Source organism: Lissotriton helveticus, chromosome 1_2 (genome assembly GCF_964261635.1).
Source record: "Lissotriton helveticus chromosome 1_2, aLisHel1.1, whole genome shotgun sequence".
Classification (NCBI taxonomy): Eukaryota; Metazoa; Chordata; class Amphibia; order Caudata; family Salamandridae; genus Lissotriton; species Lissotriton helveticus.
In genome coordinates, this window is record NC_136058.1 from 254956124 (window position 1) to 255244481 (window position 288358).

The 288358-nt window shown below is 47.1% G+C and overlaps 1 long non-coding RNA gene across 1 annotated transcript; it reads right to left on the reverse strand.

Moving 5' to 3' along the window:
• Positions 1-84098: 84098 nt before the first annotated feature.
• Positions 84099-214402, reverse strand: LOC144807841 (uncharacterized). Its single transcript, XR_013606467.1, has 3 exons — positions 214209-214402; positions 85800-85927; positions 84099-85236 (listed from the first exon to the last, which is right to left on the reverse strand). It is a non-coding gene; the product is annotated as an uncharacterized LOC144807841 (long non-coding RNA).
• Between the last annotated feature and the right edge of the window lie 73956 nt (positions 214403-288358).

Below are 288358 nucleotides of genomic sequence, written 5' to 3' on the forward strand. Positions count from 1 at the left end.
TGGCTGAGAAAGATGTTTTTATGAATTTATTAACCCATTTGTAAGTATATTGCTTTTAATGATATGTATAAAAAAGATGAACGTTTTGTATCAATGAAATTATGTTGACATGATCCCGTTAATCTATGCATTTGCACTTTGTCAATATTTGAGCAATATCATGAAAAATGTTAAATATGTTTTTAATAAATTACGATATATTTGATCATATGTTTATATTGAATTTTTGAGTGTATTGATTATCATTGCTTCCCAATTCAGCAATCTGGAATTTTTCCACTTTTTCCCTATTCTTTTCCTTTTATGTTGAGTCTATCAAAAGATCTCTTTGGGAAAAGCATTTTATGCTATATCACATAAGCCTTGCATCCGGGTTGCCTGTGTTACACATTTTTAGACTAGGCTTGTCTTCTGATCAATGAAAAGGGAATTCTCACTTTGTGTTATACATTCCAGCCCCTTTTCTAAGTACAAGGGTACCTCCCTCATATTTGGCGGCAGAGAAAGCCAGCAACAGTTGTCTGCTCCAAGTAAGGCGGGTCAGCTGTCACTGTGATGTGGTGGCACAGTGGCACCGCAATGGTTTCCATCCATGGATCCAGATGAGTCTCCACCACCAATAGCCCAGTGATTACCAACCACAAAGCAGAGTGGTAGAGCCTCGAGATTGGCAGACAGGGCTTCTGCTGTTTTTTGCTGCATGCCTCCCATCCACTAACCTTTGCATGAGCCTTTGTATCTTTTAAGGCTCAGTTGATATGCCACAGAATCCCTTGAGAAAGTCACCAGAGCCACCTTTGGCACAAACACTCATCTGTAAGGCAACCTAGCTAGTCATAGATGCAGCACACTCACGAGGTTAGCTACATCACTTTATATGCAGCCCACAGTTAATCAGATAAGCCAAGAGAGGCTTTTACAACATCATTGAGTTCTCAATCCCCACAGACGCCATTAGCTGAACACCCCCTTACCATTAAGGAACTTGGAACAAACACCTTTGTTTTTCACAACCTTAATATGCAGTTTTTTTAATTGATGCCCCTCTAAGTTAGATATATCGACATTAATTACACAGTGGTGATCACCTCTGTGTAGCTATTGGTATATCAGAGTTTCCATTGGAAGAGCTTTTTTGTTTTGCTAATAACTTTGGCGTTATTTGATGAATCTTCAAGAAACTGTCCAAAACGAACGTTTGTCAACCTCTGCTCCTTCCTGAAAATTTTTGGAGTGATATGTCAAGCGGGGGTTGAATAAAAGAGGGGTCTCAAAACGTGTTTTCCCCATGCAATTTCTAATGGGAATTTTAAGTAGCGTTTTAAAAAAAATGCATGACATAATTATACCAAATATGGCAGAAAGCTAGACCTTTTCTCAAAAAATTTGGTTTTAGTGATTTGATGTAAATCTGTTCAACCATTTTTGAGAAACTAAGGAGCAGCTTCCTTCAGCTCAGCCAGGAGTCAACTAACTCACATGAGTCACCCCTCATTCTCTGACAGCATTCAATATTCTAATTGTCCCCAGACTGAACAAAGAGGAAAGACAGGGTGGAAAGGAGGAAGACAAGAAAATACCATACAACATATCCTCTTTCTTTACAAGGAAAAAGAAAAGAAGAAGTAAGATCAAAGTACAAGATAAACGTAATAATAAATAGAACATAGAATGCAGAAATGCAATAATGAAATAACATTACACAATAAACATGCAAAAACAATAGTAAAACAGAATAAGAAGAAACGCACAAAAATAGCAAGAATGAACTACTACAATGAAGGAGGCACAAACACCACCCCCCTATTTCACAAGGGAACAGCCAAACCAAGAAAATATGTGCCAAAAACCTGAAGTGACAAAACCTGAAGTGACAAAACACATACAGAACTAGTACGCCTAACGTCAAGGCAAACACCACGTAAAGTGAAATGGCGAAAACAGCGAACCAGCGCTGCAACCAAAAAGGACCATAACACAGAATGAGAAAGAATGTAAGTATGTGTAATGTAGAACTTAGGCAAATGGAACAGCAAAAAAACAGAAATGTACGCCTACACATCGCAAAAGAATATCAAGTGAATGTACACCTGACGTCTCAGGTAAAACAACAAAATACAATAAAAATATCAGAATATAAGATATTAGGCCTAGAACAGAAGAGTGTAAATATAACACGAAGAAAGAACATACATAAGAATTCAAGTAAGTAAACGCCAAGGAAACATAAATCGAAGAATAATAGCGGGGTACAAATATAAGAAAAGGAGGTAAAAGAAAAGAGTAAAGCACAGGTAAAAGTAAATAACCTCCCACTAAGAATATAAAGGAGAAAAAACTCCCATACCTGAGAAATAGGGCATGCCATACATTGCAAAGAGAAAAAAAAAACAAGAACTGCAATGTAATAAATACAATCATATACAATTATATGAATATAACTTCAAGTAAAACTTTGCATGAAAGTAAAAACATATTTGGTATAAACCAACAACAATAACAAACATGTTTGAAGGAAAATTGCAAAGTAATGAATAATATCACCTGCAGAATAAAATTCTACATATAAAGAATCTAAGAATATTGACCTAAGGGAATGAAGAAACAAAAAAACAGTACCTTGGTTGTAGAAATAATATGTCGGAAGTTGCCGAATTGCTGCAATCAGTCAAAGTCATTTAAAATGAAGACCAAGGAGTATACGCTGAATGCAATTCCAAGTACAACAGGCAGAAGAAATTAATAATGAATGTATAATCTCAAATTGCTGCTTGACGAAAATAAAAATAAATACTAGGGCGGTTGGGCGTCGAAAGTAAAGAAACGTCCATAGGTACCCAAACGCCGTAAAAATATGGTGAATAGCATTAGTAAAAGTCCGAAATGCCCATCATTTCTTAGCATCATGCCAAAATGGGAAACCAAGTTGAAGCCTGCAGCAGTAGAAATGAATGAGGTAACAGTGAAAACATAGCGCATCCAAAGGAAAAAACGCGGTTGGCAAATTACTGCGCGTAAGTGGTGCCAATCACAAGATGGCGGCACACTCGGTGACGCCATGACGGGTGGCTGTCGGCAAGAGAGTGCATCTAGGAGTCGAAGATCTCAAGCAACAGGATTGTGAAGGCAATGACATCGATGAAAAAGGGCGTCATAAATATTCTATGGAAACTGGCACAGCTGAAAGGAATCCATGCGGGTGAGGAACAAGGTAAGCAGAGCTCGCGACATATTCAAACTATGCGAGTTGCCTGTAACTGCCACTGCAACGGCATCCACAGTCATGAAGGGCACCAAAATATTTAAAATAGTCAATGGCTCCCATGTAAGGCACACAAATCCACAATAGGGTGGCAAGAACAGCCAGAAGCAAATGAAGCAGACTCCCCAAATGAAAATGCTAGACAGAAGGACTCTTGGTAAATCAGTAAAGGCAATATGTAAAAGTAGATAGACGGATGTTGAAAGCCAGGATTGAACGGTGCCAGTCCAATTAACTAAACCACACACACAGCCATGAAAGATGACAGGTTTCAGATAGATACTGGTTGAAATAAATCACCTTCACAGTCCCAAACAACACAGGGAAACACAGCAGGGTGATCAGGCCAGCTGCGTCTCAGTGACAGAAGTATCTGAAGAGGCGGAGTATGATATGGCAGAATGTAACAGCAAATCAATCTAGGAAAACGATGTATATTTCGAGTGTGAGTTTATTGATAAACAACTCCACCCAAGCGCGAAGCGCCCCTCCGATGGAAAGCCAAACGGTGACTGGAAAGCATCGTTGGAACTTCCATCGAACGGACCCACCACGCGTGAGTGTACATTTAAAGAATAACAAAGAGCAAGAGAAAATACACGCACAACATGCACGTGAACCATTCAAGGAAAGACATCGCGCGACCTTCGCGCGATGTACTCTAACCACTACACAGGCCCACAGGCTGAGTAGATAATCCAATAACACACATCAGGCATTCAGTGAACAGCGAAGAGGAGCCATGGCAGAGAAGTAAAAAAAGAAGAGTTCTCACCAAGCTTGAGTGGAGAACTGGCATGCCCGAGTTGAGGCTGACCGGTGTCTTCAGGTCAGTGGTGGGGCTGAGGCTGCCAAGGGGTAAGACGTAAATGTCACAAGCTTGGGTTGTTAGATGAAGTTGCAGTATTTGAATCCTTAGTTGCTGTAGAAAAGATGTTTGAAGTGAAGGTCCATTGAATTAGAATCCACGCAGGGTTAGAAGACCAGATCGTCGCCAAAATGTTGAAAGTAAGAACTGCACAGTATTCCAGGTAGTAGTTCCAAGTTGTAATTTATTGGATGGTTAGTTACAAAGATGATGAGTAGGTAGTAGGTTGGCCAGGAAGTAGGTTGATGTGAAGGCCCCACCAGGAGCAGATTCCTTCAGCTCAGCCAGGAGTCAACTGACTCACATGAGTCACCCCACATTCTGTGACATAATTCAACATTCTAAATGTCCCCAGACTGAACAAAGAGGAAAGACAGGGTGGAAAGGAGGAAGACAAGAAAAGACCATACAACAATCTGATTGCTCAAAAGGGCATTTTGTCCAGTCAGTCATTTTGGTGCCATAGAACCGACCAGTCCCATGGTACCGCAGAATCTGATTGGCTACGGTGAGCTAGAAAAAAAATGAAATACTTACCTCTGATGTAAAGTACTCCAGATAAAAATGGCAGTGATATTATGGTATTCCCGATGTAATGACCATAGTGAAATAACTCCCAACTGACATTCATACCAATCACATTCATAATTGGGAAAAGACACACACATGGAACTTGAAATAGGCAAGTACTTTCTCGACAACAAAACCGTATTTCTCACTTGTTAGGGAGGAACCACATACCATTTTATATCAGCAAACCTCTTCTTATGTGACTGAGCTGATGCTTGGTTTTCTGCTGATGTCTGATGCATCCCTGATAATCTTCCTAGCAGATGCTGTACTGAAACGAAACCACTATTGATGGTACCAAAGTATAAGGCCAAATTATTGGGTAAATACCACAGACGTAGTAGAAGGTGGACAAACCTAACCTTGCATTGATTTCTTGTATTCAAATTCTGCCAAGGGGTACTGCCCTGTGATATGGGCATGTCTCCAATAAAGTCCGTGGAAATGTTGGGCAAGTGTGGTCATAGTGAACACAAAAACTGTACTAGTCCTGTTCATTTCTTAATGGTAATCTTAGCCTGAGCATTTTACATGTTTGTATGTATCTTTGGTCACCAGAAATGTCTTTAAAAAAATCCTTGGTCTTTCAGACACCCATATGTCCTGTTCTAAGAGAATCATGATATCAAGTGAGGATGTCTTCTATTAATGTTTTCGTATAATGTTGTCTTTGAGCATGATACAATATTTGACTTCTGGTAGTAAATGCTTCTTTATCTCAACCAGTTCCATTAATGTAATGTCTTTTTTTAAAGAGGGAAGCATCCTCTTTCAAGGATATTTGGGTAGCCAGGATTGTGGAAGCATTGGTGAGTCTTTCCCTCTTTATCTTATCTAGTTAGGACATCGGCTTTTATTTATTTATTTATTTATTTATTTTTAAAATTTCTAGAGCGCGCAAATACCTTGCGGTGTCTCGGCGCTAGTGTGTACAGATTACATGGTTGTGAGAAGATGTTACTGGTTAAAAAGCCATGTCTTGAGATGTTTTCGAAAGGAAAACAGCGAGGTATGTTCCTTGATCTGAGAAGGAATCTGATTCCACAGTTTGGATGCAGCCACTACAAATCGTCTGTCTCCCCAAGTAACCTTTTTTGTTGGGGGAATTTGGAGCTGTTGGGCTGTGGATGAGCGCAGAGTTCGACTGGGTTTGTAAATTTTGAAGGCGTTTTTGAAGAAGTCGGGGCCATTATTGTTCAAGGCCTTGTAGGTTATACACATGGCCTTGAACTTTATCCTGCTTCTTATGGGTAGCCAGTGAAGCTCTCTGATTATAGGAGAGATAGAGGCGTATTTTGGTATCCCCAGGAGGACCCTTGCAGCAGCATTTTGAACAAGCTGTAGCTTATTCACCACTTGTTCCTGTGCATTGAGTAGTAAGCCATTGCAGTAATCCACCTTGGATAAAACCAGGGAGGACATCAGAGATTTGCCAGCAGTGGGAGGAAGAAACGGGAGCAGTTTCTTCACCATTCTCAAGGTGAAAAAAGAGGCCGAGACCACGGCGTTAGCATGGCCAAGGAACGTCAGCTTACTATCGAATAGCACGCCCAGGTTTTTCACCTTGGTAACTGGCAGTGGAGGCGTACCCAATTCAGAAGGCCACCAGACCGGAGACCAAGACGGAGTTAGTTCGCCAAAAACCAATACCTCCGTCTTGTCGGAATTTAGCTTTAAGCAGTTCCGATTCATCCATGTACTGATTGCCTTCATGCCTGCCTGAAAATTGGCTGCCACAGCTTCTCCGTTTTTATGTATCTCCAGGATCAGCTGTGTGTCATCGGCGTACGATGTAAGCCCTATGCCGAATGACTTTATTACCCTCGCCAAGTCCGACACATAAATGTTGAAAAGTGTCGGACTTAGCGAGGAGCCCTGGGGGACACCGCACGGAAGAGAGAAGTCGGGGGAGCTAAAGTTTCCCATCTTCACGGATTGTATCCTGTTGGCCAAGAAGGAGGCAAGCGTTGCTCTGGCCCTGCCCTGGATGCCAAGGGCGGCGACACGGTCGATCAAAATAGTGTGATCGACCGTGTCGAAGGCGGCGGATAAATCCAGTAGTATTAGAATGGCGGTGCCACCCCTGTCCATGATAGTCCTGACCTCCTCAGCTGCTTTAATCAGGGCCGTCTCCGTCCCATGACCCTTCCGGAACCCGAACTGCGTGTTGTCCAGCAGGTCATTCTGGTCAATAAAGGTCGACAGCTGTTGATTCATCGCCTTTTCAATAATTTTGGAAGGGTAAGGGAGGGAGGCAATTGGACGATAGTTTTTGGGCTCTAAGGGGTTTAGTGAGGGTTTTTTCAAGAGGGGTGTTACAGTAGACTTTTTCCAAATTTCGGGAAATATGCCTGTCTGAAATACGGCTCTGCAGATGTTAGTAAGTACTGGGGCTATTACGTCCTTTCCATTGACCTGTAGCTTATTTCTCGTAGAATTGGTTGGTTGGTTGGTCACCATATGATGAACTCCTTCCAGATAATGCGCCCCCGTGACTAAACACGCCTGTAACTGCAAATGATTACCAATCAATCATATATGGTGTAGTTGTGTTCCACGTTTGTAAATGTCCTGGGAAAGTATGCCATGCTATGAAGTAGGTGTGAAAGCATGCTTAAGGTACTGAAAAGCAAACTCCCGTTCTTGCTCCCATGTAAAGGGTACCCTTTTCTTGATCAACTTAGTCATAGCAAAACTCAAATGTTATCTCAATACACAATAGAGCAATGCTTCGAATATAATCGAGTGAGCTTGTGAAGGGTATCAAGTGTGTATATACAATCTCCTTAGCGGATGCCTAACGACCAGGTACTTAGTATAGTTAACTGTGGCCGCCATGTTGGGACAGGCGAGTAGCATGCTGATTCGCTCTGTAGAGTACCAAATACCTGTGTGTTTTTTATATTCAACTCTAGCTGCTATTTTGGAACAGGCGGTCCTCGGAAGCTTGTTTCCGGTCCAGGGAAGACATGGCTTGGCAGTTCGGGCTGGACTGTTCCCATGAGGCACAGGGTCAGACTGATTTGCATATAGCCATGTCTGAACTGGGGTGGCAGAGTGGGCTAAAGAACTGTGATGGATTAAACCCAGATCTTTTGACTGGGTGTGAGTGTTTGATTGATTCAGATGCTCCGTCCATCACCACCCCCTTTTGTACCGCTTTTGGCCACTATAAGTGTGGCAGGGTATGCTCAGACGTGAGTCCCTTGCTCACTTTGCCACTGGATTCAAGCAAGCCGGGCTGAAGACGGCTGGAATGCCAGAAACCGGTCCTCGGAAGCTTGTTTCCGGTCCAGGGAAGACATGGCTTGGCAGTTCGGGCTGGACTGTTCCCATGAGGCACAGGGTCAGACTGATTTGCATATAGCCATGTCTGAACTGGGGTGGCAGAGTGGGCTAAAGAACTGTGATGGATTAAACCCAGATCTTTTGACTGGGTGTGAGTGTTTGATTGATTCAGATGCTCCGTCCATCACCACCCCCTTTTGTACCGCAAACCCTAATGGAGCATTAGTCATGTGGACACACCTTGAACAGGCGGTGACAAGCTCAGCTGAAGGCATTACTCTGTGGTTGTTCATCAAGTGGGGTTGGGAGGGAATGTAATTCATTGGATCACACTCTTGCATTCAGCTCTGATTTCTATGGTACGGCTGGGAAAACTAATATCCTCCTCACACATAATTCCACGAGGTACGAGACAGGGACACTCTCTGTCTCCAATATGGTTCACCGTGGTGATGAGGCTTTTTGCCAACATACTCAGGATTGAAGGCGAGGGGTGAGGAATACCATTAGCAGGCATCAGACACATTGTATCACTGCATCACTGTATAGAGATGACTTGCTGTTATTTTTTAGACCTGGGAGGATAACAATGAGGCACTCCATTACTACAAAAGTTAGGGCACATCTCAGAATTTAGACTGAGTTAGAGGATGATTTGGATTTTCCCTATAGTCTACTATATGGACAATAAACCCCCAGAACTAGGAGCACCAAAGTGCTGTGGGACAACTATTGATAGCTAATGAAACTACCCTCGATGACGTCTGAACTCGAAATACGGGCTTGGACGTGTAGTCACTGAGGAACTGTGTCGATTTCTGGAGAGCGCTGCCCAGATTGGCAATGGCAAAACACACAAGATGATGAACGGAATGTTGCACAATGGCAAAACATTCACCCCCAGTCACGGATCTGGGTTTAATCCATCGTTATTTTGCTCACAAAGCCACCCCAGTTCAGACATGGCCATATGCAAATCAGTCTTGACCCTGTGCCTCATGGGAACAGTCCAGCCCGAACTGCCAAGCCATGTCTTTCCTGGACCGGAATCAGGCATTCTAGGACCGGTTTCTGGCTATCAGCCGTCTTCAGCCAGGATAGCTTGACTCCAGTGGCTTAGTGAGCAAGGGACCCACGTCTGGGCATACCCTTCCCACATAGGGTGAACAGCAAAACACAAAGATGATGGACGGAATGTTGCACAATGGCAAAACATTCAACCCTAGTCACGGATCTGGGTTTAATCCATCGTTATTTTGCTCACCAAGCCACCCCAGTTCAGACATGGCCATATGCAAATCAGTCTTGACCCTGTGCCTCATGGGAACAGTCCAGCCCGAACTGCCAAGCCATGTCTTTCCTGGACCGGAATCAAGCATCCTAGGACCGGTTTCTGGCTATCAGCCATCTTCAGCCAGGATATCTTGCCTCCAGTGGCTTAGTGAGCAAGGGACCCATGTCTGGGCATACCCTTCCCACATAGGGTGAACAGCAAAACACACAAGATGATGGACAGAATGTTGCACAATGGCAAAACATTCACCCCCAGTCACGGATCTGGGTTTAATGCATCGTTATTTTGCTCACCAAGCCACCCCAGTTCAGACATGGCCATATGCAAATCAGTCTTGACCCTGTGCCTCATGGGAACAGTCCAGCCCGAACTGCCAAGCCATGTCTTTCCTGGACCGGAATCAAGCATCCTAGGAACGGTTTCTGGCTATCAGCCGTCTTCAGCCAGGATAGCTTGACTCCAGTGGCTTAGTGAGCAAGGGACCCAAGATTGGCAATGAGCCACATTTCTTTGGCAAAGATGGTGATGCTCCAGTATCTCTCATACTCCTTTCTCCAATCTTCCAATCATCCACTGTATCTCTCCCGGACCTTTTCAAGAGACCTAGCCACTTTATCAATCAACTGATCTGGTGCATAGGAAGACGCAGAGTGGCACTCACCAAGTTGAAGCCCTTGGTGTGGTGGAGCAGTCTGGAAGCATCAGATTTGATGTAAGTTACTTCGTGGCACAAATGGTTGTAAGCATCCAGGGGGTTTTGCCGGCGTTGACCTACAGAAGAAAGTGGTCTCCAGCACTAGATGGGAGGATGGAGCACCGCCCAACCTGCTTATGTGTAGCAGATCCGTGATTAGGTGGCTCCTCTGACTACTCTGATTGACCTTGAAGTGTTTGAGCAGGGGTGCAGCTAGCCAGCTTGGCCCTGTGTTTCTGCGCTGGCTAGGGCAGGCTTGCCAGTCTCAAAGGGATACCTGAGATTAGATAGCTGGAGAAATGGATGGGGGTGGGATTAACAGGCATGGGGATTGCTGCTCTTCCAGCAAATTGAAACCTTAGTGATGCTGACTAATGAAGAAGAGACGCCGGCAGATCAATTTCTCTTATATGGAAGGATTTTATGCTCGGAACGGATGGGAAATCATTGATCCTGAACCTGAGACCCACGAAGTGCTGAAATTGCTCATCACAGGCGGGGATAGCAGAGTGTTGGTGGCCTGTTTTTACAGGGCTCTATTTAACATGACAGAGACAAACCTCATTTAGTAGGAGGCAGACATTAGTTTTGTCTGTACCAACACCAAATCTCTAGAAATGCCTAATTTTGATACATATAATTCATCTATATCTACACCAACCCTACCTGACCCCCCAAAATAATTAATAGGATTTACAGTTTCACTACAGCACAGTGCCCTAGATGCAAATGCAAGGATACTGAGTTTTTCCATATGGTATGGAAGTGCCCCTTCATAGGTTAGTTCTGGATATGTGTAATACTAGGAAGAAACGTTGGCTTGGGAAGGTTTATACTCCCTGAGTTGTTGCCTACTGGTGCTATACCCATGACCAAGAGAGAAAAGAGTAGGTACTTGGGGGCATATTATCAAGAACGGCGTTAAAATTATCGCCGGTTTAGCGGCAGAAAACTGCTGCTAAAGCGGCAATAATGGGCTTGATAATATGCCCTGGAGAATTCCAATAGAAGCCCAGGTTCACACCAGAACATGGACTTCTATTGGAATTCTCAAGGGCATATTATCAAGCCCAATATCGCAGCTTTAGCGGCAGTTTTCTGCCGCTAAACCGGCGATAATTTTGAAAACGGTTCTAGATAATATGTCCCTAGATTCTTATATTTGGCACTGCTACTCACCAGACAAGCGACAGCAATGGCTTGGAAGATGGCAGCTGCTTATAGAGTGAGTGAGTGAAACAAAACATAAAGGTGGGCAATAATGTAGTACTCCAAGAAGAAAAAAGGCCAGTACATAAGGACCACCAGACAGAGTGACCTGGAAGTGTGGTAACCATGACTCGACTGACACTCACCCACATATGCAACTCATGCAAAGGCCATATAACTGAATGGAAATTTAGGTGATCCGCAGAGTTTTCCTAAAATAATAACCCTTCCACCTGCTCCAACGCAAACGAGGCCTTCACACCAAGCAAACTGTATACCAGGGGCCACTTTAACTCTGAATGGCCGCCCAGCTGGTACGGTGTATTTTGTATGTTTCTGGTTGAACTTTGTTTGAAAACAGAGCAATTACCATCAATGCCTGTAAGCACAGAATAAGCTAATGTCGCTGATTCAGACAATGAAACAGATTTGATAAATAAGCATGCACTCTCAATATGGTGGTGCATGTGAATATAACTGCATAAATGAATAAAAGTGTTTTAAAAAGTTAGTAAATGCCCAAACCGTTTTTTGTTTTTTTATATCCTCTGCCCGAAGGCCAACCTCGCACTGCTTGAGCATTGTTCATTATACATCTTCGTTTACCTGACATTAAAAATCCCAAAAAAGAAATGTAAGATGTTTGAAATAAACATTTTTCCACCTTTGAATAGAGGGAATATTTTCTGAGTTGTGCTAGTGCTTCAGTCATATGTATTCGGTCTACTAATATAGCAACTGGATATTCTCACGGGTGACGAGGCGCTCTACAAATCTAATGATTGATTGATAGAGAAAATACGAAGCGAAGGGGCATATTAACAAGGCGGCACTATAAAATTATCGCCGTTTTCGGCAGAAAAGCGGCGATAATTTTATCACCTCATCAGCAAAGACACGCTATCGCGTGTTTTGCTGACTTAGCTCCCGTTTCCAGCACGCCTAACTTTGCATCGCTAATGAGATGCAAAGTAGGCGTGGCTGTGAAACCAACCAGGGAAAATTTCACGATATCAACAAGGAAGGGTAGCGATTATTTAAATTGCGTTAAGTGTGCCTTAACGCAGGAACTTAACGTCTGTTAAATTCCTGACTAAGGCATACTTAACATAGGGGGTGGAGTTCTGTGGCTAAGACCACAGGCCCTATCATTAAGGATATCACAGTTTTCCTCCCTGGAAAACGGCGATATCCACACAATTGCTGGAATATTTATTGCCTCGCCGATGCGCGTTGTTGATAACGCGCTAACTGGACAATAAATTCCAGAGATAGCCGGCGATAAATATGCAAGCGCTAAGCACGCTTGTTAATATGCCCCGAAGATTTCATTCAACTATGAGAGAGCACTAGTCTGAGAAAAAATGTATAAGTGCACCATATTTACAAGCACGTAGTTAGTTTAAATATACTTTGCACAAGAGTGTCTTATATTTAGTAGTGAAACGTATAGAGTGTTCAAGTAGGGTAACAATAATCATAACAGTGTGAGACTAATGTAGAAATGTTGGAATGAATATGAAAACCTCACGTTCTCATGTTAAAGGAATCATGTAAGAGTTAAGTGGAACCTTGCAAACCAGTTATATTGTGTAGGCCTCATGGCAATTCACAGAAAAGCTAAACGTGCTGCTAAAATAATGTGAGGTGGGGTTAACATGGTTCTTTCAAAATGTATTATCGAATTTAGTTTGAAATATATGCTTTATAGATGTGTACTTTAAGAAACGTATGTTAGTTAAGAATGCTGTTTAAATCAAGTCAAATGTTTTCAGAGTGCAGGGACCCGCTTCATGTAAATCAAGTAGGCTCGAACTGATAATGATGTTCCTTTGATCTGAAATGTGCTCGTTAGAGAAGAAGTCGAGAGGCGCCAAGTACTGTGCTTTCCATATGCTTTACGACCTATAGATATGGGGAAGCCTGGAATTTGAGGCCCACTGAAGGATGGCCTGTATGCAGGTGCGAGGGGTCCTAATCAGTCGAAATGAATGGAGCTTTGTTCAGTGGCGCTTGGCGCAGGCCTGTAGGAGTCTTCAGGAATTTCAGGGGGTATCGGCGCACTGGAGAAGAAGCCTGGGAACCAAGGTCAACTTTAACGAGGGTCTTGAAGAGTACCATCATGGAGTTTACCGCGCAAAGATGTACCACGTGAGGGGCGTCCCAAGGGGCGTTCCTATCGGAAATGTGATTTTGTATTAGGGAAAGCGACCCGGGAGGAGGGCAGAGCAGATGATTTTGGGAGCCTAAGGAAGCGGATGGGTAGGCAGATAGGCTGATCAGGAGAGACCCATTATCAGAGAAGAGACAAAGAGAAGTGCATGATCTTCTTAGGAAGTCACCACGGCTGACACCTTTTTGGGGTAAAGATCTTGTTAAGTAGGGATGTCACTTAGTCTAGTGTAGGGACAGACTAACTTGAATTTTCTTTTCTGTAATGACTCTTAGGTTGCAACTCATATCGATCCTTGCAAACCTAATGATCTTTGAACTTGTACTTATTATTCTGTTTTGTAGACTCAGATTATTCAAAGAATTTATGTTCATAGTGATAACAGTTTACCTTTTGAATCTCATCTTAAGAAGTTTGTATCTTCAGTTATCTTTGGTTTTATATTAAATTTTCAAAACTAAATCCTGGTCAGTGGTCATTTAGAGTGGTGTAAGTTCTTAATTGATTGACTTATTGTTAGATTGCCTTTTACTCAATGACAGGTACCAACGATCCAGTCGACTTGGTTTGGGATCTGGTAAGGTAACTAGTAACCAGTAATCCCGCGTTAAGAGTTGGTAGCAGTTAGGATGGTTATCTTCTTCAGGAAGGTAATCTAGAGAGGTTAGTTTACCCCAAGGCCCCTAGACATCGAGAGACGATCAGCGGAAGAATCGTGCGCCGAAGGTGCAGACGGTGCGAGAAAAGCAGCAGTATCGGAGGAGAGTGAGTATAACAAGGGTCATGCGTGAACAGATTGCGGTGTTTTGTGTTGTATTTGTATTGTAATGTCTTGCGGAGTTGAATGCCTGTAGTGTGAATGAGAGAAGGTTGTGAGCGCGCGCAACCTGGTGAACCGGTTACCTGGTAAACGGGTGAACTGGCAAATCTTAAGTTCAGGCCAGAGCTTAAGTGGTTTTGGGTGTATCGAACATCCAGAGTAGTTGTCGACCATAGTACGGAGGTCACGAGGTACCATTGACCGCCGTGGGACCGAGATAGGGGGAGTGTAAGAGTGAGCGTATGAGTAACGGACGCTGGTCGAAAGTTACTGTGTGTGAGTAACCTATCAGAGAAGGCGATTGTCTGGAAACGGAAAGACATTTCGTCAAGTTAAGGTGACAACTACAGAAAAGACTGTGGGCGTACAGTCAAGAAAGGTGATCGCTTGGACGGAAGTAATCATTTTTCAGAGTATGAATGAGATGCATGCGTGACCGAGGAGACGAGCTGAAAAAGGAGGGGAACTGCTGCGAAGGGGGACGGGTGACGTCGGATAGAGCCGCGCTGTGATTGAGCGGTTGGTGTGACGTTAGCTAGAGCCGCGCTCTGGTTGGGCGGCTAGAGTGACGTAGGAGGAAAGTCGCGCTCGGATAGGCCAGTTAGCGAGAACAGCACGGCGATTGGTAGATTGTCATTAGGAAGTAAACAAACGCGGAGAAAAGAGAAATCATGAAGTGTTTTAAGTGTTTGAAAGGGATTTTTAAAAGAAAAAGAAGTGAACATTATTACGGGGAAGAGGCACCGCCGGAGGGTACACCAGCTCATTATATGGCAACGAATGTGGGGCTGCATACGATATTATGGATTGGGGCTTGGAATAAGCTTACGGAAGGAAATGAGGAAATGCAGTTCCCAAAGTACGGAACGTTTAAGCTAGAGGTGTTACATCGGCTAAAAGCAACCATGTCCTCATTGAAACCCTCACCTAGACCGACACAGTTTGAGGCCCTTAATGCATGGATTACGGCGGCACACGATAGAAATTTGGACAGGCGTCAACAAAGATTGACGCGATCGGTAAGAGCAGTGCGAGATTCCAAATGGGACGAGGAGGCAAAGAGATGGAGGGTACAGGCTATTGAGGTAGAGAAGTTGTATCCAATGAGGGAGGTGGTAGGTGGGAGGAACCTCATGGAAGAGGATGAGGAGAGCGAGTCGGAGGACAATGTGATAAATAGATTATTGATAGACAGACCACCTCCGAGAGTTGAGGAAATTGAAGATAGAGGGCTCGCAAGGGAAGATGGGAATGCCATAGAGGGGTATACACCACTCCCTATATCGGAATGGACACCTATCAAAGGTGGGGAGACACCTCAACCTAGTACAGTACAGAGTGTAGTGGGAAGGTTTGTGGTGCAGAAAACGCCAACCACCGAAAGGGTTGAGTCTTTTGGATTGCCAGACGCTCTTCAAGTGCCTGTTACCATAGGACCTATAGTATCGATCTATAACCCTGAGAGAGATAGAGAGGAAGAACAGAGGCAATTGGATAGAGAAAGGATCGAGATGGAAAGGAGGAATAACGTGACAAATGCATGGAAGCAATTGCCAGGTTCGGTAACGTGGAACACCCCATTAGATACAACTGTAGGTCCCAACACAGGACAGGGAGGTCAGAGAGGACCGATGGACCTAAGGGGACCGCGGCCAAAGTCCTATACAGAATTAAGAGCTGATTTGAGGGAATGGGATGGGTCCGCAGTAACCCCGAGTAACAGGTCAAGAACAGAACCAGAATGGGAAAGCAGAGGTAACGGGACTGTATCTCATTGTGGGGCCAGCGAAAGCAGTCAGGGGCGGGAAGGCCAAAGTCAGGAGAATAGAGGAGTTACACGTCCTACGGATGAGAGGGAACAGCAGGAGCAAAATAGTAGGAGTGTAGAGTGTGAGGAGATGTCCCGTCTCTGGGAGAAAGGTGGAGACCAAATGGTACATGCTTTTCAGAATAGGTTTAGGTGCCTTCATCATGTACTCGGAGAAGACGTCCAACATTGGAGAAAGGAGAACAGTGATAGGTCCCGCCATGCCTCGAGTAATCAGGAATCACAGGGAAATAGTGAGGAAAGGGGGAGTAATGGAATGCCTTACTATACATCCAGAGAGAACAGGCAGAACGGGGAAGGTGGGAATGTGAGAAGCAATGGAGTATTTCACCATCCACCCCGAGAGGATGGAAAAGCCTGGGATCTAGAGAGGTGGGAGCATGGGAAGACTCCGCATAACTCACCGGAGCCTAAACGTAGATCTCGGAGCTGGGATGGGAGAGATGCGGATGGAGTAACCAAATTTAGTGTGTTGAAAGCTGAAATTAAGGGGGAAAGGAAAAAATTAAAAATAAAAGATTGGAAAGATATCCAATATAAGTTATAGAGAAACCCTTCACAACAGCCTCATGGTATCAAAAAATATACATTTATTTTACTCCAACAATTCAGAAAGTTTCCTGTGGCTTGATTTATTATAAGGATGTGGTATATAAATAAATAATACCGGATCTATTTTTGACTGGATATAGTAATAACAGATAGCTCAATAAATAAGAGTCAAGATTCGAGGTAGTAGGAGTTTGCAGGTTTAATACAGCATAAAGGACAGGAACAGGACAACCTGCACAGGACTGGGATGGCAGCGCTGCCGGGGACAGGATCGGAATCGGCGGATCGGCGTAACATTTAATAACAGTGCACAAGCATATATACTAAAACAGTTGCATTACAATACATACAATAGGCGGAGCAGTGGGTGTGGTCAATAGCAGTCGCGAAAGATAAGGGTGAAAGTAGGTGTAACAAGAGGCGTGAACATAGACATGTGATGTAAACGTAACAGAATATGTCATAAATGGGGCGGAAACATGGAGGGGGCAACCTAAGGAGCCGGGACCTCTAACCTAGTGGTGCGCGCAAACTGACAATGACGTGTTACTAGGAGAAGCTGGGGGCTATGACTTCTGCGCTAGGAGCAGAGACTGAAGTCTGGAGAGTCAGGGCGACATGTACCTAAACACTATCTAGTATCTGATGTTTAGAGAACATGTTGATAGAATCCAAAAGTTATCGGGGTAAAGGCTAACAGATTCTAAGACTGGTGCATGCATTATTCTACATGTAGTGCGTGTTGAAGAATATTAAATGACCATTAATACAGTATTTCTCTTACATGGAGACGTAAAGGCTAGACCATGACGGAAACTATTGATGCGATTCAGTAGCTTTAGGAATGCAGAGAAAGAGGGCTCGACTGATAACTAGAATCATAACATACTCTTGGCAGACTGGCAGGCAGAGCCAGGCCGAGCCGGGCACTGTGAGGCAGGAAGTAAGTGAAGGGTCAGGAATACAGGTGGGGGCTGTATCGCTCCTCAGCGAGGGCTCAGGAGACAGGAGCTGAATCTGGTGTCCGGGCCCTTTTGAGGCCTAGAAACGGGGACTTTACAATGAAATAACGTGCACACTGAGAAACGTGGCAACGTAACTTTTACATAGGCCTAATACTCGTAGCTTTCACGAGAACTGGAAACTGGTATACTAGAGATGGACCCAACTGTAATTGCGTCTTTAATCGATCATGGGGAATACATATGCATATTAATCATGCACATACAACATAAGATGGGGAACACGTAGGGACACAGAACATGGCAAAATTTACTTTTCCACATTCCCTCCTTGTCACTACGTTTCCATCAGGAAACATCAATATTCATGATACCATCTATCATTTCATAAAGTATCATTTGCTCGTCTCGAATTGTCTTGGAACGGGATTTAGGACGGGACTTGGGACTAGGAATACAAGAGGTAGCACAAATGCCGCAAATCGCAGGGCCACATTGTATACAGAGGCAGCAACTGAATATGATCGCTACTGCAATACCTAGAAAGGACAACACTTTCCATCCCCAGGCGGAAATTATATTCCAGAACCAACCGGACCATATCCAGGTGCCTGGATTTTGGTGTAACAGATGGGCAATTTTATGGAGTCTGGTTATAGCTGAATAAACAGACGGCGCGTTATTAGGAATGAAAATGCAGCAACTAGATCCGATGACTCTACATGCCCCGCCCCTATCGGCCAGTATGACGTCAAGGACGAGACGATTCTGGAGCACGACAATTCTCATAAAAGATTGCTCTTCGGTTAAGTTACCTAGGGCAGAGGTAGTCTCAATCACTACTGCTTCAAGGGTTCTGGTTAATCTACGTATCAGTTTACTATTCACGACAGTACCTAAGTAGGGGAAGACACCTTTATTGATATCTATGTATTGTTCTAGAGCAGTTTCAGTGTAATCGACAATCGGGAGGTCTCTCTTGTGTCTAGTATGTACTAGGTGGGAATTCCTATGATAGTCAGGTGGGGCTAGAAAAACTGGTGGCAGAAGGAATGCAATGTAACAGGTTCCCTCCCAATCGAGGGGCAGACGAACATATGCGGTCTGACCACAAACAAAATAAGAATGACGTGAAGCTTTGAAAATAGATTTCCTGCTGTCACTATACTTGACAATAGTAGTACAATCACTATGTCCTACATGTACGGAACCATTATTTCTGACACATAATTCGCCTTTGACTGGTAATACTGACATAGCAGGTAAGTCTGGAGTAGAATCAGACTGAACATTCAAGACCATAAAATTCGAAGAATAATTACCCAAATTATAAACTTCATTTTCTAGATCTAACCCTGTTCTGTGGGGAAGACCTTGCTTGTCTGGAAAACATGTATTGTTAAGGAAGGACATATCATTTGAGGATAATGTTAACGTGGACCATGCTCCACACGAACCAGTATGTGAAAATGGATAAGGAAAGAGTGGCAGAACTCCCTTCGGTGTCTGGAAAGGGGGGAGTCGACCACACACCCAACAATTAGTGGCATTGCTGGTCTGGTGTGAATAATGTAACATGCGGATAAAGGAATTATTTCGCATAGCAAGACGATAAGAGAGTTCATGAGGAGGCAGATCACTAAACGTATGCTCTACTGTAGTATTAGAAGACTTATTTACATGAGAAAGTGGAAAACATAAATAAAATGCATAACTCGTGCAGGTAATCATAAGGCTGAGATATAGCAGGAAACATAAAATAATAATGCAACTTTTAGAGTTCTCACTAACTCTCTCTCTATGGGGGTCTATTTTATACATGTCAGAAACCGGTCTAACCGTTTCACCTAGGGGAGGACTTAGACAATCAAACTGGCTGACTTATTTTACTAGACCTTAATTTCTTCTTATACTCCTGTTGCGGAGTTTTCTCTAACAGGAAGGGTTTTGTATCATTGTCTTTTGCGGGACAGTCCTTGAGAATAGTACTTTGGCAGTCTTTAAAATCCTCGGAAATGTTCTTGGAAACAGTCTTTAGTCCAAAATCCTTCGCCAGGATCGCACTGGAAAGGTTGGAGGTGGCATCGCTATCATTTATAAAGATACTCTGAACATCAAAATTTTAGAACAGATACTTCTACCTACTATGGAAGTAATTATCTTCCACCTTAAAATTAGCTCCACAGTATACTGGAAAGGTGCACTAGTATACCGTCCACCTGGACCCAATGCTGGGTTTTCCATAGCCCTAACTGAGCTCTTAGCCCCTTACATTAAAGCTAATGAAAATTTCATCTTACTCTGTGATTTTAATTTCCACATTGATATCACAGATTGTTCCGACACAACTGCACTTTTAACCGATCTCGCTTTACTAGGCCTTCACCTCCGTAATAATGGATCCACCCACAGTGGGGGACACACTTTGGATTTAATTTTCACTTCCCTCCCAAAAATTTACTGTCATCCTCCTAAGTATATCCATTGGTCTGATCACAAATTACTAGATTTTTCTTTCCTGCACCCACTTGAACGCATTGCTTACCCTACCACCCAGTCCATTCAACGTAGACCATGGCACAAAATCACCCCTGCCAGATTCATGCAAAACTGGGAAGAACCTGCGCTTTTGAGCTCGGATGACATAGAAACATCTCTTTCTAAATTTAACTCCTCTTTGATATCAGCTATCAATACTCTAGCTCCTCTGAAAACCATCAAACAACCAATCATGGCCAAAAGGGAAATATGGTATACCGAGGCCCTTAAAACAGAAAAACAGAAATGTAGGAAACTAGAGAAGTGTTGGAGACGAACACGTAAGGAGGAAGATAAGGAACAATACCTGGCAGCAATGAATTTATATTATAAAAATATCAAAAAGGCGAGGAAAATCAGCCTTACCTCCCAAATCACCGAGGCAGGCAATTCCACTCGAGAGCTATTCAGAGTCATAAAAACCTTCACCAATCCAGCAATGTGTGAGACCCCAGACATTTTCTCCCAGGATCTATGTAATAGTATCTCCCAGTTTTTTGAAAACAAAATTGAGGGGATATATGAGAAAATCATGCAAGTTGCAGGCCCCCCAAAGAATGTAGTCACGGAAACACCTCCGGTTACTACCTCTGGGAACACTCTACTTGTGATCCCTGAAATAACTCTACAGCAACTGAATATGCTCATCACCAACATGAAGACCGGTTCCCCTAACGACTTGCTCCCTGCTAAGTTGATCTCTTCTTTGACAGAATCCTTAGGACCATCTATCCACAAACTAATAAACCTCTCCTTTGCCGAAGGAAAACTCCCACAAACTTGGAAGGAGGCGGTTGTGAACCCTATCCGTAAAAACACCACTCTACCCTGGTCTGAGCTCTCCAACCTGCGCCCTATCTCCCTCCTCCCTTTTGTTAGCAAGCTGGCTGAGAAACACACTAATACCATCATTTCCAGCTTTATCGAGGCGACAGGGGGCCTGGACCAATCACAATCTGGGTTCAGGCCCAACCACAGCACTGAATCTGCCCTCCTCTCAGTGACTGACAAGATCAAAATGTCACAGGACAGAGGGGGCTCCATGATTTTAGTGCTGCTGGACCTGTCTGCGGCCTTTGATACCGTGTCCCATAACATCCTTCTCAGCCGCTTGCAGGGTGTGGGGATAGGAGGCTTAGCACTATCCTGGTTGGAGAGTTTCCTCTCCGGAAGATCGCAATCAATCAGCATTGGCCCCTACAGGTCCAGCTCGAGGGTGCTTACCAAAGGGGTGCCTCAGGGCTCTTGTCTCAGCCCTACATTATTCAATGTTTATGTGGCCCCCCTTGCTGAGATTGTACGAAAATACGGGTTCACACCAGTCTCCTACGCTGATGACACTCAGCTCCTCTACCCTTTCAGCTCCCTTGGCCCTAAGGTGAAGGAAAACTTTGCGGAAGGTATGAGGGCAGTGTCACATTGGATGGCAGCAAACTGCCTCCAATGCAATGTGACAAAAACGGAGATTATGCTCTTCGGCAAAGCTAATCTCTTGTGGTCTCCCGATTGGTGGCCGCCGGACCTGGGTCCAGCCCCAACATCAAAGCCACATGTCAAAAACTTAGGGGTGAAAATTGACCAAAAACTAACCCTCAAGGACCACGCAAACCATATTGCAGGATTGTGCTTTCACACCATCGGCCTCCTAAGACGAGTCTTCCCATACCTCCCTGATTCCCACAGGAAGACTCTCGTACAAGCTCTGGTCACTAGCCGCCTGGACTACTGCAACGCCCTGCTGACACTTGCTAACGCGGATGCAGTGGGACGTTTGCAGGTAGTCCAGAATACAGCGGCTAGACTGGTCATGAATGCACCACCTAGGACGCCATCCAAGCCCCTACTGGAGGAACTGCATTGGCTTCCTATACGGCAGCGAATTAGTTTTAAAATTTGTTGCACGGTACACAAAAGCCTGTATGGAGATAGCCCTAAATATCTCGCACAATCACTTGAGCTGTATCAACCTTGCCGGTCACTTCGCTCCTGCAATCAAGCCCTTTTGAAACCACCAGTCACAAAAAAAGCCAGACAGGGAGACCGTGCATTCTCCTCTATTGGCCCCGCACTATGGAACAAACTCCCCATTGAGCTGAGACTGACTACCAATCACATGTCTTTCAGAAAGTCTCTAAAAACATTACTCTTTCGTGAGGCATTTCAACCGTAATAACCCCGACCATACCTGCTAACTGTGACACTCTGGCCCTGACGAGCAAAGCGCGGAGATACCCTTACGGGATTGATTCCTGCGCGATATAAGAATTTAAATAAAAAAATAAATAAATAAAATTTCTTTACGTGAGACAGATGGACCCACCCCTTCCTGCCTTCCAGCTTGATGGCAGTACGGGTGGCCAGGAGGACCTGCTTGGGCTCCTTCCAGCGAGGCTCCAGCGGACTTGAACGATCAAAGTTCCTTACAAGAACCAGACTTCCGGGAACGATTTCATGCGGTGCCACCTCGGTATTGTCTGGAAATGCGGCGGCAACCTGTGAACGACAAGAGTGTAGGGCAGACATCAAGGAAGCTAGGTAATCTGTCAGCATATTACTTGAAACATCTGTAATACTTCGGGGTCTAGGTGTACCCCACATATTAGGGGGGCGGCCAAATACGACCTCATAGGGGGACAGACCTGATCTGGAATGTGCGACCATGCGCATATAAAACAGAGCGACTGGCAGAGCTACCAGCCAGTCCACACCTTTCTCTTTACAGACTTTGGCAATGCGGATTTTTAGGGTCTGGTTATGTCTCTCTACTAGACCGGCTGCTTCAGGATGGCGTACACAATGGAACTTCCACTGGTACCCTAACAAAAGGGAAACGTGTTTCATCAGTTCAGATGAAAATGGCTGGCCGTTATCAGAATATACGACCCTAGGGAGTCCATAACGGGGGAAGAATTCACGAACCAACTGCTTGGCAGTGGTCGTGGCTGTGTAATCTGGGACTGGATATGCTTCTGTCCACCTGGACAAAGCGCATACAACTACAAGGACATACTTGAAACCTCGACATCGCTCCATCTGAATATAATCCATCTGGAGGACTTCAAAAGGGTGGTCAGGGGGCTGGAATCCACCTTGTTCCACCGGGACACTTTTACCTGGATTGAACTGGCAACATATCATACAGGTACGGACTTTCTGCTTGGCTGCAGCTCGTAAATGCTTGTTGAACCAAATGTTCTGGATACTGTCTAACATAGCTTTTTCTCCTAAATGTGCTGGACTATGTGCGGTATTGATAATGACTTGAACCATAGAGTCGGGGAGAAACCATGTGGCTTTACCCTTCGTTACCCATCCCTGATCTGTCTGGACCCCTCCTTGTTCGGACCATTTCTTGATTTCATCGGGAGTAGCATGTAACTGGATATCTATGACATCTTGAGTGGGGTCCTTAACTGTCATACAAGTAGTCTGTTCTAGAATAGGTATCGGTATCGGATTAACTGACATGTCTGGAGTCTGTGCTGTAAGCTTGGCTGTGCGATCTGCTAGATCATTACCCTGGGAAATAGTGTCAGTAACCTTCGTGTGTGCTTTGCACTTCATGATAGCGATAGATGTCGGTAAGTGTATAGCATCTAACAGAGCTTGAATAAGGAGACCATGCTGAATCTTGGTTCCATGAGAAGTCATGAAACCTCTCTCCTGCCAGAGCACTCCAAAGTCATGTACGACTCCAAATGCGTAGCGTGAATCCGTATATATGTTAACTTTCAGGTTCTTGGCGTGTATGCAGGCTTGGGTCAGAGCAACTAGCTCTGCTGCTTGAGCAGACAGGGTGTCAATACGGTGTGTTTCTATAACTTCAGTGTCAGTAGTCACTGCATACGCGGCTACTAGTTCTCCTGTACTTGTTCTCATACATGAACCATCCACATAAAGTGTCAGGTCAGGATCTGGTAATGGAATGTCTGTCAGATCTTGTCTTGGCTTAGTCATAGTATTAACTACTTCCACACAGTCGTGTGTGGCAGGATTTGAATTAACTGACGGTAACAGTGTAGCAGGATTTAGAACGTTGCAGCGTCTGATTTCTATGTGTGGCTGGAACAGTGTCAGTTCATAACCTGTCAAACGTGCAATTGTCAAGTGCTGAGTCTGTGTTCGGTTTAAAAGAACTTCCACGGAGTGTGGAACTTGTACTGTCAGAGAGTGTCCTAATACTATGGAATCACTTTGTCTGATAGCTAGTGCTGTGGCTGCAACTGACTTGAGGCACGCAGGCAAAGCCTGGGCTACAGGATCTAATGTGCTCGAAAAATAAGCACAGGGCTTGTATTGTCCTGCTTGATCTTGTGTGAGAACAGATAATGCTGTACCATCACGTTCTGTAACAAAAAGTGTAAAAGGCTTACTGTAGTTCGGTGTAGCTAGAACAGGAGCTTGGCATAGAGCTTTCTTTAACTCATTGAAGCTAAGTGTATGTTCAGATGTCCAAGGGAGGACAGTCGATACGGCTGCCTCCTGTGTCGTTAACTGTATCAGTGGCTTAGCTAGAAATGCATACTGAGGAATCCATTGTCTGCAATAAGAAGTAAGGCCGATAAAAGCACGTACCTCCTTCTGTGTCTTGGGCTGAGGAAGACTCGCTATTAACTGGATACGATCGGGTGTCAACTGCCTACCCCACTTGGACAGTAAGTGGCCTAAGTAGATCACTTGCTGGACACAGAATTGAAGCTTCGAAGGGGACACCTTGTGCCCCATCTCGGCTAGGAAATACAAGACTGTAAGTGATGCTCGCTCGCAAGCACGTTCAGAACGGGCTGTAATCAGTAGATCATCGACATACTGGAGCAGGGCAGTGTCAGCTGGCATATGAATGTTGTCTAGTTGTCTCTTAAGTGCTTGACTATAAATACTAGGACTTTCTGTGAAACCTTGAGGAGCTCGTGTGAATTTATAGCTCCTTCCATTTAAGCAAAAACCGAAAAGGTACTGGCTGTCTGGATGAATGGGGACACTGAAAAACGCGTTCTTGAGGTCTATGACTGTGAAAAATGTGGCTTCGGAATCAATGGCTGTCAATAGGGAAGAGATATCTGGGACAACTGGGTACTGGGGAATAATACATTTATTGAGTTCTCGAAGGTCAATCACTAATCGATATACTGGGGGTGCATTTGGATCAGTACGTTTCATGACTGGAATGATCGGAGAATTACATACATTGGAGTCAGTCTCTACAACTACTCCTTGAGCCATGAGCTTGTCAATAATTTTAGATAAGGCTGCTACAGCCTCAGGTGGCAATCTGTACTGTCTGATTCGTGGTAACACTACACCTGGTTTGAGAGTCACACGATGGGGTGTGATTTGCATGAAACCAACATCAGTTGGACCTTGCGCCCATAGATGCTGCGGGACATTTAACAATCTTGGATCAAAATCTCGTAATACATAATGACCCTTGAAGTTACGTAAAAACAAACGTATTCCCTCTGGGGAGCAGCAAATAACTGCACCTAATTCTTTCAGTGTCTTAATGCCTAACAGATTTTCTGGACATGACTTCGTAAGTAATAGATCAGTAGTACGGGACAATGGACCTACGTCTAGAGTAACTGGCTTAGATATCTCGTTTACAATAGGCTTTCCTGAAAATCCAAGGGAAACATTTCTAGAGCCTGAGAGCGGAGCCCCTGGAACCTCGGCGTGACTTATGGTAGTCCTACTTGCCCCTGTATCAATCAGAAACTTTCTGTCTTTCCCTAATACTTGACTATGAATATAGGGACCTTCTTGATCTACAGGAATCTCGATGAGAGGCAAGCCTACCTCCCTCTCTAGGCTGTTTCATGAATACTGTTGGTACTCTGGATACTCTGCCTGAGCATACTGGTACATCTGCTGTGTAACATGCTGTTTTGCAGCAATAGGCTGCGGTGCTGGAACTGTCTGTTGTGCATTCTGTGGCTGAGAAGTCTGTGAAACTTGTTCTTGTCTAGGCGGACGTGGTCTTTCTTTAGTTTTACCGGTAGCTATATTATGTTTCAGAACTGCACACTCGTTTATAAAATGACCTGGCTGTTTACAATAATTACATGTCCCTTTAACGGGAGCTGCAGGATGACTGGCTTGATTCGGACCCCTCTTCTGACTGTCTTGTGGAACAGACTGTGCAACTAGTACTTTCATTTTCGTGTCTTTCATACGTTTTCTCTCGTGATCTTGCTCTTCTCTGATTCTATTCTGGTGGTACTGGAGCATCTGTAACATCTGGGACGGGGTACTAGCTTGCCATGTACTTTCGACCTTTAAAACTCGATTCTTAACTTGTGGACTTGAATTCTCGACTAATTTAGTAACAAAAAGATGAGGGTATGACTCGCTACTCGTCTTCAAGCCACTGTTTATAATGAAACATTTCTCAAACCTAGAATAAAAATCACTAGTGTCTTCGTCTTGTTTCTGTTTACAGGCTGAGATTGCATCCCAGTCTTCCTTTTTAGTGGCTAACAATCTGGGCAAAACTTGTATTAATAATTCTGGTAATTCTTTACATTTCTCTCCAAGACCGGTACCTGGTACTCGTATCTTATCTTCAGCTTCTAGAACTGCCCAATCGATCTTTTTCTCTCCCACCTCCCATTCTTTTTCCTTGAGTTTTTCGTATACCCCTGCGGGCAACAGGACCTTTAGCATTTTAATAATATCTGGATACGTATATTCTCCCATACGGAGCATGTCTTTTAATTCTCGGTGGAACCCTGCTGGATCTTTGTCGTGACAGGGAATTAATTTCTTCATCTCTAAGAGTTCCATCTTTGTAATCGGGGTGTAAACAAATACTCGTTGCATTTCACCATCTGCTGTCCTGACTGGGTGTACTTCTCGTAACGGATTCTGTCTATCTATGTAAAACGGTTTACTTTCTGGAGGTGAGACGTGAACAAAATGCGGGTTCAAAAACATACTATATTTATGACGCTGTTCTAGAATGACACTAATTAAATCGGTACCTAAACCTTTCCATCTATACTGGAGTAACTCGTTCAGGACATCATGTAACGGACCTCGATCAGAATGTTGACCCTCATACAATGTGATGAGGTGCTGAATCATATACATACCCACCAGTCGCTACTCGGCTGGGGGCAGTTTCAGAAACATTTGTGCCACTATTTCGTCTGGAAAAGTGGTAGAATCAGTAGTCCATCGGACTGCTGATCGGGCTAGTTCTCGTTCATGCATGGTACTAAGTTCACTATAACCGATTCGTGATTTCAGAATGTGATCGGTAGCTTGAAATACTTGTTCTAGAGAACCTTGTTCTGGTGCTGGATGATGAAAGATTTTCTTGTGTTCCAAACATGAATGGCAGTCTGGAAATCTAGATCTACCTACATACGCTATTCTGGCGGTATTCTCGTCGTCTACCTCTTCAGTAGAAGAGTCATTTTCTTTCTCGCTTACTTGTGCTTCTTTGCGTTGTTCGTGTAACCTTATTATTTCTTTACGTATTTTCTTGTACATACTCTCTATACTATTGAGTGTCTTGTGCTTACCCTCGGCTATATTATCACTCCACCTGGTCAGGGTTCTCATTTCGGCCGGATCTTTGGTCGGGTAATCTTGTTCCCTTATTAAACAATTAATCAGAAACTTTAATATCATGAGCTGGATCTCAGCTTTCCTTTGGGACATGGTTTCGCCAATACTTTCTGGATCATCACCTGTACGGATGAAACGATACATTCTGTCTAAATCTTCTTTCATGTTCGGTAGGGTGACCAAATACTCGGACACCTGTCTTATACGTATGGAATATAGAACCATACTATCCTCGCCTGGAACTGGATCATAACCGCATTCAGTAAGAGCTCGTCGGATTTCTGCAACGGACTTATATTTGGGCGTACGCTGTAACGCACGTTCATGTAACTCGATTGTTCCTAGACGTCTACTTGGCGGCGGGGTACCAGGAGGACCTCCTCCTGCGGCCCCTATACTGGAATCATCGACTGATACTCTTCGTGCTGGCAGAGTGACTGATGTGGCGGGGATTTGTACTACTGGCTGGACCGGGGGTACCGTAGCAGGTACTGCAAGAGGTGCCCCGGTGACTGAAGGAGCAGGATTTACATTATTTACAGGAGCTGGTGGAACAGGATTTGCATATTCTGGGACTGTGTCGTCCAAATAGGACGAGAGAAAAATATCAGCTGCGGTCGGTTTGTGACGTAGCTTGGTCGGAACTAATGGTGGCGGAAAATTGCTGGATGCCTCCGGGGTCGCTTTTGGCAAGCCCTCGGCAAGAAGAGGATACATACCCTTAATGAGGGCATTCCTCTGTCTGTCTGACTGTTCGGTTTTAACTCGCTCACCTATCTCGATTAATTCCCTTTCTTGGGCTCTTTCTATGGAATCTCTACTTAATTCTGACTTTCTGATTTCTTTTTCGGTTCTCTTATGAGATTCTTTGCGCCATAACTCGATGGCATCTTTCTGTGACTGTCTGGCTTTCTTTTTCCATAATGCTTCTTCTACTCGCATGATGCACTCGGCATCCCATGTACCCGATACGGGCCATTTATACTTTTCTTCTAACTCTTTGGTGTACTCCACCCATAAATCTAGATATAATATGGCACTTATGCCATGCTTCTGATACATAAAATGACCTGGACTGTCCCTAGGCGGGACAGGAACTGCTTCTTCTAACAGACCTTTTCTAGTTCTTAACTGACGTAGTTTGGAAAACAAAGGCATGACTGGACTGTAATCTAGACACAATACAATACACAATGAACACGATAATCACACCGCTTTCACTCCACGACATTAAAATACATGAATGACATTTTAAAATAACAGTCTTGACAAAATACTACCTGGAATACTGAAAACAGGATTCATGAATTTTCTCGAGAACAGAACTGACTAGAACAGAAACTAGATGCACTGCTAAAACAGTACGAACTTACCGGTCTCATAAAGAGACACGTCAGGACCCGCATCCACCTAAGTGGACACTTCGTGTTGGATCTGTGTACCACCAAACCCACGGACCAGAGTTAATTAGATTGACCCTGTCTAGATACTACCCCAGCAACGGTACTCACCGGGCAGCAAGAACGGAAGGCCTCGGACTGGACTGGACTGCTTCGACGCCGGACGGACGAACTTCGGACTTCTGTTACGGGTGGGCCTCCGGATACCTCGGACCTTGGACTCTCGGCTTGGGCTCTGGTCGGGACTCGCCGCGTTCCTCCACCGCCTCGTCTGGATGCTGGACCGCAACCTCCGTCTCCTCCGTGGGCCTGAGGGATACTTGAAGCAGAAATATCTGCCGGTGCGCAGAAGAGTTCCGTCACGGCTGCAGAGGGTCAGGGGGCATACGTGGCTTCACCGGCGCGTGGGGAAAGGGCAAGTCCCTATTCGGGCGCCATTATGTGGTATATAAATAAATAATACCGGATCTATTTTTGACTGGATATAGTAATAACAGATAGCTCAATAAATAAGAGTCAAGATTCGAGGTAGTAGGAGTTTGCAGGTTTAATACAGCATAAAGGACAGGAACAGGACAACCTGCACAGGACTGGGATGGCAGCGCTGCCGGGGACAGGATCGGAATCGGCGGATCGGCGTAACATTTAATAACAGTGCACAAGCATATATACTAAAACAGTTGCATTACAATACATACAATAGGCGGAGCAGTGGGTGTGGTCAATAGCAGTCGCGAAAGATAAGGGTGAAAGTAGGTGTAACAAGAGGCGTGAACATAGACATGTGATGTAAACGTAACAGAATATGTCATAAATGGGGCGGAAACATGGAGGGGGCAACCTAAGGAGCCGGGACCTCTAACCTAGTGGTGCGCGCAAACTGACAATGACGTGTTACTAGGAGAAGCTGGGGGCTATGACTTCTGCGCTAGGAGCAGAGACTGAAGTCTGGAGAGTCAGGGCGACATGTACCTAAACACTATCTAGTATCTGATGTTTAGAGAACATGTTGATAGAATCCAAAAGTTATCGGGGTAAAGGCTAACAGATTCTAAGACTGGTGCATGCATTATTCTACATGTAGTGCGTGTTGAAGAATATTAAATGACCATTAATACAGTATTTCTCTTACATGGAGACGTAAAGGCTAGACCATGACGGAAACTATTGATGCGATTCAGTAGCTTTAGGAATGCAGAGAAAGAGGGCTGGACTGATAACTAGAATCATAACATACTCTTGGCAGACTGGCAGGCAGAGCCAGGCCGAGCCGGGCACTGTGAGGCAGGAAGTAAGTGAAGGGTCAGGAATACAGGTGGGGGCTGTATCGCTCCTCAGCGAGGGCTCAGGAGACAGGAGCTGAATCTGGTGTCCGGGCCCTTTTGAGGCCTAGAAACGGGGACTTTACAATGAAATAACGTGCACACTGAGAAACGTGGCAACGTAACTTTTACATAGGCCTAATACTCGTAGCTTTCACGAGAACTGGAAACTGGTATACTAGAGATGGACACAACTGTAATTGCGTCTTTAATCGATCATGGGGAATACATATGCATATTAATCATGCACATACAACATAAGATGGGGAACACGTAGGGACACAGAACATGGCAAAATTTACTTTTCCACAAGGACACAGTATTTATGTTTTGGGTGTTCCTTTTTGCTTTTGTGATGTGTATTGTTGTTGCCACCTGTCTGGTTTATATGTATTGTTTTTTGTACACCAGCTTTTTTTCTTGCTTGAGATTATTTATATGTTGAAATGAAACTTTCTGAATTGTTGGAGTAAAATAAATGTATATTTTTTGATACCATGAGGCTGTTGTGAAGGGTTTCTCTATAACTTATATTGGATATCTTTCCAATCTTTTATTTTTAATTTTTTCCTTTCCCCCTGAGCCTTTTGTTTGATATAATAAGTAGTTGTCCCGGGTTCGGGGTTTGTGGACAGCCCCTGTGGTTGTTAATCATGAAAGCTGAAATTAAGGCAAAGAGACTTGATGTCACCAGTTTAAAATCAGATGTCGATGAGATAATTGATGGTACATTGCCTTTAGAAAGGATAGAATTGTATGAACAGGATGAGCTGTTGTTCATGGCAAAGGATATTACTAGGAAAGCTAGAGCGTTTCATGAGAAACTGACCAATTTGGCAGACAGATATGCCGTAGATTTATCTAGGACAAGGGCATTGCAGAGTAACCACAGATTGCAGTACTCAGACCAAGACCTAGATGAGAAGAGAACTACTGGATTAAAAACACACATAAGAGAGTTGGTATCAGGAATAAGAGTGTGGAGAGAACTGGGCAAATGGGAAAAGAGGTGGTCGAAAAAGGGCACTGTTAGACGGAGTACAAGTGTGATGACCCCAGAGGGAAGGGTAATGCAGATGGAGGCATTCCCTTTGCGAGAAATATCGAACGGAAATTATGTACATGTGCCCTGGAGTAGAGGAGACTTAGCTGCGTTTACCAACTCATTTCCGAAGTTAAGGGACAATCCAGTAGAGTGGTATAAGCAGGTAGAAAGGTTCGTAAAGATCTCGAAGGTATTGTGGATTGATTTGAACACGTTGTTTGACATCGTGGTTCCATCTGACTTATGGACACCATGCAAGACTAGTGTTGAATGGCCGAATACTGAACCAGTGAGGGATGCTCGGACTAATGGACCGTCCGAGATTGTCATGCAAAAGTATGAAAGGGTAATGGCTTGGCTGAAAGATAAGATACCACCACAGGACATAGATTGGGTAAAAATAGACCGAACGAGACAAGAACCAAAGGAGACCGTTCATGAGTTTTATGAGAGGTTGTTGAAAACATTCAAGCAATACAGTGGACTCGATGTAATGGATCCCAAAGATATAGGGCAGTTTGTGTCAAAGTTTGTCTTGGGGTTGAGACCTGATATTTGTTTGATGATTCAGCAACATTTAATATGTTGGCAAAACAAACCACTAGATGAGATCCTGCGATATGCGAGATACTGTAGTGACGAAATAGATTCTAAAGCCAAGAATCTAAAGGAGAAATTGATGGTGGTGCAAATGCAGTCAGCCGGGAAGGGCGGACAGCAGAAACAGGGAACGGGGACAATGGGACAGAAGTCAAGTGGTCAGAACAAGGATAATGAAAAAGGTCAGAGACCTAGGGTAGACTTTGCCACTCTTAAAAAGACGACAAAGTGCCACCAGTGTCACCAGGTGGGACATTGGCGACGCGAGTGTCCCTTTAACCCTGAAAATGGAGAGCTAGAAGTAGAAGAGCAGGTTCAAGAAGTTCCAGCTCCAAAGGTGACAGTTCCAGGAAGCAAGGTGGCCAAAGGGGGGACTTCGGCTCCACGGGCCCAGTTCCCACAGCCACCGAAAATAGCGACAGGGGGAAAGGTCTTTAAACAAATGCCTCTCTTTATCGAGGAAGAAAAGTGTTATTATATTGATCCATTGACAGGACAACGTGTGAGTAGTGAAGAGGACTGTACCCTCGGGGCAGTCCTAGAGGTGGATCAGAGAGGGCCGTTTGTTGAGGCAGAAGTGGCAGGGTGTCCTACAACGTTCTTAGTGGATACTGGAGCTACTCGATCAACTCTGAGATCAGCGGTGGTTCCAGACTTGCCGATGTCAGGGGAAACAATTCAGGTGGTAGGAGTCGCAAACAAAAGGCTGACTAGTCCATTGACAGAACCAGTGTCTGTGAAGATAGGAAACCATATGAATGAACATCAGTTTGTGGTTTGTGATTCGAGTCCTGTATGTCTGTTAGGAAGGGATTTACTGTGCAAATTGAACTGCACCATATACTGCACCCCGCAAGGAGTGGAGGTACAGACTACAGACGATGAAGCTACTTTCAAGGTAGCCAATTCAAAATCCTGTGTAGAACTATATCCTACTCTGACAGTAGAAGATCTTCCCCAAGACTTACGAGATACAGTAGCGTCAGAGGTATGGGATTTCACAGGAGAAGAAATAGGATTGATTAAAGGGGTAGAACCAGTAAAAATAATGGTAAAGCCAAATGCCGAGTTTCCAAGAACGCCTCAATACAAATTGTCCCAGGAAACGATTGCAGGAATAAAACCTGTGATCGAGTCAATGATTCAACAGGGAATACTGAAAGAAATCGTGGGTAGTCCCTGTAACTCCCCGATTATGGGTTTGCAGAAACCTAGCGGGAAGTTCAGGATAGTTCAGGATTTACGAAAAATTAACAATATAGTCGTTTCATGTTGTCCCGTGGTACCGAATCCATCAGTGATACTGTTTCAAATACCATGTCAAGCAGAATGGTTCACAGTGATAGATCTTTGCCAGGCTTTCTTTTCAATCCCATTGGATGAAGAGAGCAGGTATCTTTTCGCTTTTAAAATGGAAGATCGCGTTTTAACATGGTGTCGAATCCCACAAGGATTCACAGACAGCTTATCTATCTTCAACCAGTTGTTGAAGAAGAATCTCGAAAATCTAGTACTGCCGCAGAATTCGGTTCTGGTCCAGTACATAGATGACCTACTTGTTGCGTCAGAGACTGAGGAAGCTTGTAAAGTAGATTCCATTGCCTTATTGAACCATTTAGCTGAAAATGGACATAAGGTATCTCCGAGCAAGTTGCAGTACTGTCTGACAGAAGTACAGTATTTGGGGCACCGGTTAGAAAAGGGAAAACGCAAGGTGTCCCCAGAGAGGATTGAGGCAATAATGAAGATGAATGCGCCTACGACACAGAGAGAAGTTCGGATGTTTCTAGGAATGGTTGGTTATTGTCGACAGTGGATAGTTAACTTTTCACTGAAAGCAAAACCCTTACAGAAACTGACGCACAAGGAGGTGAGTGATCCGGTACCATGGGATGACGAATGCCTAGTGGCGTTCTTGCAGCTGAGAGACGACCTGTGTCGTGCTCCGGCTCTGGGGATGCCAGATTACGAGAAATCATTTTCACTTTATTGCTGTGAGAGGGAGGGTTGTGCTTTGTCAGTCTTGGCACAGACCCACGGAAATGCCCGTAGACCAGTTGCATATTTTTCGGCTACATTAGATCCAGTAGCCGCAGCGTTGCCCGGATGTCTCAAATCCGTTGCTGCAACGGGTGTCAGCATTGAAAGGAGCGAGAGTATTGTGATGGGACATCCGTTAGTGGTGTATGTACCGCATTCTGTAGAATTGTTAATGACCAGGACGAAGACGCAGCATCTGACTAATAGCAGGCTCACGCGCTACGAGCAAGTTATTCTTGCCGCGGAGAACGTGACCCTCAGGAGATGCTCTGTCTTGAATCTTGCTACTTTGATGCCATTACCTACTGTAATAGAAGGCGAAGGATGTGAAGACCACGATTGCCTTGATGTGACTGAACTATGCACGAAACCCAGACCAGATATTGTGGATGAGCCGTTGTCTGACCCTGATGAGATTTACTTTGTCGATGGCTCATGTTTAAGAGACGATACTGGTCGGTTGGGAGCAGCTTATGCTGTTTGTACCATTACTGGAGTTGTGGAAGCCGCTTGCCTGGAAGGAGTACATTCCGCACAGGTAGCAGAAATTATTGCCCTAACCCGTGCCTGCATAGCAGGAAACGGAAAGAGAGTCACCATATACACTGACAGCCAATATGGTTTCGGTGTGGTTCACGATTTCGGGCAGTTGTGGTCTCAGAGAGGTTACATGACCTCCTCTGGTTCGCCCATTCGAAATGGAGAATTTGTGCGATTGTTGTTAGAAGCACTACAAGGTCCAGTTGCCATAGCAATAGTAAAATGTGTAGCTCATACTAAGAATACAGATTTTGTATCACAAGGCAACAGGTACGCTGATGAGGTCGCACGCTATTGTGCGGAACAAGATTATTCTTTTTCAAAAGTAGAAATTGATGGTGCTGAAGAAAAGACAGAATTAAGCATGATGTTAGAGACTGTAGACACTTGGGAGGATTTAAGAGTGATGCAGGAGAACGCACCTGAAGCAGAGAAAAAGGCATGGGAAATAGCAGGTTGTGTGCGAAGTGAAATGGATTTTTGGATTTCAGCAGATGGGAGGGCTGTGTTACCTGAGGAACTAGCGAATCCCATGGCAAGGCAAATACATGGTCCTGTACACCTAGGAAGAGACGCTATGATGAGAGTGTTTAGGCAGACTTGGTATTGCCCAAAATTTAGAATAGCAGCAGAATCAGTATGCAAGCGATGTGTTACCTGCCAACAACTGAACATAGGCAAAAGGACACCAGTCACACTGAGTCACATTGGGAGGTCAGGGGGGCCTTTCAATAGAATGCAATTAGACTTTATTGAAATGCCAAGAGTTAACCGCCTTAGGTATGTGCTGGTGGTTGTATGTATATTTTCCAGATGGGTTGAAGCGTACCCTACACGTAGGTGCGATACACTCACAGTAGCTAAATTGTTGCTCAGGGAGCTGATACCGCGCTTCGGGGTGCCTGCCTCTCTGGAATCGGACAGAGGAAAACATTTTAACAGCGAAATAGTGAAGATGTTGTGCTCCACATTAAAGATCGATCAAAAACTGCATTGTAGTTATCGACCAGAAGCCTCAGGAATTGTGGAACAAGTGAACGGCACTCTGAAGAATAGATTGGCTAAAGTAGTGGCATCCACATCTTTGAGTTGGCCAGATGCTCTTCCTTTAGTGCTCATGAGCATGCGCAGCACACCTGACAGGAGGACAGGTCTCTCTCCACACGAGATTCTGATGGGGAGGGCCATGAGACTTCCCACAGTTCCAACTGCTGCCCTATTGAATATTACAGATGATCTGATCTTGGATTATTGTAAGGGACTGTCTGACGCCATCCATTCTGTGTCCCTTCAGGTGCAGGCGGCTGAAGTTCCAGCATCAAGGAATCTGTGTCATGATCTGAACCCATGAGATTGGGTGTTGGTCAAGAAGCACGTCCGGAAGAACTGCCTAGATGTACGCTGGCGTGGGCCCTTTCAGGTAATCCTGATCACGAACACCGCGGTGAAGTGCGGAGGGCTGCCAAATTGGATCCATGCATCCCATACTCGAAGAGTTCCAGCACCTCTAGAAGAAACAGCTCCTATCCCAGACGAAAGTTCAGTCGCGGAAGAAGAGTCACAAGAGGGGATTGGATCAGCTGAGGGGGTGTCGGAAGAAGGTGGGAACGCATCGGATCCAGAAGAGGAGAGAAGACAGGACGGCAGTGAGACTGAAGACGCAACTGAAGGGGAGAGCTGTAGTGAATACGACTCAGACACAGATCAGTACCAGAGCGACCAAGAACCGAGTGTGAGGACGAGAAATAGGAGAACAAGGCTTGGAGCTGCCACTTGGCCGGAAAGAAGAAGGAGGCTAAATTTAAGGTCGGCTCAGGAAGAAACGCTTGCTCCTATATCCGAAGACTCGGATCCAGAAGAAGATACCCAGGATCAAGCCGAGGAAGGTCTTAGAAGATCAAGGAGGGTGCGAGTGCCTAGCAGAAGGTACTCTACTCCCGACTGGACCTACCTCGTTGCAGATGTCCGTGGGACACCGAACCGGGAGGGTCAGGGAAGTGAGCCTGATCAGAACTGATCCGATCATCACAGTGCAAATAAGATTCCTGCTGCCAGGAGCGGAGACCGAAAGGCTGCTGACACTCAACATCGTCTATCCTCCTCTCCTGAGCGGAATAAGAAAATTGATTTTAGAGACAGTTGATTTTCCGGTTTGCTGTTCACGATATCCAGTGTTGGAGGGAACTCTTCTTCGATTGGAAATGCTTGAGCGAGTAGTGGAAGTTCTTGGAACACTCATTGTCTTGGATTAATACCTTGTTGTAAATGTCTTCAAAGGGGCGTAGAACTGGGAAAGTGAAGAAGGTGATCTTGGTCAGAACGGACCCCTTTGTAACTGTGGATGTAGAACTGATAGTACTAGGAGTGGAGATTGAAAAGACATTAACTCTTCATTTTGTTCGTCCCCTGGTCCAGAGTGAAATAAGGAGAATAATCCTAGAGACAGTTGAATTCCCATGTTGCTGCAAGGAATGCCCAATACTTGAGGGAATGTTTCTTCGAATGGACATTTATGAAGACGTAGTGTCACTCCTTGCAACATTCATAGATTCTGATTGATAAAAGACTTTTGAAAAGGACTTTGTAAAATATTGCTGCAAGATAACCTAGCGCCGAGTGGAAGAAGAAAATGATAGGGTCTCCCTTTTAGAGGATGGAGAAGGGCTAGGGTTGTCTATTTCCTACAGGACTTTAAATTGTTTTGCGGAGCAAATTGTCAGCTTCTAAGTGTTCAAAGGAGAGACATTGTTTGAAAGAAAGTCTTTGTTCGGAGAGAAGGAGAAGTTGATGCTGGAAGAACATCCAAAACTACACTGTTTGAGATCATGGAGGCTGGCAACCCGAACCGCAGGGCAAAATGTATAGTTGGCACACTTTTAGGGGTGGTGATTTCACTTATAGTTTTAGTGGTTACTGTTTCATATATAGTGGGACACGAGAGAGATGCAACTGCAGTTAAGGAAATCAAGGGAGTGTCAACACAGAGGACAATCACTGTTAATAGTAAGGGAAACATCAATGATAAAGACAAAGCGTTGTTAGATGCGGAAATAAAAAGATTACACACAGAGGAATCACAGGGAAACTTCAGGTCAAATGCTTATGCCAAATTGCTTTACGAATACATTGATGTCATGGAGGCGAAGAATTGCTATGTTTGTATGCAATTACCAGCTTCGGTGGAGGAGGGTATCAGATACCATCATCTTCCATTGACATATGGAATTACATGTAGTTTATTGTTAAGCATATTGTATGGACGAGAGGGGTTCGAGTATTATTTCTCGAACTTTGACTCGACATTGCCAGAGGTCCCAAATTACAAGCATCTGAACAAGTGGGACTATTACAAGAGCGAAGACAGATTACACAAATGGTTCATTCCATGGAAAACGTTAGATACTTCACATGCCCGAAGAAATAATCTGACTTGTCAAGTGTCAGAAATTGAGAAAAGGTTTATAGGGCAGGTGGATACTAGATACAGGAGGCAAAAGATTCTAAAGGCTTCAGGGCAATGGGAAACAGATTGGACCAAGGAAGAAAGGATACACCAAAGAAAGGGTAGCTTTGGTCCAATTGCTTTAGACAAGGAGAAATGGGGGAAACTGTGCATTCACAGGAGTTACTCCTATTATGAGAATCTGTATGTAGGTCAAGTCAGTTGTGAACATGCTTTTCAATTGGAGTACTACTCCAAAGACTTTCTGAAAGAGATGCAAGCAATTCCAAATGTATATTTTGTATGTGGAAGAAATGCCTATGTGAAGCTACCAGATAATTGGTACGGATCATGCTATCTGGCAATTGTCTTCCCCAAAATATATCATGTTGAGAATTTAGAAACGACAAAGAAAGGAATACCAACTAGAGGGAAGAGAGGGCAAGGTGCAGCAGAAGTAATTGGGGATGTATTCGGTGCTGCTTTCCCTATCCTAGGAGTGATACTGAATGACATCAAAATTAGGAGATTGGCTACAGTCGTAGATAGGTTATCTGCCAGTACTGCTAGATCATTAATGCTGGTGGAGGGTGAGATGCAATCGATAAGGGCAATGGTTCTTCAGAACCGACTTGCTTTAGATGTTCTGTTAGCCAAAGAGGGCGGAGTCTGTAAGGCTTTGAAGGTCCAGGAATGCTGCACTTACATTCCGGACAATTCAAAACCTTTAGAAAAGTACATACGAAACATCACTGCCATACACCACGAAATTGAGGATCTGACAAAGATAAACGTGTGGGAAAAAGTAGGTCATGGAATGGGTAAAGTTGGAGGTTGGTTTGCCAACCTAGGAAAGGGTATCGTTTGGTACATACTGAAACCCATCATCATAATTGTGATTTGTGTAATCACTTTGTGGGGATTGGTGCGTTTGTATCAGTGGTATAGAGCAAACAGATTGCAGAGATCTATGAGAGAACAGGAGAAAAGGTTGACAGCGATGCAAGATACACAATATAAGAGTCTGAAGGCATTGGAGACAATGAAAAGAAGTGGTACTGCCACGACTTCACTTTGAAGAGTCCTACATTTTTGTGATGGTGTTTGATGGTGATGACCCCTGAAGGTCATCAAAGGGGGGACTGAGAGAGCACTAGTCTGAGAAAAAATGTATAAGTGCACCATATTTACAAGCACGTAGTTATTTTAAATATACTTTGCACAAGAGTGTCTTATATTTAGTAGTGAAACGTATAGAGTGTTCAAGTAGGGTAACAATAATCATAACAGTGTGAGACTAATGTAGAAATGTTGGAATGAATATGAAAACCTCACGTTCTCATGTTAAAGGAATCATGTAAGAGTTAAGTGGAACCTTGCAAACCAGTTATATTGTGTAGGCCTCATGGCAATTCACAGAAAATCTAAACGTGCTGCTAAAATAATGTGAGGTGGGGTTAACATGGTTCTTTCAAAATGTATTATCGAATTTAGTTTGAAATATATGCTTTATAGATGTGTACTTTAAGAAACGTATGTTAGTTAAGAATGCTGTTTAAATCAAGTCAAATGTTTTCAGAGTGCAGGGACCCGCTTCATGTAAATCAAGTAGGCTCGAACTGATAATGATGTTCCTTTGATCTGAAATGTGCTCGTTAGAGAAGAAGTCGAGAGGCGCCAAGTACTGTGCTTTCCATATGCTTTACGACCTATAGATATGGGGGAGCCTGGAATTTGAGGCCCACTGTAGGATGGCCTGTATGCAGGTGCGAGGGGTCCTAATCAGTCGAAATGAATGGAGCTTTGTTCAGTGGCGCTTGGCGCAGGCCTGTAGGAGTCTTCAGGAATTTCAGGGGGTATCGGCGCACTGGAGAAGAAGCCTGGGAACCAAGGTCAACTTTAACGAGGGTCTTGAAGAGTACCATCATGGAGTTTACCGCGCAAAGATGTACCACGTGAGGGGCGTCCCAAGGGGCGTTCCTATCGGAAATGTGATTTTGTATTAGGGAAAGCGACCCGGGAGGAGGGCAGAGCAGATGATTTTGGGAGCCTAAGGAAGCGGATGGGTAGGCAGATAGGCTGATCAGGAGAGACCCATTATCAGAGAAGAGACAAAGAGAAGTGCGTGATCTTCTTAGGAAGTCACCACGGCTGACACCTTTTTGGGGTAAAGATCTTGTTAAGTAGGGATGTCACTTAGTCTAGTGTAGCGACAGACTAACTTGAATTTTCTTTTCTGTAATGACTCTTAGGTTGCAACTCATATCGATCCTTGCAAACCTAATGATCTTTGAACTTGTACTTATTATTCTGTTTTGTAGACTCAGATTATTCAAAGAATTTATGTTCATAGTGATACCAGTTTACCTTTTGAATCTCATCTTAAGAAGTTTGTATCTTCAGTTATCTTTGGTTTTATATTAAATTTTCAAAACTAAATCCTGGTCAGTGGTCATTTAGAGTGGTGTAAGTTCTTAATTGATTGACTTATTGTTAGATTGCCTTTTACTCAATGACAGGTACCAACGATCCAGTCGACTTGGTTTGGGATCTGGTAAGGTAACTAGTAACCAGTAATCCCGCGTTAACAACTATACAGTGATATAGATATGCTAAGGTGGCATACACTTCAAACCTAAATGTGAGTGCTCCCATTTAGAGAATGTCTACATGAAACATTGTGTCACCGTGGAAGTAATTACTCACTGCTGCAACAGTTTCTGAAACATGCCACATCAAGTGAAGAGAGGAAGTGCTAATTTAAGACGTTCTCGGACAGGTTTGGGCTGCCTGGTGCCTTAACTGGTTTAAGAGCTGGAGCAGTGGGATTTTACCACCTTAAATAGTGATCAATGGTTCTTTGTCATTGGAACGACTTGGTGGTAAATGAAGCAGCACTCTTGGCATCTCTAAAGTAATTACAGAGCACAACAGGAAAAAAATACAATAACATCTCAAAGCAAAATAACAAGACAACAAAACATAACAGGGCACAACACAACATTTAGTGAAAAAAACTGAGCACAGCACAACCTAACAATGCAATAATGCAACACAAAGTACAAAAAACAGCACAAAAAACAATACAACATATCTTACACCAAAATGCAACACAAAAAACACGCACAGGCATTTTTGTCACTCTTCAACACCTTCAAAAATCTGTTTTCATGTTACTCTGGTAGAAGGTGTTTATAACAAGCACTGCCCATCTTAACACCAAGTAGTGGGAGTCAAAATGTTTTTGGATTCGGCATAAAAGTGTTTTTAAAACATTTATTTAAATAATAGCTTTCACATCCAATGAAAAGTAGGTTCTAGAGAAAAATAACTGTTGTGTATTATTGATCTGGAAATTTATCGCTTTTACATTTTTTAAATTTGTGAGGTAAGAGGTTAGCCCTTTTATGAATTCAGGCACAAAACATTTGGCTGAAGTTGCATCAAAGTTTTCTTTGTCCAAAGCTCTGGTTGACCCTGAACCTACATTAACAACTAGAAGGGCAACATATACCGGGGTTTTGGGGACAAATTGGCCAAAACTCACATTTAAGTCTCTTTCAAGGATGCCATTGGGAGCTCGTGACAGGGTCATCATTTCCCATCCGCTCAGACAAAGCTTCTGCCTCCCTGAGATTCTTAGCTGTCAGTGAACATTGAGTTTCTAGTCCCAGACTGAGAAGAGAAAGGGGTACTTCTATGTACTGCACACATTCTTCTGACCCATCAAAGAACTGATGCATGTAGTTTCCTGAGGCATAAGCATTTTGCTGGTGAGCATCCAGTCTGTTTACCAGACACAACATTTTATGATGTAAATGTATTTGTGGTGTAAAATATGGGTGTCCAACATAGGGTATAATCAAAGCCAGAATATAGGATTTATAGATTTCTACTTAGAATACATTTACATACAGTGAATCTAAATGGAAAACATTTACATAGTGGTAATCTGCAAAGGGTAACAAGGATCCTTCAGTCCTAGAGATATCCTTATAGACACAAGAACTTGGGTTGGTGTCGAATAAGGGGGTTTAAGACAGTAAAGAATAAAGGCAAACATTACATTTTACATTTTGCAGACACATTCCTAAGTGGGGAGGTCTTCTGTGTCCTTTCCTGTCAACTCGCCCCTTGTTCATGAAACTGATTCTCCTCTAACATCTCTAAGCATGCTGGGACTGAAGACATAATTACACCTTGAGCTGTGAGGTCACGTGAAGTTGGGAATCGTCACAAAGTTGCCAAACTTGGCCCCAGTGTGCCGCAGACGAGGTTTAGCTTCTCCTCAGCTCTACTCCCCACAGCCCCGTTGCCCCACCTCGAGATGGGCAAGATGTGAGGCACCAGTGAACTGGCTTCTGAGATGGAGTTTTACTCACTCCACTCAGAGTTGCTATGAGTGGAAGCATGAAGACACCATCAACAAGTAGTTAAGTAGCTAAGATTCCACACCGCTGGGAGCCATAGTGTGGGCCCTTTCTCAGCGCCAAATGGGGCTTAGTAACTCAGGAGCAGAGAGTCGGTGGCAGCAGCAGTGAATTCACAACCTTGAGGGGCAGCAGGAAAGGTTCCTGTGCTCGCACAGCATCCCTTTTCCCTAACTCATGTTTATTTTTTTTTACTTCTGGTGATTCAAACTCCAAGAAATGAGTAAAGTTTATAAAAATGGAAAGTTGTGAAGAATGGACCTTACTACTTCACACACACACCCCACTGGAATCTGTAGTTAAAATGTTTACCTTTACAAGGATGAGCCTACAAGCCCCAAAATGATCAGGAATACTCAGTTAAAAACCAGGACTGACTGAAAGTTACCCTCATGCCATGGAGCCAGTTAGCAGCTATGAGAGTTAGTTCTTGTTCAACTTCAATGTTCCCTGAAAATGACAACAACAGACAGTCTATAACGGCATGAATCAATCATTGCAAGGCAGACTGGAAGTTATCAAATGTCATTCCAGTCTGCCAGCCTGGCTCAGGACACCTTTGTGTTTTTAAATACCAACAAAATCTCTGAAGAAACCAATCCATGTGAAGTGTCCAGTCATGCCACCGCTCGCGGACAGGTAATTGTCTTTATAATTGCATTGCTTTACTGAGGATAATGGGAGCAGATCAGAAGGAGCATATCACTGACTGGAATCAGCAGAGTCAATCCTCCTGCCTGGGCTTCTGTGCAGAAGAAAGTCAATTTCAAACCCTCCCAGACTGCCCTGAGCTGAGGGGGTCAGCGAAAGCAATTTGCATTTGGAGAGTGGTCTTCGACTGCGCGGGTCTCCTGTGCAATATGTCTGCCCCGCTGGCGGAAGGGACGATGAACTCCTCAAAGGTGGCGACATTCATTTTGCAGACTGTCATAAGTGGCAAATTGGACAAATGCTATCATAACTTCATTCACCTGGAGCGCGCTAAGCGGGCTCCTTCTGGCATCAGGGGCAGATGAAGTGGAAGGATGGGTCAACCGTGTATCCAGAGTGTGCGCGCTCAAGAGCTCCTTAAGAAGACAGCCATTTTCTTGAGGGCAGAGGGCCTATTCAGCATTATCATTTCTAAGATGCATTCTTTTTTAAACTCTATGTTAGTTCTTCACGTAATATTGCAAATTATAATTGAAAAAAACTTTGTGACAATTTGCAATCATTCTTTCTAGTTTTTAGGACTGAATAGTTTTAGGTTTCTAAAAGAACTAATGCATTCACAGCAAACTTAAAAAAGAATCTGCCACTCGCCGAAGGGTAATGGAGCATTTTTTTAGGTCTCGGCTTCAACCATGTTTAGCTGTCTGTTGGCTAGACCTATTGGGCCCGATTCACAGAACTAACTTAAGACAAAATCCTAAACTTACTACCATTTTGCTATTCACAGAAGGCACTTACTCATTTTGGTATTCACAGAAGGCACTTACTCATTTTGGTATTCACAGAAGTTAGGAGTCCTAACTTTAGGACTCTTAAATGCCTTCTGTGAATACCGAAAGTCTTAAAATTAGGATTTTTCTCAATTTAGTAGTAGTAAAGTTAGGACTCCTAACTTTAGGACTCCTGAATGCCTTCTGTGAATATTAAAAGTCTTAAAATTTGGATTTTTCTCAATTTAGTAGTAGTAAAGTTAGGAGTCCCAACTTTAGGACTCCTAAATGCCTTCTGTGAATACCGAAAGTCTTAAAATTAAGATTTTTCTCAGATTAGTAAAGTTGAGAAAAATCCAAATTTTAAGACTTTCGGTATTCACAGAAGGTATTTAGGTGTCCGAAAGTTAGGAGTCCTAACTTTACTACTACTAAATTGAGAAACATCCTAACTTTAAGACTTTCGGTATTCACAGAACACATTTAGGAGTCCTAAAGTTAGGACTACTAACTTCTGTGAATACCGAAATGAGTAAGTGCCTTCTGTGAATAGCAAAATGGTAGTAAGTTTAGGATTTTGTCTTAAATTAGTTCTGTGAATCGGGCCCTTTGTTTCCAATACAGATAGAGTGGCCTTTGGGTGAGCCCCTTACTTATGATTGGATGGCTTTGTTGACGATCTCACTTCAATGGCTTTCTACCCTGTTCTTTTGTATGCCCCACCCAGGAGAATTTCAGTCTTACATTCTTCTTTTTGGATGAGTTGTATCCTTCCACTGCTTAGATGAGGGGGCTCTTATTTTACTCTTGGCACTCCATGGATGGGTATATGTTTTTCTTGCCCTCTTTTCTGTGTGTTGTTTCCTCCGTACATTTATCCCTGCTCACATGTTGCTTTCCCAGCCCCTCTCTGTCCTGCTCGGCTTTTTATTTATTCATTTCTTAATACCCTCAAATCCAGCCCCTCTATTATCCCCCCTCCCTTGCTCTTGGTACTCATTGGTGTTTACTTTTCATTTGCTTACCACCCGTTCTACCACTTGGTCCCCCCTCCATCCCCATCATGATCTATTTGCAGTAATAATAATAATAATGATACTTATTTTTATTCTTGTTGTTGTTGTTGCTGTTGTTATCATTTACATGGGGACACATTGCTTCATGAAAATGAGCTTTAACACCATGTGTGATCCAACGAATTGTGGCCATTCTGATAATAATATTAATACAAAGTATTATTAATTTTAATATTATTATTGATTAACTTTTTGGGGGGATGGCACAATGCCTGACTGCCATTCTAGAATGGGTTTCGTTTGCAAGGAAACTCATTTAATGTGCATGTGTCTTGACGCATGTGCAAACAAGCATTGGCACAGCCAATAGTATGACCTTTTAAAGCAGCGCTCTATTAGCTCTCCCAATATTTGCTTATAATGATGAAAGCAGCACTTTACCAGATAGAGGAATATTCTTCTTTTAAACCTGCTGTAAAATACAGGGAGAAATATTTTTTTATGTAGGAGAATGGCAGCTACCTATTATGTCCATTGAACTGTAGCTATATTAAGACCAACTTCTGATATAAGAACTAAAAATATAGGGGCAGATTTACAAGCCCCTTGCGTCACGTTTATGCCGCTGTTGCGTCATGCAAGGCGGCGTAAACGTGGCGCATCCCTACGAGGCATTTACAACGTAACGCATCTATGGAGATGCGTCACGGTGTAAGGCCCTGCGCCACATGAAACCTGTGTCAGGTTTCATGTAGGCGTTCCAGTGCAGGGGGGGGGGGGCGTTTCGTCGCAGGAACGCCCCTGAGAAGTGACTCAGTGAAATCTACAAGATTTCACTGAGTCACTTTCCCAACGCTGATGCGTCAAAACCCTGCGCCTGCTTGAAGCAGGCGTAAGGCTTGACGCACCACGTTAAAGATAGGGCAAGTTGGAAAAGTGCTGGAGTTGCGTGACGCACGCAACACAACTTCAGCACTGCGCCAACTTTACGCCCAAGATGCGACACGCATCTGTTCATTCCTGTGCCATGGTGCGCCGCATTGTAGATGCGGCGCATCATGGGTGGCGCAAGGATGAACTTGCGTGCCGTATCTTTCCTGGCGCATCTCTGCCGATTTGCAGAGATGCGTCAGGCAACGTAAATCTGCCTCATAGTACATACATACAGAAACCTGTACCCTCTGCAGGGCTTTATAATAAAAAATAAATAAATAAATTGCGCATTGACCTGTACTTGGAGTGCGTGCTAAATTAGGCATGGATGTGTGTTTGAGCGAAATACTCTTGAACGTTGCTTTTCTCACAAAAAACAATAAACCCATTTGATTGACAATTCAAGCAAAGATGCACTCACTCGAATAATTAACATTTATAAAATCCATTCAAATCTTAACACCAAAGCACACTACAAGCTAAACACACTAGTATCACTAATACACTACACTTAAAAAGGAGCCTTTGCAATGCTTTTTAGACCTGGCTAAAGAAAGCTTTGGGTGCTAAGACAACATCATGCCAGCACAATACACCCATTACAACATCCATCCACATAGCATACAGAAGAGGCCCCGGGTCATGTTTAACCCACTTTCTTATTAAGTTGATCCTCGTTTAGGCAGAGACTTTCTGTGTCTCCCGTCAAATTCTGGTATCCCCAAATCATTTCATGAATGTTTGCATTTTTTGCAGTTCTTTACAGCTTAAATTGGTGAAGAGGTAAAAACTATTCTTTGTTTTTGTTAGTATTCTTTTTTAATGTAAGACAGTTGAGTTGTTTTGTAACACTGTGTGCGTGTTGCTTTCAGGTCTGGCATCATGATATGATGTTGGAGGGCAAATAGTCCCTTTTAGGGTCTTATGCCTCACCTTTTAGGTTCTTATACAGCGAGGCACAGGAAACAGATACTATGCCACAACGTTGCACATGCTTGTATCATTCTCACTGAATTTAAAGGGGAATTCCACTCTTGTAGTATGGCCGCCCCGTGATCCTGATAACAGGGAGAACGTTGTTGAGCATTCAGTGATGAGCATTATTTTTATTTCCTTTTTTAAAACCCTTTGATAATGAATGTTATGCATTCATATTTTGTGCATCTTTAACAATGTGCAGAATGTATTTTCACTCTTGATTACACACGTACACATTGATAAAGTACTGTTGACCCTTGTTAATTAGGCCTCAGTTTGGCACTGAATACCATTTTGACCAAAATGGAAGTCATCCTTGTTACTCATGTCTTTCCCCCTGCACATCTCACTGGCTGTCATTTCTGCAGCACATAGGCAAGCAGAAATATTTTTGTTTATTTCCATTGTCATTGTTCATGTGTAACATAAGCCCCTGCAGATCCCGCTGTGTGTGGAGGCCCCCAAGCACTAGGGGCCCACCTCAGTAAAAGTGCTAGGTGGTGGGCTAGGTAGGGGGTCCCCCTCTGTGTTCTTTGCAGGGGGGCTCCCTCAAGTTTTGTTATGCCACTGGTTCATTCTGCCTTTAATGAACTTTCCCTACTCAATCACAAACCTGCAACTATTTCTTTAAGGTCCTTTCGCTAGATCACTGTGCCCTATTCATTGTTATAACAAACTGTTGTTTATGTATCAAGTTAGTTCAAGCATCATCGGATTACATTAGCATAGCAGGGCACAATAATTATTCATGTAGTGTGAGACAGCTTAGGTATTAAAGCAATATGATGTTTAATTTTCCTGTGCTCTGATCTGCTGATGAAATGGTACATTTTCTCACACCACTGTGATTCTGCAGTTCGGTTACTTTCATACACAAAAATAATGCATTAAAACACTCAATTTGCGGGTGAGCCAGAGACTTTACTGCTCTACTAGGGCTGCTGCCAGTTACTCTCCAAATTGTGTGGGCTACTTGAGACTTAGGGCCATATGTATCATTGAAATTCGCATTTGCAAAGGCCGAAATTCGCAGAATTTCGGCCTTTGCGAATGCGAATTCGCAAAATGCTATGTATGTAGGCAAATTCATAGCAAAGCAAGGATTCGCAAAAAATGCGATTCCTTATTTTGCGAGAAAGAAACATGTGCGATTTTCCTGCGATTACCTACTTTTGCGAGTTCACAGTTTGCGAATTTTGCAAACGGAAACTCGCAAAAGTAGGTAATCACAGGAAAATCGCAGATTGTCCATTCTCGCAAATTAAGGAATCACAATGGTATGTATGAAAAAATCGCAATTAGCGAATTTGGGAACTTCGCAATTTACTGAATCACAAGTACCACCAAGTAGGAGCAAAGGTAACCAGGCGCAACCTATTTAAGCAGCAACAGAATTCAACAGACTTTTTTCAACAATGGCGAGGCTTTACCTAATAGCCAGGAGGATGCAACTGAGAGCTGCTGCACAGAGGAGAAGACACCAGGAGAGGATATTCCGTTTGCGCATCACCATCTCCCATCGCCTTGAGGAGGACCTCTACACCCACTTCAGGCTGGATGAAGACAGCATTAATGATTTAATTGAAGAACTCAGACCCTACCTTGAACACCCCACACGCAGGACAAATGCCATCTCCACTGAAATCCAGGTCATGTGTTCACTACACCTGCTGGCCTCAGGAAGTTTTCAGGGGGTGATTGCCTCAGCAGGAGGGGTGTCACAAAGTGCCCTTTCGCGATTCTTCAATGCTTTTCTAGTTGCCATGGTTCAGAGGATGCAACATCACATTTACTTCCCCAGCACCCCACAGGCACTAGCCCAGACAAAGCAGGACTTTTACCAAATCTCTCAATTCCCACACGTGATAGGATGCATAGATGACACACATGTTGCTATATCCCCCCCTCAAGCAATGAGTACATCTTCAGGAGCCGGAAATGCTACCACTCACTAAACATTCAGGTGGTGTGTGATGCCAAACACATCATAACTGACATAGTAGCAAAGTATCCTGGCAGCACACATGACACATTCATCTTCCGTCACAGTGGGCTATACCGTAGACTCTCAAGAGGGGAGTTTGGCGTAAATACATTTAAACATAGGGTACATTTGTACTAACTACCATGTGCAGTTCAGTGACTAACCATTTACATTTCAACCCACAGGTGACAGTGCATATGCAGTCAGGGATTTCATCTTGACTCCCTACCTTAATCCAGCCAATGCAAGTGAACGCAGATACAACAGGGCACACATCGCAACCAGAGGCACCATCGAACTGACCTTTGGGATCCTGAAAAGCAGATTCCGGTGCCTCCATAAAAGTGGAGGTGCACTACAATACAGCCCCAATACTTGTTGCAAAATAGTGGTAGCATGTGCCATGCTGCATAACATTGCCACAAGAAAAGGCACACCAGTGGAGCTGAGTGACTCAGGTTCCTCTGACGTGAAGGGGCCTGGACCAGGACGTATGCTAGCTTGTGTGGCTGGTGCAGCAGCTGGGCACCAGAGGAGTGATGAGATTGCGCGCAACTATTTTTAGGTAAGAAAAAATGACACAATGCCATATCTTGTGTGTGTGAATTTGTTTTTATTCCTTACTTGCAGGAAAAATAATGACACACAACCTTCATGCCAACTAGTCACACTCCATTTGTCAAGCACATGTTTTAGTCACAGTGCTATTGAGAAAACAGGAGTGAGAGTAAAGTTGGATGTTGCACAGCGTGATGCTAATTGGATGGTGTAGGCCTATTGTTCCTGCCACTACGGCGCCTCTCCAAGATGGGTGGTGGGGTGGTGCTGCTGCGACCTGAGTGCGTCTCCTTTTCACTGGGAGTTAGTACTCCAGGCCCTGTAGTGTGTACTGCCCGCAGCTCGTCAACAGCAGTTGTAACTTGCAAAAGTGCATTTGCAATATCCTGGGCAGCATGTGTAAACTGACGCTGCATGTCTATGCTGCGCCTGGCCTGGATGCTTGTGGCAGAGGCCAAGCGGTTAATGGCCCGTATATAACGATCTTGGTGCTGCAGCTCTCGGCACCTAACAGCACGCTCTGCGAGCAATTCCTCACAAAGCGCCTGCATGGCACCCCTCAGTTCACTCCTCATTCCCCTGAAGCCTGCCCTCACTTCTCTTTGTAACAGTTTCATGTTTTTGGCTTGCAGGCACTGCACCTGCAACATATTCAGTTCCAGGCCGGCAAACACAGATTCTTCGCCTCGACCTTCATCATTGGAAGTCGTGCGACGTCTGCGCCTGGCTGTACTTTGTGGCACTTGATGGTCTGGTGCACGGACCTCTTGCTGTGGCTGTGTGGTATCAATTAGCAAATTTTCACCACTATCCTCTGCCTCATCCTCCATTGGTGGTAGTGGTCTCACTATGTGTCTCCTCTGTTTCTTGTGAGTGGTCACAGGGCTGTCCTCCCCATCAGTGTGCTCATCATGCCCGGCATCTCCTGAGTCTGCGCCTTCATTGACTGGTCCACTGCCTGTAGGCTGTGTTGAAGATGGTGATGTGGACAGAACAGCACACATTAATTTACTGTACTCACTTGCACTGTGTAAATAAATTTCTTTTCACCGTTTGGGATTACATTGGTTAATTATTTCCCTTTCCTGACCTGCAGATTCTATATTTGACTTGTTTGGCTGAAAATGCACAACTTTGAATTTCATGTGACTACATCTCCCATAATGCATTGCTGTGTCTGCCTGTGTACCTGCTCTGGACTACAAATCTTTTTTGCTGCCCCTAGGTCACTGCTGGGGGGTGTTGGGGAGTGTAAGGGGTGTGAGGGCATGCTTCTTACCTTTTCCAGATGCTGGTTGATCAGAGCTGTCCAGATCAGCCACTCCTCCAACAATCTCTGGTTGCAGGGTCCCCTCCACCAGTTCCTCAAGAGGTGTAGAGTCCGACACAGAAGAGGTCCCACCACCGGTGCGCTTAGACTGCTCCAGCCTGGCATCTTTTTATTGAAAGAAAAACAGTTCCATCATAATACACACTTAGGAGCAGTGAAGGAGCAGAATTAGCTTACAGTATAGAAATCACATCAGTCAAATCATTAACAGTTATTGGGATGGCCCATCTCCAGTTCAGTGTGCACTCTAGCCTAACCCGGTCTATAGCCCGCCCCCTGTTCAGCTGACCACCTACCCTCCTGACTCCCCCTCCTTCCCCACCCCTCCTCTAAAAATGCAGCCCGAAGCCGAGCCTAAAACCATTGCCTCCCTGTAAGGAGGGAACACAGACATATCATGGGCAATGCCCGACGTGGCAGGGCCTCTCTACTCACCCTCCGAGGCATCCATCCACTCTCCCCTATACCTTCTCCAGGCCTGCCAGATCCTTTCCCATTTTTTGGGGCAGCCCCTACTGTTATATATGACTTTCTCCGCCCTCTGGCACCAGTCCAAGTCCCGCTCCCATTCCTCTATTGTTGGTAGTAGGTCACTCCCCCAGAGACGTGCGATATTTCCATTGGCCACCATGCTCGCAAAGGCCAACCACACCTTTTCTCCCTTGGGCCATGTTACCTCTCCCGTGACTCCCAATATATGCCATCTGGCCTCCAGCGGCACCTCCGCCCCCACCACCTCCTCCATTATGTCTTTCAACCTGATCCAGTAGGAGCGGATTTTGAGGCAATCCCAGAGGATGTGGAAGAATGTACCCTCGTACCCGCACCCTCTCAGGCAGAAGTGTGATGTCGCGTATCCCATTTTGAATTGCACCGTGCGTGGTGTGTAAGACCTATGAAGTATACAAAGCTGTACCAGACGGAATCTTGCCCGGATCGCTACCTCCCTGAGGCACTGTAAGGTCTCGCTCCAATCATCATCTTCTAGCAAACCCAAATCAGATTCCCACTTTTCCCGCAGTGGCCCGAGTGTATCTGGGAGCTTGTTGATTAGCTTCTTGTAGGTGAGTGAGATGGCCTTATCAATCATTGGGTCTAGAAGCAGTCTGTCTTCGAGTGGGGCGTACTCAGGTAGCTGGTACCCCTGCGATAAGTGTGAATTTATGGCATGCGCGAGTTGTTGGTAGTGGAGAAATTCGCCATTCCCCATCTGGAATTCGGACTGCAAAGCCGCGAATTCCACCACTTGCCCCCTCTTCCAGACATCGCCCAATAGATCTATGCCAATGAGGCTCCAGTTATGCAAATCACGGAGTTTAACTACATCCCTCAGGAAATCCCCTTCCATAGGGGCGTCTGAGCCGTAAGCTTCTTCTCCCAGCCGAGCAGCTTTGTCGCCTGTTTCCTGATTTGGACCACCACCGCAGTCTGGGGGGTTAAGGGTAAAACACGCCACGTGCCAGAGTACAGGGCCGCCAGATAGGTACCCATAACCATGGCTGCCCGATCCACCCGATACGCCGGTTCCTCCTGCGGGGCAAATACCCAGCCGTTAACGTTGGACAGCTGAGCTGCCCAGTAGTAGAGGCGGATGTCAGGGACTGCCAGTCCCCCCTCATAGGGACCGCGTTACAGCTTACCAAGGGCAATCCGCGGGCAGCCACCGCTCCACAGAAGGGAGCGTTGCTCCGCCTCCACCGTTTTAAAAACCTGGTCCGGGATCGAAAAGGGGGAGCTCTGCAGCACGTATAGCAGCCGTGGCAGGGTCATCATTTTGAAGAGTACCGCTCTCCCCATAAGGGAGACCGGCAGGGTGCGCCAGTGTTGCACATCGCCGTGCAAGCGGTCAATTTGTGGCTGTACGTTAAGCCGGAGGAATTCCGAGGCCGTCGGCACAATCCAGATCCCGAGGTAGCGAAACGCATCCTGCCACACCAGGCCCTCACATCCCACCACCGCGGGCGGCTGGGGCCCTGCCAGAACATAGCCGAGGGATTTACTCCAGTTGATCTGGTATCCGGAATATTCCCCGAAAGTACGTAATATAGTCATGAGACGCTGGATCGATTCCGCCGGCCTCCGGGTGTATAGCAGGATGTCATCGGCGTAGAGCGAGATACGCTCTTCCCAACCGCCATCCATTGCTATCCCCCACACCCCCGGGTCCGTCCTTGCCCAGTGCGCTAGCAGCTCCAGTGCCAGGGCAAAGAGGGTCGGAGACAGGGGGCAGCCCTGTCTCGTGCCACGTCCCAATCGAAACTCACAAGACGTGGCCCCATTCACTCGGACTCGCGCCAGTGGTTCCGCATACAGCAGTTTCACCCATGAACAGAAGTTCGGTCCGAAACCCAGTCTTTCCAGTATGGCGTAAATATAACACCATTCGACACTGTCGAAGGCCATATGGGCGTCAAGGGAGAGCAAGGACGCCGGGGCTCCCCCCGGTGCAGTGACTGTCTGTAGGACCCCAAACAGCCGGCGCAGGTTGAGTCTCGTGTTCCGGTGGGGCATGAAGCCCGACTGGTCCGGGTGGACCAGCGACTGGATCACCGCCCCCAGGTGTGTAGCTAGGATCTTTCCAAGGACCTTCGTCTCGTAGTTGAGGAGGGAGATAGGTCTGTAGGAGCTACAGACTCCACATGGTTTCCCCGCCTTGTGGATCACCACGATCGTGGCCAGGCGCAGATCCCGTGAAAGGTGACCCGCGTCACGCGCCTCAAGGAGCATATTGCATAGATGCGGTGCAATGTGGCTGGCCACACATCCGAATGCCTCTGCCGTAAACCTGTTGGGTCCCGGTGCCTTCCCCGTCTGTAAATCCCCCATGGCCTCTTCCACTTCTTTGACTGTGATATCAGCCTCCAGCATATCCCTGTGCACCGCTTCCAGGACCGGAAGTTGTAAGGGAGCAAGGAAGTCGCGACAGTCTTGGCCATCACGAGACGTGTGGGAGCGGTAGACCTCTTCATAGTAGCGTGCAAAGTCCTCCGCTATGACCCTACTGGTGGTGCTTACTGATCCATCTGGGTGCTCTATATTCGGTACCCAACTACGGTCCCGGTCTCTCCGTTCCAACCAGGCGATCATTCTGTTCGCCTTATCACCCATGTCATACACTCTGCACTGGGTGGCCAGCGCGTGTTCCGGTGCTTGGTCCGTCTGGAGATCCCTCACTTCTTTGCTAAGCAGGCGTGCCCTATGCAGTCTAACTCGGTCTTGGTCCGGGGTGAGCCCTGTCTCATTGTTTAATGCCATAATCTCCGCCTCTAAATGCTCCACCTGAGCATATTTATCTTTGCGCCTCCGCCCTACTTCGGCTGGTACAAAATCTCTTGCTGCGGTTTTGTAGGCCTCCCACACTGTCCCAGGGGATTCCACGGAGCCTACGTTCTTAGTAAAGTATTGATCCACCCTCTCCCCAAAGCGTTCCTGAAAGTCCTTATCTTTAAAGAGAAAAGAGTCAAGCCGAGGGGGGACGCTCCAGTCTCGAGTGGGACCCAGCAACTGGACCCCCCCCGGTGCATGGTCTGAAATTCCCCTGGCCAGAAGGTGTCCATCTCGGAACAGGTTCATGCTGTCTGCGCGCGTGAAAAGATAGTCAATCCTAGAGGAGGACCCATGGTCCGCCGATAGGTGTGTGTACTGCCTGAGGTGCGGGTTATGTGTTCGCCATAGATCAAGAAGACCCATTGCTTGCGCAAAGTCCCTGATGTGGCGAGTCCCCCCCACCCAGCAAGGGCGACGACCTATCCAAGTCTCTGGCCATCACGTCATTCATATCTCCGCCCAGTATTAACGTCCCCGGAGGGAAATCCAGCAGCAACCGCCCCATGTCCGGTAGAGTGGACGTGTGTAACCTTGGGGGTATGTAGAGTGAGTTGAAGATCAGAGGGCGGCCCTCCCAATGTGTAGATAGGGCCACATAGCGACCCAGGGGATCAAACCAACTTTGTCCCAAAACCAATGGCAGTGAGTTTTTTATAAGTATACCAACACCCCTTGAGCCTGTCGTAAAACCAGAGTGTGCATGGAGGGTATATCCGAATCTGTCTAAGGCTCTGCAGTGATTCCCCAACAGATGCGTCTCCTGTAGGAGGACAACATTAGGAGCATGTCTGCGGCGGTACTGCAGGACAAACGTCTGCTTGATTTTATTCTGCAGGCCATTCACATTCCAGGATAAAATGTTGATAAATTGCATCTTACGTGAGTGCGTGTCTGCCATATCTCCTGTCAGCCCTTAATGTGGAAGAACCATCCCGTCCTTCCCTCCGCTCCCGCCGCTCCACAAGCGTGTTGATGGAATTAGAACCATGATAGAATACAAAAACCACAGATGAAGAACTGAACAAAGCCCCCGGTGCCCCCCCACAACAGTCCCCCACCCAGCTACCCTGCCATTCCAGCCAACAGCGCCGGACATCACCAATCAGCAGAGCGCCTGTAGCCCTGAAAAACGATAACCTTAGGGGGAGTGGTGCAGCCAATCCCACCCTCCGAGGCTCTCCCCCTCAAACCCCCCGTGTAACTCCATAAGTAGTCAGCAAACATCCCAGGCAGAACCAAAGGCCCATGATGAGTAAAGAACCCTCCCCTAATGAAAATTTCTTGCCCACCCGCTAGGGCAGGGGCAAACAGCCAGCACCAGTTCCGTAGTCCCCGCAAGTTCGATACTTACAGGACCCCTGTGCAAAGCAAGCCCATCAACTCCCCTGCATGAGAGAGCAAAACGAGGAGCGATCATGGTTACGGCAAGCATTAACAGTGTCATCATACATTACATGTCCATAGGAGCTCGCCAGTCCAAGTTGAGATAGTCCGACTCCTCACTCCAGAACCGGAGACGCCGAGAGGCTGCGGGTCCGCCTCCGCGCCCCCGGGGACAGATCGTCGCGGCGCTGGCCCATGTCCCCCGGCGCCCCCACAGAGGAGGCTGGAGACCGGGGGGCAGAAGTCCTCCAACTGCCCTCGCCATCTGGGCCTCTCCGACGCTGCCCGCGCCCCTCCAGCGCCCCTCCAGCCAGGTGTGGGCCCCCTCTGGGGTGGTGAAGAAGAAGGATTTGCCCTCCGTCAGCACTTTGAGCCTTTGAGAACATCATGTAGCAAAGGTCGCACTCCCGCAGCTTTTTCATGACTGCGTCAAACGATCTGCGCTCCTGCTGGACCTTGAGCGTAAAATCCGGAAAGAAACGGATCGTGGCGTCCTCCACCCGCAAATCTCTGTGCCGCCGCACCGCCTGCAGGATCGCGTTCCGGTCGCGGTAGTTGAGTAATGGTCCGCGGTGGGAGCCCCGGGCGCGGAGGCGGGACCGGTGCCCTATGCGCCCGCTCTATGACGAAGAATTTAGATAGCCTTTTGGGTTTGAGAGTGTTCAAGATAAGGTCCTCTAGAAACAGCTCTACGCTGGCCCCCTCCATTTTTTCCAGCAGGCCCACCACTCTAAGGTTGTTCATTCGGGCTCTACCCTCCTGGTCCTCCAGCCGAGCCGCCATCTGTTGATGCTGGTGCGTGAGCCGTTGGACCTGTTGCTGTAGCGACTTGGTAGTCCCCTGTAAGTCCGTGATAGTAGTCGCATTCCACGTAGCCTTCTCTTACGTCTTGTTCAGATCAGCCCTCTGAAGCGTCAACTCGATGGACATCTTGTCGATTTTGGACTCCAGCGTGGTGCCCAGGGATTGAATGGCCTGCATAATGGAGGAGAGGGATGGCTCACGGGGCTCCTCCGAAGGCGCAGGGTAGGGGCAAGTCGTCACCAGCCGGACCCGCCGTGTAATTGTCCATCGTATTAGCTTGGGGCGTCACGTTCTTCTTGCCCCGCATGATCACCGAGGATGGCAGACGGTCACTCACACGTCACTCCACCAGGTCGCCACCCAGGTAGGGCCGAACCGGTTCTCCTGGCCCAGTCGTGCGCGGCCAGCCACCGCAGCCGAGACGGATCTTTCCGCCTGTAACGCAGGCCTTCTCCCTCCGGCAAGTTGAGTCGCCGAAGAGGGTCCTGTCAGTGCCTCCGCTCTCAGTAAAGGGGGCCCCGCCGTCCAGCGGGCCCCACTATCCGCCAGGTAGGATCAGGAGATTATCGTCCAATCCGCCTCCAAGTGGCCAGCCGCCCAGACAGAGGCCTAGTCACAGGGGTCTACTGCCGCGACTAGCCCACCACGCCACGAGACGGTCCACTCACTGAGCCACGTCGGGCTAATCCGGACCTTTGTCCACTCTTCACTGGGGCCCCCCAATCATAGGCCACAGGCACGGAAGGGCCAGCCGCATCCGCTCCTCAGGCGCACCGAGTCCCCCTCCGGGACCGGGAGGGCCGGGCCCCCCGCCGAGGCCCCCGCGCAAGGCCGCCGAGGCCCAGGGCCCCACTTCACACTTCTTGTAGGCTTCTGCCGTGTGCAGGCCCTCTCGCAGCCCCAGTGGAGCCCGCAGCGCTTCAGCCTCCTCAGCGCGGGCGTGCAGGAGCCCCGCAGGAGTCCCGGTAAGAGGCGAAGGTCGCAGGGCGCCAACGGCATCACAGGCCGCCAAGTCCACTCACCAGGGGCTCAGACAGGTCGCCTCCCGGTTCCACAGCCACCGCTGCCCGGGCCCAGTCCACAGCAAAATCCGGGCAGTAAATGGTGCAGCAATCCGCTGTCCGGGGGTCCCCGGTGTCAGGCGCCGCCCCCAACCGCTGTTCAGCGCTCTCGCGTCGCACCTCTCTGCACGCGAGGCCGGTGCTGCGCCGCTGGTGCTGTGAAGCAAGGGCCGCTGTCAGGCCTCAAAATGCCGAGTCCCAGAACTCCGGCACCCGGGCTCGGTTTCTCGCCGGGGAGGGAACAGTGAGCATCGGAGGAGAAGGGCTCCTCGATTACGGCCTCAGATGCCGCACAGACAGCGGATCAATTAGGGGTATTGGGGGTTAATAGGATCGCCCCCGGAGCTGTTCAAGATTAGGCGGCCATTTTGGTCGCTGCCAGACCACGCCCTCGCTAGCTTCTCTTTTGAGCGCTGGCGCAGGTCATACCAGCGCTTTCTGAGGTACTCCACACTCCGGGGTGTCACCCCCACAGCATTCACCTTATGCTGGATGTCCTCCCGCCTTTTATGGCTCTTTGGCACCTTTAGAGATTTTTTCCCAAACAAAATTTCATGGTTTGGCACCATTTGTTCTATCAAAGCCTCCAGTTCAGCTTCTGAAAATTTTTGCTTCCTTTTCCTGGAGCATTCTCTCTCCTGCTGCTGGGATTCCTGCCTGGGCGTGTCTCCACTTTCTGCCATGTTGATTCAGGATCACAGTTCTCTCTCTCAAACACACCTTCACTTTGCCTCTGACTCAGCAACTCAGGTGCAGCATGGGTAGTCAGTCACTTCCTTGTTGTGATGTCATCATGCTGCACCTGAGGTCCTGATTGGCAGTTTTGCGAAATTCACAAAATTGCGATTTTTTCCGTTAAGAAATCGTAAAAATTGCGATTTCTTGAGGTTAAGGAATCGCATTTGGGAAATTCGCAAATATATAGCGATTTTTAAGAAATCGCTATTTATTTTCGATTTGTTTCATACATCGGTAAAATCGCAAATAAAGATTCGCAAATCGGTTCCTTGATACGTATGGCCCTTAGACTACTTTCTGATTTTTCTTTTTTCTGTATTGCTCCATTTGTTTAGAGCCTTTATGGCATTAGCTCTGTATCGCCTTACTTTTCAATTTTGAAATATAACGCTTCAACTTTTCCATTGATCCTTAACTCAGTTATTGAGTGGGCCCATTTACTTAATTGACTGTATTTCTGATATTCTGATGCATTGGGTGGTGCCTTTATGCGGTGACACTTTGCCTCATGAAATTAAGGTGTAACCCCGTCTCTGATCCAGGGAATTGTAAATATTCTGATTTTAGGGGTGTCTGGAAGGTCAGGGTTCCCCGCGCCCACAAATTGTGATAACAGAGGATGGTTGCATGTCAAAAAGCACTTCCTTTCTGCTTTAAAGATTCCCTTTTACCCAGTCCTTGGTGTTATTGGGTTTTCCGGTGTTGAATCTCCTGGTAGATTTTGTCAAGAACCTTACTTGCAGTGCTGTTCCTGAATGATTTGGACTGTAAGTATGTCTAAGGCTTATTGATTCTGATGACTGAGGGTGCATTTGGAGTGTTATTGAGGTGTTGACTCTTCTTTGCATGATTGATTGTTATTCTTTATTTGGAGCTTATGGTCTGCAATCTTGATTCTGGGTTCAATTAGTGGTTTGATCACTGTTATTTTGAGGTGCTATTCTTATTCGTGAATTGTGTCAAAAGAGTTCAGGTTTTTATTATTGGTTGGTTTGGTTCTTGGATTTGTTGAAAGCCAAGATCCTTATATATTGTTGTTTCATTTGTGTCACAAAGACAGTGTGTTTTGCATGGTGCCGCATATACACAGAAAGTGTTTCATGATTGTACTTTTCTAGGAGTTTGCATGTCTAATCTAGATTGGGGTCTGTTGCTCCTAGGTGCGCAGGAGTAAATACATTAACCAAAATTGGGTTGCCGCTGATCGGAAGTCTGCTTGGAGTAAATTGAATTTGACAAGTGCTTCAAAGGTGCTGTCCTTGTTTCTATTATTTTTTAATAGGACGTGTCTTATTCTAACCTGCTGATTTTCTCCTATTTAGGTTGAACAGATAAGATTATTTTAGTTTATTTAGTGTTTTAATGGAGAAAGGTGGTGAGAAAAAGTCACACAAGGGTTGGCTAGTCAGCTGAGGATTCACGCTGGGACTGGTGAGGCGTCACCACAGAGTTGTGCTGTCATTGGTTGGTTGCTGACAAAACCGCACTGTCATTGGTTGACCTTTGGCATAGCCACCCTGGGATTGGTTGTTGTTTGCTAGCTTGTTTTGTATGGTTTTCAGATTATTTTGAGTAGAAGTAATGCATGCTTGTTGGACCTGCAACTTTTTGCCTTCAAGCCTCCTATTTCTGTTGGCTTTTTTTGCTGGACTTAGGACCTGAACACTTTACTACTGCTAACCAGGGCTAAAGCTTGTTCTCTCTCCCATAAACATGGTAGCATTGGCTAAAACCCAATTGGCACATTTAATTTACTTGTAAATCCCTAGTGCAGTGGTACTACATGTACCCAGGACCTGTTTTTTAAATGCTACTTGTGGCTTCCAACACTTGTTGTGCCACCCACTTAAGTAGCCTTTTAAAACCTGTCTTGGGCCTCTAATTTCAGCTTGTGTATGTGTAGTTTTAAAGTGCTATTTTGAGCTGGAAAAATTGACCTTTTGCCAGGTGTTAGACCTGTCATCCTTGGTGTGATTCCCCCTGTCTTTTTGCCTCTGCCTCCTGTAATCCTGTAATTTTGCTGTGTGATGGCTTTTATTTTTGCTGGTCTAGATGCTTTGAGCACCTTGCCACTGCTGATCAGTACCAAAGTGCAAGTGCTCCTAATGTAAATTGATGTTATAGGTTGGTGTTTCCATGATTGGCTTATTTGATTTACTAGTAAGTCCCTAGTACAGTGCACTGTGTGTACTCAGGGCCTGTAAATCTAATGCTGCTAGTGGGCCTGCAGCACATGTTGTGCCTACCACACAAACACACCGTGCACCTGGATCCTCTGTTTAATCTGCCACCGAAGGAAATAGCAACACCGATGCAAGGGAGCGACGCAGCACCCTGCAACGAGGCCGTGGGCACCGCTCATGAAGTGCACAATGCATTGCCTGGCTTGCACCGCAGCCCCGAAGCCTGGCGACGTCACACCGTACCAACTCTGACACTGTCACCAAGGCCGCTGCCTGCACCGGAGCCAAGAGCACGGCTCATGATGCTCACGACACACCTTTCCGACTCGCATTGCAGCCCTGACCTCACCAACCCCGGTGCTTCATCATCGTGGAACTGATACAGGACGTGAGTGACCTCTCGAATCCATCGGCCCCACATCATCATAAGGTAAAACCCAAAGCGGAAGGTGCACTCAAATCAAAGTCAGTAAGGCAGATGAAGTTTTTAGATGGTTATTTCTTCTTTATTCAATTCAAACAGGTATTTTCATAGAGCACAGGCACAACCAACGCGTTTCGTTCCCTACGTGCCGTGGGAACTTCATCAGGGCATCAATCGAAATTACGACAACCAGGATGGCTGGAATCGCAAATGGCGATGTGGCGGGATTTTTTTTAGAAAAATGCTAGAAAGGACATCCCACATGCCATGGAGTGTAAATCCGTCACGACGTATCAAGTGGACCCAAATTCGAGCAGAAATATTCAAAAAGCTGAATTTATGGGGAGAAAATTAAATTCAAGAAATTCTTGCCCCAAAAACGCTCTATGGCAAGCTCGTATCAAGGTAAGTGATTTGTGAGAAGTAACATCAAAATATATTAGGAATTAAGCAAGAAGTGTCAAGGGTCCAACTGCAATCCCATTCATGTGTAGATCAAAGGTACGGCACCTATATTAGGGCACCCAATACGGAAAATAACAGCAAATCGGAGCAGCTGCTCCGATTTGCTGTTATTTTCCATATATTTTGATGTTACTTCTCACATATCACTTACCTTGATACAAGCTTGCAATAGAGCGGTTTTGGGGCAAGCATTTCTTGAATTTAATTTTCTCCTCATAAATTCAGCTTTTTGAATATTTCTGCTCGAATTTGGGTCCACTTGATACGTCGTGACGGATTTACACTCCATGGCATGTGGGATGTCCTTTCTAGCATTTTTCTAAAAAAATCCCGCAACATCGCCATTTGCGATTCCAGCCATCCTGGTTGTCGTAATTTCGATTGATGCCCTGATGAAGTTCCCACGGCACGTAGGGAACGAAACGCGTTGGCTGTGCCTGTGCTCTATGAAAATACCTGTTTGAATTGAATAAAGAAGAAATAACCATCTAAAAACTTCATCTGCCTTACTGACTTTGATTTGAGTGCACCTTCCGCTTTGGGTTTTACTTATTGTTTGAATTAGCACCCTTAAAACAGCGGGTGTTTGGAAGTCGTTGCACCACCAAATATTGTGAACTTTTAGAACCATTGTGCTTGACCTTGGTCTGCTGTTTTGTGTGCTTTTGGATCTATCGTCATAAGGTAACCAACCCCTCAATGCCACTGGGACATCAACTCCCCGTCAACAGTAAGAAACCGATGCCCCACCTCCCCTGTGGTCGTAAGGAACCGACGCATCCCAGCGCCAACAAAGCATCACCTCCCCGAAGTCGTGCACGGTCTTTATTTTCATTGTTTGCCAAGGTACTGTTTTTTCGGACTGCATGACTCTGGGACGACACAGCGCAACTCGCGGTCGGCACTGTACTTTGGGATTTTCATCTATCACAATGTCGTAATAGGCCCAGGTGGATCTATTTATTGCTACAAGCTTCATTCTTGTGAATAACTTATTTTTGGTGCTATCTTGATATATGTATGGTTGATTTTTGTCATTTTGGTCTTGTTGAGTTTAGATAAAGATTTCCTATTTTTCTAAACTGGTGTGGTGTCTATTTGTAGTGCTTTCACTGTGTTACTGTATGTGTGCACAAATTCTTTACACTCTGCCTCTGAGATAAGCCTGTCTGTTCGTGCCAAGCTACCAACGGAGTGAGCAGGGATTGTCTAAGGGCGTAACTCCCTTACTCTGACTAGAAGCAAGGGTCCCTTCTTGGACAAAGGTGCATACCATTGCCAACTACAAACCCCCATTTCTCACACCACCCTTAAACAATCCTTACATATAATTCACACCTAGAGTATGCCCTAAACAGCTCATTGGGTGGGGTACAGTGTATTTAAAAAGTACGACATGTACTTTTGAGATGTACATGTCATGGTAGTAAAAAACACCTAGATTCGTTTTTCACTAATGGATAACAATGTGTTACCTTATTACATTTATGAAGTGATAACTTTCAAATGGGAGTAGGTGGCAAGTCGAGTTTGATTTCATAAGAACTGTAATTTAAAACCAATTGAATTGTAAAGTTGGATTTGAACAACATTATTTCTGTGGGACTCTTTCTTGTAAATAATTTGTCTGAACAGATGCCCCTAAGGGTGACATTGTTTCACTTTACAAATGATGTTTGATTGATTGATGGATTGACTCGCTCTCTTGATATACGAAATGCTTTGCTCCATTTATTCTAAGAACTTATTAAGATAAATCGAAACAAAATCCGTTAAAGTGTAGACGGTGCAATGCTCAAACGTGAACTGGAGTGCAATATTTACAATGATACATATATACAGTGCCATTGTGTAGTTCCTACTAATCCATAGGATCTGCAGATTGTTTGGACAACATAAAATAGGGGCTTGGTGCCAAGACTGATTCCAGACATCTCCGCAGGATATGTTGGCTTATAGACCAGCTAGCTCACAGTGCCAACATAAGATCCCCCAACCTTACCAGGGAGTGATTGGTTTCTGGCAACCACTTGAACATTACAACTCTGAGTCCTCAGGAATCGTGGAAACAGCACAGAACCTTTTGCTCAGTCACTCATGCTTACTTATTCTCAGAGAAATATATGAGGAATATTCAGTGGGCCGTTTTTATATTTATTGACCCAACATTATTCTCCTATAAAGCGCATGTTCTGCAACGATTAACAGACAGAAACAGATAATGGTGATTACAAGCACCAAAAGCGTAAACAGTAGATATAGTTCTACCATGGTACTAAAACAGTGCATGTATTCAGGCATATAAAATAAGGCAATAATCAAGCATACTCCGACTATTTGAATCCTACTCCAAGAGAGTGTATAGCTGTAGAGCCAAGAATCCACCCGAGGGACGATCCAACCCCATTACCTGACAGAAGATAATGTAGGAGCCCTTCTTGGTCACGAACTGGACACCCCTCACGAGATGTCAGACCGCTGCTTGGTGAAGTATCAGCATGTAGGGACCCTCAGTGTCAGCTGAAGTGCTTCCTCTACCAATCTATCAGGATGCCCATCTTTTATAATCGAAAGCAGCCTTGCATGTGCGTATAGATTAGAGATGTTATGGATATGTAGATAGCCCTGTCGCCCCGTGGATGAAGATAGGGATGACATTTGTACATAGTGCGCGAAGAGACCTTGTACATGATGTTCAGGGCATTGTGATTATGTTGTGCGAAGCTAGATGTCAAAACAAGTGTAGTTTCAGGGAAAGAGATCCAACATTGTCATGCATGCAAATATGTACAAAAGGTCAATGCTGAAAAATAGGACGATGTAAGAAACTAACTGCTTCGCTACATAGGCCTAACCTGGGAATATAACAGTGCGATGTCTTCAAAATGTTGTAACCAAGGAACAGTCTGACATATATCCTCAGATTACTGTCTACAATTTAATTGAACAACAGACAATTACCTTTGACATTGGTTTCTTCCTGAACTGAGTCAGAGGCAGTGATTTTCCCGCTGTACACACTCGATCTGTATGGATGTGTAGAACACAGTGGATTCTGCACAGTGTGATCCAGACACCTAGTATTAAACCACTACTGCAGCATAAGGAATAAGTACACTGCTTGGAGGGGAAGTGCCAGATTGTACACTTTGTCCAGAGGAAACCCTTATAAATTGATTGAAGGGTCAAAATGGTGACAATGTCAAAGGGGAGTGTTTGTTGTTCCAAGAGAGAGAGTTAGACTGATTACATATAAAAAAAAGAGTTCCACGTAATTACTGTTGTTTATTTACATCTTGTACCCCGGATCAGTTTTTTAATATAACGGGTGGGTCCTGTGTTTAATTACACTTTAAGAAAGTGGGCGTTTTCATTCCCTAACAATTTGGTGCCTGCAGCCTGTATCCATGGTCACATGACTAGGGTGCCTAATATTTAAAAGTGTGACATGTAGAAATGTAATACTGGCATGTTCCTACAGCGAGAAACCTCCCCAAAAGCTATTTTGACTGTGAAAGGCTCCGGCCGTCTGATGAGGAAAACTAGAATGCAGATCAATATATTAATTCTGCTATGTTGGGGTTAGGACAAGCTAGAGGAATTATTCAACTACTATTTTTAATATTTATTAAAAATACACCTCAATGTTGAAAATAAATTCTTACCAAAAATTTAGGAAAAGTAACTTTTAGAATGTTACCTTTTCCTTGCCGAAGCTCCTGAAGGCTAATTTGCATTAACATGCAAAAAGTTGCTTCTGCCAGTGCTTGAGCTTAAAGAGGCGTGAAAACAGCTTCCAGCGCAGAGACAATAACTTAAGTCTGGACGAGAATGGGCTGGATGTGAGGTATGTGACACCTGCCAACACAAAAAGAGGAGCTGGTAGAATTCATGATTTTAATTTACTTCAATCAGGAAAGGGTGAGGCCTGTCCATTCACAGTGTAGTGTGAGTAGAGAACTGGGAGGGAGAAACTATTTGATCCCAAGACACATGGTAGTCAGCCAGGCTCAGTCCCAGTGGGAGGGTGAGCTGGTTCCAGAATCAGTTTGGTATATCTTATGAGGATGGCTCTACTCATTTACATAAACACACCCGTGAATTATGCCCTTCCAAGGGCAGAAGGCATCTGCCATCTTCGATTTCTCTTAGAATAGAGCACAATGGGATAATCTGCATAATGGCAAACGGGGTTCGCTGTAAACGTGGTAGAGATGTCACCCTGAACTGTTGCCTCATTGGTTAGGGAGTATCCAGGACTTACCCCGAGCCACGGGCTACTTAACTGTACAAAAATGGACTTCACCACCAGCTTCTCAAAGCTCTTTCTGGGCCTGTGGAAGAACAGAAAAGAACTGAACCTTTTGTCTGAAACCTGTGAGGAGATCCGAAGAGCTGGTTCTTCATGAACCTGTACTCATGAAAAGCAAGTGGACTCTAATGGTCTGTTGGCTGCCCTTCAGTGTGACTACAGGGAGACTACAAGCTGCAATCGGCCTTTTTCCTGAAGTGCCCAGATGGTTGACCAGTAGCCACTGGAACTGGACACTGCTGGTATCCTCTGCTGGAGGGAGTACTTGTCTGTAAGGTCTGTCCCTAAGGTCCTGGGAGCATTCGAGATTTCCAAGAGGAGCTGCTACAGAAACCCTGAAAAGTTAGGACTTAGAAAATCTTTGAACTTCCAAGACTTCCAGATTGTCAGTGCGACCTCAAACCATATAAGTTCATATTCTCATCCATCCATTAATTCATCCATCTGCACACCCATGTATTCATTTGTCCATCAGGTCTCACATCCACCCATTCACCCATGATTCCATGCTCCCCTCCATCCATCGATCAATGTATTTAGCCATCCATTCACTCACTCTGTCATTTGCCATGCAACCCTGCTTTGCTTTAAATTCAGCCATTTATCGGTCCATCCCACTATTCTTGCCTATTCCTCCATCCAAGCAAAATCAAGGAGAATGGGGGTGAGCGTCTGAAAAGTGTCAGCGCTCCATCCATCATCTCCTTGTGCTTGCTTTATTCCTCCATGCAGCCAGCATCCTACTGTCATTCATTCATGTATCACGTTATCTTCACACTTGTTCACTGCTCATGGCATTTACCCATCGGCAAGCTCCCATCCAGTGTCACACTTTCATCCAATCACACGGACACGGGCCCACCCATCTATAACAAGCGCATTCTCTGACAAACTTGCAGCCCTACTGGCATTGTCAGTGCTTGCTCATCCATGTTACCGAGGCGTTTTCCATTCCTTGAAAGCCGAGCCGCCAGCATCAGGACCAAACTGCAGATCTCCCGCCTTCAAGGTCAGATGATACGACCTCCATTACTCTCACTAAGGCTTGCTGCGTGGGTCCATAATTGAAAGTGTTATTCTTCATTAGTACATCCTCAAGTCTTTATGAGCTTCACCCTTACAACTGGTCCTCTCCTCAATCATAATCGTTGCTCCACTACAAGGTGAAATGGAGTGAGAAATTCCAAACAATCTTGCATCACAGAAGCGCAAGCACAGATATTGGAAACAGCTAATACACACCGAGCCAGCCGGCCTTTCTGGAAAGTGTCTACCTGTGGCAAGAGGCCAGACCGAATGTCAAATCAAATCAAATCAAATAAGCTTTATTCGATTTATCAATAAATCATAAAAGCATACAAATACAATTTATGCAGACAGTTTAAGAACAGTTTTGATATGAACAAAGTTACAAAAATAGATAAAACGTTTCTCCAAAAATTAAAATCTAGAGCAATCATTCGGATGAAGGGCCTCGTTTTGCACTAATCAGTCAATATAAACATGTATTAGTTACCTCATTGAGTTTCTAAATTTCATCACTGACATTAAGAAACAGGAAACAGCAAAGATAACATCCACATCTTCTAAAAGCAATAATTTTAAATATGCAGATTTACATGTTCTTATCCCCCAGCGTTTAAGTAAAGGTAGAAGAAATGATTTCCTCGGGCTGGTATATAGATTACAAAAGAACACGATGTGAATGTTACTTTGTGTTGAATGGTCGTCGCATGGACATATTAATTTCAATGAGGCCCAGTCATTCTGTTTCGGCAAAGTGACCAGGCGGAAGAAAATCCCTAGATGCAGCCTGGTTAAAATCATGCGAGCATAGGGTGCTTTTTCAATCCCAAGATAAGATTGCAGGCCTTCAGTAGGGGTAATTTGCTGATAGCTCAGGGTTGTGCCTTTAAGTTTCTCAGAGTCCCATCTAACGCTCTCTAAGTGTATGGATAATAGTTTTTTAAGGGCCGGTCTGGTCAAGGTTTGTAGGGTCTCTGGTTCATCGTAAAATTCAGAGTGCCCAATGTTAGTAAACATAGTTTGTACGTATCGCAGCCACTTGACTTTTGCTGCACCGTCCAAAGCCATACAGTCTTTTATGAGATTTCTATTCAATTTGCACTCCTCTGTGGTCCAAATCTTATGCCAGAGCAAACAGGGTGATATTTTTATAATGTCGCTAAGGTATTTAATGCCGGTCTCAATGTGAGTCATAAAAGTCGACGTGGTTTTAGACACACCTAATAAGTAGCAGATGAAAATGTTCTCGCAAGTTTGTAATGAGGACACATTCTCAAACCCCCAGAGACCTGCGCCATATATGGCCGTAGCTATGCACTTTGCCCGGTAGATCTGTAACATTTCCTGGATAGGTTTATCCCCAATTTTGGCTGCAAAGGTTCTTAAAGCACCTGTGGCACGGGTAAAGGCGAGTTTCCTAGCTGACACTGCGTGTTTCCACCTTCCCCGCCTATCAAACACAATGCCCAAATAGCAAAAAGTGTCTGTAATGGCAATCTGATCTAAATATATTGAGCATGATGGTCTGTTGTTCTTTTGGGAGCAGGGCATGGAGAAAGTTTTGGAAATGTTCACCTTTAAATTTCTTTTACCCATGTAGGATGAAAATTCATTTACTGCTCTCTGTAAGCCTACTTTTGTCCTAGACATGATTGCCGCGTCATCGGCATATAAAAGAATGGGTACGGGCCTACCATTAACAGCCGGGTAATCGCTTGACAGAGTAATTAAGCTCTCAGCGATAGAGTTTATGTAAAATGTGAAAAGCAAGGGCGCAAGTATGCAGCCTTGCCTCACCCCTCTGTTTATGGCGAATTTTTGTGAACATTGCCCCTGGGTCCCAAATCTTACTCTGGCCCCCGCTTCTCTATATAGTTCTTTAATAAATGTGAGGATAGTTGAATCCACCCCGATGTCTTCCAGTGTCGACCAGAGCATCGCATGATCCACGCAGTCGAATGCGGAGCTGAGGTCGACAAAGGTGACAAATAGGTCCCCTTTTTTTGCCTGCGTGTATTTAGAGACTAATAGGGACAAGTTTAGGCATTGCTCCAATGTCCCTAGTCCCTTTCGGAACCCATATTGGAACTCCGAGATAACCTTCTTCTCTTCTTCCCAGTGTTGTATCCTCTTAAGGACAATCCTGCCAGCAACTTTCATGAGTCCGTCCAATAAGGATATTGGACGGTAACAAGCCGGGTCGTCCCTATTCCCTTTTTTAAATATGGGGACTACGATTGCGTCCGACCAGGTGGTAATAAAACCGCATTTATTTCCCATATTTAATACGTTGGTTAATAAGGGAACCCAGAAATCCGGTTCTGATTTATAGAGATCCACTGGGGTGTGATCAGGTCCGGGGGCTTTACCTGAAGGACTTTCTCTAAGGGCATCTTCCACTTCTAATGTGGTAAATACCAGTTCAATGGGGTAAGGGGGTGCTGGGGACACAGCTAGATGGTTATCCTGAATTATACTATCTGAGGGTAAGGTCACCCTGCGTGGGTTTGGGGCATTACCCTGTGTAGTGTTGGAATAAAGATTGCCATAATGTTCTTCCCAGAGTTCAGCCGTTATAGCCACTTCTACAGAGTTATCTCTATCTTTTAAGTTGTAAACAGATCTTATGACTTTCCAGAAGGCATTGCTGTCCTTATTCCTGGCGGCTTCCCCCAGAGCTTCCCAGGCCTCCTGCTTCAATTTCGCCCTTCGCTGTTTAATTGCCAGCTTATAATCGTGCCTCGCTTGACGAATTTGGACCCTATCTTTAGGGTCGGCAGACAAAGCTTTCTTTAAGGTTTTCACTGTAGATGTACATCTAGAGTCAAACCACCCACTAGTATGCCTCCCGTTGTCTTTGCAGTTCCTAGTCAGTGCATTTTTTATATGGCGCTGAATGTTAGAGAAAGCAACCATGATGCTCCTTGGGTCGGTGTCTTCCTCTAAACAAGCAAGTATGTCCGTGGAGCAAGAGGATAGGAAGTTTTGGAAGAAGGATGTAGGGTTCATTTTCTCCCATTTAATTACATACCCATTGATCTTAGTTAGGGTAACCTCAAATGGATATAGAACCTTACTAGGTTTCTTTACTTTGCCCTCCATGAGATTTACCCCGAAGGTGATGGGATAATGATCACTCATGGGGTCATCCCCCGTTTCCCAAAAGGTTATAAAGTCAGGATGGGTGGGTGATATCAAGGCAAAATCGATTGTGGATTTGCAACCTCTTCCATTGTACGTTGGGGCAAAGGGGACCGGAGGGGAGCATGCCTGGTTGATAAAAGTGAGGTCAAAGGTAAATATAACATTGTTAAGAAGAGACCCCATGTTGGTGTGGGAGAAGTGCAGAGGACCGTCCTCCCCGAGATCTGACAGGCCGCACAAACCTAGCTCAGAAGACGGACAGACGGGACAATTAAAGTCACCCACCCACAACATTATGTGATCCCCTGAGCCTTGATCTCTCAGTTTGTGAATATGATGGATCATAATGTTCAAATTTGATTCCACCTCGCTAATTGGCAAATTATTATAAAAATTCACAAGAATCACCTTTTGCGAAGTGCCCCATTTAAGTAGTATGATTTGGAAGTACTGATTGGATTGGAAGTCGCAAACTTTTACGTCCCCTACGTTCGAGATATATGTACACAGGCCCCCCTTGTTGCGGCCCTGGGCTGATGGCACAGCCGGGGAGTGGAAAGTTCGGTAGCCCAACATGTGCACTTCCTCTATGAGCCAGGTTTCTTGTAGACATAGGATGCCATACTTCTGCACAATCTCCAGCCAAGGTTTGTGGGTGATCTTACTACCGAGGCCTGCTACATTCCAAGAAAGGAGAGAGTGCATTGGGTTTCCAATTTCCTGTGGATAATGCCTTGCGGTCCCCGTTGTGCCCATCCGAACTTGCGGGTGAGTAAGGTCTCCCTGTAGTTTAACCTGTGCAGTAAGAGCGTGGTGTTCAGGGGGGTTTAGGTCTATCCCAGCGTGGCTTGGAACTTGGGGTATGGGCATTAATTTTTCACTCGGGACAGTCTCCATTAGGGGATTTTGGGCGTTGGTAAGGATTGGTGCGACACTAATTCCCAGTCAATCCACCTGATCCAAGCACTCAAACCTGTTCATAGTGGGCGCTCCTTCCCACCAGTTATTAATGGGTTGCCAACCATTCCCATGACCTTTCCATCTACGGTTGTGGGCTATTGACCAAGCCCCAGGTGGCTCAACAGTCTGTTTTGGGGGATAGAAAAAAGTGAGGGGTCTGGTGGTAATAGATTGGTCAGTGTCCTGTGAATCCCGTGTAGTAATATGCTGGGCCGTGTGGCGGTCTGCAAATGAAACCACTATGCAGTCTCCTGGGATGGATTTATAGGTACGACCCACCCATGGCACTCTCCTAACCATTAGAATCCTAGTCCTAACGGTAATGGGGAGCTGTCTATTGATGTTGAGCCAGTGAATCACCTTATTCATTAGGGACCACTGGGTCTCCATAGTATGACGACATAGGGCTCAGCGTCAGGAGGAAGATCAATATAGCCCCCACGAAAGTTCTGGCGCCCATGGTACTGGTTGGTTATACGCGCAGTAGGGGTGATATTAGTCTTATTGGGCTTGTGGGCAGCCTTAGGGATAGGGTTGGGTAAGGTCTGGTTCTCGGGGCCTTTTGCCACTGGTATTGGGATTTTTGGTATTAGGGGAAAGGGGACGTTTGACTTAGAGCGGGGTTTGGGTATTGGGGTCGGTTTTGGTGGGGGTAGGGGCAAGACCGGGGGCGGCATTTCAGGTGCAAGAGAGCTAACGTTAGTTTCTGGAGCCGGGTGAATACCATCGTCATCCTCCTGAGGAGTACTCTCAGCAATATGAGGATAAGTTGCTTCCAGTTGTTTTAGGCTAAGGGTGGCGAGGGAGACTAAGGTCTTATCCATCTCAAGGAGATTGTTCTCAATGCGTGAGAGTCTGAGTTCTAAAGGTAACAGTAATTGTTTTAATGTACCCCAGACTATCGTGAGAAAATCTTCGTCATCACCCCCCTTGTCTTTATTACTCCCTGGCTCACTTTGCCCTCCCTCTTTTGGTTTCTCACCATGTGTGGGGAGAGGCCCTTGAGTAGAGTCAAGGACCACGTTAAAATTACTGTGTTCCCTGTCCCCCCTATTAGGTGCTTATCCAAGTTTGGCGCTTGTATGGTCTCCCCCGTGGTGGGTAGGGTTCTCCTGTTATTAAAGAACTGCAGCCTTGCAAGTTTTGCTTTTTTACGGGCATAAGCAGATCTTGCATTGTTTTTCTTTGTTAGGGTTGGGCCATCTTTATTTTTATTCTTTGCTAGAGGGGAAGAAAGGTCAGGGGGGTCAGGGGTGTCCGGCGAGCTAATGGCAATTCCGAATCCAGTGGGCGCGATTCCCTCGAAAATTTTAGGGGGCACAGAGGTTGAGGTGGGTATGGGCTCTACTGGAAGGGGCAGAGGTGGGGAAGCATGGTGAACATCGGCATGGATTATCAGTAGAGGAGGGCAAGAAGCATGTTGTGGAGATACAGCAGACGCGATTTTCCCTAGGGAAGATTTTTTTGAATTGGCAAAGGTCTGAGAAAGCCTACGTGCCGCATCAAGCTCAAGTGACACCCTCTTCTGCATTTTGGTAATTTCCGCATCAATTGCTAGATTAGTCTACACTAGGAAATCATCCAATGTCCCGCTGGGCTTACTCAGCCCCAGTGCAGTTTTACTGCGAGTGCCCCGTGTACTCATGGTATATTTGAGTTGCAGTGCCCACAAAGTACTTACTGGTGCAAAAGGGACGAGTCAAATAATGAGAACCAAGGGGGGGTGGGCCAGGCCAGTCCTCTATGTCCTCGAACGGCCTCAAACGGCCCGCTCTTTGCCCGGTCTTCGCCTCGGTCACTCCCGTGCGCTCCCGCGCCGCGGCTACCCCGCCCAGTTATGTGGGGTGCTGACAGGGCAGGGGGCGTGTCCGGCAGGGAGAGCGGCCACAGGTGTTCCACGCAGGGACTCCTGGTCAACGGAGTCCCTGCTAGCCTTCTCGCAGCCCTGCCGGTGCGGGAGGGGTCTGTTGGTGCTTCTTCTCCTCTCCCCGGGTGCTCCTGGCGCAGCGGGACCCGCGGAGCGGGTCCTGCAAGTCGCAGCGTTTCTTTCCCCAGAACTAGGGAGCAGACGAAGGGTTGGTTCCTCTCACGAGCAGCTGCAAACAAACAAACAGCAAGGTTTCCCAAGGGCTGGGTGCACTGGACGGCCTTTGTGCTGTCAGGGGGCGTGTCCGGCAGGGAGAGCGGCCACAGGTGTTCCACGCAGGGACTCCTGGTCAACGGAGTCCCTCCTAGCCTTCTCGCAGCCCTGCCGGTGCGGGAGGGGTCTGTTGGTGCTTCTCCTCCTCTCCCCGGGTGCTCCTGGCGCAGCGTTTCTTTCCCCAGAACTAGGGAGCAGACGAAGGGTTGGTTCCTCTCACGAGCAGCAGCAAACAAACAAACAGCAAGGTTTCCCAAGGGCTGGGTGCACTGGACGGCCTTTGTGCTGTCAGGGGGTGTGTCCGGCAGGGAGAGCGGCCACAGGTGTTCCACGCAGGGACTCCTGGTCAACGGAGTCCCTGCTAGCCTTCTCGCAGCCCTGCCGGTGCGGGAGGGGTCTGTTGGTGCTTCTCCTCCTCTCCCCGGGTGCTCCTGGCGCAGCGGGACCCGCGGAGCGGGTCCTGCAAGTCGCAGTGTTTCTTTCCCCAGAACTAGGGAGCAGACGAAGGGTTGGTTCCTCTCACGAGCAGCTTACAAATCCTGTGTCGCAAATGACAGAGGGGTTGCCCTGCCTGGCCTTTGATGGGCGCGGATGGGCCCGCCCTTGGCCCGGGCTTTACCCGGGCAATCGCGCGCGCGTCCCGCGCCACGGGATACTCGGTGTGCTCTTAAGCGCCTCCTGGCGTTCAAAGATGATGGCGTGCACCTGCGGCCCCCTGCAGTGGGGATTGTGTTTTAGACCGACCACGTCACCACCAGGGGTACGGTCTCCCCCCAGATTGCTGCTAGACTGGTTGGTGCTCTCATACCACAGTGCCCCGGTAAGCCTCCGAATGTAGTTATTAGCCATTCTCAAGCCTGTCCCTTAATCCTGATCCCGAGTTTCTGCCACTCGCCATCATAATATATTGTACCCGCTTCACATTTCAGCAGAGCCTGCTCCACGCAGCCACCGGTTTCATAAACAAAAACATATCTCAGTTACTCCCGAGCCCTTCAGTACCACTTATGGAGTTTTTAAGAAGATTGGTGTTCCTCCCAGTCAGAATATTATTTTAATTGTTTCTGTTGTTCCTAAAAAGTTCACTGAATTTTCACAGACATTTTAGAATTATTGAATTGCCCATTTTTCAGCGTCGGGGGATTTGACCTTTGTGTGTATTGCTGGGATAATTCGACTGCTCCCAAGGACACAGTCATACTGGTAAGAGGAGGAAGAGGGTAGAAGACACTTCAACTGAAGGGGTTTCAGAGAGCTTTTAAAGTAGAGCAGGTAAAAGACCAGGAAAAAGACAGCTTCTAAGTTTTACACTTATGGCACTGCTGGACATTTCCAGGCCAAGGTGATCCTATTTTATTTTACGTTATGTATTATATTGTACATATGTATATAGTATTCCTTTGGAATGAACCTAGTCAATAGACAGTGGACCCATGTACAGGATCAAAGGCAAAGACTAGGTTATGTTATGATATGATATGTTATGTTATTTTATGTTATGTTGTCAGACCCCGCTCGATGGGCCCATAGGCTAAAAGGAGCATCTGCGCCTTAACTGTGGGGGTTGAGGTTGTTTGCCATCTACCATTCTTTGCAAACTGGGCCAAGTACAACCTCTTCAGCACCTGTCCCAGTGGTAACGGTGGCAAGCAGTCCCAGGCTTCTCAGGAAGGCAGTGTGGGGTGCTCAAACCAAGACAAGGCAATCACTCAGCCGTGAAATAACCGATTGTCCGGTATTAAATCACCCTCGGAGTGTTGAACATTGCAAGCATTCACCCACAGTCAACTGATCTGGGTTTAATCCATCATCACTCTTTAGTTCCCTCCAGTCACCCCAGTTCATAATTGGCCATATGCAAATCAGTTTGACCCTGTGCCTCATGGGAACAGTCCAGCCCAGACTGCCAAGCCATGTCTGCCATGGACCGGAAACAAGCATCCAGGGACCGGTTTCTGGCTAATCGGCTGTGATCAGCCAGGCTAGCTTGACCCAAGTGGCAAAGTGAGCAAGGGACCCATGTCTGGGCATACCCTGCCAACTTAGGGCGAACAAAGCAAAACCAAAGGGGATGATGGACGGAGTGTTGAACATTGCAAGCACTCACCCCCAGTCAACTGATCTGGGTTTAATCCATCATCATTCTTTAGCTCACTCCGCCACCCCAGTTCAGACATAGCGATATGCAAATCAGTCTGGCCCTGTGCCTCATGGGAACAGTCCACCCGAACTGCCAAGTCATGTCTTCCCTGGACCGGAAACAAGCATCCTGGGACTGGTTTCTGGCTAATCAGCTGTCATCAGCCACCCACCACAACACTCCTCCCAACCTGGCTCAAAAAATGGTTCTATCCGGAAGGAATAGAGCTTTTCGTAGTACATGCTCCCTACTGCTGGAACCCTAAAAATTTCACAAAAAGAAAACCTATAAGCGATCTTTCTTTGGAATTGCCCCAAGAATTTGGAATTCTCTTTCCCCAGAGATCAAGACCATCCCATTCATTCGTTCTTTTAAAAAACGAAGTAAAAATAAGACTATTGAATAATCTCCTTCCTATCTGAGGCAACTATCTATGCCAATTTGATTTCTCTGCTGGTGTTTTCACTATGTGTCTTTGTATAAACTTTTCATGCTGAATATTCTATATTTTGCTCCTTGTGTATTTGATGCCATTTATTAGGTTGTGAAGCGGTCTGACACCAGAATTCTGGTCATGTTCGCTCTTTATAAAACTTTATAAATAATAAATAAATAAATAAATAAAGATGCAATCTAGTGTCCTTTGTAATGGGCATGCTGCACCTCCATCCTACCACTTTCTACCCTCCCAGGTCCCTACCTGCTAGTCCAGGCGGGTCGCCCTCAGGATTAAATGTGATAGCTTGATTCAAACTGAGGTGTAGATTAACCCCTTTTAAGATAATGAGGCGTTCATCTCTCGAAGTTTAAAAAGTCTGATCTCACCAAGTAAGGCTGGTCTGAGGTGTTTCTGAAAGTGTGGCAGAGACCCACTCCTGTCAATGTGCAGCCCTGCTCACACTTCTTGGAGGGCACGTGAACCTTTCGGGTGTGTGCGCTTCAGTCTCAGGTTGCAGCTGGCAGGTGGCAGGCATGGTAGACATCAGAGCAGTCCAGGAGCAGGTAGGCAGGTGTTCTGCGGTCAGAGCAGCCTCAGACAGGCCGATCTTACAGCCATGCACAAACTAACTTCAGGGGCAACCAGACTTCTCGAAGGTCCCACTACTGTCAGCAATGCGGCTCGAACTAGGAAACATTCTTCCCGGGCACAGAGGTGCAAGGTGCAACTGGAAACTGCTTTTAGGTCACATGTCATGCCTTGAGCATCTTCTTGGTCACAATGGTGCAGTCAAGCTGCAGTTTCCACCTGATACTACGAATCAGAGTCTGCGATCAAATGACAGCTGAGGTATCCCTATAGGAATAGTTATTAATCCTGGTTTACCCACATTCTCAAATCGTGTACTCCTTAGCAAATCATTTCGGGCCCGATTCACAGAATGAATTTAAGACTCAATCCTAAACTTACTTCTATTTTGGTATTCACAGAATGAATTTACTACTTTTGGCATTCACAGAATGCACTTACTACTTTTGGTATTCACAGAATGAACTTACTACTTTTGGTATTCACAGAAGTCAGGATTTTGTCTTAAATTTGTCTTAAGACAAACTTAAGACAGAATTAAGACAAAATCCTAACTTAAGTCTGTCTTAAGTCTGTCTTAAGTTTGTCTTAAGACAAAAGACAAACTTAAGACAAAATCCTAACTTCTGTGAATACCAAAAGTAGTAAGTGCATTCTGTGAATGCCAAAATAGTAGTAAGTTTAGGATTGAGTCTTAAGTTCATTTTGTGAATCGGGCCCTATATGTTGGTACTGGTGAGCGTTGCGCCAGCGTCCTGCATTTAATATCAGTGAAATGTCCAGCCACAGCGGCGTCCAGCAGTCACACCCAGCTGTCCGGGTTCTGATGATTGTCAGAAACAGGCAGGACGGATTCTGCTGCTGCAGAGCCAGATTCAGGCATCCCTCCGTCTCAGGGAGACATATGGCGGGAACCAGCTGAGGGGTCAAAGCAATCAAGGCTGGGAATTTAGTGCTGCCTCGGTCCCCTGGCGGCGGAGGCGCGTGGCTCCTGTCGGTGGTCCTTCTGGCATTAATGTATTCTGCGCTTGCCCTAGTTCAGCTTTGCCTCAAGCTGTGAGGTCAGCAATCAGGATGTTTCGGAAAACCGAAGTGACAGGCAGCCATTCATCACGCACGGGCTGGGGGCGCGAGGCAGGGGGCGGGCTCTCCCGTGCCAGGGGGGCACCTCCGCTGCCAACAGAGCCTGCAACACCTGTGCGCCGCTCTGAGTCGAGGCGCTGGGATTCACATTCACACCGCCCTTCATTCTTCAGAGACCGGAGACGTGTACATGAATCTTAAGTTCGTACCGTGAAGAGTTTTGCACTTAAAATACAAAAATTGAATGGCAAACCACGAAGCGCTACGAAGTTCTGCGACACTGGCTATGCGCCCACAAGGCCGAATCTAGTGACAGAGTTAACATTCATGAGCTAAATACCCATACAATTGATTTCAGCGGAGGTCATTTGTATATTCATTGCGTCTACTAAATAGATTGGACCTCGAGGGCACCCATCTCATCCAGGTAAACTGTAAAATATTATGCCACGTGTATAGATTTTTCAAATGCAGTATTCATTTCCCGGGGCAATAGCTCTACAAACTGAATGCACATTATTGTAGGTTTTAAAAAATATATTATTTATGTAATGTGTTTATTATCATTAGAAAATTAGGTTTGGTGTTGTGTACCCCAAGATTTTAGGGGTCATATCTGATAATGTCCTTTACCCTAAAAGGAGATAATGTCTCTTTTGGAGGAAAGAAAAAACAGAAGGTGTCTCTTACCCTCCAAATTTGTGTAGATCATGTGAAGGAAGAGCGTTAGGAGGCAGAACTGCTTGCCAGGGAGTCTCTTACATCTGAAGATGACAGAGCAGAACCCACCCCAATAATGCTGGTCTTGTGTGTCGTGCAGGGACACGTCATAGGGTCGTTGGCATCGATTTATAGGGGTCATGCTGTACTTGATTGTATTATTTAGCAGATTGTCAGACTCAGTCATGTTTATTTTTGTATTTTAATAATTTCTTTAAGCAGGGGTGGCTCCTCCGCGTGGGTGGATGAGCATCGCCCCACTGCTTTCTCACAGTGCGAGAAGCAGAAACATAAAATGTTATAAATACCATTTTATGTTTCTGCTTCTCGCACTGCGAGAAAGCAGAAGAAGGGTTTGGTTGGGGGAGGGCGGGTGGGCGGGTCGGGCTGAGTAGTGGCAAGCCCAATGTTGTGGGCACTGACTGTTTGGTCGGCCCCAGGGCCGACCAAACCAGTCATGCACACTCTCCCGATTCCCCATGTAGGCTGCATGTCTGCATGGAGAAAATGGCTTTCTCATAGACGCCTTTGGGGTCGGTGTCCCAGCCACTAACAACGCTGCCATTGCAGCATTGTGATTGGCTTTGGGGAGGAGAGGGAGGCTGCATGCTTCTGCTTCCTTTGAGCAGAGAGAGGAGAGCCGACACAGGACCGGAGGCAAAGGTAAGTTTGACTTTTTTTTTTAAAATTAAATTAACTCCCCTCGCCCACGACCCCCCTCCTCCCCCACCTGCGAGTCCTGCCGGCCGCAAATGGATCCAAGTCTTTCCTGGAATCAGAAGCCATACTAACTCTAGGGCAGATGTTGTCTCCGACGTGATGATGACCAAGCAGCTTCCATTCGCTCTGGTCTTTTTACAGTTCTGCGACAGAGGATGGAACAAGTCTTCCGAAGACACTGCCAATGTTCTGAGGTTGCAATGCTTAATTTGTAACCAAATAAGTGCCAGCTCCCTTGTCGTGAGGCCATCTCAGCTTGCACCACCCATTGCCACTGCCGGCGCTGCAATGACAGCACCAACACAACTACTAACCATCACACTGCTACTAGTGTAACTATTCAGTCTGTTTGAGGCCCCCAAAGCTATAAGAATGGCTTGTGCTGCAGGTATTAGTTGGTTTTAATGTATATTGGATTAATAAACAACTGTTGTGCAGCACATCTCTAAGTTACCAAACAGTGCCGCCATGTGGCAGCAGTCATAAGTGCCGCTGCTGCCAATTAAGCGCTTATGCCGAGCACCGGAAACCACTAGCTCAAATTAAGCACAGCTGTACAATTGAAGTGTTCCTTCCACCACACAGAACACGATGGCTGCATTGTGCTGGCCAACGGGCGTCCTTACTCTCACCCCTTCTGTTCAACATTTACACATCTCCACTGGTACACGTTAGAGTGTCACCAAGTGCATTCCCAAATGTACTTTGGACAGTCCTAGATCACACGGATTGGTTGGAAGAAGATTGCCTAAGTTTCCTCTTTTTTGAATAGTTCAAAATCCTTCGTTGACAACCGTCCACATCTCAGAAAGTAAGAAACATAGATACATTTTTGGCAAAGTCCTGCAATTTGCTCCACCTGTACTTAGTGGTGGTAACTTACAGATGTCATTGTCCAGGAAGACCCTGGTTCTAATGTAAACCAGTCATTCGGAGGAATCGTCCAGAGCCTTAGTAACCGGACAGGTGGATTACTGTTATGTCATCTACAGAGTCCTCCCAATAAGGTCCTTCAATATATTGTAAATACTGCGGAATCCTTTGTGCAAAGTCTACCTCAACCTCCGGAAACACACCTTGCGCTTTCAGAGCCCTTTATTTGCTCCATTGAAATCCAGAGTTAAATTAAAACCATCTGCACCAACCCCACTCCCTACTGGCACAAAGGACTCAGGGGCATATTACCAAGCAATAGCGATAATTATCGCTATTGCTTGGTTAGAGACAAAAATTTACCGCTGAGCTGCGGCGATTTTTATCGCAGATAAACCTTGGTAATACCAAGGTTTATCGCAAATGCGATAAAAAACTGCCGCAATGCATGAATATCGCTGAAAAGTCAGCGATATTCATGCATTACCGAGCTGATGCTCTTAGCCATGTTATCCACCTCCCATTGGATAACATGGCTAAGAACTGCTCAGGGCAGGTGTTAGCTTTTGGAGATATTCGCGCTTAGCGCAAATATCTCCAAAAGTTGGTAATAGGAGATAGCGATGTTAGCGAATGTTTCCAGTCTCTAACATCTTGGCACGCCCACTTTGCATGTCATTAGTGATAAACATCACTGACATGCAAAGTGGGGCCCAAGATGGTCGCTATCTCCTACTAGCTGTCGCTAACTGGTGTTAGCGACAGCTAGGTAATAGGGAGATAATTTTATCTCCGCTTTCTTGGCTTTTAAAGCCAAAAAAGCGGAGATAAACCCCCTTGATAATATGCCTCTCAGTTATCCTCAAAGTAACCCCATTAAAGCCAAGCCAGAAACCTGCAATTAACAAATCAACACCAAATTCAGCAACTGACCTCCAATTGTCAAAAACATTGATGCGAATCCCTCAGGGTCCAGGGCCACTACTAGCTTGAAAGAGGAACCTGACCACCATCCATTCAGAAAACTCCTGCAGACTGAATGAACTCTCTCAAGACACTCCATTTGATCTATTTCACCGAACGATGCAATGATAGAGCTATACCAACTATGGGCTTCTCCTCACATTCAGTTGCTCTGTACATCCTCTTTTATCTTAATGGACGTCTTCTCCTCTAAGTGCTATGTACTGGCTGCAAGGCGACCTGTTCTCCACCTTACAAAACCTTTAATGAATAAATAAATAAAGCATTTTTTGCCTCCAAATTAGGATGGGGCAGTTCCAGAAACGTCACTTCCTATGATCTGCCATTTTTTAATCTTCTAAACGTGGAGATATTTTGCTCTCAAGAGCAAAGCTCTTAGGAAAGAGGATGAAAAATACTTCCCTAAAAAAAAGTACCCTCAAAGGGTTTCTCTATGTAACACTCCAAATTGTTGGAGAGAGTTAGTGCATGCTACTTCAACATTTATCCCAGCACTGCAACTTGCAACCTCCATGCATCACAGGGGTACTATTAACATAAAGTCCAACAGCTTATTAACTCCCTCCTGCATAATGTGTGCTACGTTTTAGTGACTACCCCGAAGCCCATATCATTTAAAAAATAGGACCCGATGTTGAGTTTGATAGATGGGCTTCTCTGTCACTGTAAGAAGTTGGGTTGTTGGTTGACTGGGGTAAGAGCCCTAGTCAAGAAGCAACCCTAAATTAAATTAACCTGTGCTCAACCCTCTGGTACCTTGGCACATAGCAGTCACGCTTAACTCAGAGGCAATGTGTAAAATCTTCAAACAGTAATAAAGTGAAAACATCACAAATAAATGATTCCCCAGCAAGTTAGACAAATATAACTTTCTTTAATAAAGAAAACAAGACCAACATAACAAAAACCCAATCATTAGAATCAGAGATATGCAATTTTAAAGATTTTAGTGAAAATAGTGCCACAAAGCGACAACTGTGGATATCTGGTCGCTCCAGGCCAGGACAAAGTCACAAGCTTAGGCGAACCACAATAGAGTGCGGGCCGGCTACAGGACCCCAGTTAGGACGGCTGAAGAAAGTATCTTAGATCCTGGTTTACATAGTGTTGCAAGGATCCGCGTCGAGGATGCAGTACACAGCTGAAGCGATGTGTTGATTCCAAGATGTGGCAAGGCTGCGATGCGACTGCCTGTGTCATCATTGAGGATCCCATTGACTGGGCTTGCGGTTAGAAGTTCGGTGTCAAGGATGCAGTGTGCAATTGGGGAGATGCGTAGACTCTGAAGAGCCGCAAGGCTGCGATGCGGAGTCCATCGTCATCGAAACTGCTGTCGACGAGGGAGGTGAGGGCTTGCACCGAGGCTGTGTCACACAGTGGAGGTTCTGATGGGCTGTGGCAGCCATACGGTCTTTGAGGCGGGTCCAATCCACGCAGCATCGGAGATGCACTGGTTCTGCTTGGGGTTGAAGCAGCCGAGATGCATCAGTTATGCTGGATCCATAGAGCACCTTAAACCCACTTCCAATGGTCCAGAACTGGGGTGGCACTACTTGGTAGGGTAGATTCACAGATGGCAGAGTCTAGGTGCAGGTGCAAGGTTGTTGGAAGCTTATTATGTCCCTTAGGCTTCAGATTAGGAAGCCAGCAAACAAGCCTTTGGTATCCCTCGTGATTCTGGCTTCAAGAGATGCAAGTCCTCCTCCTCACCCGGACAAGAAGGCAGCATAGCAGGGCAGCAGTTCTCTTAGAGCAGGAGTCCAGCAGAGTGGCAGTGGTTGTAGCATTACTGCAGTCCTTCTTTCTGGCAGAGTATCCACAGGTCCAGAAATTTACTGATGTGGTGGTGTCTGAGGTCCAGCATATATACAGAGTTGTGCTTTTGAACTGAGGAGAAGTTTCTAAATGCAGGTCTTTGACGTGCACAGATGCCCTGCCTTCCCTGCCCTTGCTCCAGACTAACAGGGGTTATGCAGCCCTTTGTGTGGAGACAGGACACATCCTAATGAAGTGCAAGTGGGGCTTTTCACCCTGCCACCCATCCAGTCACACCTAAACCCCCATTGTGTGTGGCTATGTAGGAGGAATACACAAAGCCTAACTGTCACCCACATCCAGACTTGTGACCCAGAGACAGGCTGTAGGCACCAAATCGCTAAGGCATGAAAATGGCATGTTTCTAAAACTGGCATTTTTCAGATTTGCAGTTAAAATCCGACTTCACCATGAATTAAGATTCTAAATTCTGATTCCAGAGACACTAAACATGAAGGAGGTACCTATTCCCATTTGGAAATTACATCTATAAAATTTAATAAGGTATTTCCAATTTTATCCTATGGGGAAGGTAGGCCTTGCAGTAGTGAAAACAGATTGTAAGACCTTTTCACTACCAGGGCATGTAAAACTTAAGAGTACATATCCTACTTTTTTAATACACTGCACCCTACCACTGGGCTGTCCAGGGCCTACCCTAGGAATGACATATATGTATTATAATGAAAGGTGTGTCTTACTTTATCAGCTTGAAATGGCAGTTAAAAACAGCACACACAAGCTGCAATGGCAGCCCTGAACCGTGTTTAGAGTGCTATTAAAGTGGGTGGCACAATCAGTGCTGCAGGCCCACTAGTAGCATATAATTTACAGGTAATGCCAGTTTTCTAGGGATTTACAAGTTATAAAAAGATGCCAATTGGGTATATGCCAATGTTACCATGTTTTAGGAAATTAGTACAAAAAATGTAGCACTGGTCAGCAGTGATAATGTACGCAGAGTCCTAAGGGCAGCAAAAACAAAGTCAGAAAAAAAGGAGGTCTGAAGGCAAAAAGTTAGGGGGAAACAATGCCAAGGAAGAAGGTCTAACAGTCATTAATGCGACAGATATCCTTTCTGCCTTACAAAATACCATAGGCTATGATGGGGCGTTTCACAGTACAAATTGTGGTGCAAATTCAAGTTTAGACTGTGCTCATCCAATGAATCTTTAGTTCCAGTTGAGGCTGACAACTCAAACAATACATTTCAATAGTGTGAAGCACATTAGGCTTCACAAAGAAACAGAGATTATTAGATTTGCTAACCATTCACTAAGGTTTATTAAGGATTAACAAAGTCACAAAATCAAATTGGCAGTTTAGTTGTAATTCAATAGCAAATACACGAATACCTTAGTGAACGTATATGTTTCAAAGCATTTTAGATCATAAAAGCACAGACAAACTGTTATAAAGTTGTCTCAAATAACACAAAGGAAACTCAGGGCCATATTATCAAGGAAGCTGCGGTAGTTTATCGCCGCTTTACCGGCAGGAAACTGCCGATAGAGCGGCGATAATGGCCTTGATAATATGCGATTCGAATTTCAATCGATGCCCAGGTTAGATGTGTGAACATTTAACCTGGGCTTCGATTGAAATTCGAATCCCATATTATCAAGGCCATTGTCGCCGCTCTATCGGCAGTTTCCTGCCGGTAAAGCGGCGATAAACTACCGTAGCTTCTTTGATAATATGGCCCAAAATTTCTCAAGAAGGAGGCACCTTACACTGCTGAACTAGGGGAACATCTAGAAAACTGAAGAGAAGTTAGTATGAAGGTGTCAGCATTAAAGCCTCTAAAAGGCAGTAGTAAACATCTGCTAGCAATCAAATTGCAAAAAATGAATTTCTCTAACAGTTAGATGAAGCTTCTTCTAACAAAAAGGAAAAGGCATCTGGGTCTACATTGTATTCGTTTAAATCGTTCTTTCTGCCTCTCTCTACACCTATACATGATTTCCAGGAGGGGGACCATCCGGATTTGAGAAACAGAGAAACAAAACATGTTCATTAGTTTCACAAGCCTAAACACAACGGCAGCTTTTTGAATGTCCTTCAGACTCCGGTTAGCTGCAAAATAGTGAGATACATTCTCGACAGGTGCTCATCAACACAAACAATAAGAAGTGCATAAAATAAACATTCACATGGGAAAGAAAAATAATTGATACCTCGTTTGAAGGTGCTGCCTCAGCTCTTCTCTTGAAATGAAAAAAAGAAGATACACAACAAGAAAAAATATGGCAGTCTAACGTTGGCAGTTTTAAATGCAGCCTACCAGTGGCGTAGTTACACATTGTGCCACCCGTGGCGGTCCCTGCGTTTGCCACTCGGTGGCCACATGCAAGGGGGGTGGGGGGGGCTGCTGGTGAATTCCGCTATGGCAGCAGGCGCAGTTAAGAGTGGGGGTGGCGGCACAGCCCCCAAAACTTGTGAAGCCCGGGGAGGTCCATACTTCCTACTTGCTATACCACCGCAGCCTAAGTTAACTACAGTCAGTTCAAACATGAAAAATGCTCAGTAAATACAATTGTATGTTGCATGGTAATATGTACAAAATAGTGAAAAATCTCTTTCAGATACAATGCACTTGCAATAAGGCAGATGGGATTCCTGTGACCTTTGTGACAGAGCAGCCTGTCTGCCAAACTCTAAATCAGTTCCATGGACTTGCTTTACATTTTTGAACCATGCATATAAATAAATGTAGAGCATTGGCTGGTGCTTCCACCTTCAATGCTAAAATCTGTAACAATAGACAATGGAGCCCACAGGAATCCAACTCTCCTCCACCGGCTACCTCATAATCCTGCAGGACTGAGTATCGGGCAGGCCATTTAGCACGGTAACTAATGTGGGAAGCTAGGTAGTCACAGAAGAGCTACACTGCAACAAGGGAACAGCGAACCTATACAAAAACAAGTTTTTGTGATGCACCTCCCTCTTTATACAATATCCCTCCTCATTTGAAACAACAGAGCCTTATGCTTGCACTGTGTGCAACTCCACTGCCCCTGCCGTTCCTCTGGGGCGGTTAGAACAACCAAAATACACTTCATCAACTGTAGGTTGCACCACCTTATTAAGAAGTCCACAAAAATAACTGTACAAGTGTCCATCCACTGTTGAGAAAAGTCAAAATCCTTTATTCTTCTTTTCAATATCCATAAATTGTACACCCAACAGCCAAACAGCCAGCGCGTTTCGTTCTATACGAAGAACTTCATCAAGCCTGTAAAACACATTTAAAAATACATATATAATACATTATAAAGAAATACATATAAATAGATACACATTTAATTGGTTATACACCAGCAATTAATAACATTACTAAAAACAAGGGAGCCTGACTTATTACCGGCGAGTGAGATTAAATCCACTTTTCATATTTGACCCTCACAGATATTCACATATATTTACAAAGTTAGCACCAATCACTTTTTGTTTGTTTCACACTACTTGTGACTAGCCTACTTCTTACTTGTTGGTAGTGTCACAAAGTTACCCATTTATATACTAGGACCATGCCCTCTTTATAAATCCATCCTTACAAACAAAATGATTCTTAATGACATTATAGCATAATAATTGGACATGTTCCATCTCAAGCTAGAAAAAGTAAACATCATATATAGATATTGGAAGAGGAGATAGACATTTGTACTAGAAAAAAAAACATTTCCTAGTCACCCAAAACAAACTAAAACTATTAACCAAACCTTTGTAGATAGAAAGTAGACCTATTATTTCAATTCAACCCTCCATTGTATAGAGCAACATCATTGCACCTACCAAGTCAAGTCTTCAATTTCAAATTTCAACCCAAGCAAGCACAGGTAATCTTCCACTGTGGTTATTCACCGCAACGTGCCACCTTGGTTATGGTGACAGCAGGCAGAGACAGAATATGTCTCATGGGCCTGTAAAACAAACAAGCAATAAACAAAACGTCGAAGCAATGAATATACTTTGATATAGTGTTTGCAATAATTACAACAGGAAATATGGTCATACGCTTCATAGGGCTTATCAGGGTTCAAGGTTCCTGCATTTAATTTTATTAATACAATCACAACAAGCCCCATCCACACCGGCTTGTCCCCAAGCCCCAATATAATGAACATCCTTTTACCTATAAGAAATGCTTGATCAAACTACAGTCCACGCTCCAAAAGCATACAGTTTAAAAGGCTGATGTGTCTGAAGTAAAATTGTAAAGAACAAACAGTTACTACCGACATACTATATACGGTCTCTTCCTAACCTCAATTTGTCGTAATAGATTACAAATAGCCATAAGACATTAGAGCACCAATTATACTCGACTAATTACCGCATATGTATCCCCATTTGAAAAGAAACTGTATTTGAGTGGCTTTTACAGATAGCAAAATTGCCATCCCGCCCCCTAGGGTGCTTTTATTGCTACGCCAAGCAATCTAAACATGGCGCATATCCCAGATTCATTGATCATCTCATACGGCCACAAGCATACCCAGAGCCAATGATCCAATTATTATGGCCCCAATATGGTTTACGAACGTAGACGTATAAACAATTTGTGAATGTCACATAAAATGTTCAAGTCAATTTATAATGTCAGCCTCCCAAGATTTATTCAAAACCCGAGCACCAGGCCATTTGTAATGCTGGAACATGATATGATATGTTAACAATTAGTTAGCGACTGTTTTGCATCTAACCCGCAAGTCCAATCCTACTGGCACAGTCTCCATAAGTATCCACTCGGTTATGGACTCCCGCACTACATTAGTACACACCTTGTCAAAAAGTAGTTACGACGAATGAATTCCTATTAAAAAGTGTATACAAGTTGTCCCTACGTTCAGCGCTATTACCAGCCCTCCCCATGGCAAACACTCATTTAAGGCGCCGTGCAATCTGTTCCCGACACATGCTTTAAGTCTGATAATCCTAACAATTGCATCCCCAGTATGATAAGAAAGTTTGTAAATCTGTTTGAACCACACCCTCACCATAATATTTCTATCAAAACTACGTAGCTTGGAACTAATCCGGTATACACGAAAACCGCCCGGCCTTGTACCTCTTATTTAAGAGAACAGCTACGTCAGGAAGCGTCGACGTCAACTGACCTAACCACTTGTGAGACCACCCAAACAAAGGGAGAATAGATCTAAAGGCACAGGAAGAAACATATAATGCATATATTCCTAGGCATACAGCTTGAGAGAAACCTTGAGGGGTAAATAGCAGAAGCTCACCCTGCCATCCCTTCAGAACACGAACTTGGGAGTCTGTTCATCTTCACTGTGTACTACCTTTACCTGATTCATCTCCCCTTCTTTGCACACTCTTGCAAAATGGCCCTTTTTATTGCACTTAATGCAAGTAGAATTACGTGCGGTGCAATGAACACTGTTGGCAAGGTGATTGCTGCTCCCACATCTGAAACATTTCAACCCTTCCGTAATACTGATCGGTTTCTCACTTTTAATATCCTTAGACCTGATCTTGAGAACTTCCACATCTCTATAATCCTCAAGAACATTACCTTTAATTTTGTTCACACCACTGACAGGTTCTTTCGATTGATAAATTTCCAGAATACACTTCGCAGTGTGTTCGATGGATTGAGCCATGGTAATGGCTTCACTCAAAGAGGGATTTTTAGCAAGTAGTTTCTCTTTTATTCGAGGGTTGTGTGTACACCTCACCACTTGATCCCTGATAAGGGAGTCATTCAATTCTCCAAATTCTCAAAACTGAGTAAGACCCCAGAGTGCGGCTATATAATTGGTGACTGACTCATGCTTACCCTGAACACGTGAAAAAAACGTATGCCGCTCTAGGACCACATTAACTTTGTCCCCTAAGTGGGTTTCTAATTTCAACATGGTAATCCTAAAAACATCTAAGTCTATCTCATCATCCTCTAATTTTGGATCAGGAAGGATGTCATAAATTTTCCTTCCCTGAACTCGAACTCCTAGGTCATGGAGTAACACATGTTGTTTACGGACAGCCAGAAATTTTTCCCCCCCAATGGCAATGAGGTAGGAATCAAATAAATTGATCCAGTCTTTCCAGTGGAGATCTGGATCCCCGATTTCGTTGAAAAAGGAGGGGGGTTGGCTCATGGATGATGCCGCCATGAGAAAGGAAATACAGTGCTTTACTACAAATTACAATTGAGGCAGGAGGCCGAGAAATGTAGAATTTAACGTTAGCTCTGGAAACTCACAAAAGGTAACTTACTTAAATAAGCCTTACAAAAGTACATGCAATGCTGTAAAATGTGTCCACAATGCACGATAAGACTAAAAACTGGTACCCTTAAAGTTCAAAATCGCTCTGAAAATGTACAAGGGAACAACTGGACTGTAAAAAAATTACAGGGTACTTACAATCATCGAATGATAGAACTAACGCACCGTACTGTCACTGCAGAATGTACCTAGTGTACGAAATTGTCACCACTACCACCTGTAATTATAATTAGTCACAAATGCACAATATCACGTAATACTGAGTTTGTAAATACCACAGGAAAAAACATCCCCCACCCCGAAAAGTTAAAATACAGGCAGGAAAATAACCTGGGGGAAACTGATTACAGAATACTATAATGTACCTAATAAATATAGTAAAATACAGAGGCACACGTGTAAACACAGGAAGTATACCTGATTTCTGATTTTAAAAGGAGGGAAAGCAAGGGGTCAGCCTACATAAGAGCTAAAGATGGCACAAATGACTGTTAAATGCTATAAATTAGAAAATATTGACGCAGTGCAGAGTGAACCATGCAAACATTAAAACTACACCTTGAGGTTCCGTGGTTTTCGGGACCGGACTCCAATTTGTTTAAGTTGTTCGTGACGCCATTTTGTGTTGCCCTCACGTAGGCCTATGGAGGTAAACGAACGAACAAAGTTGCATGGGCTTCGTTGTTCATGTATGCATTAACAGGCCCTTTTCGACTTGCGAGTGAACTGCAAGATGCTGACCCCGTTACCTGAAACTGACCTTTCATGAAGCCAATTTTCCTAGTTAATCGTTGTCTAAGATTAGCAATCAATGTTCAGGATATCGTTAACTTTTATTTACTTGCACATATCTTATCCTACTCAACATCTGAATTGTTCCTTTCCTTACGACTTTTCATTACATGGGTAGTGCTTTCAATTATGGGTTTGTCTGGCTTGTGGAAATTGAATTTGGGACAGTCCTAATAATTAACTTGTGGGTTGGTACAATGTAAAGTGAGCTTTTTGGAATGTAATAATGTATGTGAAAATGTATTTCATTGGTCAGAATTTGCCGCAGTGGGTGTGCATTCGTAATTAATCGAAAACAGCATAAAAAGTGATGTCTTGCTCTATGAATTTGAGCAGTCTCCTGAGTAGTACACCGTGTTGTATTGCTTGGTTTACTGTTACTAGCTGCGGCTAATAAATTTGATCTCTGACGCCACCTAGAAGTATTCCGTGTCTCTGTATTCCAAGACAGGAGAACTCTAAGATTTAGGGTGTGTCCCTGGCACCGCTGGGTTCTAAGAAAACCCGGTTCTTCAGTTGGCGCCCAACGGTGGGGCGACTTCAGCAGTACCGGTCCAAGCCTGAGGATCGTGAGGAGCCATTTGAGGAAATTCTGGAGGAAGGCCGCCACTTCATCGACCCCTGCATGTCGACGTGGACCGAAAGTCTTTTCTGCGAGGCCTCCCGCTTTCCGACGGCTACGAAGGACTGCTGCCCTGACTGTCGCCCTGTCTTGGACCCTTGATTGATCCTTTTGTAAAGCGAGACGATAGACGGTCTTCTGGTGGCGTGACAGATACTTTGGTTAAGTATAAGTGGGTCGCTCCCACGACTTTGTTTTGGTTCTTGGTTTTGAATTGATTTTTGCAAAAATCGAAGCCTAGGGGCTCGTATATTTACGAGTGTATTGATAGTTGATAACCCCTTGAAGTTGGAAGCTAGACTAGTGAGCTATAAGATGCCTGGTCTTAGCAAATTTGGGAAATTGTTTAGTTGTGGTTGCAACAGGGATTCCCGATTGGAGGATTCGTGTCCGATACCTCCGGTTGGAACTCCGACTTATGAGCTCTATTCAAAACACAGATTGGGTCCTATCACTTATAATGAAGTGTGGGTCCGCTATACAAGGAAAGATGGTGTTTTACGATGGCCCCAACATGGTAGTTTCGAATTAAATATTTTAGATAATCTGGAAGTTGCGCTATTTAAGAACAAAGCCTGGCCGGCAATGTTTGACTCTTTCCGCCTCTGGCGAAAGGAAGCCAACCAGCGAGAAATTAAGCAAGCAAAGAGAGATAGGAAAGATAAGAATATGTCAGTACTACAAGCTGCTAGGCAGTTTAGGGAAGATGGAGAAGAGCGTGCGAGTGAAGTTTTAGATAGACAGCATTGCATGGCCATAGATAAATGTTATCCGCCCTTGCCCTCTTCTCCTCCGAAAGTAATTGAAGATCTTGAAAAAGATCCTTTGATTTCTCATTTACTGAGATCACCCCCCTCTATGTGCAGGGTGCTACTGTACCTCCATTACCCTCGGTTGTTGCACCCTTTGTTGTTCAACCTCCTGCTGTTGTTCAGCCACCCGGTGCTCCACAGATGGTTTTGCCTCCTACTGCGCAACCCACTCTAGGGTCGCCAGCTTTGCTACCAGTTTTGCCTCAAACTCCTTTGCCTTCTAATTCTGCATCTTCGACTCTTACTGTTCTTGTTCCTACACCTCTTTTGCCTCCAAATACTTATTCTCCTGTTCTTATGTCTGCTTCTTCTCCTTCTGCTCGAAAACGAATGACAGATTGTTGCTAATCTGTTGTCTCCATTGTTTGGGTCACTGAGTATGACCCCTGTTTCGGAACGTAAGCAGAGTCGTAGTCAGCTTCCTGGTCCCGAGGAACGGGCAGTGTTGGATCTTTTGGCTCGTAGATGGATTTTAAATGTTTCCAGGTATAATTTAAAAGCAGTTATGGATGTTTTCTTTCAGTGGGATCCGCCGAAGCAAAGGTATGTTTTTGATGTAATGTGTACTTTTCTCCGTCAGGAATGGGAAGATAATGAGTTGGGTCCAATTCCACAGGAAGTGCTTGATGTTCAGTCCGAATTTGCTAAAGGGACGATAGTGGAGTCTGATGTTGAGGAAGCCGTAGAGACGATACTTGTTTTTAGGTCTAGGCTTCCGCCTCAGACATTGTACGAACCTGATTCCTCTGTTAGGAGGAAAGTGAAGCAGTATCCTATGAGAGAGGTTCCTCCAGTATGGAGAGAGGAAGTTGTTGCTAATGTAATCAGGGTATTCAGGGTGTACCGGCACATTTTCAGCGAGTGTGGGTACATGTTCCTTGGAAGAAAGCAGAGGTCTTGGCTCTTAAGCAGACCTTGCCTGATCCCCGTAAGAATCCTGCCGGTTATTACAAGGAGTTGTCTCAGACAGTTGAAGCGTGTATTATGAATTTAGCTGACATAGATATGTTAATGGGTAATGTAGTTCCTCAACCTTTGTGTGCGAAGATTCGTCATGAGAATAATGCGCAAGAATTAGGAGATACGTGGGCTAATATTGTTGCTGCAGATGGTCGGCAGGTAGGAGGTGCCAAACCTGAGCCCTTAGTTGCAGAATTACCTGGTATGATTATTAATTTAATGAAAACTATGATGCCTCCTTTACGAGTGAATTGGGACAAGTTAGCAGCATGCAAGCAAAAGAAAGATGAGAGTGTGTCTGATTTCTTCACGAGGTTTGAGGAAACGTTTATCGATCATAGTGGTCAGGACATGAGTACGGAAGGTGGTCAAAGGTTGTTTGTGGACACATTTGTCTTTAATTTGCTTCCTGAACTTTCTAATAAGTTAAAGGACTCTGAGTTCATGGGCTGTTTCTTCGTCAGCCCAGATATTGGCTACTGCACAATATTATGAGAATAGGGATAAAGATGAGAAGGATAAAATAGAGAAGAAGACTAAAGAATTAAAGACGAAAGTTCTTTTACAGCAAGCTTATCCGCCTCGTCAGAATCAGCCTCCGTTTCAGCAACCTCCACAGTTTCAGAGATTGTTACAGAAGCCTGAGCCTTATGCTCCGCTATTCTTTCCTGGACCTAATCAGTGTGCTTACTGTAGAGAGGAAAGGCCATTTTAAGAATAGTTGCCCGGCTTTGTCACAGTGTGCGAATGGTGTATCTGGTCAAAGAGGTCGTGGTGGTTTCCAGCAAGCTCCTAGGGGTAGGGGACATAGTGTGTTAGCCCAGAGTGAGTGTTCCTCTTCCCTACAGAATTCTGTGAATTATTTTGACAGACAGAATGTTCCGACCGTTCAGTCTGCCCAGTACTACGTTGAGGATTATTATGTCGAGAGTGAGAGTACTGGTTATAATGATAGTTAGGACAGCCATGGGCAAAGAGAGGGAGTAGTGTCAGTTCCAGTAGACCAGAGTGGACCTTATGTTGAAGTGATTACATCAGGTGTGGTAGAACCTTTTCTTTTGGATACTGGTGCGACAAAGAGTTCTATTATGCACTCTAAACTTCCCAGCGCACCTTTGTCTGGCTTGACCAATGTTTCAGTAGGATTTTCAGGCGCCCCAGTTTGTAACCCGGTTTCTAGTCCTTTGTCCCTTTCTATTGGTCCTTGTGAATTGGAAGCTCCCCTTATTCTAACGACTGGTTGTGGTGAGAATCTATTGGGTTTGGACTTGTTGAAAAGATTGCATGCGACATTACATTGCTCTCCTGCGGGAGTACATCTTACCTTGGGTAAGAAAGAGATTTCTCCGATGTATTTGTCTAAAGATTGCCTTCCACTGGAATTGCCTTCTCTTCCTGATACACTTTGGGCTACAGGTCCCAATGATGTTGGTCTCTTGCAGATTCCACCCTATGTTGTTACCCTCAAGTCGAATGCTAGGCTACCTCGTATTCCCCAATATAAAATATCGAGCGATGGTGAGAGAGCTCTTCTAGCGATTGTCTATGATTTGGTTGAGAAGGGTGTAGTTGAAGAAACGAGAGGTAATGTGTGTAACAGTCCTGTTTGACCTGTCCTTAAGCGTACTGATGCTTCTCAGCCACCTGTGTATCGGTTTGTGATTGATCCTCGAAAAGTGAACAAAATTGTTGTGCCACAGTTTCCTGTTGTCCTTGATATCACTGCTTTGTTGACTCTGATTCCTGCTTCAGCAGCCTGGTTTTCAGTTTTCGACTTGAAGAATGCTTTCTTCAGTATTCCGATTGCCGAGGAGAGTAGAGATATTTTCGGCTTCTCTTTAGGAGGCCGAAGCTTCCGGTTTAAGAGAGCTCCTCAAGGTTATTGTGAAAGTCCCTCCATCTATAGTCAGGCGTTGAAATCTCAGCTTGATGATTTTGTGTTGCCTACTGGTGCTACTCTTATCCAGTACGTTGATGATTTGCTGGTTACTGCTGATGATGAAGAGATTTGTAAAAAGGCTACTCTTTCTTTGTTACGACATTTGTCTGACCTTCATCATAAAGTGTCACCTTCCAAGTTACAGTATTGTCGACAAGAGGTAACCTACTTAGGTCATCTCTTGTCGAAGGAGGGAAGAAGATTGACCCCAGAATGAATTCAAGCGATTGCGCAAAGGAGTGTGCCATCCACACAGAGAGAAGTACATGCTTTTTTAGGTATCACTTCGTATTGTAGGCAGTGGATTCCGAATTTCTCATTGCTAGCGAAACCTCTGTTAGCACTGACTCTTAAAGATACTCCGTATCCTCTCCCTTGGTCTGATGAATGTCAGAAAAGTTTTTCTGAATTACGTGATGCATTGTGTTCGGCTCCGTTATTGGGTACTCCGGACTACAGTAAACCTTTCACATTGTATTTTCACAAGAAAGAAGGTTGGGCATTGTCAGTGTTGACGCAACAATTTGGAGACAAGCAACGCCCATGTGCGTATTTTTCAGCGACGTTAGATCCGGTAGCTAAAGCGTTGCCGAGTTGTTTGAGAGCTACAGCGGCAGCAGCTGTTTCTATCCGACAGTCTGCTGGTTTGGTATTGGATAATACGCTGATTGTGATGGTCCCACATGCAGTGGATACTTTATTGAATAGGACTAAGACTCAGCACCTTACTAGTGCACGTCTGTCAGGATATGAGTTGACTCTTTTGGCTAGCCATGTGCACATTAAAAGATGTAGTGTGTTGAATCCAGCTACGTTGTTGCCGATTTCTGTAGAGACAGATGTTCAGGAACAGCATGATTGTGTTCTCCGGACAGAGGAGGAAACGAAGGCTAGAGTTGATTTAAAAGATACTCCTCTCACGAATGTTGATGGTACCTTATGGGTAGATGGCTTGTGTTTCAAGCTTCCGAATGGTGAGACGACTGCGGCATATGCTTTCACAACTTTACATACAGTTGTTGAAACAGCACGCATAGCACAGAATTCTGCGCAAGCAGCAGAGTTGATTGCATTGACTAGAGCGTGTGTATTGTCAGAGGGAAAGCGAGTGAATGTTTATACTGATAGCCAGTATGGTGTTGTCCACAGTTTTGGGCGTTTGTGGAGAGAGAGAGAATTTCTTACTTCCCATGGTACGAAAATACAGCATGGGCAGTTAGTGAATGAACTTCTGGAATCACTTACTCTCCCAAAGCAGATTGCAATTGTGAAGTGTAGTGCCCATAAGAAAGTTGTGGATGATGTAGGTCGAGGAAATGTGTTTGCGGATGAAGTTGCGAAGGAAACGTCGAAAGACATGATGAGCCGTATGTATGTCGCAGGCCCTGCTAATTGGGTTATGGCTGGTGGAATGGGTGAAGACACAATAGAGAGTGTGAAGTTGATTCAGGCTGAAGCTACAGAAAAAGAAGTGAGTACGTGGAGAGAAAGTACGGGTATGTTGGATCCGACGGGTTGTTGGGTTGAGTTGACGGAACACCAGCGATGGTTGTTGCCTGATGCTTATGTGTTCCCAGTGGTTACTATGGCTCATGGAATGGCTCACATTAGCTCGAAAGGGATATGCAAGTTGTTGGCTCCAGTATGGCAGAATGCTGGAATTCTTAAATGTGCTGAGAATGTGTGGAAACATTGTATGATTTGTTTGAAGTACAATCCTGGAAAGGGAACTCCAACTCCAGCTGGTCATTTTGCTCCTCCGACGTATCCGTTTGAGGTGATACAGCTAGATTATATTCACATGGAGAGATGTAATAATTTTATCCAAGATAGCAGAGAATTGTTGTGCAAACTGGAGGATTTCCAATGGGAACCAGATACTCTCACATTCATAACTATGGATGTCGAGAGTTTATACACCTGTATAGAAATTGAGCAGGGGACTCGGGCACTAACCTACTATCTGTATAAAAGAAACGCAAGCCATCTACAGCACTCTGAGATGCTTATACAAATGGCCAAATTGGTACTGACACAGAATGCGTTCCTACATAAAAACAAATGGTTCCTACAGCTGCAAGGTACATCTATGGGTTCACGGATGGCACCATCGTATGCGAACCTCTTTATGGGGTTATATGAACTGGAACATGCTTGGGGACCAGACGCAGGACCATGGCTTGATAATATCCTCTTTTACGTCAGATATATTGACGACATTCTGTTGATATGGAAGGGTAGTGAAACAACATTCACAGAATATTTCAACTATTTAAATGACAATACCTTTAATGTGAAACTAACCACTAGTAGTTCTAGGTCTGAAATTGTGTATTTAGATCTGAAATTATATGTGGTTGGAAATAAAATCCATAGTGACATGCATAAAAAGCAAACAGCGTGCAACAGTGTACTGCACGCTGACAGTTGCCATTCAAACGCTACCATCTCGGCCATTCCATATGGTGAAATGGTTCGTGCGCGACGAAATTGCAGTCAGGAGGATAATTTCAGTAAAACTCTAAAAACCATACAAAGCAATTTTAAAACAAGAGGGTATTCAGAAACATGCCTAAATGCTGCAGAAAGGAGAGCCAAAAAACTGAAGCGATCTGAGACGTTGGTACCCAAGCAAAATAGGAAGCCAGATGAATTAACGCAGGTTGCATTCATAACAGAATATGGTATGTTTAGCGGCCACATTTATAACATCTTGAGACGACACTGGGGCATACTACAAGATAGTTCTGTCCCAGGGAGTGCCATTTCTGCACGACCAAAAGTTGTCTACCGCACAGGCAAAACTATCAGAAACATACTATGTCCCAGTTATATAGAAGAAAGGAAATCCAATCCAAATGCATGGCTGCCGATTGGAGGGATGGGCTTCCATACATGTGGAAATTGTAATGTCTGCCAATTTGGCATGAACAGATGTACAGAGTTTCAATATAATCGGTCAAAAAACTACCATATACTTTCCTTCATGAATTGTAATACCACCTTCTGCATATATGTGCTGAAATGCTTCTGTGGGAAGATATATGTGGGAAGTAGTAGTAGACTACTCAAAATAAGAATCCAAGAACATGTTAGGGACATCAAAAAAAGAGATGAACGCTCCCCAGTAGCACAACACATAGCGGAGACACATCCATCACAGACTAATATCCAATTTCATGCAATAGATCATATTCGTGTTGGAAATAGAGGAGGAGATAGAACAGTGAGATTACGGCAAACAGAGGCAAAATGGATATGCCGTCTGAGGGCCGTGTCTGAGGGACTCAATTTCACAAATGAATTCAATCATTTTCTTTAACCCTCCACAAAAATGCTCAATTATTTCAGGTCTGCTAACTTAACATCTTATCCGATATACCTATAACTCTGATATACCTCAAAGATGGCAAAATGAATGGTAGTAGTGAGCCACACAATAACAAACTGTTAATATATAAACCTGCAATATGGAGACTCAATATAATAGCAAATCCCACCCATTATAATTCAGGATTGGTCTCTAAGTAATGACTGCTGTCCCACACATCTCACACTGTATGTGTTTACATGCAGTGATGACATGCCAGGTTACAAGTGAATATGTTCTGTATAACTGGTAGTGAATAAAATCGTTAATATCATTTTGATCTCTTGCTGTTCTATGTTGAATCACATGTGACAGCGGTATTGCCAAACTACATGATACTGTTAGGTGCAATACAGATATTTAAGAAGACAAACATGTGATTGAATTAACCTCAATATTAAATTTTTTAAGTACAAAAGCTGTAACATTATTGATTAGAGGCATCTAGTTGGGTGGTCTATTTGGGATGATAATAATAGTAATAAGTCAACCTGGATTATTATTTTCAACTAGTTCCAATTAAACACAATATGTTACATTATTTGTGTATATATACTAGAATATGAGGACACATGTAACTATCGCGGTAATAACAATCATTTATAATCGTTATGGCGGAAGTATTGACGAGTATAGTCTTCAATGCACATTCAGCAATGGCGCCGGTTCATATTGTGAGTTGCGAGCCAATGCGAAGCATTCAAGTATAGAAACTGCATTTCCCATCAGCATTGTATGCTGGGACCGCAATAACTATCACGTGAGAATAAATGGAAAAATAAATATAAAAATGGTGATAGTCGCATTCTAACCATATATGCACGAGCGGGTAATTAATACATGGTGCTTTACAATGATGCCACATCCGAGTTTCGGATTAATATAAAGGTTGTAACTATGTGGACTACATCCCCCATCAGTATGGTATGCTGGGGACGCGGCAATAACGGGTGGTTGACTACTACAACTCCCAGGTGCCTGTGAGCGTCATGACGTGTGAGGTGACATTCACACGCGGTAAAATGCAATTATGCTCAGCTGTTTGAATTTTAGAGTTAACGTGATGCGAGGCTATGAGTATTTAAAGGCACTGCCATTTGTCCTCTTCCATCCACTGGGAAGGGACGATGCACGCTAATCCGGCAGCACGGTAAAAGTAAGTACAGAGCCAGCCTTGGATAATTCTCGTGGGTGTTAGTAGCTGTTACACTTGGGTGACGCGGACGCCGCTAGCCCGAAGTTCTGTCAATCTGGGACGCTCTCGTGGTGGGTTGTGGAGTCTATGCACGCATAATGTGGAGGGCGCCCGGGGTTGTGTTGTATAAAACTAAGCACAGTGTCAGTCTTCGGTACTCTTTGTGGGAGTTGGGAGCTGTCACACTTGGTTGTATGCGGTCGCCGCTAGCCCGAAACTTTGTTACTCTGGGACGCTTCCGTGGTGGCCTATGGAGTCCATGTATGAATAATCTGGAAGGCGCCCTGGGTTTTGTTAAATAAAACCAAGAAGCATGTCTTTCTGCTTCTAATATGTCGTCATCAGTCGGGTAAAATTTATCTAAATATAGAGACGAAACCGGTTACCGTTTTTCTCTCAGAAGGGAAAGGGGTAAATTAACATCGTTGTCCATGACTTTACCATTTCTCATATGAAGTGGATATAATTATGAAAATTAAACTGTGTTTTTTCTAAACATTCTTAAATATTATAATATATGATACACGTAATTGGACTAGAGCCAAAGTATTTAGACTATCCCATGCTAAGAACTAAAACCTACCTGGGACAAGGAATAATCAAAATGCTTGTCATAAACATTTAAGAACTGTTTTGTCTTTAAAATAATTATTATTTAACAGCAAAATGTGAACATTAGATTCTATAATCATAATGCCTAAGAACCAACTGTTGATAATTAAATAGGGGTGGTTGGTTGGTATAACATCATACTAGAATAAATCCTCATAAAAATAGGAGATTGAAGAATATGGAACCATTATAATAAGTATTTTAATAGGCTCTTTGAATCAGTTGCAATATTAGATCACTATGTCAAAGTAGGGCCATGGAACTCCCAAAAAAATAGGAGACTGTATAATGTGAAATCATTACAATGAGTGTCTAAATTTTGACTCTTGCATGTTATTTTAGATGCCTAATACTTATTGAAGAATTTCTGATGGTCCCGTAATTACAACTATTGAACTCGTAGGACAAAAAACGAGAGACGCTACGTTGAATATATCAGATTACTCCTGATATTGTAAGTAAAATTCTGTGGGTGTTTAAAACTCCCTTCTATGATGACACACTATACATGCTAAGTTGGTATTAAAGTGAATTGTATACTTTTAGATCCCGGTGACACAGATGGGAATACCGCTAAATGCTGTACATTAGAGGAAAACTGAGAAGTTAAATCAAAAACAAAAGGAATTGGAAGAAGGGATTCTTGATTGTAAGTGCTAGTCAAATCTATGAACTCTAAGTATATCATCTGTATGTAGCCATAGGAACTTAATGTATATATTTGATACCCTATAGGTGTTCATATTGACGTATCTTGGTTCAAAAGACGCAAGCTTTATTTTTCACAGCTCAACCGACCTTAGAGGTATGCAAAATGCTTTATTCCAAAAAGAAAATGGTTCCGAAATGAGATATGAGGAGTATGACGCTATAGAAATGTAATTGTAACATACCAAGGAGTTAGGTAGCTCTATTGTCCCAGTGTGCAATACTGAATACATACTGGGTACTATATGACATCTCTGGATAAAAAGGGGATATAATTAATAGCATTTTTTAGAGAAGTAAAACTAGATGAGTTTTGAAGTTAATCTCCTCCCTGTGTTAGCTTCACACTCGAATACTGTGAAAAGGCAATTTTTATAAATAATGTATTGGTGATACGATCTAACGCTTTCCAAATGTATGCAGTGGAATGATGCAAAACTGAAATATATTTAATATAATCATGTACAGATGTCAACTGATATAATGATGACTTCTGATATATAATAGCTAATGGTTAACTGTACTAGGCTTAGTGCAAACTACCATTTTTTAGACTAAAAGAAACCTTTTTTATGATGTATATAAGGTTTGTTTGTCTTTTTATGTCTTGTGTAAATATTTCCTATTTGTAATTTTGTGTTTTATGTACAATTGCTTCTAGCCCTGAAGAAGTCACAGTGGTGACGAAACGCGTTGGCTGCTAGCAATTTCTTGAATCCTCACCATGCTTGTCTTTGAATAAAAAGCCCTACTTCATAACTGTCAAGACTTGGACCTTACTTCTTCTTGGAAAGCGCTAACATTGTACATTTGTAAATACTATTGCATACTCTAGCAAGAAATATAATGTATGTATAATTTCCCTTGTGCGGGTCTTTTTGCTATTAATAATTTGAAGTATGTCCTTGTGGTTGTTTGCGCCTTTTTCAGATGGATAGAGGCTTACCCCCTAAAGGATAATACTGCCTTGTCTACAGCCAAGGTTTTGCTCAAAGAGTATTTCCCTAGATATGGTTTGCCGAGAATTGTATGGAGCGACAATGGGAGTGAATTTGTGGGTCAAATCATGAAGAAAGTATGTGCTGGTTTGGGAATAAAACAGAAATTTCACGCTGCGAATCATCTCCAGTCAGCTGGGCTTGTTGAGTGCTATAATGGCACGTTAAAGCTGAAACTAGCTAAGATTCAAGCGAGCACTGGTCTTACATGGCCAGATGCCTTGCCGTTGGCTCTTTTGTCAACAAGGACGACAGTGCATTCTCGTGTGGGACTTAGCCCATACGAAATAGTTTTTGGTTCTCCAGCGAATGTTTGGGGTGTGCCTCGTCCTAAGAAATATAGTGAGATTGAGTACCGTATGTTGGTGGATTACTTACATGACTTGACTGCTAAATTACGTGTTCTCCACCAACAGGTCTATGACAGTTTGCCGACAGCTACTGCAGATCCAGGCCATCCGATTCAATCTGGTGATTTTGTCTTAACGAAGAATTTCCAACGAACTAACAATTTGGAACCAAGATGGACTGGACCACATTTGGTCCTTTTGGCCACTAGAACTGCTGTTAGGGTAGCTGGTAAAAAAAACTGGGTGCATGCCACCCATTGCAAAAGAGTTCCTTTGCCCTTACCGTATGATAAGTGGGTGAGGGATGGTATAGCCGACTCGGAATGTGAAAGAATTCCTAGATTTGTACCTTTTAGTGATGCACATTTGACATGGACTCGAGGATGATGACATTCTGCAAGCTGCTGTGCCTTCCCATTTGAGACTCGACACAACGAATCTGGAAATCCTTTTTCAAGAGCAAACTGTGCCTGGGAAAGAGCGCTACAATTTAAGACCGAGAAAGACTGAACCTATGGAAAAATAAAGATTGATTTTTTTTAATGTAGTGAATTACACCTTGTCAGATCAAGAGACTTTTTTTTCTTTTTCTTTTTCGAGTCACCATCCGGACTCAGCTGCAGGGTCGCGGTACAGCCTTAAAGGGTGAGCCGCGTATTGACATAAGGTCTGTGGTTCATGGTCGTTAGTACGATCTGGACGCACACTTAAGTGAAGAAGGTAATAGCCATGAGCAGCACGTTAGAGGATGGAGTCTTTTGAGTCTGATAAGGGTATTAAGAGAATCAATTCTAAAATGAAAATGTGTACATTGGTCCGTAGCAAATGTTTTTTAATATTGTGTTTTCTAATGCTTTTGAATATTACGTTGGCTTGTGTGGGTTGGATTGTTTATGTTACACAGCAGACGCTTGCATCTACTTCCCAACCTACTCTTTCTTTTTCTACTGTTTCCCCACATGACTTTCACACGTTGCCTGAACATGAACAGACACGAAGATCAGAATTTGTGAACAATTCGTTTATACAGATGTTGCATCAGCATCAGCTGGTTGTAAATACCACAAATTGTTGGGTGTGTGGTCTTATGCCGCATACGACAGATAAGGGAATGCCATATTTAGTTTTGCCTTTTTCGCCTAATGGGTCAGTATGGACACTCCAAGCAATGTTTATCTATGCGAATGAAGCATCTCCTGTACGTTCCGTCAAAGATAATGCGAGTAAAAATGCCTTGATACAGGGAATAGTAGATATGATCAGAGATATTGATGCATATAATGCTATCCCTAAAGATGAGGTACGAGCATATGTTGGTTGGAACAAGACTGGATATAGCATTAGCCTGACAGAGAAAGAGAGACAGAAAAGGTCTCCTCCTATTTGGATTGTACCCCACCGAGGACATTTTTGTCTGCAAGGTAATGGTCAGAATCCGAGAGCTCAGCTTGGTAAGAGTGTGTGTGTTCACACCTATGTCTATACGTCCCAGAAATCTCCACCGTTCGTGCCAGCTAAAGGCACGTATTTTATTTGTTACGACAGAGCATATACATGGTTGCCTTCTGATTTTTCAGGCACATGTTATGTGGCATTTTTGCTTCCCCCTACGTATACAGCTGCTTTCAATTACCATAAGACAAGATATGGTAGAGGTGTTATCGATGCAAAAGATACTGTCGCACAAGAAGTTGGAGACTTCTTTAAGGGTTTTCTGCCCTTTTGGGGTCCTATGGCTAATAGTAGGAATATTCGTCAGCTTACGAGAGTGGTCGAGGCCACGATAAATGAGACTGCAGGTGCCCTTAGCAATATTACAGCTGAGCTTCAAGCAGATCGTCTTATGACATTACAAAACCGTTTTCTTTTAGATATTATACTCGCAGATAGAGGTGGAGTATGTAAATTGATCGGGTCTAGTTGCTGCGTTTTCATACCAGATAATGCCCCAACAGTGTACCAAGCCATCTTGAAGTTGCATAAGTTTGCTGAGTCTATACATGTAGACGAAGGGAACTGGTCGTTGATAGAATGGTTTTGGGAATTGCTGTCCAAATGGGGATGGAAGATTCTGATGTTCCTTGGTATGGCTTTATCTATCCTTTTCTCGTGTTGTTTATGCATCCAGTGTGGTCCCGCCATTTGTGGCCTTTGTGCTACGATCTGTGTGAGAAGACCCGTCCCGAGAGAAGCGAAAGATAATAAGATGATGTTACAGCAACACCTTGATGACCTGATGAGAATAGATATAGACCTGGATTCAGATTGACGTGAGTTTAGGTCATTGCCTACGTAATGGCAAAAGGAGGGTCTGAGGTTCCGTGGTTTTCGGGACCGGACTCCATTTTGTTTAAGCTGTTCGTGACGCCATTTTGTGTTGCCCTCACGTAGGCCTATGGAGGTAAACGAACGAACAAAGTTGCATGGGCTTCGTTGTTCATGTATGCATTAACAGGCCCTTTTCGACTTGCGAGTGAATTGCAAGATGCTGACCCCGTTACCTGAAACTGACCTTTCACGAAGCCAATTTTCCTAGTTGATCGTTGTCTGAGATTACCAATCAATGTTCAGGATATCGTTAACTTTTAGTTTCTTGCACATATCTTATCCTACTCAACATCTGAATTGTTCCTTTCCTTACGACTTTTCATTACATGGGTAGTGCTTTAAATTATGGGTTTGTCCGGCTTGTGGAAATTGAATTTGGGACAGTCCTAATAATTAACTTGTGGGTTGGTACAATGTAAAGTGAGCTTTTTGGAATGTAATAATGTATGTGAAAATGTATTTCATTGGTCAGAATTTGCCGCAGTGGGTGTGCATTCGTAATTAATCGAAAACAGCATAAAAAGTGATGTCTTGCTCTATGAATTTGAGCAGTCTCCTGAGTTGTACACCGTGTTGTATTGCTTGGTTTACTGTTACTAGCTGCAGCTAATAAATTTGATCTCTGACGCCACCTAGAAGTATTCCGTGTCTCTGTATTCCAAGACAGGAAAACTCGAAGACTTCGGGTGTGTCCCTGGCACCGCTGGGTTCTAAGAAAACCCGGTTCTTCAGTTGGCGCCCAACGGTGGGGCGACTTCAGCAGTACCGGTCCAAGCCTGAGGATCGTGAGGAGCCATTTGAGGAAATTCTGGAGGAAGGCCGCCACTTCATCGACCCCTGCATGTCGACGTGGACCGAAAGTCTTTTCTGCGAGGCCTCCCGCTTTCCGACGGCTACGAAGGACTGCTGCCCTGACTGTCGCCCTGTCTTGGACCCTTGATTGATCCTTTTGTAAAGCGAGACGATAGACGGTCTTCTGGTGGCGTGACAGATACTTTGGTTAAGTATAAGTGGGTCGCTCCCACGACTTTGTTTTGGTTCTTGGTTATGAATTGATTTTTGCAAAAATCGAAGCCTAGGGGCTCGTATATTTACGAGTGTATCGATAGTTGATAACCCCTTGAAGTTGGAAGCTAGACTAGTGAGCTATAAGATGCCTGGTCTTAGCAAATTTGGGAAATGGTTTAGTTGTGGTTGCAACAGGGATTCCCGATTGGAGGATTCGTGTCCGATACCTCCGGTTGGAACGCCACCTAGAAGTATTCCGTGTCTCTGTATTCCAAGACAGGAGAACTCGAAGACTTCTGGTGTGTCCCTGGCACCGCTGGGTTCTAAAAAAAAACGGTTCTTCAACCTCGAACACTTTGTTTTATCCCCTAAAAACACAAGAGATCTAAAGAGGAATACAATTTAAAATGAATCTGTTCTTTAATAACAATAAACGTCTAGGAAGTGGGGAGTAAGTAAATTTTGTCCAGAAGGCTGTTGTAAGGGAAGAGGGTGAAACAAAACAAAAAAGGACAGTCTTAATGAGGCTAAAACCAGGTCTAGGAAGGCGTAAATGATTGTACAGTCTTACTGTAGGAACAGACAGTCTCAAAATGTCCCCTTCTTCAAAAGGAATCGTTTCACAAGTAATCTGGTAGCTGCTGACTCAATCAACACCGATTGACACATCCGGCAACGTCCAGGAACTGAATTGCTGCCGGTAAATGATGAAATACTGATGAGCAGTGTATGGCGGTCCTGAAGGGGCTGGTGCGCCGGGGGCGGTGGGTGGACGCCGCCCTCAATAAACCCAGGAGAATTACGTTAATGGCGGCCCTGAGGGAAAAGTGCGCCGGAACTCACGCCTCCTTCGTCACTGCAGAGGCTTAGTGACAGGATTTCCAGGCGGTGCTGCTGCGCAGGCCCGAAAAGCAACACGGAACAGCAGGGGAGAAGTGTCTCTGTACAGCGCCTGCCCCAGCTGACAGGACCTCCACCGGCAGAGCTGCAGCTGTGCAGATCCGACGGGTACGAGGAACACTGCAGAGATGGCGGGAAAGTGTCCCAACAAAACGCCTGCCTCAGCCCGTCTCCTACCAGACCGGATTTACAGGGGAAAGGCAGCAGCTGTTTTAGTTCAAATAAATCACAATCGGAGGTTGGCATTCAGTGGCGGTACTTGCGATACCACTGACGCACATGGAAAAGGGCACCTCTACTGCTCACAGTCACTACAGGGGACGGCGAAGGTACCTTTGTTGCGCCGTATTGCCACCCATATGCGTCTCTACAGGTGGAGTGCAAATCGGTAGCGCGCCTCTCACAAAGCGCTTCACACGCTGCTCGATGCTTGAAACTTTTCACCCACGCTCCTGAACCGCACATGTCCCAAAATTAACGTGAGCACCAATGCACCAAAAGGCACCTGACTGCCAGAAGAGACAACTCACGCAGCAACTCTTGAAAAAAAAAGGTCTCTACACAGAGTCTGGCAGTATATCCACTAACTCATGACTTGCAGTAGGCAATCCGATTGTCAACCCAGTGGGCACAGTGAGAAAGATGAATAATAAGGTGCCGATCGACAGCCCCAGTCACACTCACATCTCCAAAAGTTCCTGGTCAGCAGAAGTCAGGCACTGTGTTCTTCACTGTGCAACGCCTTCAACAGTCTCATCAAGGTAATGGCACAAGGAACAGGGCAACTGTAGACCACCTCTCACAATGAGGGAATCTTCACACAAATCACTCCATTATAACCAGGAACTTCAGTAGATGGAGAGAGCACTGAAAGGGGAGGTGACAGCTTGGCCCCCTGCGCCGGTTTCATCGCCAGTGTTGAAATGAAGATCTTCAGAGACAAGAGAAAGTAGAACTGTCTTTATTCTGTCACCCACTCTCCGGAACTGCTTGGAGGATCTCAACATTCTAAAGCAGACTCCAGTGGAACATACCAACAGGTAGGGGTCCAGAGGGGGGCGGAATATACCACTATAAAATACATAACAGTGTAAGCAGATTGCAACAGAGAGGATCAATGAATCTGGAATATGTGCCATGATTAGATTGCTTGGCGTAGCAATAAAAGCACCCTAGGGGGCGGGATGGCAATTTTGCAATCTGTAAAAGCCACTCGAATACTGTTTCTTTTCAAATGGGGATACATACGCGGTAATTAGTCGAGTATACATGGTGCTCTAATGTCTTATGGCTATTTGTAATTCATTAAGACAAATTGAGGTTAGGAAGAGACCGTATATAGTATGTCGGTAGTAACTGTTTGTTCTTTACACTTTTACTTTAGGCACATCAGCCTTTTACACTGTATGCTTTTCGAGCGTGGACTGTAGTTTGATCAAACATTTCTTATAGGTAAGATGATGTTTGTTATGCTGGGGGACAAGCTGGTGTGGATGGGGCTTGTTGTGGTTGTATTAAAGAAATTAAATGCAGGAAACTTGAACCCTGATAAGCCCTATGAAGTGTATGACCATATTCCCTGTTGTAATTATTGCAAACACTATATCAAAGTGTATTCATTGCTTCGACGTTTTGTTTATTGCTTGTTTATTTTGCAGGCCCAAGAGACATATTCTGTCTCTGCCTGCTGTCACCATAACCAAGGTGGAACGTTGCGGCAAATAACCACAGTGGAAGATTACCTGTGCTTGCTTGGGTTGAAATTTGAAATTAAAGACTTGACTTGGTAGGTGCAATGATGTTGCTCTATACAATGGAGGGTTGAATTGCAATAAGAGGTCTACTTTCTGTCTACAAGGATTTGACTAATAGTTTAATTTGTTTTGGGTGACTAGGAAATGGGGTTTTTTCTAGTACAAATGTCTATCTCCTCTTCCAATATCTATATATGATGTTTAATTTTTCTAGCTTGAGATGTAACATGTCCAATTATTAATGCTATAATGTCATTAAGAATCATTTTGTTTGTAAGGATGGATTTATATAGAGGACATGGTCCTAGTATATAAATGGGTAACTTTGTGACACTACCAACAAGTAAGAAGTAGGCTAGTCACAAGTAGTGTGAAACAAACAAAAGGTGATTGGTGCTACCTTTGTAAATATATGTGAATATCTGTGAGGGTCAAATATGAAAAGTGGGTTTAATCTCACTCGCCGGAAATAAGTCAGGCTCTCCTGTTTTTAGTAATGTTAATAATTGCTGGTGTATAACCAATTAAATGTGTATGTATTTATATGTATTTCTTTATAATGTATTATATATGTGTTATTAAATGTTTTTTACAGGCTTGATGAAGTTCTTCGTATAGAACGAAACGCATTGGCTGTTTGGCTGTTGGGTGTACAATTTATGGATATTGAAAAGAATAATAAAGTATTTTGACTTTTCTCAACAGTGGATGGACATTTGTGCAGTTATTTTTGTGGACTTTTTAATAAGGTGGTGCAACCTACAGTTGATGTAGTCGCAGAAGAGACAATCAAAAGATCGAAGAGATTTAGTGGCGAATATTGGCTGGAGTACGCTCAAGGCCTAAGTACTTAGAGAAGTATAGTCTGTGACTTGACCTGTGCTGGCCTTCAGATTGCTAAACGTGCAGGGTTCTCTGTGACGTTGCTGGCCCAGAGTAAACACCACACAGGTAAACTAAGAAAGTACAGCAGTTAGGGTGCCCCGCACATGAGAGGAGGAGAGGCAAGCAGTAAGAGATTGCGGATTAGCATTATGGATGAAATTGCGATTCTCCTATTAACATGACCAGAGAATCTGGATTTCATTAAAGACACGTAGGCAACATTATGCATTATCTTTTAGTGCAGTCACAAGCAGCCGCACTACATCATAAATAAAACAGTTCTAGAATAGAATGAACAGAAGGTATGAAAGCCATGTGCACCAAACAGACTGCGGGCATATTAGCAAGAAACTCATTAAAATTATCACCGTTTTAGTGGCAGGAAACTGCCGCTAAAACTGCGATAATGGGCTTGCTAATATGCGTTATAGAATTCCAAGAGAAGCCCAGGTTAGATGTGCAGGACATCTTCTGCACATCTAACATTAAGGCATTTGATATCAGAAACTCTACTGCAAGAAATTAGGTATCAGAGAGTGGCAAGTTTAATAGAAAGACATTTCCTATTAAGAAAGTAATTCTCAGGCCAAAAAGTAAAAAGGTCAAGAATAGCCTTAACATCCCACATGGATTGGTATTTACGTCTAGGTGGTCTCTTTAGTCTGATGCTTTTCATGACTCTACAAATGATGATGTTTTTACCTACTGTCTTACCGTTGAAAAGGGAGTGATCGGCAGAAATTGCTGACCTATAACAATGAATATATCTATAAGAAAGGCCATTTTCGAATTGTTCAACGAGAAAATGAACTATGTGTACGACAGGAGCCTCTACGGAATCCAAGTTCCTCTCCAGGCACCAACAAAACCATTTTCTCCAAATGTTGTTGTACCTATAGTGAGTTTCTGGGGCCCAAGATTCTCAGGGGAGAGTTGCAGCTGATGACGAAAGGCCAGACAGTTCATTGGATCGCCTGACACTTTCCAGGCAAGAAGGTTCAAATTCCTGGAAAGAATTAGATGGTGATCTTCTTCGTCTGCGTTTGTAACCAGACCCTTGACCGCAGGAATTAAGAAAGGAATGTTGCAGGCTAATTCTAGAGTCATTGGGAACCAGGCCGGAGAAGGCCAAAGGGGGGTTATCAGGACTAGTGAGCATTGGTCTTGTCTGACCTTCTGAAGAACTCTCTGAATCATTGCAAAGTGGGGGAAAGGCGTAAACCCGAAGGTCTGCCCAAAGCTGAAGAAAGGCGTTCACTGCTGCAAGAGCGCCTGGTTCCGGCATCCAGCTGAAGTATTTCTCTAACTGGAAAGTTGACCTGCTCACAAATAGGTCCACATCCAGTGAGCCCCAAAATCGATTTAGAGCGTTGAAGACATTCGTGTCGAGTTTCCAATCGCTAAAGTCTTAGAGGAATCTCAAGTTCCAATCTGCGGAAATATTTGACTTTCCCGGGAGATACTCCGCCTTTAGGGCAATCTTGTGCTCTAGGCAAAACATCCAGAGCCTCTTTGCTAAGTTGGAGAGGTCTGCTGATCTGGTCCCGCCTAGGCGGTTGATATAAGACACTGCAGAGATGTTGTCCATCTTCAGGATAACAGATGTCCCTTGAAGCGAGTGTCTGAAGCTCATTAGAGCGTATAAGCCTGCCATAATTTCTAAATAGTTTATGTGATGGGTGGTCTCTGGAAGAGACCATACACCAACGGTGTTCTGGTTGAGGAATCGAGCACCCCAACCATGAAGGCTCGCATCTGATTCCAGGACGAACTCCGGAGTCGAGCCAAAGATTGCTTTCCAATTCCAGGCATCCAAATTCTCCAGCCACCAAGACAGCTCCGACCTGGCTTCCTGATTGAAGGTTACAAGATCTCCGTACCACAGGCCAGATCTGAGAGCCTTCCCTTTTATTCTCTGAAGAGCTCGGAAGTTGAGAGGCCCCGGGAAGATGGCTTGAATTTAGGACGAGAGGAGGCCTAAGAGTCTGGCTAACTCCCTTAGGGATAGAGGGCCCGATTCACAGAACTAACTTAAGACAAAATCCTAAACTTACTACTTTTGGTATTCACAGAAGTTAGGATTTTGTCTTAAGTTTGTCTTAAGACAGACTTAAGACAGACTTAAGACAAAATCCTAACTTAAGTCTGTCTTAAGTCTGTCTTAAGACAAACTTAAGACAAAATCCTAACTTCTGTGAATACCAAAAGTAGTAAGTTTAGGATTTTGTCTTAAGTTAGTTCTGTGAATCAGCCCCAATGAATCTTGTTTTAGAACAAAGCTGATCTCTTTGCGAATTTTGGCAATTTTCTTTGGGGGAAGTAAGAGAAGACATTTTGTTATGTCTACTGTAATCAGAGGAACTCCAGGGATCAGGAGGGGGTAAGGATTGATTTTTCCCGGTTTATAAAAAAAACGAGACTCTCTATGAGGTCCATTGAAATCTTCAGGTCTTTCAGGATCTGCGAATGGTGTTGGGACATAATGAGAATGCCGTCCAGATAAATAATTAAGCGAATACCTCTTTCCCTCAAAAGAGAGGCGATAGTTCTCATAATCTTAGTGAAACACCAGGGGGCAGAAGAAATCCCGAAAGGTAGGGCTCGAAATTGAAAAAGACGATTGTTCCAAGCGAACTGAAGAAAAGGCTGGTGTTCCTTGGCCATTGGGATGGTAAAGTAGGCGTCTTTTAGATCCAGTTTTACCAACCAGTCTCCTTCTAGAAGAAGGTCTCTCAGGAGGTGGATGCCCTCCATTTTTAAATGCCTGTAGACCAGATACTTGTTTAATTCTCATAGATTTATGTCTGGTCTCCAACCTTTTTCCTTTTTTTGAACAAGAAAGAGTGTGCTTACAAACCTCTTTAAACTCCAAGGAACCTCTAAGATTGCTCCCTTTTGGAGTATGAAGGACATCTCTTCTCCTACAATTTTTTGTTGAGCCTCTGAAAGAGTTAGAACTCTCGGAAGAGATGTTTGTGTAGGAGTATTGATAAAATCTATCCTGAAACCTCGAACAGTCTCCAAAACCCAGGTGTCTTGCGTTAGAGTTTCCCACATGTGGTAAAAGAACTGTGGTCTGCTCCCTACCTTTGGAGGGAAAGAAGTAGGAGGAAGAGGTATACTTACTTTGAGTATTGGTGTTGTTGGGTATGCCACGGGATCTGGATCCTCTATACCGCAAGCCTCTCCCTCTTTGGGGATAGAATTGAGGGTTGGATGGGAAGAAGCCTCTTCCAGAGCCTCTAAATCTTGAAAAGGGCCTTTGGTTGCCCCGGCCGGAAGAAAGGCCCCTTCTTCCAGCCCGTCCAAAAAGGTTGGGATTAAAAACACACCTCATATTAGCTTGGGCCTTATCGAGGGCGGTGAAGGTAAAAACATATTTACTGATAGACTTGATCATATCTTCACCAAAAAAAGGAGGGTTTAGTGAAGGTTCTTTTTCGTCCATGTCGCCCAATTTGGGATTAATCTTAGTGAGAAGGGTTCTCCTTCTCTCAATATTAAGGCTAGAGTTAGCATTGTCAAGGAGCATCAAGGCCCTTTGGCTCCAGCCTCTGATAAGGTCAATGTTAAGGGGAGTGTTTTAATGTGACATTCTTCTGCCAAATCTATGATTCTGGTCAGGGGCCTCAGGATGTCGAGAAGGTGACGCTGGCAGCCCTTGAGAGACCTCTCCATACCTTTCCTGGGGTCCCTACCCAGTTTGAACAAGAACTTGATCAAGTCTGGATCAAGGTTGGGGGTCTGACATACCTTGTCTTGTATTGCAGGTCTAGGGCACTGGGACCTAAGGGTACTACGAGTCTCCCTTTCCAGAGTGTTTCTGAGCCATCTCTTAATACGTTTTCCCACATGCTCTTGGGGGAACCATTCGGAGCTTCTGGGGTGGGAAATGTTAAGGGGTGAAAACATTTCCTCGTCCAAAGGGTTGAGAATAACAATTTTAGAAGAGGACGGTGATTCATCATTAGGTTGGCTATTAAAATCAAGGTCCTCATCGTCTAAGTCTAGGACAAACTCAATGTCAGGATTAGGGAAGTTGTCCTCGTCCTCAGAATCAGTCTCTGGATTATTATGAGCACTTCGATAAATTGTGCCACTAATTAATTAATTGTGGGTTTCTAAAGCGCTAGAATCGACTCCCGAAGGAGTATCTCTGCGCTGTAGACCGCTGGGGAACCTTTCCTGGCTTTCCCTGTGAGATGGTCCCTACTGGGTATCTCCAAGGTGAAACCAGGCATCCCCGGCGTATGTGGGGGGCCGTTGTGGAGATGAGGCAAGCTAATGCCCAGAGTTGCCGAGTGTAATCCCTGGTTAGAGTAGGCACCGAGGCGAGAATTATCGAGTCCGCTGACCCTGGTCCACGACCCTGCCGCGTCGGGAATAGAACCCTGGTCCCGGGCCGTCCTCTGCTTCCGGGTCTGCCGCCTCTAACCAGTGAGCCACACCGCCACTAGGGACACCTATGTTAGTTGTACCGCAAGGGACACCTGAATAGTTTGTACCGCTAGGGACACCAGTAGTATTCGAGGTGCGAGGACCTCCCACAATGTTTGAGGTGCTAAGACCTCCCAAAACAGTTGAGGTGCTAGGACCTCCCATACAGCTCTTTGAGTAAGGCTCAGAGTTTTTTGTTTTCTTAGCTCTTTTCCCCTGGTTTGTGAGACATTATGGGTAGTGGGGTCTTCAGTGAGGTCACCCTGATCAAGGGGAAGGGGTCTTTTTGAGGACATAACCTCTTTAAGCGTGTCTAACATGCAAGACCTCATTTCTTTTTTAATACATCTTTTAAAATATTCTTTATTGATATTGGGGGAGCTTTATGCAGCATCATCAGAGTCAAAATCTGACATTATTGTTGTTAAAGTATTGATAGTTAGAGCTAGTATTGACAAGCTGTTCAAAATATTATTAAGCAAGAATGCTGAAAAGCTGTTTCAAAATATTATTAATGTTAATCTTTCCCCTTTTTTTTTTCTTAGGCTAGGCGATCGGGTTGAAGAAGGAAGAAGCGTTATGAAGGAGGAGATCGGCAACAGCACAGCGCAGAGCAACTGTCTGAAGTGCTCGAGCAGATGGTGCCGTGCAAAATTAGAGTAAAGGACCTTGGAAGCGGGAGCACGTAGCGCCGCTGTAGCCAAGGAGCCCTCCTCAAGACGACAGTGAAACTCGTAGCGGTCTGATGTTCCAAGTGAAATTGAACGGAACATGGAATTGACTTAAAGTATTCTTAGCCCAAACATCGGGCTGTTAGGGGAAAGCGACTCCGAAAAGGAGACGCTTTACAACGTTTCAAGCGTTGGGGGAGATGTCAGAGTGCGGACCCGCCCGAGATCTGTCGTTGAAAGTAAAACTCCGGGGAGGGGGGCGGGAAGCTGATGACCAAAGATTGGACATCAGAGGGAGGAAGAAGGGAGAGAGAGGGAGGGGAAAGCCCTTACGAAGGACAAAGTGAGCAAAGTTAACAAACTAGGAGGACATCTCAATAAGAAGTTTAACAGCAAAGCTAATAGGCTAGTAGGACATCTCAATAGGAAAGTTTAACAGATAAAACAGTACAATGATGATCAAAATAACAATGAATACAAGAGAAGTATTGTAAAGGGAACTTATGTGCCTTGGAGCCTCATGCAAAAGAGGCAGTCTGTTTGGTGCACATGCCTTTCATACCTTCTGTTCATTCCATTCTAGAACTTTTTTATTTATGATGTAGTGCGGCTGCTTGTGACTGCATTAAAAGATAATGCATAATGTAGCCTCCGGTCTTGTAATGGAGTAGGAGAATAGGTGAACACTGAAGGATTGCTGCCTGGGAGGATTTGGTCTAGTTCGACTTCCCCCACACTGCACGGACCTGGGCCAGAGAAGTAAGTGGAGCTCTGACCAGGCTTGGGGCCCCTGCAGATGCCGAGGTGAGGAGCTGGGGTTGACCCGATCAAGATGGAGCGATGTGGGGCCAGTAAATAACTTGTAACTGCGGGAGAAGCTGGGCATATAGGACTTTGACTTAGGGAATTGACTAGGTGGTGTCAGATATGGCCTTTCTTAGAGACAACCAAAGGAAATTTGCTGACGGGGTGAAACAGGATGAATGCAAGCTGGAAGAGCTAACACCCGAACTACTCTGCTGCTAAACCAAATCCAGGAACTCACAGACAGAGTTTGGTTCTGGAAGGGGCCAACTGAATACTCAGAGGGTAGGTCACGGCTTAACAATGTAAGAATGATAGGGCTGCCAGAACAAACAAAAGAATCAGATATGGTGAGCTACATAGAGTCATGGTTACGAAATGAGATAGCACCCAAAAGACTGTCATCTCTGTTTTTTCTTGAAGGAGGCCACTGAGTCTCAGCAAGGCCTCCGTCACCGAGCTCAAGACCCAGTGGTGGTGATGCTCATGAATTATAGACACAGGAATGAAGTGTTATAATAAGCCAAGAAAGCTGGGCATTGCATAGTGAGTAATGCAAGAGTGATCTTCTCAGATTATACTTTGACAGTCCAACATCAAAGGTCAACATTTGTTGGGGCCACGAAGCAACTCAGAGACAACAGAGCAAAATATGTGCTCCTAACCCCAATCTGCCTAAAAGTCATAATGAACAATGACACCTTGGTTATTGAGAACACAAAGGTATGTGGACAGAAACATGGAGGGGCAAAGACCCCGCCTTAAGAGCGAAGATATTGGAAGAACTATACGACCGGAAACAAAGAGTATAGATGGACTGGACACCCCACACCAGCTCAGGCAAAGCAAGAAAGGGAAGATTTCATTAGGGATAACAAGGAAAATTAGTGAATTATGAACAGTAGCACTGCACATTTGGAATACTAATCTGTTGACACCCTGTAATCAGACACTGAGCCTCAGGTGGTCACACTTCAAATGGCTGACAACCTTATCTAACTATACTACTATTATAAAGAGAGAGCTGAAACCTTTGAGGCGGGTAATCTCAAGAAGTACAGCCCCAATCACAACACCCAATACAGCATTGTAAAGGGGAGTTGCAGTAGATGGACATAGGCTATACATCTGTCCACCATATACATTACAAAGGTCAAACAACCTTAGGGGTAAAGTAGTCCCTTGTGGGTGTTGGCGTTCTGCTGTCAGCGATGGGCGTGTCAAAGTAGCGTGGGGTCAGGCATAAACAAAGGGGCGCAGCTTTCAGAAGCGCACAATCACTCGCCGGCACATTGTCAGCCTCGGTGTTCTCACAGGGGGCAGGCTTCAAGAAAGGGGTGCGGCTTTCAGAAGCACCCAATCACGCTACATTACTCAATTCACTCGCCGGAACATTGTCAGCCTCAGGGGCAGGCTTCAAGAAAGGGGCGCGGGGGGGAGGAGCTTCGCGCGCATCTGAGATGGCCGCGTGAGCACAGGGCTCCCGGAGACCCTCGCTGCCACCCGCATTAATCCTGGATAATATCCTGATCTGATGGAAGATCATTGAAGACACAGCCCGGCTGAGGTGCTAGCAGGTTGCTGGGTCGGAATCGGACGTAGGGTCCCCGAGCTACGCCATCCTGAAGTTTGTGGCCTTCTCCGTGGAACCGCCTGGGACTTGAGTGGTGGCTTTACTCAGGTCGTAATTCAACAACAACGGCTGGCGGGGATCAGCTCCCAGCCTCACTTCACTTTCGGTTTCGTTTCTCCTGCGCACCGTCCTCTGTCTGCTGGGTGACGGCTGACCTGGGTTGGCTCCTATGCCAGTTTATTGGGAGTGAAACTAGTGATAGTTTGGCTGTGGAATCAAGTTGACTCAACTCTGCCTCTGGTATTGGTTTGGGTGGACGCTAAGGAATCATTTGGACTAGATCTCGAGCCTCCCTTCGGGGCGCCCGGCTCGCCATGACAGGAAAGCCCGAGGGTGAAAAGCGGAAAGTCAAGACCACCATCCCGGGAGGCTCAACCCAGACGAATGTCATGGACCGCTACACACTTACTAAAGGATCCCCCGGTGCCACACCTAAGACCCGGAGGAGGCTGTTGATGATCCTGCCGCACCGGTGGACCTGACGCTACAAGACGTGATGGGCGCCATCGCAGGTATCAAATCCTCTATCGGCCAACAGTATGAAGCCCTGGCTTTGAAGCTGGACACGGTGGCCATTGATGTTAACCTCATTCGAACTGACTTGGCCAAGACGAACGAGAGGGTGAAGTCCCTTGATTTAAAAACAGCCAGCCTCACAACGGATGTGTCCGACCTGCAAAAAGAAGTGCGCAATCTTCGTACTGCCAATGATTTCTTTGCTCGTCGCTTGGAGGACTTTGAGGGCCGTGCAAGGCGCAACAACGTGCGTATTATTGGGGTACCGGAGGATTCTAGCTCCCTCTCCACTGATCTTCGAGTGGAGGACCTTATCCTCAATCATCTTGCACCCAAGGGCCTGAGCAAATTCTTTGCTATTGAACGCGCACATAGGGTCCCGGGGGGACAGGCAAAGCCCGGTTTCCCCCCCCCGTCCGATTATTTCACGGATCTTCAATTTTCGAGATCGCGACGCCATTTTGCAGGCGGCACGGACAAGCGGCCCGACACAGTTCGAGAACGTTGCTGTGAACTTTTATCCGGACTTCTCTCAATCCGTCCAGAAGCAACGAATGGGATTTCAAGGTGTAAAGCGGAGGCTAAGAGACATGGAAGTGAAATATGCGATGTTGTTCCCGGCCCGACTTTGTGTTGAATATGACAATCGAACATTCTTCTTTGTTCGGCCTGAGGAAGCGAGTGAATGGTTGGACACTTTACCGACTCGCCGTGCTGGCCGGGACCATGCTGGTGGCGCTGAAGGGGGCCTAATGGACCAAGGATAACAAACTTCTCACCGTGAATGGCTGTGGCTCACTGACTTCGTTGATCATTCCGTTCGTATATTGGGGGGTAGCGGGGTGGACGAGACCCTTCCTCCTCTGGGGTTCCTTTCTGTAGATTAGTTGTTTGTTTGTAATTGTTAGGGCGACAGGCACACTGCAAATTGGGGTGGCTTCTGAGTCTGTACAGGGGTGCAGGGTGGGGGGGAGTTGTGTTGGGAACTTTGGAGGGAGGGAGGGAACTGTGTTGGGGTTATTCGTTTCTTCTTTTTCAAGGCAAAGAACTTTCATTCTTTTTAACTTTGGTGTTGTGCTCGTTTTGAGATGGGAGTCCATTGTGATTCTGGATGGGGGGTAGGGGGTTGAGGGTACTGTGCTGGAATGTGAATGGGTTGGGGGACCGGATAAAGAGAGGGGTTGTTTTGCAACTTTTGCAGTGCCTCTCGCCTGATGTTGTTTTGCTCCAAGAGACGCACCTGATTGGGAACACTTGTTACGCTCTTAATAGACGGGGTTATCGTCTTGTTGCCCATTCTGGATTTACATCTAGTTCAAGAGGGGTGGGTATATTGCTTAGGAATTCCCTCCCCTTCGAAGTTGATGATGTGGTCCTCGATGCCAGGGGTCGATATGTTGCATTAGTTGGACGGTGGGAGGGGAAAACAGTTTCGTTGGTATCGGTGTATGTTCCTCCTGGCCTACAATCCACGACATTTACTGACTTGGGGCGAATGGTACTAGGTCTTCCAGAGGGTGTTTTGATATTGGGTGGTGATTTTAACTCCGTTGTTTCAGGTAGAGCGGATCGCTATCCGCCCAGAGACCTTCCTACCGCGCAATCCTGGTTGGGTGACTTTCTGGACACATTGGGGCTGGTAGTCTTTCCAGATTGGACTATCTTTTGATACCGGCAGCCCTGTCCCCTTCCATTGGAGAGATCAGACACCTGGCTCGGGGCATATCAGACCATTCCCCTATCTGGTTTCATTTTAATCTTACCACAGGTGCTGAGGGAAGGATGGCCCCGATCAACCCTTGGTATCTGCTTAACCCCAAAACCCGCACTGAATTGATAAAATCATTTGATCTGTATTTTGCTGAAAACGTGGGTTCTGTGTCCTCACCGGTCTCACTGTGGGAAGCCTTCAAGACTGTTATCAGGGGTCAGGCATTGTCTTTGATTGGGTGTGCCAAGAAATGTAAGAATGAGGCAATTGTTCATCTCGAGACAGAAATTACAGACTTGGAGACTGCATTGGAGCGAGATGTGACTCGAGAGACATTGCATAATCTCCACCTTAAACAATTAGAATATAAAACTTTGGATACTGACGCGGCCAAGATGATGAGTAGGAACAGCAGGGACAATTGTATGATGTGGGTGATAAAGCAGGAAAATTGATTGCCTGGCTGGACAGAAAGGAGAGAGCGAGTCGTGTGGTTCCTGTGATTGAGAAGTTGGATGTTAGGCGTGTAACGGACCCTGTTGAAATTGTCGACTGCTTTGCTGATTACTTCCGGGCGGTGTATACCTCTGTGTCAGACAGGCCCGAAGAGGATTCTCAATTGTTGCTTAAAGACATAGCATTGCCGAGTTTATCAGAATCAGATCGGGATTGCCTGGATGCCGCACCCTCGGTGGATGAGGTTGCTCTCGTGCTTCGTTCCATTCGTTCTGGCAAAGCTCTGGGTCCCAATGGTCTTCCTATCGAACTGTATAAATTGCGACCTGATATCCTAGCTCCTTATCTCCGTGATATGTTTTTGGCTGCGCGAGAAAATGGCTCCCTCCCTGGGGATCAGTGTCTTGCGACTATTGTAGTGATCCACAAGGAGGGCAAGCCGCGAGATCGCTGTTCGTTCTATAGACCAATTTCACTTCTAAACGCGGAGCCTAAGATTCTCGCCAAGCTACTCGCTACTCGTCTGATTACGGTGATCAGCGACGTGATCCATCCGGATCAGTCGGGTTTCATCCCTCACCGTAACACGGCTTTAAACCTACGACGTTTGCATGGTGTTCTCGCGAGGGCCCCGACGTTGCGCGAACCGGCCATCTTGGCATCCTTGGACGCCACGATGGCCTTTGACACAATTGAATGGTCGTATCTTTGGGCCGTGCTCGCCAAGTTTGGTTTTGGTGCTGGCTTTATCGAATGGGTCAAACTCCTGTATGCAATGCCACTGGCACAGGTTGTGGTTAACGGTCGTGTCTCCATGCCTTTTGCTCTCGGAAGGGGCACGCGGCAGGGTTGTCCGTTGTCCCCGCTTCTCTTTGCTCTTGTGTTGGAACCGCTCGCCGCTTGGCTACGTTGGGAACCTTCACTGAAGGGCATACGTTGGAACCCGGAATTTGAAGACCGTATCTCCCTATATGCGGACGATATTTTGTTGTACCTCACATCTCCCCAAAAATCCCTTAACGTATTGTTTGACGTGCTTAACTCCTTCGGGAGGAATTCGGGCCTCGTCGTCAATTGGTCAAAATCCTATATCTACGTGCTCGCAGGTGATGTCCCTCGTTTACCGCGGGGCTGCCCCATCCAGTTATCACAGTCTGGTTTTAAATACTTGGGGGTGTTTATCTCACTGGATCCGGAGGATCGCTATGAACGTAATATACTCCCCCCCTCCATAGGTTATGCTTGGATGTACTGCGCTGGCGTGGGTTACCGTTGTCTCCCCTAGGGCGAGCGACCCTTTTTAAAATGATGTCCTTGCCGCGATTTCTATATGCCCTTCAGAATAGTTTTGACGTGATTCCGACGAAATATTTTCGGGAGGTGGAATCGTTGCAGAGACAATTGATATGGGACGGACGTTCGCGCATCGCTCTTCCAAAATTAACACTTCCCTGGTATGATGGCGGCATAGCACTTCCGGATATTCGTAGGTATTATTGGGCTTCCCAACTGGCTGCCATCAACCATGGGATGTATGGTCCGGCGCTGAATCCGGCCTTTGAGATGGATAGAATGCTACTCCCGGCTGGAGACTATTATAGGGCGCTTTACTCGGGGTCCTCCCGGTCGCATCTCTCGGGACCTACCGCTATAGCCGTGCGGGTATGGCATAGCGCGACGGCGGCTATGGGCTGGAGTGACAGATTGACGGGCGCTACTCCGCTTTATGCTTCCGCACGATTGGGCTGTCTATGGCAGACAAAGGGATTTGATAAGTGGGACACGATTGGTATTAGTAAAGTGCGTGATCTCTGGGTTAAAGGAGGGGTGAAGACCTTTTCGGATTTGCAAGCGGAATATAAGTTGAGTGATAGGGACATTTTTCGTTATTTTCAAGTGCGTCATGCTCTGAATTCAGTGTTTCCTGTAGGTAGTGATGTTCCGGAATCCTCCCCCCTCGAAGATCGTATATTAGATGGTTATGTGCCGGATAGTACTATCTCACTGTTCTATAAAAAGATGATTAATGACCGTTCGAGTTTGCTGGATCGCCTTCGTGAAACCTGGATTGCGGATGGTATTGAACTTGATGATGAGGACTGGCAATCCGCGATCTCCTCTCCCAGGGAGGTTGCAATTCCGGCCCGCCTCCGTCTGGTCCAACTTAAGATTCTCCACAGAATCTACATCACCAGTCCCCGCCTGATCCACAAGGGTTATTCCATGGATGGCTTGTGTAGGCGTGGTTGTGGTCTCCTTGGCACTTATCTCCATATATTATGGGAGTGCCCTGAGGTGGTGCGTTTTTGGCATCGTATATATGATGTGATGAGTGAGGTAACGGGTGTTGTGATGGGGCCAGAAGAACGGCAATGTTTGTTGAATGTATGGGGTCTGAATGATTATGACGTGTCGCAGCTTCGGTGGGTGACTCTTGCTAACATGGTTGCCAAACGGGATATTGCGCAATTGTGGGGGTCCCCGAGGCCGCCTACAGTGTCTGCTTGGAGAGAGAATCTGGACTGGTGCATTTTCAGAGAGAAGACAGTGTATATAGCGAGAGGCAGGCCCAAGAAATGGGGTAAGATTTGGAACCAGAGGAACTCATACCGGGGTGATATTTGTACGCCCCTGCTTGCGTACATTCCTAGTCCTTCTCAATCGCCATGACCTGTACTCCTTCTAGCTGTGGTACATTGTGCTGTTTATATGCAGTTTTGCCTTTGACCCCCCCCTACCTGCATTCTAAGAATTTCTCTCCTGTTATTCTGTGTCTCCCGTCTTCCTAGGGCACAATTCTACCTGATGTACGATCATTACATTGCCTTGAATGTTCGTTGATGTTTCTTTGTTCTGTTTCATGTAATAATAAAAAAAGTTACAACAAAAAAAAAAAGAAAGGGGCGCGGCTTTCACAAGCGCCCAATCACGATACATTACTCAATTCATGTGCCCTGCGCCGTGTTTGTGTGCGTCTAGCGTCGGCGGGAGCAGACACTAACGCGGTGTGTGGCGTCTAAGTGCCCGGATAACGTCGGGACGGGCGGGAGTGGACAATGACGCGGTGTGTGGTGTCTAAGTGCCCGAACAACGTCAGGACGGGCGTGAGCAGACACTGACGCGGTGTGTGACATGTAAGTGCCCGGACAACGTCGGGACTGGCTGCTAGTATACTTTATAAGTTAAGTGTGTGGCTACTGTCTAATAGTTACAGCGTATGCTTGTACGGCCTGCAGAAGGAGAGCAAAATATGTATTTAACCTGAGGGCATGCTGGTAAAAAAGAGGGGTATCTATGGCAGAAGGGAAAACACAGCTAAGAACTTCCTTCCTATAACTTGTTCTTCAGGACTGCCATTGCTGAGCGAGTACATGGTTTATTGTTGTTCCAAAGTTTTGAGCAGAAGAAGTAAAGTACCTGCCCTGGGAAACATACCAAACCTGGCCACTCTGCTCCTCTCATGTCAGGAATTACTACTGAAACACTTACCAAGGAATCCTCAAAGCATTCCTATGAAAGGGCAGCCTCAGAGCAGTTTGAAACCAAAACGGCTGTTTGTCACTACCAGGACAGGTCATACACTTACGGTACATGTCTTACCTTTTACCTACAATACACCCAGCCCACATAGGGCTAGCTAGAGCCTACCTTAGGGGTGACTGACATGCAGTAAAAAGGGAGCCACAGACGTGGCACACACTTTAGGTGTCACGTCACAGCTGCAGTAACACTGCATGCACAGGCCCTGTAATGGCAGAGGCCTGGGCCTGGTTTGAAAGGCTACTTTTGGTGGGTGGCGTCATCAGAGCTACAAGCCCACCAGTAGCATTTAATTTACTGGCCCTGGGTATCTGAGATACCACTTTACAAGGAACTGACAGGAAAATTAAATATGCCAAACGGGTGTAGACCAAACTTACCATGTTTACCACAGAGAGCACACACACTTTACACTGGAGAGCAGTGCTAAAGTGCCCAGAGTCCTAGAACCACCAAGGCCATGTCAGAACAAAGGCTAGGAGGAGGGCAAAAAGTTCAGGGATGACCCTGCAAAAAGGGCCAAGTCCAACAGGGTTCACACAGGAGGTTGTCTTGGATGGTAAACAACCTTTACAACGCAACTTTTACATCGCAGAGCCTTTACAACGCAACCATTACAACGCAAACTATTACAACGCATTGCTCTGGGGGCGCTCTAGGATAGGGAATAGGTTAATTTACTATCCAATAACCTTCCCTAGTGTCCACAGGGACTGGAGTTGGAATAGTAAATTAAACTATTCACTATCCAGCACCCCAAAGCACTATGCGTTGTAATGGACTGCGTTGTAATACTTGCGTTGTAAAGGCATGCGATGTAAAAGCATGCGTTGTAATGTCATACATCCGTCTTGGATTATTAAACAGGAATCGGGCATGTTCCTGCGTAAATACAAACTTACAGGGCAGTAAATGCACGAGCCATCCCACTGAAGGCAATAATAAAGCCAGGTTGTCAAGTTGGGAGTCTTGAAAAGTTGGTACAGTGAGTGGCCTGCATGCAGATGGCAAACTACAGTACTCTGCTGACTTGATGGAATTGTATGAGATACAAACAGGTCACTTTTTACATTATGGCAGCCTCGCAGCGAAACTAAATGATAGCTGCAAGAACTCAATTATGAAGAGCCTAAAAATAACAATATATTACAACTATATATATGTTGAGTAATGGAAGAAAGGCTGTCACACAATATGTAGGACATTGCAAATTAGAGCTCCAAGGTGAATTACCACTATTGAAGCAGAAATGGGAGCAGGATTTGTGTTAAGAACTTAAAGACGAGGAAATCGGAGTGGTGGTGGGATATGCTCCGTAAGTGTCTGGTAATGCAAGTTTCCAGTTGCCGCAATGTTACTACTTGCATAGAGTGTTCCTCACGCCTGGGAGGATAGCAATAATATCCCCAAATCTAGGGTCCGACAGTATTAGGCGCAATACTGCAAATGCTGTTTCTTTTTGCATGATTGTGGCCTGCCCTGTAGTGTCAAACTTCTGGAAGCAAATAGTGGCAACAGCTGAACTGGCCGCAGGGCAAAAAGAGTTATCGAACCCTAGGAGTGGCCTGCTGGAGTTATTCCTAAGACCCTGAAAGAAAGAAGCAAGGAAGACATTTTTGGATCTTGCACTGCTTTTGACTAAAAGATGCATAGCATTGAAGTGGAGCTCGGCAAATTGGCCCTGCATTAGTGGAATAAAATGATACTCTATTGGGCCAACCTGGAGGGAAAGATGCTCGGGTAAGAAAACTGCAGGTGCCAAGGGAAGAGGGAATTTACTCAAGGATGAGAAGAGGTACTGCAATCTTCAAGCAGGAAGTGAACCCAATGAGCAACCATGGAACCAAGGAACAGAGACCCCTGATTAGAGTTGACCAACTTAAAGTTTTGAGTGGACACCAGTGGGGCATCCCTTGAACTGGCCCATTCCCCCAAGCATTTACATGCATACCATATGGGGCCCCAACCCTCTTTACCCAAGTCAATGGTACATGTGCCATATTCATTACTAGTATAACCTGTTTGGTCAACTTCACCGACCTATACTTCTAAGAATAAAATAAGTAATACACTGAATACTTTTGTGTGTATGGCACTGACATCCATGGGAGTTTATTGGTTAATGGTATCAGAACCCCTTTCAGAGCGCTATCAGGAAAGCAGAGGTTATGGGCTCAGCCATGAGGATTGTGGCCTTTTACTCCTGCTGTTCCAGTGCCTGACTTACCATGTGCCCTCAGTAACTTAGCCAAGTACTATCCCCTCAATAGTATCGTCGGTTGCGCAGTCCAAGACTCCTCAGGGGGAGGTGGGTGCAAGGTATGCATAGGCTCACAACTCAAAATGTCCACAGTGATCCATATATTATCATTGTCCAGTCAAATAGTATGTGTTCTACACGCAAACGCAGTACACTACATAAGTCACACACAATGTCTCCCACAGCTAGCGCCTTAGCGCTGATTTTAGCCATGTTCTCCTCAGGTGGGTGCTCTCTACCCTTTGTCCTCCATGCTAACCATCATGTCTCTGACTTATATTTGGCCCCAACGCTGTCTGCTACATCAGAAGATGGCCTGCTGTTTCAATGTAACGCTGAAAGGGGTTACCGACTTCTGCCACAGCTGGCAGCTCTCTAATGCACTGGCCCCAACTGCACAGGGCACATTACAATCCACTCACTGGAATCAACTTGCCAGGATCTCCACTGGGCCTCGCTCTCTCCAGACTCTCTCCTTCACATTACAGGCCACACTGGTCTTGGTAGGCAGGCAGAAGGCTGGTACTCCAGGCTGGTCAAGTGTTCTTGACGTCCTGGGTGAAGGCCCCTCACTCAGCTGGGGGACTGGCAGACCTTGGCCGTCAGTCCTGGTTGAAGTAGCTCAAAGTCTTGGTGACCTCCTTTATCACGATGAACAGTGCTGTTGAACAAAGTGTGGGACTCCGATCTTTATAGTCCAGATTCAGAGATATGAGATATTGACCATACTTGAGTCATATGCGATTCTACCTTGAACAGACCTGCCAACTAAAACAAAAATCTGACCATGTGAGAAGGGGGCAGAGCCTTGGAGGGGGCGAGATTGACCTAGTGCGGAAAAGTACCTAAAAGGCTTCTTTTGCCTCCACCCAGCCCCCAACATCCCTCCTCCTCCAAAATAAAACCTTGCTGAGGCTGGTGTTGATGCCCTTAATGGACGTTGGCAGTTCAAAGCCTCGGGAAACGAACTGGATGTCCACTGTTTACAGTGATTTAAAGTTTGTTTTCCCTGCCACAGTGTTATATCGGCTCCTTCCTGGGTGACCATGTCAAGGGAGGGGATATTGTGTGTCACATGGTGGAAGTGTGTGGATTGCCAGGTCTGCTTCAATGGGGAACAAACCAATTTCTAAAAAGGTGGGCGCTGATCTGTGCTTGTTATTCCAACATTTATTAGTCAAAATCTCTGCTATTACTTGCCCCCTTTCAACACCCCTTTTCTCCTCCCTCTGTTATGTGAGACATCCTAGTGTAGTTCCTGTAGAATATCCTGAAATCCTCTCAAGTGAAATGAGCTGAAGTTTTTAATGGGGCGATGAGCTGTATCACAGAGTAGGGGCACTTAGCCAGTAGGCTGTCCTCAGTCATGTTGCATTTCCATCTGTAGAGGTCTCGGTGCTGGCTTTTGGGCCACAAGTCACTCTTCAAGACTAGGAACGGTGACACACTGTAGTAAAAGTGAGAGTGTGGTGGGTTTGGCCAGGCTGCCTAGGAAGGAGGACATGTTGGAGTAGCTTGCTTAACCCAGCCTATGCTGTCCATCATCATCCTGTGCCTAGGGCCTTCAAATGGATTGTGAATCACTGTAAATTTGGAGGGAAGCTCCTCGCTAGCCCTGATTCATGGAGCCACCAGTTTTCAGTAGTCTGGTTTGAGAGGCACCAGGTATGGAGACCGGGCACAAGCTACATGGTTTGCCACACATTGTGCGGTTGTGGCTGAGCTGAGGCCAGGGGAGCCATACAGATTAGCATCAGTGTTGCAGTGACCTACCCCTCTGACCGACTCAGGTTTGGTGGTGGATATCCAGCTTGACGCTTTGCAAAGAAGTGAGGCCATGATAGGTAGCAGGCAGTGATCTGAGATGAATCGGTGGACTGGCTGCTTTATCATCCTGATTCCTGCCTGGACCTGCTGGAGGGTTCCTTTAGCTGGAGAGGCCAGTGCCTGGGTCCAGAGCAGAGTTACCTGGCCTTGGATGGCACGTGGGTTAATGTGCTGCCCCATTACTGTGGTTGCTTAGGCCGTGATCATGACAGTGACTGCAATTGCCTCTCAATTAACACCAAATAGAAAAACAAGTAGGGAGACCATCATGTTTGTCAACCCCTTGCGTAACCCCAAGGTTACCCAATACTAAGATCCATGCTTATTGAGGTAGGAATAGCCCATTTCACTTCTTCTGGGCAGTAGGTCTACATGCCTGTCACTTACTTCCAGCCTGGGAAAAACAACTCCTGTTCAGTCCCTTAAATCCTTTGACTGTAGATTTTAGAATGCAGCTTTTCTCTGTAGCTGTGATGAATACGCTATCATGAACCAAGTAGTTGATGTCCCTGTGTGACATACGGATGATACTGTGTAATAGTGCCTGGAGTGCTGCCCTTGTGGGATTTTCAGGGATGCCCCTGACTCTCTTTGCTGTTGGTATGGTGTGCCTATGAGTGTCTCAATGGTACTCTTTGAGTGAGGGCTTACTTACCTGGAAGCTGTACATGGAAGTGTGTCCACTATGGTGTGACCCCTGTACACAGTGGAGTGGGGTCCCTCTTGAGAGTGCTTGCTACTTGTGTCTACCTCAGTCAGGAGATCTGCAGAGGCCTGCTCCAAGGTAAGGGGGCACACTTCTGGGCTTTAGATAGCCCCTCTGCCAGTGATCTCATATTTTGCTCTTGATTTGTTGATTTGTTGCTCCAACACTGTGCATCAATGGCAAGAAACAAGTCCACCCATAAGCCCTCCCCTTTGGGTGTTGGTGAGGGGGGAAGGGTACTGAGCCACCTATTGCCTGCCTTGCAGTGTCAATTGAAGTACATGCCACTGCTACACTGTCCTATGATAAATTAGATAGTATTACAGCTATGGCAAATGTAAAATCTGCTCTGGAGTCCATAAATTATTCAGTTGCTGTTCACCTGGTCTTACTACACAGAGATCAGAGGAACATTTCAGAGAGAATACAATCAAAATGCAAGCAAGTTGCAGGTGCTTCATTTACAAACTACAGATCCTGAGCAACAGCTGCTAGAGATACTTGAACACGTGCACTTCCTGTAAATAGAGTTGAGGATGCAGAGGGATGATTCTGCTATAGCAAAATCTGCATAGCTGGAATGCATGAAGGAGCGGAGGGGAATGACCCAGCAGGTTTATTGAAACCTGGCTACTTAAACCAAGCTGCTCTATCTTTTATATTTACAGTTGAAAGGGCGCATCGTGTTCCTACTAAACACCACCCTCTAGTGAGCAGCAACAGCTAATCGTGGCTAAAATCCTGAACTTCCAAGACTGCATACAGGAATCACGGAAGGCAGGACATTGTGTGGTGGAAGAAGGTAGAGCATTGACATTTCTTAACTACACTTTGGCGGTGAAGCATCATCACTCATCATTCATAGGTGAAGCAAACACTTAGAGATCTACTTCTGAAATATGCACTTTTATTCATGGCAAAGCTGAAGATCACTGCAAACCAACAGTCTTTTTTCCTTCACTGATCCTGAGCAACACTCTGCTGAAAAGGCTGGGCCTGGAGCCCCGCACAGCCCTCTGCAATCATCTGGTTGTCTGCTTGGAGAGCATGAGCCCTGTGATCAGCGTCAGTCTGGGTTAAGTGTCGCCCCATCTCCAGCACAGTCAGAATATTGTAGGGGAGCTGCGCTTACCACAACATCACGTCTTTGGACCTCAAATTAAGACAGCCCTGTAGCTGATCCTGACTCTGACCCATATGATGATGATAGTGCAACCTCTTCAAAAAGTATGAGGTCTGACCACCAAGCCCATGTTACCTCTCAAACAGCAGATGCGTTCATGAAGGACTGCCTTGATTTTTCACTATCAGAAGTGTTGTGTGTTATGCCTTAGGATACATTTGTAAGATGCTGGGTTAGTAGTGCCCCGGCATGTATCCCATTATGAAATTCATAAGAAGATTGAACTTTAGTGTTTGAAACCCATACAGCATTAGGGTAGCGTAAGGCAGCCCTTACATAATTGAGATTATGTCACTAAACTGCACTTATTTCTTTCAGGAGTGACACATGCTTGCTTTTTCATTATTGGTTACTGTTTGGAGTTTCCCGACATTTGCTGGTTGTATAGCTGATTATTGACTTGATGGAGCACCTGTTGCTATCATATGCACCGGGGTCATGAGCGGTTGTTACTGCGGCTCCATCGGCTTGCCATAGACTTTTACAAAAAGGCTGCGGGCTTGGAACAAAGCATTGCTTGCTTTGGAGTTCCACCCCCTACTCACTTCTGGTTCTAAAGGTACCCAGGGAGTGCATGACTTTACTAAATTAACAACTCAGTTTGGCCAGTTGGGCTTTGGCCTTTGGGGTGGGGACTTGGGTTTTTCACACAGTCAGATGCATTGACAAGTTAGAATTTTGTACATAATATGGGGTCTCTGTAATATGGCAGAGTGTAAATATGTTTGTGCCTTTACAGCAGATCCATTAGGTTCCCCCTCACCCTCACTCAGAATCTTAACATGATCGCCTCCCCAAACAGCAATGACCCGGAATGATGAAATGAATGAGTACGATAAACAAAAGACACAATATGTATGCTTTGATTGTGTATTGAGGAGTTCACATTACATTCATTCTAGAGTCCAGTTTAACAGCAAACATTGCGTCATGATTACAGAAGAGATGGAGGGGTCAATGCTTCTACACTGCTTTCTCTGCCTACAGCAGAGGTGTACTCACCTGGGCGAGGTCAGGAGTCCCAATCAAGCAAATGTCAACTGAGTCAGACAAAGAGGAGAAACCTCTCCCAATGGTGGGCCTATCGGATGGCACAGCAATGCTGCTAGGTAATATTTATGCCCCTTACTGGAATCCAACACTCTTTCTTTCTGAACTAAACAATCTTTTAGTGATGTGGACACACGTACCTTGGATGTTGGGTGGTGAGTTTAACTGTGTACTATATGTGAGTTTAGACTGGTCACACACTCCGCTACCCTACTTTTTGGCAATTCAGAATGCCCTAGTGTATATTTAGGCTTTACTGTTTTCAGTTTCTATTTTTGATAAACTCTGGTGTTTTTTTTTCAGTGTTTTCAAGAGATTTTCAATACCTTAAAAAAACAGTTGTTTTCAGTGGTTACACATTTTCGCACCACTAAAAACAACAGAAAAAGTGTTTTTCCGGTGTTTATTGAAAGTTTTGCTTATATTATTGTTTGCTTTCTGCACTGATAGAACATGGTATATACACAGTATAAGTATAGTGTATATGAGGTCCAAATAGATTTTTGCAAATGAAACTTATTGTAGTACGCCATGCAATACTTCTTCAGTGTGTCTTTAGTCATGTGTGCTCGCTCGTTCCTTCCCATGTAATCTTCTGTCAAAAGGCCCTCTCAACATTGGCACTTGAGACGGGCAATGCCAAAACAGCCAGTACACAATTTGTTAACATTGGTCACTGACATAGCTTTCCATACCAAAACTGGTGCACTTGAAGATTGCGATTCTCAGGGCAGGTTCTGCAACATTTGCATTGAGCTGGGCACTTATGCCCTCAGAGTTATTGAAGCGGTCAAAAATGAAGCAGCATGTTTAAAACGACGGAGGAAATTCCCCTATACTGAACGGATCTAGAACTTGTACAGAGTACCTCAGTGAGGTTTCATTGACTTCAAATGCCATTGGTGGTGAAGGGACATTTCTATACACCATTGCAAGCCATTTCTCATACAATGTAAAATAAACGTTCCTGAATTGCTCTTCAACATTGGTTTGCTTACCAAGTGGCAAGCACACTAACATGGAACATGTTGCATTGCCAAAGTCACTAAAGGTGTCGCCCAGCCTACTCTCAAGGAGATGTTTCACATCTACACCAATTATGCTGAGCACTTGGCAGACAAGGTTTTTTTCAGACTATTTTTTTAAATTATGTCCACCGTTTTCCGGTAAAAATCTAATAATGCAGTAGAGTGCACTTTTTTCACAATCACTATCTTTATGGGACCAAAGAACCTCACATTTCTTGTCTTTGGCATCATCACTCAGCAAAACTTCTGTAAACGGTTGCCACATGGATAATATAGCATTCATAGCCCCTTGGACTGAGAACCATCAGCTAAGGGACACAGTTGGGATGACTCTTCCTTTGATGCCACACAAAGCACGAAATTATAAATATTTGTATTCTAGTTTCTGTGCATAAGACAACAGTGCACTAGATTGGACTAAAAAGTCAATAGCATCCATCATTAACTCGAAGATTGTAAAGATGCTTTTAGGCATACCATCTAACAAGTGGCAAGGATCTCCTACAGGGAATCACTTCAGCTTGGGTAAACATTTTGACAGGTTATGGCACAACTTTTTCATATACATAGCTGAATGACTGCAAATACAAACAATATCACTCCAATCGTTGTTGAACTTGAAAAGAACCTTTTTTGCAGAGCATTCCAAGTGACACTGCGTTCCATGTTTTCCAAAAGTCTGGTGTCATGTTTTCACCACTATCCCAGATGCTTGATGATAGCACTCTTTATACAAATACTTGTCACTATACCTTGCATTGAATGTTTAAAGCTTGAGGTGTTGGCAATTCACCTAATATCAATACTGACCCACTAGAAACTGTGATCTGATGTATTATGTTTTTTTTAGCCTTTCTCTGTGGGTAAATGTGATGACACATATTAGGAAAGGTTCTTATGAAACCAGCCATTTTACCTATCAGGGCAAGAATCAAACGCAGCCAAAATATCAAATATGATTTTGATTCTCTACAGTTAATAAAATGGCTAATGAGACCAAAACATGCTTCTAAATCCTGCATCTTTAGACCAAAGACCACAAAACTGAAAAAAGCAAAAGGAAGAAGAAACAATATTTTTGTGGCATCCCTAAACAACATAACTCAAGCAGAATAATGTTAGCCCAGTCTTTCTTACTGCTAGCTTGTATAACAAAGTTACATTGTATTGGCCCCTTCAGGTAGAAAAAGAATGACTCTTTCGCTCTCTTTTTCCTTTTTGTGAATGGCATTTAGGTTGTGGCTGTGCAGGTGTTTTTTCAGTGTTTATATGTTTTGACTGGTGAGGGCTATTTCTCTTTCAGTGAGGGTTTGATCAATTATAGGTTTAAACCTAAATATGTTTTCACTGGTGAGGGCTATTTCTCTTTCAGTGAGCGTTTGATCAATTATAGGTTTAAACCTAAAACCCCACAGCCTATGTATACTCCTTCTAGATACCCCCATGACCTACATGTCACATTAGATCACATGCTATTCTCTAACACTTTCCAATGAATTGTATCTCTTGCCGAATATTTATGTAAGCCTGCTTTTGATCATAGCCCCTTTGAGGGTTGGAATGCCCTGGGTTAGAATGCAGCCCCCACAATGTTAGAAGTCCCAGCTTTCAGGGGTTCCATGGCAGAAGGTACCTCAACTTACTTTGAAACAAATGTGAGCACCGCTACCTCTCCCTTAACAGAGTGGAACACATTTAAAATCGGCATAAGAAGGCAAATGCACACAGACCACTGTGGGGCCTCGACAAAAACACTAGTGAGTTGAATGAGTTAGAAACCTCACTGAAGGGCCGTGAGTGGGTCTCAAATAGGTTGGGGAAAACAGATCATTCTGTTTAGTTTAACCCGTTGACCGCGGCCGGAATTCTGCCGTGGTGCAGGTGATTTATGACTGGGCATGGTCAGGATGGCCCCCGGCCATCCTCCGCACACGCCCACCGTGACGCCGGGGGCCGTCCAACGCACGAAAAGGGTTAAACCTGGCAAAAGCATGCACTTCTCATAAGACAAATAAGGCATCTCTAGACTATAAAGCCTATGTGGACAGGTCCTACTTTGAAGTGATCAAAACAGGCAGAATATTATCCCATCTTACCAGACAGGTACAAATGTTAGTCCCCAATACCGATATACACTCTTCTATGAATACAGTAGTCTACACAACAAGAAATCCACAGTTTCCTTGACCATTGCACTGGTGCGTATAACGTCACATCAGGTGGTGCTTCAAGACTGGATTCAGTTTCTGTACGTAGCCTTAGATTGCAGAGAATTACATCTGAGCATAAAGTAGAAATGGAAGCACCAATGTCAGTAGAAGAAATTTGGGGTGCACTTAAACAATTGCTATTGGGTAAAACACCGGCCAAGATGTTTACCTATTGGATTTTATAACACATATGCCTCTCAGATGACCCCCTCAAACTAGCTCAGCTCTATAATAACTCTGCCGAAATTGGCAGGTCATCCCCCTCATAAATGGAATCACCCATGGCATCACTGCCAAACCAGACAGAGATCCCCCTAAAATGATAGCCTATAGTCTTTAACCATACTAAATAATGATTACAAGGTACTGAGTAAAATACTGGCAGCAAGGCTGCTCCCAGGTCTCCCTGACTTAACTCACTCGGACAAAAATCGATTTATCTCTTCCAGAAGCACCTCTCTTAACATCAGATGTTCATACTGCATGATGGAAGGCGCTTTAACTAAATCATCACATGCATACTGCTTGGTGGTAGATATTTAAAAGGCCTTTGATAACCTAGGGTGGGAATACATGTTTGCTGCCTTTGCTAGATTTGGCATTAGCCATAAATGCACCTTTGGATTAAACTTTAGTACATCGACTCAGAAGGAAGTGTCAGGACTGGTTGGCTTATCTCTTAATCATTCTGGGGAGCCATGGAACTCGTCAAAGATCCCGTTATCACCAGACTTGTTTGCCCTAGCTATAGGCCACTATCTGCAAAACTTTGTATATTGGGGGCACTTGAGGCATCCATTTGGTTGAAGTGACTCAGGTCATCTCACTATGTGCAGATGATATGCTTGAAGAATGCACATAATGACCTCTCCCCAATCATGGAGATCCTGAATGACTTTAGGATGCATTGGGTTTGGGTATTAACTGGTCTAAGTCATGTGTGTTCATGATACGCCTTGGTTGTACAGAACTCATATTTAAAATGGTTAACGAAGAAATAAAATGGGAGCCTATAATATTATTTTACCTGGGAATTAATACTTATTATTCCAACTGTGATTTCCTTGATGGTAACCTAACAAAAATGATAGCTTCACTTGCGTCTCAAATCATCTTTTGGAAATCTTTACCTGTATCCAAATTCAGAAGAATTGCCATAGCCAAAATTATTATGTGGCCCTCATTGATATATTCCTTCTAAAATGTCACCTCCTTCCAAGAAATTCTTTCATGCTCTTGACAGGATGCTGGGAGATTTCATTTCTAATGCTGGAAGACTCAGGGCTTCATTAGCGAAGCTCAAGCCCCAGCAGACCGGTCGGCCCAGAAGCTCCGGATTTTGAACACTACTACTTGTCGGCATAGATTCAGTGAGTTCCAAGCTGTCTTGCTGGCCCATCATTGGTGGCGGCGAGACGTGCTCCCAGCACATCAACAAAATGGGAATACACTGCGGCTGTTTCATCCTAGAGCCTCCATTCCAAATAATCCTCCCTGCTTCCGACGCATAGTTATATACGGTTATAAAAGGAGTTTTCAAATCACCAATTGCTTAATCCCATATGCCCTAGTATTTCCTCTACAAAGTATTCCTAGATTTAGGCATGCCTTTTTCAAATGCTCATTGCAAATCTGGCAGTAGACAACCTGTAGTAGAAACCCTGCTCCATTTGGTACGTTGGTGGAACAAGGTGGCCTACACCTGGGACAGTTCCTGTCCTGGTCAGGGCTACACCCAATTACTGGGCAATAACAGACAGACAGCCACAAACATACGCTATAGTAAAGAGGCTCTACACTCTGGGAACTGAGTAAATGTTAAGTACTTGGATTATAGAGGCTATATAGCCTCATTTGCAGGACCCCTGGATGACCTTTAGAAAAGCTTTGAGGTGGAGTTAGGCAGAGCTCCTAGTAGTAAGTAATGGAGCAGGATCCGAGCATATCCCCACATAATATCAGGTAACACTTGCTTCAAGTATATTCAGTTTAACATATTGCAAAGGGCATACCTGACCCCTATGGCACTCCATAACACTTTCGTAACCACTACTCCTGACTGCCCCAAATTTTGCATAGCTAGGGCAGGGATAAGACATGTGTTCTGGGATTTCCCCCACATGGCTGGATACTGGAGGGAGGTGTGTGACGTTATCTCATATGGCACTGGATTTCACCCTATCAAGTGCTACCTCCTAGAATTTAAAATTACCAGAGGGGCAACAGAGATGAATTAATATTTGTGAAACCCTCCCTACTGTTGGCCAGAGGAGCCCTAGCCACTTAAAAGTCTCCGAGTCCACTCCAACTAAACAGTGGCTCTATGTCGGTCCAGAACAGGGCTCAAATGGAAAGCATTGCCTTACACAAGGAAGAAGCCAGAGGTCTTGGAACATATCTGTTAGAAATCGGGTTTCTGGTTGAATTATCTTATAAGATTTGGTGGGACAGTGTTTGTTCACTTCATAAGTGAGATACTATGTATGCATCTCAATGCTCAACTTCTCATGATGCTCAACTGTTATGGTTAACTTTAACTATGTTTCTTAATTAAGTTGGTAGTGGTGCTTTATCTACTAAGTGTCCTTTGTCCCAAAATGTCCAGCCTCCATGAATATATTTGCTCTCTGTTATTTGTTATTCTACTGCATTAAAAAAAACTTTAAGACTAAAGGGCCGATTCTGATCTGGAACGGGGTGTTTTCCGACCGATCCGGACTCCTGCAGTGCGACTGAGCGAGTATGATGCGGCCATATGCTGTCCGACTCGGTTCGGTCGGACTCCCATAGAAGTCTTTGGGAGCCGGTCGTACGACGGGTACATGGGCTCCAATTGACTGAATGGGTACGTCACGAACAAGTGCGCCCCCTACAGTGGATACATGTCAGTGCCATCCGCACCATACATGCCTGTGTTGGGGAGACCCATGGGTCTCCCCCTGTGTCCGAGTCGTAAGGCTGCGAGAAACAGGTGGTCAGACGAGGACCCCCAAAGTCCAACTCTGGGAGCTATTGCGAGCCGGATGCTCCGACGTGATCCGGCTGCTCCGAATCAAGCATCGTACTAGCTCAGTCGTGAAACAGCTCCATTGCGCACCATGGTTTGCTTGTGACCGAGTTGTATGGAGCGGTTCAGACCCGGAAATGATTTGGACGGAGATTTTGCGCTTGTTCGCATCATACTTCGACGTCCGGACCCGTGTACGACTCATACAGAAATTCAGCCTCTGAATCGGGTCCGCTAATGCCGAACTCGATTCGGTGCCCTTCCGACTGAGATCGGAATCGGACCCTATATTGTTAATTTCTGCTATATCAGTGTTGTTGATGAGGACGTTACCTCATATCTATAAGTGATATATATTTTTTTATATGGTTCTTATTTCTTCAATTAATTAATCATATCATTTGTAAAGCACACTACATATCCGTGAGGGTCTCAAGGCGCTGGGGGGGACGGGCTGCTACTGATCGAAGAGCCAGGTCTTGAGAAGTCTTCTGAAGGCCAGTAGGCCCCCCTTGAAAATATAAAGACTTTAGTGTGTTATTATGTAGCTCTAGTACAGTAAATTTATTGATATGCTTATTTCTATTATGTTAGTATTATTCAACTACCTATCTGTACCCGGTTGTTTTAAATACAATCTTTTAAATTGAAATCCGTAGCTCCAACTGGGATCTGATTGCGCTTGACTGGCAAATCCAAAAGTTTAGTCCGACTGAGATGAAGTGCCGGCTAGATTCAGGAGTCACACAGACCCGCTGACAGTACCTTGAATGCATCCAAGATCATAGACAATCTGTTGTGTAAAGGAGGAGATGTGTCACTGTCAAAGGCAATGCATCACTTCTGAAGCCAAGAATGTTGTGGATGCGTCGATGTCAAGAAGCGATGTGCATCGGGCTGATGCGTCGTTGCGTCACTCGCTGTAGGCGATGCGTGCAGCACAGGGCGATGCAGAGGCACCCCGTCGGCACTGCGTTGAAGATCATGGGCGATTGCATCGCGCAATCGCTGACCGATGTCCGCTGCTTCGGTGCAGGCAGCAGCAATGCATCGGTGTCGTAGGGTAATGCGCCAGTTCCGATCGACGCAACGTCCTCGATGTGTTGGTTTCTTGAGTTGTAGCACCAAACACTCACTTCCAAGGGCCCAGGACTGGTTTTGGCACGACTTAACAGAGTAAGACTCACAGTAGAGGAGTCCAGGTGCTGGTAGTAAGATGCAGGGAAAGCCTTTGGTATCCATAAGGCTTAAAAAACCGGAGGCAAATGCTGTTGTAGACGCGTTTCCATTCCATGTCGGTCACTCACTGCTTTCACAGAAGCTGTGTGCAACTGACATGGAATGGACACAAGAGAGGGTGACAGAACAAAGCCCTGCTCCCGCCAAAGAATTAAACTGGATTTACGAAATTCGGTTGTAGCTGTCTCTGCATAGCGGGGCTGAAGAGCCGATGCATATGGACTGGTCATTGTTAATTACATTTGGTGACTGGAGAAGTGTAGACAGTTGTTTGCGAGTATACGGCAAACTGATTTATGAACCTAAGTGTTTATCAGTTCTGAGTCCTGAAGAGAACACATAAATAAAGGCACAGGTTCAAAACACGTCAACAACAGCGCAACCTACAAGCGAATAAATAAGGGATTGCAATCAGGGAATTATTAACAAATTTGATAAATTAACCCCCTGGTTATAAGAGCAGTGCATAGTGAAGTCACTTGGCCCATTCGTTCAGGAGTAGACAAGTAATTACAATTTGTGTTAACTATGTGTCCTCCTGTTTGGGCAAGTATATGCCAGAACTGTGAGTGTCTATTTGTATTGTCATAGCTGATTTGCATGTTTATTTTTGTCATTACTTTGTGTAACACTTTTTGTTCATGTATGTTGGGTCGTTTCATGTCCTGTTTATATATGATTTGTTTGTAATAAGTTTCTGTAGATGATGAATATGTAAAATCACATAACTCATATGTAAAATAATATTTGATGACCACTGGTAATTAATATAGTGTTCATAAAAAAATCTAGTGTGTTTAAATAGTTAGCCAGTATTGGCAATTGTTGTTGTTGTTGATTTTTCGGTGGCCCAGCCTTGCTGATTCAGTGAAGTCCAACCCCAGTAGTTTGTGTAATCTTTCTAAAAGTGGCATTTTCAGACCTGCAATTTAAAAAACAATTCCACTAAAAGATGTGTTTTCAAATTATGAGTCTAGAGACACCAAACATACTTTTCCTATCTATTCCCAATGGAAAGCTACACTTGTAAAATGTTACATGGCAGCTCCAATGTTACTCTATGGGAGAGATAAGACTTGCAGTTGTGAAATACAAATTTCAGAGTACTTCACTACCAGGACATGTAAAACTGAAAGTCTTACCTGTTAAGTACACTACACCCTCCCCATGGGTCATCCAGTGCCTGCTCTAGGGGTGTCCCAAGTCGATGGGTACTGCAAGTGATAATAAGGATGACATTAGACCACCTTGAAAAATGCTAATTGTATCTAAATAAATAACTGTGTAGTGTTGTGTGTATGGGTGAAGCTTTGATAGTCGAGCTGCACTTCACTTGCTGATGGGAGTTACCTGACACATAGGCCGGCACATCAACTTAGTTATCTTACTAATACTATGCTTTCATACTAGCCTCCGGAAAACCATGTCCTCTATAGTGACACCTTTTCATGTGTACTAGCTGACTCGGATGTATGACGTTACAACGCACACTTTTACAACGCATACCTTTGCAACGCATTTTTTACACCGCAAAATCCATTACAACGCACACCTTTACAACGCATACCATTACAACGAATTCTTAAAACATACCTTTACAACGCATTCCACTACAATGCATACTACATTTACAACGCATACCATTACAACGCATTACATTACATTGCATATAAGGTAAGTGTTGGATAGTGTAGGGGTTAAAATTACTATTCTAACTCCAGGGGGTGCAACAGTAGGGTAAGTGTTGGATGGTAAGTTTTGCGTTGTAATGGTATGCGTTGTAATGACTGCGTTGTAATGGTATGCGTTGTAGTGGTGTGCGTTGTAGTGTCATGCGTTGTAATGCCTGCGTTGTAAATGTATGCGTTGTAATGGATGTTGCGTTGTAAAAGTTTCGTTGTAATGGTAGTGCGTTGTAAAAGTTGCGTTGTAAACGTTGTATACCAGCTGACTCCCATTGTGGTAGGACCACTGGACTGCCTGCTTTCTTCAAACTGCCGAACTGTGGAGTTAAATCGCGGTACATTATCTGGATTATCTATTTATAGTTTTATTTAGTTCTTCTTTTTAATCATTACTGATGTCAAAAATTGTACAGTTATGTTATTGATTATACCCAGTCCTAAGGGGATTATTGGGTTGCCCTATTTTGTCATATACAAATTGTACAGTAGCACTAAGCCATACCTGTGGCTCATGTATTAACAAATGTACACAATTACATTATGGCAATGCTCATTCTTTATGTACGTGGTATATAGTAGTCTACATAACTATTATACTTGCTGTGCCAAGAATTATAAGGCTTGTATTACAAAATATCAGGAACAAAAATATGACACAAGAATATCTGTCTCAAATATTGTCAACAGAAATATTGAGTTTAAATACTTTGGGCCAGATGTAGGTAATCCCAGATTACCGATTCTTAAATACCGAATCATACCGATTCGGTATTTAAGAACTGGCAATCGGGATGTAGGTAATTTTACCGATTTAATTACCGAATTGGTATGATTCGATAATTACCGAATCGGTAAATACCGATTCGGTAATTGGGGGAAACATTGAAGGGTGGCAGGGTGTCACTTTGACACCCTGTTGCACCCCTCAATTGTGCATGGGTGCACATGTTGCAGACATACATGCCCTTAGGGCATGTATGTCTGCAACATGGCACTGTTTCAAAAACAAAAGAAATGCTTTTTAAAGGGTTTTCATAATTTACCACCAACTTCTAGTTGGTGGTAAATTAAGAATTCTTAAACCCCTGTAGCACTGATTACAGTGCTACCTACATGTCAAAATACAGATTCGGTAATTATACCGATTCGGTATTTTACCGATTCTGTAAAATTACCGAATCTGTATTTTAACATGCCCCTACATCCCAAACTCCAAATACCGGTCGGTAATGGACAAAATCGGCCGTTACTGACTGGTATTTGCCTTCCTACATCTGGCCCTAAGTATGCAAACTACCAAAGTATCATGGAACAGAATATTGTCAAAAAAAGATAAGTATATTGAAATATGTATATATAACATTATATGTAATTTAATTAAAATATTAAACTATAACATAATTTTATGATTACAAATAAATACTTTTAAATATGAATGTAAATATATGTGTATATATATTTTTTTTAATTAAAAAAAATCAAACAATGTTTAAACATTACATTAAAAATATTAACATAATTAAAAAATAAAATTAAGAAACGTACATATATCAAACTTATTAAAAAATAAAATTATTACAAAACCAACAAAAATAAAAAAATTGTTTTCTTTATAAATAATTTAAACATTAAATAAAGAAAATAAAAATATAATAACAATCCACAACAAACAACATTATGAAAACAATAGACTTTTAGCAAGGTTAGATTTACTACTCCCACCCCAATCTAAGCAACAACAGAGAAAGTGTTGGACTTTGGAATGGTAAATGTTAACATTCCCACTCCAACATAAGCAAAAACAGGGGAAGTTTTGGAGTTTTAAGAGGTTAGACTTACTATTCTCTCTTCAACATTATCAAATGCAGGAATAGTGTTGTGGAGAGGTTGCATTTACTATTCCCACTCCAATCTGAGCAATGTTGGGGGGAAGTGCTGTACCTTGTAGGGGTTGCATTTACTATTCCCATTCCAACCCGAAATACATTAGGAAAAGTCTTTGTCTTTGAAGGGGATTAATTTACTATTCCCTCACCAATGTAACAATAAGCAGGGAAAGTGTTGGACTTGGAGAACTCAGATTTACTATTTGCATTGAATTTGGAGTAAGAGTAGTGAATGTGTTGGATTTTTGAAGCGGTTAGATTTGCAAGTCCCATTCCAACGTAAGTAAAGGAAGGGACATTGCTGGACTTTGGAGGGGTTAGATTTACTATTCCCACTCCAATCTGAGCAACAGCAGGGAAGCAAAGTGTCAGGCCTTGGAGGGGTTCAGTGCTTAATTCGTGCTGGTGGTTTCCGGTGCTTAGCAAAGGCACTTCCTTATCAGGGCAGGGTCTACACTCTACACCCATCTGTTGCACGTCCTCGCATATTGAAATGATGTATTTAATTACCTACCTCAGCGCAGCCGCAGAGTGTTGTTCAACTTGTTCTTGTGACAATCTCCCGTCCCTAGTGAGTCCCGGTCAGTAGTGGTGTCTGTTACGGAGCTGAGTCTGAGACAAGAGCAGCCAGTAGGAGATTTGTGAAATGTTTATTCAGTGTTGCCTGTGCCCAGTAGGCAGGCCAAAGAACACTTATTCATTGTGCTGGATTTGGTTTGGAGTACAGTCTGTGAGCAGCAGGCAGCGTGTGCAGATTTCTTTCAAATTGCCACGCCCCAGCATACCCGCATGCGCGCACCTCACTTCAACGCGAGTCATCGACTTAACAGTTAGTAGCCACACCCGGAGGAACCAGTCAGTGTGTGTCCCGGCAGGCGCTCTGCTCAAACCGAGTACAGGTAAATTAAGTACAAAGTCAAGTAGTAGCCATGATGCCAATAATATGCCATCATTAATTACCATGCCAAAACAACGATTTGTTTTGGGAGCGTGGTGGCGTGATGGTCATCGGAAGTCATACAATTTTTAAACAAATAATACTGTCCAGTATCACGTGTGCACTTGAAAGGCTGATTAGGTGTAAAGTTATTTTCTCGAACCATATGTATTGTGTATTATTTTGCAGTTCACGATTTGGAATTTAGTTATTGCGCTGTGTCAGTTTTGAAGATAGGCAGGGACATAACATGCACAATGGTAGCTATGGCTCCACAAAATTCGATGATAATGAATACGATGATCATGCAGATGCACTCATTGCACTGCCTGGCCTGGCCTAGTAGCTGCCGCCGACCGTACACTTAGTTATAACACGATAAGGGCGGGCCCGGCCTGGGTTATTAATTCAACTGATTAATAACTTGCCATTTAACAGTATTCGGTGGACTAGGAATGAGAACTTGTTCATATTTTTGCGACTGATTGAAAACAATCTGAAAATTTGTGCTCATTCTTATGTTTTCCTGAAAGTGAGTAAGATGGCCGTCATATTCAAACACCAGTCGGATGATCAGTTGTTATTAAGTTCATTATCGAACGACTAAAATCATGTGAATATGCATGCTGTTTTGGGCTGCGATAGAATAGTAATTAGCATTGATTACCAATATTTAGTGGGGCTAAGAGAAGAACAGATGGTACTAGATTCAAATAGGATGGTTTGCAAATACCTTCCTGAAGAACACTTTCAATTTGAATGGGTATGGCAGCAGGTATTTAATTCACGATTCAGAGCTAATGGTGAGAGCACACCCTAGACTGGGGATAACATAGCTGGACAATGCTAAGAAGCCCAACATGATACATGATACAGCCAGAGACTGTTCCATAAAAATACCACAATTACACAGATCCAGTAATATTGCACTTTAAGCATGTACTGACACCTTTGATGCCCTGGTGCAAACAACCTTAACTGTCTGACAGAGCTACTGTCAGCAGAAAGAAGGAATTCATAAAAATCACACAAGAAGCGGGGATTTAGATCTGTCCTGTTGATGAGCTTCCTTATGGGTATTTTGTTGGAACAGTGCTTAATTTTTCAGAAAACTTTATTCGGTTTTACACAAACCATAAAAGTACGTATACATATACGTTTAAAAAACAATTAAAAACACATTCATTTTGTACATGTATCAAATAAAGTGCCAGAGTGAAAAAGTGCAGAAACAATCATATCAAAGAGCCACTACATATCCAGACAATACTGTCATGATGCAAAAGCTGTAAATACATTGGGGCTGATCTATTTTAAGTAAAATTAAGTTTTTTTAAAAGAGTGACCAGATAGCGTCTGCGTGGATAATCATAAAATCTACATAAAAATATAAAATGCAGCATATCCTGTGGAGACTCTCCGTCGCAGCCACAGGGTGCTGCCGAATTGTTAAAAGCATCAGTTTTGGGTCTGATCAGCAGATGATGAAAAAGATTTAACCTGAACCTTGTTAGCAGAAACTTTTCATGGGAGGTTAGTGTGCATAACAAATATGGCTCTGCAGTATCACATGTTTTTAACATGACAAATTTTCTAACACTTTGTTTCTGGAGCTCAACTTCTTCCCTCTGGATCATTCTATCCGAGAGGAAGTCCCGTTTAATTGCCTCCAGATCTCCCTTTATAATCTTACTAGGATGTTCAAACAGATCCAGATGGCCAAGCTTGACAAAGCAGGATTTCACATATTTTATCCAGGGAGAAGCCACTGCCTTGTCCTGGGTCATAAAGTCGCTCATAATCAGGTGAGTCAGTGGTATATCCTGATTTAGCCAAAGTTTAAGCCAGCAAGTCAGTGGGCGTAGGGAAAGGATGTCACCTAGGTATTGCATCCCTAACTCTTCATGTACCGATAGGTTAGGTGTGCCTGCAGGAACACACAAAATGCGCTTTAGAAAAAAAATGTCAACGATCTGCAGCTGCTCATAGTGTACCCCCAAATTTCACTGCCATAGGTAGCAATTGCTACCGATTTTGCATTGTAGAGTTTCAGCATGGCACTAGTAGGTTTTTTCCCCAATTTCGATGCGAAATTGAAGATGGAGGCATTAACCCTGACCAATTCCCCTTTCTTTTTTGCTAGTTGAGGACCCCAATTAAGCTTGGAGTCAAAAAGGACCCCAAGATATGAAAATGTCTTAGTTACTGGGATCACAACATCATCAAGTTTAAATGAAAAGTTCCTTCTTGGTTGTTGGCCAACATGCATGACGTATGATTTGGAATTATTGACCATGAGGTCTCTATCCGTCATGAACACTTTAAAAGCATCTAATAATGCTTGAAGGCCCCTCTCAGTTCTAGAAATTAAAACCGCATCATCTGCGTATAAAAGTACAGGGATCCCACGCCTACCGACTCTAGGACAGTCGGACTGTACATTCTGCAACACACTATCAAGGTTATTGATATAAAAATTAAAAAGAAAGGGGGCCAAGATACAACCTTGGCGGACACCCTTTCTGTTGTCAAAATTTCCAGTTGTACTCAGATCTTGGGAATATCTCACATTGGCTCTAGTATTACTATGTAGATCAGCCAGAAAGTTAACAATTCCACTGTCTACATCCTTCGCCCTCATGGACTGCCAAAGCCCTCCCCTGTTTACACAGTCGAAGGCTGAGGACAAGTCCATGAAGGCGAGGTGAATAGTACCTCTATGAGCCACAGTATACTTGCTAAGTATTAGAAAAAGGTTAAGACACTGCGTTACAGTTGAACGGCCACTGCAGAACCCATACTGTACAATGGACATGATATTATTTTCCATCGTCCAATCAGTGAGTCTCTGGAGTAGGATTCTACCTATAATTTTGACCATAGAATCTATTAAAGATATAGGCCTATAACAGTTTGGGCTGCTTTTGTCCCCTTTCTTAAAGACCGGGACAATCCTAGAGACCCCCCAGGATGGTGGGCATCCATATTTTACTGCCGCATTAAAAACAGACTCTAAAATGGGTGCCCAGAAGCTTGGCTCTGATTTAAATAGATCCGTGGGGATCCCATCAGGACCTGGAGCTTTCCCTGCTGTTAGGCCCTTAAAACCCTCCAGAACCTCCCCCCTTGTGAAGCTAATCATCTTTTCATTGTCACTCGGGCGGAGATGGTCCTTACTTCCATCGAGCTACAATACAGTTGCTTGAAGTGTGAGTCCCATTCCTCCTTTGGGATATAGCATTCCAGGCCATCACCCAGTACCTGGACCAGGAAAGGTTTCTTCATAACCGCCCCAGAATTTAGAACTACACCGCAAAGTGGAAGGATCCAGAATCTCTCTCCAAGCCTCCTCTCTAAGGTATTCCTTATGTTTAATGATAATAGTTTTATAATGCTTTCGGCACAATTGAACTGTCTCCTTTATTCTTGGTTTAGCTGCTAGTGCCAGCCTTAACTTTCTAGCTGCTTTAGAGCAATCATGGTTAAACCACTTGGGGGGGGGGCGTGGCTTGAGCGCCGACTGGGATGGCGGCGTGAGCTCGGAGCTCCGTCCCGGATCCTGTATTTATCCTGGTAAAGCCAGCTACAGAGCTACCAAGACGTCCGGAGCTTTCACCCCCCGCACCAGACTCGCGGGGGCGAACGTGTTGGGGCCGGCGACGGCCCGACGGCAGTGTGGAGAGCCAGCACGGAGCTCCTGAGGGAGAGAGCCCCTGGACCCAAGATGGCGGCGGCTACGACCCGGGCAGGAGAGACGGAGGTCGGTGGACGCGGCCCGGCGGAGGTGAGCAGGAGCGGCTGCCGCGGGTGAGCGGTGGGACAGAGCCCTGCCTGCATGAAGGGAGCCGACGGTCCCCGCGCTGAGGTGAGCGCTCGGCTGCTCGGCAGCTGGTGGGCTGGGGGCCCTTCCCCCGCAGCTGCCCTTGGTGGATTGACGACGCGGGCTGCCCTGGGACGACAGGGCAGTGCTGGGCTGCACTGTGGGGGGGAGGCGGGTACCCCCGAGGATACTGGGTGCCGAATTTGTGCAGCGGGCCCCGGAGCTGGGGAGGATTGGCTGCCAGATGGGGGGTCCCGACCGTCACCATCCCCTATGAAGAGCCTGTGAGGGCGGCGGAGGAGCGGAGTGCGGGCCAGTGATGGGCATACAGTGGAGCGGCGCTGCCTAGACATACCGCAGTCGACCGAGGCGCTCTGCCCCGAGGGTAGTGGGCGGCCAGAGCGTCGCGCGATTGGAGCCCCCTGCTGGGCCTGGAGTAGGAGGCTGCATTGGGGGACCTGTGGAGGACGTTTTCTCCCCCTTTGGGATTCTAGCACCGGTCCACAACGGGGCGCCGAGTTGCAGGAAGCCATCCGCATACCTGAAGGCGTGACGTGGTCTGGGCTCCTGCAAGCATGTGGCTGGAGGCCGCAGCCTTCAAGGAGGTGCATTGATCCCGGGGATTGCACGTGTACTTTGCTGCTCATACTGACTAATCCCTCTCACGCCGGGCGGCCCACAATTAGGAGGGGAGCACCCAGGCCTGACGCAAGTGCAGTACTCACGTAGAGGAATAGCCCTGCCCGGGGATTGGGGCCTGCGGCTGAACGGTTTACCCCCGAGTGCTGTGGCGTACGTTGGTGTGTCGCCCAAGATGGTTGGCATGGGGGGAGAAGCGGCAGCGGGACTGACTCAGAGTTTGGCGGCTGGGCAGAACACGGCTAACGCCCTCCGGGAATGCCCGGATGAATCGGCGCAGGAACGCAGGCTGAATGCACGCCTTGATGGTATCTTGGAGGCGATTACAGCGACCAAAGAGTCACTGCACCAGGATATAGGGCAGGTGGCGACGGGGCTGGGCCTCCTGAGGGCGGATCACGCCAAACTATCTGATAGGGTAAAAGACAACGAATCGCTTCTTCAGGAGCTCAAACCTGCGGTGGTCACTGCGAAACATAAACTGTCTGATATCCTGGCCCGACTGGCGACGCTGGAGAAACGAGCGGAGGATTCCGAAAGTCGCAACCGCCGGAACAACGTCAGGGTGGTGGGCCTGCCCGAAAAAATCGAAGGGGACGATGCTGTGAGGTATATGGAGGACTGGTTCAGAACCACCGTTGCTCCTGAAGGCTTGTCTCCGTTCTTTTCCGTTGAGAGGGCGCATAGGGTCCCGTCTCGTCCTCCCATGCAGGGTCGTCCCCCGCGACCGATGGTAGCCAGGCTTCCGCATTTCAAGGACCGGGACCTGTTTATACAGAGGGCGAGATCGGCGGGACCCTTCCAGGTGGACAATAGCCGAGTCACAATCTTCCCGGACTACACCCAGGAGGTTCAGAGGAACAGAGCGACATTCCTTGCGGTCAAGAAAGAGCTCAGAGAGGAGGGTATTCAATATTCGCTGCTCTTCCCAGCCCGTCTAAGAGTGATACTGGATGGAACGACCCACTTTTTCCACACCCCTGATGAGGCCTGGTCGTGGTTAGAATCGTACAGGGCGGGAACTGACCGTCAGCACAAGGATGGGAAAGAGAAGAAGAGGCCGATTCAGATTCGAAAGTCTCAGCGGATCCGCAAACGCGACAGGCTCAAGCAGGCGATGAAGGAAGACGTGTTGGCGGCGGAACGGAGGGGAGCGTTGGCTGCCACGGCGACGATAACAGGATCGCAGCAAAGGGAGTTGGAGGAGGACTCAGAATCGGAAAGCGGAGGCCGCAAATCGGGTGGAGAACTTTCTGAAGCGGATAGTTCTGTGGGACCGTCGGTCACGCCGCAAACGGCAGATGGGCTGTTTAATGTATAAATGTGGGGGTGTGACGATGGTTCTTCACGGATGTACACTTATCCAGTTGATCGGCGTTTAGCAGGTACTCTGTTGCAATTTTCACATGGGATCGTGGGCATGGGGTGTGGGTTGACCCGCCGCGGGTTGGTGTCGAGGTACCCCCCTATTGCCCTTAAGGCTCCTGTGGCGACTGCCGCAGGTTAGTGGAATGTGTGTGCTGTTGTGGGTTTGGATGGAGGCTGAAGCTGCGCTGTTAGGTCCTGTCCTGGGGAGTGGGGTTGGGGAAGTTTGTTGGGGTGTTTGGGGGGGAGGGTGTGGCTGCAACGATGTGATGGGTTGGTCGCAACGGGTGGAGGGGAAGAGAAACAGCAGCGATGGGGTCATTACCTGATGTAAAGTGCATTACATGGAATGTTCGGGGTCTCAGAACAATGTCTAAGAGATACAAGGTGCATGCTTATCTAGTGAGACGGGGTGTTCAAATTGCCATGCTGCAGGAAACTCACTTGACCAAATTAGAATGTGATGCATTGCAGAAAAGGTGGCGTGGCCAAGTGTTTGGAACCTCTTATTCGGCGTTTGCGAGGGGGGTTCTGATATGGGTCAGAGCGGGAGTCCCATTCCAGGTCACGGATCGGGTGGTGGACCCAGGAGGTCGGTATGTGGCAGTGAGGGGGAGGCTGCATGGTTCTGAGGTGGTATTATGTATTGTTTATGCCCCTAATGTTGACCAGGCCCGATATTTTGATGTCCTCTCGGGCTCCATGGCCCATTATCTGGCGTGCCCCATTATCCTAGGGGGAGACTTTAACTCAATCACAGATATAGTATGGGATAGGTCCCATCCGCCGCTGGCGGACTCCCTGGTGCGTAAGCTGTCGGAACGTAGGAGGGACTGGCAGGAACGATGGGGTTTGCTGGATGTGTGGAGGATGCAACATCCTACTGTTAGAGATTACTCCTTTCACTCGACACTGCACGCTCTACATGTCAGAATAGATTCCATACTGTGTAGCGCCCACATAACAGCCATGGTGACACATACTGAATATCTTGCCAGGACCATCTCGGACCATAACCCCCTGCTGATGGCGATCAGATGGCAGAGGGCAAGATCTGAGATCCCGACCTGGTGGCTGCGGCCGGACACTTTAGAGGACCTGGTGTTTGGGGAAACGGTTAGACAGGGTTTAACGCTGTATTTCGATGAGAATGAGGGCTCGACTGCAACGAGATCGCTGGAATGGGACGCAATGAAGGTGGTGGTGCGAGGTGTGTGCATGGGTAGCTTCTCGAATGTACGGACGTCCGTCCTGGCGGATTTGGGAAAAGCGGAATGTGTGCTGGGAGACATTGAGCGGAGTAGGCCGGAGCGACCGGATTTGCAAGAACGACTGCTGGAGGCGAAGGAAGTGGTGGCAAGGGAGACAGAGCAACTGAGATGTTATGATTATAAGCTATACCTCATAAAGGTCCATGCGGAGCGGGATAAGGTGGGCACTTTGTTGGCAAAGATTGCTGACCCGGTACCGAGGAGTGGCCCGATTATGTGCATCAGAACCGAAACAGGGGAGGTGGTCCACGCGCCAGTGGCCATTTTGAAGCGTTTTCAGTTGTATTACACGGGCCTGTATGATACTCGGTTGGAGGCGGGTCCCTCGGACATAAGTGATTATTTGCAGGAGATACAGCTCCCAGTACTAGACGAGGAGCCGGCGAAGGATTTGGGGGGTCCGATCTCTCTTATGGAGATCCGAGGGGCTATTAAACAGATGGCCAGGAACAAGACGCCGGGGGTGGATGGACTGCCTATTGAGTTTTATGCGAAATACGTGGATGTATTGGTGCCCAGATTGTTAGCGGTGTACTCGGAGGCGATGACACTGGGGCGCCTTCCCGTTTCCATGAGAGAGGCGCTGGTGGTCATGCTTCTGAAACCGGGTAAGGATGCACTGGAGGTGACGTCGTACAGACCCCTGTCTATGCTGACGGTAGACTACAAAATCTTGAGTCGCGTATTGGCTACCAGACTGCTCCAGCATATGACCATGTTGGTACACGGTGATCAGGCAGGGTTTATCCCTACTAGGAACACCGCCATTAACACGCGCAGATTGATCGGTATATTGCAGGATGCCTTGGGCTCGGACGGCGCGTCGGCTGTTCTGTCAGTGGATATCGAGAAAGCCTTTGACAGCCTTGAGTGGTGTTACCTGGATGCGGTGCTGGAGAGGTTCGGACTCGGTGAAGGGTTTGTGCGCTGGACGAAAGTTCTATATTCGTCGGCCACGGCCAGGGTGCGAGTGGGGCCACTTATATCATCCGCTTATCCGGTGCGTAGAGGAACTAGGCAGGGCTGCTCGCTCTCTCCCCTTCTGTTCGCTCTTGCGATGGAACTGCTGGCGGCACGGGCCAGGGCGGGGGAATCCTTTCTGGGAGTCCGGTGCGGAGGGACTACTCACTACATTTCCTTATATGCCGACGACCTGTTGCTGTATTTGGAGAACACGGAGGAGGCTTTGCGTGGGGCCATGAGGCTGCTCTCCTCCTTCGGCGAATTATCAGGGCTTAAAGTGAACTGGGATAAGACCTGTGTTTTCCCGCTGCGAGCAGATGTTCAGCGCCCTACTCTTGCGGCGAACGTGGTATGGGAGGACAGGTGCTTTACGTACCTGGGAGTCCGGATCTACCATGATGCGGTGAGCCTACTGGAGGGGAATGTGGGGCGGTGTATCAGGGGATTGCGTGGCTGCATGTCCTTCTGGGCAACTCTTCCTTTGTCAGTGCAGGGACGGGTGGCATTGTTGAAAATGGTGGCACTCCCTCGACTGCTGTATTATTTCAGGACCCTGCCTGTCTGGATCCCGCAGCGGATTTTTCAAGATCTGCGGTCAATGATTATTGAGTTCCTTTGGGGACTTGGCAGAAGCAGGGTGGCGTTGCACACCATGATTCGGCCCAAGCTTGAGGGGGGGATGGCAGTGCCGGATTTTGAATTATATTACCTGGCAGCTCAACTTCAGATTCTGACACAGAATGTGGCCAGGGAATTTAGGGGTCCTGACCGGGTCTGTGGGATAGGTATCCAGAGACACGTCCTCTCCTACATTGTTATGCAGCAGAGATTGGCGTTGCGGGAGCTTACCTTAGAAGAGAAAACCCTCCGACTCTGTTGGAATAGGAGCCTGAGGCGGGCACGAGCAGTGCGACCATATGCCCCGGAGATTCCTATAGGGATGCTGACGGCTTTGCCGCATGGGGGAGATTGGTCTCCGCTGGCGGAGTGGGAAGAGTTGGGGCTACAGGTGGTGGGCGATCTGTTTGTGGAGGGGGTGATGGCCCCGTTTGCGGTGCTCCAGGAGCAGTTTGGTCTCCCGGATGGGGATTATCTCCTGCACGCGGCGATATCTGCGGCAATGCAGAGGCACTGGAGGAGGGGACTGACGGAGCCGGGAACGACCATGGCCTGCCAGTATGTGATGATGGCCGCGGGTACAATCAGGGCGGTGACCTGTCTCCAATCGCGGATGTTGAACGATGGGCTGGAACCGCTCACGGCGCTGAAAGCTAAATGGGAGGACAGTGTGGGCAAGCCTATACCGGACACAGAGTGGAGCCACATTCTGGCTCGGACATGGAAGGGTAGCAGGAATGCCAGGTTCCAACAAATACATTTCTTCCTCTTGCACAGAGCATATCTGACTCCGGGGAAACTCCACCGGCACTTTCGGGTGCGAGACGCGGCGTGCCCGAGGTGCCTAGCCCGGGAGGTCGAACTGGACCACATGATGTGGGGTTGCCCGAAGCTGGGTACGTATTGGCCAGAGGTGGGCGCCCTTCTGAATGCGGTTACGGATAGGGAAGTGGAATTTGACATGGCGGCATGCCTTCTACTATGGTTTCCCCACACAGCAAAAACGAAAGTCACGAGCATTGATTTGGGGCTTATGTTGGCGCAGAGGGAGATCACCTGGCGTTGGAAAACTAGGGAAGGCCCGGCGGTTGGAAGATGGACGAATGAGCTGTTGAAGTGGTCGAGGTGCGAGAGTGTACTGAGATTGCGGCAGGCCACCAAACTGGGGAAGGAGAAGAGCTTAGAGGCGGCAAGAGCTTGGGAAACGATTGTGCAGGCTTTGAGTGATTACTTAACGGTAGAAACAGAGGAGAGACTCTCGGAGACTGAGTTCCAGGAGACTAGAAGAACGAACATTTGATCAATATTGACGACGCACTACTATGTCCAACGCACATCATCACCACCCACATCGGCAGCAGTTAGAGGGAGGGAGGGGATAGAGGAGTACGTAAACTGCCCTATTAGAGCTGAAATGAGGTTGGCGCAGAGTATTCAACGGGTGGGTTGTCATGTTGCTGTAGGAGCGGGACCAGACTCTGTGGCCCTAATGAGCTCGAGTGTTGTTAGTATGGTAGGTACGACCCCTCTAGGGGGTATTTGGGGGGGGGGGAGTTGTTGTTGAGGGAACATAAAATGCGGAAACAGGATTGTGTTGCTGACCAGACATCCCTATGTACCATGCTGGGAGACCTTTCTTGCACATTGATTTAACGCCGCCCTGCCTCCGGGATGTGGGCTGATGGGCTGTGTACTAATTAGGACAAATGTGGTACCTTGTATGAGGACGGGGCTGATGGTTGACATCCCCGATGTTTTGTCTGTAATTCTGCAATAAAAACATACTTTCCACAAAAAAAATGGTTAAACCACTTGGGTCCTGTAAGTTCAAGCTTCTTTGCTGGGACCGACAATAAATTTGTGACCTTGACCGCCAAACTTTGGTAGGCTTCAAGAACCTTCCGCGGTTGTAGACCCTCTATTGTGCAAGCCAAAATTTCATCTGCACAAATGGTTTTAATATCTTTATATAACAGATCTGGGATAATGTTAGACCATTTGAGACGGCACCTCCCATCAGTTGTGTTTACTCTGCCAGCGGTAAGAGTTGTGTCTACATTAGCTATCCATGGGCCCTTCAGGTGAACAGTGAGTGGATTGTGGTCACTGAATTCACTGTGTTCGATAACAAAGGAATCCACGAAGGATTGCATTGGCAAAGTGATTAATACGTAATCAATAAAAGTTCCCCTGCCATGCCCCTTAAAGGATGGAATCTCAAAACACTTTGAGGGGTCCACCAGTCCCATGGTCAGTGATAGGTCTAAGTCGTTAAGTAAATCATTGAAAAGTTCCCCCTCTGTCGTATGTTCCAAGTGCAGACCCTTTGAACGCGGGCAATGCAAGTCCGAGATACTTTTCAAAAGAAGATCCCCACAGGGGTGAACATTAAAATCTCCCATTATCATGAGATTATGAATACAGTCCCTCATGGAATTTCTAATGTAAACATTCAATACTGATAACTGATTAACTGAGCATAAATTGACAGCATTATAAAAATTGACCATACCAAGCATACAGTTTTCTCCCGTTAAAATTAGACCAATAATTCCAGAATTACTAGATGTGACTCTACGAATTTTGCACGATAAAGCAACAGAGATAAACGTTACCATTCCCCCCTTCGGTCTTCCCCTGATTGCGGCTGTTGCAGGGACATAAAATGCTTTATAGCCTTCCAGGAAATAGTTACAATCAACTGACCAGGTCTCCTGCAAACAAATAACCTGAAACTGCTTAATGAACCTAACCCAATTACAATCCTCCATTTTAGCACCCAGACCAGAAATGTTCCAGGAGATTACATTATTCCCATTCGGTTTTGCCCGTGAACATTCCTCATCTCCCATATCAGTCAAAATCTCTGTTATTTGTCCACCAGAGCCCTCATGTCAGTCGCACGCCTCCAAACCTGATAATGAATCAAATCTATTCTGTGTTACAACGTTGAACCCATTCATACCGGGATTATCAACATTGTACCGATATGCTATTTCAGAGACCAGAGGCTGAGTAGGGATATATGGACCAACTTTCCCACGATGGGGAGGGGTTCGAATGAGGTGGGTATAAAAGTAACCAAGGGGACGGACACACACACTAATTGCATTCTGAGTTAGAGAGGCAGCTCTTAATAAAACTGTAGCCACGTGTTGGGGATGTTTAAAGTTAACTACTACACAATCCCCACTAGATGTTTTTAAGGACGGGCCAATCCAATTCACTCTCCGTGTGGACAAGATTTGATCAGAATATGCAATTGGAAAACCACATTTACTGTTCAGCCATGCCACTGTTTTATTTTTTAATGAGGCATGTGATTCCTCAAATGGCTGAACCGAGTGAGAATCAGTGGGTGGGACATTTGTTAAAACAGCCACATAAGGTGCGCAATCAGGTGGAAGATTAATATAACGGCTCTTCTTTACTTGTCTAGTGACCAGGTTGCCTGCGGAATTTGATGTACCCTGTTTTTCCTTACCAATTATGGTTGTAGGGCACAATATTGCAGATTCAGCTACAGCTTTTTTCTGGATATTCTCCTGCTGACCGGGAACGCTGCCAGTACCTAGCCCGTCTCTACTACTATGGCCCTTCTCTATGGCTTTAGATTTTATTACTGGGGTAGATGACAGGTGTGTTGTTATCAGTGCACCTAGTCTATTGACTTCTAGGGCCACACTATCTAACTTAGCTGTCAGTGGTTTCATTAACTCGACAAACTTTGCCTCAAGTTTTTCTTCGAGTAAACTAAGCATTGAGGCAAGTTGCTCCAGAGTAGTATTTATGCCAGCTGCGTTATTATCTTCCTGTGAATCATGTTCACTGACGTGGCTATTTGGCACCAATTTCGATATTTCTACTCTTTTCTTCCCATGCTTCCCCCCACATTTAGACGGGGGTTTTCTGCAAGATCTCACTGGTCTACGGGAGGGGGAAGGGGTAGGAGAAGGCAAAGGCTGATCTAGTGCCTCATTGGACATGTGCGAGGTATTATCTTGAGTGACAGCATGGACCTGTGCTTCAACCACTATGACAGACCTATTGCTCTCTTCTGGTACATCAACTACGACTAAGTCAATAGCTGATAACGGTAGCTCATCATCTGCCACCCGGTCGCTTCCCCGACCTAGTGAGGCCCTACGCTCGCTATTAATCTGTGTAACCTTTTTAACCAGGTAATTATCCATAGTACCAGAAACAGATGTAAGCCTGTCAGATTTGGCTTTAGACATCGTCACCAAGATGGATAATACAAAACCCGCAAAACAGCACTTAGCCCCTTACACAGTAATAAATGCACAAAGTCAATGAAATCTTACTTAAAAATACAAGTTTCTGAATGAAAGATCACAGTCCGTGGGCCATCCCGGTCTCTTCTGGCCTCTGAGGGCGACAGAGGGCCCGCCCTTTGCCCGGGCTTAGCCCGGCGACGCCCGCGTGCGTCCGCGACGCGGAGGGAGCTTCCGTGCTTTAAGCGCCTCCTGGCGCGCTACGGGCGGAAGTGGGCGGTCCAAGAAAGCAGCACTGCAACCTGGGAGCTGCAGTCTCCCCCAACTGCGGCCGTACAGTAATGGAGGAACGGCGGCAGAGGAGAGCGGCAGCGTCAGGGACCCAGGAATGGTGCAGCAGGTGAGGCGGTGATGAAATGACCGCAAAATGCCCCAACAGTAAAGCCCCCGCAGTCGGAAGCGTCTCCCCGCTCCACCGAGGGAGCTTCCGTGCTTTAAGCGCCTCCTGGCTCGCTACGGGCGGAAGTGGGCCGTCCAAGAAAGCAGCACTGCAACCTGGGAGCTGCAGTCTCCCCCAACTGCGGCCGTACAGTAATGGAGGAACGGCGGCAGAGGAGACCGGCAGCGTCAGGGACCCAGGAATGGTGCAGCAGGTGAGGCGGTGATGAAATGACCGCCAAATGCCCCAACAGTAAAGCCCCCGCAGTCAGAAGCGTCTCCCCGCTCCACCGAGGGAGCTTCCGTGCTTTAAGCGCCTCCTGGCGCGCTACGGGCGGAAGTGGGCGGTCCAAGAAAGCAGCACTGCAACCTGGGAGCTGCAGTCTCCCCCAACTGCGGCCGTACAGTAATGGAGGAACGGCGGCAGAGGAGACCGGCAGCGTCAGGGACCCAGGAATGGTGCAGCAGGTGAGGCGGTGATGAAATGACCGCAAAATGCCCCAACAGTAAAGCCCCCGCTTAATTTGAGTAGGTGGTTTCTGGTGTTGAGCACCAGCACTTAATCATCAACACCAGCGTTTTCATGAGTACCAGTTAGGGACACATTCATGGCAAGGGGAGATTAAGTGATTTGCCTAGAATTACAGGATTTTGAGCCAATGTCGAGGCTTGAACCTGTTCCCCAGCTCCAAAATCGGCAGATCTCCCCAATATGCCACATCCTCTCACCATTTTCATGGTTACTAGTTGGTTGTGTTTTAGGCGGTGCTAACAGGAGAAATTGGCTGGTGCAAGCTGCCTCCTGATGAGAGCCCCGGCACTTATTTTTTTACAAATTAACCACTGGAGGGGTTACATTTACTGGTTCCACTCCAATTTTGGCAAAAGCTGGAAAAATGTTGGACTTTGAAGGGGTTACATTTAATATTCTCACTCCAATCTGAGCAACAGTAGGGAAAATGTTGGATTTTGTACAACTTAGATATACCATTACAATTCATAAACTTAAAAACATTTGAATACATAACAAAATGGAAACATAAAAATATATTCAATATAAAACTATAGATAAAAATATAGATAGATAAATTATATGCAACATAAAGAAACTGATAACATATTACAAAATTAACATATAAAAAAATAGACATTTAAAATAAATAACAGTTGCCTCTCCTCTACCCAAAGAAATACTATCAACATAATATATATATTTTTTAAAGTTATAAATAAAACATCACTGGTAATAAATTAATTATTAATCAGTCAGAAAAGCTTTATTCAGCATCAATTATGGGAACCATAAAAGCAACAAGATAATACAGTATATTATTTACAATGTAGTTGAAAACATAGATCTCCTAAAACAAACACCTACACAGAGCCAAGACAGTTCAAATAAAATGTAAAATAGGTATAAAGTCAGACAATAGCCATTCAATTAAAATTGAGATATTCTAACACTATTTGCATATAACCATAAAACCATCGGTGTATCAACAGCAAAACGGGGCATTGGATAACATTTTGTTCATTAACCCTTATTAAGTGATCATATTCCCAGAAAAAATAATTATTTAATCAAACCAATAAATTTAAAACAAAAAATAAATATAAACATCTTATTTTAAATATTATTGTAAAGTAGATGATCGACAAGTTAACAAATCATTTAAACACAATAAACAACTGAATAAGTAATTAGTTTAAGAAAAGTACCACTTAATCATTTATTTAATATATACTTAACATACAAAAAATTAAAATTAAAAAATTAAAAAATTGTACTTAAATAATTCCCATCCTAACTCCACAAACCATCCAACAACTAAATTAAATATTACTAAGCAAATGTAAAAAAAATTATATACTTTAAAAATGACAAACAGTGCTAAAAGAATTAAAAAAACAATTATCATCACAATACCAATGCTGCAAATAATATAAGTAATGCATATTAAAATACGTAAAAAATATATATATTTATTACAACTATTTTAAAGTAAACAATATCATATACGAGTATATTTTTTTTTCAAAGCAATATACCTAAAAAACGATATTCACATCTTCCAAATTCTCTCCCACAATGTTTTTGACGTGACATTCTTGTACCATAATATTTTTCCTTGGTTATTTTGGTACTTCACCGTTATAAGACAGCAACAATGTGATAGTTCTGATTTATAATGGTGAAAATGTTATTGCTAGAAAATCACTTAGTATATGTATATATTATATTTTAAATAAAGAGACTATGGTAACAGTTTGTGGATCAGGTTAGGTTTACCTACCAATACTTGCTAGGTCTCCTTTCAAAATACCATGCTTGATCCACTGTCACCTTATAACTACCACACAACTCAAAAAGGAGGCGCACATCCCTGCCTGCTGTTATTGAATAGTTTCTGCCAGGTGTATAGGTGAACACTGCACAAGACTTTTCTACACCTGTCTGATTCTTAAACCTCTAGCACTTACTTTAAAGAATAGGCAAAGCGAGTTGCCTAACCTAATGCCCAGGGAGATTTGGATGTACCCTACTGTGGACATATGCCTTCCGACTCCCTCCTGCGCAGCATGACTTGAGGAAGGTATAGAGTGGAGGATCTTGTTGACCACTCCAGGGGATTCCAGTTAACCATTATGACGCTAGTGAGTCTGTGGATGACTACACTAGTTGTTAATAATCCAGTAGAATTGGTTCCAAGAGAATAGGGGTCCCTGATAACCATCCTGCATCACCAACCAGAAGAAGCCATTTTGTGTGACTAATCTCAATACTTAACAATTTAGTACTGCTGATGGAGTGACAGCCAACCAGCTGAAAGCCAGGAATGTCAGAATGCTGATCTCCCCCCAGTCCTGCCGGGCTCTGAGTACACCCGAAGTTTGCAGTTCACTAATGAATATTCGTGGTATGCTGCTCTTCACTTTTGGGCACCTTTAATAGAAGATTTGTTTGTTCGTTCGTTTGAAACCAGGACTATTTTTGTTTAATTCTGACAATGTATAGCCATTGTTCTTGAATGTATCCTATTAGAGTTTTTTTTTTGCTTACACTTGGTGTTGTGTATTTATAATATCTTGCATGCGCTCTTTCTCGTGTATATATATCTCGCGCATGTACTATCTCGTGCATTTATTATCTTTTGAATATGTGTGTCTCGCTACATGGCACGATATGTTATTGTGCCGTTCTATACTGTACAGTTACTGTTAGGGCAGTTGCTGTGGACTGTCCGGAGCCTTCAGATGTGTTGCTGGGAGTGCTTCTTTATCCACGAATAAACTTCTATATTTACCATCAAATTCCGTGATTATTGACTTAACAATTTGGCGACGAGGGACGGAGCACTTTAGAAGCATTTCCTGGCTTTATTGAACATTAAAACTCATTTCCTATGAATTTCGGAAATTTACGTTTATGATTTCAAACCTACAAAGCGAAGTTTGGAATTTCCTTTACTCACTTTTCTTTGATTATCGACGCAACTCCTCTTCAGCTCTCTACGTTGCACTTTGTGCACGAACATCGTCACCGTTTTTCTTCTAAGATTATCGTGCTGACGTATGAAAATTTTGGGCAGAGGTGATTGGTCGATTTCATTTGGGACGCTACTTCCCCGTTTTCGCAAAGGAAAGAAAAGAGGTGACTTCATTTTCTTCGGGTTTGAAACACAGATTACGAGGTGAAAAAGGAAAAGTGAACCACAGGGTCAAGGATGGAGTGACTGTTTATTTCTTCTACGATCATTTGTCATCTCCTTGTTCAGTTCTGTTCCTGATAAGTACTTTTTCTCTCCATCGACTGAACTTATTCAAAGTTCTTGAATATTTATGATACATCGTTTTAATTTATTTACCTGAGTATTATTTAGTAATTTCACTCACTGTTTACTTATTTATGTGATCTTATTTTCACACCATCAGTATTTTTACTAAGTGTGATTTTAGTTTCACGTTTTCCACATTATGTGTGCGCAAGGTTACACTATTTCTCCACCTCAAAGCTATTGGTCAGCAGGTAGTTCACCTTGCATGCCTTGGATTGAATGGAAAGCTTATTTTTTAAACTACATAGAAACTTTAGATGCAAATGGAAAAATGAAAGCTCCAGAAAAGAAAGGTATTTTCTTACACTGTCTAGGACCTGAAGGTTTAAAAGCTTTTAATCAATTGCCTTTATCACAAGCTAGTGGTGATATGAATGTTTTTGATAAGGCTGTATATGACTTTGATAAGTATTGCTCTCCTAAAGTGTGTATAGGAATCTCCAGATATAAGTTTTTTCAGAGGAAACAGTTAAGTGAGGAATCTGTTGATAATTTTGTGTCTTCTCTTAAAACGCTGGCTTTAGATTGTAAATTTGGAAATTTACAAGAGGATCTTATTAGAGATCAAGTAGTTATGCACTCAAGTAATGAAACCATACAGGAGAGATTATGGATCAATGGTGATGAAAATTTGGATTTTGTTATAGCCATTGTAAGAAAAGCAGAACTTTCCTGTAGGAGTGCGCAACAGGTTAAAGGTAAAGAAATTTCTGCTAGTAAGGATATTGTTTCCAAGATTAATCCTAAATATGATAATAAGAATAAGGATTTTTCAAAAAAGAAACAAACCTTTACTCCCAAAGGGAATTCCGAGGAGTTAAAAAGTAACTTAAAATGTTTCAGATGCAACAGTAAATCACATTTAGCAAATAACAAAACCTGTCCTGGTTTGAAACAGAAATGTTCAAATTGTGGTTTAATGGGACATTTTACTTCCGCATGCAGAAGAGGTAAAGTTAATCAAAAAGTGAAATGTATTGAGCAAAGTGACAACAGTGAAGATGAATTTTTTTCAAATGACACTAACAACTGTTCTTTTGTGTTAAATGTAAAAGAGTCTATGATTCTGAATGTAAATGATAACGTAATTGAGAAAAAATCATTATGTGATATGGTTATTGGAGGCGTAAAAATCAATATGTACGCTGATTCTGGTTCACCTTATTCTATTGTATGTGAATCTGTCTGGAAAAAACTATTTGTAGACAGATTAGGTGACCATTTGGAGAAAAGTGATATCAATCCTGAAGGGTACTCTGGAGGAAGGATAGACATCTTAGGATTTAGAACATTAGTCTTCAGATTTAAAAACAGAAAATGTATTGCAAAGTTGTATGTTTCAAAAAAAGGCCCTTCAGTGCTTAGCTGGTTTGATCAGGGTAAACTTGACATTATTTTAAACCCTAATAGTCCTAATCCTGTAATGTTGGTTGATGAACAAAATGGAATTTCTACTTTGATGTTGAACAAGTTTCCAAATGTTTTTTCAAAAGGCATTGGGAGGCTAACCAATTTTAAACATGAAATTCGATTAAAAGAAAATGCTTGTCCTAAAGTGCACAAAGCTCGCAATATTCCTTTTGCTGTTAGAGAGGAAGTGAAGAATGAATTGGATGCTTTAGTTGAAAGTGGCATAATAGAAAGAATTGAATCATCTGAATGGGTTTCTCCCATAGTGGTTGCCAGACGAGCCAATGGCAAGGTCAGGCTCTGTATTGACCTTCACCACCTCAACAATAACATTGTTATAGATCAATTTCCCCTTCCTCGCATCTCTGAAATGCTATCGGTGGTTGGTGGTTCAAAATTTTTTTCAACCATTGACTTATCTGCTGCCTACCACCAGATAGAACTTAATGAGCAGAGTAAGGACCTTACTGCATTTATCACCCCTTTTGGGTGTTTCAGATTTAACAGAATGCCTTTTGGTTTGGTGTCAGCAGCTGCCATTTTTCAGAGAGTAATACAAGACATCCTAAAGGATTACAAAAATGCTATCTGTTTCCAAGATGACATTTTGGTTTTTAATGACGACAGAGATAAACACATTGCTGCTCTGGAAGAAGTTTTGGGTGCACTCAATTTACATGGTCTTACCATTAAGTATAAGAAGTGTAAATTTGGGGTTCATTCTGTTAATTATTTAGGCCATGAACTATGTGAAGAAGGCATCAAACCAAAGTCTACCCTTTTAGAAGCCATTAAGTCTGCGCCTCATCCTCAATCTAAGGATGATGTAAGATCCTTTTTAGGATTAGTTGAGTTTTATGCTAGATATGTTCCTGATTTTTCTTGTAGGACATTTATTATCAGACAATTGATTAAGAATAGGGTTACTTTTGAGTGGACAGAAGAATGTGAAAAAGAATTTTGTGATGTGAAGAGTGCTATTTGTTCTGCCAACGCACTTTCTTGTTTTGATCCGTCTTTACAAAATATTATTACCACTGATGCTAGCTCAAAAGGGCTTGGGGCAGTGTTTACTCAAAAAACTAAGGAGGGAAAAGAAGTTATTGTTGCACATGCATCCAGGGCTCTTACTCCTTCTGAGAAAAAATATTCCACAATAGAAAGAGAGACATTAGCGTGCATTTGGGCTTTAGAACACTTCAGAGTGTTTGTTTGGGGTAAAGAGTGTATATTGAGAAGTGATCATAAACCCTTAGTACGCCTTCTCACTACTGAAGGAATGTTGAGAGCTTCAGCCCGCATTGCACGGATGTCCATGCGCTTACAGGATTTTATTTATGACATACAATATGTACCTGGAAGAGAAAATGTCTCTGCTGATTTTTTGTCACGGATGCCTTTACCCATTCAAGAAGATTTGCATAATGAATGGGATGATTTTCAGATTGCTATGATTCATGATGAGGGTCCTATTTCTATTGATCAGAGTTTATGGAGGAAGAAATTTGAGGAAGATGAGATTTTGAAGAATGTTGCAACTTATATCACTGGCGTGTGGCCTGATAAGAAGTACATTAATTCAGAGCTGAAGAGCTTCTGGGAAGTAAGATCAGAACTTTCTTATTGTGATAGTGTCATTAAAAGAGGTGAACGTATTATTCCACCAGTCAGTGTGAGAAAAGTTATAGTTTTACAAAGTCATGAAGGTCATAGTGGCATGGTCAGGACTAAACAACAAGTTAAACATCTATTTTGGTGGCCAGGCATGGATATGTTTATTGAACGTTTAGTTAGGAATTGTGTTACTTGTGCAAATTCTGACAAGTCTTTGATTACTCTTAAACCCAATATGGGTGTGCACATCATTCCTGACAATCCATGGGAAACCATTGCCATGGACATTATGGGTCCTATTGGATGTGATTCTAAGTACATTATTGCAGCTATTGACATTTTTTCTAAATGGCCTGTTATCAAGATTGTTCATAAAATAGATACGGACTCTGTTTTGTGTTTTTTGGATAAGGTTTTCATTGAAGAAGGGCTGCCAGTGAGAATCATAACTGATAATGGAGTTCAATTCAATTCCAACAAAGCAAAGGATTACTTTTCAAGGCTAGGCATTGTACATTCCACTACTTATCTTTATAACCCAAGTGGGAATGGTGTGATAGAGAGGTTCAATAGAGTTTTAAAAAGTGCTATTCAGTCTGTTGGTAGTGAAGATAAGAAATGGGAAGTGGAAATTTTTAAGAAGGTGTGGATGTACAGAACAACTATGAATTCAATGACTGGATATTCTCCCTTTGAAATCATGAGAGGAAGATTTCCCAGAACCAAAGTGAATCCGTCATGGTTGGTTAAATCAACCTTTTCAAGTGTAGATTTGGGAAAGGTTAAAGAGAATCTTACACATACTCACAGTACCAATAAGAAGTATTTTGATGAGAAGTTTGGTTCCAGGACTGAACCGAAAGTAGAAATTGGCATGTTAGTTAAAGTCAAAAAACCTTGGAAGGTCAGGAAAGGTGAAAGTTTGTTTATGGGTCCTTTTGAAGTTACTGAGATTTAAAAAAATTCAGTGAGATTATCAGACAATAAAGTTTGGAATCTCAGTAGGATTGCTATTCTCAAGGCTGATAAGGATGTTTACTGTAAGAGATCTATTTTGAACCATTCTGAATATTCGTATTTGGATGAGGATTTGAGTGGAGAAATTTGTAATGACATTGATGCAACACCTAGTTGTTCTTATGAGAAAAATAATATCACTCAGGATGTAGATGTCCAATCCCAGTCTAAATCTCAACCTATCTGTAACAACGATACCTTTTTGTCTAAGAGAACTACAAAAAAACCGAAATGGTTGTCAGATTTTGTTACTTATGTGAAAGAAAAATTTGAAGTTTAGTTTCCCTTTTTTTTCTCCTCATTATTATTATTATTATTTTTTGTTTCATTTTATAAGAGAGGAAGGTGTGTTGTGTATTTATAATATCTTGCATGCGCTCTTTCTCATGTATATATATCTCGCGCATGTACTATCTCGTGCATTTATTATCTTTTGAATATGTGTGTCTCGCTACATGGCACGATATGTTATTGTGCCGTTCTATACTGTACAGTTACTGTTAGGGCAGTTGCTGTGGACTGTCCAGAGCCTTCAGATGTGTTGCTGGGAGTGCTTCTTTATCCACGAATAAACTTCTATATTTACCATCAAATTCCGTGATTATTGACTTAACACTTGGTGTGGACCACTAAGGTATTTTCTTCTGAACTTGTTGAGTAGTTGGTTTATTTCGTGGATCACACCACATTTTTTAAGGGGACTGCTGTGGTCCTAGGATCAGTCTTTCAAAGGTAAACCAGAACTTTAGCAATTGAAACCTAAGGAATCGGTACCTGAGTAGTGTGAGGATTCGACCACAGCTCACAAGAAGTGGGGCTTATTCTCCTGCACGGTCCTCCGCGAATGTCCCTTCTTTGAATATCTGCATGCCGATTTTAACTGGGATGTGTTAAGCATCTGCCACCCACCCTCACCCGTAAAGACACAAAGGGGATTATTATGCATTAGATAGGGCAGGAACACTGCTGCAAATCAGCAAGGCTCTCAACATGCCAAATCTCCAGTACCTCTGCCTCATTCAGAGGTGTGAGAACTGTTAATGGCCACCAATGTACCATGTGACAGCTCCGCCTGCGATGAATCCTTAGCAGCACCCCATCTGCAAAAATGCCACCATGCTTACAGTGCCAAGACTCCTGCCTCACAATGCAGATTTCCTAGTCTTCATCCGCCACGCCCACTGTGATCTAAATCACCCCGAATGGCCTTCTCAATTGTTAAGTTTCATAACTTTTAATTTGAGGATTTTTGTGAATTTTCTTTTGTTTAATATTTTCAGATTTTCTTTTACAAAGACGAAAATGTACCAGGTTATCCTATCTGGGCTGACAGTCACAACCCTGGGGATGGTATACAAGACAAGAGGGCTAGGGTACGGCCCTAGGGTGAACACTTTTGAATTTGAGAAATCCCTTAGAGGAGTACAAACATGCCAGTGAAGGCGCCTTTGAAGAGGAGGGTGTAGAGAAGGTACAGGAAGTGAAGACTCTGGTGGAGCCGTAGAACGTGTTCAAGGAGCCTTAATGCCAGTACAAGGCCCTGAAGACATCTGAAATACAAAAAAACAGAAATGCCAAAGTTTTAGCATTATCATGCCCAACAGGAGAGACAGATGGTCCTGGATGAATAGAAGTGGTCTTTGGCTCATTGAAAGAAGATGAAGGGGCTTGAGCAGTGGGCTCAGAGGGCCCTTCTGGCAACAACTACAGCATAGTAGGTTGGAAGCATACTTTAGCCCAGATCTCACCTCCCAAAAAGGTAGCAGCTAGTTATGCCACTAGTGGTGATAATGACAACTGGTTACCACCAATTAAGCTCCTTTGCACCAAGTGTGTGATGTGACAGGAGCGTTGTGGGACACTGATCAGCATGTACATGACGCCTGTTACATAAATACTAACTAATACTACCTCTTCCATCTCCAAATGTACGCAGACAATCCTCTGATTCTCATGGGTCCACAGACCACTCAGAAATCACTAAATGTCTTCAGCAAGTATAATAATGGATGAAAGAAATCTTCCTCTGCAAATATTGGACCAGGATTGAAATCCTTATTACAGGATCCCTCGATCCCAGTATCTGCTCCTTTCAATGGCCCATCAGTCTTGGCGCACCGCATGGCCTATAGCTAGACCCCGCACTCAACCTCCTATGTGGACAACCCTGGCTGCACATGGCCATTTGCAATGCACCGCGGGTTTGGCTACTCAACCAGTCTGATAGCCGGGCCATGCACCCAAACACCCATCCAGAATTCCCACCATGCAGCCAACCCTCCATTCTGACAAACCATACTACACCCGGTGATCAGTCATTGCAACCAAGACTGCTAGCAGTCCAGCCCTCCAACTAATCTCTCAGGCAGACAACCACCATAGCACATGCCTGTGGCTGTTCCCATGGTCACAGGCGTAACGCATGTCCCTGCAGCTCCTGCTGTGCAGGAGGACCCAAAACAGTTTAGGGGCCCCCTAAACCTATGAGGAGGGCCGTTAGCCCCAAAACCAAGGAATCTCTGTGAGACAATGTAGACTTTGGGGGGCCCTCATCACATTCTACAGGGAGGGGCCTCTTTTTGCGTTAGGCCACTGCCCATGGCGCGTTTGTCGCAGTGCCTTGCCTACGACGAGGATCTGCGCCCCGTGCGCAGCCAGCCCTCACTACTGACAGCCTATTGCGCATTCAGATGACGTATCATTTTCTTTGCTTGCACTGAAGTCAGGAAACAGCGCATCGTCTGCAGTTTCTGCTGTCTCTTGTTTTGTGCACATTTGGATCAGTTTTACACAGGAAATAGTTTTTTTCATAGAGCTTGGGAGCCTCTATTGCTTTTAGCTCTCAGTTTTACTTTTATTTGACTTGGTTTGGGCCTGAATGTGTCATGGGAGGTGTACAGACAACTAGGAGGGGTCAAACATCATATAGCAGTGTCCCCTCACATTCCACCCATCTCGCACTCTTAAGTGCCCCCAAATAAAAGTGATCAAAAGTGTTAATTGATTGTCATTAGGTCTGTCATTACATAGAGGATTCATGGCCATGATAGCCATCCTTTTCCCAATCTTTCTTTTCATTTCCTGTTTACTCGCCAAGTGAAGATTCATTGACTGCAAGTTTATGTAAACAGTAGAGGAAAGTCTGTGACGCTTCTTCCATGCTTGCTCATTTCTGTAAACAGGCCTGGAAATCTTGTTCTTATCTTGTCACATTTGCTTTGTATTCAAAGACAGAGGTCTGCACTCTATGCCACTGCACTCTACGTCACTCTACACCACTGCATTCTTCGACACTCTACTATGCAATACTGCACTCTATGCCACTGACCTCTATGCCACTCTAATCTGCACTACTGTATTATTTGCCAATGCAGTCTACTCTGCATCATTCCACTCTACGCCACTGCACTATGCAGTACTCCACTCTAAGGCACTTACACTCTACTCTGTGCCACTCTACGCCACTGCACTCTATGCCACTATATTCTAGTCTGCGCCACTGTACTCTATGCCACTGTACTCTAGCCACTCTACTCTACTCTGCACTACTGCACTCTGCACCACTGCACTCTACTGTGCAACACTCTAATCTATCCTTTGGACAAGGCTATTTGGTACAGACAATGATCCCTCCATTCATTACATTCAAGTCTACGCCACCTATTGCCGGTTATCGACTGTATGCGGGAGCTCACATTTGTCAAAACCCTGATTATAGGAGGGAAATCATAAAGGCAGAATCCTTGTGATCTACTTAAGCAGGTATCACAGGTATCACGGCACAACTACTAAGGAGCCCTGAGTCAGTCGATCCTTAAATTATAATCGCTCAATTTCAAGAGCGAGTTTTATGTTGTGTATGGACCAAAATGATACAACCTGGCCATATCATTTACAACTTATCAATTTGAAAGGAAGAGTATAAGTAAAATATAGACAAACTACAGGGATATTTGGGTTGACCACTCCCTTAGCTATAAGAAAAATATTGGATTAGCACATGGATGGTGGCCTACCTCGCCAACAATAGGTTTTTAATTGGTCATTTGCAAGTTTTTAACAGAAGAGAGTCAAGTGTTTGGTCTTGAGAAAGATGGAGGTATAATTTACCCATCGAAACGTGTCGACGCCTATTTAACTACACAGTCTGTGAACACGGGCGGTGGCTAACGAGTATACACCACAAAGTACCAGGTTCCAAGCCCCATGTTTTGTTAAAACGGATGTGTAAATCTTTTAATGACATATTGTATTTGTCAGTGTTAGTGACTCTTGCCTCTTTATTGCCTTGATTTTTATTATTTCATGTTGTTGTTTTGTATAAAGGATTGCTGCTAATGAATACTGTGAGAAATCATGCCTATTGATTTACTGTCCTTTTTATCTGTGTGCTGTAAAATTAATATATCAATTTGGAGATTTTTAACAGCTCTTTTGTATTGTTTATCTGCTGACTATATGTAGTTCAATCTTCCTCAGTGCGGACGAGTGAGTTTGGAAAAGGGAGAAATTAGACTTGAATGTAATGAATGGAGGCATCATTGTCTGTGCAAAATAGCCTTGTCCAAAGGATATTGTTTTTATTCACTGTATAGTGCCCTACTCCTTTGGTTTAAAAGTGTCCCCTCTTCTTTTTTGTAACTCTAATCTATGCCACTGCATTCTTTGACGCTGCATTGTACACCACGGAATTCTATGCTGCTGCACTCTACACTACGGCATTCTACGCCACTATACTCTACAACACTCTATGCCAATGCACTCTACACCCATCCTCTCTACTGTATGCCAGACCACTGTACACCACTCTGCGCAACTCCATTTTATGCCACTCTAATTCACGCTACCCTATGCTACTCCACTTTACTCTTCACCAATCCAAAAAACGACACCTCACGCCACTCTACTTTACGTCACTAACTTTTAGCAATGCTGAGCAGCAGCCACGCTGATGTACAACATGGCTCAAACATGTTGGCAAAGCCAATAGCTGTTGCAGAGGTGAGACCTATTGGCTTTGCCAATGCGTGTTTACTGAAGTCGATAGAGAGCCTGACAAGGGCCCAACTCAAGACTCTTATGTTTTTCCCTCCAGGTTAAAGCACTCTCTACTTCTCTCTAAAATAATGCATTATTGGAATTTGTTTTGCAATGTATGTCTGGAAGCTGCTGCTGGGTAACAACTTTGTTTTAGTTTAAGAACTCAAAGCACAAGTGTAATTACCAACAGCTATTCCAATACCATGCGTTCCTGTCATGCATGGCTTGCAGTTTCTGCTGGGCTCAGTAACAAGAAAGCATTGTGTAATTTATCTCATGTCATTTATCTCATGTCATAAAACCATACAGTGGTCAGAGCTTAACTTCAGTCTAAGGTTAAGGTTGGCTGATACTAGCATCAGAGCCGATTCTAGGGCGATGCGACTGGTGCATCCACACTGGGTGCTGACTTCAGGGGAGCAGTTTTGTAAGCTTATTTTGGTTTTAAAAGCACCTGCTGCCACGTTCCTTGCCTCCAGCAATTTCCAGGCATCAATAGTTGAGGTTTTGACTGATCATGAAATAGTACAGAGGATTAATATGCCTGCTGCACAGAATGTGTATCGTTCAGATCATAACGTGCATATAATGTAAGTAGGTAGGTCAGCGGACTACTAGTTCTCTAAGAGACATTCTTTTGTTACTTGCAGTTAATAAGTTAAAGTCCTAATATAGAACAGTGAATTATTACCTGTCATCAAAAAGTGCATGCACATTGCAAAGTATAGATTAGCGCATAGATTAATGTTGCAAAAGGGTTCATTTGAGTAGAAATCGAGTCTTATTATTGAAGAGAATCCCCAACTATGGTGCTACGTTTTCAATTCTGAGTTTACAGGGATGGAGAATCTTCGCGCTTCTGAGGACAAGGACGGTCTTGTAGCCCCAAGGCTGTGGGCTGACATATTTGCTGGTCTTTTATCTCAGCAAAGAATGGAAAACAAAGACACTGGAAGGCCTTGTCTGGCGAACAGTGCAGCGTGAGCAGATGTTCAAAACGTCTTGGTAAGTTTATGAGGTATGTGCAGGCCATTTTGAGACACTCGCAGTGTAGCGCTTTGATGCAGACCATTTTTAGCTTAGCACTATAAACCTGGGATGATAATTTCAACAAAAATCGTACTGAATACTACCAATTATGCTGTCATTGTTTCTTGCTTTCACTTTGATTTCAGTTATAGCCTTAACACTTCTGCTTATGTTGCTCATAACTTGTAATCACATAACCCGCACTAGTCTAGATATTCGTTTTATTAAAAGGTTTTTAGAGTCGCCAGTGTGGATATCCTGTGTGTTCATCCATTTGGGGAGAAGGCTCCAGACTCCAACCTATAAAATAATCATGTGATCCCATAGGCCTGATTGTTTCCCCAAAACATATTTCCTCCAGACAGGAGTTGGAGGGAGTGTGGATTACAGTGCACCGGATTTTCGTCCTCATGACTATATCCTATGCATTTAATAGGGAGTTGATTTTCCAAGCATGGGCCGTATTTGCCTTAGAAAAGTTCAAAAATATATCAGGGCTAGGTGTAGGGTTTGGGTGCGAATCCCATCCCAATGATGAAAGACATTGCCCACCACTCAGTAAATAAGAGACCTTTATTTGATAGGAAAAAACCGTGCACACATTTTGCTTTCCCAAGAAAAATAGCATATACAGTTAGATAAAAAATTCGGGGTGTGACTTGGTTTTTTTATTGCTTTTTTGTGGTTTTGTCTGGCATTTTACAACAGGCAGCTCTATTTAAATATAACGAAAATTGAAAGAAATTCGGCATTATTTTTGAGTAAATAAATGTTGTCGTGTTTTTGTATAGTGCCTCATAACATATTTGTGCTGTATTTATTTTTATTTATTTTTTTTAAATGTTTTTTTATTGATTTTATCTTTGTTTTGGACATCCATCAATATTGCTGCTAAATCATCAAAAAATTAAGGTATTGACAGTCCTGCAAAGATACAAAAAAGTAAAGAAAGCAATACAACAAATTATATAGTAATCAATTGTTATGCTATTTAAATAAATAAAGAGGGCTGCCAAACTTATATATCTCTATAAACATATCATAGATATTTGATACATTATTGTTTTATTGCAATTCATTTCATTAAAAACAAATAAGTCAACCCAAAAATTAAAATATAAAGGCTGCAAAGTGATACATATATCACTCTCAGTACTTTAATCAACTAGGTCCGCGATGGGGGCCCATATTCGCTGTCCCATCACTTTCTTCCTTCGTCCTCTCAATTTATATAATGATGACTCGATGTTGTTTATAGCAAATATTTTTGCACGCCAATTATTGAAGGTTGGGGGATCGAGACTGATCGATTGGGATGTAATACACAGACAGGCTTTACCCTGCTATCTGCTTCAGTATTGTTCCCTACTCCCAAGATTAAGAGAGTCGGTGTCACAGAGACTGATATCCCCAGAATCGTAACTGAGCATGTTTCTATGTCATATATAAAAGTAGCTAATTTTGGACAAGAATAAAGCATGTGGACAGTGTCCGCTGCTTGGAGATCACATCTGTTATATTTCCCTCCTCTCAATCCCTTCCATTTGGCAATCTTCACAGGGGTATAATACAGGTCGAAGACTTACATAAAGTGTTGGCTCTTAAGGCTCCCATTAAGATCTGGCTAGCTAACATGAGGGAGTCCTCCATATCTACTGCTGCCTCCCCAAGCTTACTTGCCCATTTATCAGAGTATGCACCCAGATCGTCAGGGAAGGAATCAAGCAGGATATGATAGATCTTTCCCAGCCTAGATTTCTTTTGCACAGCTTCCACCAAGGGTATTTTCCCAAAACGTGATATCATTCTACGCCTGTTTTCCCCCAAGAAACTCCTTATCTGTAAATATTTTAAAATATCAACCCTAGAGAGACCATATTTTTCCTGCAATTTGTCAAATATTACCAGTTGCCCATCTTTATGAAGATCCCTCAACAGACAAATCCCTTTATTAGCCCATTCAAAGGTGACTCGGACCCGAAATATTGATGGGAGTACTCCTGTAGCTGCAAATGGAGTGTATACATTTAGATTGGAAATCCTACATTTTCTCTGAATCTGTTTCCACACCTTATGGGCTGCTTTCAAGGTTTTAAATCTTGTCTTTTTATAATAGCTAGGCTCTAGAATTGACACTAAGCACCCATTCACTTGGCATCCCAACCCGAACTCATATATGGACGTGCTATTCTCTATAGATAAGACAGCCTTGGTTCTAACTAAAAGAACACCCATATGTTGTAGAATAGCGGACCAATGGTACAGCAGGAAATTGGGAATAGCCAGACCCCCCGTTTCTTTCTTCAGGGCCGGCGATAGCCCCATAGAAACCTAGAGCAAAAATCTGCCCCCCGGATTTTCTATTTGTGCTGTAAATAACATTTTACCATTACCCATTTTAGCCCTACTGTTAGAATGGTGTGGAATCTGCTGGATTGGCCTGTATCCTTGTGACCTGATGGTAGCTTAATGTTTCAGTAGGGACCATTTTATTACCTTTTTTATCAGTCGTTCTACCTGATTCACATGACATGCGTGTGTCCATATGTGGGTATATGGGCCACTAATTCACCTTTTGCAGGCATCTTTGAGCAATCGGCATGGTATGGTTTCATCCCAGCAGGGGCATCTCAGCCTTTTATCCTTTTTCATTTGATAAAATGTGCATCACTCGGTGTCTAAGGGCTTCATTTAGAGTTTGTCAGACACTCAACATCTGCCAAAAGGTGGCAGATGTTCTGTCCACGAAACGTTCAGTGACCCTGCTCTACGTGAAGCTGGGGTGGTGCCCTATTTCCAATGGTGGAGCCTCTCCGGCTCTTGGACCAACAACCCAGCCACCACTGGGGCGCTGGTCAGTATATGACAGAACATTTGTTTTATTTAGGGAGGTGCTCCTTAAACAGCTAAATCTATCGCCATTGTAGATCAGATTCCTTACAAAGCTCAAAAACAGAACAAGAGGCAACCCTGTATGCCTGGGAACCTGGGTATTGAACAGATATACACAAATAATTGGTCCCTCGGATTAAGATTGCAAGAACCTCTGTATTTGAAATAAAGTACATGGTGGATAAGGAACTGATCATACAGCACCATTACATTACATTAAAATTAAATGAGATTGTATTATGCAATAAATTATTGTATTTTTTTCCTTCAGTAAACAATACAAGCAAATGTAGGTGCTCCATGTGGAGATGCAGTCCTAATGATTAGTGATTTGAGTGTAAAGGTGAACAGCTGAATGGTGAAAAACTGAAAATTTTTGGTTTTTAATACAGTTCTGTTAGCACACCAATTACAGTGTTCATTTCTGATGTGGCTGCATCACCAGGGCTTCCCGCGCTGACGTAAACAGGTGGAACGCAAGAACAGAAAATTAGAATAGATAGGTCTTTAACAGCTTTCTAAACTTCTCGAATGAGGTGCATACACAAAGCTTCTTAGGGAGGGATTCCACAATTTAGGACCCAAAGCTTCGGATTTAGGATACAGAATGATGATATTCTCCTCCCACGGGATGGAAGCCACATGAGGAAATATACATTTGTAATAAAAAGCAGAAAGGAAACATTGCAATCTGACAATGAGGAGATAAGTAAATTGACAGTACACAAAAAGACACTTCCAGTGAAACAGAAATAGAGTAACTTCAAAGTTCTAGGTTATTCTCGTTGGGTGGCTCCCTGGTATTGATTCATTACGTAAAGTTAAGTATCTGTGTGTTTAAAGTAAAGGTATGCTTCAGATTTAAGGGGTTTTCATACCAATGTTTTTATTTGGTGTCAGAACTGTTGAAAGTGATAGTGGCAGAATTGCAGGATTCAGATGAATATCCCTTAATTGCCCCAAAAGGATAGTCGTTTTGTTGTATAAATATCCAACTTTATGTGGTCGTCCAACTTGAAAAAATTAGGGCTAGGACAGGAATATGAAAAAAAAGAAATTGCCATCTTCGTATCATGTCCTGTACACATCTGGAAGTTATTGATAGAATCTGCTCTGTCTGGCTTACATCATAATATAAACATATACATACATATAAAAGGTTATCAGAAAGCTCATTCATAACTAACAGGGAAACAATACAAGGCACCAAAATTAGTGTTATACTTACCTTCTCTTTCAATGATTAGGTGGTGACGATCCTCTGAGCAGATCAGGATATTCCTCAAGACATTGGAGATCTGAAGTAAACTTAACTTGTGGAGACACATAAAATGTGTTGTCACAAGGCTCTCAGGTCAGAGAAGAGCAGTTATACCTCTACCTTATAGTGTGACTTTTGCATTGAATCTGTTGTAAAGCGCTCCGATACCCTCGGGTCTGGCCAGCGCTATATAAAACTCCTCCATAAATAAATAAATATATCAAAGGGAGGGGGCGGTGGGGACCAGGAGCAGTTGGATCCAGCATACAAGCTCCTTACTATATATATGAGTCAACAGTTCTATGAAAAGATCTCTGGTAAAGTGCCCCCTTGTGGGTGCCGGTTGGGCATTGCCGGCCTGACAAGGAGCTTGCCTGATGATGAAGCATGACACACATAGGGGTGTGTGAGGGCACTTGCTCCCATTGAGGCATAGTCCCCCTCTGATAAACGGTATCTCTACACACCTATTCTACCGTCTTTAAAAGGAACTGTATACTCTTGTTGGATCAGAGAAGAGCAGTGCCAAGATTGAAAAATTTGAGAACTACAAAGCTGTGCCATGATGCTCTCCTAGAAAGAAAAAAAATGGAAGCAGAGTAAGTGTGTCTTTTTACCCTGAAAGGTCATTCACTACTAATAATGAAATTGAGGGGGAGGAGCTATGCTACGATCCAAGATGGCTGCTTAAGCTCCCGGCTCCGTTGACCTCCGCCGGCAGCTCGCATATCCTGTCATTTATCCTTTACCTACGCCGGACTCCCGTGTGTATGAAGCTCGCCTGATACCGGTGGTGCAATCCCGGACTCCCTAACATACTGGGTGGCGGAGTTATGTCGTGTTCCATTTTCGGCCTACTCCAGAGCTGAAGCCGGGACCTCGATTTCTAGCCCATCCGGGCTGGGATTGATCAACAGCGGCTGTGGAACCAGTGTTTCGTCCGGTCTTCCATACTCGGATCTTTTTCTACATCTCCGATCTGCAATCCAGTTACCAGCTGGCACTGAGGACTCGGTCTCGTGACACAGGGTGTGCATCGTGCGCCGCGGTCGGGGGCCGCTCGCCCGGAGACCCTGCTGGGGACGGCGGTGTTGAAGGGGGGGGCCCCGCGGTCGGCGAAGGTGTCGTGATCACCAGCTGAGGGAGCGCCTGCTGTTGCCATCGGCTTCGTGTGTGCCTGGAGCCTCGGAAGTGAGTCTGGGGCTCGAGTCCTGCTTCGTCTCTTTGGGGGGGGGAGATGGAGAGGACAGATGGCGCACCATCGTTGAGGTCCGTGATGGCCGCCATTAGGGCGCTCCACTCCCAATTCACAGTCACGCATGACCGAATGTCAGAAACGCTGGGAAATATCTGCTTGCGACCGGACGATGATGCTGCGACACACGATCAGCATTCTGTGGTTCCAGTGGAAGATTTGGCCTACTGTTCTGAGGTTCCCGCGCGGCAGCCTGACTCAGCTCACGTCGATGATTTTGGCCTCGTGAATGTTGCACCTAAGACCGTAGTTAGCTTTCCCGGTATGACTCCTGCTCGGCGAAACATCGTTGCCGAAGGTTTTGATCACCAAGAACAGCTCTTTGGTGACCGTCGGAGAGGTCTGCTTATCTCCTTCATCTTTCCCCGTTGGTCCTGTGGATGCCGCCATTTTGTATCCTGTCCTCGGTCCGATTCAGCTGCTTCGAACTGCTATGGACATTTCGATTACCACATGAATACTGTGGCTTGGGTGGCATGGGTTTTCATAAAGAATCGCACTGGTCAGGGCTGACTTCATCTTGTATCCTGCCCTAGATCCGATGCCACTGCTTTGTATTATCTGGGACGCTTCGCCTTCTGCGAGATTGCTGGCTTTGGCGACGTAGATTATCGTGAGGAACCGAACTGTCATGGTTGTCTTTGACTTTTGGGGTTAGCTACGCTTTGTGCTCTATGCCGGGATTGTACTGTGTATCTCACTGGGAGTCGGGTGGTTTTGGTTGAGGTCCTCCCCATATTGGTGCTTAATACTTGCTTTTAATAATGGACAATATGTTTTGGGGAGGTCGCTAATGGCGGGGGGTATAGGTGGCCGGGAGTATGTTTGTTCTTCTCCTCCTCCGCTTTCTTTATTTCCCTTCTTTGGGGTGTTCCGGGGCGACAGGCACGCTGTTAGTGGGGTAGGCCGTAGCCATTACAGGGGTGCAGGGTGGCGGGTGTTGGGGGGGTTTGTTATTTTAGTTTGTTTTGTTCTATGGTCCCCTTTCTTTCTTTCCTCTTTCTTTGGGTAGGGTTTTCCTTCCTTACCATAGGGTTGGCTATTTCTCCTTATCTTTTTTTCCTTCTCTGTTTGGCGTCTATACTTGCCTATACCTTAGTGTCTCCGGAGGGTGGGTTTTCGGGAGGGTGTGCTCGCCAATCGCTTGCTATTACATTGTCTTTTATTCCTCGTCAGCCTCGGCGGGCATAGTGTGCCCAAGGTTCACATTGCTCATCACCTGGACTTGTTTGCACTGCGGGGTACCTCCCCCCATCTCTTCTTAATTTCATGTTATGGTGTGACGCCACCGATATACAGCCACTTCTACTTCTTTATAACTTTAAAATTAAACCTTTGATATCCTGCTGCGTTGAGGCATATACAATCACATGCTGTATCTGTATTGTCGATATTATTTGGTCGTATATACGTGCATGACTCCTGATCTGATTCCTGTATTTGCGGCCGGCCTCTGTGGTTGTAGGCCTGCGCTTGTCATACTTTGATTAACTTAATAAAGGTTTTTTAAAAAAAAATAAATAATGAAATTGAACATTTCTGGGTGGAAATGCCTAAAGGTCATTATGTTTCCTCATGTTAGCTAGAACGAACAATGTTACCTGGCACTCCAAGTAAAATATTGGGCTTGCATGGAGGGGTGAAGCCAGCAAGGCAACACTAGGCCTCAGAATTTACTCTTGTGCTCTCAGGGCAAAAACCTACCAAGCACTTTGTCATAAACCCTTCCATGTGTAGGGTACCAGTGTGGATGGGGTCTGAACCACAATCCGAATAAGACCCGTATGACTGGTGATTGTCTGCTTTTGATAGCCTTCGGCAGCTTAAGAGAGGCTTATGGTGTGAACTCCTGCTCAAAATGTTGCCTTCCTTCAGGCCAGTAGAAGTAGATGGAATTTGGATGTTTTAAAGTTTGCGTTGTTTTTGCTGAGGTTGCCAGCCTTGATTTCTCTTCAGCCTCCTTCATTCTTCATCAGGTGTATTTTTTTTAGCATTAGGCAATGTCTCTGCCTCTAAATAAATAAACAAATAAAATAGTGTATGGGTACAGCTTTTGTCATCAATTACCATTCTAGCGATTTTGGCATCTTTTTACTCATTGAAAGCCATTCCTGCCTGGCACATGTCGCCACATTGATTAATAGGCCTTCTATGATTACCACCCTTTTAGGGGTACAGGCACACATCATTCCGCTATTACAGTGTCTAAGCTGGGAAGTGTGCCTATTTAATTGCTCAGTCTACGATTAACGTATCCTTAAACTGGGATACAGTAACGTATGCTTTTCGAAACACTACAAATTACGTTGATCTAGGATATACCTTTGAAAAGGAAAACTCCAAATGGCTGCCACCTTGCCAATTTACCAAAACCAAAGTCTGAAGATGGAGCTTAAGGACTAAGTTAGTGAGCATCATTGCAACCTTATGGCTGCATCTTTACAAGCAGGGCCAATAGGCACCCCTGGCACAATGTCTATCCTCTTTCTGATCTCTCCGTAATGTGGGTTTGTGCTCAGTACTTGCAGCAAACAAGGTTAAATACGTGCCGGGCCTTTATCCTTGTGAGGAGTTGCTAATAATTGGGGTCTAGGATTGGATAGTAAATCTGTTAACAAACAAAGCTTGTAGAGGAGGCAAGCAAAGGCCTTACAGGCATATGCATCAAAGTAAATACCAGGAGCAAAGGGGCAGATTCTCAGAATCTGCCCCTTTGCTCCCGGTATTTTTGTATTTGGGATGCATCATCCCAAATGCAAAAATCGCAATTTAAGGAATCTCTAAATTGGGATTCCTTAAATTGCGATTGCATTCAAGGAATCCCAAATTGAGATTCCTTAAATTCAATGCATGAAAGTCAAATAAATAGCGAATTCGCTAATAGGAGTAGCAAATTACCATGAAGTTGAACTTCATGGTAATTTGCTAAAACTTTGATAAAAGCACTTTTGTGCATTTTTCAAAGTTTCATGTTGCACACACACATGCCCTTAGTGCATCTGTGTGTGCAACATATGTGCAGAGATCAATCTCAGGGGTGCAACAGGGTGTCATTTTGACACCCTTGCACCCTTGAAATTGCATGAGCAATTTGCGAGTACCTACTGGTACTCGCAAATTGCTCATGCAATCTCCAATTCATTCCTATGGGCCTGTAGGCCCATAGGAATGAATGGGACAGCATTCCTTAATTGCGAGTAGCAATTAAGGAATGTTTAGGAATCGCTATTTTAATAGCGATTCCTACATGCATAGGCTTTTGCTATTCCTAAATAGCGATTCCTTAAAAATCGCTATTTAGGAATAGCAAAAGGCTACGTTGATGCATCTGCCAGTTCGTTTGTTCACAGTTGATAGCAGAGTAGTTTTGTGAGTTGCACCCTGGCTGTATAACTGCAGATCAGGAGTTTGAATCTATTAATGGCACAATCATTCTTCCAGGGTCCATTATCTGAGCGCCATTAAATAGTATAATTGTAACTCCTTAGAAATAGGGAATTGAAACACCTTTATATGTACCTGATAATTCAAATGACAGCTAAAAATACCTTTGACACACCACCACATAGGTATTGTGCTTTTCACCACTGCGTTAATATCCAATGTGTTGTGTAAATCTTTTCATGCTAAATATTATAGGCAAACAGTCCGAATAACACTACTATTAATAAGCTCTGGCAAAGCCAATAGGTCTCGCCTACAAGAAATATTGGCTTTGGCAATGTGTAGCTGCAGTGTTGTACACCAGTGTGGCTGCTGTTCAGCATGGTTAAAAGTTAGTGGCATGGAGTGTACTTGAGTGGAGTGGTAGGAGTAGAGTTTCATAGAATGGATTTGTTGGAGTAGTAGTTGTAGAGTGGAGTAGGGGGGAGTAGAGTGTCATACAGTTGAGTAGAGGAGAGTAGAGTTCAGTGGCAGAGAGTGTCGTAGAGTGCAGTGTTATCAAGTGCAGAGTAGTAGAGTGGAGTGCCGTAGATTGGAGGTGGGTTGAAACGGGTGGAGTGGGTTGGGTGGACTGAGGTAGTGGGTGGATTCAAGTAGATTGGGGTGGATTGGACTGAATTGGAGAGAGTGAGTGGAGTGAGGTGGATTGGGAGGGTGGACTGGGTGGGGTGGGGTGGATTGGATTGGAATGGAGTGTGATGGATTAAAACGGGGTGAGGTGGATTGGAGTAGGGTGTATTAGATTGGTTTGGGGTGGGGTGGATTAAATTGGGATGGGGTGGATTGGACTGGAGTGGGGTGGATTGGAGTTTGGTGGGCTGGAGGGATTGTACTGAGTGGGGTGGTTGGAACTGGGGTGGGTGTATTGGATTGGGGTGGAGTTGGGTGGATTTGAGTACAGTGGGGTGGATTGAACTGCAGTGGAGTGGAGTGGCTTGGAGTAGGGTGGACTGAATGGGGTGGATTGGCCTGGAGTAGATTGAATTCCAGTTGGGTGGATTAGATTGGGGTGAACTGGATTGGGGTGAGGTGTGTTGGATTGGGGTGAGCTAACCTCTGGAGGAGAACAGGATTGGAGACAGTATTAAATGCTGCACTCAAATACAGAAGGATAAGAGCTGCATTTTCCAATCTGTCAAGATTAAATCTGAGCTGCTTTGTTGTTTCGATCCTACATTCAGGACGAATTAGTATGCTGACGATTCAACCCTAATTGATTAATCATAGCCAGGGACTTCATCAGGAAAACATAATGGTGGAATTCTACAATGAAAAATGACAAAATAAATATTTATTATCCAATTGATAGTTGATTAGGCAGAACTTCTATGTGAAATTGTATACTCAATCTTACCTCAAAGGAATCTATGACATAATATCGACAGACAGAATATCTACATACAAAAATATCGACACAAAAATATCGAAATCAAAAATATCGGAGTCCTGTCTTCATAAAGGTAAGTACAAAAATATCGAAAAATTAATATCGTAGTACAAAAATATCGAAAATAAAAATATCGTTTTTTTAAATATATTAATAATAATGTAAAAATATTTTAAAATACATATAAATTTACAAATATTAAATAAAAACATTAAAACATAATTAAAAGATTAAAACTAATACATATACATTTAAAATAAATTAAAAACTCTACATATAAATTAACGCAAAAACTATTAAAACGCATGTATTTACAACGCATGTTTTTACAACGCAGGTACCTTTACAACGCATACCATTACAACGTAAGTATTCGTAAGTATATATTACTTTTTTTAATTTAAAAAAATTGAAAATAATATAATTTAATATAATTTAATGTAATTTAATTTTTTTTAATTTCATTTAATTGATTTAATTTAAATTTAATTTTATTTTATTTTTACCCTGTACCGCTGTACCCCAAAAACCCAAAACTGACCCTGAACCCTAAAAATATCCCTGTACCCCAAAAACCCAAAACTGACCCTGAACCCTAAAAATACCCCTTTACCCAAAAACCCAAAACTGACCCTGAACCCTAAAAATACCCTTTTACCCAAAAACCCAAAACTGACCCTGAACCCTAAAAATACCCCTTTACCCAAAAACCCAAAACTGACCCTGAACCCTAAAAATACCCCTTTACCCAAAAACCCAAAAACTGACCCTGAACCCTAAAAATGTACCTTTACCCAAAAACTGAAAACTGACCCTGAACCCTAAAAATACCCATTTACCCAAAAACCCAAAACTGACCCTGAACCCTAAAAATACCCCTTTTCCCAAAAACTGAAAACTGACCCTGAACCCTAAAAATACCAAAAACCCAAAACTGACCCTGAACCCTAAAAATACCCCTTTACCCAAAAACTGAAAACTGACCCTGAACCCTAAAAATACCCCTTTACCCAAAAACTGAAAACTGACCCTGAACCCTAAAAATACCCCTTTACCCAAAAACTGAAAACTGACCCTGAACCCTAAAAATACCCCTTTACCCAAAAACTGAAAACTGACCCTGAACCCTAACAAAAAATTAAATATATTAGCACATTAACTCTAAATAATTTAATTACATAATTAATATTATTTAATTACCAATTAATTATTAATTAACAATAACAATAAAGTAAATATATTAGCGCATTAACTCTAAATAATGTAATTACATAATTAATATTATTTAATTACCAATTAATTATTAATTAACAATAACAATAAAGTAAATATATTAGCACATTAGCTGTAATTAATTTAATTTACTAATTAATATTATTTTTCCCCAATTAATTAATTAACAATAACAAAAAATTATATATATAAAAAATTACTCTAATTAATGTAACTAACTAATTAATATTAATTAATTACCAATTAATTATTAATTAAAAATATTTACAAACATATATTAATTAATTAATTATTATTAAATTACTTCCCACCCTATTCCCCTATAAACCCACAACCCGCTCTGATACTAAAACGCTAAATGTAAACAAATTTACAAATTTTCAAACATACATTACAAAACATGTTTAACAAACATATAAACAACATAATAAAATACATAACACTAAACAAAATTTCGATATTAGTAAAATTCGATATTAGTAAGATACATACCTTAAAAAAACGATATTCTGTCTGTCGATATTTTGGACATCGATATTCTATACTATCGAAATTAAAACATCGATATTATTGTATATCGATATTTTAATTTCGATATTTTGTCTCACTACCACCTCAAAGTGGCTAATCATTCAATTGGAGCAATGGTATAGTGTATATCCATACGCATCTATAATAAGGAAAAATCAGAACGTTTTTGACTGTGTTGAAGTAAGAAGATTTTTAATTTACAAAGGTGCATCATATGCAGCAGGTTATGAAAGAGCAAATGTTTAATTAATAAACACTCTTTCAAGCCTTTCAGATTTGGTGAGAATACAAAAGGATTAATAGGCAGTAAAACAAGTCTCAGGAGAAATCTGTTCTTTGACTATTAAATATTTATGCACTTGTCCACAAAGATATTGCAGGAAAAGCTGCTTGTATTCGACTCAAGGATTAGGTGTATATCCATGCCAAAATATCAGTGAAAGGCTACTCAAAAGATGCAGGGAAAAGCTATACAATTGGTAAGACATAAAAGTGTGGTTAAATTTAAAACAAGATGTTCACTCTTGTCTACTAGAGAAAGATATATTAGATAGATACTTCAGAGAACACATTCTACAACAAAAAAGAAGAGAAAATAAAAATGATAAATTATGTTTTTTCAACACCTACAGAGAAGCGAGTAATGACATTAGAAAAATAGTTAACAAACATTGTGACAACTTTATAAAAGACACTTTACGATCGTAAAACTTGGAAATTTGAAGTTAATGAGGTTAATCTGGTGACATACAACCCAGACTGCAAGAACACAGGGGTCAGCACAGACAGCACGAACACATCAATGGGAAACATTGTAGGATTAGGGGAACACATAGAAGACTTCAGAAGTCTTTAGGATAATTCCGGTAGAGAATCATTAAAGTTAATGGGGTGACTCTATATCCCTCAGGAACTGGGTATTGACAATATAGCACACAATTGGTCCTGTCAGGTAATACAATTGCTATGATAGGTTGCTATTGATGCAAAAGGAAAACAATATCTCAATTGGCGGTACAATAAATCTAAATTTTCAAATGAGAAGGAATGAAACTTTATGAAGAGAACACACAAAGACGGAGAATTTCAAAGACGAAGTCTTATTTACTTTTCAGTTATAATAAGAAGAGGCTGTCACAAATGCAACTAAATTGTAAACAAGAGTTGTGACAATAGTGAAAATGAGTGACATATGGTGATCAGTGGAATAGTGGAACACTATATACAGGACATACACAAGTGACATAGAATGCTTAAACTCAAAACAATTCTTTTATCTATATTCTATCTGATATTTGTCCATGAATCCTAGACACATTGATGAATCTGTATTGGGGTCAAGGAAGCTGTATAGACAGGTATGTTGTTAACGCAATACAAAAGGGGATGATGGACGGAGCGTTTGAACAAATCAAACACTCACCCCCAGTCAACTGATCTGGGTTTAATCCATCACCATTCTTTAGTTCACTCAGCCACCCCAGTTCAGACATGGCTATATGCAAATCAGTCTGACCCTGTGCCTCATGGGAACAGTCCAGCCCGAACTGCCAAGCCATGTCCAACCTGGACCGGAAACAAGCATCCTGGGACCAGTTTCGGATTCATAATCCTCATCAGCCAGGCTATCTTGAATCCAGTGGCCAAGTGAACAAGGGACTCACGTCTGAGCATACCCTGCCACACTTAGGGCGAACAAAGCGATACAAAAGGGGATGATGGACGGAGCGTTTGAACAAATCAAACACTCACCACCAGTCAACTGATCTGGGTTTAATCCATCACCATTCTTTAGTTCACTCAGCCACCCCAGTTCAGACATGGCTATATGCAAATCAGTCTGACCCTGTGCCTCATGGGAACAGTCCAGCCCGAACTGCCAAGCCATGTCTTCCCTGGACCGGAAACAAGCATCCTGGGACCGGTTTCGGATTCATAATCCTCATCAGTCAGGCTATCTTGAATCCAGTGGCCAAGTGAACAAGGGACTCACGTCTGAGCATACCCTGCCACACTTAGGGCGAACAAAGCGATACAAAAGGGGATGATGGACGGAGCGTTTGAACAAATCAAACACTCACCCCCAGTCAACTGATCTGGGTTTAATCCATCACCATTCTTTAGTTCACTCAGCCACCCCAGTTCAGACATGGCTATATGCAAATCAGTCTGACCCTGTGCCTCATGGGAACAGTCCAGCCCGAACTGCCAAGCCATGTCCAACCTGGACCGGAAACAAGCATCCTGGGACCGGTTTCGGATTCATAATCCTCATCAGCCAGGCTATCTTGAATCCAGTGGCCAAGTGAACAAGGGACTCACATCTGAGCATACCCTGCCACACTTAGGGCGAACAAAGCGATACAAAAGGGGATGATGGATGGAGCGTTTGAACAAATCAAACACTCACCCCCAGTCAACTGATCTGGGTTTAATCCATCACCATTCTTTAGTTCACTCAGCCACCCCAGTTCAGACATGGCTATATGCAAATCAGTCTGACCCTGTGCCTCATGGGAACAGTCCAGCCCGAACTGCCAAGCCATGTCTTCCCTGGACCGGAAACAAGCATCCTGGGACCGATTGTTGTTAACGTCGACGTTTCGACCCTATTAGCAGCGCATTTGGCATGCGTCAAGAGCGGGTCTTCCCCAGGACTGTGAAGGGCAAAATTGGACAGTCTGAAATCCTGCAGCTGATCAGGAAATCAGGGATTGAAAAATCAATTTTATGTGACAGAATACATCCACCAATCAATTGAAATTCTCCGTCTTTGTGTGTTCTCTTCATAAAGTTCAATTCCTTCTCATTTGAAAATTTACATTGATTGTACCAACAATTGAAATATTATTTTCCTTTTGCATTAATAGCAACCTATCACAGCAATTGTATTACCCGACATTCTGGTAGAGAAGCACAGAGTGAGAGGACAGAAGACAGCAGAAAGTCAGCAGGATACTTTTGTCAACGGGGTCTCCCCGTTTCCAATCTTAACCATCTGCCTCCATTAACTCTCTTCCACCTAGTTTCTCTTTTTCCCTACTCAACTCCTCTGTCCTGTGTTTACTCCCTCCTTGCTCCTTTTTCATCCTTTTTAGGACTAGAGAGAGCTGTTTGCCACTGTTCATCTTACATAAGCTGGAATATAACAAAAGGTGCCCGAATGTTGTGATCAATGCAGTCTCTCTTCCATCTACCATATCCTCAGTGTTAACTCATGATTTATGCATTTGATCACGCATACATGCAGTCATGCACATGAACGTCAATTTACCAAAATGACAGGGATAGCGTAGGTAACTTTGCATGCCATTTAACCTTTACTTTCACTCACACACACATGCTTACACATACACAGTTAAACATACACACACTCACTCTCACTTAAATACACTTTTACACGTATACATTTTTTACTTACCTCAGCTACAGGGGGAGTCATATTCCAGCAAATTATAATTCATTCTTTAATACACTATTACTTACCTACTACTATTAAAGTAATGAAACATTGACAGAAAACAAGGAAAGTGTAGCTTTCCTTGTGTTCCTGGCACTGATTTTGCCTCATCTGAGGCCAGGGGTCGCAAAGGCAGTGCCAGGGGATGCAAGGGGAATGCCAAGGGTTGCAGCTTTGACCCCTAGCAACCCTTAAATGGCGTTCATGCTTATGCAGCCATTCATTCACCCATTGACTAATTTTTGCATTTACCCGCTCACCCATCCCAAGACCCCATAAATAATCTCTTACATCAATGAACATGTACTTTAACGTATAAGCCAGACCCCTGGCTTTGCGGAAGCTTGTTTTCTCGATTTGATTTGAAATTTGGTTTTAAATTTATAAAGCGCAACAATTACCCAAAGGTGTGAAGACGCTATAGATCGTCATCCAAAAGAGAGAGTCCACTAGAATTCCGGATTCAGAAGAGAGTTACAAGCAAAATAACCGAGTCTTAAGAACCTTCCTGAAGGGAAGGAGCTGGGAGATGGCCTTTATGTTTTTTGGAATAGTGTTCCAAAGTTTACTGGCAACAGTGGAAAAATCTCTGTTGCTCCATCTCTTTCTTAAAGTTTTCAGAACAATAAGCTGTAGCTTAGAGGATGAGCGAAGAGGCCTGCCTGTGAAGTCCCAGCCAAACATAGTTTTTAATCTTGATGGATAAGGGAGAAAAAGAGCCTTATGTACCATACAAACAGATTTGAAGCTGATACGCTTACTAATTGTGAGCCAGTAAAGGATTTCCAATCCCTTAGCAGCCGACTGCCCTCTAGGAATGTACAGAACCAGTAACGTCAGAGCGTTCTGTAGCACCTGGAGTTTATGCTGCATTTTCTTCTTCGAGTCCAGGTACAGTGAGTTGCAGCAGTGCTTAATTTGTAAAATATGAAGTGCAGGTGCTGAAATGTTTGTCAGAGGCCACACCCCTTTTCACTGGCCCCTCCCACTTCCTTCTCTAGCTCCGCCCACTTCCTCTATTGGCTCCACCCACACCCTCAACTGGCATGCAAGCCAAAAACAGTGAAAATGTCACACATGTCCTCAGGTGAGAACGCATGGAAATGTTACACTTAAGCACCCATGCCATAAACCATTGAAATGTCACACATAAGCAAGCACCAAAGCCATAAACTGTGGAATGTCACACTTAAGCCCTCAGGCCAGAAAGCATGGAAATGTCACACATAAGCGTCCAGGCCAGAAAGCATGCCATAATCCGTCACACATAAGCATTCAGGACAGGGCTAGGCCAAAAACCATGGAAATGTAACAAATAAACATCCATGATCCAGGCCATAAACCATTGAAATGTTACATATAGGCATCCAGCCGGGGTGTGTTGTTAACTTCCAGCCACAGTAAACCAGTGCTTAATTTGTAAAAAACATAAGTGCCAGGACCCTTTTTGGGAGGCCATTGCAGCTTGCACCACACATTTTCCCTCCCTGGCAGTACTGCTAATAGCAGTACTAACACAACTAGTACACATCACTCACCTAGAAGTGTGACAATTCAGACTATTTCAAGTCACTTAATGCTATAAAAATGGTGTGAGCAGTAGATATTATTCATAAATAATGTATATTAAATTATTAAACATCTGTTGCTGTGCTTAACTCAAAATTAGACAGACAGCGTCACCAGGTGCCAGACTTTCATAGGTAAAGGAATACAGGTGTTGAGAATTAAGTACCGATACCATGCAACGGAAAACACCAGCTGAAATTAAGCGTTTGGTGCTGCCCTTACTGCACTGCTTAATTTGTGCCAGTTGTGGCAGGTGGTGGTAACACGCCCTCATTTTTGAAGACCTGGAATTATTGTTCAACAGCAGACTACCTTTGAGTCAGAGCAGGAGAGAGACAGGTGAAAAAGATTGAATGGCGGAAGAGAAGGGTAGGAAAACAGAGACACAGTGAGAAAGCCAGCTTGAAAAAGAACACACAAGAGAGAAAATCGTGTAGAGTGGAGAAAGAGCCATGATGAGTTGGAATCAAGACCAGACAGCCTCCGTAGTTTGCAACACTGGCATTCAGAAATTCTGCCAATGGTCTCAAAAGACAAACTTTGGGCCCCTGCATTTCTTTTTGTCACACTTTAAGCCCTACCTGGCAACAAGGCCTGCCCCCATCCTCACACTTTCAAGTTCCCATCATCAGCTGAGCATGGGACCAGAATACAAGAGGGTTCAAAAGGTCATGGGCATCGTGTTCAATTTTTAAGGTCATTAATGAGACACTTCTCCTGACATATAAACGAAATTTAGTTCTTCTGAAGCGAGAAAGAAATCTGGTCCTCGCAGCTCAGTCAGGCAAAGAGGGCTCCTGGCTGAAAGCATTCCTAGTGGGCAATGCTTCAGTGTGTTTCTGGAATTGATTGAAGATTGGCTGAAGCCTGTAGTTTCGGCAGACTATGGCTAGAACTGTCGATGGCTGCTGCCTTTTACTTTCTGCCTCCACACCGCCTGCCATAGCCCCACAGTGTATAGCTGCCAAGGTTTTAGTTTGCTATGTGTGGCTTTTCTATAATTTCAGAGCAAATATGAGTGACATTTCAAAGACTATGAGTGACAGTTTCTCATTAGCAAAATAAAGCAATGACAGCGAGGGAAACATATAAACATCTGAAATGGCACCCATTTGCGCAACAAGAAACTCTGGGAATCCATTATTTGCATTACGTTAAAATGATCATTATTATTATATGGGGCCTCCTCCTGGCATCACTTTTGAATTCAGCTCACAGAGGATGCTCAATTCCACCTGGACTTTCAGCCTCTGCTTATATTTATTTGTATAGTTTATACAAGCACACAGGCTACTGTTAGACGGGGACCCTGAGGGTCGGCCGGATGCTGAGGGAGAGATCCCCGAGGGGGACCGTCTCCGGTAATCGTACAGACAAGTTACCTCCCTCCCCACAAACAGGCACCACACCAAGTCGAGTTCAATGCTTTATATAAGGTTCGTAAGGCAAGGATATCAGCGATACAGGATATCTCGGACCCGGGGGTCCTCTCACTTCTAGTCTCTGTAGGGAAAGGGGGTAGCGGGACAGTCTTGGTACCGGGTCGGTACAGGTAGTGGTAAGAGGCGAGCTCACAATCCTCGAGCTGGAGGGTCTGGGGATCGGGCCGCGGCAGCGCCAGCAGGCCAAGATGGTAGTCTCACAGAGCAGAAGGCCGCGGCAGCGCCAGCAGGCCAAGACGATGGTTTCACTAGGCAGAGGGCCGCGGCAGCGCCAGCAGGCCAAGACGATGGTTTCACGAGGCAGAGGGCCGCGGCAGCGCCAGCAGGCCAAGACGATGGTTTCACGAGGCAGAGGGCCGCGGCAGCGCCAGCAGGCCAAGACGATGGTTTCACGAGGCAGAGGGCCGCGGCAGCGCCAGCAGGCCAGTCACGGATGAGTTCTTCTCGGGTCTCTCGACTCCAGGATACAACTGGCTTCCTGGTCTGGTCCTGCCCCAGTTATAGGTCTGGTCCCCTTTGATGTCCGGACCCTCGTGCCTGGGGGGCCGGGAGGTCCGGGATGAGGGAGTCCAGACACCCAGCAGGGGGGTGGAGCCAGCGCCCAGGCGGCCGGGGGTGATCGACACCTGGCGGAGGAGAGCCGTTGACGATTCCTTTCTCCCATTGACTCGCCAAGTGGTCACTCTGCCTCCTGGGGGGAGGTTGGTGCCTCGATGGCGGGCCCGGCCGGGCCCAGGGTGAGGGTCGAGTGGAGGCCACGCGGCCTCGTGCTGCAGTGCCCAAGATGGCGGCTGGGCCGAGGTCGTGGTGGGGATGGTGACCGGGCCAGCGGGGTCCGGAGTTGGTGTCTTGTGGGTGAGGAATTGCAGTGTACTTCGGGTGGTCGTCGGGGACTCTGGCTGGGGATGCAGGAGGAGCCAGGGTCCCGGTCCCATTGTGGGGAGGGGGCAGCCCGACCATGCGGCCTGTCCAACATGCGTCCCCCCCAGCTGAAGGCGGGGAGAGTCAGCCATCTTCCTGGGGACTCTCCTCGCTGAGGCGGAAAAAGCGGGACAGGCCGTCGGCGTTGGCGTGGTCCTGGCCTGGACGATGTTCCACCGTGAAGTCCATCCCCTGTAGGGAGATGGACCAGCGCAACAGCTTTGGGTTCTCCCCCCGCATCTGCATCAGCCATTGCAGGGGTCGGTGGTCTGTTTGCACCCGGAAGTGGGTGCCGAAGAGGTATGGCCGGAGCTTCTTGAGGGCCCAGACTACGGCGAAGGCCTCTCTCTCAATGGTGCTCCAGCGCTGTTCTCGGGGCAAGAGGCGTCTGCTGATGAAGACCACCGGATGGTCGACCCCTTCAGCGTTGAGTTGGGAGAGGACGGCCCCCACACCATGATCGGAGGCGTCCGTCTGCACAATGAATTCCCGGCTGTAGTCGGGAGCCTGGAGCACGGGGGCCGTGCACATGGCGGTCTTTAGCTTTTCGAAGGCTGATTGGCAGGCCGGGGTCCAGTTGACGGTTTTGGGGCTCTTTTTGGAGGTGAGCTCTGTGAGTGGCCCCACGATGCTGCCATAGTCCTTCACGAACCGCCGGTAGTATCCGGTGAGCCCCAGGAAGGCCCGGACCTCCGTTTGGCTCGTAGGGGGTTGCCAGGCCTGGATGGCAGCAATCTTGAGTTGGAGAGGGGCCACCAGCCCGCTTCCCACTTGGTGTCCCAGGTAGGTTACGGACCCTTGGCCAACCTGGCACTTGCTGGCTTTGATGGTGAGCCCGGCTTGCTGGAGGGCGTGTAGAACCTTCCGCAGGTGGCGGAGGTGGTCAGTCCACTGGTGGCTGTACACAGCAATGTCGTCCAGGTAGGCGGCGCTGAAGTCTTCCAGGCCCGCCAGTACCTGGTTTACCAGCCGTTGGAACGTTGCCGGGGCGTTTTTCATGCCGAAGGGCATGACTTTGAAGTGGTAGTGCCCGTCTGGGGTAGAGACGGCGGATCGTTCTTGGGCCCTAGGGGTGAGGCCGATCTGCCAGTAGCCCGCTGTTAGGTCGAAGATGCTCAGGTAGCGGGCGGCCCCCATCCGGTCAATTAGCTCGTCTGCCCGGGGGATGGGATGAGCGTCGGTCCGGGTAACTGCATTCAGCCCTCGATAGTCCACGCAGAACCGGAGCTCCGGGGCCAGGCCCGGGGCAGCGGCCTTGGGGACCAGGACGACTGGGCTCGCCCAGGGACTGTCTGAGAGTTCGATCACTCCTAGGGTCAGCATCTTGGACACCTCGGTCTGGATGCAGGTTCGTACCCGGTCTGGTACGCGGTATGCTCGGTGTCGAATAGGAGGGCTGTCCCCGGTGTCCACATCGTGGAGGCACCAGGGGGTGACTCCGGGGGTGAGGGAGAACAGGGAGGCGAACTGCCTCAGGAGCGTTTGGCAGTCTTGGCGTTGCTCCGGGGACAGGGCCTCGGAGAGCTGGACCCCTTCCACTGAGCCATCCTGCTCGAGGGCCCTCAGTAAGTCCGGAAGGGGTTCGGAGTCTTCTTCGGTCCCAGTATCGGTAGCCATCAGGAGGCTGAGTTCGGATCGCACAAAATGGGGTTTGAGCCTGTTGGTATGGAGGACCCGTAGGGGGTTCCGGGCAGTCTCCATGTCGATTAAATAGGTGACGGGCCCCTTGCGTTCGATTACCTTGAAGGGCCCGGACCATCTGTCTTGGAGGGCGCAGGGCTCAACCGGGGACATCACCCAGACCTGTTGCCCAGGTTCGAACTCAATGGAGGACGTGTGCTGATCGTACCACCTCTTCATGTCCTCCTGACTGGCCTCGAGGTTGGCTTTGGCGGTGTCTCGGAACCGCCGGGTCTGGTTGCGGAGAGCCAGGAGATACCGGTAGATGTCCGGGGGAGGTTTCTGGGGAGGCTGCTCCCAACCTTCCTTGACTAGGCTGAGGGGGCCCCGGACGGGGTGCCCGTACAGGAGTTCAAAGGGGCTGAAGCCGAGGGACTTCTGCGGGACCTCCCGATAGGCAAACAGGAGGCATGGGAGTAGCACGTCCCACTGGCGTCGAAGGGGTTCTTCTAGACCCATAATCATCCCCTTGAGGGTGCGGTTGAATCTCTCGACCAGTCCGTTTCCTTGCGGGTGATAGGGGGTCGTGAATTTGTAGGTGACCCCGCATTGTTGCCAGAGAGACTTCATATATTTGGAGATAAAGTTCGTGCCCCTGTCACTGACGACCTCCCGGGGGAACCCCACCCGGGAGAAGATCCCCATCAGAGCTCGGCCCACCACGGGGGCCGTCACAGTCCGAAGAGGGATGGCCTCGGGATAGCGGGTGGCGTGGTCTACAAGGACCAGGATGAACCGGTGTCCTTGGGCTGTTCGAGGGTCGAGGGGCCCCACAATGTCTATTCCCACTCGTTCAAACGGGGTGGTGACGACAGGAAAGGGTTGTAACGGTGCTTTGATTTTTCGGCCACTTTTTCCGCTGGCCTGGCAGGTGGGGCAGGCCTTGCAGTGGTTGGTGACATCCTTCCGCATGTGGGGCCAGAAAAAATGGGTCACCAGGCGGTCATAGGTTTTATCCTGCCCCAGGTGTCCGGCAAGGGGGACATCGTGGGCTAAGTTCAGGAGGAAGTCTCGGAAGCGAAGGGGCACCACCAGCACCCGGCTGGCCCCTAGTTCTGCAATTTTCTGCTCGCTGTAGAGCAGGTCTTGGTCCCAGTAGATCCAGTGGGCCCCCGAGGTATCCCCGGTGCTCTGGGCCAGGGCTTGCTGCCGGAGTCCTTCGAGAGAAGGACAGGTTTTTTGTTCGGCCCGGAATTGTTCCTGCGTGGGGCCTCCCTCCTGCCGCCATTGTGCCAGGTCAGGGACGTCCCGAAGCTGGTCGGGTCCTTCTTCGGTTTGGGTCAATGGAATGGCTTCTGGGGCGGCCTCCTCGGGGATGAGCGCGGGAGGAGGTTCTGGCCACTCGGGCTCTTCTGGGCTGGGGACCGCGCGGGCGGTCATGGACCGGGTCGTGACGCAGACCCATTCGGGGAGGCCAAGCATCCCCAGGTGCTCCCTCCGTTCGACAGCTGCCCAGGGAGAGCTTTCAAGGTCGTTTCCTAGGAGGCAGTCCACGGGGGCATCATCGCGGACAGTTACTTTTAACATCCCTGTTACTCCTCCCCACTCGAAGGGGACGCAGGCCATGTGGCATAGGCTTTCGGAGTTGTCGGCGGATCGAACAGGGCAAAGAATGTTCGGCAAGATTTGGTCTGGAGTGACGAGGTGGCGTCGGACCGCCGTTACACTGGCCCCGGTGTCGCGGAGGGCTTCCGCCCGGCGGCCATTAATGTTGACCCATTGACCGTACTTCCGTGTGTTGGCGGGAAGGGGGGCCCGCGGAATCATGTCTCTCTCCCCTAAGCAGACCAGGGCCATGGCGGCGGGTGCCCATTCAGAGGGATCGGTCTCGTACTCTTCTTGATCTTCCGGGATTATTTCTTCCCCTAGGGCCGCCGCTGCAACTTGGCGGGGAGTAGTGTTCGGATTCTTTGGGCAGTTGGGATCACTGGCGTAGTGGCCGGGTCGCTGGCACCTGTGGCACGTAATGTTGGCCCGGAAACCGGCCCGGACGGCAGGGCTTCCTCGGCCAACCGGGGTCGAGGGGTTTCTGGGGGGTGACGAGGGGCCGGGGTCTCTCCCCCGACCCTGACTTCCTCCTCCCCCTCGGGGGCGATATGATCTGGATGCTTCGCTGGGTGCGCTCCGGCCAACTCGGGTGCTTTCCCACCGGTCGGCTTCGGCGGCGAGTTGTCGAGGGTCGGTTAGCTTACTGTCCAGGAGGTGTTGCCGGAGCTCCACGAAGCAGTTGTTCGACAGGTGTTCCCATACGATAAGGTCAAAGAGTTGTTCGTAGGTGGTTACTTTGTTGCCCTTGATCCACCCCTCGAAGGCTCGGCTAAAAAAGTTCACGTACTCCACCCAAGTTGTACCCGGAATCCGTTTGCAGTCGCGGAACCGTTGGCGGTACATCTCAGGTGTGAGCCCGTATCGAGTGAGGAGGGCGGCCTTCATGTGGTCGTAGGAGGTCATCAGCTGGTCCGGGAGTTGCAGCAGGGCGTCCCGCCCTTCGTTGACAAACCTCCCCCATAATCCGGCTCCCCAATCGCTTCGGGGAATCCGGTGGGAGGTCATTGCCACCTCATAGGCTTTAAACCACTGCTGGATATCATCGTTCTTGTGGTATTCCCGGATGACATCTTTGGGGATGTGAACCTTGGGTTCGGTCGAGGCAGACGGGGTCGGTCGTTCGGGGAGCCCGAGGTCTTTATTCTGTTTCTGGATCTCCAGTGCTTTGAGATTGCGCTCATGTTCGTACTCTAGTCTCTTTTCCTCTAGCTCCCTCTGTCTTTGCTTGTCTTCCCGCTCTTCCCTGAGCCGTAAGTGTTCCAGGGTTATTTTTTGTTCTGCCAGCTTGAGTTCCCCATCCAAGCGAAGTCGGGCTAGTTCTAATTCGTGGAGTCTGGTTTTTTCTCTTTCTCGGATCTCTTCCAGGGAGAGATCCGCTCTTTCTGTAGTTGGTGCGGGGCTCGTTTCGGTTGTTTGTGTTCGGGGTACGGCCGTACCCGTTTCCGCCCAGGCTTCTAGGGCTCGTTTGAAGTCTTCCTTCGTACTCAGACCCGTGGTTGGGAGACCAAGTTCCATGCAATATTGCTTCAGTTCTCGGTGGTTGTAGTCTTCCAATTTTTCCATCTGGAATTTCTCCGTTGTTCCGCTCTCTGTTGTCATGGTGGTCGTGTGTCGTGGGTCGGGTGACTTTCTGTACGATTATGCGTAGGTTCGGATCCCGTCGCTGGCCACCAATGTTAGACGGGGACCCTGAGGGTCGGCCGGATGCTGAGGGAGAGATCCCCGAGGGGGACCGTCTCCGGTAATCGTACAGACAAGTTACCTCCCTCCCCACAAACAGGCACCACACCAAGTCGAGTTCAATGCTTTATATAAGGTTCGTAAGGCAAGGATATCAGCGATACAGGATATCTCGGACCCGGGGGTCCTCTCACTTCTAGTCTCTGTAGGGAAAGGGGGTAGCGGGACAGTCTTGGTACCGGGTCGGTACAGGTAGTGGTAAGAGGCGAGCTCACAATCCTCGAGCTGGAGGGTCTGGGGATCGGGCCGCGGCAGCGCCAGCAGGCCAAGATGGTAGTCTCACAGAGCAGAAGGCCGCGGCAGCGCCAGCAGGCCAAGACGATGGTTTCACTAGGCAGAGGGCCGCGGCAGCGCCAGCAGGCCAAGACGATGGTTTCACGAGGCAGAGGGCCGCGGCAGCGCCAGCAGGCCAAGACGATGGTTTCACGAGGCAGAGGGCCGCGGCAGCGCCAGCAGGCCAAGACGATGGTTTCACGAGGCAGAGGGCCGCGGCAGCGCCAGCAGGCCAGTCACGGATGAGTTCTTCTCGGGTCTCTCGACTCCAGGATACAACTGGCTTCCTGGTCTGGTCCTGCCCCAGTTATAGGTCTGGTCCCCTTTGATGTCCGGACCCTCGTGCCTGGGGGGCCGGGAGGTCCGGGATGAGGGAGTCCAGACACCCAGCAGGGGGGTGGAGCCAGCGCCCAGGCGGCCGGGGGTGATCGACACCTGGCGGAGGAGAGCCGTTGACGATTCCTTTCTCCCATTGACTCGCCAAGTGGTCACTCTGCCTCCTGGGGGGAGGTTGGTGCCTCGATGGCGGGCCCGGCCGGGCCCAGGGTGAGGGTCGAGTGGAGGCCACGCGGCCTCGTGCTGCAGTGCCCAAGATGGCGGCTGGGCCGAGGTCGTGGTGGGGATGGTGACCCGGGCCAGCGGGGTCCGGAGTTGGTGTCTTGTGGGTGAGGAATTGCAGTGTACTTCGGGTGGTCGTCGGGGACTCTGGCTGGGGATGCAGGAGGAGCCAGGGTCCCGGTCCCATTGTGGGGAGGGGGCAGCCCGACCATGCGGCCTGTCCAACAGCTACCAACATGCACTGTGGAAGCTTGTATTACAATCACAGCTTCCTTTCAAAATCTCTGGAATTTGATAATCACCCCACTCCTGGTCGACTTTCACACACTTTTCCAGCAGTGGGTTCACCTTGGTTAGGGCAGGCGTAGCATTGTCTGCTCATCCTGTGGTGCTGTAATGGGCAGGCAGGGCCAGGTTGTACCCCTTCCGCAGCCCCTCCCCATATCCGTGCAGCAGTTTCATCAGGTCAAGACAGACCATTGCAGGTTTAGTGTAGGGCAAGAAACGCATTGTCTGCTCTGCTTGTGTGCCCTGCAATGGTCAGGCTGTGCTCCTGCCTGCATTCCCTGACCATGTTCTTGTAGCAGTTTCACTGGGTGCAGATCTGCACCTGGTAAGACCAGACTAGATGCATCCGGACCTGGTATTATCGGATCTGGAGACTTCGGCTACCTGTAATGCAGGGTTCGGTATCCCTACCCAGAGTTAACCCTTCTGGTGAGACACCGTAACTCACAACGAGGGCCTTAATTTAGTTTCTCTAAGGAAATAGTTCTTGAGTGTGGAGTGCATAATTTTAATTTCTGGTATCCTGCTGCCTATTGCTGCTTCCCTTCCTTGAAACAAGCTCTGTAAATTAATCTTGCACGTCTTTGATCGAAGCAGTAGCCCTTTCGATAAAGTAGGTAATTATTTGCATTAATTGCTAGAATCTGCAGACTATTTAAGTCAGTTACCAGAGCTTTGTCGAAGTGGCTATTGTGCTTAAAAAAATGGCACTTCAATTATCATAACTTTTTTCAAAACGAGTTGGAAAAACTCCCAGCAGTGCCTTTGGAGGGTATGAGGAGTTGGGTCCTTTTTTATGTTTTGTTTTTGCAGACATCTTGTGCTGGGCATGGGCACCACAAAACACATCTTGAAATAGACGCGGCTGGCTTTTTTGTTTTGCTGCCCACAGGCTGTACGGAAATTTACAAAAATATGAAAATGTAAGTCTCAAAATAAAACAAGCATTTACAATGCAACGGTTTCGCCTTTGCCAAAGTTAGAGCTATTGGCATTGTAAATGACAATATTTTTATTTATGTGTTGGTTTTGAAAACAGATAAATAAATGGCATTGTCATTTACATTGCCAACAGCTTAATCTCTTGCAAATGTAAGACCTATTGTACCCTACTGGATTTCACTGAAGAAATTCAGAGTCTGGTCTGCAGGTGTCACGTGACAGATGCCCAATTGACAGCTGAGGGGGTTAAATCGTGCTGGGGTGGCACATTAAGGCAACGCTTGCTGAAAGCACTACACTACCCTGCTGGAGTGTCAGTCTTTTTTGACATGGTCCACTCACTCATCTTGAAACAGGAAGCTCGCCACCAGTTCCACAAAAAATACCGTCATTAAATCTTTCCTTTTTAAGGGTTGGACATTTCAGTTGGCGTCTGCTCTCAGTCACGCTCGTCTTGTCGCCCATTGTCAATCACGCGCCTCTCTGTGCCTGGCTGTCAAGTGCCGGCGCCATCCGAGTGCGCATCTTCAGTCAGCCACGGTGTGCTAGCCAACCGAACTGCATTATGGGATGGCATTGTGGGTTAAAGAACCTGTTTTACAAACATGTGTCCGTGCTTGTGAGGAGGTAGTGCACCTGTTGAGGGAGAGAGAGTGTGTTTGCATATGTGCGTGCATGCATGTGTGTGTGTGAATAAGCACTTCCAAGATTTAGTGGGACTAGAGTTTTTATCTACAAATCATTGTTTTCAGCTGTGTTCTAATGGAATCAAAGCAACACTACACCCCCCATAATGCATAGTGTGATCACATAAAAGTACAGAACTGGAAAGAGTGTCCATAATGACCAGCAAGACGGTTTTCACCCTAAGAAGGATGTGCTTCAGTCTCCAGTGCCATGGGCGAGTGGAAACACACACTGTGCTGGTGGAGAAGTAGAAGAAGTACAAGTGTCCATAGAAGAGAAGTAGAGGGGATGCACTCTCCATTCCCTATGCACTCTCCACTCCCTATGCACTCTCCACTCTCCACTCCCTATGCACTATCCACTCCCTATGCACTCTCCACTCCCTATGCACTCTCCACTCCCTACGCACTCTCCACTCTCCACTCCCTATCCACTCTCCACTCCCTATGCACTCTCCACTCCCTATGCACTCTCCACTCCCTATGCACTCTCCACTCTGCACTCCCTATGCACTCTCCACTCCCTATGCACTCTCCACTCTGCACTCCCTATGCACTCTCCACTCTGCACTCCCTATGCACTCTCCACTCCCTATGCACTCTTCACTCTGCACTCCCTATGCACTCTCCACTCTGCACTCCCTATGCACTCTGCACTCCCTATGCACTCTCCACTCTGCACTCCCTATGCACTCTCCACTCTGCACTCCCTATGCACTCTCCACTCTGCACTCCCCACTCCCTATGCACTCTCCACTCCCTAATGCACTCTCCACTCTCCACTCCCTAATGCACTCTCCACTCTCCACTCCCTATGCACTCTCCACTCTCCACTCCCTATGCACTCTCCACTCCCTATGCACTCTCCACTCCCTATGCACTCTCCACTCCCAATGCACTCTCCACTCCCTATGCACTCTCCACTCCCTATGCACTCTCCACTCCCTATGCAATCTCCACTCCATATGCAATCTCCACTCCCTATGCACTCTCCACTCCCTATGCACTCTCCACCCCCTATGCACTCTCCACTCCTATGCACTCTCCACTCCCTATGCACTCTCCACTCCCTATCCACTCTCCACTCCCTATCCACTCTGCACTCCCTATGCACTCTCCACTCTGCACTCCCTATGCACTCTCCACTCCCTATGCACTCTCCACTCTGCACTCTCTATGCACTCTGCACTCCCTATGCACTCTCCACTCCCTATGCACTCTCCACTCCCTATGCACTCTCCACTCCCTATGCACTCTCCACTCCCTATGCACTCTCCACTCCCTATGCACTCTCCACTCCCTATGCAATCTCCACTCCATATGCAATCTCCACTCCCTATGCACTCTCCACTCCCTATGCACTCTCCACCCCCTATGCACTCTCCACTCCTATGCACTCTCCACTCCCTATGCACTCTCCACTCCCTATCCACTCTCCACTCCCTATCCACTCTGCACTCCCTATGCACTCTCCACTCTGCACTCCCTATGCACTCTCCACTCCCTATGCACTCTCCACTCTGCACTCTCTATGCACTCTGCACTCCCTATGCACTCTCCACTCCCTATCCACTCTCCACTCCCTATCCACTCTGCACTCCCTATGCACTCTCCACTCTGCACTCCCTATCCACTCTCCACTCCCTATCCACTCTGCACTCCCTATGCACTCTCCACTCTGCACTCCCTATGCACTCTGCACTCCCTATGCACTCTGCACTCTCTATGCACTCTGCACTCCCTATGCACTCTCCACTCTCCACTCCCTATGCACTCTCCACTCCCTATGCACTCTCCACTCCCTATGCACTCTCCACTCCCTATCCACTCTCCACTCCCTATGCACTCTCCACTCTGCACTCCCTATGCACTCTCCACTCTGCACTCCCTATGCACTCTCCACTCCCTATGCACTCTCCACTCTGCACTCTCTATGCACTCTCCACTCCCTATGCACTCTCCACTCCCTATCCACTCTCCACTCCCTATCCACTCTGCACTCCCTATGCACTCTCCACTCTGCACTCCCTATGCACTCTCCACTCTGCACTCTCTATGCACTCTGCACTCCCTATGCACTCTCCACTCCCTATGCACTCTCCACTCCCTATGCACTCTCCACTCCCTATGCACTCTCCACTCCCTATGCACTCTCCACTCCCTATGCAATCTCCACTCCATATGCAATCTCCACTCGCTATGCACTCTCCACTCCCTATGCACTCTCCACCCCCTATGCACTCTCCACTCCTATGCACTCTCCACTCCCTATGCACTCTCCACTCCCTATCCACTCTCCACTCCCTATCCACTCTGCACTCCCTATGCACTCTCCACTCTGCACTCCCTATGCACTCTCCACTCCCTATGCACTCTCCACTCTGCACTCTCTATGCACTCTGCACTCCCTATGCACTCTCCACTCCCTATGCACTCTCCACTCCCTATGCACTCTCCACTCCCTATGCACTCTCCACTCCCTATGCACTCTCCACTCCCTTGCACTCTCCACTCCCTTGCACTCTCCACTCCCTATGCACTCTGCACTCTCCAATCTCCACTCCCTATGCACTCTGCACTCTCCACTCTCCACTCCCTATGCACTCTCCACTCTCCACTCCCTATGCACTCTGCACTCTCCACTCCCTATGCACTCTCCACTCCCTATGCACTCTGCACCCCCTATGCACTCTCCACTCCCTATGCACTCTCCACTCCCTATGCACTCTCCACTCCCTATGCACTCTCCACTCCCTATGCACTCTCCACTCCCTATGCACTCTCCACTCCCTATGCACTCTCCACTCCCCACTCTGCACTCCCTATGCACTCTGCACTCCCTATGCACTCTCCACTCTACACTCCCTATGCACTCTCCACTCCCTATGCACTCTCCACTCCCTATGCACTCTCCACTCCCTATGCACTCTCCACTCCCTATGCACTCTCCACTCCCTATGCACTCTCCACTCCCTATGCACTCTGCACTCTCCACTCTGCACTCTCCACTCCCTATGCACTCTGCACTCTCCACTCTGCACTCTCCACTCCCTATGCACTCTGCACTCTCCACTCCCTATGCACTCTGCACTCTCCACTCCCTATGCACTCTGCACCCCCTATGCACTCTCCACTCCCTATGCACTCTCCACTCCCTATGCACTCTCCACTCCCTATGCACTCTCCACTCCCTATGCACTCTCCACTCCCTATGCACTCTCCACTCCCCACTCTGCACTCCCTATGCACTCTGCACTCCCTATGCACTCTCCACTCTCCACTCCCTATGCACTCTCCACTCCCTATGCACTCTCCACTCCCTATGCACTCTCCACTCCCTATGCACTCTCCACTCCCTATGCACTCTGCACTCCGTATGCACTCTCCACTCCCTATGCACTCTCCACTCCCCACTCTGCACTCCCTATGCACTCTGCACTCCCTATGCACTCTGCACTCTCCACTCCCTATGCACTCTCCACTCCCTATGCACTCTGCACTCTCCACTCCCTATGCACTCTGCACTCTCCACTCCCTATGCACTCTCCACTCCCTATGCACTCTCCACTCCCTATGCACTCTCCACTCCCTATGCACTCTGCACACTCCACTCCACTCCCTATGCACTCTTCACTCTCCACTCCTTATGCACTCTGCACTCCCTATGCACTCTTCACTCTCCACTCCCTATGCACTCTGCACTCCCTATGCACTCTGCACTCCCTATGCACTCTGCACTCCCTATGCACTCTGCACTCTCCATGCACTCTGCACTCTCCATGCACTCTGCACTCCCTATGCACTCTCCACTCTGCACTCCCTATGCACTCTCCACTCTGCACTCTCTATGCACTATGCACTCCCTATGCACTCTCCACTCTCCATGCACTCTCCACTCCCTATGCACTCTCCACTCCCTATGCACTCTCCACTCCCTATGCACTCTCCACTCCCTATGCACTCTCCACTCCCTATGCACTCTCCACTCCCTATGCACTCTCCACTCCACTCCCTATGCACTCTCCACTCCCTATGCACTCTCCACTCCCTATGCACTCTCCACTCCCTATGCACTCTCCACTCCCTATCCACTCTCCACTCTCCACTCCCTATCCACTCTGCACTCCCTATGCACTCTCCACTCTGCACTCCCTATGCACTCTCCACTCTGCACTCCCTATGCACTCTCCACTCTGCACTCCCTATGCACTCTCCACTCCCTATGCACTCTCCACTCTCCACTCCCTAATGCACTCTCCACCCTCCACTCTCTATGCACTCTCCACTCTCCACTCCCTATGCACTCTTCACTCTCTATGCACTCTGCACTCCCTACGCACTCTGCACTCCCTATGCACTCGGCACTCCCTATGCACTCGGCACTCTCCACTCCCTATGCACTCTGCACTCCCTATGCACTCTGCACTCTCCACTCCCTATGCACTCTCCACTCCCTATGCACTCTCCACTCCCTATGCACTCTCCACTCCCTATGCACTCTCCACTCCCTATGCACTCTCCACTCCCTATGCACTCTCCACTCCCTATGCACTCTCCACTCCACTCCCTATGCACTCTGCACTCCCTATGCACTCTTCACTCTCCACTCACTATGCACTCTTCACTCTCTATGCACTCTGCACTCCCTACGCACTCTGCACTCGGCACTCCCTATGCACTCTGCACTCTCCACTCCCTATGCACTCTGCACTCCCTATGCACTCTGCACTCTCCACTCCCTATGCACTCTCCACTCCCTATGCACTCTCCACTCCCTATGCACTCTCCACTCCCTATGCACTCTCCACTCCCTATGCACTCTCCACTCCCTATGCACTCTCCACTCCCTATGCACTCTCCACTCCCTACGCACTCTCCACTCTCCACTCCCTACGCACTCTCCACTCTCCACTCCCTACGCACTCTCCACTCTCCACTCCCTATCCACTCTGCACTCCCTATGCACTCTCCACTCTGCACTCTCCACTCTGCACTCTCCACTCTCCACTCAATATGCACTCTCCACTCCCTATGCACTCTCCACTCCCTATGCACTCTCCACTCCCTATGCACTCTCCACTCCCTATGCACTCTCCACTCCCTATCCACTCTCCACTCTCCACTCCCTATCCACTCTGCACTCCCTATGCACTCTCCACTCTGCACTCCCTATGCACTCTCCACTCTGCACTCCCTATGCACTCTCCACTCTGCACTCCCTATGCACTCTCCACTCCCTATGCACTCTCCACTCTGCACTCCCTATGCACTCTCCACTCTGCACTCCCTATGCACTCTGCACTCCCTATGGACTCTCCGCTCTGCACTCCCTATGCACTCTCCACTCTGCACTCCCCACTCCCTATGCACTCTCCACTCCCTAATGCACTCTCCACTCCCTAATGCACTCTCCACCCTCCACTCTCTATGCACTCTCCACTCTCCACTCCCTATGCACTCTCCACTCCCTAATGCACTCTCCACTCTCCACTCCCTAATGCACTCTCCACCCTCCACTCCCTAATGCACTCTCCACTCTCCACTCCCTATGCACTCTCCACTCCCTATGCACTCTCCACTCTCCACTCCCTATGCACTCTCCACTCCCTATGCACTCTCCACTCCCTATGCACTCTCCACTCCCTATGCACTCTCCACTCCCTATGCACTCTCCACTCCCTATGCACTCTCCACTCCCTATGCACTCTCAACCCCCTATGCACTCTCCACCCCTATGCACTCTCCACCCCTATGCACTCTCCACTCCTATGCACTCTCCACTCCCTATGCACTCTCCACTCCCTATCCACTCTGCACTCCCTATGCACTCTCCACTCTGCACTCCCTATGCACTCTCCACTCCCTATGCACTCTCCACTCCCTATGCACTCTCCACTCCCTATGCACTCTCCACTCCCTATGCACTCTCCACTCCCTATGCACTCTCCACTCCCTATGCAATCTCCACTCCCTATGCACTCTCCACCCCCTATGCACTCTCCACCCCTATGCACTCCCCACTCTGCACTCCCTATGCACTCTCCACTCTGCACTCCCTATGCACTCTCCACTCCCTATGCACTCTCCACTCTGCACTCTCTATGCACTCTGCACTCCCTATGCACTCTCCACTCCCTATGCACTCTCCACTCCCTATGCACTCTCCACTCCCTATGCACTCTCCACTCCCTATGCACTCTCCACTCCCTATGCACTCTGCACTCTCCACTCTCCACTCCCTATGCACTCTGCACTCTCCACTCCCTATGCACTCTCCACTCCCTATGCACTCTGCACTCTCCACTCCCTATGCACTCTGCACTCTCCACTCCCTATGCACTCTGCACTCTCCACTCCCTATGCACTCTCCACTCCCTATGCACTCTCCACTCCCTATGCACTCTCCACTCCCTATGCACTCTCCACTCCCTATGCACTCTCCACTCCCTATGCACTCTCCACTCCCTATGCACTCTCCACTCCCTATGCACTCTCCACTCTCCACTCCCTATCCACTCTGCACTCCCTATGCACTCTCCACTCCCTATGCACTCTCCACTCCCTATGCACTCCCCACTCCCCACTCTGCACTCCCTATGCACTCTGCACTCCCTATGCACTCTGCACTCTCCACTCCCTATGCACTCTGCACTCTCCACTCCCTATGCACTCTGCACTCTCCACTCCCTATGCACTCTCCACTCCCTATGCACTCTCCACTCCCTATGCACTCTGCACTCCCTATGCACTCTGCACACTCCACTCCCTATGCACTCTTCACTCTCCACTCCCTATGCCTTCTGCACTCCCTATGCACTCTTCACTCTCCACTCCCTATGCACTCTTCACTCCCTATGCACTCTTCACTCTCTATGCACTCTTCACTCCCTATGCACTCTTCACTCCCTATGCACTCTTCACTCCCTATGCACTCTGCACTCTCCATGCACTCTTCACTCCCTATGCACTCTGCACTCTCCATGCACTCTGCACTCCCTATGCACTCTTCACTCTGCACTCCCTATGCACTCTTCACTCTCTATGCACTCTGCACTCCCTACGCACTCTGCACTCCCTATGCACTCGGCACTCCCTATGCACTCGGCACTCTCCACTCCCTATGCACTCTGCACTCCCTATGCACTCTGCACTCTCCACTCCCTATGCACTCTCCACTCCCTATGCACTCTCCACTCCCTATGCACTCTCCACTCCCTATGCACTCTCCACTCCCTATGCACTCTCCACTCCCTATGCACTCTCCACTCCCTATGCACTCTCCACTCCACTCCCTATGCACTCTGCACTCCCTATGCACTCTTCACTCTCCACTCACTATGCACTCTTCACTCTCTATGCACTCTGCACTCCCTACGCACTCTGCACTCCCTATGCACTCGGCACTCCCTATGCACTCTGCACTCTCCACTCCCTATGCACTCTGCACTCCCTATGCACTCTGCACTCTCCACTCCCTATGCACTCTCCACTCCCTATGCACTCTCCACTCCCTATGCACTCTCCACTCCCTATGCACTCTCCACTCCCTATGCACTCTCCACTCCCTATGCACTCTCCACTCCCTATGCACTCTCCACTCCCTACGCACTCTCCACTCTCCACTCCCTACGCACTCTCCACTCTCCACTCCCTACGCACTCTCCACTCTCCACTCCCTATCCACTCTGCACTCCCTATGCACTCTCCACTCTGCACTCTCCACTCTGCACTCTCCACTCTCCACTCCCTATGCACTCTCCACTCCCTATGCACTCTTCACTCCCTATGCACTCTCCACTCCCTATGCACTCTCCACTCCCTATGCACTCTCCACTCCCTATCCACTCTCCACTCTCCACTCCCTATCCACTCTGCACTCCCTATGCACTCTCCACTCTGCACTCCCTATGCACTCTCCACTCTGCACTCCCTATGCACTCTCCACTCTGCACTCCCTATGCACTCTCCACTCCCTATGCACTCTCCACTCTGCACTCCCTATGCACTCTCCACTCTGCACTCCCTATGCACTCTGCACTCCCTATGGACTCTCCGCTCTGCACTCCCTATGCACTCTCCACTCTGCACTCCCCACTCCCTATGCACTCTCCACTCCCTAATGCACTCTCCACTCTCCACTCCCTAATGCACTCTCCACCCTCCACTCTCTATGCACTCTCCACTCTCCACTCCCTATGCACTCTCCACTCCCTAATGCACTCTCCACTCTCCACTCCCTAATGCACTCTCCACCCTCCACTCCCTAATGCACTCTCCACTCTCCACTCCCTATGCACTCTCCACTCCCTACGCACTCTCCACTCTCCACTCCCTATGCACTCTCCACTCCCTATGCACTCTCCACTCCCTATGCACTCTCCACTCCCTATGCACTCTCCACTCCCTATGCACTCTCCACTCCCTATGCACTCTCCACTCCCTATGCACTCTCCACTCCCTATGCACTCTCCACTCCCTATGCACTCTCCACTCCCTATGCACTCTCAACCCCCTATGCACTCTCCACCCCTATGCACTCTCCACCCCTATGCACTCTCCACTCCTATGCACTCTCCACTCCCTATGCACTCTCCACTCCCTATCCACTCTGCACTCCCTATGCACTCTCCACTCTGCACTCCCTATGCACTCTCCACTCCCTATGCACTCTCCACTCCCTATGCACTCTCCACTCCCTATGCACTCTCCACTCCCTATGCACTCTCCACTCCCTATGCACTCTCCACTCCCTATGCAATCTCCACTCCCTATGCACTCTCCACCCCCTATGCACTCTCCACCCCTATGCACTCCCCACTCTGCACTCCCTATGCACTCTCCACTCTGCACTCCCTATGCACTCTCCACTCCCTATGCACTCTCCACTCTGCACTCTCTATGCACTCTGCACTCCCTATGCACTCTCCACTCCCTATGCACTCTCCACTCCCTATGCACTCTCCACTCCCTATGCACTCTCCACTCCCTATGCACTCTCCACTCCCTATGCACTCTGCACTCTCCACTCTCCACTCCCTATGCACTCTGCACTCTCCACTCCCTATGCACTCTGCACTCTCCACTCCCTATGCACTCTCCACTCCCTATGCACTCTGCACTCTCCACTCCCTATGCACTCTGCACTCTCCACTCCCTATGCACTCTGCACTCTCCACTCCCTATGCACTCTCCACTCCCTATGCACTCTCCACTCCCTATGCACTCTCCACTCCCTATGCACTCTCCACTCCCTATGCACTCTCCACTCCCTATGCACTCTCCACTCCCTATGCACTCTCCACTCTCCACTCCCTATCCACTCTGCACTCCCTATGCACTCTCCACTCCCTATGCACTCTCCACTCCCTATGCACTCTCCACTCCCCACTCTGCACTCCCTATGCACTCTGCACTCCCTATGCACTCTGCACTCTCCACTCCCTATGCACTCTGCACTCTCCACTCCCTATGCACTCTGCACTCTCCACTCCCTATGCACTCTCCACTCCCTATGCACTCTCCACTCCCTATGCACTCTGCACTCCCTATGCACTCTGCACACTCCACTCCCTATGCACTCTTCACTCTCCACTCCCTATGCACTCTGCACTCCCTATGCACTCTTCACTCTCCACTCCCTATGCACTCTTCACTCCCTATGCACTCTTCACTCTCTATGCACTCTTCACTCCCTATGCACTCTTCACTCCCTATGCACTCTTCACTCCCTATGCACTCTGCACTCTCCATGCACTCTTCACTCCCTATGCACTCTGCACTCTCCATGCACTCTGCACTCCCTATGCACTCTTCACTCTGCACTCCCTATGCACTCTATGCACTCTCCACTCCCTATGCACTCTCCACTCCCTATGCACTCTCCACTCCCTATGCACTCTCCACTCCCTATGCACTCTCCACTCCCTATGCACTCTCCACTCCCTATGCACTCTCCACTCTCTATGCACTCTCCACTCTCTATGCACTCTCCACTCTCCACTCCCTATGCACTCTCCACTCCCTATGCACTCTCCACTCCCTATGCACTCTCCACTCCCTATGCACTCTCCACTCCCTATCCACTCTCCACTCCCTATGCACTCTCCACTCCCTATGCACTCTCCACTCCCTATGCACTCTCCACTCCCTATGCACTCTCCACTCCCTATGCACTCTCCACTCCCTATGCACTCTCCACTCTCCACTCCCTATGCACTCTCCACTCTCCACTCCCTATGCACTCTCCACTCCCTATCCACTCTCCACTCCCTATGCACTCTCCACTCTGCACTCCCTATGCACTCTCCACTCTGCACTCCCTATGAACTCTCCACTCCCTATGCACTCTCCACTCTGCACTCTCTATGCACTCTGCACTCTCTATGCACTCTCCACTCCCTATGCACTCTCCACTCCCTATGCACTCTCCACTCCCTATGCCCTCTCCACTCCCTATGCACTCTCCACTCCCTATGCACTCTCCACTCTCCACTTCCTATGCACTCTCCACTCTCCACTCCCTATGCACTCTCCACTCCCTATGCACTCTCCACTCTCCACTCCCTATGCACTCTCCACTCCCTATGCACTCTCCACTCCCTATGCACTCTCCACTCCCTATGCACTCTCCACTCCCTATGCACTCTCCACTCCCTATGCACTCTCCACTCCCTATGCACTCTCCACTCCCTATGCACTCTCCACTCTCCACTCCCTATGCACTCTCCACTCCCTATGCACTCTCCACTCCCTATGCACTCTCCACTCCCTATGCACTCTCCACTCCCTATGCACTCTCCACTCCACTCCCTATGCACTCTGCACTCCCTATGCACTCTTCACTCTCCACTCCCTATGCACTCTTCACTCTCTATGCACTCTGCACTCCCTACGCACTCTGCACTCCCTATGCACTCTGCACTCCCTATGCACTCCCTATGCACTCTGCACTCCCTATGCACTCTGCACTCCCTATGCACTCTTCACTCCCTATGCACTCTGCACTCCCTATGCACTCTGCACCCTGCACTCTCCACTCCCTATGCACTCTCCACTCCCTACGCACTCTCCACTCTCCACTCCCTATCCACTCTGCACTCCCTATGCACTCTCCACTCTCCACTCTCCACTCCCTATGCACTCTCCACTCCCTATGCACTCTCCACTCCCTATGCACTCTCCACTCCCTATGCACTCTCCACTCTCCACTCCCTATCCACTCTGCACTCCCTATGCACTCTGCACTCCCTATGCACTCTCCACTCTGCACTCCCTATGCACTCTCCACTCCCTATGCACTCTCCACTCCCTATGCACTCCCTATGCACTCTCCACTCTGCATTCCCTATGCACTCTGCACTCCCTATGCACTCTCCACTCTGCACTCCCTATGCACTCTCCACTCTGCACTCCCCACTCCCTATGCACTCTCCTCTCCCTAATGCACTCTCCACTCTCCACTCCCTAATGCACTCTCCACTCTCCACTCCCTATGCACTCTCCACTCTCCACTCCCTATGCACTCTCCACTCCCTATGCACTCTCCACTCCCTATGCACTCTCCACTCTCCACTCCCTATGCACTCTCCACTCCCTATCCACTCTCCACTCCCTATGCACTCTCCACTCTGCACTCCCTATGCACTCTCCACTCTGCACTCCCTATGCACTCTCCACTCCCTATGCACTCTCCACTCTGCACTCTCTATGCACTCTCCACTCCCTATGCACTCTCCACTCCCTATGCACTCTCCACTCCCTATGCACTCTCCACTCTCCACTCCCTATGCACTCTCCACTCTCCACTCCCTATGCACTCTGCACTCTCCACTCCCTATGCACTCTCCACTCCCTATGCACTCTCCACTCCCTATGCACTCTCCACTCCCTACTCTGCACTCCCTATGAGCTCTGCACTCCCTATGCGCTCTGCACTCCCTATGCGCTCTGCACTCCCTATGCGCTCTGGACTCTGCGCTCTGCACTCCCTATGCACTCTCCACTCCCTATGCACTCTCCACTCCCTATGCACTCTCTACTCCCTATGCACTCTCCACTCCCTATGCACTCTCCATTCCCTATGCACTCTCCACTCCCTATGCACTCTGCACACTCCACTCCACATGCACTCTTCACTCTCCGCTCCCTATGCACTCTGCACTCCCTATGCACTCTCCACTCTGCACTCCCTATGCACTCTCCACTCCCTATGCACTCTCCACTCCCTATGCACTCCCTATGCACTCTCCACTCTGCATTCCCTATGCACTCTGCACTCTGCACTCTCCACTCCCTATGCACTCTCCACTCCCTACGCACTCTCCACTCTCCACTCCCTATCCACTCTGCACTCCCTATGCACTCTCCACTCTCCACTCTCCACTCCCTATGCACTCTCCACTCCCTATGCACTCTCCACTCCCTATGCACTCTGCACACTCCACTCCACATGCACTCTTCACTCTCCGCTCCCTATGCACTCTGCACTCCCTATGCACTCTTCACTCTTCACTCCCTATGCACTCTTCACTCTCTATGCACTCTGCACTCCCTATGCACTCTGCACTCCCTATGCACTATGCACTCTCCATGTACTCTGCACTCTCCATGCACTCTGCACTCTCCATGCACTCTGCACTCTCCATGCACTCTGCACTCCCTATGCACTATGCACTCCCTATGCACTATGCACTCTCCACTCCCTATGCACTCTCCACTCCCTATGCACTCTCCACTCCCTATGCACTCTCCACTCTCAACTCCCTATGCACTCTCCACTCCCTATGCACTCTCCACTCCCTATGCACTCTCCACTCCCTATGCACTCTCCACTCCCTATGCACTCTCCACTCCCTATGCACTCTCCACTCCCTATGCACTCTGCACTCTCCACTCTCCACTTCCTATGCACTCTCCACTCCCTATGCACTCTCCACTCCCTATGCACTTTCCACTCCCTATGCACTCTCCACTCCCCATGCACTCTCCACTCCCTATGCACTCTCCACTCCCTATGCACTCTCCACTCTCCACTCCCTATGCACTCTTCACTCTCTATGCACTCTGCACTCCCTACGCACTCTGCACTCCCTATGCACTCTGCACTCCCTATGCACTCTGCACTCTCCACTCCCTATGCACTCTTCACTCCCTATGCACTCTTCACTCCCTATGCACTCTCCACTCCCTATGCACTCTCCACTCCCTATGCACTCTCCACTCCCTATGCACTCTGCACACTCCACTCCACATGCACTCTTCACTCTCCGCTCCCTATGCACTCTGCACTCCCTATGCACTCTCCACTCCCTATGCACTCTCCACTCCCTATGCACTCTCCACTCCACTCCCTATGCACTCTGCACTCCCTATGCACTCTTCACTCTCCACTCCCTATGCACTCTTCACTCCCTATGCACTCTTCACTCTCTATGCACTCTGCACTCCCTACGCACTCTGCACTCCCTATGCACTCTGCACTCCCTATGCACTCTGCACTCCCTATGCACTCTGCACTCCCTATGCACTCCCTATGCACTATGCACTCTGCACTCTCCACTCCCTATGCACTCTCCACTCCCTATGCACTCTCCACTCTCTATGCACTCTGCACTCCCTATGCACTCTGCACTCCCTATGCACTCTGCACTCTCCATGTACTCTGCACTCTCCATGCACTCTGCACTCTCCATGCACTCTGCACTCTCCATGCACTCTGCACTCCCTATGCACTATGCACTCCCTATGCACTATGCACTCTCCACTCCCTATGCACTCTCCACTCCCTATGCACTCTCCACTCCCTATGCACTCTCCACTCTCCACTCCCTATGCACTCTCCACTCCCTATGCACTCTCCACTCCCTATGCACTCTCCACTCCCTATGCACTCTCCACTCCCTATGCACTCTCCACTCCCTATGCACTCTCCACTCCCTATGCACTCTGCACTCTCCACTCTCCACTTCCTATGCACTCTCCACTCCCTATGCACTCTCCACTCCCTATGCACTCTCCACTCCCTATGCACTCTCCACTCCCCATGCACTCTCCACTCCCTATGCACTCTCCACTCCCTATGCACTCTCCACTCTCCACTCCCTATGCACTCTTCACTCTCTATGCACTCTGCACTCCCTACGCACTCTGCACTCCCTATGCACTCTGCACTCCCTATGCACTCTGCACTCTCCACTCCCTATGCACTCTTCACTCCCTATGCACTCTTCACTCCCTATGCACTCTCCACTCCCTATGCACTCTCCACTCCCTATGCACTCTCCACTCCCTATGCACTCTGCACACTCCACTCCACATGCACTCTTCACTCTCCGCTCCCTATGCACTCTGCACTCCCTATGCACTCTCCACTCCCTATGCACTCTCCACTCCCTATGCACTCTCCACTCCCTATGCACTCTCCACTCCACTCCCTATGCACTCTGCACTCCCTATGCACTCTTCACTCTCCACTCCCTTTGCACTCTTCACTCCCTATGCACTCTTCACTCTCTATGCACTCTGCACTCCCTACGCACTCTGCACTCCCTATGCACTCTGCACTCCCTATGCACTCTGCACTCCCTATGCACTCTGCACTCCCTATGCACTCTGCACTCCCTATGCACTCCCTATGCACTCTGCACTCTCCACTCCCTATGCACTCTCCACTCCCTATGCACTCTCCACTCTGCACTCCCTATGCACTCCCTATGCACTCTCCACTCTCTATGCACTCTCCACTCCCTATGCACTCTCCACTCCCTATGCACTCTCCACTCCCTATGCACTCTCCACTCTGCACTCCCTATGCACTCTCCACTCCCTATGCACTCTCCACTCCCCGCTCTGCACTCCCTGTGCACTCTGCAGTCCCTATGCACTCTCCACTCTCTATGCACTCTCCACTCTGCACTCTCTATGCACTCTGCGCTCCCTATGCACTCTCCACTCTCCACTCCCTATGCACTCTCCACTCCCTATGCACTCTCCACTCCCTATGCACTCTCCACTCCCTATGCACTCTCCACTCCCTATGCACTCTCCACTCTGCACTCTCTATGCACTCTGCACTCCCTATGCACTCTCCACTCTCCACTCCCTATGCACTCTCCACTCCCTATGCACTCTCCACTCCCTATGCACTCTCCACTCTGCACTCTCTATGCACTCTCCACTCCCTATGCACTCTCCACTCCCTATGCACTCTCCACTCCCTATGCACTCTCCACTCCCTATGCACTCTCCACTCCCTATGCACTCTCCACTCCCTATGCACTCTGCACTCCCTATGCACTCTGCACTCTCCACTCCCTATGCACTCTGCACTCTCCACTCCCTATGCACTCTGCACTCCCTATGCACTCTGCACTCTCCACTCCCTATGCACTCTCCACTCCCTATGCACTCTCCACTCCCTATGCACTCTCCACTCCCTATGCACTCTCCACTCCACTCCCTATGCACTCTTCACTCTCCACTCCCTATGCACTCTGCACTCCCTATGCACTCTTCACTCTCCACTCCCTATGCACTCTTCACTCCCTATGTACTCTTCACTCCCTATGCACTCTTCACTCCCTATGCACTCTTCACTCTCCACTCCCTATGCACTCTTCACTCCCTATGCACTCTTCACTCCCTATGCACTCTTCACTCTCTATGCACTCTGCACTCCCTATGCCCTCCCTATGCACTCTGCACTCCCTATGCACTCTGCACTCCCTATGCACTCTGCACTCCCTATGCACTCTGCACTCTCCATGCACTCTGCACTCCCTATGCACCCTCCACTCTCCACTCCCTATGCACTCTCCACTCTGCACTCTCTATGCACTCTGCACTCCCTATGCACTCTGCACTCCCTATGCACTCTCCACTCCCTATGCACTCTCCACTCCCTATGCACTCTCCACTCCCTATGCACTCTCCACTCCCTATGCACTCTCCACTCTCTATGCACTCTCCACTCTCCACTCCCTATGCACTCTCCACTCCCTATGCACTCTCCACTCCCTATGCACTCTCCACTCCCTATGCACTCTCCACTCCCTATGCACTCTACACTCTCCACTCTCCACTCCCTATGCACTCTGCACTCTCCACTCTCCACTCCCTATGCACTCTCCACTCCCTATGCACTCTCCACTCCCTATGCACTCTCCACTCCCTATGCACTCTCCACTCCCTATGCACTCTCCACTCCCTATGCACTCTGCACTCCCTATGCACTCTGCACTCTCCACTCCCTATGCACTCTTCACTCTCTATGCACTCTATGCACTCTGCACTCCCTATGCAATCTGCACTCCCTATGCACTCTTCACTCCCTATGCACTCTGCACTCTGCACTCTCCACTCCCTATGCACTCTTCACTCCCTATGCACTCTTCACTCTCTATGCACTCTGCACTCCCTATGCACTCCCTATGCACTCTCCACTCCCTATGCACTCTGCACTCTCCATGCACTCTGCACTCCCTATGCACTCTCCACTCTGCACTCCCTATGCACTCTCTATGCACTCTGCACTCCCTATGCACTCTGCACTCTGCACTCTCTATGCACTCTGCACTCCCTATGCACTCTCCACTCTCCACTCCCTATGCACTCTCCACTCCCTATGCACTCTCCACTCCCTATGCACTCTCCACTCCCTATGCACTCTCCACTCCCTATGCACTCTCCACTCCCTATGCACTCTCTATGCACTCTGCACTCCCTATGCACTCTGCACTCTCCACTCCCTATGCACTCTCCACTCCCTATGCACTCTCCACTCCCTATGCACTCTCCACTCCCTATGCACTCTCCACTCCCTATGCACTCTCCACTCTCCACCCCACTCCCTATGCACTCTGCACTCCCTATGCACTCTTCACTCTCCACTCCCTATGCACTCTTCACTCCCTATGCACTCTTCACTCTCTATGCACTCTGCACTCCCTACGCACTCTGCACTCCCTATGCACTCTGCACTCCCTATGCACTCTGCACTCCCTATGCACTCCCTATGCACTCTGCACTCTCCACTCCCTATGCACTCTCCACTCTCCACTCCCTATGCACTCTCCACTCCCTATGCACTCCCTATGCACTCTCCACTCTCTATGCACTCTCCACTCTGCACTCCCTATGCACTCTGCACTCTGCACTCCCCACTCTGCATTCCCTATGCACTCTGCACGCCCTATGCACGCCCTATGCACTCTGCACTCCCTATGCACTCTCCACTCCCTATGCACTCTCCACTCCCTATGCACTCTCCACTCCCTATGCACTCTCCATGCACTCTGCACTCCCTATGCACTCTCTATGCACTCTCCACTCTCTATGTACTCTCCACTCCCTATGCACTCTCCACTCCCTATGCACTCTCCACTCCCTATGCACTCTCCACTCCCTATGCACTCTGCACTCCCTATGCACTCTCCACTCTCCACTCCCTATGCACTCTCCACTCCCTATGCACTCTCCACTCTCCACTCCCTATGCACTCTCCACTCCCTATGCACTTTGCACTCCCTATGCACTCTGCACTCTAATTAGAAGTTGCTGCAGGCAATATTTGTTTTAATATCAGGGACACCAGCAGTCAAACCCCACACACGATGAATGCACTGTCCGGCCAGACCACCGGGCACTGCCCGATTTGCTCTATAAGCCAGTCCGACCCTGCTTAAAGTTGATGTTTTTTTCTATTCAGTTGTTTAAACAATACGATAAACCATCACAGTACTTTACTGCCCGTTTGCTTAGGGCTCTGTGTGCGTCAACGGTTGCTATGTACTCTTCCTCGGTTTGGACTGCAGGGTACCTCTAGCTTTTGTTTCCTGAATTTGCAATCAAGCACACGAAGGCACATGAAAGCAAAAATACGCCAGGTTGCATCATGTTAAACATTTTTATCCGTTCAAGATCTTATTTTGTTTTTTAAAATTTAATTGTTTTGCCAAATCTTGGACTGTATTGGACGTTTTACCCATTTGCTGTTAATCACCTTTGCAGCACGTACTTTATGGCCTCTGATGCTCTTCAGCGCTTTGCAGTGTGGTTAGGAGATGAAGCGCTATATAAATTCAACTGTAATGCATTACGAAAAATGCCAAACCATGAAAAAACTCCCCGTTGCAAATCTTATGAGCAGTTTTACAAGTGTCTCACGAGGGGCACGAGATGCTTAGCCCATACGAGTCTATTTAGGCCGTTTGGGTACTGAACACCCGCAGTTTTAAGGACATTATTAAAACGGACTGTAAAGTCGAACTGAAAGAATGAAAAGTTATGCATGCTGCAACAAAGGGGATCACCCGAGCAATTTCACAACAGACAAACCACTGCGGAGTCCTCACTACAAATAAAGGGGCAAAAACTACTTTTAGCGCCCATGCACTTGATGAACAGCCAGATCGTGGCCTGTGTCTTCATCATGTATTTTTAACCAACGTACACTGAATTCACGTGCTCCACCACTAAAAAACAAGCACTCACCTGGGCTTCCTCGCATGGAATGACCAAAACAAACACAGAAGGAAAAAAAATGAAACTCCGCCCACCACCGCGATGACGACATCGCAGAGGCGGAGAGGGAAAAAATCGCGGGAACGCCCCCGAATCTGGTCCGGCCTTGATGGACAGATCCGGCTCCCAATGGCTAGCCTCCATTTATGGAGCTAGCTAATGGGAGGTGGGGGACGTTCCGATAGCCAATATGGTAAACAAAAGATTTCACCTGCGCGAACTGCTTGCGCAGATCGCCAGGTCGAAACCTAAAAATAACCGTGAAATGTTTTTAAGGGCCTCTGTTTGCAACGTGGGCACTAGAGGTCGAAGAAGGATGCTGCTGCCATGCTAACAGAAATGTGGGATGAACTCTGATCTTGGTTGAAGGGTGAAAGCGGTCTTGTTGAATAGTTTATCTGAAGACACAAGGGTAGTTCTCGGAAACGTGTCCGGATTCCTTCACCGTCCAGCGTGAACTGAAGGGAGGTCTGTGCTGTTGTGCTCAGCGCCACAGGAGGTCTGAGCTGAGACGCTGCTGGTGTTGTGCTTCTCTCGGGTTTCTAGTTAGTGGGCCTCCTGACGCTGAGACACTAACAGACTCAGTGGTGCAATAGTGTCTGTTAAAGACAGTGCTCAGGAGCACCACCCGAGCAACCGGGCAAGTGTCCCCCTCCCGCTAATTACTTAATGCCTTGTTTGTACCACCTGACTTTTATGTATATGCCACAAACATTTACACCAGAAACACGGCAGTGCTCTAAGAAACACAACGGCATGTGTGCCCTACGTCATTGGCAGCAGAGTGGGTCAGGTGAGACTCGAGAAGAGTTGAGTTCCAGTGACTACAGTGACTGTTAGACACAGTGACTGTTACTGTTACATACAGTGACTGTTACGCACATTTATAAAAATTTCCATCTGCTCAGTTAAATAAATATATTAACAGCAGCAGACAGCGCTGCGAGGCCAGCGCGGCGCGCCTGAGTCCCTCGAACCAGTAGCCAGAGTTCAGTTGATGACCCTACCGTAAACCTCGTGGAGCGGGGCGCCTCCAGGCCACCTGTCCCAGATTCATGGCGTCAGCATGTGTTTCTCTGCTCTGCCAATTGCCGCCTCCAGCCCCGACATTACATGTGATTTGTTTTTGGCTGTGTCTGGATGGACGTCTCTTCGTGCATATGCCCCCAGTTCTTCCTATCTTTCCTCCTTCACTCCCCGTACCCAAACTCATCTTCTAGCCAGCTGCCTTCTCTGCAAACTTCCCGCTCTGGCAACAGGACCGGAGGTGACGTCGCCCCCTCCCCCCGCGGCACAGTGGGCAGACTCTGCTTCACATCCCGTCTCTGTGGCGCCGTGGGGCGGGCATCAGAATACATTGTAGCAACAGTGCTGTCAGCCTGAAAGAAGCCCGTGACTCAGCTGCAATCACGACCCACCAGTAGCAGTGCGTGCAGGCCCCAGCCTTGATTAGAGTGACCTGTAAATTACAAGGAGGCAGGGGCCCTGGCACTGCAGTTTCAATCTGAGTGTCACATGCCTTATAAAGCGGGCTGCTGCTGCAGCATCCAATTTGTTCTGTATTCAGTATTTTAAACACAATCACGTGAAATATTAACTCTTCACCAGGGAGATCCCTGTGAATGTAGTGAACAGCTGACCTCGCGGGTAGACCCGGCCCTGAAGATTAAGTGCCGGTGCTTAGCACCGGAAAGCACCGGCACAAATTAAGCACTAATCGAGTCTGGACATTACCAGGGCAAAAGCAAGTTGCTTGCGTGCAGGTAGCTGAATGAGTGCAAAAAATGTCTTCAGCATCCTTATAATCCAGGTGCAGGTTATGATTGTACGATTAGTTTGGGCATTGAAGTTGAATTCCGTGTCCATCAGTACTCCAAGGTTCTTGGCTTTTTTTCCCAGAGTAAGAAAAATGACTAGAGAGTGAGGCCAGCAGGTGCTATTCCAGCTTGATGCCCATGTGCACAAAATTATCACTTCCGTCTTATCCCCATTCAGTTTTAAAAAGTTACATGACATCCATTCTGCCACGTTGGTCATGCAATCGAAAAAGTTTTCAGCTACAGAGCATGAATTCTTAGGGATTGACACCAACTTGGCAGTGGGTTATCAATTGCTGGCCTAAGGAAATTCCTCCACCTTCTTTGTCTACCTTAGTAGCCAAGTGTTGGAATTAACCGTCTTTTGCATGGTATTCCCCCAGAATTTTGCCTCCACTAGCCTATTTTTTGTCGATCCCGTTATTGTTGGCATAAGGACTCTGCACACTTTACCCCTGCTATCCAGAAGTAAAGTGCTGGTGCTCTCCCATCCCAAACATGGTAACATTGGTATACACACAATTGGCATATTTAATTTAAGTCCTTAATAAATTATACTATATGTACTCAGGGGCAATAAATGAAATGCTGCAAGTAGGCTGCATCACCCTTTGTACTACCTACTAAAGTAGCACAATAAAACATGTATCAGGCCTGCCTCCGCAACCTGTAGTGCAGTCTTAAGACTGCCATTCCTATACTATTGCCAGGCCTAAACCTTCCATTTTAAAACTTCTAAGTCACCCTGAAGGTAAGCTGTTGGACAGGCCGCATGTTCGAGCTGTCCCCCCTCCCCGCAATAGGACCAGGACCCTGGCTCTCCCTGCATCCCCAGCCAGAGTCCATAAACGACCACCCGAAGTACCCTGCAATCCCTCCACTACAAGACACCAGCCCCGGACCCAGCTGGCCCGGGTCACCATCCACACCACGACATCGAACCGGCCGCCATCTTGGGGCACTGCAGCACGAGGCCGCGTGGCCTCAACTCGACCCTAACCCCGGGCCCGGCCGGCCCCGACATCGAGGCCCCACCATCCTCCCAGGAGGCAGAGTGACCACTTGGCGAGTCAATGGGAGAAGGAATCGTCAACGGCTCTCCTCCGCCAGGTGTCGATCACCCCAGGCCGCCTGGGCGCTGGCTCCACCCCCCTGCTGGGTGTCTGGACTCCCTCATCCCGGACCTCCCGGCCCCCAGGCGCGAGGGTCCGGACATCAAAGGGGACCAGACCTATAACTGGGGCAGGGCCAGACCAGGAAGGCAGTTGTATCCTGGAGTCGAGAGACCCGAGAAGAACTCATCCGTGACTTGGCCTGCTGGCGCTGCCGCGGCCCTCTGCCTCGTGAAACCATCGTCTTGGCCTGCTGGCGCTGCCGCGGCCCTCTGCATCGTGAAACCATCGTCTTGGCCTGCTGGCGCTGCCGCGGCCCTCTGCCTCGTGAAACCATCGTCTTGGCCTGCTGGCGCTGCCGCGGCCCTCTGCATCGTGAAACCATCGTCTTGGCCTGCTGGCGCTGCCGCGGCCCTCTGCCTCGTGAAACCATCGTCTTGGCCTGCTGGCGCTGCCGCGGCCCTCTGCCTCGTGAAACCATCGACTTGGCCTGCTGGTGCTGCCGCGGCCCTCTGCTTTATGAGACTATCACCTTGGCCTGCTGGCGCTGCCGCGGCCCGATCCACAGACACTCCAGCTCGAGGATTGTGAGCTCGCCTTTACCACTACCGGTACCGATCCGGTACCAAGACTGTCCCGCTACCCCCTTTCCCTACAGAGACTAGAAGTGAGAGGACCCCCGGGTCCAAGATATCCTGTATCGCTGATATCCTTGCCTTAAGAACCTTATATAAAGCCTTGAACTCGACTTGGTGTGGTGCCTGTTTGTGGGGAGGGAGGTAACTTGTCTGTACGATCGCTGGAGACGGTCCCCCTCGGGGATCTCTCCCTCGGTATCCGGCCGACCCTCAGGGTCCCCGTCTAACATTGGTGGCCAGCGACGGGATCCGAACCTACGCATAATCGTACAGAAAGTCACTCGCCCCACGACACACAACAACCATGTCAATAGAGAGCGGAACAACGGAAAAATTTTAGATGGAAAAATTGGAAGACTACAACCACCGGGAACTGAAGCAATATTGCATAGAACTTGGACTTCCAACCACAGGTCTTAGCACAAAGGAAGACTTCAAACGAGCCCTAGAAGCTTGGGCAGAAACGGGTACGGCCGTACCCCGAACACAAACAACCGAAACGAGCCCCGCACCAACTAAAGAAAGAGCGGATCTCTCCCTGGAAGAGATCCGAGAAAGAGAAAAAACCAGACTCCACGAATTAGAACTTGCCCGACTTCGCTTGGATGGGGAACTCAAGCTGGCAGAACAAAAAATAACCCTGGAACACTTACGGCTCAGGGAAGAGCGGGAAGACAAGCAAAGACAGAGGGAGCTAGAGGAAAAGAGACTAGAGTACGAACATGAGCGCAATCTCAAAGCACTGGAGATCCAGAAACAGAATAAAGACCTCGGGCTCCCCGAACGACCGACCCCGTCTGCCTCGACCGAACCCAAGGTTCACATCCCCAAAGATGTCATCCGGGAATACCACAAGAACGATGATATCCAGCAGTGGTTTAAAGCCTATGAGGTGGCAATGACCTCCCACCGGATTCCCCGAAGCGATTGGGGAGCTGGATTATGGGGGAGGTTTGTCAACGAAGGACGGGACGCCCTGCTGCAACTCCCGGACCAGCTGATGACCTCCTACGACCACATGAAGGCCGCCCTCCTCACTCGATACGGGCTCACACCTGAGATGTACCGCCAACGGTTCCGCGACTGCAAACGGATTCCAGGTACAACTTGGGTGGAGTACGTGAACTTTTTTAGCCGAGCCTTCGAGGGGTGGATCAAGGGCAACAAAGTAACCACCTACGAACAACTCTTTGACCTTATCGTATGGGAACACCTGTCGAACAACTGCTTCGTGGAGCTCCGGCAACACCTCCTGGACAGCAAGCTAACCGACCCTCGACAACTCGCCGCCGAAGCCGACCGTTGGGAAAGCACCCGAGTTGGCCGGAGCGCACCCAGCGAAGTATCCAGATCGTATCGCCCCCGAGGGGGAGGAGGAAGTCAGGGTCGGGGGAGAGACCCCGGCCCCTCGTCACCCCCCAGAAACCCCTCGACCCCGGTTGGCCGGGGAAGCCCTGCCATCCGGGCCGGTTTCCGGGCCAACATTACGTGCCACAGGTGCCAGCGACCCGGCCACTACGCCAGTGATCCCAACTGCCCAAAGAATCCGAACACTACTCCCCGCCAAGTTGCAGCGGCGGCCCTAGGGGAAGAAATAATCCCGGAAGACCAAGAGGAGTACGAGACCGATCCCTCTGAATGGGCACCCGCCGCCATGGCACTGGTCTGCTTAGGGGAGAGAGACATGATTCCGCGGGCCCCGCTTCCCGCCAACACACAGAAGTACGGTCAATGGGTCAACATCAATGGCCGCCGGGCGGAAGCCCTCCGCGACACCGGGGCCAGTGTAACGGCGGTCCGACGCCACCTCGTCACTCCAGACCAAATCTTGCCGAACATTCTTTGCCCTGTTCGATCAGCCGACAACTCCGAAAGCCTATGCCACATGGCCTGCGTCCCCTTCGAGTGGGGAGGAGTAACAGGGATGTTAAAAGTAACTGTCCGCGATGATGCCCCCGTGGACTGCCTCCTAGGAAACGACCTTGAAAGCTCTCCCTGGGCAGCTGTCGAACGGAGGGAGCACCTGGGGATGCTTGGCCTCCCCGAATGGGTCTGCGTCACGACCCGGTCCATGACCGCCCGCGCGGTCCCCAGCCCAGAAGAGCCCGAGTGGCCAGAACCTCCTCCCGCGCTCATCCCAGAGGAGGCCGCCCCAGAAGCCATTCCCTTGACCCAAACCGAAGAAGGATCCGACCAGCTTCGGGACGTCCCTGACCTGGCACAATGGCGGCAGGAGGGAGGCCCCACGCAGGAACAATTCCGGGCCGAGCAAAAAACCTGTCCTTCTCTCGAAGGACTCCGGCAGCAAGCCCTGGCCCAGAGCACCGGGGATACCTCGGGGGCCCACTGGATCTACTGGGACCAAGACCTGCTCTACAGCGAGCAGAAAATTGCAGAACTAGGGGCCAGTCGGGTGCTGGTGGTGCCCCTTCGCTTCCGAGACTTCCTCCTGAACTTAGCCCACGATGTCCCCCTTGCCGGACACCTGGGGCAGGATAAAACCTACGACCGCCTAGTGACCCATTTTTTCTGGCCCCACATGCGGAAGGATGTCACCAACCACTGCAAGGCCTGCCCCACCTGCCAGGCCAGCGGAAAAAGTGGCCGAAAAATCAAGGCACCATTACAACCCTTTCCTGTCGTCACCACCCCGTTTGAGCGAGTGGGAATAGACATTGTGGGGCCCCTCGACCCTCGAACAGCCCAAGGACACCGGTTCATCCTGGTCCTTGTAGACCACGCCACCCGCTATCCCGAGGCCATCCCTCTTCGGACTGTGACGGCCCCCGTGGTGGGCCGGGCCCTGATGGGGATCTTCTCCCGGGTGGGGTTCCCCCGGGAGGTCGTCAGTGACAGGGGCACGAACTTTATCTCCAGATATATGAAGTCCCTCTGGCAGCAATGCGGGGTCACCTACAAATTCACGACCCCCTATCACCCGCAAGGAAACGGACTGGTCGAGAGATTCAACCGCACCCTCAAGGGGATGATTATGGGTCTAGAAGAACCCCTTCGACGCCAGTGGGACGTACTGCTTCCATGCCTCCTGTTTGCCTATCGGGAGGTCCCGCAGAAGTCCCTCGGCTTCAGCCCCTTTGAACTACTGTACGGGCACCCCGTCCGGGGCCCCCTCAGCCTAGTCAAGGAAGGTTGGGAGCAGCCTCCCCAGAAAACTCCCCCGGACATCTACCGGTATCTCCTGGCTCTCCGCAACCAGACCCGGCGGTTCCGAGACACCGCCAAAGCCAACCTCGAGGCCAGTCAGGAGGACATGAAGAGGTGGTACGATCAGCACACGTCCTCCATTGAGTTCGAACCTGGACAACAGGTCTGGGTGATGTCCCCGGTTGAGCCCTGTGCCCTCCAAGACAGATGGTCCGGGCCCTTCAAGGTAATCGAACGCAAGGGGCCCGTCACCTATTTAATCGACATGGAGACTGCCCGGAACCCCCTACGGGTCCTCCATGCCAACAGGCTCAAACCCCATTTTGTGCGATCCGAACTCAGCCTCCTGATGGCTACCGATACTGGGACAGAAGAAGACTCCGAACCCCTTCCGGACTTACTGAGGGCCCTCGAGCAGGATGGCTCAGTGGAAGGGGTCCAGCTCTCCGAGGCCCTGTCCCCGGAGCAACGCCAAGACTGCCAAACGCTCCTGAGGCAGTTCGCCTCCCTGTTCTCCCTCACCCCCGGAGTCACCCCCTGGTGCCTCCACGATGTGGACACCGGGGACAGCCCTCCTATTCGACACCGAGCATACCGCGTACCAGACCGGGTACGAGCCTGCATCCAGACCGAGGTGTCCAAGATGCTGACCCTAGGAGTGATCGAACCCTCAGACAGTCCCTGGGCGAGCCCAGTCGTCCTGGTTCCCAAGGCGGCTGCCCCGGGCGTTGCCCCTGAGCTCCGGTTCTGCGTGGACTATCGAGGGCTGAATGCAGTTACCCGGACCGACGCTCATCCCATCCCCCGGGCAGACGAGCTAATTGACCGGATGGGGGCCGCCCGCTACCTGAGCATCTTCGACCTAACAGCGGGCTACTGGCAGATCGGCCTCACCCCTAGGGCCCAAGAACGATCCGCCTTCTCTACCCCAGACGGGCACTACCACTTTAAAGTCATGCCCTTCGGCATGAAAAACGCCCCGGCAACGTTCCAACGGCTGGTAAACCAGGTACTGGCGGGCCTGGAAGACTTCAGCGCCGCCTACCTGGACGACATTGCTGTGTACAGCCACCAGTGGACCGACCACCTCCGCCACCTGCGGGAGGTTCTACACGCCCTCCAGCAAGCCGGGCTCACCATCAAGGCCAGCAAGTGCCAAGTTGGCCAAGGGTCCGTGACCTACCTGGGACACCAAGTGGGAAGCGGGCTGGTGGCCCCTCTCCAACTCAAGATTGCTGCCATCCAGGCCTGGCAACCCCCTACGAGCCAAACGGAGGTCCGGGCCTTCCTGGGGCTCACCGGATACTACCGGCGGTTCGTGAAGGACTATGGCAGCATCGTGGGGCCCCTCACAGAGCTCACCTCCAAAAAGAGCCCCAAAACCGTCAACTGGACCCCGGACTGCCAATCAGCCTTCGAGAAGCTAAAGACCGCCATGTGCACGGCCCCCGTGCTCCAGGCTCCCGACTACAGCCGGGAATTCATTGTGCAGACGGACGCATCCGATCATGGTGTGGGGGCCGTCCTCTCCCAACTCAACGCCGAAGGGGTCGACCATCCGGTGGTCTTCATCAGCAGACGCCTCTTGCCCCGAGAACAGCGCTGGAGCACCATTGAGAGGGAGGCCTTCGCCGTAGTCTGGGCACTCAAGAAGCTCCGGCCATACCTCTTCGGCACCCACTTCCGGGTGCAAACAGACCACCGACCCCTGCAATGGCTGATGCAAATGCGGGGGGAGAACCCGAAGCTGTTGCGCTGGTCCATCTCCCTGCAGGGGATGGACTTCACGGTGGAACATCGCCCCGGCCAGGACCACGCCAACGCCGACGGCCTGTCACGCTTTTTCCGCCTCAGCGAGGAGAGTCCCCAGGAAGATGGCTGACTCTCCCCGCCTTCAGCTGGGGGGGACGCATGTTGGACAGGCCGCATGTTCGAGCTGTCCCCCCTCCCCGCAATAGGACCAGGACCCTGGCTCTCCCTGCATCCCCAGCCAGAGTCCATAAACGACCACCCGAAGTACCCTGCAATCCCTCCACTACAAGACACCAGCCCCGGACCCAGCTGGCCCGGGTCACCATCCACACCACGACATCGAACCGGCCGCCATCTTGGGGCACTGCAGCACGAGGCCGCGTGGCCTCAACTCGACCCTAACCCCGGGCCCGGCCGGCCCCGACATCGAGGCCCCACCATCCTCCCAGGAGGCAGAGTGACCACTTGGCGAGTCAATGGGAGAAGGAATCGTCAACGGCTCTCCTCCGCCAGGTGTCGATCACCCCAGGCCGCCTGGGCGCTGGCTCCACCCCCCTGCTGGGTGTCTGGACTCCCTCATCCCGGACCTCCCGGCCCCCAGGCGCGAGGGTCCGGACATCAAAGGGGACCAGACCTATAACTGGGGCAGGGCCAGACCAGGAAGGCAGTTGTATCCTGGAGTCGAGAGACCCGAGAAGAACTCATCCGTGACTTGGCCTGCTGGCGCTGCCGCGGCCCTCTGCCTCGTGAAACCATCGTCTTGGCCTGCTGGCGCTGCCGCGGCCCTCTGCATCGTGAAACCATCGTCTTGGCCTGCTGGCGCTGCCGCGGCCCTCTGCCTCGTGAAACCATCGTCTTGGCCTGCTGGCGCTGCCGCGGCCCTCTGCATCGTGAAACCATCGTCTTGGCCTGCTGGCGCTGCCGCGGCCCTCTGCCTCGTGAAACCATCGTCTTGGCCTGCTGGCGCTGCCGCGGCCCTCTGCCTCGTGAAACCATCGACTTGGCCTGCTGGCGCTGCCGCGGCCCTCTGCTTTATGAGACTATCACCTTGGCGTGCTGGCGCTGCCGCGGCCCGATCCACAGACACTCCAGCTCGAGGATTGTGAGCTCGCCTTTACCACTACCGGTACCGATCCGGTACCAAGACTGTCCCGCTACCCCCTTTCCCTACAGAGACTAGAAGTGAGAGGACCCCCGGGTCCAAGATATCCTGTATCGCTGATATCCTTGCCTTAAGAACCTTATATAAAGCCTTGAACTCGACTTGGTGTGGTGCCTGTTTGTGGGGAGGGAGGTAACTTGTCTGTACGATCGCTGGAGACGGTCCCCCTCGGGGATCTCTCCCTCGGTATCCGGCCGACCCTCAGGGTCCCCGTCTAACATAAGCCCTAAAGGCTCATAGAGCAGGGTGCATGATATTCAAAAGGTAGGACATGGGTACTTATGTTATTCATGCCCTAGCCATGAAAACACCCATAGTCGTTTTTCACTCTAGTAAGGTAGCTCTCTAATAGACTACCACTTGGTTACCTTACTACACTTAAAAAGTGATAACTTCAGTTTGTAAGCACAGAGAGAAATACTTGTTCCACTCATTTGAATTGTAATTTAAAATCCTCCTTAATGGTGAAGTTAGATTTTCAGTTACTATTCTGAAAATGACACTTTTAGAAGGATGGCTTTTTTCCTGCTTAAACAAATGTACCTGTGTGCCAGTATCCAGGGTCATGTTACTGTTAATGGCAGGGGACAAAAGGGCCTGGGTGTGGGTTAAAGCTATTCCTCTCCTGAGCAAGGTGGCACAGGGTGTTGTACTCAGGCATTACTGAGATTGAAAGGGTAGCCTGAGGGTTGTGCCAACTTCCTCACTGGCTTCTGAAATCACTGGCAAATCCAGCCCACAACTGGGTCTGCCTGCCTTTGTCCCCCCAGACTGATTAGTGCCAAACCCAGGGGAAAGGGACTGACCAGAATCAGTTGAAGGGTAGACAAAGGCAGTGACCCTGAAATCGGTGCTATGATGCTTGTTTCCAGTCCAGGGAAGACCTGGCTTGGCAGTTTGGGCTGGACTGTTCCCATGAGGCACAGGGTCAAGACTGGTTTGGATATGGCCAGGTCTAAACTGGAGTGGCATGGTAAGCAAAAGAATGATGAAATTAACCCAGATATCTTTACTGGGAGTTAATGTTTCGATATGTTCTGCATTCTGTCCAACAATTGTGTGTCTTTTGCTTTCTTGCCCTAAGTGCACCGGGAATGCCCAGACGTGGGTCCCAGCTCACTGTTACTCTGGATTCAATCTATCCTAGATAATAGAGGGTGAAACCCCAAAACCAGTCTTAGGAAACTTGTTTTCGGTCCAGGGAGGACCTGGCTTGGCAGTTCGGGCTGGACTGTTCCCATGAGGCACAGGGTCAAAACTGATTTGCATATGGCCAGGTCTGAACTGTTGTGGCATGGTGAGCAAAAGAATGATGGATTTAACCCAGATCTCTTGACTGGGGTGAATGTTTTGATTTGTTTTGCATTCCGTCCATCAATTGTGTGCATCTTTTGCTCTCTGCCCCACACACAGACTGGCACTGGGTATAAAAGGGACACCCGATAACCTAAAATCAGAACATTCCTGGGGCTCAGAAGATCAAAAGAAAGACTGCCCTTCTCTCTGACTGGACCTGCTTACTTTGAATCAGGACTCCAGAAGTGACTTCAAGGGTCAGTTGGCCGATCTCCTGTTTAAGCAGCAGGAACACAACAAGGTTCCAGAGGCCTTCCCTGCAGCTGCCCAGCTGCCCAGCACCAACTCGACCTGCATGAACCCTGTTGCTGGCCTCCGCTTAAGTGAGTCCTGACCCCCAAAACGTGCATTTAAAGATCCTGGACTCTTGGCTGGTGTAAGAGTGTGCTTCTCCAACCTACAAATTGCAAGAACTGGACTCCAGTTGAACATCCAGAGGTTTTGGGCTCTTTGTATCGAAAAACAACCATAGGACTCTACACTCTTTACCACTGCTAACCAGTGCTAAAGTGCTAGTGTTATGTCCTTAAAACGTGATAGAATTGGTTTATACTGAACTGGCATATTTAGTTTACTTGTAACTCCATAGTAAAGTGGTACTACCGTTGCCAGGGGCTGTAAATGAATTGCTACTCATGGCCATACAGCACTGATTGTGCCACCCACATAAGTAGCCTTTTAAACATGTCTTAGACCTGCCATTGCAGCCTTTTTATGCAGTTTTAAATTGCTATTTCAAGCTGGCAAAATAAACCTTCATTTTTCATACATATAAGTTACCCACAGGGTAGGCCCTGGACAGCCCAGAGGACATTGTACAGTGTATTAAAAAAATTGGACATTTTAAGTTTTAACTGTCTTGGAATGGAAAAACTCTTACATCCATTTTTCACTACTGCAAGGCCTACCTCTCCCATAAGATAACATTAGGTTTCCTGTTAGACGGGGACCCTGAGGGTCGGCCGGATGCTGAGGGAGAGATCCCCGAGGGGGACCGTCTCCGGTAATCGTACAGACAAGTTACCTCCCTCCCCACAAACAGGCACCACACCAAGTCGAGTTCAATGCTTTATATAAGGTTCGTAAGGCAAGGATATCAGCGATACAGGATATCTCGGACCCGGGGATCCTCTCACTTCTAGTCTCTGTAGGGAAAGGGGGTAGCGGGACAGTCTTGGTACCGGGTCGGTACAGGTAGTGGTAAGAGGCGAGCTCACAATCCTCGAGCTGGAGGGTCTGTGGATCGGGCCGCGGCAGCGCCAGCAGGCCAAGATGGTAGTCTCACAGAGCAGAAGGCCGCGGCAGCGCCAGCAGGCCAAGACGATGGTTTCACTAGGCAGAGGGCCGCGGCAGCGCCAGCAGGCCAAGACGATGGTTTCACGAGGCAGAGGGCCGCGGCAGCGCCAGCAGGCCAAGACGATGGTTTCACGAGGCAGAGGGCCGCGGCAGCGCCAGCAGGCCAAGACGATGGTTTCACGAGGCAGAGGGCCGCGGCAGCGCCAGCAGGCCAAGACGATGGTTTCACGAGGCAGAGGGCCGCGGCAGCGCCAGCAGGCCAGTCACGGATGAGTTCTTCTCGGGTCTCTCGACTCCAGGATACAACTGCTTCCTGGTCTGGTCCTGCCCCAGTTATAGGTCTGGTCCCCTTTGATGTCCGGACCCGCGTGCCTGGGGGGCCGGGAGGTCCGGGATGAGGGAGTCCAGACACCCAGCAGGGGGGTGGAGCCAGCGCCCAGGCGGCCGGGGGTGATCGACACCTGGCGGAGGAGAGCCGTTGACGATTCCTTTCTCCCATTGACTCGCCAAGTGGTCACTCTGCCTCCTGGGGGGAGGTTGGTGCCTCGATGGCGGGCCCGGCCGGGCCCAGGGTGAGGGTCGAGTGGAGGCCACGCGGCCTCGTGCTGCAGTGCCCAAGATGGCGGCTGGGCCGAGGTCGTGGTGGGGATGGTGACCCGGGCCAGCGGGGTCCGGAGTTGGTGTCTTGTGGGTGAGGAATTGCAGTGTACTTCGGGTGGTCGTCGGGGACTCTGGCTGGGGATGCAGGAGGAGCCAGGGTCCCGGTCCCATTGTGGGGAGGGGGCAGCCCGACCATGCGGCCTGTCCAACATGCGTCCCCCCCAGCTGAAGGCGGGGAGAGTCAGCCATCTTCCTGGGGACTCTCCTCGCTGAGGCGGAAAAAGCGGGACAGGCCGTCGGCGTTGGCGTGGTCCTGGCCTGGACGATGTTCCACCGTGAAGTCCATCCCCTGTAGGGAGATGGACCAGCGCAACAGCTTTGGGTTCTCCCCCCGCATCTGCATCAGCCATTGCAGGGGTCGGTGGTCTGTTTGCACCCGGAAGTGGGTGCCGAAGAGGTATGGCCGGAGCTTCTTGAGGGCCCAGACTACGGCGAAGGCCTCTCTCTCAATGGTGCTCCAGCGCTGTTCCCGGGGCAAGAGGCGTCTGCTGATGAAGACCACCGGATGGTCGACCCCTTCAGCGTTGAGTTGGGAGAGGACGGCCCCCACACCATGATCGGAGGCGTCCGTCTGCACAATGAATTCCCGGCTGTAGTCGGGAGCCTGGAGCACGGGGGCCGTGCACATGGTGGTCTTTAGCTTTTCGAAGGCTGATTGGCAGTCCGGGGTCCAGTTGACGGTTTTGGGGCTCTTTTTGGAGGTGAGCTCTGTGAGTGGCCCCACGATGCTGCCATAGTCCTTCACGAACCGCCGGTAGTATCCGGTGAGCCCCAGGAAGGCCCGGACCTCCGTTTGGCTCGTAGGGGGTTGCCAGGCCTGGATGGCAGCAATCTTGAGTTGGAGAGGGGCCACCAGCCCGCTTCCCACTTGGTGTCCCAGGTAGGTTACGGACCCTTGGCCAACCTGGCACTTGCTGGCTTTGATGGTGAGCCCGGCTTGCTGGAGGGCGTGTAGAACCTTCCGCAGGTGGCGGAGGTGGTCAGTCCACTGGTGGCTGTACACAGCAATGTCGTCCAGGTAGGCGGCGCTGAAGTCTTCCAGGCCCGCCAGTACCTGGTTTACCAGCCGTTGGAACGTTGCCGGGGCGTTTTTCATGCCGAAGGGCATGACTTTGAAGTGGTAGTGCCCGTCTGGGGTAGAGAAGGCGGATCGTTCTTGGGCCCTAGGGGTGAGGCCGATCTGCCAGTAGCCCGCTGTTAGGTCGAAGATGCTCAGGTAGCGGGCGGCCCCCATCCGGTCAATTAGCTCGTCTGCCCGGGGGATGGGATGAGCGTCGGTCCGGGTAACTGCATTCAGCCCTCGATAGTCCACGCAGAACCGGAGCTCAGGGGCCACGCCCGGGGCAGCTGCCTTGGGGACCAGGACGACTGGGCTCGCCCAGGGACTGTCTGAGAGTTCGATCACTCCTAGGGTCAGCATCTTGGACACCTCGGTCTGGATGCAGGTTCGTACCCGGTCTGGTACGCGGTATGCTCGGTGTCGAATAGGAGGGCTGTCCCCGGTGTCCACATCGTGGAGGCACCAGGGGGTGACTCCGGGGGTGAGGGAGAACAGGGAGGCGAACTGCCTCAGGAGCGTTTGGCAGTCTTGGCGTTGCTCCGGGGACAGGGCCTCGGAGAGCTGGACCCCTTCCACTGAGCCATCCTGCTCGAGGGCCCTCAGTAAGTCCGGAAGGGGTTCGGAGTCTTCTTCGGTCCCAGTATCGGTAGCCATCAGGAGGCTGAGTTCGGATCGCACAAAATGGGGTTTGAGCCTGTTGGCATGGAGGACCCGTAGGGGGTTCCGGGCAATCTCCATGTCGATTAAATAGGTGACGGGCCCCTTGCGTTCGATTACCTTGAAGGGCCCGGACCATCTGTCTTGGAGGGCGCAGGGCTCAACCGGGGACATCACCCAGACCTGTTGCCCAGGTTCGAACTCAATGGAGGACGTGTGCTGATCGTACCACCTCTTCATGTCCTCCTGACTGGCCTCGAGGTTGGCTTTGGCGGTGTCTCGGAACCGCCGGGTCTGGTTGCGGAGAGCCAGGAGATACCGGTAGATGTCCGGGGGAGTTTTCTGGGGAGGCTGCTCCCAACCTTCCTTGACTAGGCTGAGGGGGCCCCGGACGGGGTGCCCGTACAGGAGTTCAAAGGGGCTGAAGCCGAGGGACTTCTGCGGGACCTCCCGATAGGCAAACAGGAGGCATGGGAGTAGCACGTCCCACTGGCGTCGAAGGGGTTCTTCTAGACCCATAATCATCCCCTTGAGGGTGCGGTTGAATCTCTCGACCAGTCCGTTTCCTTGCGGGTGATAGGGGGTCGTGAATTTGTAGGTGACCCCGCATTGTTGCCAGAGAGACTTCATATATTTGGAGATAAAGTTCGTGCCCCTGTCACTGACGACCTCCCGGGGGAACCCCACCCGGGAGAAGATCCCCATCAGAGCTCGGCCCACCACGGGGGCCGTCACAGTCCGAAGAGGGATGGCCTCGGGATAGCGGGTGGCGTGGTCTACAAGGACCAGGATGAACCGGTGTCCTTGGGCTGTTCGAGGGTCGAGGGGCCCCACAATGTCTATTCCCACTCGTTCAAACGGGGTGGTGACGACAGGAAAGGGTTGTAACGGTGCTTTGATTTTTCGGCCACTTTTTCCGCTGGCCTGGCAGGTGGGGCAGGCCTTGCAGTGGTTGGTGACATCCTTCCGCATGTGGGGCCAGAAAAAATGGGTCACCAGGCGGTCATAGGTTTTATCCTGCCCCAGGTGTCCGGCAAGGGGGACATCGTGGGCTAAGTTCAGGAGGAAGTCTCGGAAGCGAAGGGGCACCACCAGCACCCGGCTGGCCCCTAGTTCTGCAATTTTCTGCTCGCTGTAGAGCAGGTCTTGGTCCCAGTAGATCCAGTGGGCCCCCGAGGTATCCCCGGTGCTCTGGGCCAGGGCTTGCTGCCGGAGTCCTTCGAGAGAAGGACAGGTTTTTTGTTCGGCCCGGAATTGTTCCTGCGTGGGGCCTCCCTCCTGCCGCCATTGTGCCAGGTCAGGGACGTCCCGAAGCTGGTCGGGTCCTTCTTCGGTTTGGGTCAATGGAATGGCTTCTGGGGCGGCCTCCTCGGGGATGAGCGCGGGAGGAGGTTCTGGCCACTCGGGCTCTTCTGGGCTGGGGACCGCGCGGGCGGTCATGGACCGGGTCGTGACGCAGACCCATTCGGGGAGGCCAAGCATCCCCAGGTGCTCCCTCCGTTCGACAGCTGCCCAGGGAGAGCTTTCAAGGTCGTTTCCTAGGAGGCAGTCCACGGGGGCATCATCGCGGACAGTTACTTTTAACATCCCTGTTACTCCTCCCCACTCGAAGGGGACGCAGGCCATGTGGCATAGGCTTTCGGAGTTGTCGGCTGATCGAACAGGGCAAAGAATGTTCGGCAAGATTTGGTCTGGAGTGACGAGGTGGCGTCGGACCGCCGTTACACTGGCCCCGGTGTCGCGGAGGGCTTCCGCCCGGCGGCCATTAATGTTGACCCATTGACCGTACTTCTGTGTGTTGGCGGGACGGGGGGCCCGCGGAATCATGTCTCTCTCCCCTAAGCAGACCAGGGCCATGGCGGCGGGTGCCCATTCAGAGGGATCGGTCTCGTACTCTTCTTGATCTTCCGGGATTATCTCTTCCCCTAGGGCCGCCGCTGCAACTTGGCGGGGAGTAGTGTTCGGATTCTTTGGGCAGTTGGGATCACTGGCATAGTGGCCGGGTCGCTGGCACCTGTGGCACGTAATGTTGGCCCGGAAACCGGCCCGGACGGCAGGGCTTCCTCGGCCAACCGGGGTCGAGGGGTTTCTGGGGGGTGACGAGGGGCCGGGGTCTCTCCCCCGACCCTGACTTCCTCCTCCCCCTCGGGGGCGATATGATCTGGATGCTTCGCTGGGTGCGCTCCGGCCAACTCGGGTGCTTTCCCACCGGTCGGCTTCGGCGGCGAGTTGTCGAGGGTCGGTTAGCTTACTGTCCAGGAGGTGTTGCCGGAGCTCCACGAAGCAGTTGCTCGACAGGTGTTCCCATACGATAAGGTCAAAGAGTTGTTCGTAGGTGGTTACTTTGTTGCCCTTGATCCACCCCTCGAAGGCTCGGCTAAAAAAGTTCACGTACTCCACCCAAGTTGTACCCGGAATCCGTTTGCAGTCGCGGAACCGTTGGCGGTACATCTCAGGTGTGAGCCCGTATCGAGTGAGGAGGGCGGCCTTCATGTGGTCGTAGGAGGTCATCAGCTGGTCCGGGAGTTGCAGCAGGGCGTCCCGCCCTTCGTTGACAAACCTCCCCCATAATCCGGCTCCCCAATCGCTTCGGGGAATCCGGTGGGAGGTCATTGCCACCTCATAGGCTTTAAACCACTGCTGGATATCATCGTTCTTGTGGTATTCCCGGATGACATCTTTGGGGATGTGAACCTTGGGTTCGGTCGAGGCAGACGGGGTCGGTCGTTCGGGGAGCCCGAGGTCTTTATTCTGTTTCTGGATCTCCAGTGCTTTGAGATTGCGCTCATGTTCGTACTCTAGTCTCTTTTCCTCTAGCTCCCTCTGTCTTTGCTTGTCTTCCCGCTCTTCCCTGAGCCGTAAGTGTTCCAGGGTTATTTTTTGTTCTGCCAGCTTGAGTTCCCCATCCAAGCGAAGTCGGGCTAGTTCTAATTCGTGGAGTCTGGTTTTTTCTCTTTCTCGGATCTCTTCCAGGGAGAGATCCGCTCTTTCTTTAGTTGGTGCGGGGCTCGTTTCGGTTGTTTGTGTTCGGGGTACGGCCGTAGCCGTTTCCGCCCAGGCTTCTAGGGCTCGTTTGAAGTCTTCCTTCGTACTCAGACCCGTGGTTGGGAGACCAAGTTCCATGCAATATTGCTTCAGTTCTTGGTGGTTGTAGTCTTCCAATTTTTCCATCTGGAATTTCTCCGTTGTTCCGCTCTCTGTTGTCATGGTGGTCGTGTGTCGTGGGTCGGGTGACTTTCTGTACGATTATGCGTAGGTTCGGATCCCGTCGCTGGCCACCAATGTTAGACGGGGACCCTGAGGGTCGGCCGGATGCTGAGGGAGAGATCCCCGAGGGGGACCGTCTCCGGTAATCGTACAGACAAGTTACCTCCCTCCCCACAAACAGGCACCACACCAAGTCGAGTTCAATGCTTTATATAAGGTTCGTAAGGCAAGGATATCAGCGATACAGGATATCTCGGACCCGGGGATCCTCTCACTTCTAGTCTCTGTAGGGAAAGGGGGTAGCGGGACAGTCTTGGTACCGGGTCGGTACAGGTAGTGGTAAGAGGCGAGCTCACAATCCTCGAGCTGGAGGGTCTGTGGATCGGGCCGCGGCAGCGCCAGCAGGCCAAGATGGTAGTCTCACAGAGCAGAAGGCCGCGGCAGCGCCAGCAGGCCAAGACGATGGTTTCACTAGGCAGAGGGCCGCGGCAGCGCCAGCAGGCCAAGACGATGGTTTCACGAGGCAGAGGGCCGCGGCAGCGCCAGCAGGCCAAGACAATGGTTTCACGAGGCAGAGGGCCGCGGCAGCGCCAGCAGGCCAAGACGATGGTTTCACGAGGCAGAGGGCCGCGGCAGCGCCAGCAGGCCAAGACGATGGTTTCACGAGGCAGAGGGCCGCGGCAGCGCCAGCAGGCCAGTCACGGATGAGTTCTTCTCGGGTCTCTCGACTCCAGGATACAACTGCTTCCTGGTCTGGTCCTGCCCCAGTTATAGGTCTGGTCCCCTTTGATGTCCGGACCCGCGTGCCTGGGGGGCCGGGAGGTCCGGGATGAGGGAGTCCAGACACCCAGCAGGGGGGTGGAGCCAGCGCCCAGGCGGCCGGGGGTGATCGACACCTGGCGGAGGAGAGCCGTTGACGATTCCTTTCTCCCATTGACTCGCCAAGTGGTCACTCTGCCTCCTGGGGGGAGGTTGGTGCCTCGATGGCGGGCCCGGCCGGGCCCAGGGTGAGGGTCGAGTGGAGGCCACGCGGCCTCGTGCTGCAGTGCCCAAGATGGCGGCTGGGCCGAGGTCGTGGTGGGGATGGTGACCCGGGCCAGCGGGGTCCGGAGTTGGTGTCTTGTGGGTGAGGAATTGCAGTGTACTTCGGGTGGTCGTCGGGGACTCTGGCTGGGGATGCAGGAGGAGCCAGGGTCCCGGTCCCATTGTGGGGAGGGGGCAGCCCGACCATGCGGCCTGTCCAACATTTCCCTTCTACATTTAATAAACTGCAACTTCCTAATGGGAGCAAGTAACCAGTTTATGTTTGGTGTCTACTGAATTGTAATGACAGATCCTCTGTTACAATTTTGAAAATGCCACTTTTGGAAAGTTGGCATGTTCCTCCCTTAGCTATTTTGGGCCTGCAACCCGTCTCTGGGTAACATGACTGAGTGTAGCTGACAGTTGGGCATTGTCCATTCCTCCTTGACAGCCACACACAATAGAAAGCTTAGGTTTGCCTGGATGGGCAGTGTTAGATCTGGGGGTCTCTATTTGGCAGAGGTAAGTACCTTAGACCAAGTAGGGACCCTTGCTTCTAGTCAGGGTGAAGAATTACACACAGTAGATAACCCCTGCTCACCCTCTAGGTAGCTTGGCACGAGCAGACAGGCTTATCCCTAAGGCAATGTGTATGATAAATGCACTTAACACAACAATAATCCCCCATCCACCACAAACTGAGACCACACAGGTAAGTATATATAAAAAATATAACTTTATCTAGTTGCAGCAGTAAAAATCAACAATACACGATAATCACTTCTTCAGACATATGTTGCACTTAAGCTTAATTGGTTGCTCTTGTGTTCAGGGAGTTCTTTCATACGAATCAGTCTCAAGTCTCTTCAGTTCAGTAGTAAAATAATAATGCTACTGACTTACTTGACAAATGCCCTTAATATGCTCTGTGAAATAGTATCAGCGCGTGATCTCCCTCAAGGGTCAGTCCCTCGACCTGATTAGCCCCAGGCACTCTCAGCGCGTCTCACCGTTGATCTTTGCGCCAGCAGTGCAGACTTTCTCTCTGCCCCGGCCGGTCCCAGCAGCCCTCCGCCCGCTCTCAGGTCCTCGGGGAGCGGCGGGGAGCTGAATCGGCGCTCCAGCGCAGGGACACAGGCCAGGGGGGCAGGGAGCACACACGCGGGATCCCTCGGCGAGGTCGGGTCGGTCTTCCCGGCTTCGGCCCCTCTCTCACGGCTCGCGGCTGCTTCCTGAAGGTCCCGGTCCCGCCAGCCAATCCTGTCGCGGCTCCACAGACGAGCCTCCTGATGACGTCACGCAGCTTCCAGGAGTCAGCCACACGCAGCGCGGCTCCTGGAACAGGCCCCTATGACGCGGGGCACTGGCAGGACGACTCGGCCAATCGGAGCGCGGCTCTCGGGGCAGGCCTACTGCAAAGGGCCAATCAGAGCGCGGCTCTCCTCGGGGCTCGGCCAATCAGGTCGCGGCCTCTTCGTGTTTGTTTCTTCAGCTCCGCGAACCACTCGGATCAGTTTCAGGCCCCCGGGCCGCGGCGGTGAATTGCAGGCAAATGAATTTAATGCGCCCAAGGACAGAAGGGCGATCTGAGGATCGCAAATCACCCTACAAGGATTCCTTCGTCCTGGAAATGCTTTCGGGCGCACTACCACCACTTCCCTCGTGTCGATGAGCACGTCGATATCCCGGCACAGCAGTGGATGGGCAGGCAATACACAGCGCGGCGCTCTCAAGCCAGACAGAGGGCATCCAGCGCTCCACACGGGCAGGCGATCGACAGTTTAAGTAAACAGCTCACGATCTCTGCAGCACACAGCAGGGCTTTGTTGTCTTCGGTAACCTTTCTGTTCCTGAATTACCAAAGTCTTTGAAGTTCCTTTGAAGTCTTTGTGCAAGTGGGCCCTGAGCCCGGTCTAAACCAGTTCTGGGTGTTGCTGAGGCACTGGGGGTTTCCTGGCTTCCTTCTCTCTTTCAGTATCAGGGACAGAGGTGACAGTCGCCCAGCGGGAGGTGGAGCCAGCATGGTGGTCAGGCAGACACATCCCTAGTCACTCCTAGGTGCCATCTCCTCCCACTTCCCTGGCAGCAGATGCAGCCTTTCATCCACGGGCTGACTCAGACAACCTCCTGGGGCTCCCCAGCCCCTGCCACCCTCAAACCAGACAGTCAATCCACAAGCAGGCCCAGGCACTCCTGGGCCAGGCTCACCAGCCAATCACACGCCAGACACAAATTACACAAATATGCCAACTTCTAAAAGTGGCACTTCCGCACTAGACACATTCATGCCGCATACATCATTATGCAGCATTCAATCTCACGAGTTCGTACATACCAAACTCGACCCTGCACTCCCCACACATCAGGAACTACCATGGGCATACATATTCCCCATTCATTCCTATGGGAGGGCAGGTCACTCACCACACATACACAGAGAGCTCACGCGCTTTACACGGTACCACAGTGAAAAAGTGCGCAGAGGCCTAAAATCACCAACACCAGGTCACAGAAACAAGCTAGGAAAAAGCAAAAAAGTTTCGGGGTGAACCTGCCAAAAGGGCCGGGTCCAACACAACCCCCTTCCAGCCAAAACGCAGGGTAGACCAATCACTCCACTGATGGGCTTCACTGCTTTGGGCGACAAAACACGGAAACGGGCCCGCACGGCAGGGACACCCTCCTGTTTTTTGCCACTCTGAACCCACATAGATTTCTCTCAACAAAAGCTCTCTGGCACAACTAGGATACCCCACTGGTACTCCCTAGTCATCCACGGCCAGGACCAGGCCCTAGGCCATCCAAATGTCACAGGTCCTGTCCAATCCACAGAGCGGGGGCAGTAACCCCTGGCACACAATAGCCATTCTCCACTCTCCCTTTCAGTGTAGCTACAACTACCACTGATCCTTCAACCTAGGGACCACACCCTCAGGCTGACCAGAGGTCACGGGCCAGAATGCCCCACCCTACCTCTACTTCTGGGTTTCCGCACCCTCACAGGGAAGCACTCATCAGAACACAATTCTCCTACCAGTTCAGGACCTCTCTCCATCAACTGGTCTACCACCGGGGATCTGGAAACTATTTCACTTCTGAGGTATAAAGCACACAGCACAGTCCCTCTTCAAGCATGTGGGGGGACACAGCACACAGCAAAGTCCCCTTTCCTCTACCTTAGTGGAAACAACAAACTGCAGGTGGGCCCCAGAACACAGAGGAAGGGCAGCCCCCTCAGTCTCTTCAGCTGATCTACCTTGGCAGAGATTCCTTCTCGGCCTAGACGTTTCCTAATCTCCCAACCTAGGATCTAAACCCTCAGTCTGCACCGGGGTCAGAGACAAGGACACCGTCCCTCTGCACCCCCTTCCAGAGTTCTGCACCCTCCCACCTTGGAGCGGTACCCCTGGAAGCCAACAACCGGTCAGGACACTGATTACAGATGCCCTTCCCTCCAGGTCAGGCTGAACCTGAACCTAGCCTCCCCCCTCCTCGGGGAATGACCTCCAGAGGCCCCAAAAATGGTCAAGCACTCTGGACGGTCAAATGCCCAACGAACCAGGACTTCTGCACCCTCCACTTAGGAGCGGTACTGCCCAACACCAGGAACGCCGGAGTTCTGGTTACAGACACTCCCCATCCTCTAGACACAGGAAGATCCTCCTCAAATGACCTGTAAGTACAGCCTAGGCCCCTGACCTGGCGCTCCCTTAGGGAACCCTCCAGGCCCTGAGACAGGGTTTCGGGCCAACGTGGGACACACCGTTCCACACTCACTCCGCCTCCACTGAGACAGGACGCAAGCCCCTACAACCCTACCATCCTACTGGACCTAGCAGGGCTACACATGAACCTCTTCACCTACACAGGATAATCAGATACACAAGCCACTACTTTTAGAATCACTCCCTAATGCCTCTACAAGATATCTAGCACACCGCCAGACATCCACCTTCTTGTCCAGTGCCTCTGCAGGACCTCCTGCACACCACCAGAGGTACACCTCCCGTGCAAACTCCTTAAAAAAAAACTCACACCAACTCCTCCAGTTCAACACACCACTCATCCACACACTCCCCCTCCAGACTGGTGAGACAGTTCCTCACTGCCCTTGACTCTCAACCTGTACCCCTCTTATTGAGCACCAGGCACCATACTCTGGGAACTGGGAATGGGATTTCACGCACTGGACATATTTTAGCTGCCACCACTGGATCCTACCATACTGGGGAATCCAGACACACACACACACTACACTCAGGGGATAACCACCCTCCCAAGCAAGCCATTTCTCCTCCACACTCCCTCTCTTCCATCTACCCACACAGGAACAGGAATAGGGATTGGACACTGGACCCAGCAAGGGATTCCTAATCTATGGGAACCTCCCCCTCTACTGGCGTCCCGCCCTGTCATTTTCTCTCATCTGCCACTAAACATAAAGCGCAGGAACACCATTTGAAAACGACACTCTTGAGGAAAAACAAAATCAAAAACAATAATCCCAAACATGTGACTATCTAGAAAATGCAGAGTTTTGTAATGTAGCCAGTTGTCGCTGTGGCCCTGCGCAAACACAAGTCCTAATCCGCACCGCTGACCAACAATGTTAGATCTGGGGGTCTCTAATTGGCAGAGGTAAGTACCTTAGACAAAGTAGGAACCCTTAAGTCCAAGGGGTCGCTCACTACTTATCCTACCAGCGTGTAGCCCCAATGCGTTGTGGTCCTTGCAGTCAGCATCAGCGGGTGCGCCTCTGCCTGGGTCTTGAGGAAAAAACCAGTCGCGTTGGCCATCCCTGGACACGTGTTTTGAGGTTGTTGCCTCTCGTCAGCAGGGAGTAGGAATGTATGAAGGGGTGCTGCGTAGGCTGCCAAAAATATTTTCAGGTCTGGTACCGCTCGTGGCACGTAGGAGCGTAACCCGGGCTCGTCAGCCCCACCGGCTCAAGGGAGCCTGAATGTAAAAGTAAGTCCAAGGGGTCGCTCACTACTTATCCTACCAGCGTGTAGCCCCAATGCGTTGTGGTCCTTGCAGTCAGCATCAGCGGGTGCGCCTCTGCCTGGGTCTTGAGGAAAAAATCAGTCGCGTTGGCCATCCCTGGACACGTGTTTCGAGGTTGTTGCCTCTCGTCAGCAGGGAGTAGGAATGTATGAAGGGGTGCTGCGTAGGCTGCCAAAAATATTTTCAGGTCTGGTACCGCTCGTGGCACGTAGGAGCGTAACCCGGGCTCGTCAGCCCCACCGGCTCAAGGGAGCCTGAATGTAAAAGTAAGTCCAAGGGGTCGCTCACTACTTATCCTACCAGCGTGTAGCCCCAATGCGTTGTGGTCCTTGCAGTCAGCATCAGCGGGTGCGCCTCTGCCTGGGTCTTGAGGAAAAAATCAGTCGCGTTGGCCATCCCTGGACACGTGTTTCGAGGTTGTTGCCTCTCGTCAGCAGGGAGTAGGAATGTATGAAGGGGTGCTGCGTAGGCTGCCAAAAATATTTTCAGGTCTGGTACCGCTCGTGGCACGTAGGAGCGTAACCCGGGCTCGTCAGCCCCACCGGCTCAAGGGAGCCTGAATGTAAAAGTAAGTCCAAGGGGTCGCTCACTACTTATCCTACCAGCGTGTAGCCCCAATGCGTTGTGGTCCTTGCAGTCAGCATCAGCGGGTGCGCCTCTGCCTGGGTCTTGAGGAAAAAATCAGTCGCGTTGGCCATCCCTGGACACGTGTTTTGAGGTTGTTGCCTCTCGTCAGCAGGGAGTAGGAATGTATGAAGGGGTGCTGCGTAGGCTGCCAAAAATATTTTCAGGTCTGGTACCGCTCGTGGCATGTAGGAGCGTAACCCGGGCTCGTCAGCCCCACCGGCTCAAGGGAGCCTGAATGTAAAAGTAAGTCCAAGGGGTCGCTCACTACTTATCCTACCAGCGTGTAGCCCCAATGCGTTGTGGTCCTTGCAGTCAGCATCAGCGGGTGCGCCTCTGCCTGGGTCTTGAGGAAAAAATCAGTCGCGTTGGCCATCCCTGGACACGTGTTTCGAGGTTGTTGCCTCTCGTCAGCAGGGAGTAGGAATGTATGAAGGGGTGCTGCGTAGGCTGCCAAAAATATTTTCAGGTCTGGTACCGCTCGTGGCACGTAGGAGCGTAACCCGGGCTCGTCAGCCCCACCGGCTCAAGGGAGCCTGAATGTAAAAGTAAGTCCAAGGGGTCGCTCACTACTTATCCTACCAGCGTGTAGCCCCAATGCGTTGTGGTCCTTGCAGTCAGCATCAGCGGGTGCGCCTCTGCCTGGGTCTTGAGGAAAAAATCAGTCGCGTTGGCCATCCCTGGACACGTGTTTCGAGGTTGTTGCCTCTCGTCAGCAGGGAGTAGGAATGTATGAAGGGGTGCTGCGTAGGCTGCCAAAAATATTTTCAGGTCTGGTACCGCTCGTGGCACGTAGGAGCGTAACCCGGGCTCGTCAGCCCCACCGGCTCAAGGGAGCCTGAATGTAAAAGTAAGTCCAAGGGGTCGCTCACTACTTATCCTACCAGCGTGTAGCCCCAATGCGTTGTGGTCCTTGCAGTCAGCATCAGCGGGTGCGCCTCTGCCTGGGTCTTGAGGAAAAAATCAGTCGCGTTGGCCATCCCTGGACACGTGTTTCGAGGTTGTTGCCTCTCGTCAGCAGGGAGTAGGAATGTATGAAGGGGTGCTGCGTAGGCTGCCAAAAATATTTTCAGGTCTGGTACCACTCGTGGCACGTAGGAGCGTAACCCGGGCTCGTCAGCCCCACCGGCTCAAGGGAGCCTGAATGTAAAAGTAAGTCCAAGGGGTCGCTCACTACTTATCCTACCAGCGTGTAGCCCCAATGCGTTGTGGTCCTTGCAGTCAGCATCAGCGGGTGCGCCTCTGCCTGGGTCTTGAGGAAAAAATCAGTCGCGTTGGCCATCCCTGGACACGTGTTTCGAGGTTGTTGCCTCTCGTCAGCAGGGAGTAGGAATGTATGAAGGGGTGCTGCGTAGGCTGCCAAAAATATTTTCAGGTCTGGTACCGCTCGTGGCACGTAGGAGCGTAACCCGGGCTCGTCAGACCCACCGGCTCAAGGGAGCCTGAATGTAAAAGTAAGTCCAAGGGGTCGCTCACTACTTATCCTACCAGCGTGTAGCCCCAATGCGTTGTGGTCCTTGCAGTCAGCATCAGCGGGTGCGCCTCTGCCTGGGTCTTGAGGAAAAAATCAGTCGCGTTGGACAATCCCTGGACACGTGTTTCGAGGTTGTTGCCTCTCGTCAGCAGGGAGTAGGAATGTATGAAGGGGTGCTGCGTAGGCTGCCAAAAATATTTTCAGGTCTGGTACCGCTCGTGGCACGTAGGAGCGTAACCCGGGCTCGTCAGCCCCACCGGCTCAAGGGAGCCTGAATGTAAAAGTAAGTCCAAGGGGTCGCTCACTACTTATCCTACCAGCGTGTAGCCCCAATGCGTTGTGGTCCTTGCAGTCAGCATCAGCGGGTGCGCCTCTGCCTGGGTCTTGAGGAAAAAATCAGTCGCGTTGGCCATCCCTGGACACGTGTTTCGAGGTTGTTGCCTCTCGTCAGCAGGGAGTAGGAATGTATGAAGGGGTGCTGCGTAGGCTGCCAAAAATATTTTCAGGTCTGGTACCGCTCGTGGCACGTAGGAGCGTAACCCGGGCTCGTCAGCCCCACCGGCTCAGCCTACGCAGCACCCCTTCATACATTCCTACTCCCTGCTGACGAGAGGCAACAACCTCGAAACACGTGTCCAGGGATGGCCAACGCGACTGATTTTTTCCTCAAGACCCAGGCAGAGGCGCACCCGCTGATGCTGACTGCAAGGACCACAACGCATTGGGGCTACACGCTGGTAGGATAAGTAGTGAGCGACCCCTTGGACTTACTTTTACATTCAGGCTCCCTTGAGCCGGTGGGGCTGACGAGCCCGGGTTACGCTCCTACGTGCCACGAGCGGTGTTGGACAGGCCGCATGGTCGGACTGTCCCCCTCCCCGCAACGGGACCGGGGCCCTAGTTCACCCTGCAGCCCCAGCCAGAGTCCCCGACGGCCACCCGAAGTACCCTGCAATCCCTCCACCCCAAGACACCAGCTCCGGACCCAGCTGGCCCGGGTCACCCTCCACACCACGACCTCGGCCAGCCGCCATCTTGGGGCACTGCAGCACGAGGCCGCGTGGCCTCAACTCGACCCTCACCCTGGGGCCGGCCGGCTCCGACATCGAGGCACCAACCTCCCCCCAGGAGGCAGAGTGACCACTTGGCGAGTCAATGGGAGAAGGAATCGCCAACGGCTCTCCTCCGCCAGGTGTCGATCACCCCCGGCCGCCTGGGCACTGGCTCCACCCCCCTGCTGGGTGTCTGGACTCCCTCATCCCGGACCTCCCGGCCCCCAGGCGCGAGGGTCCGGACATCAAAGGGGACCAGACCTATAACTGGGGCAGAGCCAGACCAGGAAGCCAGTTGTATCCTGGAGTCGAGAGACCCGAGAAGAACTCATCCGTGACTGGCCTGCTGGCGCTGCCGCGGCCCTCTGCCTCGTGAAACCATCGTCTTGGCCTGCTGGCGCTGCCGCGGCCCTCTGCCTCGTGAAACCATCGTCTCGGCCTGCTGGCGCTGCCGCGGCCCTCTGCCTCGTGAAACCATCGACTTGGCCTGCTGGCGCTGCCGCGGCCCTCTGCCTTGTGAGACTACCATCTTGGCCTGCTGGCGCTGCCGCGGCCCGATCCACAGACACTCCAGCTCGAGGATTGTGAGCTCGCCTCTTACCACTACCTGTACCGATCCGGTACCAAGACTGTCCCGCTACCCCCTTTCCCTACAGAGACTAGAAGTGAGAGGACCCCCGGGTCCGAGATATCCTGTATCGCTGATATCCTTGCCTTAAGAACCTTATATAAAGCATTGAACTCGACTTGGTGTGGTGCCTGTTTGTGGGGAGGGAGGTGACTTGTCTGTACGATCGCCGGAGACGGTCCCCCTCGGGGATCTCTCCCTCAGTATCCGGCCGACCCTCGGGGTCCCCGTCTAACATTGGTGGCAGCGGCGGGATCCGAACCTACGCATAATCGTACAGAAAGTCACCCGACCCACGACACACGACCACCATGACAACAGAGAGCGGAACAACGGAGAAATTCCAGATGGAAAAATTGGAAGACTACAACCACCGAGAACTGAAGCAATATTGCATGGAACTTGGTCTCCCAACCACGGGTCTGAGTACGAAGGAAGACTTCATACGAGCCCTAGAAGCCTGGGCGGAAATGGGTACGGCCGTACCCCGAACAAAAACAACCGAAACGAGCCCCGCACCAACTAAAGAAAGAGCGGGTCTCTCCCTGGAAGAGATCCGAGAAAGAGAAAACACCAGACTCCACGAATTAGAACTAGCCCGACTTCGCTTGGATGGAGAACTCAAGCTGGCAGAACAAAAAATAACCCTGGAACACTTACGGCTCAGGGAAGAGCGAGAAGACAAGCAAAGACAGAGAGAGCTAGAGGAAAAGAAACTAGAGTACGAACATGAGCGCAATCTCAAAGCACTGGAGATCCAGAAACAGAATAAAGACCTCGGGCTCCCCGAACGACCGACCCCGTCTGCCTCGACCGAACCCAAGGTTCACATCCCCAAAGATGTCATCCGGGAATACCACAAGAACGATGATATACAGCAGTGGTTTAAAGCCTATGAGGTGGCAATGACCTCCCACCGGATTCCCCGAAGCGATTGGGGAGCCGGATTATGGGGGAGGTTTGTCAACGAAGGGCGGGACGCCCTGCTGCAACTCCCGGACCAGCTGATGACCTCCTACGACCACATGAAGGCCGCCCTCCTCACTCGATACGGGCTCACACCTGAGATGTACCGCCAACGGTTCCGCGACTGCAAACGGATTCCGGGTACAACTTGGGTGGAGTACGTGAACTTTTTTAGCCGAGCCTTCGAGGGGTGGATCAAGGGCAACAAAGTAACCACCTACGAACAACTCTTTGACCTTATCGTATGGGAACACCTGTCGAGCAACTGCTTCGTGGAGCTCCGGCAACACCTCCTGGACAGTAAGCTAACCGACCCTCGACAACTCGCCGTCGAAGCTGACCGGTGGGAAAGCACCCGAGTTGGCCGGAACGCACCCAGCGAATTATCCAGACCGTATCGCCCCCGAGGGGGAGGAGGAAGTCAGGGTCGGGGGAGAGACCCCGGCCCCTCGTCACCCCCCAGAAACCCCTCGACCCCGGTTGGCCGAGGAAGCCCTGCCGTCCGGGCCGGTTTCCGGGCCAACATTACGTGCCACAGGTGCCAGCGACCCGGCCACTACGCCAGTGATCCCAACTGCCCAAAGAATCCGAACACTACCCCCCGCCAAGTTGCCGCGGCGGCCCTAGGGGAAGAACTAATCCCGGAAGACCAAGAAGAGTACGAGACCGATCCCTCTGAATGGGCACCCGCCGCCATGGCACTGGTCTGCTTAGGGGAGAGAGACATGATTCCGCGGGCCCCCCTTCCCGCCAACACACAGAAGTACGGTCAATGGGTCAACATTAATGGCCGCCGGGCGGAAGCCCTCCGCGACACCGGGGCCAGTGTAACGGCGGTCCGACGCCACCTCGTCACTCCAGACCAAATCTTGCCGAACATTCTTTGCCCTGTCCGATCAGCCGACAACTCCGAAAGCCTATGCCACATGGCCTGCGTCCCCTTCGAGTGGGGAGGAGTAACAGGGATGTTAAAAGTAACTGTCCGCGATGATGCCCCCGTGGACTGCCTCCTAGGAAACGACCTTGAAAGCTCTCCCTGGGCAGCTGTCGAACGGAGGGAGCACCTGGGGATGCTTGGCCTCCCCGAATGGGTCTGCGTCACGACCCGGTCCATGACCGCCCGCGCGGTCCCCAGCCCAGAAGAGCACGAGTGGCCAGAACCTCCTCCCGCGCTCATCCCAGAGGAGGCCGCCCCAGAAGCCAGTCCATTGACCCAAACCGAAGAAGGATCCGACCAGCTTCGGGACGTCCCTGACCTGGCACAATGGCGGCAGGAGGGAGGCCCCACGCAGGAACAATTCCGGGCCGAACAGAAAACCTGTCCCTCTCTCGAAGGACTCCGGCAGCAAGCCCTGGCCCAGAGCACCGGGGATACCTCGGGGGCCCACTGGATCTACTGGGACCAAGACCTGCTCTACAGCGAGCAGAAAGTTGCAGAACTAGGGGCCAGTCGGGTGCTGGTGGTGCCCCTTCGCTTCCGAGACTTCCTCCTGAACTTAGCCCACGATGTCCCCCTTGCCGGACACCTGGGGCAGGATAAAACCTACGACCGCCTGGTGACCCATTTTTTCTGGCCCCACATGCGGAAGGATGTCACCAACCACTGCAAGGCCTGCCCCACCTGCCAGGCCAGCGGAAAAAGTGGCCGAAAAATCAAAGCACCGTTACAACCCTTTCCTGTCGTCACCACCCCGTTTGAACGAGTGGGAATAGACATTGTGGGGCCCCTCGACCCTCGAACAGCCCAAGGACACCGGTTCATCCTGGTCCTTGTAGACCACGCCACCCGCTATCCCGAGGCCATCCCTCTTCGGACTGTGACGGCCCCCGTGGTGGGCCGGGCCCTGATGGGGATCTTCTCCCGGGTGGGGGTCCCCCGGGAGGTCGTCAGTGACAGGGGCACGAACTTTATTTCCAGATATATGAAGTCCCTCTGGCAACAATGCGGGGTCACTTACAAATTCACGACCCCCTATCACCCGCAAGGAAACGGACTGGTCGAGAGATTCAACCGCACCCTCAAGGGGATGATTATGGGTCTAGAAGAACCCCTTCGACGCCAGTGGGACGTGCTACTTCCATGCCTCCTGTTTGCCTATCGGGAGGTCCCGCAGAAGTCCCTCGGCTTCAGCCCATTTGAACTCCTGTACGGGCACCCCGTCCGGGGCCCCCTCAGCCTAGTCAAGGAAGGTTGGGAGCAGCCTCCCCAGAAAGCTCCCCCGGACATCTACAGGTATCTCCTGGCTCTCCGCAACCAGACCCGGCGGTTCCGAGACGCCGCCAAAGCCAACCTCGAGGCCAGTCAGGAGGACATGAAGAGGTGGTACGATCAGCACACGTCCTCCATTGAGTTCGAACCTGGACAACAGGTCTGGGTGATGTCCCCGGTTGAGCCCTGTGCACTCCAAGACAGATGGTCCGGGCCCTTCAAGGTAATCGAACGCAAGGGGCCCGTCACCTATTTAATCGACATGGAGACTGCCCGGAACCCCCCACAGGTCCTCCATGCCAACAGGCTCAAACCCCATTTTGTGCGATCCGAACTCAGCCTCCTGATGGCTACCGATAATGGGACAGAAGAAGACTCCGAACCCCTTCCGGACTTACTGAGGGCCCTCGAGCAGGATGGCTCAGTGGAAGGGGTCCAGCTCTCCGAGGCCCTGTCCCCGGAGCAACGCCAAGACTGCCAAACGCTCCTGAGGCAGTTCGCCTCCCTGTTCTCCCTCACCCCCGGGGTCACCCCCTGGTGCCTCCACGATGTGGACACCGGGGACAGCCCTCCTATTCGACACCGAGCGTACCGCGTACCAGACCGGGTACGAGCCTGCATCCAGACCGAGGTGTCCAAAATGCTGACCCTAGGAGTGATCGAACCCTCAGACAGTCCCTGGGCGAGCCCAGTCGTCCTGGTTCCCAAGGCAGCTGCCCCAGGCGTTGCCCCTGAGCTCCGGTTCTGCGTGGACTATCGGGGGCTGAATGCAGTTACCCGGACCGACGCTCATCCCATCCCCCGGGCAGACGAGCTAATTGACCGGATGGGGGCCGCCCGCTACCTGAGCATCTTCGACCTAACAGCGGGCTACTGGCAGATCGGCCTCACCCCTAGGGCCCAAGAACGATCCGCCTTCTCTACCCCAGACGGGCACTACCACTTTAAAGTCATGCCCTTCGGCATGAAAAACGCCCCGGCAACGTTCCAACGGCTGGTAAACCAGGTACTGGCGGGCCTGGAAGACTTCAGCGCCGCCTACCTGGACGACATTGCTGTGTACAGCCACCAGTGGACCGACCACCTCCGCCACCTGCGGGGGGTTCTACACGCCCTCCAGCAAGCCGGGCTCACCATCAAAGCCAGCAAGTGCCAGGTTGGCCAAGGGTCCGTGACCTACCTAGGACACCAAGTGGGAAGCGGGCTGGTGGCCCCTCTCCAACTCAAGATTGCTGCCATCCAGGCCTGGCAACCCCCTACGACCCAAACGGAGGTCCGGGCCTTCCTGGGGCTCACCGGATACTACCGGCGGTTCGTGAAGGACTATGGCAGCATCGTGGGGCCCCTCACAGAGCTCACCTCCAAAAAGAGCCCCAAAACCGTCAACTGGACCCCGGACTGCCAATCGGCCTTCGAAAAGCTAAAGACCGCCATGTGCACGGCCCCCGTGCTCCAGGCTCCCGACTACAGCCGGGAATTCATTGTGCAGACGGACGCCTCCGATCATGGTGTGGGGGCCGTCCTCTCCCAACTCAACGCCGAAGGGATCGACCAGCCAGTGGTCTTCATCAGCAGACGCCTATTGCCCCGAGAACAGCGCTGGAGCACCATTGAGAGGGAGGCCTTCGCCGTAGTCTGGGCACTCAAGAAGCTCCGGCCATACCTCTTCGGCACCCACTTCCGGGTGCAAACAGACCACCGACCCCTGCAATGGCTGATGCAAATGCGGGGGGAGAACCCGAAGCTGTTGCGCTGGTCCATCTCCCTACAGGGGATGGACTTCACGGTGGAACATCGTCCAGGCCAGGACCACGCCAACGCCGACGGCCTGTCACGCTTTTTCCGCCTCAGCAAGGAGAGTCCCCAGGAAGATGGCTGACTCTCCCCGCCTTCAGCTGGGGGGGACGCATGTTGGACAGGCCGCATGGTCGGACTGTCCCCCTCCCCGCAACGGGACCGGGGCCCTAGTTCACCCTGCAGCCCCAGCCAGAGTCCCCGACGGCCACCCGAAGTACCCTGCAATCCCTCCACCCCAAGACACCAGCTCCGGACCCAGCTGGCCCGGGTCACCCTCCACACCACGACCTCGGCCAGCCGCCATCTTGGGGCACTGCAGCACGAGGCCGCGTGGCCTCAACTCGACCCTCACCCTGGGGCCGGCCGGCTCCGACATCGAGGCACCAACCTCCCCCCAGGAGGCAGAGTGACCACTTGGCGAGTCAATGGGAGAAGGAATCGCCAACGGCTCTCCTCCGCCAGGTGTCGATCACCCCCGGCCGCCTGGGCACTGGCTCCACCCCCCTGCTGGGTGTCTGGACTCCCTCATCCCGGACCTCCCGGCCCCCAGGCGCGAGGGTCCGGACATCAAAGGGGACCAGACCTATAACTGGGGCAGAGCCAGACCAGGAAGCCAGTTGTATCCTGGAGTCGAGAGACCCGAGAAGAACTCATCCGTGACTGGCCTGCTGGCGCTGCCGCGGCCCTCTGCCTCGTGAAACCATCGTCTTGGCCTGCTGGCGCTGCCGCGGCCCTCTGCCTCGTGAAACCATCGACTTGGCCTGCTGGCGCTGCCGCGGCCCTCTGCCCCGTGAAACCATCGACTTGGCCTGCTGGCGCTGCCGCGGCCCTCTGCCTCGTGAAACCATCGTCTCGGCCTGCTGGCGCTGCCGCGGCCCTCTGCCTCGTGAAACCATCGACTTGGCCTGCTGGCGCTGCCGCGGCCCTCTGCCTTGTGAGACTACCATCTTGGCCTGCTGGCGCTGCCGCGGCCCGATCCACAGACACTCCAGCTCGAGGATTGTGAGCTCGCCTCTTACCACTACCTGTACCGATCCGGTACCAAGACTGTCCCGCTACCCCCTTTCCCTACAGAGACTAGAAGTGAGAGGACCCCCGGGTCCGAGATATCCTGTATCGCTGATATCCTTGCCTTAAGAACCTTATATAAAGCATTGAACTCGACTTGGTGTGGTGCCTGTTTGTGGGGAGGGAGGTGGCTTGTCTGTACGATCGCCGGAGACGGTCCCCCTCGGGGATCTCTCCCTCAGTATCCGGCCGACCCTCGGGGTCCCCGTCTAACAAGCGGTACCAGACCTGAAAATATTTTTGGCAGCCTACGCAGCACCCCTTCATACATTCCTACTCCCTGCTGGGAGGGCAGGTCACTCACCACACATACACAGAGAGCTCACACACTTTACACTGTACCACAGTGAAAAAGTGCGCAGAGGCCTAAAATCACCAACACCAGGTCACAGAAACAGGGTAGGAAAAAGCAAAAAGTTTCAGGGTGAACCTGCCAAAAGGGCCGTGTCCAACAGGCAGTCACTGGCAGGATAGCAAGGTGGAGTTGGGCACAGACCTACTTACACTTGAAAAGGCTGAGTCCTGCCTTCACACAAAGAGTTACAAAACCCTTGTACTTAGTATGGAGCCAGGACAGGTGAGGCAAGAAACCTGTGCACTTTAAAGGGAAACCTCTAGAAGGTTCTTCCCTTTCAAAGGAGGCAACTGGTATAAATATTGAACCTTAGACACCTACTCTTCAGTGCACTTCTGAACCTGTGGCGACTCTTCCTGGAAGGACTGTTGTGCTATTGGACTGCTGTCCTGCTGGACTACTACCTTGCTAGACTGCTGCCTTCCTGGAATGCTGCCCTGCTGTCCCTGTAGCCCTCCTGCCTGAGTCAGAGGGATTGTACCTGGACCTGAACTCAGGACTCCGGGAGTGACTTCATGGGCTAGTCTGCTGTTCAGAGCTCCAGGGACATATCAGGCTCACAGCCACCTGAATTAGCACCCAGATCCAGCTGAGAAATCCCCTGACTCCCAATTGGTGCCTCTCAGGTTCTGGACCCTTAATGTGTGCTCAGTGGCGCTGAGGTGAATTTTTTGGCTCTTTGTGACCGCAAACGGGCCCATTGGCACCAGAACCTTGTCACTGCCCACCAATGCGAAGTTCTGTCAACCTGACCCTTCGCACTTCAGCAACGACCGCTTGCGTGGAGCGCCACACCAGAGCACAGGCCCAACCGTTCGCCAGGACACCAGGATCCTCACGCTATAGCAAAAACAGTTTGCAATCCCGCGCTTGCTCTTCGAGCCACATCGATGACTGTCTGCGATTCTTCCCTGCTCCTCGCGGCCCCTCGACCACAAACAGGGCTCTTTACCCTGGACTGAGAAGGTAACTTTTCAGCACGACTAACCTCATCTCTGTATTTAACCCGCGCTCTATCACAGTCGGCCTGAACTTGTCACTCTCTCCTGGTCTGGCGCAATCAGATAGTAGCGAGTGGCGCTTTGCACTTTTTGTGGCTATTTTCATTGAAATCTTTAAAGTTGCTCCATTTTTCTAAATTGGTGTGGGATTTTTCTCGTGTTATGTTTTACACATTGCCTCTGAGCTAAACCTGACTGCTCTGTGCCAAGCTACCTGGGGGTTGAGCACAGGTTCATTTATGGTTTGCTTCTGCCTCACCTTGACAAGGATTGTGGCAGTTGCTTGAGTAAGATTTCACCCCTTCTACCAGGAACCCAATTTCTCACAGTGGGGATTTAACCCCTCTCAACTAGTACCCCAATATCAGACACCAAGAGCCTAGGTGATTGAGGACAAACTCTCATTCCGTTCTAAGATCCTCTCAGTAGCCGGCACCTGCCTTGTTCTGAAGCATTCCCTCAGAAAATGTCTCGATCTTCTCCATTTAGCAGCCCGCAGGCTAGTTCTTCCTTCTTTAATAACGGCCAGGGTAGATTATTGTAACATCTTGTGTTTGGGCATTTGGTAAAAATGGACAAAAAATGCCAGGCAGTAAAGAATTCTGTGACATGCCTCGTTGTGGGCATTAACAGACAGAAATCCGTCCCCAAACACTCTACACTGGCTCCCAAGGAAGAAGTGAGTTATTTTCAAGGCTGTGGTCCTTGTTCACTAAGGGGCAGATTTACAAGCCCCTTGCGCCACGTTTACGCCGCTGTTGCGTCACGCAAGGCGGCGTAAACGTGGCACATCCCTACGAGGCATTTACAACGTGACGCATCTATGGAGATGCGTCACGGTGTAAGGCCCTGCGCCACATGAACCTGCGTCAGGTTTCATGTAGGCGTTCCGGTGCAGGGGGGGGGCGTTCTGTCGCAGGAACGCCCCTGAAAAGCGACTCAGTGAAATCTACAGGATTTCACTGAGTCACTTTCCCAGCACTGATGCGTCAAAACCCTGCGCCTGCTTGAAGCAGGCGTAAGGCTTGACGCACCACGTTAAAGATAGGGCAAGTTGGAAAAGTGCTGGAGTTGCGTGACGCACGCAACACAACTTCAGCACTGCGCCAACTTTACGCCCAAGATGCGACACGCATCTGTTCATTCCTGCGCCATGGTGCGCCGCATTGTAAATGCGGCGCATCATGGGTGCGCAAGGATGAACTTGCGTGCCGTATCTTTCCTGGCGCATCTCTGCCGATTTGCAGAGATGCGTCAGGCAACGTAAATCTGCCTCTAAGCCTTTTATAAATGGGGCCCTCAGGAACTAACATTGCCATCCTCCCATGCACTCTCCTCTCTATGTCCACTCTTTAGGTGCGGGTGCCCAATTTACAGAGGGTCAGGTGAGGTCACTTTTTTCTGTGCTGGCGTGTAAGGAGTGGTGCTTACCCACAAGTTGAAGGCCATCTCCCAGGTCCACTGCTTAGAAGAGCATTAAAACCCCATAACTTTGCCTTAGCATAGGACGATGCACTCGATTGACCTTGGTGTATCTTTTAGCGCCAGGACACTCTTGAGTAACTGTGCACTTTATAAACCTGTCATTCGTCTATTCATTCTCTATTTGTGTGCTGCATTTCTACCGAGAAAAAATAGACTGCATGAATGAAAAAGGAAAAACTAAAACCTGGACTGGATGAGCAACGTGTGATTTATATGGAACAACTTGAGAGCACCGCCTCATTCTATATCATTTACTAAGATGTAATCAATGCCCAAAGTTCAGGAGAAGTGTCTTCTGTTGCAATCATTATTATGTCAATTACCAGTATTGAGCCCTGAAAATCCGTGTCGGTCCTTACTCCCTGAACGTTGGCTAGTAGGGCACAAGGCCACAGCTGTGCATGCCTCCATTGTGATCCAGTTTCCAGTTCAGCAGATGGTTCATTGATGATACAGAATGGCTGGTGCCCCCACAGAGGCTCGTTCTCGCCCCCGGATGCATGAATCAGACCCTGCGGGTCTTGAAAACATATTTCCAACACCATCTGAAGGGCATCGATTTCAATCTCGTCTGATTCAAAGCTTTATTTTCATGCTGAGCAGTAAACCCTGTTGAAGCACCCTCCCCCTCGAGTCAAAGACATCCCGGGTGAGAGCAGCTGAGAGAAGAGGGGCTTTGAGAGCTGAGGGGGGTGATAATAAACCTGAATGTCGTCTTCTGGTTCAAAACAGGAGCACCTTTATTTATTTATTTATTTATGCGTTTTTATATAGAGCAGACTTTACCCGAAGGCGTCAGAGCGCTTCACAATAGGAACAGTAATGATACATGAGGAGAAAATTACAAGTCAGCATGTTACAAAAGCAAACATTAAGTTACATGAGACAAAAGTGACAATTGTAAGCAAACAAAATACATGAGGTAGCAAACGGTGCAATACAGGAGGAAAAAGTGACAGGTGCAGGTTACAAGAGAAAACAAAGTACAATTTGAGGTATAATACTGCAATATATGGCAGACACTCAGCACACCTGGGAGGACGGTGTGAAACAGTCATTCAATCCATCAGTACATTGTAGGGAGGTTCAGGGCAGATTAAGATGGGCGTTGGAGTCAGAGCAAAAGTAGCCACTTAACCTGTTTCTTTTAGGCATGCATTTTGAAAACATCAGAACAAAGGGAATACTTCTATCTCGTTTCAAACAAATTTCCTGTTTCCTTTTCTTTCAGGCATGGAAGAAAATATATATTTTTCAAGTCTGTCTGAAAACAACAAGAAAAGTATGTGGTCCCGAGCAAAAGAGAGGGAGGGAATTTCAGGAAAAACCTCGGGAATGAGCGCTTTCCCCCGCATTTGGAACATCACGCCCAGGGCTTTAACAGGATTAAAAACTGTAGGGTCTCCCAAAGGGGTGAGTCCGATGTAATTTAGGGGGTTGTTTAAAAACACATAAACTAAAAATCTGTGCTTAGCATAGTGTGCCGCCCAACTGGTATGTTGCTGTTTCTGTCATTGTATCCAGATATATAATGCAACACCGCAACACCGCGGCTTCTTTGTGCCGTTTGTTGTGGAGGGCAGGGGCGGGCGCCATCTTCCCTGAGTCCCGGTTCGGGGGCCGGTGCGATAGTTCAGGGTGGTGGCAGCGCCTTGAACATTGTTTATGTGGCGAGCAGATTGCGAGGGACTCTCCTCTGCTTTTTACCCTTGCTGTACTCTTTTAGATTTTTTTTAAACTCTGATTTATTACTTTGTTGTGCATTTACCTTCATTTTATTGCATCGTTTTGTATCCGCTCTTTGCTTGCACTGACGCCTTCTGCCCCGTTCCACCGCGGCTTCTTTGTGCCGTTTGCTGTGGAGGGCAGGGTCGGGCGCCATCTTCCCTGAGTCCCGGTTCCCCTTGTGACCGTAGGCAGCGGTTTAGTCGGGGGAGGGGCTTGGGCTATATATAGCAATGCTCCTTCGGATGCGAAGCAGGCGCGCCGTCTGCGCGCCGAAGGAGCGCCAAAGGAGGGCCCGTCTGTGCCCGTCCGTGTCCCGGACATGCCTAGTGTGAGACTCCCTGTCCCTCCAGCCCGGATGCAACAGCCCACTAGAACAAGGTATTCGCGCATGGATCTTATAGCGCTCAATGCCCCAAGGTGTGGAGTTGGAAGTCCTTGGGGGGTCGCTGATAGCGTTTCTCGAGCATGCCCTGTGTGCAATTTCCGCTTTCATCCCACGCTCAGTTGTTCCGATAGAGAAAGTACTGACTCTGCGCAGATAAGAGCGGGGCTAATTAATGCTAGGTCTTTGGTTAAGCACGCCGCCGATGTTTTTGAGATTTTGGCGGAGAACCAGCTGGACCTTTTTTTATTACCGAGACTTGGCTCAATGATACTTGCGCCCCAGTGGTGGAGCTAGCTATCCCCAGGGGTTTTAAGATCACGAGGACAGACCGCCCGCTGGGCAGAGGGGGCGGGGTTGCCGTGATATATAGGGGAAAATGGGTCTTTTCCTGTGAACCCCAGGGAGATCAGGGGGATGAGGAGATGCTCCATGTTTCTCTTTTGATTAACCCACACTTTACTTTGGGAGGCACATTGGTGTACTGGCCTCCGGGATATGCCGGGCATTTTATTGAGACCTTGGAGGAAGTCATTGTACCGCGTGCCCTGAGATTTTCGAAGTTTCTTCTCTTAGGGGACTTCAACATCCATGTTGATGTTTTAGACTCCATAAAGACTAGACGCCTAGGTGAGGCCTTGACCTTAGCTCAACTCACACAATGGGTTGAATCTTCAACCCATTTGGGTGGTCACTGTTTAGACTTGGTATGTTCCAATTTTGATACTATAATGGCCTTCCCTGAGGGTGACGTGGTCGGACCATGAGTTGATTAGGTTCTCCTGGTCTTTGGAAAAATCCACAGGGGCGGGGGGCGCCCTTTCATCCACCCATCCCCAGAGGATCAACTTAGTCACTTTGGCTGACTCCTTATCCCAAGACCGTCCTTTCCTGGCCTCGGAGGTAGGTGAGGCTGTTAACTTTTTACACACGGGTGGAACAGGGGTCAGCAGCCTCTGTTAACAGGACTGCATCTGCAGGATGCGTTTTTCCCCTCGAAACCATGGTTTTCCCACACCCTACGGGAACTCAAATTATGTTGTAAGAAACTCGAACGGGTGTGGAGGCAAGCGTATCTGCCTGAGGCGAAGGTTGCTCTGCGAGCTGCCCAGAAGTACTACTATGCTGCGATTAGTACAGCAAAGAGTCGCTATTATACTGGGAGGATTGAAAAGGCGAACAACAACAGCAAAGACATTTTTTCTATCGACCAGAGCTTTCTTTCTCCATGTGCTGCGCAACCTTTGTTGCCGTCATCTGACCAATGGTGTGAAGAGCTCTCCTCTTTTTTATAGAGAAAATTGCTAAGGTTCAGGAGGATTTGCGTGTTGTCAGTGATAGCCATAAGACTTCACCAGCACTTCCTTCCCTACCTGTGTCTAAACCTGCTGATCAGTTCGCCGTTTTCTCTCCCTCTGCTGAGTCAGATATTCTTGCAGTACTCGAGTCCCTGAAGTCGGGGTCTCCTGTTATCCGTGCCCAGCCAGGGTGCTTGGGGGGGTAGCTGCTACATTATGTAGAGATGTCACCCAGATTGTGAACCTCTCTTTTTCTTCTGCGACCGTCCCAACCTGTTGGAAGCAGGCTAAACTCTTGCCGCTTCTTAAAAAGGCCGGGTTGGATCCTGCTGCCCCATCCAGCTACCGGCCTATATCTTTGTTGCCGGCACTGGCTAAAGTCTGCGAAAAAATTGCATTTCGCCAATTGGACCATTTTGTTGAGTCATCTCAGGCACTGCACCCCGCTCAATCAGGGTTCCGGGCTGCCTATAGCACCGAAACTGCTCTGGTAGAGATGTCAGAGGCGATTCGGGAGTGCCGGGATGGAGGTGGCAGAGCGGTTCTGATTTTACTAGACCTCTCTGCCGCCTTCGATACGGTGCCCCTTGGGCTTCTCCTCACCAGATTGGCTGAGATTGGCATTGCCGGATCGGCTCTTGACTGGCTGACGTCATTCTTGAATAACAGGACGCAACAGGTCTGGCTGCCACCGTATGCGTCTTTGCCTAGGAAACTTACCACTGGAGTCCCGCAGGGGTCTACTCTCAGCCCCTTGCTTTTTAATGTTTATCTGACTCCCCTGATTCACGTGGCGGAACATTTGGGGGCAAAAATAATGGCCTATGCCGATAATACCCAACTTCTGTTCACTTGGCCAGGGGACAACTTGGATACCTCGACGGTTCAGCATTGCCTTTCATCAGTTTTCTGCTGGTTAGCACTTGCACAGCTTAAATGCAATGAAGATAAGTCCGAGGTCCTTTTTTATGGATCCTTCCCCGACAACTTTAGAGACCTTCTTTGGCCACCGGACCTGTCTTGCCCCAAATCTATGGGGGGCCCAACTAAGAACCTGGGGGACTGGTTTGACAGTGACTTGAAGTTTGAAGACCACATCAAAAGACTCACTGGGGTCTGTTTTGGCACTCTAAAAGCCTTACGTAGATTCTTTCCATTTCTCCCAAGAAAGGCCAAAGAGACTGTGTCGCGTGCCCTCATTCTCTCTAAGCTCGATTACGCGAATGCTCTGTTCAGTGGCTTACCATCCTACCTGATTCAACGGCTGCAGACTCCTGTTTAATGTGCCCAGGAAAGGCAGCGTCCGCCCCCACCTGCGCAGCCTCCACTGGCTTCCGGTGGCTCAGCGGATCATGTACAAAGCACTGGTTCTCTCTTTCCGAGCTATCCATCAGCTCGGGCCCATGTACTTGAGGAAACGGTTCTCTCTCTATGTCCCCAATCGCTGCCTATGATCTGCCAATCAGTGCAGGATGGTTATGCCCAGATTTAGGTTCTCCAGGTTGGGGGGCCACTCCATCTCTGTGAGGGCTGCCAGAGCCTGGAATGCACTCCCGCTCCACCTCCGTGCAGCCCAGACTATCACCTGCTTTAAGAAAGGGTTAAAAACGTATCTGTTTAATGTGGTCATGTAACTGCCTCTCTTCAGTCCCCGCTACCTCTCTTCCTTCCCCGTAGTCGGCTCCACACTCTCCGCCGCGCCAGGATACTAGTTAGTAACAGAGCGCTTTATAAAACCCTTTATAACATAACATAACATAACATAACAAGTAACATTATACCTACTACGAGCCAGGACTATTGGCTTTGTATATAGTTGACAGTTGCATAGGAAGAAAAAGCAATAACTATGGCTTCGTTATATATAATATTGAAAATGCTTCAGTTCTGTGCAGTCTGCTCCGCTCGTATAGTTTGCAGAGTTTTCCCAAAAACTCCATTTTGTGTAGTGGAGCAGAGTTTTTTTCCTCGCTAACGCTCATCAACATCAAGTTGGCAACCGCGTGCAAGGAAAATCCACCTCCCGGCTAGATTTTTCCTTGTTCGCGATCGTCAGCATCAAGTTCGCGAGCGCAGTAAATCAAGGTCCCAGCGATATTTCTAAACGCGGGCAGTCAGATTTCTCATTGCGAGTGGTCGCGTATGCTCGTGACCACTCGCGTTGAGAAACCGTCCGTTCGCGTTGAGAAAGCTGCCTCTCGAGTAAAAATCTACTCGAGCGGCAGAAAGGAAGCAGCGCTGCGATGATTGCACAGTGCAGACAAGCACCTGGCACTGAAAATCACAGCAAACTGCACTTATCTAATGCACTGTGAGGCTCGCAGAGCTCCACGTAGTTCGGTGGAGTTTTTTTTGCACTTTGTGGTGTTCCGCGTAGTGGAACTATGCAAACTCGGCCCAGTCTTAGTTCTGACATGATAAGACTGTGCAAGAACTATAAGGAGTCTCTTTGAAGATTCTAGGGGGCATATTATCAAGTAAGGGCGTTACATTATCGCCGCTTTTATCGGCAGAAAACTGCCGATAAAGCGGCGATAATGGGCTTGATATTATGCTCTATGAATTCCAATCGAAGCCCATGTTAGATGTGAAGACATCTAACATGGGCTTCGATTGAAATTCATAGAGCATATTATCAAGCCCATTATCGCTGCTTTATCTGCAGTTTCCTGCCAATAAAAGCGGCGATAATGTAATGCCCTTACATGATAATATGCCCCTAGGTTCCAAAAGCTGTGCAAATGATTCTGGTGTTCCTCACTATGGCAAAAGGTGGTAAAGCTGGAAGTTTCATGTTGGGATAGTTTTTACAGCTAAGCACATCAAAAATATGAACTAAAAACTGGCAAAGGGACCTTTTTTAGATACATTTAGGTATTTTGGGGCATATTATCAAGGGATTTATCTCCGCTTTTTTGCCTTTAAAAGCCAAGAAAGCGGAGATAAAATTATCTCCCTATCAGCAACAGGGTGCTAACACGCAAATTCGCATGTTAGCACCCTTTTTCTCTACGCTTCCCCTTGCATCTCTAATGAGATGCAAAGGGGGCGTTCCAGAGAAAAATAATAGGAGAAATGTTGTTAAGCGACATTTCTCCTATTATCAAGGATTTCGCTAACCCTGTTAGTGATTAAAAAAAAGCAGCGCTTACCGCGGTTAGAGCTGCTTTTTTAACACCTGGTATTTTCCTGACTAAGCCATGATATCCTATGGAAGGTGGATATCATGGCTAAGTTTGTGAGCCCCTATTATCAAGCTAACACCAAACTTCGAGAGATTATCGTTGGTTTTCCAGCAATAATCTCTCATTTGGCAGTTAGCGCGAGGATTTTGATCACTTCTGAGATAAACCTTTGCTAATAGCAAGTTATCTCTGCAATAATTTCCGGCAATGCTTAGCGTTAAAAAATTTGTTGCTAAGCCTCGTTAGTGATAAATATCTCTAATCGTTGGTAATATGCCCCTAAGGGGCATTTTACCAACAACTAGCGATAATTATCGCTATGTTGGCTTAGCGGCAATAATTTTATCGCCGTGTTGCGGTGATTTTTAGCGCTTAGGAGCCTTGCTATTATCAAGGTTTATCTCCTAAGCGATAAAAATTGGCCGAAATGCATGAATATCGCTGTAAAGTCAGCGCTATTCATGCATTACCGAGCTAATGCTCTTAGCCATGTTATCCACCTCCCATTGGATAACATGGCTAAGAACTGCTCAGGGAAGGTGTTAGCTTTTGGAGATATTCGCGCTTAGCGCGAATATCTCCAAATGTTGGTAATAGGAGATAGCGATGTTAGCAACTGTTTCCATTCGCTAACATCTTGGCACGCCCACTTTGCATGTCATTAGTGATAAATATCTCTGACATGCAAAGCGGGGCCCGAGATGGTCGCTATCTCCTACAAGCTGTCGCTAACTGGTGTTAGCGACAGCTAGGTAATAGGGAGATCATTTTATCTCCGCTTTCTTGGCTTTTAAAGCCAAAAAAGCGGAGATAAATCCCTTGATAATATGCCCCTTTGTTCTTTAGCGCAGGCCAAGAAACCGCAAGAGTAGCTTCAGCATTCTTTGAGGGAAATGGGGCCAACATGTTCACTGCATCACTACTTGGTGGACAGGTAATGCTTTTCCCAGTTTGATGGGCTGTGTACTGGCCTTCTCTCAGGTCAGTGGGGCTACGGTTGCCAGTGGTTCCTACGCAATTTGTGTTTGCTTCAACCTACCTCGTCTTACTGCCCTCGTCCCAGGAGTTCACAAGTGAATAGACAGATCGGCGATCATTCATCTCTTAACCATGGACCTACTGGAGAATGTCCCAGTAATCGTTTGGAGAGTTTTAAGTGGTAGTACATTCGGGGAGAAGAACAGAGAAAAGAGGTGCCACTGCAGACAGTATTCCTCCACTGACAACCATGGGTGGTCAATGTCTAATTGGTATAATCTATAGATCTGCTATCTCCCATTGACGTTTGATAAAAGTTGTCCTTTCCCTTCTTCGATTCTCTCAGAAAATTGACATAGTCCTTTCCGTTTTGATCTCTCAATTTGATAATTATAATTTTGCCACAGGAACAAATCAATCTCCTAACTTCTAGGTCATGTTGCTCATGTTTCCTTTGACCGTACCACACCTGCTCTGAAGTCCCTCCTTCTCGTGAAGGAAAGATTGAGTTTCAATTCTGTCTAATTCATAAAGCTTTACATTGCAGATCACCAAACAGCTTTGCTTTTTTTACTCCTTATTTTTCACTGAGAAGCCTAAAATCAGCGAAACATTCAGACATTCACCTTCATACAATTTAGAGAAAGGACTCTTCATGTGCAAGGATCATTTTGATAAAAATCCATTCAAATTCATCTAAAACTGGAAAATAACTTTAGCAGAAATGGAAAGTTGCTAAACTCTACCTAGTCTGGCAAATGTATGGTTAGCCTTTCCAGTGACCAGCCTCCCTAAAGGTATGACTCCTACCTGCTAGTTGGGCTCCTAGAAACAGCGTCCCAACCACTGAGGTCAATTTCAGGACTCTATTGAGTCCTCTCTAGGGCTTTACAATCTTATCAGCATAAATGGTGAATATGGTGTCTCTTGATTTCAGCTTTATATTTCTTTATTGATCACCAGCAATGTATCTGACCCTAAGTCTTCAAAGATTACCCCCAGTGGTATCCACCTGCAGTTCACTTGAGTCTGTTATGTTTTCGTGCATAGAAGTTGATCCTTCCATAGGGGTGCATGCAAGCAGTAATCCTGAATTTAAAGTGGTTGCTTCTTGCATTGTTTCTGATCACTTAGTAAAAAGGTATGGCCTATTTTAGTGTCTGGCAGACGGGTGCTCCGTCGTATTTGCCACAGAGTACCCTGTCTGCCAAACTCTAAATCAGACCCTTGGCCTTTTTCATTTGCTCTTTTTTCTCTTCATCGTTGCAAGAATAACATAGTGGTGACGGGCAGAAAAAACTCAGAGGGTGTGGTGGTCATTAGTTTTGATGCTTTTCAATAACAAACTTCCACTCTTTGGAAGTTTGTTTCTGAAAAACAAAAAAAATTAAAAGTTCTGGTGAACGGCCATCAAAACGGATGGTGGCCTTCTACCAAACATTTTGTACATTGAAGGGAACTGCTGAGTAGGTAGATCCTTTCAGTGTACAGAAATGACTGCTAGGCCTGCAGTCAATTCTATATTTGACGGACAGTTGTCTGTCATGACTGTGGAGGTAATGTCCTCTGCCAGCATGATGGACGTCAAATTCTCAACCACGCCGTTAATCTCATAGTAATCAATCCTATTAACCAATGTTTGTGCTAGCAAATATGCAAATAATATTTCCTTGAGAACTTTGTCTTTGGAAATTTTGGGTTGTTGAAAATAGCATTATGACTCATTCTGATTTGTCCTATTGTTGTTGTTTTCCTATTAAGGTATGCTTGCTGACTCCAAAGGACCTATTATTGATGATGAGCCAGAAGATAAACTTTTCTCTAATATCTTAATGGCAAGCAATGCCTCTTGTTCTTAGGCAGTTGCCCTCACTTGGATATCCCTATGTTTTAAATTATTTAATAGATCACTTTTAGGAGGCTCCACGCAGCTTACCTTTCCTTGTGTGCGCCATGAGCCAACAGCCCTGGCCACGATTTCCATCCACCACCAACCATCCTTTCTGACTGCCATTCCCCTGCACCATCACATATCCTATTCCATCCACACACAGAAATGTCACATTCTCTTGTCCCACGAACACATACCACACATGGTAAATCCTGTAACCCATCTACAGATTCTGGGAAGGTCCACTTGCGACAGCCATCAAGGTGACTTTCACAAAGCTTGGGCTGAGAGCTCCAGACAGACTCAAAATATTGCATAATAGAGACAAAGCAAGGAGGATAATCATAGCACATCAGACAGGATCAGATGCCAATCAAGTCTCTCCTTGATATGCCAACATCTCCAGCACTTTTCTTGCGCCATACCGAGCAGAAGACTGTGGCAAGTACCTCACAGTCCAGATTCACTAAGGGCCATCCGACATCTGCCAGGTTTAAGACAGAGACACATCTCTTGAGTTTGCAGGCATTGTTAATGTCCACCCCTGAGGTTGTGCCCAACTCTGTGCAGTGGGTTTTTCACTCCATTTCATTGCAGGTACCATAAGGAATCTTCTATCCGTGAGCCCAGGGGGAGATTCAAACTTCTCTGTTTTTGTAGCCTGAAGAGGGATGTATGATGGTACAACGCGGACCGTTACAACGCATCCCTTTACAACGCAGTTTTAACAACGCAAGTCGTTACAACGACTTGCGTTGGGGGGCGCTGATAGTAAATAGTTTAATTTACTATTCCAACACCAGTCCCCGTGGATAGTAGAGAAGGTGTTGGATAGTAAATTAAACTGTCCCCTATCCTAGAGCGCCCTTCACCGAAAGTCGTTGTAACGACTTTCGTTGTTAAAGCAGCGTCGTGACGCAACCGCGTTGTAGCGGTTGCGTTGTAAAGGATGTTTCCCCTGAAGAGCAAGGATGTTTCTCAAGTCATGCTAAGCATACAGCCATCTGAGTATGGAGTCACAATTTCCTCGCCCTAAATCCTGCACATGGTTCCTACTGCTTCAGCTGGCTGCAGAAAGGATGCCACATAGGTCCTCCAGGGAAACTCCACCAGTTTGGATGCTCTATGCATTCTGTTGCCCCAGTCTGCCAGCTCTTTTAAGGAATCTGCCCCTTCCTGCCAGGCGTTTCCCTTTTGAGTATATACAAGTTAGTGTAGAACAGTCGCTTACTGTGGAACGTCTCATCTGATTTGTCTTTGGAGCCAACTGGTTCTACTTTCCTGATTCAGGACTTTGTTGTTGAAGGTTGATCCTCCTTTATGGGTCACCAGTGCCGATGCTCCCACAAAGTAGAGGGAGAACATGGAGAAGAAGCCGCTATCCGTCCCTCCTAAAAGGAGCAATAGAGTCACAAATATGAAGGGTCATACCTGACAAAGAGCTGTGCCTGCCCCATGTGGACAGTCCGTCTGAGTTGACTGAGTCCATAGGATACCATGATAATTGACAACTTTTACAAATGCCCCAGGCACTTTCTACTTGCTTGTATAGGAAGTTTTGTCAGCAAGTGCTGACCACTTCTACTCATTCTTTTCAGGAGCAGCAAAGCCTGCCTGAGACATTGGTTTGATTGTTCATAGAGGGGCTGCCTTGTCTGTTAAGAAGCGATCTACAACCGACTACACAAGCTGCAAGCAGCAATGCTAATTAAATACACCTAGCCATTTTCCTTAATATAGCTGCCTTCAATGGGAAATTATAAATTAAGAATTTTGAAATTTTATAAATATAAGTTAATTTAGAACCATTGGTCTATCAGTCCACTGTGTATCTATAGGACCCTTAAATGCTAGCTCCATTGCCGAAAAATGGCAAGTGTGGAGAATCTGGAACTCCATCTAGAGAATCTTTTAAAAGTATCAGACCGCTGTTTAAAAATAGTAAGCTCGTGTATGCACTTGTGCGCCTTATGTAAAAATATTTTTACACATACACAACATTAGAGCTGACCTAGACAGCCCTCAGTGTGCTGTGCCCATCAGGAAGCTTTTCCCAATTTGATGGGAGGTATGCAGATCTTGCGGCTGTGCATATTTAACCTAGACTGCAAAAAGGCAAATATTTTAGAGATTATATAGTAAGAAGAGCGGACACCGTATAGACATCATTTAAAGATGGCAGTTTAGCCCATAAGAACCTGTGACAGGCTACCAAATCAAGATGGAGGAATAGAAGGTTTCCCAGATCTCATGGCAACCTGACGTTTTGTCAAGGCTGATAGGGTATCAAAAGTCAGCGACTCCTTATCATCATACTGTGTTCAGTCTTTGAGCCTATGGCACTGCCTCTTGCTTTCATGAGCCATGTGATGCTCTATTTCCAGTGAAGTTCTGTGAATGTCCAGATCCAAGTGCGTGAGAATAAATCATATGGTAATCTTGTTTCTTTTCTTTCCCTAAATGTGGCTGCAGGGAAGGTAAAGGGTGTTAGTTTTGAATTAGCTAGAAAATTGTCCTGCAGGGTTTCATCTTCACTGGCATGTGTACTTGTGGTGGGCATGTCATTGGCCACCTGACTCGCTTGTGGTACTTTCTTCACCGCAGCTGTGGATGTTAAAGCCATTTCTGGCAATCTGAACCAATCTATGCTCAACAGTGACAAAGAGAAACCCTTCAGATGGACTGCGGCATCTTGCCATGCAAGACTTGCTTCTTCAATTAGATTTAACAAAGGTCTGCTCCCCGACTTAACGTGGTGAGTATGTCCTAGACCAGCATCTATTAGTGGCCATAAAACCTAGGCCCATTTTTACTAAGGCTTTGTGCTGGAGCAGAAGTGATGCAAGCACTGCAGTCTTGCATGGTATTTACTATCCAGGGCAAAGGTATTCTGCTCTGGAAAGGCGTCCTTTTCTCAGCGCAAAAACTGTTATGCAATGCGTGCATCACTTTCTGTCAAGGGGGCATTCATGGGGTGTTGATGCGGTAGATCAGAACAAATACCCATCGTTTTTGCCACAAAGCCCAGTCTACTAAGGTAGCCAGTCATGGCTTTGTGTCAAAATTGAACACCTACTACAAGCAGGCATTTGTCCCAATCAAAGTTAAACAACAAAAAAAAAATCCTCCTAAATCCTGGTTTAATTTCGACCTTAACAATGAAAGACGGGCCCTCAGGCAGTCTGAACGTTCTTGGAGAAATCATCCATCCCCTGCTAACATGGTATTCCTTAGAAATGCCAGAGCCAAATACAAGAAGCACATCTTCAATGAAAAAGCCTCCTTCCTCCGTTCGCAACTTGAGCAGGCTAGAAATTGTCCCAGAGAACTCTTTAGCATTGTTAAAAAACAAACGTCCTCTGGTCCCCCTAAACAACTAGCCACTGTTGAAAGATGCGAAGAAATCGCCAGCTACTTCTCAAATAAAGTCAACTCGATTGAACTATCCTTCTCTCCCCCCCTCTCCCATTCCAATCTCCCCTCAGCCAAAACCACTTCCCTAACATTCCTACTGCACCGTTTTCCTCTTCCCCCTCATGTCGGGACCCCTCTGTACCCCTCCCTACTCTACCCCACCCAGACTCCATTTTTAGGAACAAACATGCTAAAAACAATGCTTCCTGGAGTGAATTCAGTCCAGTTTCTGAATCTACTGTCCTCAACATCATATCTAAACTCAAACCATCCTCACACACCAAAGATCCTCTTCCCGCCCATTTGGTTCAGGAACTCAAACACATCATTGCCCCCATTTGGACCAATATCATCAATTCCTCCTTTGCCACTGGTTGTGTCCCAACATCCCTTCAACTTGGTCAAATCTCCCCCATCCTTAAAAACCCCACCGCTGACCCTAACGACTTTAACAATCTACGCCCTATCTCTAACCTTCCCTTCCTCTCTAAAGCCCTTGAAAAATGTGTCTTATCCCAATTAGACAACCATATCTCTTCCTTCAATCTCCTTGACGTTTTTCAATCTGGTTTTAGAAAAGGATGCAGCACTGAATCTGCTATGTTCAGTATTACTGATGATATTCATCGCTTTCTTGACAAAGGCAAATCCTCCCTCCTTATCCTCCTTGACCTCTCTGCTGTCTTCGATACTGTCCACCATCCACCCTTCTTAATACTCTCAAAGACCGCTTTGGGTTGGAGGGCACTGTTCACCAATGGTTCTCCTCATATCTTCAAAACAGATCCCAACAAATTAAACCCAGTCACTGCCTCTCCAAACCCCAACCTGTCTCACTTGGTGTCCCTCAAGCTTCTATCCTTTCCCCAACCCTATTCAATCTATTCATGGAACCACTCACCCTCATTCTCAAACAAGCCAATATCAGTTACCACCTCTATGTTGACGACACGCAACTATACTACAAGATCAAGTCCCACCATGACATCCTTCACCTCAATGATACCTTGAACAAAGTCCAAGCTTGGTTCCATCTTAATCATCTCAAGCTGAATCCTAAAAAACTGAAATCATCCTTTTCACTCCCAAAAACAGTGCTCTGCCTATTCAACTCTGGGTCAATGATATCAACGCACTAAATCGCTCCCTCTCCACCTCTAACTCTGTCAAATCCCTGGGCATCAAAATTGATCAGAATCTTACACTCATCCCCCACATTAAAATGTTTGCTAAAGGTGCTCTCTTCACCCTTCTCCACCTTAGAAAAATCAAACCTTTTATTCCAGCTTATGACTTCAAAATCGTTGTCCAATCTCTTGTACTCTCCAGAATTGACTATGGTAACGCCACCCTTGTAGGCACCCCTAAAGCCCACCTTGCCCCGATAAAATCTGTTCTCAACCTGGCTGCCAGGCTTATGTCTGACTGTAGGTGATTTGATCACATCTCTCCTGTCCTCAAAAACCTCAACTGGCTCCCAATCGAAGGTAGATCCACCTTCAAGATGGCATGTATCACTCACAAAGCCCTTCACCAAAACACCCCCTCCTACCTCTCTGACAACCTACAAAATGCTGGTTGCTCTAGGTCCTTGAGAAGAACTAACGCCCTTGTCCTCGTCCCCCCGAGACTCAAATGTAAGAAGACCCAATCACGTGCATTCTCCGGTAACGCCCCTACGATTTGGAACTCTCTCCCCAAAGATCTTCGCTGCAACCCCTCCTACCCTCTCTTCAAAAAAAGACTCAAGGTGCTTCTTCTAAACCAGTACTGGGGTACCTAACATCGCTGTAATGACACTGTCCTTAGTTTGTACCCTCCTCGACCCACCCCCTCATTATTCCTTTTCCTATTTTCGCTCCCCCTCTCCGTCCTCCCATCTCCCTCCTATTTTTCAACCTTCCTCGTCTCCCTATTTATCTCTTAGTCACACTCTCTCCTCCTTTCCCTCGACTAACTGAAATGCCCTATCCTATGTGAGTCTAATGCACAATGTAATTCTTGTCTTGATGTGGTTACCTATCTGTAAAGCGCTTTGATACTCTTGGGTCCAGTAGCGCTATATAAAACCTTTTAAATAAATAAATAAAATAAAATAAATATTTGTAAACACAGATGCATGACACTTTTACTGTAGCTCACAGCACATACACCATGTTCAGCCTCCTTCTGAATGTGTTTAGACATAGGAATTTGTACTGGAAAGTTATACTTCCAGTACAAATACCATGCTAGAAAGCACATGCTCACCTCATGCCATGTTGCAAATTTGTGTCATGCAAGGCAGCCTGTTTATGCACCTGCGCAGAGAATGACAGCATAAGTATGTCAGTCTTAGTAAGTATGGCTCTGCATTGTGTTTTGCCTCTTAGGCAGCACAGCACACCTTATTTGGTTGCTGTGCTGCGTTATATGACAAATGTGTAAATCAGGAGCCCTCATGAACAATAATGAGAAGTAAACATAAACTCTTACTAAATTAATCCAACAGTATATTTGGCAATCAACATAAAATTCACCCTTCTGCACTGGAGGATAGAATGCATCTCCTAAACATCACAGGCAAGCAGGTGTGGTCCAGATATCAAAAGATCTGGCTTCCAGTGGCTGCAGGAGTAGCCCTGCACAACATAGCACATGCCTGGAGTGTGGGAACCCTCCATGGGTGGAACCCTCCCCTGCATCAAAGATCGTGAAACGGGCATGGACTGGTGCCACCGGGCGGAGCATGTGTAGTCTACCAAAGTTGGGGCTGTCCTAAGAAATGAGAGTAGGTTTGGGGAAATTGGCACACCTATAAAGGCGATTGAGCAAGAAGAAAGGAGCGAGAGAATGGTGGTCAGACCTGTGACATTATTTCAATTTCAGCCAGGTGGGGTATTAACACCTGTATATGTTTTGAAACTTTCCACTTGACACCTGCAGCTTTTATGATTGTAATGTGGTCTGTTTCTTTACAGTGTACGCTGTGTGCATAATACATCAATAGTATTTGGTGTATAATGAGCAACTGTTGAATAAAAAGAATTACCAAAAAAATTATCTTTCTGAGTATGGGCAACCTCTTAATCTGAAGTGAGCACATTTCTAAACTTTTAAATTAACTAAAGAAAAAAACACTCTTATGGTGCTACAATAGACACTGCACACCAGTAGTCCCAATCTGTTATTGTCTTGATCCAAAAACTCAATATCAATCAATCAATCAAAGAATTTGTAAAGCGCACTACTTACCCGTGAGGTTCTCAAGGCACTGAAGGGGTGGGGGGGGGTGCAGCTACTGCTCGGAGAGCCAGGTCTTGAGGAGCCTCCTGAAGGTGAGCAGATTTTGGGTCTGCCGCAGATGGGTGGGGAGGGTATTCCAGGTCTTGGCGGCGAGGAAGGAGAAGGATCTGCCACCGGAGGTTGTACGTTGGATGCGCGGGACGGCGGCAAGGGCGAGGCTGGTGGAGCGGAGCTGGCGGGCAAGGGTGTAGAAGTTGAGTCTGTTGTTCAGGTAGGCTGGTCCGGTATTGTGGAGTGCTTTGTGTGCGCGGGTGAGGAGCTTGAAGGTGATCCTCTTGTTGACGGGGAGCCAGTGCAGGTCTCTTAGGTGGGAGGTGGTGTGGCTGTGGTGGGGGACGTTGAGGATCAGTCGGGCGGAGGCATTTTGGATGCGCTGTAGTCGTCGCAGGTGTTTGGCCGGGATCCCTGCGTAGAGTGCATTGCGTAGTCAAGTCTGCTGCTGACAAGTGCTTGGGTCACTGTTCTTCTTGTTTTGGGCGGGATCCACTTGTAAATCCTGCGAAGCATGCAGAGGGTGTTGTAGCAGGAGGAGGAGATGGCGTTGACCTGCTTTGACATGGAGAGGGAGGAGTCGAGGATGAATCCGTGCGTGGTCTGTGGGTGTTGGAGCTGCTCCCATATCCGTGGTATGTTCGAAAATGTTACTATGTTGCATCTTAAATCCCCTTGCTTTCTGCCCCCCCCCCCAAAAAAAAAGATTTGACTACTAAATCCTAGCCCTCAGCACGTCTGGTAAACTACCTCAACCTGAAACTATCAAAGCCTGGAATTAAGTGGTTCATGAACCACATCAGACGACAAGGATATGTTACATAAAGCTGGGAGCGCGTAGAGGCTCTGTAAAACTCAACCACAGATTTGTTGGCAAGCGCTGGATGATGGGCACACTGTTATATAATAATCCTTGGCAACTTTAACCTTAACATCCCGACATCCCCAGGCAGCCTGGAAAATTAATGGCCAAATTTACACTACGCTGTCCACCAAATTTCCGGTTTGCCTGCTCTAATTAGACTCAGGTGGATAAGTATCAAAGACCATCTGCCCTACTTAGGGTGGTCATTCTGAATTACTTTTTTCCTATTTGGAACCACCAGGGAAAGCCTGGAAAAGAAATATATGATTCCCACACTCTGGGAAAAAGCCCGCCAAAGACTGCAAAAGCCTCTAAATATTCTGTGTTGTAGGGAACAGATACTCACACAACTTATGGCAACATAAAGAACTGTTTGTGTGCAACAAGACTAATGAACACCTTTAGAAGCGCATGCTGTGAAAGTTACACATCGCCCGCGCAGTGGTGTAGAGCATTGCGTAGCTGTCACATAGGTGCTAGGAAGCAACGGGGATACCAAGAAAATGTAGGCATACCTGCCAACTTGAATTACAATCTCACAGTGTGAGGAGGGGCGGGCCTTGAAGGGGCGGGGACTCCAGCTGAGAAGTACCGACAAGGCACATTTGACCTATTCCCCCAAACCCCCTCCTACCAAAAACAAGGTTTGCTGAGGCTGGTGCCGAAGTTCTGGGCAGTTTTCACACCCCTAACGGACGGTGGCAGTTCAAAGGCTAGGAAAACTAGTTACAGTGGTTTTCAGTTCATTTTCTCCGCCACCGTGTGATATCGGCTGCTCACCGGGTGGCAGTGTGATGGGAGCTGATAACGTGTGAGACAAGGTGGTACCATGTGTGTTGGCAGGTGTGTGTAGGCATGACAAAAATACATGGGACATCCAGGGTCCATCCTGCTGCTTTCAAAGGCTATACAGGCCCAGGGTGGGAGTGTCTTAGCACTACCTTTGCCACGCCCAGCCTACAGTTACATCAGCTGTAAAGTAAGAGTGCCATGGCCCTAAAGGAAGCTAGGAAAATGCTCTCTACGTAGCTGGGCAGTAAAAACAGACATAGACAGGTGTAAGATCCTCAAAATTATTGAGAAAAAGGCAGGTTTGATGATGGAGATAAAATCCAAGTTTATTGTAGGTAAAGATGAACCCATCCAATACCACATCCAACCTCAGTAACTGCTCTGCATAAAATCAAAAGCTAACATTCTTGAACCTTGGCAACAGAGTAGGTTGGAACCAACACATCAGTGACGTCACCCGTAACCATGACAAGTGAGCATCATTGCTTAACTCTAGTACAGTTAACATAAATACAATAGAATATCACACAAGGGCTTTAAGTGGGCCAGGTCTCACAGGGTCTGAGCACCGGCAGTTTTTTAAAGAGGGCCTCGAAATGGGTCTCTATCGGGCTCTGTTTTGTGCCCTGGCGTCCGTTGTTTTCCGGACGACAGTGACAGCAGGCACTTCAATGTGCGCGCGTGCTCATACTGCTCACTTCTCTCTAGTGGAGAAGTGACGGCATGACATCATGCCAGGTGAGCGTTTTGGGGGAAGGGAAATCCTTTAGAGAGTCATTTTCTATCTGGATTTCCCTTCTCTTTCTGAAACTCAGGAGCAGAAACATTGTCGTGGTGTCTCATGCAACCAACAATCATTGACAAAGCCAATAGTCCTGACTTGTTGTAGGTATGATGTTTCTTGTTGTATCCTATATCTAGATCAGGCGCGCAACACCCATTGGACTAATAGAGCTTCATCCCCCCTCATCATTTTTTTCTTAGCCCCCCCTGAAATTTGGCTCTATTTGCGCCTCTGATCTAGATGCAATGTCAGAAACCACAAAATACAAGTCCGGCACACTATGCGAAGTACACATTTTTAGCTTACGTGTTTAAGCCGCGCCCTTAATTACATTGGCCATGCCCCTTTGAGAGACCCTCCAGTTTTTTCATCCCACTTAAAGCCCTGGACATAACTGCAGTGCATTGGACCCCTCAGGCCCTTGGACGCAGTGCCACTGCACACACTGCACTGATGGAGGCTGCGCACCGAGTTACATTTGTGACAGTTACCCAGGTTTTGCACTTACATATTTTTTAATTACTTATGCACTTACATGACAAAATTATTTGCGCATTATTCTATTCACACTGGCATGCAGCAGTTTGGTTGTTTACTGGAAGACAGATTGTTTGGGGAAATTGACCTCTAAGGAGTCCAGGCTCTTGTTGAAATGTATAAAATAATTTCTGTTGCATCTTCCGCTTTGTCGAATTTGGCTGCTCAGCCGACGCCTGCTGGGTAGATTTCCTCTGTTCCCTAGATGCAATTTCTGGGTTTTTTTTTTTACTCGGAAACTGATGAAAGTGTGATTGCAGTCTTTTCTTTTCTTCCCTCGACGAAGCGTAGCTCTTCGGTGATTACACTCCTGGAAACATAGCAGCGATGGTAATTACACAAGCAAGGCTGAGAAACAAAACTGAGAAAATTGCCTAATATGAAAGGAGGTGATAATTCAATGAAACAAGCTCCTCTTTAGAGAAAAAAAAGTTCTCAATAAGTCAGCGACTTTCTATTACCTTGCATGCTAACAAAGAAACAGAGGAAGCACTGGCAGCTAGCTTCAAAGCGCTGCCCATATTAACTTTAGGGGAATGAGAAATATATGCAATTACCTGGATGCCAGGGGCACACATTTGCTTCTTGAAATGTGGCTATATTAAGGCCTCCTAGCCAAGGGACCAGCCAGCAACATACTTCCTTCTAAAGAGGCAGTCTTCAACCCCTCTCCATGAGGGCCCCCCATTCAACCCGCCCCCCCCCCCAGCCTAACCCTCCCCCCCCGCCCCACCCCACCTGGTAAAAATCGATTCCCTGATTTCCATGAAGGAAAGTTTCAGCCTAATATTAAATAATGTGATGGGAAGGAAATACACCTAATGCTCCACCCAGATCAAAGGTGCCTCTGGAGAAAAGTATTTGTTACTTGCACACTTGGAGGCAGCTGCTCCAGCTGGAACAGTGCACATAGGTTTACTTCCTTTCTTCTCTCTCATTGGGTCTTGGCTACTGACAGTTTTCTGCAGCCACACCTTTTGTTTCCAATACATTGCATATATTTTTGGTCAGCCCCTTACTCATGACTGGATGGCTTTGTTGTCTAACTCAGTTGTCTGCTTTTTATTTGATGGTCTGCCTCTCTATTCTTGTGGCATTTAGGTCTCACAGGTTCTCCACACATTGAACGGCATCTTGGGGCAGAATAATGCAAGGAAGCAATTTGAGCATCCTTAACTTACTCCAGATTTACCAAGCAACATAGGTGTGGGGGCGCAGGGCGGATATATAGACGAGGAGGCTGAATATATTGTCGAACAGGGCTTTCTTTATTATCAGTTGACACAGTTTGGGGTTTTACTACAGGGTCAGGAGTCTCTTCCTCGGGATGGATCTTCTCGCTTTCTGGGTGGATGGATGAAGATGCCAGTGTTGGTCTTCCCTCTTCGGTTGGGAGATAGAGTTGATGGGGAGTTGGTGTATCCGTGACGCTAGTTTCACCCGGAGGCTCACCAAGAGGCAAGAAAAGGGAGCCTGTCAGTTTTCTGGGTCAACTGTTTATACCCGTCAACTACACCCCGTAGTGAAAAAGGATTGGATAGGCTGTGCCCGGGAAGTGGTAGAAGGTAAATCGAATAAAGGACGCAGTGTCAAAGAAAAGAGACTCAGGAAATTATTGGGGCATAGGGAGGTGATGGTATGACTACTAGCAATAAAGGGGGTTCCATGAGTATTTTCAGTTAAACAGTCTTGTGTTCCTTTCTTTACCCTAGTCCACATTCACCCGCCTCCCTCAATGGTGCACTCTCCACCCGCCTCCCTCAACAGTGCTCACTCCACCCGCTTCCCTCAATGGTTCACTCTCCACCCGCCTCCCTCAACAGTGCTCACTCCACCCACTTCCCTCAACAATCCCCACACGTTTCTTAGGACCGGCATCACTCACCGGCTCCGCCGCAACTCTCCAGAGTTGCGGCTCGCTCTCCAGCTTCCTCCGGGGGATACCACCACTCCTCTGTCCAGGGCTCTTCGGTCTCCCCCGTCTCCTCGCCGCTTGTCTCGTTGTCCTCACTCCCAGTGTTGGACTCCGTCTCGCGTTTCCGACCCTCGGCGTCCTGCTCCACGCGTTCTTTCTCTTCCGTCTTCGGCTCCTCCTTCAGCTCCGCTTTCCTGCTGGTCCGAGACGCCTCTTCCTGGGTTGCGTCTGTTTTCACGAGTGGACCGCTAATGCTTCCGGGTTCAGCTCCTCCTTCCTCTCCCGGACCCCGCTGCGGAGAAACATGAGAGGTGGGTGTCTCTTTGCGTCTTTCCGGCTGGGGTCTGCTTTGTCTCGGTCTGGCGCATACGGAGGATTCTGGGCATGGTAGTCCAGGGCAGTGACGTTGTCACCCGAAGGTCCCCCTCTCCCAACAGGTCCATGTAAGGTGATTTTGCGTCACTTGGTAAATCTGACTTAAGTATTGCGTTGCCTTTGCAACACCATGCATGAAGTAAGGGCAACGGAATACAATGATAAATCTGGCCTGAGTCTTCAATGTCGGGGGCAAGTAAGTGAGCTGCTGGGGTGGGAGATGTCAGTGGTCCTGACTGTTTAGACTTTATCTTGACAACTACGCAGGTTAGTAATTTGAGTTACATTTGTTTTCTTTTGCACTTTGAGAGTTAAAGCTTATCTACTTCATATCCATCCACTGGGACATTTTTATTAAACTTTTGGGGACAGATTGGTCTCCATATAGCATGAAATAAATGGGTGTGTTCCCAGGACTTTGAAATCTTGTAGAAATCTATACTGGATAGAAGCCTGACTTTGCCTTTCCAGGGTCTGAATTTGTGAGATATCTATGTGGCAAGTGTTTAACTCACTGAGTCAAAGTCAAAAAAGTCAAAGAAGGCTTCATTCGATTGGTTAAGCAAACAATCATAAAAGCACAAAGTTTAAAAACATTCAGACAATTCATACAGACACAGTTCGCATAAAAATTACATAAATAATTTCATACACTAGGTTAAAAAGAATATTAAACTTACAAAGCCTTCATTCATTGGTTGAGAGGAAGCCCATATCTCATTAAAAACAATCGGATGCACATTGTTTCCTTAGGCTCAAAACATTTTTCAGGAAGAAAGTTATCCTGAAAACGCTATGCTCATTATCTAAGTATTGTAGAGCCAGGAAAGCGGGATGGGATTGGCGTAACCTGCAATGTTTCAGAATAGGTACCAAAAGCGAGCTCCTGGGAACAGCGTAATACCTACAGAAAAAGGTGGTGTGTATCGTGGATTGTGGGGGAGTATTATCGTAAGGACATAGTTGGAGGTCTTGAGACCAGTCATTCCTTATAGGGAAAGTGACAAGTCTATGAAAGAACTTGCACAATGCTGTCTCCACCCCCTGTGGTCATACTGCACCGGTGAGGACAAAACTGGTATGAACTGGGCTCAGAGACCCTTACACAAAGAAGAACAAAGATAAAATGGGGTATAAGTAGTGGACCTTAAACCCCAGATTTTAGATCACTTCTGGATTCAGGAGGAACCTTTGCCAGGGAGAATAGCTGGAGAGCTGTGAGGAGGAGTACTGCTCCTTTGTCGTGTGCTGTGTGGGGTTGGCCTGCAGTTGCTGCTTCTGCCAAGGAAGGGACAAAGACTGGAATTTGCTGAGAAACCTACTTGAAGAAGACTCACATAGGGCCTGTGTGCACTGGCCTCCTGTTCTGAAGTCTCAGGGACACAAACACTTCACCCCAGCTCTCCTGTACTCTGTTGCGGAGAGTTCTGACCTGCCAGGGGGTGCCTATCCCAGTTTGGGACATCTGGAGGTTGTTCTTGCTTTTGGGAGCTGGAAGCAACCGAAAAGAAGCAAGAAAGCCTGTTCTAATTGTGATAGCCTATTACAGCTCCAAACTGGGTAAAATTTCCCCAGGAAAGGAGTGACATTGGATCTCCATATGAATGATTATGGATTTTATAAAATGCTCTGCTAGCCACACTAGGACATCCTGGCACTAACGATGACAGATTATCTCTTTTAAGTGGTGACAGATTAATGGTATGTGTCCTAGACTCCTCCTCATAGGCATAAGTAGCGGGGTGGCTCTGGTTGCAGCACACTGTATGCCTGTTGCACCCAGGTATGCACTGGCAGTCAGTGCACCTTGCTGTTAACATCGGTGGTTATCAGCAATACTGGCTGCTGGCCCCACAGCCCTGGAGTCCCCGAGCTGTACAGATTTGCAGAGAGCCATAATGCGTTGTCATAGAGATACAGTGGGGTGGTGGCCTATGGAAAAACTCAAAGCACTACTGGCACGCTGAGGGAGGCGAATGAAAGTGAGGTGAGCACTTTCCATCACCTAATCCCTGTGGATATGAATGGATGCAGGGTGGTAATTGCAGATGAGGACAAGACTTGGTCACAGCTATCAAAGAAAGGTTGAAGGGCCCAGTGACAGCACGGAGACTAAAAGAAGGAGCAGGAGTCACCAAGAATGTTAGGCTGAAGACTAAGGCTGTGGCAGAGCGGAAATGGGCGAACCACGGTTCTGACAAAAGAAGATGGGTAAATGGAGGGTATGGCACTGTGGACAGAGCAGATCCCTGCTTATGAACTAACACTGTATGATAACAGTGTGCTAACTGTGTGCTAACAAATAACACTGTATGATAATGATGTGATGATCAAAATGATGATGATGAAAAAATTTGCAGAGCGCATAAATGCCTGGAAAAGCCTTGGCGCTGTAAGTTACCAAGGTCAGAGAGCCCTTACTAATTGCTAAAAAGCCAGGCTTTTAAGTTTTTTTTAAGGCTAACAAAGTAGTGCCAGATTTCAGATTTCAAGGGAGACTGTTCTATTTTAAGGCTACGCGGATAACAAAGCTCCTGCCTCCCCAACAGGAATGTGTGAAGGAGGGAACAATCAAGTTTCTGGATGAACTAGACCGTAACGTTCTACTGGGAAAATACCATTTGAAATGTTCTTTCAAATTCTCAGGGCCCTGTTCTTGGAGCCCTTTGAATGCAATGTAAAGAGCCTTGAAGGTAGTTCTCGACTTGATGGGGAGCCTATGTAACCTGGTTATGGCCTGGGATGCAGATTGAAATCTAGGTATGTTCAGAAGCATCCGCACTGTACTATTTTGCATGGTTTGAAGTTTTTTACAAAGATTTTGTTTGCAAGTTTTGATAAAGGCCATTGCAGTGATCTAGTCTAGGTAGGACTAGGGCAGTGACAACTTTCTTCCGTAAGTCAAAGGGAATGCATTGAGCAATTTACTTCCTTATTCTAAGAGTATAGAAAGAAGAAAAAATAACCACATTAACTTGATCTTTAAAGGTTAGTTTCTCATCAACTATAACACTAGTTTTTTTTAACCTTTTTTACAGGTGTAGGGAGGGTGCCTGGACCTTGGGGGCCACCCTGAAGAGGACCAGAAGAAACAATTGTTGCTGAATAAGATGACTTCAGTCTTAGAAGAATTTAATTTAAGACAGTTGTCGTTCATCCAATTGCTAACTGAGTTCAGGAATGTCTCACCAGTGTTGTTGTTGAGGCTCCAGAACGAAACGACAATTTGGGAATCGTCAGTATAGGATACCAATGAAAACCGAAAAGATTTAATTAAGCTGGCAAACTGTGTAACATAAATATTAAACAGAGTAGGGGTCAATGATGAGCTCTGAGAGACCCCACAGGACAAGGAGAAGGGCTCAAATGTAAACTCTTAAGGGCAACTGATTTAACATTAGATTCAAGGGTGTTAGCTGCATATCATCTGCATAATCGTAGGTGATGCAATGCATTTTCCTTAGAGAGTAGAACAGTGGGCTTATGTAGATATTGAAGAGGTGGGGGACTTTGTAGGTGAAAGTAATGATGTGCTACCAAAATGAATTAGTAGCATCCCATTGGGCACTCTTATGGTTCCTATAATAAGGACTCCTCCAGCCTTTGTTCTTTGTTCAATGATGTTTATTATCGTTTTCCACTTATACATAATTTTCTTGACATTTAAATGCTTTTTCCAGAAATGTACGTCATTTCTTATGCATTACAATCAATTTTCACATGAGCTCAGGTTGCTCCTATGCATTTCGGGCCATTTGCCCTTCTTCCGGGAACACATCTATAACATGAAAATCATAGCACAAATTTAAGCACTAGTACAGTTAATCCTTATTACTATAAATCAACAACCTTGTATCCCCTGGTGAGTGAATAATGTTTACATGCATGTGTCAATAGGCATTGGTGTGCCGTGGTGTGTTTTCTTAACAAGGTGCACACACGCCTCAAAATGAGGTGGCCTTCACGCCTAAAGGATTTTTGAGTACCTTTTGGCTTTGCCAGTGCTTGTTTGTGACTGCGCCCTTCGATTACGGGATTAATAAACAGTGGCCGGGCTGCCTGCTGCCACCGGAAATGAGCCGCGATTCTTTGCTGGCCTCGTTTCTGCGAATGAAATTACAGCCGGCATTAGGCTGCCGAGCCCAGGCAGGGCTTGTATTGTTATTCTGTTTACAGTTGTTTAGTGCGTCGGCATCGGGGTGGGAAAGGGTTGCAGGATGCTAATATGAAACTAGAAATGATGGTGCAGAAGTCAAGAAGCAGAGAACCGGCACGCGCACCGCAAACTACTGAGAGAGGCAACAAGGTGCTTGACTTGGCACATTGAGTCCAGGTGCGTGATCTCGACGGAAGAGAACATGTTGTTGCTGAAATCTGAACTGCAATTAAGCAGATGATAAATGTGCTACGGTTGCCTGAACGGAGGCAGCCGCAGGCAGGCAGTGAAGTACCAGGTATTACAGCGCAAACTCAGATCCTCAAGTAAACCCACACGAAATTCTAGGTGCCCCTAGGCACGCAAACTAAGGGCATCCTGACAACAGCCCAAGCAGATATACAATAACCCGAAAAGGCATTACTAAAATGAGTGTGCAGGCACAGAATGATTTAAACTGCCGGGGAAGGAGCCAGAACATTAAAATACCCCCCAGTTCTCTTCATACCACCTACCATCCATCCACCCATCCTTCAAGCCTATTATCCATCAATCCATCTTCATGCCTCCATCCACCCATCCTTTCGCCATTCCATGCATCCTTCCTTTACCATTCTGTCTATCCGCCCTTTCATCATTACACTCTTCCATCAATCCTACTATCCTTCCACTCACATTCCAACCATTCATCCATCCTTTTCACATCCATACACCCATTCTCTCTGCTCCTTCCACCATTTCACCTTCCTTTATCCATTCACCCATACATCCTCCTCCCACCCTTCCTGCCAGACTTCTATTCATCCATCCTTTTCACATCCATTCACCCATTCTTTTTCCTCCATCCACCATTTCACCTTCCTTTATCCATTCACCCATACATTATCTCACCCTTCCTTCCAGATTTCCATTCATCCATCCTCCCATTCATCCTGGCCTTCATCATTCCAGTCATTCTTTCTTTCACTCACCAATGAAAATGTTGTTAAATCCTTCCATCCATCGATTCTTGCACTCTTGCATCCATCCTTTCATTTGTTTGACCCTCCCTTCTTGTCATAGCTTCTTCCTTCTTTTTATATATTCTGTCTTTCCCTCTTTCTTCCAGCCGCACCCCTCTGTCTTTCTCTCTCAATTTGCCTTTCTTTTTCTCATCATTCCAATTTCTGAGCGTCCTTTACTATGGCTGCCGTTTACTATGGCTGATTTATGCCTGCAGAACTGCAGACAGAACAATCTTATAAATAACAATATGTCAACACCACCCCTGCATAAGCTGCAGAAATGGGGGGTAGGGGCGGTGGAGGAATTTCACAATGCCATTGAACACTGACTTGTAACAAGGTGCACTTGGTAGTAGCCTATGTGGTATGCATTGCTACACATGAAACGCCCCACCAACACCAGGGCACATGCATCATATGGAAGAGCACATACCAGCAATGACATCCATGGAATTCTGTTGCACGGGCCCATCTGCACTCTTGGCAACAGAGGTTACACTTCCAGTCATTCAGGGAGCATAGCTTCAGAGCACAGGGGTACATAAACAACAGAAGCGGGTTTTCAGTATACAGGAGTAAATGGCGCTCAAGCTGAATAGATGTAATATTTGGTACTCAAAGATTAAATCGGATTAGTGGTGCTAGCAGGAGAGGGGAGACTCCCGAACCCCTCCAATTATGTATGAAACACTTCACACAAACACAAAGAAACAAACATTCCTGTGCACTCTAGACAAAGTGTGAACACAGTGTGTTAAGTAAATGCAAGAAAACAAGAACAGAAATATGTCCCACAAAGGTTCTGGAGTAATTTTCTCCTTTTAATAGGTCATCAAGTCTTAAGGAAAATACACAGCCAGCCGACACGTGTTTCGTTGTAGATATACAAGGTTATTCTACAACTCTTCAGAGCTGGAAGAGATACAAAGTAGATGACCTAAGTCTAAAACATATAGGTATATGTAATCATGTAAACCACTGTAAGTATCCAAAAGGTGGTATGTTAAGTAAAAATCACCCAACACACGTGGAACCCAAAACGCGAAGACATTTTATGACATACAGAATATATTACGTCATCCGTTCGAGATGATAGGGTGAAATCATGTTGCGAAGTGTAGCAACGTTAGAAAAACACATTACGTGCCCAGTAAAACTAGGGTAAAAAACAGTTGTTACCCACAAGTAATTGTTAAGGATAAAAGATTGGACAACACAACGTAACATTAGTGCAGTATTTGTAAGACGTGTGTCGTGCATTCAAAGTGAAATCTAGTCATTATAATGGATCACTAAGGTACCTCAATGGCTGTATTCAAGGTGGTTAAGGCTACAAGAGATAGTAATAAATGAGAGAAAAGGGAAAAGTATAGAGAAACAAAGAGGGGAGGGAGAGAGAAAGAGAATGGACGTTACTATTGGATTTACAGAAAAAATTATTAAGTACACCAGAATAAAAAACTAATTGCAAAGGAGAGTATGCTCCCCTTACCCCAATTCCGGTGATAATTCCAACCCGGACTGGTAACCAAGTTCAAAGTTCAGGAAGGGAATCGGAAAGTCAACGAAGGACCCCTGGTATGGCTGTAGAAACAAAAATAACAAGTCGTACTAGGTGGCAGAAAAAGTCCAGAGTGGCACCATGTAGAGGGGATACGCGTGCTTCAAAAAACAACATAAAGTCAGATGTCACATGAGTAAGGAACACAGAGCCAATCAGAACCTAGCACACATAGTGATCATGTGCTCCCCATGCCAGACATCTGGACACATTCACCACTGACCACACTGTGTCCACGCAAAGGCGCGACCCACCTGTAGTAACCATTTGACAATTCATTTATAACTCTAAGGCAGCAAACAACATTCCTCACCATCTATGGTACGCCAGAAATCTTTATTGCTTGTTGTAATGTTGTATATAAGCCTGAAGGAGCAGGGTTCTACATTCTAGATTTACTCTGGAACTAGACCGATGTCTCTTTCTCTGCATGAAAGTGTGGAGGAGAGGAAAATCATTTGCCAATCAATCATTACCGTTCCAATGACCTATGACTCCAAAGAATCACAGACTCCCAATTAAGTTTAGTTAATTTATTACAAAGCCAAGAACAGTTGGACATACAAGCACCTCAAAATGAAGGTGTAGAAAAACCTATGGGTGAAATAAAGGCGGTGCAGCATACACAGAATAACCAGTTCCAGAATCAGGGTACAGAAAATGATGGCTCCAACATCAAGAGTCTCCTTCATTGGAGGTTCATAGGTAAAAAGCATTAGTCTGTCCATACACTACCACTAATGTGACATCCCTACTTAGCATTTCCCCAAGGCAAGTTCTGTAAAAGTGTCAGCACGTGAATGCTTCCTAAGAAGTGCCCTGGGGCGAGTAGCATACAGCTACAGAGCTCGTTCTAAGATGCTCTCTCTCTCAAGGCAAGGCAGATGTCCCCCCGTACACTGTCCCTACTTCAATACAGTAACGTGCAAGTATTATCTTGAAATGCATTGCAACATCACACCATCCAAGCAAGCCACCTCCTTGTAGGTAGCTTTCCACATGGCAGCGATGCTCACAGCTCCTTGGCTAGATGACCTTGATTCCCAGGCTCTTTCCGATGAGAAAGTACAACGACTTCGAATTATCAGCATAGCTTTTCAATGTATCTTCTCCTCCCTAAGCCTAACTCTTAAAACAAAGACATATTCTAACTGACATGGATGAGTTTCTCCACCTGAAACAGAAACGTGAGAAAGAACAATTTCTCCATGTACATAAAATTCATTAACAAGTCTAAAGCGAGAGCTTCCAGTGGAAAAATACAATTCAGGACTACAGAAATCGGTCAAGATGAGACATGGCACATAACTTCATGAAAGCACATGTAAAAAGGGAACAATATTACTGAGCACATTCAAATCAACATGTTACATAAGCACATCAATTGTGTGAATACTCAATGGCTACATGTACGAATTCTACACGTTAAGGTTTTCCTCTAATCACATATGTTTGCAACGTTAACTTCTTCACGTTTACATTGAAACATACCTAACACTTCACTTTTCACGTTATTACCGTACACATTCTAATGACCCAATGTTAACACATTAAAGGATTATATGCAAGCGCAAACTACCTATGATTATAATGCATCCCTACAAATGAAAGAGAAAAATCGTGCTTCCCAACCCCCTTCTGGTGACTAGTTTCATCATATTCATTTTCAACTCCCTGTAGAATGAACCAACCTAAACAGAAGTTGTAGCCTGTCTTCCTTGTCGAAACTTCTCTAAATGTTTTAGATTTGCATAGTGCCTGTCCTCCAGTCTCTCCAGTCTCCGCTCTCACTGTCTAAGAGAATTCTCATGTAGTCTTGACCGATGCAACTTGTAATCTCTCACTGTTTCTATCAACAAGATGATACAAACCACAACTATTACTATTGGTTTCAAGATATAACCAAAAATTCTCCTTCCAAGGCTTGCAAAGCAACTACCAACCTTTCCAAATCCTTTACCCGCCTTGCTCCAAACACCCTCAGTTGCCAAATCATGTACCTCATGATGTATCTCAGTAATATTACTTATATACTTCCTCAGATGCTTGCTATGGTCTGGGATGTAAGTATAGCACTGTTGAACCCTCAGCATTTTACAGACTCCGCCCTCTTTTGCTAATAACACATCAAAAGCAAAACGGTTATTGAACGGTCTTATTGAGACCATCTCTCCATCTACGAGTGGTAATGACTGAGCTGTATTGACTGTAATCTTATCCACTATAGTTGACAACCTTCTAATCTTAACATCATTTAAAACCACTCCCAAACTTGGTATCATGCTCCAGACACACCTCCTACAATATCTCCTGAACTGGTACCACGTCTCTTCCTATGTGGTCGCTTCCCTCCCAAACTCTTCAAATCCTACACATGGTATATGTTAGGAAACACAAAAGCCACATAACATGTTCCAAACCAATTCAGGGGCAACCGTACATACGCATTTCTCCCACACACAAATACACGTTTGGCATCACTTGTACTGTCTATTGTAAGAACTTCTTTACAGAGACATCAATTGTGAAGATATGATCACACACACTCTGTCCCACTGTTATAGTATGTCTGTACTTCTCTGATGCAAAGATTTCCTCGCTGTTCCCAATCTAAAGCTATTGGACCATAACTTCCCCTAGCCTTGTGAGCTAACTCTTCCTTGGTCCATTCAAAATTTATGTTTCTATTATTAAGCTTAACTACTAATGATCTATGGCTGTCTTCTACTTGATCCACAAACTTTGTTTCTATGCCAGTTAGCATGCATGTCAAATTATGTCTATGTCCATAAGCTGTGTATAATATAACAGTAGGTATGAACTACTTTCCCATTCTCTCTTCTTGCTTATAATAATTTTACTTATTAAGATGCTTGTAAGCTGGAACCTCTAAAAGCACTACGTCAAGATTGGAAAAATAGTACTCATAATGGCCCTGACCATAAAACATGCCTAGCAACAAACTACAAGTAATACCATACGTCAAAAGCAGGTGTTGGTGCCTGATACCCTCCTCAACAGACAAAGGTAATTGCATTCACACATTGCAATCTCTCACATCCATCGTATTTACATACTCATGCAGCATTCAACGTATAATCACCCTTAGACAAATCTACATACAACAAGCAACTAGTCTGTTCCATCAAGGCACTGTCAGCTCCTGATGTACCCTCTTTTGTGCTAGAAGTGGTAGGTGTGGACGTCCCATGTACCCCTACTCCATTAACTTCAGCTTTGTGTGAACTGATAACGGACATAGTGAAGACTATAGCAAAGGGCAACATTGGACGCTGCATTAGAGCCCTGAGGGGCTCGGTGGCATTTTGGGCCACACTCCCGTTGTCGGTGGTCGGCAGAGTAGCACTACTCAAGATGGTGGCCTTACCGCGCCTCTTGTATTATTTCAGGACGTTGCCGGTGTGGGTTCCGCCCTGGTTCTTTAAGGACCTACGAACCCTTACTATCGGGTTCCTATGGGGGAGAGGAAGGAGGAGGGTGGCGTTGGACACACTGCATCGGCCGAAATCGGATGGGGGAATGGCAGTGCCGGATTTCGAATTATATTATTTGGCGGCGCAGCTGCAGATCCTTACGCAACACGTAGCTAGGGAGTTCAGGGGCCCTGACCTGCGCCGAGGGACAGGGATACAGAGGCATGTATTGTCCTATATTGTCCTGCAACAACACCTTGATGCAGGAGACCTGACGCTCGAGGAAAAAACGTTGAGGTTGTGCTGGAATAGGAGTCAAAAGCGAGCGGGAGTGGTACATCCGTATGCCCCGGAAATACCCCTGGGCGTGCTGACGGCCTTACCACATGGAGGGGATTGGTCGCCCCTTTTGGAATGGGAAGAGATGGGGCTCCACATGGTGGGTGACCTGTACGCCGACGGCGAGTTGCTTCCCTTCCGAGCGGTGCAGGATCAATTTGGAATCCCGGCTGGGAATTTCCTATTATATATGGCAGTAACTAAGGCAATTAAGAAACATTGGAAGGTGGGGCTCTCAGAGCCAACGACCACGATGGCATGCCAATACGTAATGATGTCGGCAGGAACATTTAAAGCGGTGACGTGTTTGCATACCGGAATGCTTCATGAAGGTCTAACCCCCCTGACAGCGTTGAAAATGAAATGGGAGGAGAGTGTAGGGAAGCCCATACCAGATGCAACATGGGGGCAAATCTTGAGAAGGGCATGGAAGGGTTGCAGGAATGCCCGCTTCCAACAAGTACATTTCTTTGTAATACATAGGGCTTACTTGACACCTGGCAAGATACAAAGGCATTTCCAGGCGCAGGGGGCGGCATGCCCGAGGTGCTTCCTAGTGGGGGCGGAACTAGATCACATGATGTGGGATTACCCGAAGCTGGGCTTGTATTGGACAGAAGTGGGAGAACTATTGCAAGGGGTGACAGATAGACAGATGACATTTGATTTGGCAGCTTGCCTGCTACTTTGGTTCCCGCACACGAAGAAAACGAAGATCACTAGTAAATTCATGGATCTAGGACTTATTTTAGCCCAGAGAGAGATCACCTGGCACTGGAAGTCATCGGAGGGCCCGTCCAGTAGGCGCTGGGCAACGGAATTGGAAAAGTGGGCCAGAAGCGAAGGTATGGTCCGGCTCAGACAGGCGACCCGCACGGCTAATGAAAAGGGCTTGGAGGCAGCACGGCTGTGGGAGGGTCTGGTGAGCGCCCTGCATGAGTACCGATCACGGGAGGGGGGCCAGGAAGAGGAGGGCTAATGGAATAAACCTGGTGACACACGATTATATGAGGGTTGTTCCCTCGGCTCCTGATTGACGAGATTAACTCCTGAATTTGGCTCACACCAGCGAAAGGCAAGGGGGAGGGCGGGAGGTGAGGGGAGGGAAGGCCATAACCAAAGGAGCGAAATTGACTGCCGTGAGTGATTCAAGAGCTAGTAGCAGAATGATGGGCTAGCTGGCTAGGTTCCACTGGGTGGGATAATGGACATGGGATTTGCTCACTATTCTTTATTATGGCCGGGGGAAACGTGTTATTTGTCGGGGTTAGGGGTTGAGTAGGTAGGAGAAAAGCGGATCTTTGCAACAAACCTATCTATACTGATGTTAAATGAAAATTGTTGCTGTGATATTGTCACTCAGATTCTGTATGGATTATTGGATATCGCCGCCCTGCCTCCGGGATGTGGGCTGAATGGCTGTGTGCAAAATTGTTCACGACTGGAAACCAACGATAAGTGGAAACGGGTGGGATCGTCCAAATGATTGTACATTTCTGATTCTGCAATAAAAATTGTTTAAAAAAAAAAAATAGTGAAGACTACAGCAATAACTATGATCACTCCTGATATACGTGTACCTATTATACATTTGTACCTTTGGTTCGAATTTCCAGACTCCATTGTCAACTGAGTTTGGATTGTGACTGTAAGAGTAACAATGCAAAGTCTCTTTTCTTTATCACTCACTGGATGCACAACAAAATTCACATGCAGTTTCCTGAAATTGTGGAAATGGATCCCACTCACATTGTGGCACAATTATTTACACAGCTGGAAGACGCCCCTAGCCCCCTTTCTCTTCTATGAACAAGTCCCTAATTTTATTCTTCTTCCAATCGGGCCTAGGTTATCTTCTTTTGAGCAAACAATTGGTATTTACAGTTCACAGTTCAGTTTATATCCCTTACGAGATCAGAGACAATTTCTTCAATGATACGCTGCAAAAGTTCAATGCGAAATTCTGCAATCTCCTGAGCTGGTGGCTGATACCTAAAAGTTGGAAAAGTGAGATGTTCCAAAATCAAGCTCAGTAAGCCACTCAGTCTTGGTGGGTCTGGTTCAGTCAGTGTCAGAACTCCATTAGCTTCTACTCCAGGGACTAACAGTCCAATTTCAACATAGAAGTTCTGCCCCTCACTCGTCCGGACCTCACTCTCCCCGACCTCACTGTTCCTAGTATCTGTGAACAGGTAAGTCCACTTAGGGGATGCGTATCTTTGGCACAGTACTCTCACTCTCCTCAATCTCCTCAAAGCTCCCCAGTGCTTGTTCTATGTCACTTTGACCTGGCTCAGATGATTCAGATATGGGAGCAAGATCAATTTCCAGTACAAGTCTCAAGTTCTGCCTTTTCTGTCTCATAGGCCATGATTTTCTTGCAATCTCAGTTTTCTTCTGCAGCACCTGACCACTTTCCACACCAGTCTCTTCAGCTGAGTCTGACTCTATACCACTTGCAACGTTACCAACTTCCTCAGGGTCTGTAACTAGGCCTTGTGAAGTATGACCCCCCCTCAGCTTGACTTGGGGGGCATCCAGCCTCTTTAGGAACCCTCACAGCAGGCCACAGTGGCCTTGCAACCATCGCTGGATTCTCTTCAGTGAGAGGAGCTGTGTCTTCCGAGTGTAATGAAACTCAGCGGGTATGGGAGGCGTGAATCCAGTTTGGCAAACCTCCGCACTTCACAGCAGTGTTCGTTACCAAAATCACCTGATGAGTACCTCGCCAACATGCCAAACAATTAAGACAGTTCTTCCTCACATGCTTCTGGACTAGGACCCAGTCCCCAGGGCCCAGGTCATAATAGAGGTCTTTCGTGGTTGGTGCACTCGCAGCTTCAACCTGGTGAGACATAAAATGAACCACATCAGCCAATCCTTTGGAATACGCAAGGACCACATTTTTGGTGATGTTTATCAATGCTGTGGAATGCCTTGCCGGTCAAGAGAATCTCATGCGGGGATAGTCTGGTTCTCCTATTTGTAACACTGTGCAAACTCATCAGCACCAAAGACAATGCATGAGGACAATTCAGAGACATCGAAGAGCACTACTTTGCCATTCTCATCTTTAGAGTGCCGTTGATCTGCTCCACAATGCCTGATGCCTTCAACCTGTAGTTATAGTGTAATCTCTCAACATTCAAGACAGTGTACAGCAGCTCCATTATCTTGGCTACTGTGAGGCTATCACACCTTCTAGTCAGATATGCTTCCACTCACCGCAAAAAGTTGCACACTACAACTAGAATTTACCTCAGCCCATTGCACCCATGCATCTCAATGAAATCCAGTTAAATTCAGGTAACAGGATCCTGACCTTCCAATGTGACTCAAGGCAACCACAGTTTTCTTTCCAGCATTCATCTGTTGACACATAACACATCAATGACACACTGCATCCACAAACACATGAAACATCAGGTTAAACCACATTTGTCTGATCTCTCGCACCATTGCATCTCTCCCAATGTGAACTGCTCCATGAATATGTCTCGCCATAGGATTCAGTAAACAATCTGGTAATACTGCTCTGCCATCAGTTGAGACCCAAATGCCATCATCCCTCTTCTCACCACCTGCTTTGATCCAACCAGACTCTTCTTGGTCTGACACTTCTCCCTGCAGACACCTGACCGCATCCCAGGTATACGCCGTGGTTAACATCATGCCGAGCGCGGTTTTTCTTGTGCTCTCCCCTGAATAGTCCTCATTAAAAATGCATGTATGAATAGCACAAAGGGACGCACATTTTCCCTGTACCGATTCCCAACTGTGACAAAATCCTCCCCTTTCCTATGAGCAGTGCACTTTGTGACTGCCACTTCCTTTGGTCGCTGCAAGGCTTCCAACAGTTGTTTATTTATGGGGTGTGCGTGGGGAGCACTCCTACTCTTGAATACTTAAACTTATAGTCCAACGGTGCTATGACTGATTAGTGTTGTCACTCCTTGGTTATACTTGGGTTAAGACTAGCCTGTGGGTTAGTCCAGTCATGCACTGTTCACGTGGTGTTATCTCACACCTTCTTTTATTTTCCAATTTGATCAATGATTATTACAAACACTTTTTCATTCATTTAATTATTCTCATTTACATCAAAGTTCATGTTTTCAATCACATGCTATAAGTCACTCATAAATCATTTTTAGAACACAGTTTTTACATGAGATCAGTAATCATAATATCTTTTTCAACAAATCCAATCAATAATAACACATGACACAACTTGTTCGTGAGCCCGATGCATTTCGGTACCCGAGGTACCTTCCTCAGGGGCCTTTCTAAAAGAAAAAATATATATAAGAGCATGATCAGTGTTGTGTATGCCCATGGTTGCTATAACTTTGTTCAGAATATAATGTGTGTCGTCATACCTTAATGTAGTTGATATATGTAGAGTATTGTCTGTAATAAAGAGACATCTTAATCAGCCTTGTCATGGTGATGCTTGTAAATCATATTAGACAATGACTTGTATGTAAAATGAAAGAGAAAGAACCTTACCGATATCCCCAAGAGGGTTTCAGCTCTGTGTGCTGTAATTAAGAATACACCAAAGTAATCTATTGTTAATGCGTTTGGAGGAAATTAGCCACGCGTACCGTTAATATAAAAAATATTTCTTTCTCAGAATGTCGATTTTCATACCTGATAAGCTCGGACGGTAAACTTTCACCTGGAAGTCAAGTGGTAAACAAAAAAGTACCCTAAATGATTAGTCGTTTCATAACGCTTAAATCTCACTCTACCGTGCGATAACACGCGGGTGCATACCTGTTGAATACTGTGTTCGCGGATCTGCAAAAAATGCAAAAACGCGTTAAAAATATGGAATTAAAGAGATTAAGAATTTAAGAGCGCGTGAAAATCGATTAACATTATCCCGTTCTGCTCCGTACCTGATTGAACTGTCTATCCGTCTTTCTCCAATCTCAAAATATTTCAAACCGCTCTCGTTTGCCTCCATTGAAGCGGATTCTGTATATACATCAATTACGTTGCTCACATAGAAAACGGACTATTCTCCAAAGTGGAATTATTAGAGGCAACAACACGGTCACCATCTTAAGATAGTGTTTTGGAGTGTAGCGGGTTACAATCCGCGTAATAACGCTAATGCACTGTTATTGTAAAGTAGTAGCGATATTCAATGGTAACCGGAAGATGAAGTATCACAATAATATTTAAGTGTTTAATAGACCACGTTGCGGCTTAATTATGTTAACTGTCATCAGTATCTAAACGGTGCCCCTTCACCTTAAACTGAAAAGTGATGAACCGTATCTATGCCTTATCAGACTGCTAGAATCCAATATTTACGACATAAATTAACTGGAATATAAAAGATACAAAAGTGGATATTACTGAGAAGTATCTATTAAGTGGTCCTAGATATATTATGTATATGACTGTTGTGTTGGAATAAGGGGTGATCACATGAAGATAGGTTGTATGTGTTAGATTCCCCTATAAAACTGCTATGTTTGTGTGTTGTTACAACAGAACCACAGGTATACCTAAATATTCTAAACACAATAACAATATTCATATAAAACTTTACATAGTGTACTCTATATAGATCCCGTTACCCTGGCTGTAATGGTTCTCCTGAATTTGTTCACAGGTAACAAGATAGGTCATATTTATCATTGAGCCCTATGGGTGACATTGTTTTCAAATTTTTGATCCAATAAAGTTCTCGTTGAAGTAATTTCTGTCGAATGTCCATTCCCTGTTTTGGTATGACCTTCTCTATTATAAAAAATCGTAACTGAGAAATTGAATGATTTGAGTCTTTCTAATGTACCGCCAATGGTGATGCCAATGATTGATTCCTAATTTTACTTTTATGCTCAGTGATTCTAATTTTTAGTTCACGTTCAGTTTTTCCCACGTACATCATGCCACATGGGCATTTGACGCCGTAGATTACATTCTGTGTATTACAATCACTAGTATGTCTCAGTTTGACGAGGCTACCTGTTGTGGGATGATTAAACGTGTTACCGGTAATAACATTATTGCAATGTATGCAGTTCTGACAACGAACAGTGCCTTTGTGTGTGGTCTCCTCGCTTCCAATATTGGGCTGTTTCAATAATTCTTTTAAATTCGTACCTCTAGTGTAGGCATGTAGAGGTTCCTCCTGAAATAAACCTTTGACATCCGGTTCAGTAGATAACAGCTCCCATCTTTGAGCTTTCATCCTAAGAGTTTAATTAGAAACCTGCCATTCTCGCAATTGATACGAATAAAACGCATTTGTTCAGAGCCACAAACAAGTTTGATCAAGATGGATGAAGATTTAAATAAATACAAGGACAGAGGATACCCATCAGAGGTGTTGAATCAAAGTAAGGATTGAGTTCTTCGCATCAACAGAAATGAGCTACTACAAACGAAAGTCAGGTCAACTAGCAACAAGATGGTATTTGTGTCAAAATATACAACACAGTCTAAAGCCATCAAAAAAATAATTAATCAAAGATGGGAGCTGTTATCTACTGAACCGGATTTCAAAGGTTTATTTCAGGAGGAACCTCTACATGCCTACACTAGAGGTAGGGCTCAATGATAAATATGACCTATCTTGTTACCTGTGAACAAATTCAGGAGAACCATTACAGCCAGGGTAACGGGATCTATAAAGAGTACACTATGTAAAGTTTT